The following is a 269,966-nucleotide window of genomic DNA, read 5'->3' on the forward strand; positions in this document are numbered from 1 at the left end:
AAACCAATGGGCACTTAGAAGGATATTTACTATAAACCTCAGGAGAAAAAAATTTCTTCACACACAGCAATGAAAATCATAAAATACCTAGGGATATTTTAATTTCATTTTAAAATCTATAAAATGTTATTCAAGGGTCTAATATAAAAACTGAGTAAATAAAACACGAAAAATCATGGGACAGAAAAACAAGAAAGGACAAGTGTTATCTGATCCCACTGTGCAAACTACCTAGAACAGGCAAATGGATCGAGACCAACAGATTAGATGTTATCACCGTCCTGTGGGAGGGAGAAGGGAGAGCTATTGCTGAAAGGGGGCCAAGTCTCTCAAGGGTGATTTTTTTTTTTAAGTGAGGTAAAAACCGGAAACAAATGCTGGTGGCTTTGTTGCAAAATAAGATGCTTAAGGTTAATGTCATGGAATTGTACATCTGGGTGAAAGCAAATGCCCTGCAGTATAAGGGAGCTTTGAAAGTTCATGGAACAATTCCATCATCTTTCTAATTTCTTGAAGTCCCCTCGTGTAGATTTCTATCCACTGAAAACAAATCACCAGTTAGAAAACTGGTTTGCGAAAGCCAGCAGCTCATACTGACTCATGGGAGCTGAAGGTTAAAACACTATACATTCCAGGCAGGGTGTGGCCAGCTTGGTCACCGGTAGCTTAAAATTGAAACCACCAGTTGCCCTAGAGTCGAGTCCCGGCAGAACAGAGTAGAACTGCTCCTTAGGGTACTCAATGGCTGGCTTTTCAGACATATGAGGTGCTATTGCCACCCACCAAAAGAAAAATAAAAGGAAAAGGCTCCGCTGGGCGTTTTTCCTGCTAGGGGATCATCAAGCCAGTCGCTCTGAGCTAGTGCACCCAGTGGCATCACCTGGGAAGGTTCTCTCTGGTCAGTGAATTCTTGTAAAAGCAGCTTTGCTCAAGCCATGTTTTCGGTGATAGCTGATTTAAGAGAACAGCGTGCGGCTGAGAGATTTTGTTTCCCGCTCGGGAAAAGTGGCGCAGAAATTGTTGTGAGGTGGAACACAGCTTAGAGATCAGCGCTATGGGAAAAACGCAAATGTACAAGTGGCTATCTCGTTTGAAAAAAAAAAAAAAGGCGACATGTCGACGGATGACAAATCTCTCTGGGCATCCGTCAACTTCCCAAACAAGATGAAAATGTCAACTAGTAGTGCATTTGGAGTTCAGTCCACCAGGTCAGACTGTGAATCTAGCTTTCTATTTAGAGTTTCTGAAGCTTGCCTAACAGTGTGCACAAAAAAGGCCTGATTTGTGGCAGACGGGGGACTGGTTTGCCATCACGACAATGTGCCTGCTCACGCAGCCATCTCAGCGTGCCAGTTTTTGGCCAAAAAAAAAACCCAGCATGCCTCTCTTGCCCCATGCAACTGACTTACTGGACCTCGCTCCGTGTGACTTATTTTTGTTTCTGAGAATGAAGAGGGGCATGAAAGGGCAGTAATCTGATGACGTAGATGAGGTGGAGAAAAAAACGCGGGAGAGCTGCTGTCAGCCATCAAACAGATGAGTTTTAACAATGTTTCCAAGAAGGAATCACAGATTTGACAAGTGTTATTAAGTGTCACGGTGAGAACTTGGAAGGTGATAAAGTTGTTTTGTAAAAAAAAAAAAAAATTAAATACAAAGCTTTGATAAAATAAATTCCATTTTTTGGGGGGGGGGAACCTCCTCATATGGCCCTTCCAGCCAGAATCCCTTATGCGGCATATGTCTGGATTTCATATGCCTGTGGCCACTGCCCCTTTCGGGGTGCATCATCCGTTAAGCAACAGGATGAGAGAAAGCTCCAGCCTTAGTAAAGGGGGTGATTGGGCCATGCTCTGTATTTAAAGGCTATCTCGGAGGAGTCGGACACTTGAGACTTCTTCATCTCCAGTTCCTGGGGACTAGTCTGGTGTGAAGTACTACCACACCAGTGGACACAGTATTTACACCGCAGAAATGGGCAGTAAGTGCCTCATCAGGACTGTTTTCTCCCCTCTTCGCAGAGCTGATTAACAGGCACACCACTGTGTACCCTGAAGTGCTGTGTGGCCGCAGGCACGGTGCAGACGGTGGCAGCTGGTCATCTAACTGAGAGCCAAGACCGGCGGACGGATCTGACCCTGTCTGAGGGTCCTCAGGGGCCGCTAGGTCTATGTCACAAACGCTGTATTATTGTACTGAATCTTACAAGAGCCTCAAGCAGCCCAGAAGCACGGCTCCCTCTCTCCCTCCCTCCGTCCCTGTCAAGAAGTACAGCCAGGGGCAGCCAGAAGGTTTATTGGTGGGCAAGGGGACCATGATCAGCGGGTGCTCCCAGCGGCGTCACTTATCCGGGGTTCTCTCTCCTCTCTCCGTGTGGGCAGACACATCAGTCCCCCATGGGCAGCCACAGGGTCTTGGTCCGAGATGCCCGAAGCCTGAACTCCAGGCCGGCCCCCTGGGCCTCCTGATCCCAGGCCCTCGGGGCACCCTGGTTCACCCACACTGACTTGAGGTTTCCTGCAGAGGCCCACTCCACGAACTGGGAGCCCTGGGGTGGGGAAGAGGAAGAGGATGGGTCAGCCCTTCTGCTAGGTCCTTTGCTAAGCAGCTGCTTCCTGGGTAACTAGGGCCCCGACTCTGGACGCGGGGGCAGTAAAGTCTGGCAAGGGAGCCTCTCAGATGCTGGCGGGGAAGGGGTGGACCCTCCTGGCCGGGGTTTGACCTCCACACCAGCTGCCCACATTCACGGGGCCAAAGCTCTCACTGAGCGTGGCGGGGAGACCAACTCTTTTTGCTGGGGTGTAGGAGTGCTCAGCAGCTGACTGACCAATGAGAGATGAAGCCCCGGAGGCACCGTGGTCACCTGCCGGGCTGCCAACCACAAGGTGGGCAGTTCAGACTCATCGGGAGAAAGACCAGGCTTTCTGATCCGGGGAAGAGGTACAGGATCCGGAAACCCAGAGGGGCGGTTCGATCCTGTCTCAAGGCTGGCTAAGCCAAGGGTCGGGATCAACTGGATGGCCAAGAGTTAGTTTTGAGTTGTTTGGGTCTAATGAGGGTGTGTTTGGGGGCTGGGCTCGCTCTCCGGGCAGTTGCTAGGAAGAGCTCCATTAGGAACACAGTGTCCTCAAAAGGCAGGGCTTGGGAACCTCACCTTCCCCCTTAGAAGTAGGAGCACTTAAGGGGCGGGGCTACGTGGCCCTAAAGAAAGACGAGAAAGAGGTCTAAGAGACTGCAGAGGGCAAGACAGAAGGTACCTGGGCAGATCCGAAATACCACAGGGCCTGGACATCCTGGTGCAAGGCCAGGCAGCGTGTCACATGATCGTGGCTCCCCGTCAGCACGTTCACCAGGCCGGCTGGGAACAGGTCCGCGATCTCCTGGAGGAGGGCAGGGGGCAGTCCAGGTCTGGGGGAGTATTTAGTGAGACAACCCAGGGTGGGGATGGGGGTTGGAGGAGGGGTGAATATCAGGGGCATGATCATGGGACTCCCCTGGTGGGGGGGATGTGTAGAACCAGGGCCTTGAACTTGGGAAGAGTCTGGGTCTAGAGGGCATGCTTATTGGGTTAAGGAGTGAGGGATGGACGTTACTCAAGGCTAGGTGTGGGTGTGGCGGGGGAGAACCGAACGCCCAGTTGGCCTCATGGCACCTTCCCTACCTACCTGTCTCCCCTCCCCCCAGGAAGGTCATAGGTACCTGGCACACCTCCAGGGCAGGCAGTGGATAATCCTCACTGGGCACCATGACCAGGCTGTTGCCGTAGGTAAGGGAGGTAGCCATCAAGGTCACGAAGGCAAGCAGTGGCCACTCATCCGGGCACATGATGGCCAGTACGCCCAGAGGCTCCTGCAGCTGCAGCACAGGGCCTCGCAGTCCTGTGGCCTAAGGACCAAGCTGGAGGTCAAGGGCAGATTCTGCAGAGCCTTCTCCACCGCCCTCTGCTCCTTCCATCCCTGCCAACCCTGTCGTTTCCTCTATGAAACCACCAGGGGGGAGGGTTTGTACTGCCTGGGTTCGAATCCCAGCTCTGCCACTGACGTGTGAACAAGACCGTGCGCACAAGCGTGTGCACCTGAGGTGTGGAGCCTGAGTTGGCAGAGCCAGGTCTGGATTAGACTCTTTTACCACGGACCCTTCTACTTTTCGCCTTACGTCTGGTTTTTTACCTGTAGCCTGGACTCTTGTTGGGGGAGAGGGATGGGACTGTCGGCTTCTGAAGACATACAGCCTTGGAAAGGGGGACGGTTCTACTGCCAGTCTCCTCAAGTTGCTCTGAGCCAGCCTTGACCCGATGGGGATAGGTTTGGCCAGGCTGGGCTCTTGCCAGTTACCTGCCCTTAGCAGATGGAGGTGGTCAGGGCAGTCTGGGAACCTACCGCCCACTCCTTTCTGGGCAAACACCTGACCTTTGAAAGCTTTTCTTCTCTCTGAAACAATTTTATAAAACGCTTGTCTTGCCCCACCTCCCCATAGGTCTGCAGAGCACAGAAACAAGTCAACATAGTTATGATCTTTCGGATGAAACATCGGGGGGAGAGTGTCTCAGGATAAATTTAGGATTATGCAAAGCTCTGTGTCTATCAGCCAATCAGAACACGGCCTGCCAGGGCCCACCACTTCTGTACATAAACCATTCTCTGGCTCCAGCATGGCGCCCCATTCGAAGTCTTCAGGAAGCCTGCTTTATTCTAACAGAACTCTGCCCATTTTCTTCTGTGACATTTCTGGTGTCAGAATTGTGGGTGGGGGTGGTGAAGGGACGTGGCCTGCAGCAACCCCCTGAGGGCGTGAGGACCCAGGTTCCTTCACCAGCTGAGCCAGTCTCAGGGGTTCCTCTCCAGTACAATCGCCCCTTGAATTCCATGCCCTGTTTCTTGGCCTTCCAGCTCTTTGAGATGTCTCAGAGATCTCTGCTGTTTTCCTGCAAGACTTAAAAAAATCTGTGTCCATGCATTGTTCTAAGAGCTAAAAGAACCCCCCTTAAAATGATCTTGAAAGAAAATCAATTCATCCAAAGCAAAAATAAATAAATAAAAGTCTGTGCCAGTATATTTAGTCCAAAGCCTGCAAGCTGCAGGGTCTGTGGGCCCAGGAAGACCTCTTGGGTCCTGGTGGAGACCATCGAAACCAGGAGTTCTCAATCTGTGGGTCGCGATCCCTTTGGGGAGGGGGTGTGTGTGTCAAACGACCCTTTCACAGGAGCCATCCAATTCATCATAGTAGCAAAATGACAGTGGTAAAGTAGCAATGAAAGTAATTTTAAGGTTGGGGTGGTCACAACATGAGGAACTGTATGAAAGGGTTTCGGCACGAGGAAGGTTGAGAACCACTGATCTACACGGTTCCTATACCAGGATGAACTGGTACAGAGCAAGGGTCAAACTCTGAGGCTGCCTGCGGGTCCTCAGACAACCCCCCCCCCCCTCCAGCTGGGCTGGTTAAAGCAAATCAGGACTCCAGAACCCGGCAGCGTGACCACTATCAAGAATTTAATTTTAGAGGCCCTGACAGAAGGATTAAAAACATTTAATTAGCCTTTGAGGCACCAGTCACTTGGATGGACACTCAGGTTTTATTATCCCTGGCAAGAGGGTGATGCCATGAGTCTGACTCACAGCGACCCTATCGGGGGTTTCTGATGCCCTTACCCTTCTCCCACGGAGCCACTGGTGGGTTGGCATTGCCAACCTTGGCGTGAATATGCCACTACTTACTGGACAGTACCACCAGGGCTCCTTGGGAAACACCATTTAGAAGCAATACAGGGCTCTGGCTTCAAACATGAACGAACATTTTGGGCCGCGGCTGCAGCTATTTTGACCTGTTTGGTGGCACCTGAACGAGGCCAGGCTGGGGAGTAAAGAAGGGCTCCGGGGCGAGCAAGCTCAATGGCATGGCATTTCGAGGTGTCTAGAGGACATCAAGAGGGAGGAATTCTGCTTCCTGGCAGGATACAACGTTAACGAGACAGAACAGGGAGCTGCCACGTCAAATCCACGCTCCACCTGTTTCTGTCGTTCTCGCATCTGCGGCTGTGCTGGCTGCCTCTCTTTGGGGCTCCGCTCGATGTTTTTCGGCTCCTGACCAGGCTTTCTCCGGACCTCCTATCTTCTCTAATCAACGAAAGAGCAGTCTTTCCGGAAATGCCTTTTGAGGTTAGATGCCCGGAGGAGTGAGATACGCTCCCTCAGGCTGCCTTTTCTCTCTGGTTACAAGTGGAACCTGGTGCTCTAGGACAGCAATTTCCTAACCCTTGTGAAACGCCTAGAAAAATCTGCCAAAAACTTAAACCACTGGTGAAAACCTAGGAACCTGGATGTAAACTAATCTATAAACATGTTAGTCAGAGAAGGGGGAAGTCTATCCATGGAGGAAAGTAGCAAGATAGACACACACGAGAAAGATATTTAACTCTAAAAGCGAATACTTTTCCTTCTGGTACGGAATTATTAGAGAAAGGTAAATCAACAGCTAAAGAGCCCCTAGATGCCAACCCTAAAGCTTTCCCTGAGAAGACAGAGGTAGCACGAGATGGAATGACACGCCAGAAAGAGATGAAGATGTTTCTGCACATGAGCGTCGCTTAGGGAAAGCCTCTCGTGGGCATTCTGAGCTTGATCCTACACGGGCGCCCATCTAGCAGTCGGATCAATGTTTTCAAATGGTCTGCACTGAGGACGAGCAGGATGGGTGATGGGTGTGGTAGTTACATAATGTGTTGTCAATGTGAGAGGATTAAGAGCAAAGGGGTGGAGTCTAGCCTGTCAATCAGATCGCAGCTTGATGACCTCATTTGGAGTCCCCAAGGAGAAAAACAGCTCACTGGAGGCGGAAGAAAAACTTACTCCCAGCGATACATTCTTGTTGACAAGCCACATGGAGACAGGCTGGCGGCAGTCAGAGCCTCAAAAGCTGAAAGAACCACGTGGAGACAGACTCCTGCCAGCGCTGAGATGTGAGATGCCCCCACCGCCACTGGATCCACAAGATTTCCCACCCGCTGGCCTGTCATCTTCCTCCAATCGGCATCATTGCATGTGTTGCGTGAGTCTGAAGAGGAATTTATAGATTGGTATCAGACCAAGGAACCTCAAACACTGAAGGAAGACACCTCAACAGGACCCCCTTCACCCTGACATGGAGCAAAGGTGAAGTGACAGGGCCTTCCCCACGAAGAGGAGCTCTGGTGGCAGAGTGGATGTCACACTGGAATGCTAACCAGAAGGTGAAGACTCACCGGCCACCCCAAAGGTGGAAAGATGAGAGGCTTTCTGTCCCCTAACGGTTTACAGCCTGGAAAGCCCACCGCGGCAGTTCTGCCCTGTCCTAGAGGGTTGCGGTGAGTCGGAATCGATTCTATGACACTGAGGGGTTTCTGGTTTGCTTTTGTGGTAGTTACAATAATCTGGTGTCAACTGGAGACGCTGACGAGTGAAGGGGTGGTCAGGTCGCAGCTTGATGACCTCCTCTGGAGGTGCCACGGAGAAAACTAGCTCACTAGAGGCCAGACCTACACTCTGCTTTGTCGTCCTGACGACAAGACACATGGAGCTACGATGATGGAGACAGAGCCCTGGAGCTGGAGGAGCCACGTGGAGACCCACGCCAGTGCTGAGATGCTTCCACCACCACTGGATCCACAAGACTTTGCACCCACTGGCCTGTGATCTTCCTGCATTCGGTGTCATTGCATGTGTTGTGTGAGTCTGAAGAGGAATTTACAGACTGATATCAGACCTATGGGCTAATATCGGACTGACGGACTTGATCTGGACTGGGCTGGGCTGCTTTCTTAGTATACATTCACTCTTTGATAGAAAGCTCTTTCCTAGACACATGTGAGTGTCTCTGGATTTGTTTCTCTAGGCAACCCAGACCCACACAGCTGTTTATTTTTCTCCTGAAGGCACTTAGCTTACAAGGAGAGACTGTTATACATCTAAACGGGGAACCTTGCCAATATTTCGCTGATACCTGACCCACCCTGTCAGCTTAAACCCCACATCTTTACATAAGCCCGGCGGGAGTTGGACATGAGATGGCTATGAGTCATGGATACAGAAGCCCTGGCGGCTCACTAGCGTGCACGAAAGGCCAGTGGTTTGAACCCACCAGGGACTCCGTGGGAGAAAGATGTGGGCTAGCACTCCACTCCTGTCACAACCTACCGCCTTGCGGGCATGATGGGGCACTTCTACCCTGTGCGACAGGGCTGCTTTGAGTCAGCATTGACAGTATCCAAGGACTGAGCGTGGTCTGTTCACTTACAGCAACGAAACAAGCCTCAGCATGCAGCACACCCTGCAGAACCTGTCAAATATCTTTCCCGCTTGCTTTCACTAGGTTAAGCAAACAAACAAGCAAACAAAAGTAGCATGGTTGCAATCAGGATGACCGCCCACTGAATTCCTTTGCTGGTCAAGCCAGGGGTCCTGGTGGTGCCGTGACTAAGTGTTCCGTGGCCACAGGTTGGTGGTACCAACCTGCCCAGTGGCTTCATGTGAAAAATACCGAGAGATGATAGGCCAGTAACAGTTCCCACAGACTGCGGTAGTTACATAAGTTCGCGTCAACCCGATAGAGGGTAGATCTAGCCTGTCAATCAGATCACAGCTTGGTGCTTGTGGGTGTGGCCTTCTCATAAGGAGGGTCCTGGGGACCTTCCTCCCTCCCTCGGCCGTCACCTTCCTGTTGAAGTGCCACACTGGAAGCGGCCAGAGCCCTGTGAGGCCACCACTGCCATTGGATCCACAAGACACTGCACCCACCGGCCTGTGATGCTCCCGCATTCTGCATCACCGCATGTGGCTGTGTGAGTCTGCAGAGGGGCTTACAGATTAGTATTGGACTTAGGGACTTGATCTGGACTGGGCTGCGATGTTTGCTTGATATCTAATTAGTTCTTAATAGAAAGCTTTCTCTTACACATAAAAGTGTCCCTGGATTTGTCTCTCTAGTCAATCCAGTCCAACACAAAGGCAATGCTCTACATTCCACTTGGGTCATGTGGTTGTTCCATAATCTGGTGTCAATTTGGGATTGGAGAGGATTCAGAGTGAAGGTGGGGAGTCTAGTCTGTCCATCGGGTCACAGCCAATGAGGCCGGTGTGGGCACAGCCTTCTCCTGAGAATTCTGGGAAATCCAATAATTCCTTCTTGGAGGCAGGAGACACTTCTCTCAACCGACTTACTTCCTTGGAAACTCTCTACGGACAAGGCTCACTCCCTACAAGACATTTTTGAGGAAAAGCCACATGGACCTACCCTGATGCAGCCAGAACCCTGGACCTGGAGAAGCCACATGGAGACCCCTGCCAGCGCTGAGATGCTTACAACACCACTGGATCCACCAGACTTCCCATCCACTGGCCTGTGATCTTCCTGCATTCGGCTTCATTGCATGGGTTTCCTGAGTCTGAAGAGAACTTTATAGATTGGTATCGGACATATGGGCTAATATCGAATTTATGGGCTTGGACTGGACTGGGTTGGGATGCTTTCTTAACGTACAATTACGCTTTATATAAAACTCTCTCTTATACACATATAAGCTTCTACGGATTTATTTCTCTAGTCTCCCCGGAGTCACACACAGGTGAGTAATGCCTGAGGTCTTATCTGCAGTGCAAGCCCTGGTCTGTCTCTGCTCATCCCAAGGAAAGAAGTGTGAAGAAATGTAAACGACTCATGAAATCAACCAGTCCAGTGGAATAATGGGCCAGGCAAACGTCAGACTCCACGGCCCTGAGACCAGAAGAACTAGATGGTGCCCGGTGGGCCAGACACCAACCACTCTGAGAGGGACCGGCACCTTATAAGGTCTTAGAGGAGGAAAATGTGGAACAAACTGAGGACCACAAGAGAGACCGAGTCAGACCGAGACTGGTGGGACCCCGGGGGCTACGGCCCTTAGTTTCACTGTGTAAGATCAACAGGATGGCAGCGCTCACCCAAAGACAGAATTCAGAGGGTTAGGAAAGGAGGAGGGAGCGGGAGAAATGGTGATACGTGTGGAAGGGCTTGCAGAGGCTGAGTGGAAACAAAATGTGCAGGAACTGTTAGATAGAAGACTGGTGATCTCTCCAGACCTGTGCCTCATGAACAATTAAAAGGTTTCAACAGAACACAGAAAGATGACAGCCAGGACACATGACTGGGTGGGTCTGTTCTGCCCTAAGGTGTTGCTCTGAGGTGGGGGGTGGGGGGTGGAATTAACCACGACTCTGCACAGGCTGCACACCCCTTGACAGATGAGGAAATTGAGGTGCAAAGGGGAAAACTGGTTAATGATCATGTCGCATCATCGCTGAGGGGGAGGGCAGGGGGCAGCCGTGGGCCCCAGGGCGGTCTCATTCCAGAGCCCAAGAGTCCTGTTTTTCTGCCTGCCAGCTCCAGACCCACCTCACCTGCAGGGTGCGGCCTTGGGCCTGGGGGATCCTCCACTCCCGAAGGCACTCCAGGCTCCGTTTCACCTCCTCCTGGGCGGCCTCGGGCCCCTTTCCCTGCCTCTCCAGGCAGGAGGTCAGCGCAGATTCCCGGTGTTCCAGCGCAGCTGCCAGGACCCAGAGCAGGGCCACCCGGGCCTCTGGAGACTGGCCCGCCCAGCTGTGGGAGATAGTGCTCACTGGGGGCAGGAGGCTGTTCAGCATGCTGGTCCTGGTTCTTCTCAGGTGCCCAACTCTCTCCACAACCCCAACCCTGGGGGCGAGGCTGAGCCTCTAGGTCCATTATCTCAGGGAAGGATCAGAGGGCCCAATCCTAGCTCCCTGGCACCCGGACTCCCAACTGGCCCTCCTTTTGCCCCTTGTGGTCCATACCTCATAGGCCACTGGCTCCCACCCTGGGTCCTCGGCACCACAGCCCACCCAGTCTTCAGGCTCCCACAAACCTGTACCGACACCCCAGGGCCTGGGCTTTCCTGTGTGATCCTGCTTACCCGGGGGCAGCCTGGTGAGCGGCCTCCACAGCGGCTTGGACGTCCTTGGCTGTACCCTCAGCCACATAGCCATGGATGGTGCCAGACAAATCCTGGATGGGCCTGAAATTCTGGCCTCCCAGGGCCTGGAAACGGCCCTTTACAAAGCATCCATAGCGGGGCACGGAGCTGGGAAGGGACAGGGGTGAGGGTGGGTCTTGGTGTCAGGGTCTGCTTAAGTCCCTCCCATAGGATGGACCACCCTAGCTTTCTTGAGTCCCTGTAGAACTATACCCATGTGCTCCCATGAACCTTTGGGGGACCCCTAACTACTCAGCCCATGAGCATCTTTGGGACTTTGACTTCCAGTTCTCATAAGCTTCACCCATAAGCCCCTAGGGAGCCCCAGACCCCTGCTCCCATGAGCCTCTGGAGGATCCTGGACCCTTGTTGCCATGAGCCTCTGGTCTCATATGGTCATTCAGGAGAGCTGAGATTCTTGGCAGGGCCTCAGAGGTGAGGACAATACCAGACCGGGCACAGGAACCCCACAACTCAGCTCTGAGACCACCCCAGACCCTGGGGGAACCAGAAGCAACCTCCCTTCACTCATCCACACTCCAGACCAACTGGCCCTGACCCCAGGGATTCTGGGAGTTGCAGCCCCTGGAACAGCTTACCTTGGCAACATTTCAGGCCCAACCAGCAGGCCGGAGGCAGCAGGAAGGCCGAAGGTGTCACAGTTGAGACTCTCGGGAGAGTGGAGCGGATGGGCAGGGGTGGCCGATGGCCTCAGATACTCACAGATGCCCTGTGAAGGTGACAGTGTCAAGAGGATGTGGGGAGGGGCAAAAAGGAGTGGGGGGATGGCAGGATGCACTCACATCTGGACCCCCATGCTGGGAAGAGACATTCTCCTTATAGCCGCCCATGGGCACCGCAGGGTCACTGAGACCGTGGGCATTGATCCAGACGGTGCCCACCTGGAGCCTGTGGAAGAGATGGAGTTGTGAGAGAGAAGGAGAGGGGGACGGAGACCTAGAGAGAGGGGGGGACAGAGACCCAGAGAGAGTGGGGAACAGAGACCCAGAGAGAGAGAGAGACAGAGACCCAGAGAGAGAGGTCAGAGACCTGAAGAGGGGAGGGGACAGAGACCAGTGAGTGGGGGCGCAGACAGAGACACAGAGAGGAGGACAGAAACCCAGAGAGAGAGGTCAGAGACCTGAAGAGGAGGGGAGGGGGAGGGGACAGAGACCAGCGAGTGGGGGCGCAGACAGAGACACAGAGAGGACAGAAACCCAGAGAGAGGGGTGGGCAGAGATCCAAAGAGAGGTCACGGCTCGGCCATCCTGGCGGCCACCAGTGTCTCGTGGGGCTGACTGACCCATAGCCCAGCTGCAGAGCCTGCCCCAGCTTCTCGCTCCACACGCTGGCGCAGTTTCCCTGGAGCAGCCCATGGCCCATGGCCAGGGCCTCGTTGGCTGTGCGGAATGGGAAGGCCAGCACCAGTGGCCACGGCACCTGGAAGGGGACATGGAGGTGCTCGGGCAGGGGTGGGGCCTCGAGAGCAGGGGCTTCTGGCGTTGGGCTGTGTGGGCTTGGGACTGGCATGAGATCTCCCACCCTGAAGTGCTCACCTCCACCTGGGCACAGGGGGCTGCTGGGGGCAAGGCAGAGATGAGGGTCGGGGGGAAGAAGGGGCCATCTGTGGACACATCACCAGCTTGGAACACCTGGGGGTAAGAGTGCCAGGTTTGGAAGGTTCCCTGCAACTTCCTCAGCCCTCAGATTTATTTGAAGCCCAGGCCCCGCCTCCCTCAGACTCATAAGCCTAGGCCCCGCCTCCCTTAGACTCATGAGCCCAGGCCCCGCCTCCCTCAGACTCATGAGCCCAGGCCCCTCCTCCCTCAGACTCTTAAGCCCAGGCCCCTCCTCCCTCAGACTCATGAGCCCAGGCCCCGCCTCCCTCAGACTTATCCTAAGTCCAGGCCCCGCCTCCCTCAGACTCATAAGCCCAGGCCCCTCCTCCCTCAGACTCATGAGCCCAGGCCCCTCCTCCCTCAGACTCTTAAGCCCAGGCCCCTCCTCCCTCAGACTCTTAAGCCCAGGCCCCTCCTCCCTCAGACTCATGAGCCCAGGCCCCTCCTCCCTCAGACTCTTAAGCCCAGGCCCCTCTTCCCTCAGACTCATGAGCCCAGGCCCCGCCTCCCTCAGACTTATCCTAAGTCCAGGCCCCGCCTCCCTCAGACTCATAAGCCTAGGCCCCGCCTCCCTCAGACTCTTAAGTCCAGGCCCCTCCTCCCTCAGACTCATGAGCTCAGGCCCCTCCTCCCTCAGACTCATGAGCCCAGGCCCCGCCTCCCTAGACTCATAAGCCTAGGCCCCGCCTCCCTCAGACTCTTAAGTCCAGGCCCCTCCTCCCTCAGACTCATGAGCTCAGGCCCCTCCTCCCTCAGACTCATGAGCCCAGGCCCCTCCTCCCTCAGACTCATGAGCCCAGGCCCCGCCTCCCTCAGACTTATGAGTCCAGACCACGCCCCCTCAGACTCATAAGTTCAGGCCCCGCCTCCCTCAGACTCATGAGCCCAGGCCCCGCCTCCCTCAGACTCATGAGCCCAGGCCCCGCCTCCCTCAGACTCATAAGTCCAGGCCCCGCCTCCCTCAGACTCATGAGCCCAGGCCCCGCCTCCCTCAGACTCATGAGCCCAGGCCCCGCCTCCCTTAGACTTGTGCTAAGTCCAGGCCCCGCCTCTCTCAGGCTCTTCCTAAGCCTCGGCTCCCAGCCCCTCCTCCCTCAGACCGGCTCACCTGCGCACCCTGCCTCTGGGCCTGGTGAACATAGCTCTCAGCCCGGGCAACCGCAGCAACCCCTCGGGTCCCCATGTCCACGGCCCCGTCCAGGCCTCGGCCGGCCCGCAGCCGTCTCATCCGCGCCTGGAGCCGCCTAACGGCCTCATCCCACACGCTCTCCTGGATGAGAAGCCGGAGGCCCCCCTGATGGAGGTGGGGAAAAGGGGTGTCAGGATGCTGGAGGACCCAGCTTCCCATAGAGGAGGGTAGAGGTTAGGGACCGTCCTCAAAGAAGGCAGAAGCAGAGCGCCTTAGGGAGCGACACACCAAGGGGCCAGGGTCCCCAGAGCTGGTCGGAGGCCCCGAAGCCCGGCAACTTGCAGATGGGGCGGGGTTCCAAACCGAGGAGGACAGTGAGCTCACAGAGGCAGGGGGACCAGGCTGCCCGAAACCGGGGCTCCAGGGGCTCGGAGGCTCGGGCGTTAAAGGCAGTGACTCTGCTGCTGCGGTGGGTGTCCTGGGTCACACAGCGACCACAGGTGACAGAGCAGGGGCCCTCTCTGTCTTCTGCACAGTCAGCTTTCGGGAACTGTGCCCGCCATGTGCCACCCGGAGTTTGCGAAGGGTGGGGAGCAGGGCTGGAACGCACAGCAGAGAGCGGCGGGAAGCCACGTGGCGGACGTAGAAGTCACGTCACGTCACGACGTGCGTGCGCAATCAGCTGTTCGCAGCAGACATCTAGCTAAGTCACCAGGACTTTAAAAAAAGAAAGCGGAGGGAGGTTTAAAAAGTCAAGGTGCTGAAGTTGGGTTTGGGGGTTAAGTCCACTTTGGGGAAACTGAGGCACGGGGGGGCGGGGTCTCACCGGGCTGCGGTCGGACCAGGCGGCGTCCACCACGCCCTCCACGGCTGAATCGAGGTCGGCCGTCTCGGTGAGCAGCAGCAGCGACTCTGCCCCCAGGGCTAGGGACAGCTCCGTGCCCGCGCCGGCCATGGTTCGCCGGAGGGCACGTCCTTCCTGTGCGGCCGGGGGGTGGGGGTGGACGTCAGATGGGGTGGCAGCTGCTCGTCCCCGGCAGCGTCCGCCCTGCGCCCAGCCAGACAGCTACCTCGACGGCCCCACAGAAGGCCACTTTCCGGACGGCAGGATGCGAGGCCAGGGCGGAGCGCAGGTGGACGGGCCCGCTGAGCACATTGAGGATGCCTGCGAAGGCGCCTAATTCGCCTGCCAGCTGGGCCAAGAGAAGGGGCGTCGGGCAGGCCGGGGGCACAAGGACCACCACCGTGCAGCCTGGGGGAGAGGCAGGTCAAGACACTGGAGTCCAGGCCCATAGGCCGGCCCCCCTCTGACCCAGGAGTCCCTGTCCACCCCCTCCCTTCTCTCCAGACTGCCCACTCACCCACCGCCAGGGCGGGGACAATCCTCCGCATCATCTCAAGGAAGGAGAACGTGGGAGGCAGGATGAGGCCAACGACCCCTGCGAAAGACACCGAGGTGGGCTGGGGCGGGCACTCCCGGGACATGGGGTGGGGCGAGGGGCTGGGACTCAGGGTTCTCACCGACAGGCTCCCAGCCAGCCAGCGCCTTCTCACGGGCGTACGCCTGGCCTGCGTGGTAGCAGAGCAGCTGCTGGGCCAGCGGCATGTCCCTGTCTCGGACTTCTCGAACAGCCCGCCCAGTAGCCAGGGACTCCAGGGTCCACAACAGCTTCTGGTGCTTCTGGATCGCCTTGGCCAGCCTGGGGCGAGAATAGGGGTGAATGGTCAGTTCCAAAAAGACCCCATCATCTGGCATGTACCCTGCTGGCCCAGAAATACAAATCCCATGAGGCCCTGGGGCATCAACCTCTATGTTCCAAAGGCAGAGGACCCTAGAGATTCATGGGAATTGTAGTCCAATAAGGAAACACTGGCTTTAACCAGTTAAAAGCTCTTGGCTGCTCACACAAGTCTCAAGCCCAAGCAAAGGTACCTTAGGAGGTGCGGCTGGCTATGTATGGGATTCTAAAAAATGATCCATGAAAACCTTATGAAGCCAAGTTATCTCTAACTCTAATGGAGCCAGTCAGTGTTAGCCCCATAGCGACTGGTGTGGCCTGGGAAAACGCTATATAGGTCTGAGGGTGTTGGGTAAGGGTTGAGGTCACACGAAAGCCCTGCCCCCCCAACCCAGAGATGTTGGAAAACAGACAAACTCACTGTCATCGAATCGATGCCGACCCATAGTGATATAGGGTAGACTAGCCCCTGTGGGTTTCTGAGACTGTAACTCTTTTATCTTTTTTGTTTGTTATTAACTGGGATTAATACAGATATCAAATCATTCCAAGAACACTGTAACTCTTTACAGACACAGGAAGCCTTGTCTTTCTCCTGCTTCTAAAGGCTCGTGACAAGTGACAGTCAATCAGAAAACGAGTGTAGAACGCTCGGTAGGCAGAAGCCACTCTCGTCTTTGCTGAGCCCTGACCGTCCATCAGACCGGGTGTCCACCGCCTGTGCTGGCCCTCCGGCTCTGGTTCTGTACTGGAGTTCTTTCTCCGAGGTGTGCACTGGCACGGCTTGTGATTTCGAACTGCTGACCTTGGAGTGAGCAGTCCAGCCTGTGACCACTAAGCCACCAGGAGCTTCTAGATGCTGGAAAATTGGGTCTGATTCCCAAGAGTGTTGGGAAACAGGCTCAGGGCCCCACCGCTCAACGCCAGTGAGCCCAAGAAATTAGAAACGTTGCCAGGGGAGAGTGGGAAATATCTGTTGGTCCCAAAGGCATGCTGGGTGTAGGAGCCTGGCTGCTGTGGCCAGCTGGCCTCCTATGGGTCCTGCACCCTCGTCATAACCGTCTAGGTGCTGGTGTTCGGTGCTGCAGCCAGCGTGTACTTTGAGAGCCTTCCAGTCTGGGCAAAGGAGCCCTATTGGCGCAGTGGGCTGCGCTCTGGTCTGCTAAACACAAGCTCAGCGGTTTGAATCCACCAGCTGTGCTGAAGTGGGGTGGGGGGCTTCCTGAGACTGTCTATTCCTGTAGAGCAGCGACTCTCAACCTGTGTATCCTCTGGGGGTCAAACGACCCTTTCACAGGGTTCCATTCGCCCGCTTCGGAACAGTAGCAAAATTACAAGGATGAAGTAGCAATGAAAATAATGTTATGGTTGGCGGTCACCACCACGTGAGGAACTGTGTTAAAGGGTCGCGGCGTGAGGAAGGCTGAGAAGCACTGCCAGAGATTTACAGCCCTGGACACACAAAAGGGGCATTTTTACTACAGGGTTGGTACGAGTCAGATCAACTCAATGGCAATGAGTTTTGTTGTCTTTATTTTGAGTGGGGGTGTGAGTTTCTCCCCACCAAAGGGCTCATCTTCTAGAACTGCCTGGGACATTATTCTGTGGTGATCCACGGGTTTCCCTTGGGTTCTTTTCAGATGCCGACAGCCAGGCCTTTCTTCCTAGTCTTCCCCAGACAGGAAGTCCCACCTGTTCGCATCAGAGCAACACACGCACAGCCCACCGCCGTCTGAACAAGCTGGCCGTGTCCATGAGCGCAGGGTGAGGGACAGTCTGTCCCACAGTGCTGTGTGGCTGCTAGGGGGTGAGTCCTACCGCTTCCTCTGTGGGGGCCACCCCTCGGCTATCTCACCTGGTCAGGTGCTGGGCCCGTTGGGCCCCAGCCTGGCTGCTCCAGTCCGTAAAGGCGGTCCAGGCTGCCTCCACAGCTGCCACCACATCTTCGGCTTGTGCCTCGAAGCAAACGGCCAGGCTGTCTCCTGGGGAGAAGAGTTGGGGGTGGAGGGGAAGAGGGAGGAGGCCCAGGTGGGAGGATTGAGAGGAGGGAGCCCACGTCAGAGCTGGGGTGGGGCTCTGAGATTTCCAGGCTCTGGGAGTACCCCATGGCAACAAAGCAGTCTCCCAGTCCCACGCCAGGCCTCAGTTTACCCTGTCTGCCAAATAGGATAGGAATGGGCTTATTGCCACTAACCACCTCCTCCGACCTATGGGGATTTAGGACGGTCATTAGGGTGACTGGGATCAGGAAGGACCTGTAATCTCTGTCTCTTCCCACCACCTGTGTTCTGCCCTCCGAGGCCTGGAGACAGGGTGGCAGCGGCACTGGGGTTGGCTGAAGGAGACTCACATTTTCTAATGATTGGGGGGGGGGGCCCTCTAGGGAGGGGCGGGGTCTCAGACCTGTGATGGGATCCAGACAAGGCACTGTTTTCCTATGGCCTGGTTTCAGCCACTTTCCATTCACGTAGTGACCCAGCTGCCGATTCTGGGTGTCCAGCCAGGCCTGGTTGCGGGGTGGGGTGGGGGGGCAGGGGAGAGGAGGACCGACAGAGTTTGAGACTATTGGAAGAGGTTGGACTCTGTGAGAGAGTGACCATCTCCACCCAGCCTCCTCCCCGGTCCCTCTCCCACCAGCTACTTCGTATCCTCCAAGCACGTATGTGCACACGTACATACATACGTGTGTTTAGTTTGACACCTCCGCCCCCACTGTCACCAAGGTAAGGAGGATGTGTCAGTGCAATGCTTTCGTGGTCCCAAATGAGGAAGGACTACAGGCCCATTGAGCAGTTGGCTTTCCCCACCTCTTCCCCTCAGCTCCTGGTAGCAGGGTCTAACCTGCTTCAGGTCTCTAGAGGATTTGCTGATGCATTAGGGATTGCTAACCTCAGGGTTGGCATTTCTAACCTACCATCCGTGCTGAGGAAGAAGCATGAGGCTTGCTGCTCCCGTCAAGACAGACCTCAGAAACCCACAGGGGCAGCTCCATCCTGTTCTATGAGTCACCATTGCCTTTACCACCGGTCAGCTTGTTTCTTAATTTTTACCAACCTTTGCATCAACAGTTAAGCCTCCCATGGGGTTGGTGGGTAGCTTTGAACCTCTGATCTTTCCCTTAGCATAGCAATCGAGGGCTAACTGTCCCACCTGGCGCCTTCTCATTCACGACGCACAGAAAACTCAAAAATCCCATACTCACCACCGACACTGCCAAATCAATTGTGACTTGCAGCAACCCCATAATCTAACTGCCCCTGTGGGTTTCTGAGAGCTTAAAATCTTTACAAGCGTAGAAAGGCCTGTCTTTCCTGGGAGCTGGCTGACCTTTGGGTCAGGAGCTCAGTGCATAAACCAAACCTGCCTTTAAGACCATTCTGACTCATATTGGCCTGCTATAGGGAAGGCCCTCGAAGTTGGATGGACGCAGTGGCTACATCAGAGGGACCAACTGTGAGGACGGGGCAGGGCCGCGCAGTTTCCTTCTGCTGTGTTCACGGACGCTCTGAATCAGGCTTGACACCAGAGAACAACAAATCGTCACCAAGGCGGACAGCCTCCTCTTTCTCTCAGGGCGGCTGGTGGATCTGAACTGTTGACCTTGCGCTTGACAGCCCAACGCCTGCCCCGGGGGGTCCACCAGGGCTCCTAGTGTTGTTGAGAGCGAACATGGCGCCGATGCTCAACCAGATGGGGCCCATATCTTTGAAAACGCAGCTTCAAGTATGTGGTGTGTGCGGGGGGGATAGGGCATCTAGGGTTTGTTTAAAATACTTTAGAAAGATGAAAACAAGAGGGAAGCTACAGTAGATAAAGGGACGAGTGTTTTGGAAGCTGAGTGATGGGTAGATGGGAGTTCCGGTCTACGGAAGTTTGGAAATGTACACACACACGCATACACGTACACACAATGACAGACCTTAAAGAATGCCTGCAGGTCATCCAAATCAGAGATGGGCTGAGGGAACCCGGGAGTCATGTGCTGTCTAAAGAGACAAGCTTGGTCCTTGTTGGACTCAAATGACTTCTGTCAGGGTATGTGAGCCAAAGGTTACCAAATTCTGGGATTTCATTTCCCAGGGAGACTGGAATCCCGGATGTTTACTTGGAATTAGTGGCTCGCTCATGCACATCTTCCAGAATCGAGTGCAGGCCAAGGAAAACATGTTTGTAGGTTTGCTGGGGCCTTTGGTTAGGGGGTGGGTAGGAACGCCAGGTTCTGGATTCAAGGGCTCCGGAATCCAATGGTTCCCGAACTCCGGGGCTCTGCCTTTGTGCCCACCCTGGGCAGGTCACTTCCTCTCTCCAAGCCTCCGTCTGTGGCCCTGGTTCCTTGCTGTGGAATTGATTCAGATGGATGGTGGTATCACACGGTGTGGGAAGTGGATCTGTTGGCAGGAGGTTTTCAAGATGGTGACCTCCCGGCAGCGGAGTGCCTGGCCTCCCTGCAGGTCATTCCGTTAGTAGTGCAGCGCAGCGGTTCTCAACCTTCCTAATGCCGGGACCCTTTCGGACAGTTCCTCATGCGGTGGTGACCCCCCAACCATAACATTATTTTCGTTGCTACTTCATCCCTGTCATTTTGCTACTGTGATGAATCGGGCAACCCCTGTGAAAGGGGTTCTACCCCCAAAGGGGTCACAACCCACAGGTTGAGAACCGCTGCCTAGTGTGTTAGCAATAAAAGGATCACAATGTACCCCTTACAGTTGTTTCAAGCCATGGTGGTGCAGTGGGTTGCGCGCTGGGCTGCTCACTGCGAGGTCAGCAGTTCAGAACCACCAGCGACCAAGCCGGAGAAAGAAAGCATTTTACTCCCATGAAAGAGTTCCAGCCTTGGAAACTCATAGGGGCAGATCTTTCCTTGTCCTGCAGGGTCGGTATGAGTTAGACCTGACTTAACAGCAGTGAAGTTTGGTGGGGTTTTTAAAATGTGACAGTTGGCCAGGAGATGACATGGAATCAGTGACATGAAACAACATATGTTAGAAATTCTAGAATGGTAGACTCATCTGCTCTGTAATCCTTCACCCAACTCTCAGTACAAAAAGCTTACCTTTTTTTTTTTTAAACAAGAGAAAGAAAGGTTTAGCGATCAACTTTAAAGAGATCAGTCATTGAAATCCTATGGAATGTCACTTTCTCTAACACACAGGGAGGGGGGGGTGTCACCGTCAAGGCCAAATGGGCAGTATCATACAAAAACAATACAGTCTTGCAATTTCTAGGATATTCTACCTGTAGCTGACCTCTGGGAGTCCTGGCGGTGTGGTGGCTACATGCACTGGGCTGCTAACTGTAAAGTCAGCAGTTTGAAACCACCAGCCCGTCCTCAGGAGAAGGACGGAGCTTTCTACTCCTGTCTCAGAAACTCACAGGGGCAGTTCCACCCTGTTCTACAGCCCCTGGGAATCAGCATGGACTCCATGGCAATAAGTCTGGTTTGAGTTTTAGCCAACCTCCAAGTGTACTCTGGTCCCACATCCTCTCCTGGTTCATCTATCTCTAGATAGTCTTGCCCCTCCCACTGCTCCATGACCCTTTTACCCTGGGATCCCAGGTCTCTGGGACCAGCCCAATCAGCCTGAGGCGCAGGCCCAAGTACTACTGTCTGATTCCTGCACATGTCCCTGGCTGTCCCCTGGTCCCACACAGTCTCACCAGGCTACAACTGACCACATTTCCCGGCACCTCTGGGCCTCCGGGATTCACCACCTGGGAAACCTCTACTCAGTCATAAGGCCAGACCTCAAGAACTCCAAGTCCCCGAATCTTGTCCCCAGACTCCTCTCCGCCACCATTGTTGAAACCAAACTTGCCATTTCGCTGTCTCCCACTGAGACCACAGCTCTAGCTTCCTTCCTGCTTCTAGTCCACCAGTCTGTTTCCCACATGACCTCGGGGACTTCTCTCTGACACTCAAAGCCGCTCCAATCCCTCAGCTCATGGCTTTCCCCTGGCTCTGTTCTTGAGAGAAAGAGGAGACTTTTGCTCCGGGAACAAGTTATTCTCAGAAACTCACAGGGGCAGTTTGACCCTGTCCTATACAGAGGCATTGAGTTGGTATCGACTCGATGGCAGTGAATGATTTTTGGTGGTTGTTCTCCTCCTCACTCAAGAGACACTCAAGTTTCTTAGGAGTGGGTTCTGGGGGGCCTTTGGGGGACCCTCAAGGCTTCATGAGGCTGCCAGCTCCAGTCAAGATTTACAGGCTTCAAAACACTAAGGAGTTGTCTTCTATCATATGGGGTCACTTGCTATGAGTTGGAATCCACCCGAGGGCACTGGGTTTAGGGGATGACAGAACCTTCCAGAGACCCTACTTGTTTACAGAAACCATGTGGGATGGGGAAAAGGAGGGGTACCCTGAGAGATCATAGGCACCTCAGGGACTTTCTGAGGAATCAAGGGAGGGAATCAAAGCCACATGAAGAATTTAAAGGGCCTTGGAAGAAACACGGGGCTCTCCCATGCAGAGCTAACTGTCTCGGAAACCCACAGGGACAGTTTGACCCTGTTCTATGGGGTCGCTCTGAGTTAGAATAGACTGGATGAGTTTTGGGAGGATCATGGGAGTCCCATGAGGGTATTCTGAGGGGCTGTCGGTAATTATGAAAAGTCTTCATACATTCTAGGGTTCCCCCAGGGAACATAGGAGCTCCCCCCAAGTACTGAGGGCCCTGTGGAATCATGGGAGCACCAGAAGGGTTTCCAGAATCCCCCCAACCTCCCCCCAACACACACACACACACACACACACACAAGGAATTGTAAGGTGGGCCCCCCCCGGGGGGGGGGGCTAAATTCTGGGAGGTCATGGAAAATACGAGGATTCAGGCAATGTGTGTCAGGCTGCTGGCGTCAGGTCAGTGGTTCAAACACATCAGCCTCTCCCTGGGAGAAACATGAGGCTGTCTATATCCTGAAAGACAGTCTCAAAGCCTGTCAGGCAGTTCTCTTCTGTCCTTAGCGTTGGAATCGATGGGCCGGTAGTGAGATATAAGGAGGGGTTCATGAGAGCCCCCAGAGAAATTTGGTAACGTCTCTGGGGTGTCACGGGAGGTTCTGAGGAGTTGGGGACGCCCTACGAAGAGCCTAAGGCCCCCCCCCCGGGAGGCCCTACTTAAGGATCATCAACAGCAGAGGTACGAACGATCTCACGAATAGGTTAAAGAGCTAAAACCCCAGCAACCGCGAAAACCCTCGGGACGTCCGCCAGTGGTGGCGGGAAGCGCAGCATCCAAGAAGGGCGGAGCGTCTGCGCTGCCGCGGTGGCTCACGGGAGTCAGCGCCCCCAAACGGGCTCCCGGGGAAGAAGGGGGGCTGGAAAGAGAGGGAGAGGGCAGCGCCGGCCTGAGCAGGCCCTCACCAGTGCGCATGCGTCACTCTCGGGCACCGGTCCGTACTCCATGGTGTTAAAGATCTCTCGGATCTGTGGCCCTGCGCGCGTCTCAGCCATCACTCGCCCGAGCCGCTTTCCTGAAAGGACTGAGGGGCGCTCTGCCCCGAGGAACCTCGCGGTCCAAAGGGCGGCACCACCCCCGCCACTCAGAGGGGTGCGACCAACGAGAGGGCGGAGCGACTGGGTGGGTAACACGAGTTCCGCCCTTTTCCCCGCCTTAGGGTCCGTGAGCGCCACCTAGTGGCCCTCGCGGGGACCAAAGATTGGAGCATGCGCAGCGGCGTGCTGGGATCCCAATCGCGGGGCACCTGCAATTAGGAAGAGTCTGGATTTAAAAGAATGGGGCATTCGTGTGCTTTCTTGCCACTGGTGACAGGAAATGCAGCGTCTATCCAGAAACTTCTCGTGGGGAGCCGAATCTAGCTCAGAGACAAAGTTCATTGGAGCAGCCCCGACGGCACCGAGCGTGGGCGGAATTGGCTGCTGGAAGAACCGGAAGTGTGGCAGAAAACCGGAAGAGGCCCATCAGGTCTCCTTGTTGATTGGTCGAAGCGAGACACGTGGCTTCAGACTTGAAAGGTGATTGGCCGGCAGTGGACCGATGGCGCACGAGTGAGGCCTTTTTGGGCGGTCGACAGTGTGGCATCTTCAGGCACCATGGTTACCCAAGGACCGGAAGTGTGCCTTTCTCTCACACGTTTAGGACTGAAGGCCAGAAGTTGATCTAATTTCGGTTCTGAACCGATTTAAGGGCGGTAGCCGACCTGGAATAGCCTTGTTGTCTCTGAAAGAATTCTTAGGTGAACTGTAGGTGTCCGGAGTGGGTTAAGAAGCTGGCAGTGGGGTCCGGAGTTCGGATCCCGGAGACTTTTCCTCGTCGGTGCCTCGGTCTCTTTCGAAGAACATGGCGGATTCGAAGCTGCTGGTGCCCGAGCTAAGCGAGGCCGAGCCCTTGGGCCCGGAGACCGTGCGGTTCGAGGAGCTACTGCTGCAGGTGCGGGCTGGCTGGACTTGGGCAATTTGTGCTTAGAAATCAGACTCCAGTTCCCACAATGCCCTGGGACGGCGACAGGATCTATGGGAAACGTAGTTGCGTGTCCTCTTAGAATTCTGGTGCACTGTGCTGAAGTGCTCCACTGCCCATCAAATGTCACCTCTTGAACCCACCAGCTGCTCAGTGGGAGAAAGACGAGGCTATCAGCTTCTGTAGGATGTATAACCCTAGACACCCAATGGGGCAGTTCTAGAGGGTCTCAAGAATCAGAATCAATGATGGTGAGATGGTTTTGTTGTTTTTGGAGTGAAGTTAGCGTTGGGGTTCTTCTGGAGGGAGGGGGGACAAAGGGAGGGCACCTAGCATGTCCTATTTATTCTCCATATTATCTCCACAACTGTCATAGATAACACTTGCTCAACAAACATTTGAGGGGCACCTGGGAGATCTGAAGGAGCCCTGGTGGCATGGTGATTATGTGTTGGGTTGCTAACTGCAAGGTCAGCTGTTCTAAACCACCAGCTGGGGCTTACTTACTATTTCCTGTAAGAGTTGCAGTCTCAGAAACTCCCAGAGGGCAGTTTGACCCTGCCCTATAGGGTCGCTATAAGTCGACATTGACTTGATGTCAGTGTGCTTGAGGTGTGTGTGTGTGGTGGGGGAGGTGAGGGGTCTGAGAGCACAGAGTCCCATCACAGAGGTCCTTCCTTTCACACAGGCCTCCAAGGAGCTCCAGCAAGCCCAGTCGAGCAGACCAGAATCGACACCAATCCAACCACAGCCAGGTAGGTGAGAGAGACAGAAGCCCAAGGAGAGAAGCCCAGAGACTCCAAAGGGCAGGGGGTGGAGAGAGCAGAGAACAGGAAAGAGACCCTGAACGCAGCTGGGAGATCCCAGATCAGGGGAGGGGAAGGGAAGGGAGGGCAGAAACCAGAGAACTGGGGAGTGAGAAGAGGGGACAGAGAGCTGGGTGTGGGGAGAAGAGCTGTCAGGAGAGGAGACAGGCCCCAAAGTGGTGGTGGTGGTACAGCAAGGAAGCAAAAGCAGGATCGACTCTGGCAAAGAGTTGGAGGCGGAGGCTGTTCCCAGGCAGATGGGCAGGACAAAGCAGCCACTCTCACCAGGTTTCTGCATAAAGACCAACTCTTCGGACGGGAAGGTGTTCATCAACATCTGCCACTCGCCCTCCATCCCTCCCCCGGCCGACGTGACGGAGGATGAGCTGCTGCGCATGCTCGAGGAGGACCAGTCGGGCTTCCGCATCCCCATGAGCCTGGGGGAGCCCCATGCCGAACTGGATGCAAGTCAGTGTGCTTGGGGGACCTAGGGGCCCAAGATCCTCAGACCCAGGATTCACCTCTCAGACCTATGGAGATTGCTGCGCCCCCGCCCCCCCCCCCTGCTCTGATCCTTTCCCCCCATGGCATTGCCTGGGCACCTGGCCCTGGCCCACCTTAGGGTGTAGAGAGCTGCCTCAGCATCTACCTTGGCTCTGTTTCTTGGCCAGCTCCACCCATTAGTCTCCACTCCCCCCCCCCCACCCCCCAGGTCTGCCTTGATCAGGCAGGGCCGGTCAGGGAAGGCTTCCAGGAGGAGGCAGTGCTGAATATAACTCTTAAAGGATACGATGGCGTGGTGGTTACAAGTTGAGCTGCCAACCCCAAGGTCATCAGTTTGAAACCACTAACTGTCCCTCAGGAGAAAGACAAGGCTTTCTACTCCCAATTAGTCTCAGAAACCCACAGGGGCAGTTCTGCCCTGTCCTATAGGGTCGCTATGAGTCGGCATCGACTAGGGGCAGTGAAGTGTTTCTTTGTCTTCGTTTTAGTGAAGGCCAAGACAGAAAAGAGGGCTGGGAGCAGAGGGGACCAGGGACTCAAGGACCTGAGAAAATGATTGGCTCAGATCTGTAATCAGGCTGGTGGGAAGAAATCAAGGGGGTTGAGCGAGAAGGACTGGCCCTGTGTCTCTGGTTCCCGCAGCTGCCAACCCTGAGGGCTAACCTATGGAGGGCATGGGGTGGGATGGCTCACCCTTATCTCCCCACAGAAGGCCAGGGCTGCACTGCTTATGACGTGGCCGTGAACAGCGACTTCTACTGGAGGATACAGGTGGGGATGGGGATGGGGAGTGGGCGGAGCCTCGCCTTCCACTCCCCAGCCCCAGCAGCTCCCCTGCCTTCCACCCTATTCCTTGCCTAGAACAGCGATTTCTTGCGGGAGCTGGTGATCACCATTGCCAGGGAAGGCTTGGAGGACAAATATGACTTGCAACTAAATCCGGGTGAGGGGGCGGGGCCTGGGAGTGGAGGCGGGGCCAGCAGTGGGTGAGCAGGGTGACCTTTGAGAGGGTGGGGCTAGTACCTGGAGAATTCCTGGAGGCTCCACCCTCTCAGGAAGGGCAGGCCTTCCCCAGGCATTCTGGGAGGTGGAGTCAGGGCTAGTATTTAAATAAGAGGCGGGACTTGGTAGCTGGGAAGGGGCATCATCACAAAATTATAGAAAGTTGATTGGAGATAGCCCCAGTTGGGCGGGCCTCTGGTGGGTGGGCAGTGCAGGTGTGGTCAGATCCCAGGCCGCCAGGGAAAAGACTCCCAAAGGAGCAAAGGGAACGGGGACAAGGCGACCTTTGACTTTGACTCCCCCAGAATGGCGCATATTGAAGAACCGGCCTTTCCTGGGCTCGATTACCCAGCAGAATATCCGTTCTCAGCAGCGTCCTCGAATCCAGGAGCTAGAAAGTCCACTCACGCCAGGCCATCAGGTGGCTGAAACCAGGTCAGGTTGGCGGGCAGCGAGGGCTCTCCAGGGGCTGCCCAAGGCCCTTCTGAACCCTTCCCTCCATCCACTCTTCCCACCCACATCCTGGAAACTGCGGAGCCAGGGTGGGGATGGGGCCTCCTGGACAGCCATGCAGGAAGGGTGGAGGAAGGCTGGGAACAGCATGCCAGTCAGAAGGAACAGCCCTGGCTAAGACCTGGCTCCTTTGTGGGTCTTGCTCCTTCCAGGCCGGAGAGGCCTCAGCTGAGCCTTTGGCTGGAGAGTCCTGACCTCCTCTTGGCCGAAATTGACCTCCCCAAGCTGGTAAGTGGTCACCAAAGGGGTGGTGGGGTGGTTAGGTTTCTGAGGGGGAGCAGATGGGGGCTAGCTCAGGTCCTGGGCCAAAACAACTTTCTCGTCGTGTGTCTTAGTCAGCTAACTCACTGCCACCAAGTTAACTGGGACTCAGAGTGACCCTGCAGGACAGAGTAGGACTGCCTGATGGGGTTTCTGGGCAGTTTCTTTACAGTAGCTGTCTGCCTGCTGAATCTTGTTCCCTGGGAGTAGCTGGTGGGCTCGAACCACTGACCTTTGGGCTAGCAAGCAAGCACTTAACCACCATGCCCTGGGGCTCGCCCTCTTGTCTCTGCTGCTGTTGCTCTAACAGAAGTGCCTCATTTGGGCGACATTGAGGAAGAGATGGCTGTCTTTTCTCAGTTCAGGAAGTCAGATGCCCCAATCCTTCTGCTGGCCCTAGGGGAAGGCTCTCGTTTCCGAGGGAATGCCCTGGTCTCTTGGGCCTCTTGGGATGTTTCCACATAGCACCTCTCTGTGCCTTGGCTTGTCCAATCTGTACTTTTCCTATCTTAAGGAGATTGATTTAGATACCCCCCCACCCCACGCCCCTAATCCTGCCTCATTATTCTATGGAAAAAGTCCGGTGTCATATGGGATGATAACCAGGAATCATAGCCATTGTGGGGGTGGTTTTTAGTTAGGAGAAGGTGACTGGGACTCTTCTCTAACTCATATGTGTGAAGGCATCCCGGCTGCTTCTTGATGATGGGAATAAGGAATGTGTCCGTATACACGCTCTTCCCGGCCCTCCATTTCCCACCCCTGGGGGTTGCTGAGATTGTCAACCTTTAGGGAGGCAGACAACCTTGTCTTTCTTGGGGCAACAAAGGGGGGGTAGTTCAAACTGCCCATTTCGTGGTTAGCAGTCCACCTAGTACTTAGCACCCCCCCCCGCGCCCCCCACACCAGGCTTCCTTTGACAAATAACCCTCAAAACGCAGCTCACGTCCATCGAGTCAATGCTGGCTCTCAGTGCACCTGCAGGGCAGGGTATACCGGCCTCTGTGGGCTTCCCAGGCTGGAACTCTTTACGGGAGCTGAAAGCTTCACCCTCTCTCGGAGCAGTCTGCCCCTGTGGTTAGTCACCCAGGGCCTAGCCCACTGCCCCACCATTGCCACGAGCACAGGGGTTAAAGTTCACCAAAGATATTGGTGGGGAGGACATGATCCAGTCTGTAACACTGACACTCCCTTAGAGGGCTTCAGGGAAGCCCCCAGTGACCAGCTCCCGCAGGTGAGACCAGTCAAGACCCTGTGTCCCAAGGGCCCCGGTACGCCATCCTGGCGCTGATTCCCTCTTCCCTATCCCTAGGACGGGGCCATGGGGCTGTCGCTGGAGCTCGGGGAGAACCGCCTGGTGATGGGGGGCCCCCAGCACCTGTACCACCTGGATGCCGGCATCCCCCTTCGGATCAACGTTGACAAGAGCAAGGCTGCCTTCCACCGGAAGAGGAAGGTGGGGGTGAGGGGGAGTCCAGAAGGGGAAGGCTAGGGCCATGGTTGGCACCTGGACTCCTGGGGCTGAGGGAGGGGAGGGGGTGGAAGCTCAGGCTACTTAGCCCTGAGTTTTGCCTTGTGTCCTCCTTCCGTAGCAGTTGCTGGTGGCGATGCCCCTCTGGTCAGTGGCGTCTTGACCTTCAGGTCTCCCCGTGTGGATTCGAGCAGAGCAGGAGAGGCTGCAGGCCCCTCCAAAAGAATGTGAATAAAAGATGGTTACTCTTGGGTGCCAGTCTGGCTTCTATGTTGCGATGAGGCTGGAAGCAATGCCTCAGGTACTTTGAATGCCCCCAGGGCTGTACACGGTGAGCCGGCCTCCACGGAATTGACAGACCAAGACCCAGAGGGAAGGCCTGGCACCCTACTAAAGCTGAACCAATTGAGCCCTCCAGATTAAACCAGGATACTGACTATGAAAAAGGGTGCCGTAATGAGAGCCCCCACCCCACCCCAAGTTGAGAAAGCCCAAGTCACAACCATCAAAGTTCAATCCAACTGCTAGCGACCTTGCAGGACGGCGTCGACTGCTCAGTGGGGTTTCTGAGACCGGGAGCCTATATGGGAGTAGACAGTCTCATTGTTCTCCTCTGGGAGTGGCTGGTGAGTTCGAACTGCTGACCCTGTGGTTAGCTGCTCAGTGTGCCTCCCACTCAGCCACCCAGGCACCTGCTCCAAGTCGGATGGCGCTCACATTGCATCTAACCCTGCCCCCCTCCCCTTTCCAAACTCCCTGCCATTGAGTAGTCGATTCTGACCCAGGGGCAGAATAGAAAGGCCCCTATTGGTTTCTGAGACTTACAGGAGAGGAGCAGGCAGCCTCATCTTTCTCCCAAGAAGCAGCTGATCGTTTTAAACTGCTGAGCATGACACCACTGGTGGCTCCTTCCTCAAAATACTCTTAAGAAAACTCACTGCCATTGAGTCGATTCCGACTCATAGCGACTCTAATAGGACGCTGTGAGAGGGTCTGTGTGGGTTCTGAGAGTCAACAATCCCACCTTTCTCCCTCAGAGTGCCTGGTGGTTTCCAACTGCACACCTGCATGTAGTAGTTCAGTCCATCACCACCACCACCACCCCCCAACCAGGGCTGCACAAATGGGCCTGCCCACCATAGCCATGGTGAAGATGGTTCTTTTGTGCATGGGGTGGCCAGGGGTCAGAACTGAAGCCACTCGGGTCACACTCAGCAGTCAAGCCTCCCCATCCTGTCAGGGCCTTCAATTCTGCAGAAGTCGCCGGGCCATTCGTGATCTGAGTTGCTGCTGCCCCTCGCCCTCGGAAACTCCCCTCTTCCCTGAGTTCTGCTCCACTCCACAGCCAGGCCCAACTCTATACAGCCCGGCACCTTCCCCACTCCTGACCTGTGTCTTCGGCTGGGGTCCCTCTGCCCTGGCCATCATCGCTTTTATCGAGCTTTTCCTAGAAAGCTTTGCAAAACTCCCAGCTTTCGCTCCTCTGGGAGTCTCCCAATCCCCAATGTTACCCTCATAAGGATCATTTATGTTCTGTTATAACCCCAAGGTGTCCTAATGCCTCCCTTGGAAAAACCACAAACACCTCACTACCATCAGGTTGACTCCTGATGTCTGTGGGTGTCGAGCTTGTTCCTACTCCTTGACCCTGTGCGCAACAGACTGACACGCTGCCCGGTCCTCTGCCAGCCTCACCATTGTCCTGATGGCTGAGCCCATCCTTGCAGCCACTGTGTCAATCCAGCTTGTTGAGGGCCTTCCTCCTTGTTGCTGCCCGTTCACTTCACCAAGCACGATGTCCTCCAGGGACTGGTTTCCCCTGACAACATGCCCAGAGTATGCGAGATGAAGTCTCACCATTCTCACCATCTTGGCCTCCCAGGAACATTCTGGCTGGACTTCCTCCAAGACAGATTTGTTTGTTCTTTTGACAATCCATGATAACTTCTTATGTTCTTTGCCAGCACCATAATTCAAACGCATGGGTTCTCTTTGTCGAATGTCTAAAATCACATGGATAGGAGGTGATTGAAAGTTTGGGTCAGGCACACCGGATAGCAATTTATATCTCCTTCTAAATGGCTGGTTAGTTTGAACCAACACCTTGCAGTTCGTAGTCTTAACAATTTACCCCAAAGAGCTTAAACCAGCAGTTCTCAACCTGGGGGTCGAATGACCCTTTCATAGGGGTTGCCCAATTCATAACAGTAAAATTGCAGTTATGCAGTAGCAACCAAAGCAATTAGGCCAGGGGGTGGGTGTGGGTTGGTGGTGTCACCACAACATGAGGAACTGTATTAAAGGGTCGAGGCATCAGGAAGGTTGAGAACCACTGGCCTAAACATTAAATATAAATATATATATATAGTTTATTTCAATCCATGATGACTCCCGAGTAGAACTTCTATTTTTACCTATAAGCCCGGCTCCATAGCATTTTCTCGGTTGGCATCTGTTAGGAGTAAATTGCCAGGCCTTGCTCAGAGGCAAGACAGTAGATTCGAACTGCCTACTTTGGGGGTTAGCTCTAAACCCATTGTGCGTTCTCACGCACCATATACGTTATCACTGAATGATTCACAGCCTCACTCTTCCTCCCCCCGCCCCCAGTCCTAGGAGGATAAGTACATGGGGTGACACAGAGTAGTTCCAGGATAAGTCGAATGTGCCCGCCAGAGAGCATGACCTACACCTCCCAGCGGCCTTCGGAGCAGGTGGCCCCTGCAAGGCCTCTGGGACTTCTTCAAGCGCCTCTCTCCGTGGGAAGAAGAAAACTCGCGGATCTTGACGAAGATGAGGGCTGGGTCCTTCCCGACGTCCCTGTCTCCATGGTGACGGTCCCGGCGGAGGCCCGGGATTTGGCAGTAGCGATGCCCCCTCCCCACTTCCTCCTCTTCACCATCTGCTCCGCCCTCACACCTGTCCGCGAGCCGCGGCCGCCGCCTCCGCCTCCGGGCTGCGCAGGCTGCCGCCACCAGGTGGCGCCTAAGGACGGCTCCGCGGCGGCTCCTCCCGGAGACCCAGGTGTCCGGGTCCATCGCGCGTCCGTGCGGCGGAGTGCAGGACCCCGAGCCCCTTGCTCTCGCAGACCCAGGGGACCAAGCCCCCGGCCCCCTTCCCCCCCGGATCCAGGAGTCTGGGCCCCTAACCCCCTGCAGAGCTCAGCCCCGCGCGTCCGCAGCCGCCGCCTCCCCGGGAGCCCGGGGCTCCCTCCAAGTTTGGAGACCCAGGGGCGGCAGGCCCGAGGCAGGGAGCCCCGCAGGCAGTGGCCGTCGGCGGCGCCCGGCAGCCGCGCCGTCTGCCCCTCCGCCCCTTGGCGGGCTCGTGCCACCTCATGAAAATTTAATCCCAGATGCATTTGCAGCCCGACGCGGCGAGGCTGTGGGGATCGGAGCCCTCTCCAGGGACCTGACTCCAGGCGCGGGGCAGTGGAGGGGGGAGGAGGAAGGAGAGGGGGCAATGTGTGAGTGGCAGCGTCAGTGGGCGGGGCTAGTCCCGAGAAAGGGGCGGGGCCGGCCCTGTCTGCCGGTCGCGGTCCCAGGATAACCATTGATCAAGTCCGGCGGGGCGGGGCCAACGTCTAGGGGGCGGGGCGGTCCCCACGGGGCGGGGACAGCTTTCAGAAGGCGGAGACAGATCCCAACAGGGTCCGGACACAGACAGCACAGATTCCGGAGGGATTTGGAAAGGATGGGGGTGTGAATCTGGGGAGGGAGGCGCGCGGATCTAAGGCGAAGGGACTCGGAGAGAGGAGGAACTGGGAGGGGCGTTGGCGCCCAGGGTCCGAAGAGCACTGGGAAAAATGATGGGACTCAAACGTGGGAGGACGATGGCAATTCATATGGGATGAATTTCGGGGTGAGGAAAGTGGGTAGGGGAGGAAAAACCAGGGGTCATGGGTGGGTGAACTGGGGGTTGAAAGACAGCGCTCAGAGGCTGGAAATGGAAGTGGTGGAGGGGATTAGGGTCCAGGAGGAAGATAGAACTATCTCACCCAGCGTTTAGCGGGTGGCACCAGAGCGAAGGAACCCTGGTGGCAGAGTGGGTTATGCGCTGGATTGCTAACTGCAAGGTCAGCAGTTCAAACCCACCAGTCACTCCTCAAGGAGACCGATGAGGCTTTCTGTGCTCAGAGTTACAGCCTCGGAAACCCACAAGGGCAGTTCTACTCTGTCCTAAAGGGAGGCTCGATGTGAGTTTGGGGTTCAGGACTGGGACAGAGGTAGGTGGTGCAATGGGTGGATGAAACCAGGGTGGGGGGAGACGGAAGTGGGGAGACAAACCTCAGAAGGAGGAGGAAATCCCAACGGGAGAGATCTGAGAGGGTGGGGAAAGTGAGGAACAATTGGGGAAAGACCAGAATTGAGGGGCGAGACTACGTTTAGAGGTGGGAGTTCAAAGCTCAGAGGCGTGGTCCTGGGAGGGGCCCAGGCGGGGCCAGAAGCGGGATGGGAGGGCCGCGAAAGAGGTGGGTCTGAGCATGCAAGGGGCGGGGACTCTGCGGCCCGCCCCGCCCCGGGGCGCGGAGTCCTGCGACAGCCCCCCCCTCCCCAGGCAGCCAGCACTCGCAGCCTCCTTCCCCCCGAGCGGAGCTGCCGGGCCGGCCGGGCCGGGGCGGACCCCGGGAACCCGGACGCGGCCGCCCGGGCCCGCGGGCGGGGGGATCGGTGGGGGCACCGCAGGCAGGGACCGCCACCATGGAGTTTCGCCAGGAGGAGTTTCGGAAGCTGGCGGGTCGCGCCCTGGGGAGGCTGCACCGGTGAGCGGCTTCGGGGACCCTGGGCGGGGTACGGGCGCGTGGTCAGCGGATGCTGGGTACCTCCTGGGCGTAGACGGACCGGGAGCGGGAGCTCCCTCCAGGCCTCTAGCTAGCTCTCCCCTCGGTCACCGACGGTGCTTCCCCTCTCTAGACCATCCTCCTGATCCATCAACCCCTGGTGGTTTCTCCATCTGCACCCCACTTGGGGCCAGTCTCAGATCACTCACCTGGAGCTGAGTGTCCCTGTCTCTCAGGCCCACACTCTCCATCTCTCTGACCCTCTGTCCATCCTCCTCTCTCTGTGGCTGTCTCCCCTATCTCTCTATGTGTCTGTTTCTGCCCCCCCCCCCGCCCCCATTTCTTGATGTGTTTCTGTCCCTCTCCCCCCTGGGTCTCTGTCCTCTTCACTCAGGGTCTCTTCACCCCACTCTTGGTCTCTGTCCACTTATCTCTGGATTTCTGTCCTTTCCCCCAAGTCTCTATCTGTCCCCCTCTCTCTGGATCTATGTCCGCACCCCCACCCCCACCCCATCTCTCTGGATCTCTCAGAGAGGTTAATCTGGAGCTAAAGCGGATTGGAGCTCATCAGCCTTGTATTGGCGGGGCTTCAGCTGGGAGGAGAAACCCCAGGTAGCCTGGGGCCCCCAGGGGAGGCAAGAGCTTCAGGCCCAAACTCAGGCTCTTAAACTGGGCAGACTCCCCAGAAGATGTGGCCTCGGATCCCCAGCCAGGGAGATGACCCCAGTGACCGAGATCTTCCTCAGGGCAGTCTGGATACCTACTCCCGGTCTCCTGCCCCCAACTCCAACCTGGCTACACGTCAGAGAAATTACTCAGCTGCGGAAAAGCCTAAAAATAATCTGGCCATAGTGGGGGAGGGGGCAGCCTCCCCAGCACGACAACCCTGCTCACACCCCCTGATCCTGGTGGCCCCATCCATAGTAGTCGCCCCTTGTCCATCTCGCCAAGCCTGGCAGGTGCTTCCCAAAGTCTATCTCTAGTCCTGCTTGCTGCAGATCACCTCCTAGCTCCCAAGTCTCCTCCCCCCTCCCCTTTAGGAATGGGAGAGGGAGGGGGAAGGAAGGATGTCGCAGTGAGGGGGGGGGCTGAGATAACCTCACCTCTTCTTTTCCCAATTTCCCAGCCCCTCCCCACCCTTCTTTTCTCGCCTCCTTTCACGAGTTTCTCAAAATACATCGGTGTGAAGTCAGGAGAGAGAGAGACCAGGGACGTGCTGGTGCTGACAGAAGGGGCTGGGAAGGGGGTGGCAGTGGGAGATTGGGTCTCAGGGGTTCAGCCTCCTCCCTCTGTTTCCAGGTGTGCCACCTGAGATACCCCCACCCCTCATTAGAGTGCCCCCCTGGATCCCTGGAGAGTTACCAAGGGCTCTTGAGTAGAGCACATTAGCATCTAAATCCTGGGGTTCAGTCTTGATGGTTGGGGAGAAAGTGGGGGGCTGCTCTTTATTGGACACAGCAGCTGGATCCCATTCAGTCCTCTAGACCCAATTAGGGAAACTGAGGCTCCTCTTTGGAAGGGAGAAGTCAGTTGGTCTGATAAAGGGGAGTGCTTGGCTGGGGGCTGAGATTCCCTGGAGAGGAGGGATACTGGAGTGGGGGTGGAGGAAGCTCCTCTTGGGCCAGGAAACAGATGGGAACACAGGCCAGCTTGGGACAAGGACATGGCAGTTGGGGGTGGTGATGACAAGGGCAGGGAACCCAAGGGCCTCCTTGTTGAGAGCCAGGCCAGCTGGGCAGGAGCTGCTTGGGGCAGGGAGGAAACCAGACCCTTTCAGGTTCTCAGGTGTGACCTTGGACTAGGTGCTTCCGCTTGCCAAGCCTCGGTTTCCTTAATTGTGCAATGGGTAGAACGAGAGTATCAAAGGGGGATAGGAAAACCCAGAGAGGTGGAGGCAGGGTCCAAGAGAGAGGAGGACAGAGGACCAAGAGGGAGAGGGGGACAAAGACCCAGAGAAGGGGAGAAAGGGGAAACAGAGACCTAGAGAGAGGGGAACAGAGACTTAGAGAGAAAGGGGATAGAGACCCGGGGGGGGGGGGGAGAGGGGTATAGAGGAGATGGGGGAGGGCAGAAACCCAGAGAGAGAGAGAGAGAGGTCTGTTGAGGTACCTCCAGAGTCTGGGCTTACTACTTGCCCCCCTGGTCCTCACTGCTGGTTTTCCTCATTCCCAGTCCCCCCCCCCCACCTGGACTGACGTCTTCCCAGGCTGCCCCCCTCTGTGTGTCTTCTGTGACACCTTTAGGCCAAGCTTCCTCTCTGCACCCCTGGTTCTCTGCCCCCTCCCCAGATAAGGCCCATCAGCCTCTCTGGAGTCTCACTCATCTGCCTGTGCCCCTCATGGGTGTGGGGTGCTGAGGCCCCCCACTCAGAGCCTGGGTTGGAGAGCAGGCATCTCCTGCTGTGAAGGAAGACTCTCAGGTTTCAGGAGCTGCAACCATATCTTGGCTTCCAGGGTCACATAGCTGCTATCACTCAGTGTCCAGGTCTCCCTCCCATTGGCCAGCTGGTTCTGACAGAGCGGGAGCCCCTGGGACCCTGCACTGCTCACTCCGGCGGGGGGGGGCTCAATCTCTTCTCTCTGGGGAGTGTCCATCCTTCTGTTTGTTTTTCTTCCCCCCTTCCCCCACTTTCTTCACCATCCCTCCCACCTCCTTAAGTTCAAGGATGGGGAGGGGCTGCTATGTTCTCCCCTCTCCCCCCACCTCCCGCCCAGACCGTCTGCCTGTTCTTTTCCTCCCCCGCCCCAGTCTCCCTCGCCTCCATCTGTTCTAGCCCCTTCCTGGGATCCAGCCCATCCCCTGGCTACCTACCCGCCTCAGAGAGGAGCCCCACCTCACAAATCACGTCCCAGCATGTGCCCTGTCTGGTCTCCTCCTTTCTCTTCCCTGTTCCCAGTGCCTGTCTGCCTACATACTGGGTGTCTGCCCTCCCCTGGCCCTGAGTCTCATGCCCCTTTCTCTCTGGGTCTCTGTCACCCTCCCTCTGTCTCCCCATCTCTCTGGGTCTCTCTCTCTGGGTTTCTGTCCCTCTGTCTCTGGGTCTCTGTCTCCCTTTGAGTCTCTGTCTCCTCTCCCTGATCTCTGTCCACCCCACCCCCCACCCCACCCCGCCTCTCTAGGTCTCTGTTCCCATCTCTCTCTGGGTCTCTGTCCTCCTCTCTCTGAGTCTCTATCCCTGTCTCTCTGGGTCTCTGTCCCCCTCTCCCTTTCTCTCTCTGAGTCTCTCCCCCACCCAGGTCTCTGTCCCCTCCTTCTGGGTCTTCCCCACTGCTGTCCCTGCAGCCTCTCTCTGGGGTTGAGGCAGCCCTCCAAGTACCCTGACTGTCACCACAGCCTCCGTCTTGGATCCAGAGCAGGCGGGGGCGATAGCCACACTGGGAACCAGGCCAATCCCCCACCAGGTCCATCTGTCTCCTGCTAGGACACCACCCGACATTCCCCCTGCTTGCCTCCCAGGCTGAAGGCCTGAACCCAATACCCCCAGGGATCCAGGGCTAGGCTGGGGACACCAGGGTCGGGATGTCTCCCAGACCCCTGCTTCCCAGGGAACTGGCCTCCGGTGACTGGCCTCGAATGGACTGGCTGTCAGCTTCACCCCTGGGCCTGGGAGCCAGAAGGGCAGTTGGTGGGGGTGGGGGGTGGGACCGGGAGGAGGGTCGGTATATATAGCAGATGGGCTGCGAAGCAGCTGTTCTCTCGACACCTTTGCTGAAGCATCTCCTTAGCACCTTTAGCTTCCCCAAATAGACTCCCATTGGCAGAAGGGGCTGCGGAGTCGGCTGCGGGGTGGGGGCTGGGCGGGGGACCTGGATCCCAAGGGCAGTCTGGATCTGAGGGAGGAGGGGGCTGGGAGCCCGGGCTCCTGGCCTGAGGGACAAAGGGCCTGGAGACCTGGACTTTGGGATCTGATGAGGGAGGTGGGGGCTGATGGCCGCACTGTTGGATCTGAGGGACGAGGGTTCTAGGTTGCAGACCGGTGGATAAAATTCCAGGAACCCCCCCAGTCTCTGACTCTTGCTGCCTCCACCCAGCCTTCTCGAGAAGCGTCAAGAAGGAGCCGAGACGCTGGAGTTGAGCGCGGAAGGGCGTCCGGTGACTACGCAGGCCCGGGATCCGCCTGTGCTGGACTGCACCTGCTTCGGCCTCCCCCGCCGCTACATCATCGCCATCATGAGCGGCCTGGGCTTCTGCATCAGCTTTGGAATCCGCTGCAACCTGGGCGTGGCCATCGTCTCCATGGTCAACAACAGCACTACCCACCGCGGGGGGCACCTGGTGGTGCAGGTAGCACACCGCCCCCACCTCAGGCTGCGGAGGAGCGGGGACCCGGTCCCGCCCCTTCAAAGCACAGAGTTCCGCCCTCTCAGCGGCGACCTCACCTTAGATCTCTCCCAGTTGTCTAAGCCCCGCCCTAACAGTAATGAAGTCCCACCCCCTCCGACTCCTGTCCGGTCCGGGCAGCAAAATATAAACTCCGCCCCAGCAACAGCCTTCAGGTAGTCCCCGCCGCACCTGTGCCTCGCCGCTCTACCATCTGGAGTTTACAGGCAACTCTGCTCACGTCATCCCATGCATGCCCCGCCCCCTGTTTTTGCGTTGGCATCAAGCTCCGCCCCATCTCAGGCTCCACCTTTATTGCAATAGCGACCTCTACGTGCCAGCCTCTTAGCTCGGCTCTCTCCTCTGCGGAGCACTCATTCCGGTGGGGCGGAGCCAACTTGAAGCCACGCCTCCGAATCCCTACCAGGCCCGCCCCTTTGGCCAGACAATCCCTCTCCCATAGGTCACTCGCAAACAGCATGCAGTGGGATGCATAGGAAGCAGGGCTTCTCCTTCAAAAAGAAAACTCAACCGTCAAACTTGCTGCCATCGAGGCAGTTCATAGCGACCTATGGACAAAATAAAACTGCCCCTGCAGGCTTCTGAGGGTTTAAGCATTTGCTCATTGGCATCGAGTGGATTCTGGTTCATAGCAACTCTATAGGGCAGGGTAGAACTGCCCCTGTGGGATTCCCAAATGAGCCTCGACTCTTTACCGGAGTAGAAAGCCACATCTTTCTCCCACGGAGCGGCTGGTGGGTTCGAACTTGCGGTTAGCGGCCTGACACGTAACCCACTGGGCCACCAGGGCTCTTAGGAAGCGGGATAGAAGTGGAACAAGTCTCCTATCATCCTACACGGTCCCCAGACTTTCAGGAAAGGGACGCTGAGACAGGGAAACAGGCGAAACCTATTGTCTAGGCAGGTATGGTCCCGTTGCTAAGGTAGCATTGGCCCTAGCAACGTGAGCAGTTGTATTTAGCTGGACGGAAGGACGGCTTGCCGGAGTGGGCGCTGATTGGCGTTATGGCGGCGAAGCGAGATCCTTGACTGTCGATTGGCTGTGAGGTTGGGTTCGAAGCTCTGATTGATGGAGAGGTGCAGCGCCTGGGACTGGGCGGCTGGTTTAATGTGTCTTTTTGATCTACAGAAAGCCCAGTTCAACTGGGACCCAGAGACTGTCGGCCTCATACATGGTTCCTTTTTCTGGGGTTACATTGTCACCCAGATCCCCGGAGGATTTATCTGCCAAAAATTCGCAGCCAACAGGTACAACGGAGGTGGAATCTCCGGCTGGGCGGGGATTATCAAGGCAGTGGATGGGGTTAGAGGGCGTGGTCTCCTAGTTGTGCGCGGATCTTGGGGGTCGGGGAGCAACCTAGGATTAGGGGGCGGGGTCTTCAAATAAGGGCTGTTGTTTGTGGAAGGCTGGCCCAGGGCTCCGGGAAAGGCAGAGCCTGCGAGGCTGTAGCCAGGGAGGGCGGAACCGTAGGCAGAACAGATTGCTGGAACCTTCTGGGGACCATGGTCTCCCCTCATCAGGGTCTTTGGCTTTGCCATCGTGGCGACGTCCACGCTAAACATGCTGATCCCCTCCGCGGCCCGCGTCCACTACGGCTGCGTCATCTTCGTGAGGATCCTGCAGGGCTTGGTAGAGGTAAAGCCCCGCCCCATCTGTCCCGCCCCCTTTCTGATCCTACCCACTCTCCTTGACGCTGGGTTTCTGCTCCCCAGGGGGTCACGTACCCCGCCTGCCACGGGATCTGGAGCAAGTGGGCCCCACCCTTAGAGCGGAGTCGCCTGGCCACGACAGCCTTTTGTGGTGAGGGGTTGATGCTGGGATTCCAGGTCCCCCACCCCCGTCTGTGAGGAGGAGAGACTGGAGAGTTAAGATTTCTGATATGAGGGAGGAGGGGGCTGTGAGTCAGGAATTCAGATCTGGGAGAGGAGGGGGCTAGAGGCCAGGCTTCTGGGGAGGGTGGAGTGGGCTGGGGACTCCTGGGTCTGAGGGAGGAGGGGCCTGGAGTTCAGGGTTTCATGTCTGAGGGAGGGGAAGCTAGGAGCCTGGACTGCAGTATTAGGGAGGAGGGGGCTGAGGACCAGGACTCCTTGGGTCTGAGGGAGGAGGGGACTGGGCGCCAGGACTTTTAGATGAGCGAGGTGGGGGCCTGGATTCTTGGATCTGGGGGTGAATGGGTTTCAGGGCACTCCAGGTCCTGGACAGAGGATCCTGCCCTCCAACCAATGTCCTCCGTTAGGATCCTATGCTGGGGCGGTGGTCGCGATGCCCCTCGCGGGGGTCCTGGTGCAGTACTCAGGATGGAGCTCTGTGTTCTACGTCTACGGTAAGGGGCCCGCACGCCTGGGTCCCGGTGGCGCTCGGGCGGAGCGGAGCCCACGTCATCCTGCTCCCATCTCTCTGCTGATCCCCCTTCCCAGGCAGCTTCGGGATCTTCTGGTACCTTTTCTGGCTGCTGGTCTCCTACGAGTCCCCGGCGGTGCACCCCAGCATCTCGGAGGAGGAGCGCAAGTACATCGAGGACGCCATTGGAGAGAGTGCCAAACTCATGAATCCAGTCACGGTGTGGACCCCGGGCTGCGGGGGTGGGGGGATGGAGTGGGGAGCGGAGGACGGAGGACGGACTCGGGGTACACCTTGCAGGTACTGAGGCAGGTGATCAAAGGGGTTTTGAACCCGCACCACTGTTTTTTAACGCGCGAGTTTCCGGAGAACCTCGGAGAGACTGGCTAAGACCAAATAGAGGGTGGAACTGGGGCCCAAGTGGGTGGAACTGAGTTGCCAAGTCGGCGGGATTCAAATCCTGGATGGGGCATGGTTTAAAACCATCCGGGACGGGGCGGGATTGGAGTGCCAGGGCTTCATTTAGAGTAGACCTTGAATTGAGGTGAGTCAGGCTAGATTTGAATGGGAGATTCAAATTTAAATGGAAGGAGCCTGCTAGCCTCACTTTAATGGACCCCTGAGGGTCATCGTGGGGCCGGGACAACTGGGACTGTGGCCACCGTAGGGTCTACAGAGGTTGCAGTGAGGAGCCCTGGTGGCGCAGTGGGCTAAGCATTGCGGTGCTAACCACAAGATCGAGGCGGTTCGACACCACCAGCCACTCCACAGGAGAAAGATGAGGCTTTCTACAGCCTCTGAGGAGCTGATGCCAAGGGCTCAAGTAGAAAGCCAATGTTTTGAGAATGATGATGGCAACACATGTACAAATGTGCTTGAAACACTGGATGGATGTATAGATTGTGATAAGAGTTGTATGAGCCTCCAATAAAATAATTTAAAAAGTGGGGAAATACCTGGAAAATCGGGGGGAAAAAGATTTACAGTCCTCTCCTGTAGGGTGGCCCGGAAGGGACCCACTGGGGGCTGGTCTCCATCTTAGTGGCCCCTCCTCTGGCCCCTACAGAAGTTTAACACTCCCTGGCGGCGCTTCTTCACGTCCATGCCGGTCTACGCCATCATAGTGGCCAACTTCTGCCGGAGTTGGACGTTCTACTTGCTCCTAATCTCCCAGCCCGCCTACTTCGAAGAGGTGTTCGGATTCGAGATCAGCAAGGTGGGCCCCGGGCAGGCTGGGCGGGGGAGGGGAGGAAGCGGACCCATGGGGATCTGGATTCCTTCCAAGGGGTCGGAAGGCAGGATGCGGAGGAGACCCCCCCCCCCCTGCAGCCCCTGAGCACCGACCCCCCGCCCCCCCGTAACGTTCACACACATGCGCAGGTGGGCTTGGTGTCGGCCCTGCCCCACCTGGTCATGACCATCATCGTACCCATCGGAGGCCAGATCGCCGACTTCCTGCGCAGCCGCCGGATCATGTCCACCACCAATGTGCGCAAGTTGATGAACTGCGGGGGTGAGTGAGGAGGGGCGCGATCTGGGTGTGGCTCTAGGAGGGTCGCGGAGCAGAGCCCAGATTGGTAGGGCTCGTCCAGGGGCCGAACCACAAAATGAAGCGGCCAGGGTCCGAAGGCGGGTCCAAGGGGCGCGGCCAATCTGTATCAGCGTGAGGGCAGGTCTGAATGGAACAACTCCGCCCATGCTGCAAATTCAGTGTCCACGACCCTGGCGGGGGCAGGGCAGGGCAGGTGCCACTATTCCGGGGAACAGAAGGGAGCCCAAACTAGGCAGAGCCTGCAAGGGGCTGAGTGGGACCTGTAGGGATGGATGGGGCAGAGCCTTATGTAGTGGGCGGGGTCCCCCTGGGGGAGGAGCCTTCAGGAGGTGGGTGGGGTCAGACATTGGGGATAAAGAGACTCTGAGAGTGGCATCTGGAGAGATGGATTATAATCCTGAGTCTTTGAGGCGTGGGGTCTCCAGGGGCTGGGGTGGTGCCAGGCTAGTGCAATGGGGTCTGGGGTCAAAGCCCTGACTCAGCTCGGAGGTGGTGAGCGTGGGGTGGATTTGAACCAGGCTGGGGCCGGACTCCGGCCTGGAGAGGTGGTGTGGGGTGGCCTGCGCCCTGGCAGGCGGCGATTCAATCAGGCCACTGACTCCCTGTAGGCTTCGGCATGGAAGCCACGCTGCTGCTGGTGGTTGGCTACTCGCACTCCAAAGGCGTGGCTATCTCCTTCCTTGTCCTCGCTGTGGGCTTCAGCGGCTTCGCCATCTCGGGTGAGACCCACAGAGCTGAAGCACAGGGGGGCTCTGGACTTCCTGACTTGGAGGGGGCGACCTGTCCACTGGGCAAAGAGTGGGTTAGAAAGAGCTGGCCTGAGGGGGTGGCAACTGGGGCGTTTCACCTCTTGCTGACCTTCTTACCAGGCTTCAACGTGAACCACCTGGACATCGCCCCACGCTATGCCAGCATCCTCATGGGCATCTCCAATGGCGTGGGCACCTTGTCAGGCATGGTGTGCCCGATTATCGTGGGTGCCATGACGAAGCACAAGGTCTGTGTGCCCCCCGCCCACTCAGCCCCCCCATTCCCACATCTGTAGCCCCACATCTGCACGCATGCCGCACTATTAACTAACATAAAGGTTGGCTGTGCAGACGAAAGGTTATGCTTTCTGCCCCCTAACAATGACAGCCTAGGGTCTCTAGGGGAGCGCTGGTGGCAGTGGGTTGTGTTGAGCTGCTCACCAAAGGGCCAGCAGTTCAAAACCACCAGCCACTCCTGGGGGGAAAAGAAGAGGCTGTCCGCTCCTGTCAAGAATTACAGCTTCCCAAAACCACAAGGGCAGTTCTGTCCTGCCCTATCTGGTGGCTCTTAGTTGGAGTGGACGCCAGGCAGTGAATTGGGCTTTGGGTTTATTAAAAGCCACTCTGTTCCCTCCTGGTCCCTTGCTGCTGCCATGCGGGATGCTTACACACCGCTGGGGTGTCCGCGGCTCTAGAGGGCTGCTGTGAGTTGGAAACAACTCGATATTTCTAAGGGGTAACGCGGAGCCCCCTCTTTGACTTTGTCTCCAACTCGAACTTCTGTACCCCTCCCCGCCCCGCTGGGATTCTCCTAAAAGCTGTTTATTTTTTGGTTTCCCTATTTGGATCGCGAAGGTACAAAGATTACTTGCTGGGTTTTTAACTGGGGGGAGGGCAGGGGAAGGTTGGCGGTTCCAGCCCACCCTGGGACTCTGTAGGGGCAAGACCTAGTTAACTCCCCCTAAAGATTTTCAGCCCAGAAAACCCAAATGCGGCGGTTCTACTGTCACATGGGCACCTGGGGGCACTGTGACTTGCAATCTGCAGGATTGCACTTGACCGCAACTTGACTCTGCACTGTTGTGTCCCCCTTCGCCCTCTCCTCCCCCCGCCCCCCCCCAGACGCGGGAGGAGTGGCAGTATGTGTTCCTAATCGCTTCCCTGGTGCATTACGGGGGCGTCATCTTCTACGGGATCTTCGCTTCGGGGGAGAAGCAGCCGTGGGCGGAGCCTGAGGAGATGAGCGAAGAGAAGTGCGGCTTTGTGGGCCATGACCAGCTGGCCGGCAGCGACGACAGCGAGATGGAGGATGAAGCCGAGCCCCCCGGGGCGCCCCCCGCGCCTCCCCCGTCCTACGGGGCCACACACAGCACAGTTCAGCCCCCACGGCCCCCGCCCCCTGTCCGGGCCTACTGACCACGTGCCTCTCACTGAAGGGCAGTTTCCAGGACCTGCACTCCGAGCTTTCTCTGGCCTGAGCTACAGTGTCGCGGGACCCCACCCCTCCCTGTCCAGCCTTCAGGCCTAAGAAGCACTCTCCCTAGTACCCAGTGCTGACCAATCCTCTCCTCTTCCCAAATGAACGCCTCAGGGGTAGTGAAGCTGCAAACCAGCGGTTTCAAGGATCCCCACTTTCCCCTAAAGACCTCTTGACAAGTTCCCAGGGTCTCCTTCCTCACTTGTCTGCCTCAGTGGTTCGGGGCCTCTCCCTTCAGGGTTTGTTTTTTTTTTTGAATGGCCAGTCAAACCTCTTACTTTCTCTTATTTCTATGTACTCCAGGCCCCCCCCCCCCACTGAGGTTACCCAGCTCCCCTCCCAGCTCTGGAAAAAAAAAATCAAGATCCTTTCTCTGGGAGTTTCACATGGCTCTCAACCCCATTCTGCAGTTTAGGGGTTGATTTCATCCGTACCCGCCACCCCCATTCCAGGGATTGATTCTCACCAGCGTTTCTGAGGGAAAACGAGGGTTTCAAGTCCCCCCACCCCTCCTGCACTTTCCTCCTGCCCCCTCACCCCCAGAAGATTCTAAAGTCTCCCTCTGCTGAAGCACCAAATTCCCCTAAGACTTTCTCCCTAGCTTAGCCCAATGGCAAGCAACCAAAATGGTTATGTGAATAACATTATCCCCCCTCCTCCCCCACGCCCCTCCCACCCAAGGCACTTTCTAGAACTTGGTTTTCAGGTCGAAATAGTGGATCCTCTCAGTGGTTAGAAGCCACCACCACTGAATTCTGCTCCTGCCCCCACCCGCCCCTCGTGGTGGTTTCAAGACCCCCCCCTCTCCCCCAAGTTCCTTGCACTTTATCTTTCTGGGTGGTTTCAAGCCACCCTGTTTCTCAGTGGCCATTTGTTGTGTCCCTCAGGGGCTAAGCGGCTCCAAAATCTGGAACCCCTCTCCCTCTTGGACACCCCTCTTTGAGCTTAGGATTTGGGGGTGCATTCACTGGAGAGTTCACCCCATCCCAGGGAAGGGAATGGGGATGGTGCAGAGGGGTGTTCCTCCTCCCAGGGGACAGGGTTGTGTCTTTGTGTCTCTGTCTCGGTGACTGTAAAACCTGCCCTGCCCCATTCCCAATAAAATGCTTTGGTGTACAGACTTGCTATGGCTTGCCTTGAAGTCACAGGGGTCCAGTCAGCCCCCTACCACCTCCTCTTTCAGCCTCTGAAGTTCAACCCCCATCACCCTCCTCCCTCAGACCTGACTCCAGTCTTTATCCTCCCTCAGACCTAGTTCAGTGCCCCCTCTTCCCTCAGCCCTAGGAGTCCAGGCCTCCAGCCCTTTCTCTCTTAAACCCAGAAATCCAGGCCTCCAGCCTCCTGTCCCCTCAGACCCAGGATTCCATCCCCCTCCTCCCTCAGGATCCAGCCCCTCTGCTCAGAACAAGAGTCTAGCCCCTCATCCATTAACTCTTAAGTCTCAGACCCAGCAGCCTTGGAAGGACCCCAGCCCTGCCCTCTCCCTTAGACGCGGATCCAGAGAGGTGACCGGCATGGGAACACGTGGTTTATTCCACTTCAAAGCGTGTTCTCAGATCACAGCGAAAGCCTTTTGTCGTTCAGACCCTCCATGTGAGAGGACCCGCTACATAGCAAAGCTGTTCGGAGGAGGCCAGGACCCTGGGTCTTCTCTCCGTCTGGTCACGCGCAGGTTCAGCGGGACCCAGATGGGGCTTACACAAAGTTGTTGGGGAGAGTGGCAGGGGACAGCGCCTCCAGGCGCTGGGGGGGTCCCCCGCGGGGCGGCGGGGGCAGCTTGGGTGGCAGCGGGGGCGTGGGCGGCAGTTGCTTGGTAGCGATGTGCGAAGGGACCCAGGCGTCCGGTGCATAAAAGTAGAGGTCGTAGGGGTCCTTCGGGGTGTCCAGGTGCATCACTGGGGAAGCAAGGAGGCGGGTCATCTCCGGCAGAGGGGCTGGGACCCTCTGCTGCGTCCTGGCCAATGAGGAGGCCAGGAAAGCATTCCAGGTGCTCTATTGATATGGCCACAGAATAGGGCGGGGCCTAGAGCCGAAGATTTACCGGAGGGGGCGTGGTTTTGTGAACCTTGGGCTCCCGCCTGTTGCCATTCCCAGCAAGGCCTGGTGGGGGCAGGATTTGACAATGGAGGGGGGTCATGGTTTCACTGACCTTCATAGGGGGAGATTGTACATTTTGGTGGCGTCACCCCCAATGCTTGACAAAACCCAGAGGCGGATGGTCATTCAAGGGGCGTGGCTTACAAAATGTGGGCGGGGCCTGTTCAGGAGCCTAGGGCTCCGGCGCTCACCTGGCTCGTCGTCGTCCGGGAGCCGGTGGTGCGCGAAGGGCCGGTGCCGAGCCGCCCGGCGGTAGAGACACCACAGGAGCAGGAAGATGCCGATCAGAAGTGCGGTCCCGGCCAGGAACAGGCACAGGGCCCCGCCAGCCACGCCCCGCGGGCGCCCCACCAGGGTCACGCCTTGGAAGGAGAGAGATCGAAGCTCCAGCCTCTGTGTCTCTCGGTCCAGTGGTGGGACCGGTTCACACCCGGTCGGCAGGGAGGAGGGGCTGGGGGGCTGGACGCCTGGGTCTGAGGGAGGAGGAGCTGGATTTTTTTTGGTGGAGTTCGGCGAGCCCGTTGTTCAATTGGCACTTGTAACCGGGGTTCTCCCTAAGGTGGGCGGCTGCCCTGCCGCCCAATGTGAACATCACAGATTTACATTCCTTACGCTATTTTGAAGTTCATCTGCGCAAACGCAGGATTCTGATGTCATGCTGAAATAATAAACTACCTTAAAAAAAACTTAAAACGATCATTTAGGCAGCTAACCTGTTGTTAAATTAGTTGAATCCCACCACAGATGTGGTCCTAGGAGGCTGACCCCCAACCCTCCTCCCTCAGACCAGGAGTCCTGATCCCCCAGTCCTCCTCCTCCTCCAGACCAGGAGTCCTGACCCCCAGCCCCTCCTCTTCCCTCAGACCAGGAGTCCTGACCCCCAATCCCCCCTCCTCCCTCAGACCAGGAGTTCTGACCCCCAGACCCTCCTCCCTCAGACTAGGAGTCCTGACCCCCAGCCCTCCTCCTCCCTCAGACCAGGAGTCCTGATCCCCAGCTCTCCTCCCTCAGACCAGGAGTCCTGAACCCCAGCCCCTCCTCCTCCCTCAGACCAGGAGTCCTGACCCCCAGCCCCTCCTCCCTCAGACCAGGAGTCCTGACCCCCAGCCCTCCTCCCTCAGACCAGGAGTCCTGACCCCCAGCTCTCCTCTCTCAAACCAGGAGTCCTCACCCCCAGCCCTCCTCCTCCCTCAGACCAGGAGTCCTGACCCCCAGCCCTCCTCTCTCAAACCAGGAGTCCTGACCCCCAACCCTTCTATCTCAGACCAGGAGTCCTCACCCCCAGCCCTCCTCCTCTCTCAGACCAGGAGTCCTGACTTCCAGCCCTCCTCCTCTCTCAGACCAGGAGTCCTGACCCCCAGCCCTCCTCCTCTCTCAGACCAGGAGTCCTGACCCCCAGCCCTCCTCCTCTCTCAGACCAGGAGTCCGGACTTCCAGCCCTCCTCCCTCAGACCAGGAGTCCTGACCCCCTAGTCTCCTCCCTCAGACCAGGAGTACTGACCCCCAGCCCTCCTCCTCCCTCAGACCAGGAGTCCTGACCCCCAGCCCTCCTCCCTCAGACCAGGAGTCCTGACCCCCAGCCCTCCTCCTCCCTCAGACCAGGAGTCCTGACCCCCAGCCCTCCTCCTCCCTCAGACCAGGAGTCCTGACCCCCAGTCCTCCTCCTCCCTCAGATCAGGAGTCCTGACCCCCAGCCCTCCTCCTCCCTCAGACCAGGAGTCCTGACCCCCTAGTCTCCTCCCTCAGACCAGGAGTACTGACCCCCAGCCCTCCTCTCTCAGACCAGGAGTCCTGACCCCCAGCCCTCCTTCTCCCTCAGACCAGGAGTCCTGACCCCCAGTCCCTCCTCCCTCAGACCAGGAGTCCTGACCCACCCACAGCCCTCCTCCCTCAGATCCAGGAGTTCCAAACCCCAGCCTTTTCCTTCCTCGGATCCAGTGATCGGATCTTCCAACCTCCTCTTTCTTCTCCCAGCCCAAGGAATTCGGGCTCCCAGCCCCCTCCTTCCTGGAATCCAGGAGTCTGATCCTCTAAAGGTCCCCAGACTCAGGAGTCCCTCTCCAGGACGCCGTTCCTCCCTCAGGCCCGGAGTCCCGGTTCCCTCCGTCCTCGGACCGGCAGTGAGAGCTCCCAGCTCACCTGTCTCCTCCACTCGCTCCACCACAATGATGGTGTTGACTCTCTCGCCTCGGTTGCGCCGCTGGGGAGGCCGCGGAGTGGCAGGGACCGGCTCGTTGGGAGGCCCTGGAGAAGCAGGGGGCCCTGCCATACGGGCTGAGGGAGGAGGGGCATCGTGCTCTTTAGGGCGAGGGTTTTGAGAGACCTTCGATTCTGGGGTTCCTGGAGAATCCGAGTCCGGGGATTCAGGTTGGGTGGCAACCAGCACTTTCTGGGTGGGATTGAACCGCATCTCATTTAAGGAGGGAGCTTTATCCTCCGACTGCGCCTCCTCAACCCCAGGAAGGCTCTTGGAGGGAGCTGGGTGGGAGGTCATGGAACTCTCTGGTGCCAGTGGGTGGTGGGTGGTGGGGAGTTCTGTTTGGGGAATTTCCGTGGGGCTGGGGTCCTGGGACACATGGGATTCTGGGCGGGTGGTTGCAGTGGGGACAGGATGGGCGGTCTGGGGGAATTTAGAGCTTGGGATCTGAGTGGTGTCAATGTTATGGGTCTCTGGAGTTTGGGGGTCAGCGGTCTGGGTGGGGTGAGGGTCTGGGTGCAGGATTTCCGTGATGTTCAATGTTGGGACCCCAGAGGGTTCTTGGTGAGTGTTTTCAGTAGGGCCAGGGCTTGGGGCACCAAGAAATTCTGGGGGAGATTTAGACAGATGAGGTTTGGGGGTGTCTTGGGATCCCAGCTGCACGGTTTCCGTGGGATAAGGTTTGGGGCTACCAGAAAATTCTGGATGGGTTATTTGGGAAGGGTGAGGGTTTGTGGTCCCCAGGGATTGTGATGGCTTGGGAGTCTCAGGGGCCTCTGGGTTTGGGGTCCCCAGGAGGGCAGGATTGGGGGTCTCACGGACCCCGGCGGCGGCAGTGGCAGGGGAGGTCTCTGGAGAAACTGCATGATAGGGTATCTTGAAAGGCAAAGTCCCAGGGGACTCTGGGTCAGCCTGATGGGGAGTGGAGTTTGCAGAAGCGCCAGGGGAAGTGGCCGAGGGGTGACCCAGCGTAGCGGAGTCGGGTCCCGCTGGTGGCGCGGCCGAAGGGACGGCCTGGGAGCCCTGCCAGACGAGGAGGATGAGGAGGAAGAAGATCGGACCGAAAGGTCTCATGGCTCCAGCGAACGCCTCCAGCTGTGGGGGAGCGGGAAGGAAGGGGTTAATCCAGGAGGCCCCGCCCATTTCCGTAAGCACTGCCCACAAGGCTCCAGGTTGGTGGGGGCGCTCCCACCTGCAGCTCCCTGGGGGCCGCAGGGCTGGGGCCCGCGGTAGCTAAGGGAGGTGGGGCACAGAAGCAAGGGCTTCTTGGGAGTCTTAGTTACACCTTATCGGTACCCCCAGGGCTCCATGGGTTGATTGGGAACGAATGATAGACACCTCTGGAGTCCCCACTCCCTCCCACCAATGCTCTTCAACTTAGACTTTGTGGGGCATCAGAACCCGGCACTAAGCGGCCGGGGGACCCCTTGAACCAACAGCTGTTTACCCTAGAGGAAGCTTTGAAGGAAGTGGAGAAGAAGAGCCACTCCGAACTCTGGAGTTGGAGGCAAGAGGGGCTGGGGGCTTGGATTCCTGGGCTTGTGGGAGGAAGGTTGGGTGTTGGATTTTTGGGGACTGGAGGAAGAGGGTCCTGGGGCTTGGGTCGAGACTCCCTGATCTAAGGGAGAAGGGCTTGGGATTCAGGGTTCCAGGGCCTGAAGCAGGTCTAAAGTCCCTGTTCATCAGCGAGGAGGGGCCTGCAGGCTCAGAGAGTAGGGGTTTGGGGGGACTGGATTATACAAGAGAGCAAAGATTGGGGGGCTGAACTCTTGGGTCTTGAGGGAGAAGGGGACCTGTGGCTCTGAGCCCTGTGTCTTTGAAGAACAAAGGCTTGGGGTCTGGCCCCCTCAACCTTCCCATAAGGAGATGATTGTGGGGCCCAACCTTAGCTCTTGTGTTTACTGGAAACCTGAGGTCCCAGGTGGGCAGAGCCCTGGAAGGGGTCTGGCGCCTCTTACCTGCTCAGAGGGGTCCGACGGCAGATGAGCAGAGCTGCTGGCAGAAGGGTGACTTGCAGAATGGCGCTGGGTGTGGCGGGTGTGGGGGAGGGGAGGGTCCCAGGGTGCAGGTGACGCACCTGACTTCTCCCCTGTGGGATCCTGAAAGCTTAACCACAGGCTGGGGCTCTTAAAGCAACCGAGAGCCTAGATTTCATCTGTGGGATGGGGAAGGGAGTTAGACATGGGCAAATCCTGTGGGGGGGGGAGGAACCCCCCCACCCAATCAAGTTCACCAAGGGACCAAGCTCCCTCAGATCCAGGAGTCCAGCATCCTTAGTCCCCCAACCCTACTCCTATCTCAAAACCCAGGAGTCCTGGTCCCCAACCCCCTCCTTTAGAACCAGGAGTCCTGGGTTCCAGCCCACTCCTCCCTCCTTGGACCCAAGTCTCCATGACCCCATGCCTTCCTCCCAAGGATCCTGGAAGCCAGGCCCCTTATACAGGATCCTCTGCAAACCCACTTGCCCACCGTTCTCTGAGGGATTAGGATTCCAGGATCCATCATCTTGTCTCCCCAGATAGAGACCCAGCTTGAAGCTCATCTTTGACCCACCTCCCCACCTAGCAGAGGGCCAGAGTCAGCTGATGACAGTGAGGGGGGGTCGTCGTCGGGGAGGGGGCTTGTTTCTAAAGCCTCAGGGTCCTGGAATGTCTGGTTAGGGGCGGGACTTAAGCACCCACCCCATCCCTGTAAGGCCTTTCTGATTTGCCTCTCCCATTGTCTCCCCACACCCCTCTGTACAGTCATTTGCTTGCTCCCCCACCCTTTATTTCTGCCATCATTTCACCTGTCTGGTCCTCCCCACCCCCACCCCACCTGGACTGCTCTCTGAATGAGCATTTCTGGAGTATCATCCGTCCATCCATCTCCCTCATCTTACTTCTGCCTTGCTCTTCTGGCTCTCCAGCTATATCCTCTTTGATTGTTTCTTCCTCTCCCCTTTCCCTCCCCCCCTCCATCAGTCTTTCTTCCTGTACCCCTGCCCTCAGCCACTCTCTGTCCCCATCCTTCCCCACCTCCCACCCCTCTGTGTCTCGGTGTCTCTCCACCAGCCCTTACCTACACCCCGGCACTCCACTCTGTCTCTGGCTCCCGTGGCCCCTCTGCCAGCCTCTATTTTTATCCCACGGACAGCACCCCCGCCACCATCCGCCGCCCCAGTGTCCACCTCTCCTCCTCTCTCTCCCCTCCTTCTCCTCCTTGGGTCCCAGCTTTGGTCCCAATTAATTGGTGGCCAGGCAGCCGTGAGGGCCCCCACCCCCGGCTCCTCATTACTGCTGGTGGTTCCTAATGAGCCTAGAGCGGGCAGACCCTGAGCCCCCGGCCCCCGCCTGCGTCAATGCCTGCCGCGGGGGCTGCAGAGGCAATATAAGGGGACTGCCACATTGCTGCCAAAGGAGCCCACTGTGCGGTAGGTCTCCCACCTCCCCTGAGGGCGGGCGGGCAGCGTGGGGATCCCACAGGCTGGGACAGGATGGGGATCTAGCCAAATGCTCATCTCTGTCTTTATAGGTGATGGAGACTCGCCAGGTGTCCAGGGGCCTCCGAGTGAGGCTGCTGCTGCTGCTATTGCTGCTGGTGCCCTGGGGCATCCAGCCCACCTCCGGAGTTGCCCTGCCTTCCATAGGGCTGCTCAGGTATGCATGTATGAGCCAGTCTCCCAGGGATCGGAGCTGGGAGAGGTAGGAAGAGACCCAGATAGATGATAGATAGATAGATAGATAGATAGATAGATAGATAGATAGATAGATAGCTGAAGACTCAGAGAGAGAGAGAGAGAGAGAGAGAGAGAGAGAGAGAGAGAGAGACCCCGACCCAGAGAGAGACCCAGAGAGAGGGGGCTGAAGATCCAGAGAGAGACAGAGACAGAGCAGAGGCCCAGAAAGACAGAGACCCAGAGAGAGAGGGCTGAAGACCCAGAGAGAGGGGGACAGACACCAGAGAGAAAAGGGGACAGAGATCCAGAGGGGGTGGGGGCAGAGACCCAGAGAGAGGGAGAGACCCAGAAAGAGGGTACAGAGACCCAGAGGGATGGGGGACAGAGACTCAGAGAGAGGCAGGGACTGATACCCAGAGAGAAGAGGACAGAGGCCAAGAGAGAAAGGGAGACAGAGACCCAGAAAGTAGGGGGCAGAGACCCACAGGGATGGGGGACAGAGAGAGAGAGAGAGAGAGAGAGAGAGCAGCCTCTCAGACACCCTGGGGGGCACAGATCAGAGAGAGGGGGGCTGAGACAGAGAGGGATGCACACACACTTACGGGGCGGGGGAGGGGGCAGAGACACAAGGGGGTGCAAAGAAGGGGCATCAACAGAGAATCCTCCAGAGAAAGAGATTAAAAAAAAAAGCAGCAGATTCTGTGATCCCCCAAGAAAGGCCACGGAGCCTGGACAGCGGCGGGAAGAGGTGGTTCCCTCCCGGGCGCTCCCGTGCACTGGGAGGCAGGCCAGAAGCCAGGGGATGGGGGGCGGGCACGTGGATCAGATACTTTGCAGTACGCTGGGGGCTTCCCCGGCATCCACAGACCCGCACCGAACGGGAAGGGCTTCGAGGGGAGCGGGGGCTGGGGGCCAGGGCCAGCCGCCCCCGACGCGGCTCCGAGCTAGCCCGCGGCAGACGGGGACGGCCGGCGCGGCTCCGGATGCGCGCGTCACCGCCTTTCTCCGTCTCCCCGCAGCCTTCGCATCCCCGGCGGGGCCTGGGTCGCCGCGGGCCGCCCTCGGGCGCGGCGGAGCCTGGCGCTGGCCGACGACGCGGCCTTCCGGGAGCGCGCGCGGCTGCTGGCCGCCCTGGAGCGCCGCCACTGGCTGAACTCGTACATGCACAAGCTGCTGGTGCTGGACGCGCCCCGAGCGCGCGTCCCGAGCGCGCGCCCCGCTCAATAAAGACCCGCCGTGCGCTCGCTCGACTGAGGCTCCTTCTTGTGCGGCCCGCGGGGGCGGGGGCAGGGGCGGGGCGCGGCCGGTCGGGCACCCCGGCCTCTCTCATCCTCTCCCTCCTACTTTCCCCCGCCCCACCTCTCCCGCTCTCTTTCTGCCTTCTTTGGCTGTCCTCTTCCGTCGACTCAGTACCCCCTCTCTGGGTCTCCGTCCCTCTCTCTGGGCTGACCCCTTCTCTCTGGGTCCCTGTTCCTCTATAGGCCTGTCCTCTCTAGGTCTCTGTCCCTCTCTCTCTGGGCCTCTGTCCCCCTTACTCTGGGTCTCTGTGCCTCCACTCTCTGGGACTCCAACCCCCTCTCCCTGAGTCTCTGACCCCCTCTCTCTGGGTCTCTGTCCCTCTCTCTTTAGGTCTCTGTCCTCTCTGTCTGGGTCTCTGTTCCTCTAGCTTTCCCATGGAGGTGCTGATGGGTTTCCACTGCTAACTTTCTACTTCGAAGCCACATGCTTAAACCCTGCGCCACCAGGGCTCTTGGTACCAGCCCATGTACCCCCAAACGAGCTGTGCAGTATGAGGGAAGGGCTCAGTCTCTCTGGGCCTCATTTTTCTCCCGTTATGAGAATTTCAGCAGACATATCCGGGAAGACTAACACACGTAGCAAAAGGCCCACTAAGACGGCTCCGTCTCTCTGACCGCAGCTTTCTGCGGTTTCTGCAGAGTTTTCCGGACTGTGACTTTCCCAGGAGACATCCTGGTCGCCAGGCTGCGGCAAGAGGAAGGGAGAGAGGGGACTAGCTGTCGGGTTCTGAGAAGGAAGGGCTAGAGGCTAAGGAGGCACCTGGGCGGCAGGTGAATCAAGGAGATAGCCAATCAGGATCCGCCTCTCTCCCCAGAGCCCTGGCTAGCCTGACAGTGCCTCCGCTCCATGGTGACCATGGCAATCCACTCCCAAAGGTGTCCGAAAGCCTGGAACCGCTAGATGCGGAGCACAGCGGGTACGGACCGCGCTTTGATTGGTTTAGAGGAGAAGGGGGCGGGGCCTATAGTGTCAGTGGCGAGTGGGGGTCAGATCTCACGGAATTTACATTTCTTTCCGGGATGCGGACCGCACCCTAATTGGCCCTTAGAATGTGGGGCGGGACTGTTTCCCCTTACTGTTTTCTGAAATACTCTAAGAACTGTCTTCTTCAGAAGTACCGGGAGTTGGCCCAATTTTACGTTTCAGCGCTCGTGTAAAACAGAGTGGGCAGTCGGATCCACATGTGTGCCCTTTCAAAGGTCTAGAATTTCCACTGCTCTCATGGAGAGGTGGCAGAAAGATGAGGCTGTCTGCTCCGTAAAGATGGGCAGCCTCAGAAAACTCCGGGAAGCTTCTCTCTTTCTTCCAGGGTCGGGATGAGTCAGAATCATGCTCTAATTGGTGCAAGGGGGCGGGGCCGATGGGTGGGTTCCCAGGAGAAAATAGGATTAAATTGCTAAACCACTCTTCTAAAGGCTGTACCCACTGGGAGGAGCCTCCTGTGTGCTGGAGGGTCCCGTGATTGGATCATTACCTGGATTCTTTAGCCGTTCTACCTGTTTGCTAAACAAACAAACAAACAAACCAAACAAGAACAGCAACAAAATCAGTTCGAGTGGAGTGGACTTTTGAGTCATGGCGACAACCTCTTGCGAGTCAGGGTGGAACTGTAGGGTTATCACTGGCTTGAGTTTTGGGAAGTAGCTTGCCAGATCTTTCTTCGTAGGCACCTCTGGGTGGATTTGATCCTCCAAGCTTTCCATCAGCAGCCAGGCACTAACTCTTTGTGTCATCCAGAACTCCCATTTCTCCCTAGATTCATAAAATGCTGCCTGGAATCCCTTCCGGATCTACGCCCCTCTCTCCAGGAAAACGCAGATACCCTCCAGACCTCCAGCTGTGGTGTCCTTTCTCTGCTGAGGGTTCTGGTCTCCAGCCACCTCCTGAACCCCTTGGCCCTTTGCTTAGCAGCATGCTGTCCTTTAAACCCGCCCCTTCTCAAGGGCACCCCATCTTGGAGATGGCCCGGCTTTCTGCTCTGCTCATCCCTGGGCCAGTCAATCGCCCTAGCTGCTGTCCTTGCTTCCGCCTCACACCCCCCCCCCCACCGCCCATCACACCCTGCCACCCCCTCAGTCTCCCCCCCTCCCATCTGTTATCATTGACTAGCCCACCTTGCCTTTAGCTCCCCTCTCTCTCCTGGCCTCCGTCTGTCTTCCTTCAGTTATCACCTACACATTCCAAACTTTGAGAAGGCATTTTTCAGATCAAGTGGATCCTGCCCTTCCCGGATCACACACTTCTTTTTTTTTTTTTTAATTTAATTTTTTTTTTTTTTTTTAGCACACACTTCTTATGGGTACTTGGGAGCAACATTTAAGAGCCTCCTCAAGCTGTTCGTTGCCATAATGAATTACAATGCCACCAGGATTCTTCTCATGCTTTCCCTCAGTTACATAATTCTGTCAATTTGAGCGAAGGGGTGGAATCTAGCTTGTCAATCAGGCTTCATATGGAGGCATGAGGGAGATAGATCCCTCACTGGAGGCCACCCGCTCTGTCTGCCTTTCCTTTCTTGCTGTTGAGAGACTCAGAGAGCTGGAGGAGCCACGTGGAGACCCGTGCCAGTGTTGAGATGCTTCCACTGCCACTGGATCCACAAGGCTTTCTACTCACTGACCAGTGATCTTCCTGCATTAGGCATCATTGCATACGCTGTGTGAGTCTGAAGAGGAATTTATGGACTAGTGTTGGACATATGGGCTTGATCTGGACTGAGCTGGGATGTCTTCTCAATATACATTCACTCTTTTATACAAAGCTCCTTTTTTTTTAAAACAATTTATTGGGGCTCATACAATTCTTATCACAGTTCATACATATACATACATCAATTGTATAAAGCACATCTGTACAGTGTTTGGCCTCATCATTTTTTTCTCCTTTTCTTTTTTTACATTTTATTAGGGACTCATACAACTCTTATCACCATCCATACATATACATACATCAATTGTATAAAGCACATCCATACATTCCCTGCCCCAATCATTTTCAAGGCATTTGCTCTCCACTTAAGCCCCTTGCATCAGGTCCTCTTTTTTTTTCCCCTCCCTCCCCTTTCCCCCCTCCCTCATGTGCCCTTGGTAATTTATACATCGTTATTTTGTCATATCTTGCCCTATCCGGAGTCTCCCTTCCCCCCTTCTCTGCTGTCCCTCTCCCAGGGAAGAGGTCACATGTGGATCCTTGTAATCAGTTCCCCCTTTCCAACCCACTCAACCTCCACTCTCCCAACATCATCCCTCACACCCTTGGTCCTGAAGGTATCATCCACCCTGGATTCCCTGTACCTCCAGCCCTCATATGTACCAGTGTACAGCCTCTGTCCTATCCAGCCCTGCAAGGTAGAATTCGGATCATGGTAGTTGGGTGGAGGAAGCATCCAGGATCTGGGGGAAAGCTGTGTTTTTCATCGGTACTACCTCACACCCTAATTAACCCATCTCCTCTCCTAAACCCCTCTATGAGGGGATCTCCATTGGCCGACACTTGGGCCTTGGGTCTCCACTCTGCACTTCCCCCTTCATTTAATATGGTATATATATACATATACACATGTATACACATACATACACACACTTATATCATTTTTTTTGCATGATGCCTTATACCTGGTCCCTTGGCACCTTGTGATCGCACTGGCCGGTATGCTTCTTCCATGTGGGCTTATTTGCTTCTGACAAAGCTCTTTTTTATATACATATGTGTCTATGAATTTCTCTAGCCAACCCGGACTAACACACTCAGTGGTTTGAATATACTTTTTAAATAGTTGTGCAATCCCCACCATTAATTCTGGACCATTTTCTTCATTTTTGTACTTATTATTTTTAACCTCCTATTTCTCCAACATCCCGTCTTTAACCCTAAGTAACTATCAACCTACTGTCTCTACCAGCAGTTCTCAACCTTCCTAATGCCACAACCCTTTCATATAGTTCCTCATGTTGTGGTTACCCCCAACCATCAAATTATTTTCATTGCTACTTCATAACTATAATTTTGCTACTGTTATGAATCGGGTGACCCGTGAAAGGGTCGTTCAACCCCCAAAGGGGTCGCAACCCACAGGTTGAGAATCACTGCTATAGACTTATCTATCCTTGATTTCATATAGAATCATACAATCCACCTCCCCAACAAAATAAAACACAGTACACAGCTCAATCCAAAAGAAAATGGAAAAGAATAAAAACCAGAACAATTTTAAAACGGGTCAAACAGGAAACCCAAGATGTTAAAATGTAATCTGACTACATTTTGACTTCTTCTTTGCAGCCCTCGTTGCATGGTAGCTAGGCATTGGGCTGCGATCTGCAAGGTCAACAGTTCCAGACCACCAGTCACCCTATGGGAGAAAGATGGGGCTTTCTGCTTCGGTAAAGTCTCAGGAACTCACAGAGGCTGTTTACGCTGTCCTATAGGGTTAACATCCACTTGATGGCAGTTTTCCAGTTGGATGTTGAATAAGAGGGGCACCTGGGGGCTTCCTTGTCTGGTTCCTGTTGGCAGGAATGTTTTCTGCTTTTACTGTTGAGACGCTGGCCATTGGTTTTTCTTATATGGTCTTCTTTGTGTTGAGGAACTTCTCTATCCCTATCCCCCCCCCCCCCCACCATCCCTATTCTGATGAGGATTTGTATCGGGAATGTGGGTTGTGCATTTGGTTTTGATTTTGACTTCTTAAGAGTGAATTGGGTGAAGGTTTACCAGATCACCACCTTTACATCCAACACTTACAGTTCACCTCCTCTGCTACCACACCCCCTCCATGTACCGGCACAGATCTCACTTCCTCCATGTCTCCTGTTCCGTCCATTACTCCTCTCCCAATCCGTCCCTCCCCCAGCTTTATCCTCCGCCAGATACCTCTCTCGTGCGTTTGTAAGAATTCACTCAGCTGCCATATACATGACTTGTTCACAAAAATGTAAGTTACACCCAGATGAGAACGTAACAACGCAACAAGCAAGCCCTCCACAATCTCACCATCTTCTACAGCTCCAGCTTGCAAAGCCTGGCTCTGGTCTATAGGTGAGCAGCACATGGCTGTGGAGTGAATGGGCCCACTTGTACATGAGGGGAGATCGTGACCTGAGCCTCCTACATGCCCTCTCTTCCTGTGAGGGGCATCCCTCACACTTCCTCTGGGGACCACCTATCTCCCAGGTGATGGACAAGGGACTTCAGCATTGTGGGTAAGCTGGGGAGATGGTCCAGATGATCACAAATGGAGGTTTTGAGGCGTGTGTATGTGTGTAATTCATGGTGGTTTGGGGGAGACATTGACCAAGTAAATTAGTTTCCTATTTATTGAGGACGCCGGAAGATTCTCCCATTCCGGAATCAGGGTTCCTTGACTGACCCAGAGCAGCCTCTCAGCGCTAGGGTGGAGTCAGGACAGAAGCAGCCAGGGGCAGACAAGGGCAGGAAGGAAGGAGGACCAGGGGTTCTGGAGGTGGCTGGGCAGTTGGGTGGTTTTCCATTGCAACCCTGGGCCCCAAGCCGCACCCTTAACATGCCAGGCCCAGGAGAGCCAGCTAGCCTCCCATGTAGCTGGAGGTGGTCCTGCCAAAGGGCTCCTGCCCACCCAGCTAACAAACAGCCTACTTGAATGGGCTGGCGGCTCTGCGGAGGGTAGCGCTGCTCAATCCTATAGGGCTCTGTTGCTGGAAAGGTATGTCTTGAGTGGTGTCTGCTTCATGAAAAAATTAAATAAAAAAGTAGTGGGTGGGGAGTGGAAAAAAGAGCTGATACCAAGGGCTCCAATGGAAAGTGAATGTTTAGAAAATGATGACAACTTATGTACAAAGATGCTTGATACAGTATGGAATGCTGTAAGAGCCCCCAATAGAATGATCTTTTAACACATTAAAAAAAAAGTAAACATAAGCACACACACAGACGCAGAGGGGAGGTTTATTGGTTGTTTAGGGAGCCTTGGTGGCACAGTAGTTCAGTACTTGATTGCAAACCGAAAGGTCCCTGAAGGTTTTCCGCAAAGATGAGGCCGTTTGCACCAGTGAAGTTGGATGGCCTTGGGCACTGCATGGGGCGGTTCCACTACGGGATATGTGTCGAGGGTGACCTAATACATTGTTTGTTGGGTTTGGGCCCCCTTCCCCTGCAGCTGTGAGGTAAGAAGCTCTGAGTGCCACCCCACTAAGTAAGACAAAAAGGCCCTCTGGGGTCACAGGTCACCTGGTCTTGGCTCCCTGGATCCACCCCAGACTTGGGCTCTAAGGAAAACATGAAAAACATCCTCTTCAGCTTTGCCCAGCCGCCGCTGTTCTTCAGGTGTTGCTGAGGCAGTGGGCACATGAAAGGCCAGGAGGGGCTCCTGACGTGAGGTTCAGGCCCCCAGACCACTAGCTTTGGGATCTTATCACTAGGGTAACTCCAAGGAACAGTACCCCATCATGATTAGAACAGGAACGTGCCCCATAGGGGCAGGGTTTATTGAACTGGGTGTTGCGGGGCAGCGGTGGGTACATGGGCTCACACTGGTGGGGGCTGGAGGTAGCTGAGCTGGAGGTGGGGCCAGGTGGGGGGCTGAGAGTGGCCCAGCAGCAGGGCGGAGAGTAGGAGCAACAGCAGCAGGCCCAGCACGGGGACGGGAAGCAGCGGGTGCCGGGTGACCCTGTGGGTGGTGGAGGTGTGCTGATGGTGGCGGTCTGGGGAGCCCAGGCCTCCTGGCAGTGCCCGTGGGCTCCCCACCCTCTCTGCCCGGCGCCTCAGTGCCCACCTGAACTGCCCGGCTGGCCGGAAGGGCAGGCTGAGCTGGCCCCGTTGTCTTCTTGGGACTGGCACCAGCTCTTTGGTGGCCAGCATGGGCACTAGGGCTCGCTGCAAGTTCATTTCTGTTTCATCTTCCCAGGTGTCAGGGCTGTTTCAGACAGGACAGGGAGGGTGATCCCTGAGCTTTCCCTGTGCCCCAGGCCTCCCCCACTTCCCTGTGGTCCCCAGTTCTGGCAGGCCCTGTTACCTCTCAGGGGGACTTCCTGGGATTTCTCCAGGGCCTTCCAGAGGGGTGGGGAGTTCAGCCTGGGGGACAAAGGACCACTCTGAGTCACTGGGTCCTGGACTGGCAGTCAGTGCAGCCCAGACCTGCTGTCAGGTGGACTCTGACCACAGCTAGCTCCCGTGGGATACAGTCAGCGGCTCCCAATGGGTGTGTTTGACTGAACGCTTCACAGGCGCAGCTTGCCAGGCCTCTCTTCTGTGGCACGAAGGCTGGTTCCAACCAGGGCTTGGAACCAGTACATTCCAGTTCCCCTCCCTGCTGAGAATGTACCCGCCTGGAGCCCTGATGGTGCACAGTGCATTATGCCTTGGGCTGCAAACCCAAAGGGTCAGCAGTTCAAAACCACCTGCTGCTTCAATGGAGTTAGTCTCGGTGACCCACAGGGGCAGTTCTACCGTGTCCTACAGGGTCGCTGTGAGTCGATGGCAGCGAGTTGGGGACTGGGATTCTTGTAAGCCACCCTGTTGCTTCATGGTCCTTCCCTGTGTGTGACTCCCCATAGAGAGGAGACGCTCACACACCAAGGGGTCCCAATGGCCTGCAGGCCCGGTAATGCAGAGGGCCACCTGCTGCCCCCTCCACCCTGCCTCCCCAGGTTGTTCTTCCTCTGCCTCTAGGGATGTGTGTGTGTCCACTGTCCCACCCACAGTGTACAGCACTGACAGGGGTTCCGGTGGGGGGTGAGGGGCCGGCCCCTTCCCAGCGTGGGCTCAGGTTCCTGTGCACAAATGCAATCCGGGGGTGCCGCCGTGCCTGCAAGGTCGGGCCGCCAGGCAGATGCTGCCCTGTCTGTGTGCGCGCCAGCATGGCTGGGGTCCCCAGGGAACATGATGCCGCCCACTGGCCCCCAGGCACCCCCCTCCACTCTCATTAGCTGCCGGAGGGCCTTGTTATTTCTTGGCTAAATGATTTTTCTCAGCTCGGAGGAGTGGAGGGCGGGCAGCTGCGTCAGCCTCCGGGAGCAGGGGGCTGAGAGAGGAGCGGGGAGGGGGTTCCGGAGTGACTGCCTACCGGAACTGCAGTCTCTGGGGTCTGGGCTTCTGGCTTCTCTTCCTGGTTTCTGGGCAGTCTGCGGAGACAGGGTGCTGCAAACTCCCCTCCTCTGCCAACCAGGCTCCCCTCAGTGGAGCAGAGCCTGGGGGTCACGAATGGGCTCAGGGCAGGTGTCCTTGAGGCCATGGCAGCAGCACAATTCTCCCTGCAGCTCAGCATGTGTCTCATTTAGGGGATCAGATTGATTGATTCAGCCGATTGATGCTTTCTTAGCTGTGATTCCCCCACCCCCGGTGGACACCAGCCCCTGGCCCCCAAGGACCCACTGAGAAAGCAGGACATAAAAGGAGCTCTAGGTCTCCCTCCTGGTCTATGATTACTAAGACTCATGTTACCAGGTCCTCTTTGAAGACAAGACCCAAGCTGGTGCCTGGCCCAGCCCAACAGGACAGGGCCTTCCAGGGGCTCAGGCCAGATGCCGCTTGAGGGCCCAGATTCCCACGCTGCTTCTACTGTGCTCCTTGGGGGCCAGGGCCAGCCCTCCAGTCATTGGCTTTAGCCCCAACACCCTTGGGGATATTGCTCTGTCTTTGACACCCTTCTGTCCTGAGGGGTTCAGGCTGCAGGACCCCGCCTCTGCTGTCCCCATCAAACACTGTATGATCCCCTGAAACTTCTGCTTGGGGCCCAGGCGCCCAGCCCTCTCTCCTGTCTCCCTCTCAGGGTCCAACTCCTAAGCCCAGCCACCTTCAGGGCCCCCGGGTCCCCCAAATTCCCCCTTGTTCCCCAACCTATGGAAGGCATTGCCTCCCCAACTCCCGGAAACTCGGTGGCTTGGCATTGGGGCCCACCACCATCAGCCCCTTCTCCGGGCTGGTGACGCAGGACCAGGTCACATTGCAGAGCCCCAGCCCGCCCAATTCAGCTCTGCCCAGACAAGTCCAATTAGAAGACAAGGCAGGCAGCCTCATTAGCTGTTGTTGCTGGGAACCTGAAAGGGGGGTTGGGGAGAGGGAGGGACTACCGGAAACCGTGCTCCCCACGCTACCGCCACTCGAGGCCAGGGCAGGTGTGGGGGCTGAGGGGCAAGCTGTCTGGAGCTATCGGTGTCCTCAGATGCCTGGACACAGCTTCCTGACAGTCACAGTCACTGAGCTGGTTCTTGCTGCCTTGTAACCGAAGGCTCCAGTCGGGACACCACTGGCTATCCGATTCCAGCACCTACCACCACCCCCCAGCTGCCCAGGTGCTCTGGGATGGCGTCAGGTAGTAGTAGGAGTTTGAAAATAACCTGTCTGGGTCCCCAGGGCATGGTCTCATCCACCTGCTGGTCCCCAGCTCAGCAAAGACAGAGTCAAGTGGCTAAGTGAGGCACCATAGTCTGAGGTTGAGGGGGATCCGGGAGGCCCAGCTCCTTACCTCATGCCGTGCTCTGTCCCTTCTTCTTGAGGGGACACCGGCCCTTCCTGGGAGCTTCTCTGTGGACAGAAAAGGGAAGGGTACTCTGGTCACTCCTTGTCTGTTCTCACTCAACCTCTCCCCATTGATGTGCACATTTCCCCCCATCCCAAGTCCCTGACACCTGCCCCCAGTGGCCCTCAGGGCTGCAGTCTTTCACCTTCTGGAACCAGACGCCCCACAGCCATTCTGGTCTGGACTCTCCTGGTCTCCAGGTCCCTAAAGGTGTCCCAGCAGCCTCTTAGTCCAAGCCTTCGTTTTCCTGCCTGGTCCCAATCTTGGGCCCCATTGTTCACCCAGTTTCTCTGGGCCAGACACCAGACCCAGACCTTTCTCTCTCTGTTTTTATTTTTCCTAGAGACTTCTCATCCTCACCTGTGTGGCCTTGACCACAAAGTCTACACTTTAAGTATTTCAGTCTCTGGGTAGCTGCCCTGGATGTCCCCGCGCCCAATCCCATTCCTCAGCTCACTGTGTCACAAGGGAAACTCAAGGAAAAATGATATTACAGAGCTTCCAGCCATGTTGTCTTTAAAAAAAAGAAAGAAAACAGAACTCTTTGGGGGCAAGTGGGCTCAAATCTTGCATTTCTGAGAGGGACGCTGAAGGTGGCTGGTGTCAGCCATGTCACAGGCAGAACCCTGACTCGGAGAGCGATGACTTCCAAGAGCGACGGTGCTCAGGTGTTGTCCAGCCAGCTGTGCCTCAGGGTGGCCCTGGCAGGGTTTCCAGGGCATGGCCTTTCCGAAGTAGGTGGTCCAAGAGGCCCATCTCTCTGGGCACCTCTGGGTGGGGGTGGGTCTGGCTGGGACCTTCCAGTCTGAGACTGAGCACCGCCCAGAGAGTGCTCCTCATAATGCCAATGGGTGGGAAACGAAGAAGGGCTGGACTCCTGGGCTCAAGGGCTCATCCTGCGCTCAAACTTGCTGAGCATTTCAAACGGGGAAATGCTTCCTGTTACCTTCGTGGTGTTGGGCTGAACAGTTAGAAAGCCAAGGACCTACCTCTCTGTTGCTGATGTTGGGACCCTGGTGTTGCCGCAGACACACGGCACCCCTGTGGTTCAGCAGAGGTGCCTGGGGGTTTCCCGAGGTCAGGGAAGCAGCTCTTTCCTCCCCTTCTGCTGGCTAGTTCCAGCGTCCACCCAACAGCCCAGCACATCACAGAGGGCCATCCGGGCACTTTCAGGACTTCCCTGTCCAAGTCGGCCCATGGCCAGCGAGCCAGCCTGACTCAGAGCGACCGGACTGAACGTCACGCTTCCCAGGCTGTCGATCTTTACAGGAACTGACAGCTTTATCTTTTTCCCAGGGAGCGGCTGCTGGTATCCAACCCCCCACCTTGCATGCTGCCTGCCCTGCGGTGCCTGCTGACAGTATGGCTCCTGAGGACCTGAACTCCCTAGTCTGGGGTCCCTGCTGGCTGTACCTGGAGGCAGGGGTGATGCACCGCATACGGCTGCAGGCTGGGCGGCTAACCTCAGTCGGGATCTGCTTTGCCACTGGGGGAATGAGCCCAGGTATATGTAGTGGGGAATGAGTCCGGGGGGCCCTACCACTGGACTCACCTCCCCGGCAGTCTTCAGTCCCCCAGGTGGAGCTTCAGATGGTGGGGCGGCTTCTTCGTCCGTCTCCCCACCAACGTCTTCCCACTGCCACACTCCACACAGAGGGCTCAGGAGCTCGGCCACAGCCACTTCTGTTTGTTTCTGGGGAAGGACAGGCTTCAGGGGTCAGGCTGGGACTGTGGGGAGGGGGAAGCCACCGAGTGCAGACAGGACCAGGTGGGAGGTGGCATGAGGCTGGGTGGGGTGTGAGGGGAGGGTTTGGTGCCTTAGAGACCATCCTGGTGATAATGGTAAGGGGGTCAGAGTTGGCCCTGGCATGGGCTTGGGCTCGGGGTCTGATTTGGCAAGAGAATTCTAGAAGAGCGGAGATTGGGCTGGGAGTCCATGTGGCCAGAGGATAAGGACCAGAGGGAGGGTATGGGTACGTGGGGAGTCTGAACCTTGGTGGCCTTTAAGGGTGTGCGCGCGAAGGTGCCAGGCCCACCTGTCGAATGGCTGCAATCTCAGAGCCCAGTGATGGGGGCAGCAGGGTGGCCCGGCCCACTCTTCTCGACTGGGTGTCTTCGGGCAGCCTGGCCGGTCAGGAGGGAGAGCTGCCACTGAGCCTGCTGTCAGTCTCCACTGGCAGTGGGGGGAGGGGGTGTCCCCCTACCCTGCCCACTCGGGGGATTGGAGGTATGGGGAGTTTCCCTGCCCTCGGCCCTTCCTGTTCCCCTTTACTCACTCATCTGGCCCCTCGTGGGTCTGACTCAGTTGCTCCTCCAGGTGCGAGATCTCCAGCCTCAGCTCCTGGGAGGTGGGGGACAGACACCTGTCTCTCCATCCTTCCCCAATCTCCCTGCCTCCCTCTGCTGCTCACCTTTCCCAGGGCTCACCTCCCCCCTCCCCTGCCACTGCAGGGGCGGAAAGCTGTGGCAGAGACTTGGGGAGTGAGAGCGAGACAACGAACAAGCCAGAAGATGAACACTCCCATCCCCAACCCCAGCCAGGGAGCCCACGAGGAAGTCAGGGACACAGGCAGGAAGGCAGACCAGACGCAGGACATGCCAGGTGTAGAAGGGACGCAGAGACCAGAGGCAAACAGATGGGCGGCCTGGACCCAAAGGTGAGCAGAGACAAGGCTCAAAACGAGACACCCGGAACACGGACACACACACACACACCCTCTTCAGCCTCACTTGATCTCCCCCCCGCCCCCGAAACCCAGACACCACCTCGGAAAAAGCAGGCTCTGGCAAGGTGTGGCGAAGCCTGCACCTTCCCCCCGAGGCTGGAGGAGTTGCGCCATGGGGCAGCCACAGTGGGCACCAGCTTGGGGGTCGCTCTCAGCATGACTGGAGAGCACCCGCAGCCATCAAGCTGACTCTGGCTTCTAGCCATGCAGCATAGATTTGACCCCATGGGCTTTCTAGGGACTGTCCTCTTGACGGAAGCCGATTGTCACACCTTCTTTCCCGGGGTCCAAACCGCCACCCTTTCTGTTAGCAGATGAGCACTTCATCCATGCCTCCCCAGGGCTCTTTGATCCCCGCTCCCCTCTGCCGTCTCTGCCATCTGTCCATTCTGACTCACAGCGAACCCGCAGGACAGAGGAGAACTGCTCCTTCAGGTTCCCGAGGCTGTCACGCTTCACAGACTCATCTTTCTCCGAGGGAGCAGCTGGTGGGTTCGAACTGACCACCTTGCGGCTAGCAGCCCAACACTGCACCCACTCTGGGCTCCTTAGAACTACCACTGAAAAACAACCCCCATTTGTCTGCCAGGAAATTCTAACTCCTAGCCAGCCATGCCCAGCAGAAAGAAACACTGTCCTGTCCCGGGAGATGGCCACGATCATTCCTGTTTGAGCCCATCGTGGCAGCCACTGTGTCAATCCATCTCAATGAAGGTCTTCTCCTTTTTCACTAACCATCCACCTTATCAAGCGGGCCGTCCTTCTTCGGCGACTGATCCCTGCTGATAACATGTCCAACCCTGTCTCAGCTAGACTTCCTGCAGCATCCTCCACCAAAGGCATGACCTCTTTCTGTGCTCATTGTCTAGCTTCTGCCCACGCAAGAGCAGAGTAGAAATGCCCTGCTGTGGGTCTGGCGCACCTGAGACACACACGACCACATGGCTTCGAGGTGCTGTCGAGGTGGCTCCGACTCACAGCGATCCTGTGCCCAGCAGAACAGGACACTGCCCGGGCCGGTGCTGTCCTCACCATCACTGATGTGTGAGCCTACTGCAGCCACTCTGTCCACGCATCTCCTTCCAGGTCTTCCTCTTTCTCGCCCTGAACATCCACTTGACCAACGCCATGTCTTCCTCCCCCACCCCAACCAGGGACTGGCCTCTTCTGATGACATGTCCAAAGTAGCCGAGATGAAGTCTTGCTATCCTCACTTCTAACAGAGGGCCATGTGCCCGCGCAATCCCACACGTAGGTCTAGATCCAGAGGTACTGAAAGCGGGGACCCAAACATGGGCAACAATGTTCGTGGCATTCGAAATAGCCCAAATGTGGAAACAATCCAAGGCCCATGACCGGATCTCTGGGTCAACAAGTTGGGGAAGGTCCATCCAGACAGTGGGCTGTTCTGTGGGGAGAAATGGAACTCACAGCCACACCGTGACAGGAACACACCTGGGGAACAGCGCCAAGGGAAAGAACACGATGCTGCGTGGAAGAAGCCACACACAGAGGCTGCTGAGTGCACGATCCGCGTGTAGGAAATAGCTAGGACCAGTGAGTGTGCGGAGACCAGCGTTTATTTGTGGGCTGAAAGGAGGGGAGGTGGGAGTTACTGCTCAGTGGACACAGACATTACATGACCCCGAACATGTCATTCCAAGGCAATGGCAGGACCTATCTTTATCTGTCTGCTTGTGTGTTTGTCTGCCTAAATTCAGTGTCTGGTCACAGACTCGTCGATGAATCTGCTTCCCTCTCTGTAGACAGACCTTGTCTTAGGAGGCTCTGAAGATGGTGTGGTTTGTTCGTTTTTTAACCAACTGAAGTTCTGTGGCAATCCTGCCCTCCGCAAGCCTACTGGCGTCATTCTCCCAACAGCTCGTCCCCACTTGGTGTTTGAGCGTCCTACGCTGGTCCTTCTCAGTTTCTTCCTAAGGCAGTCGCACATGTCATGGGCCACGGTCTCGGGTGAGCATCACCCTGCTGTGCACTGGGAAACCAAGCCATGCATGGGGCTTGCTGGACGGCGGCAATTTGGGGACTGAATCCTCGGGGCCTCTGAGACTCTCTGGCGCACACCAGAATCTCGATGTCAGGGAAAGCCGAGAGAGAAACAGCAAAGGGGAGAGGTCTGGGCCCCACAGCAGACACGGAAAGACCAGAGAACGAGAGGCAGTAAGCCCCAAAAGGCGGCAGGGGGGAAAGCATGAGGGCCAGGCTGGGTGAGGGCAGGGTGGGCAGGCACCTACCTGGGTGGTCACTTTGTATTCCTCTAGAGACTTAGCCAGGCTCTCCGCATGATGGGTGCGCTGAGAAAGTCCAGAGCTGACTGAGACTAGGCTCAGCCCCCAGAGACTTGGGGGTGGGAGTGGCATGGGATTGCTGTGAGGGTGGGGGTGGGGGTGGGGTGTAGCAAGGGCCTGAAGGACAGTAGTGACCAGAGGGGTGTTTACGTCCTGTAGACAAGCCTGAGTCAGGTCCTGCTGGTGACCCAGCAAACTCTCTTAGCCACCCCCCACCTATCTAGGCAACCCGATTCCTAGGGACCAGCCCAGGCAGGCCTTCCCATTACAGTGCAGGGCAGTTGGGGCACCCTGAGGCTGGCCAGCCTCCCTCCCCACCCTGCCTCCTTACCTCAGAGAGGATGGTGTCTCGCTGGCAGATGAGGCACTCACACTCGTAGATGTGCCGCTGCCAAGGAAGGGGTGTGTCTGTCTGTCCAGCTCCAGGCCTGCCCTGCCCTCTCTGGGCTACCCCACCCCCTCCGGGCATGGATCCTGACAGCTGGGAGCCCAGCTGAGCTACCAGGCTGCTTCTTGGGGATCTCTACTGCCACCAGGCTGGCTGGTAAAAGTGGCTCTGAGCAGCGGTGGCAGGGACAGAAGGGGGAGGTGGCAGGGCACCTCCGGGGGAGGGGTGGGCAGTACCTTCAGTGCTTCCTTCTCTATGGCCAACTCCTCTGTCCGCCTCTTCACTCCGTCTCTCTCGGCCAGTAACTTCCCGTTCTGGAAGGAAAGAAAGGCAGCCGGGTTCCACACAGCAAGAAGCTACTGTTCAGCAGCCAGGGCCGCGAAGCCCTCCTCGAGTAACCCAGAGGTTAACAGTTTGAACCTACTCGGCAGATCTGTGGGAGAAAGGGCTGGCAACCTCGGCAGAGATTTAAAAAACAAACAAGCAACCACACACCCCTCCCACTGCGGTCTAGTCAATTCTGACTCAGTCACACTACAGGGCAGAGTACAACTGCTCCCTAGGGCTCATGAGGCTGCATGAAGTACACGTGTCCACAGGAGCAGACAGTCTCCTCAGTGGCTGTCACATGGGGGTTGCTGTGAGTTGCACATGACTTGGTGGCAACTAACAACATGCATGATAGCCCACTGAGTCCTGCAAGTCCTTGGAGCGAGACCGGGCCCTCCTCTGTGGGTGCAGGCCTCTCATCTACACACAGGGATCAAACACACTCAGGGGGCTGCAATGAGCAACCCACCACTGCCAGTACTTAGCGACGGGGTCTCCGCCGGCAGCAATGAAAGTGCTTGGCTGCTCCTGGAGAGGTCTGCAGTTCAAATCCTCCTCCAGCCATGCTGAGGGAGATAGATGCAGCCACCTGCTTCTGTGAGGAGCACAGCCTTGTAGGACCTTAGAAGTCCACGAGTGGCCAAGATACAACTATTGGTCTCGGTCTGGAGGAGAAAAGAGTGAAGAAACTCGAAGACGCATGGAAATCCTTAGGCCAGTGGTTCTCAACCTTCCTCATGCTACGACCCTTCAATACAGTTCCTCATGTGGTGGTGACCCCCACACCCCAAGCATAACATTATTTCTGTTGCTACTTCATCACTGTCACTTTGCTACTGTGATGAATTGGGCAACCCCTGTGAAAGTTGTTTGACTCCCAAAAGGGGTCTTGACCCACAGGTTGAGAACCGCTGCCTTAGGCCAATGGACAAACGCACCACATGGATATCATCCTCCAGAACCCTGAGACCAGAAGCACTAGATGGTGCCCAGTTACCACCACCGACCACTTTGAAAGGGTCACAAAAGGTTCCTGGATAGGGTGAGAGAAAAACGTGGCACTAAACACAACATTCTACACAAGATCAGGCTTGATGTTGTCAGGTGTCGCCTTGTTAGATCCGATCACAGAGACCTGTCTATGTACAACCGAACCAAATCCTGTCTGGTCTCACAGCATCCTCTCAATCCTGTTATGTGAACCCCTTGTTGCAGCCACGGTGTCAATCTACCTTGTTGGCCAGTCTTCCTTCTTTTTAACTGGTCCTCCACTAGGCCGAGCATGATGTCCTTCTCCAGGGACTGGTCTTCCCTGATAATGTGTCCAAAGCACGTGAGACAAAGCCTCGCCCTTGATTCCAGGGAGCTTTCTGGCCATCCTTCTGCCAGGCACATGTACAGGAGGCGATTGAAAGGATCCAGGGTGTGTCAGGCGTACATTCGTCCTCTGAGTGACATCCTCGTTCTCCCACATCTCAACGAGGTCTTGGGCAGATGATGTGCCCGATGCAACACACTGTTTGCATGCTTGATGGTTGCTCCCATGGCGTGGATGGGAGAGCCACAAAACCCTTGCCAATGTCAACATTTTCTCGGTCTGTCGTGCTCATGCCTATGGTCCAGTTGCGAGGACTTGGGTTTGCTTGACATTGGGGTTGCAATCCACACTGAAGGCTGCAGCCTTGAATCAGGCTTACCAGTTGGAAAATCTGAGACCGGTGCCATCTCCAAGACGGTGGTCCTTGGCCACGTGGCGCAATAGTCAGGTAAAAACAACAGGTCTCTAAGGGGAACAACAAAACCACTAGGGAGGTAACCCACTCCGTAAAAAAGGGGGTGGCGAGAAAACAAACGACAGCCTGGGAAACCCTGTGGGCAGTTCCATTGTGTCTCTATGGGCTGCAAAGACTTGGAGCGGACTCCGTGACAATGGGTTTGGTTTTGGTTTAACATCTCATAGCGTGCTTTGCACGCAATAGCTCATTTTCCAGGTTCCACTTGAAAAGAAGGGAAAGTCGGGCCTGGACAATATGAGCAAACCACTTGATCCAGGTCACACGGGTGGCCATATAAATTCGGCCAGGCCCAAAGCACTCGCCTATCACATTGTGCCACTCAGGAGGGATCCAATGCCTGCCGGGCCATCCAGCTATTTTTATTCTGATGCTCGACTGTAGGGAGGGAGTGCTCAAGACCCTTGGCCAAGGTCAAAGGCACAGGGCGAGAGCGTTAGCAGACGCACGCCCAAATCTGATTTCATGTCTAGCCGCTTCTAACTGCCAGATGTCTCTGAACCAGATTCTGTCCTGGCAGGAAAGTGGGCAAAGAGAAACAGCTTTGTCTGCACCCCAGAGACCCTAGACTCATTCTGATGGGAGAGCAAGATGCAGAGACCGTGGCAGTTATGACACGGTGTCACCACATGTGAGGCAAGCTCTGCTGGGGCCAGCCTGGGCTTGTGGAGCAAGGAGGGCCATGGGATCAGGCTGTTCAGCAAGGAAGGACTGGGTTGAGACTTCAAGGAGGAGGAGGAGGAGGAGGAGGAGGAGGAGGAGAGATGGAATGTCCTAAGAGCAGGGTAGGCCCAATCCGTGTGGAATTTGCAGTCGAGCCCTAGAAACTGCACATGGCACTGAAGTTCCTGGACAGAAGGTTGCCTAGGGGGCATGGAGGGCGGAGGAGCATGCCCTGTCACCACACCCTCCACCTGGTGCCCCAGGGACACTGGGGCCAGCTCCTCCCCTCCAGCAGCCTGGGCTGGGCTCCAAGTCTTCCATCAGTCACTCTGCCTGCTTCAGTCTCAGTCTCAGCGGGGCCGGGTGGCCAGGTGAAGGGCGGAGGAAGGACGGGCCAGGAATGCTGTGTCAACATCTGTCCACCTGGTGGGGATTTGCAGGCAGATCCCGGGCCACTCAGCAGGCACCCTGGTTACTCAGCTGCTTGGGCCTGGAGTTTTTCCGCAGTAAGCCGAGCCTGCTCCTGCTCTTCCGCAGGTTCCCCATAGGAAGGCAGCCTCTCCAGTGCCGTCACTCCAGCATAGTCTAATGTAACTGGAGAACTCGTCTATCCAAGCGCTATAGGCAGCTGTTGGGGGTGGGGGTGGAAACCAAGAATAGCTTGGGTTTATCGAGCGCCTAGTACAGGCCAGGCACTTGGCCTCAGAGCGGGGCTTCCGAGCAGGGGCCAGGCATCCTGCTTAATCCTTCTCCTGCCAACAGAAAGTTGGCACTATCCTCAGTCCACACCCCTTCTCAGGGCAGCTGGGGCCCAGTCCCAGGGCCCAACCCTGGGGACAAATGAGACCCTCCATCTTGGCAGTCACAGGAGCCAATCCACCAGCCACTTGCACTGCCCTCCCCCCACCCCAACCTGGTGGCTGCCTCTTGCTGCTAAGGCAGACCAGGGCCAGGTTCCCAGACTTCCCAGGAGGTGAGGCATCAGTTCCAGGTGGTGAGATGCAAGTGAGTCTGTTGTGGAAGCTACTAGAAAAAGCTGCTCTTCTGGTGAAAAGGGCAAGCTGCAAGCGGGGGGCATGTTTTGGAGGCCCTGTCTTCCCCATGGCTCCCCACTTTGGTGGAGAACATGGGTCAGGAAGTTGGAGCAGCCGTCTGTGATCCTGCAGCCACTGTGGGCAAGCTGGCCCGTTGCCACAGCAACCCAGAGCCCACCTCCTTCACAGCCTCTTGCTGAACAAACAAGGGTCCTTCAGATTGAAGCCCAGCTCCTCAGGGTGCTGTTCCTTGATGGGGGCGGTGTGTTCCTGACAGATCCGTGGCTGCCTTACCCCTGGGACCCTCTGATGCCACTCTGGGCAAAGTGCTATACCCTGGAGCAGGCTCAAGTTCGGAGCCCCTTCCTTTCTTGTTCAGAGGTCTTATTCTCTTGCCCCTTCCACAAGGGAGAGCCTGTCGATTCTCAGGCCAAACCCCACTGAGCGCAGCCAGCACAGAGTAGGCCAGTGGAGGCTTGTGTGTCGCCATGACGGTGAACAGGTGCCAGAGGCGCTTCTCTACTCAGGTGGGTTCGGGAGAAAGGCCTGGCCATCGACAGCCAAACATCAGCCAGTGAAAACCCAGCCCAGAGGAGCATAGGGGTGTGATCTGGCCCAATCACTGGGGATGGCACAAGATTGGGCGCTGTTTCCTTTCGTTTGCCTGTGGGGTCGCCGTGAGCAGAGGGCTAGCTGGAGAAGTTCTGGAAGAAGCAGCAACACCCCAATCTGTGCGCCCGGCCAAGCACAGCCACCTGCAGCCAGCATCCTGATGCAAGCAGGAAAGAGTTCACGGAAGAACCATAGGCAAATGTGGTAAAATTCTTGAATTATCCCCGGGACGGCCACCATGCTGGTGTAGGACAGAAAGGCAGAGGGGCAGGAGGCTGGGGGGGGGAGGAATGCAGAGAGGGGAGCTTCATGATGCTGCCCTGACTGTAGAGCTGGTGAGGCCACAGGAGACAGGAAGCCAGGCCGGTTCAGCTGATGCTCTGAGTCACAACCCCCCTGGGAAGCCTAGTAAGGTACCACTGTCCCCAAAGTGTCCTAGGGCAGCAGGCAAGGGGAACCCGGCCTCTGGTGAGGGGCGCTCTCTGCACAGGCAGGGCGGCTGTGACTCAGGGCTCTCAGCGGAAGCCAGCCTGCAGGGTGATGAAGGTGGAGGAGCAGATGGGTTGAGGACCATCAATCTCTGATGGAACAGCAGAGAGCAGACATTGAGCGCAGGAGGATGGGCTGTCTCCTAGGTCACTCCTAAGTCCCTGGCACCTGAAATGCCACTTTGTGGGCGGTGATCTTCCATGTCAGCCTCTAAGAAGTAGGCTGGCCCCAAAGGAACCCAGATGATATGTCTGTGCGTGACGGAACGGGGCCTGAGTCAGAGCAGAGCCTGTGTGCACTAAAGGGGGGGGCCTGAGCTTCATGTCACTCCCACCCACAGCAACCTTACTGACCAGGCATGGTCGAGCCCAGAGTAAAACAGGCAGAGAGAAGGCCCTGCCTCAGGGTCGCCTGTCAGGTAAGTGCTGGTGATGGGGACGGGGGTCAGGGTGGTCTGACTTCGGAGTCTGTGCTCTTTTCACCACAAAACACAATGCAACACAAAACCACCACACAAGGCAAGACATCTAAGCACCACCAGCGGCTCAGTGAGCGAAATACGCGGTGCTGGGCTTTGTGAACGACGAAGCCTTGGAAACCCACAGGGGCCCTGTGCCCTAGACTCTGGCAGTGGATAACCTCACATCACTGCACGAGTGAGACTGTCATTGCGGCCACTTTTGGAGGTGAGGACTGAGGTGTCGAGCCAGGGCAGCACCATGAACCCCGGCAGTCCGACCCCATTCCTCACAGCTCCTCCACCATTAGCCTTTGGGTGTTGGGTGCCAGGCTGCTGTGGGCCCTTGGGAACAGCAAGGTTGAGCCTGGGGAGACCAGAGGGGCGCTGAGGGGACAGGGCTTTAGCTTACCTCCTCCTGCAGCTTCTCCATCTTGGCCACCAGGTGCTGCTGCTCCTTGTCCTGTGCAACCCAAGAGGACACAGGCTTGTGTCTCCCTCTCTGTCCCTTCTCCCATGTGAGGAGGTCAGAGAGCAGGGTTGGGGGGTGGATTGGTAGAGCCCTGATGGTGCCTGCTGTCCCCTCTGCTGTCAGAGGGGTGGAAGTAGACCCAGGATGGTCTGGGCCGAGCAGGACCTGGGGCAGGGAGGACAGTAGGGTGGCAACTCCTTGGTAGCTCAGACCCCAGGGCAGGATGGGGTTGGGGTGAGGTGGGTGTGTGTGTGGTGGGGAGGGCAGCGGCATTTCCTTGCCTGGGACCCACCATCTGCCGGGCCTGGGCCAGAAGGCCGCGGTTCTGCTCCTCCAGCTTCTTGGCCAGGCTCTTGAGGTCCTCCAGCTCCTCATCCACAGCCCTGGCAGACTGCAGCGCCTGCTGAGCGCTGAGGGGAGGCCAAGAAGCAGAGACGCACTTAGTGAGGGAAGCAGGGGCCTGGACAGAGGGACAGAGACCCAGAGAGAGATGGGGACAGAGACCCAGAGAGGAGGTTAGACCCAGAGAGAGGGGGGCAGAGACCCAGAGAGAGGGGGGACAAAGAAAAGGAGTGGGGCAGAGACCCAGAGAGAATAAGGGACAAAGACCCAGAGAAAGAAAGACAGAGACAGAGACTTAGAAGGGAACAGAGACCCCAAAAGAGGAGAACAGAGACCCAGAGAGAGAGGAGGACAGAGACCCAGAGAGGGGGGGGACAGAGACCTAGAGAGAGAGGAGGATAGATGCAGAGAAACGGGGACAGAGACCCAGAGAGGAGGATAGACCCAGAGAGAGAGGGGGGCAGATTCAGAGAGAGGGGGGACAAAGAGAAGGAGTGGGGCAGAGACCCAGAGAGAATAAGGGACAAAGACCCAGAGAAAGAGAGACAGAGACAGACTTTGAAGGGAACAGAGACCCCCAAAAAGGAGGACAGAGACCCAGAGAGAGGGGGGGACAGAGATCCAGAGAAAGAGGACAGAGACCTAGAGAGAGAGGGGTCAGAGACCCAGAGAGAATAAGGGACAAAGACCCAGAGAAAGAGAGAGACAGACTTAGAAGGGAACAGAGACCCCGAAAGAGGACAGAGACCCAGAGAGAGAGGAGAATAGAGACCCAGAGAAAGAGAGAGAGGGGGGAGACAGAGACCCAGAGAGACTGGGACAGAGACTGAGGGGCCAAGAACGAGGAGCCTCTAAGAGCAACTATAGAAGAGCCCCCAAGGTGGCTGTGAAGACAGGCGGAAAGACACAGGGGGAAGGATGGCCTGCGGGCTGGAGGATAAAGCAGGGAGGCTGAGAGCTGAGAGCCTCTAAAGAGGATAGAGAAGGGAAGGCAGGGCCAACGCAGGGGGAGGGCAGCGGTGGGGGGAGGCCAGGGCTGAGGGCTAGGCGGCTGGTAGCTCCACCTGCGGAGCTGCTTGCGCAGGGCAGATATCTCATCAGCCAGGCGTGCGGTGCCCTCCTCGGCCATCTCCACGCTGCGCTGCAGCTTGGCGTTCTCAGTGGACAACCGCCGGTTACTGAGCTCCAGGTCCTCCAGGCTGCTCAGCAGTTCGGCTGTGGCGGGTCTAGGGCAGAGGAGGAGGGAGATGGCCTCATCCTGTACTGCCAGAGACCATCCTCTCTACACCCAGTCCTCCCAAGGGCTCTGAGGATAGATACAGCTCAGGTTTAGGGTCATCCTCGCCTCCGAAGCTCTCCAGGTTGGCTGGTTCCTCAACTTCTGGGCATCCTGGAAGAAGGGGGAACAGGTGGGGTGTTGGAGATCTCCCGACCTCTCAGGCCAGGCCCCTCCTCTGACTTCTGTGTTTGGCCTCACCTGCTCCAAGGGCTCAATGGCTCATCTCATGGTGTCCCACCATCAACCCCACCACTAGGCTGCCACCACCTCAGCAGCCCCAGCCTATTTCCTTGCCCCTCCTCTCTGTGCCCCCTCCAGCCTGTCTGGACCCGAGTACCCAGAGGGCTCTGCATCCCACCTGAGCTGACCCTCCTGTGTGGCTCACAGCCCCACTACCCTCTCACCCCTGCTGACCCTGAAGAGAGATTTAAGGGAGGTCATGAAAGCCAGGGTTCCCTCCCTCTGTGGGGAAGGACAAGCACAGCACGCACCCTTCCTCACTGAGTGCCTCAGACAAATGAAGGAGCCTGGGGGCTTAGGGGCTTAAGCTTGGAACCCACCATCTGCTCTTTGGGAGGAAGACGAGGCTGTCTGCACCCGTCAAGACGGACAGCCTCAGAAATCCATAAAGGCATTTCTACCCTGTCCTCCAGGGTCACTGTGCTGAGTCAGTATCGACCTGGGGTTCAGGTTTTTCTATGAATGAGGTCCTTGGGGGATTCTAGGGGTGGTAGGCAGGTACAAAAACACAACCCTATGGGGCAATAACTTTAGGGGTCACTGGCCTATAACCTTGACCCAGGGGTGGGTGAAGGATGAGGGGACAGAAAGGTGAGACCAGGGGTGGTTAGGGAATGGATCTAGAGCCAGGTCGGAGGGTGAGACCAGGGATTGGACAGGGCATGGACCTAGAGGCTCAGTGGGGATGGGGACTGCCGTGCCGATGTTAGGGGTGAGTGAGCCTGGCAGGGTTTTCTCTTCTGAGAAACTCCCCAAACTGTCAGGTAATGGGTGTGGAGGGCAGCCATGAAGGCCCTAGAAAGTCAGACTCGGCTTCAGGAAGGTACACTGGTGGGGTTCCCCCTTATCCTGGGCTCAGCCCTAGGTGGGAAGTCCCCCCTGCCCCCACACAGTCTGACCCTGGGCCGACCTGCTTCATTCTATAGATAGCAATCTCACCAGATGGCAGCTGCTGGGGGGCCAGGGCTCCCTCCAAGGCTGGCTCCTCTTCCAGCTCTAATCCCCTGTTATCAAAGAGATGAAGCTCAGAACCCCCTATGGCTGCGGCAGGGGAGGAGGGCAGTGGTTCTCAGGCAGGGGGCGCTGTGGGGAGGAAGGTGAGGCCAGATGGCAGTCCCAGGGCCAGATGGGAAAGCAGGAGGGTGGTGAGGGGCCTCTGTTCCCCCCATGACACTCCTTTCTCCCCTTTTATTTCTGGCTCCAGGTCCCCTCAGCACCCCTCCCAGGCACCTTGGGGACTCAGATCTCGCACCAGCCCCTCTTCTTCCCATTTCTGTGGTCCTCTCTGGTCTCTTCCCTCCTGAGCAGGGCCCTGGCCTGGAGGTGCGGGAGGTGGGGGAGAGGAACCCACCCATCCAGCTGACAGGCGGAAATCCAGTCCCGCATGACTACCAGGAAGGTGTCCAGGTCCACAGTGGCTCCAGCGCCCTCCCTGTTGGGGTCCAGGCTGCGGGCCAGTGTTTGGAGGTGCATGTCCTGGGGGCCTCTCCCCGTCACAGTCTCCAAGTAGGCCACAACCTGGGTCACAGCCACGGTGCCTGCAGGACAGCTGGGTCACAGGACAGCCAAGCCCTACCCCCTCAGACAGGCCCACAAATATACTGGCTGCCCATCTGTGTCCCCCAATTCTCTTCTACCAGAAGGCCCACCACCCCCTTGTCCATTTACTTTCCCAATAACCCGATAATCAGGAGCTTTGTTCCAATCAGACCCCCTAGCCCAGGACTCTGGTGCCACCACCCTGTCCTCAGCCAGCCACTCCTGCCCCTATTATCCCTTGCCCATCCCATCCAGAGCATACCCCCTCCAACTCCCCACCTGTTCTCTGGGGGTCACAGGCTTCAAACGTGGAATTGAGGATTTGCTCCTCTAAGCTGGGCGGTGTGCCCACACTGCCCTCTTGCGGCTGATCCCAGAGGTGCACTGAGGACAAGAGGGCAGTGAGGAGGAAGGGGAAGGGTAGGAGCCTGGGCCCCCAGCAGCCTCCCAGCAGTGGGGAGAGACCCATCTGGAGCCACCCTGAGCCCTGGCGGCGGCGTAGTGGTTAGGAGTTGGGCTGCTAGCCAGAAGATCAGCAGTTCAAGATCAACAGCTCCTCCAAGGGATAAAGACCAGGCTTTCCACTCCCATTAAGGAGGCACAATCTCGGAATCCCATCAGGGCAGTTCTACCTTGTCCTACAGGGTCGCTCTCAATTCAGTGACAGTGAGTTCGGACTCTGTTTTGGAGTGGGGGGAAGCGATGTGTGGGGCCTCATCTTTCAGGGTAGTAAGTGCTCGGAGTGACCCTTGAACACAGAGTAGAGCTGATCCTCCAGGGTTCTCAAGGCTGTCTTCCTTCAGGCAAGAGCCCTGGTGGCACGGTGGTTAAAGCACCCGCCAACGAAATGGAAAGGTCCGAGGCTTGAAAGCCCCAGCTACAGCATGGGAGAAAGACGTGGCCGTCGGCTTCCAGAAAGATTTCCGCAGTGGGTACTTTGTACGATGAATCTGCTCTGTCCGAAACGGTCGGCACTGACTGGTGGCAGTGGGCTTGTCTTTGGCTTCATCTGTACGGATGCTCACAACCAGTCTTTCTCCCAGTGGCGACTGAGGGTTTCAAGCTTCTGACCTTGGTTAGCAGGCTGGCGCTGAGCCCCTGAGTCACCAGAGAGCCCTGATCCTTTGTGACCCCACAAATCCACCACTTTTGAGCCCCCAGTGAAGGCTCCAAGCTCACTCTCTCTCTCCTGGCCTCCCAGGCTCTGCTTTGGGGAAGGGCAGAGAAGAGAGGATTCTGGGAGAAGCCCTGGGTGAAGGCCTCTCCACCCACCGCAGCCAGGAACAATCCGATAACTCTGGCAGTCCGGTAGCTCCCATCGATCCAGCAGGCGCATCTCCTGCCTCCCAGGCTGCGCATGGCGGCTAGGTTGCCTTCCTCCCTGGAGCCCAGGCCAGGGATCTGAGGTGTGGGGGGATGGGCAATCCAGGCAGGGCGAGTGTGTCTGGTGAGCTGAGCCCACGTGGGCTCAGAACCTAGCCCCACTGCTGGGACCAACCACTTCCCCTTCAGAGCCTTGTCTCCCAAGCAGCAAGGAGGCCAGGGGCCCCCAGTGGTACAATAGTTCAGCACCTGGCTGCTCATTGAAAGGTTGGTGGCTTCAGTCCTTCAGCCAGTCTGCAGGAGAAAAGACTTGGGAACCTAATCTGCTCCCTTAAAGAGGACAGCTAGGAGCCCTCATAGCAGAGTGGTTACTCATTGGGCTCTAACCTCAAGGCCAGTGGTTCAAAACCACTAGCCCCTCTGAGGGAGGCAGATGCAGCTTTCTACTCCTGTAAGGAGCCACAGTCTCAAAACTCAGAGGGGAAGTCAGCACCCTCCGTGGCAGTGAGTGAGTGAGAAGGATGACAGCTGAGGGCTCCCTAGGCTGCGATTGATTGCTTCTCACCTGCCCTGGTCACTCAGGGCACAGGCTGGGGTGTCAGGTCCACCTGAACACCAGCTTCTACCTTCAAAGGAGACTGAACTGGAGGGGCAGGGTGGGTGGCTCTTTCTGTCTCAGGAGAACAAGACTGGTATGACCTCCCTCCTGGGGGACCCATTGCCTTTGAAGGAATTCTGACCCATCTTGACCCTCTAGGATAGTCAGGCTGGACATTTTTATAGGAGTAGACAGCCTCTTTCTTCTCAAGAGGAGCGGCTGGTGGGTTTGAACCACAGACCTTGCAGGGTCAGTGCCACCAGGGCTCGCCTGCCTGGGGAAGGGATGAGGCGCGATTTGGAAAGCACCTGGCAGGTGGGGACCAGCAGGCTCTGTGGGAGGCTGGCTGGTGTCAGCAGCCCACGAAGATGAGGCGGCCTGGAGAAGCAAGGCCCACTGCTAAATTCTTTTGCTCTCTGACGTTTCTAAGGATCTCCGTGGCCAGCTAAACTGGACACCCACCATGGTGTGGCCCTTGGGGAGGGGAGCAAGGACCTACAGCAACTGGAGACGCTGCAGGGCCTGTGCTAGAGGCTCTGCCAGGGGTCGCATCTCCTCCCATGCCTATCCTCCCTCCAGTCTTTCTGTCTGTCCCACCTCTTGGTGAGGGGATGACCCCCTCTCTCTCATGCCCGGACTCTGAGTCTTTCACCCCCAGCTCATTCTCCATTTCCCTTTTGTCTGTTTCTCTCTTCTTCTGCTATCTCTGCACCTCTGTTCCCCCAGGCACCTCCATTTGCCCTCCTCTCTTCTCTCTCCTGCAGCATGCCCCAGGAGGCTTCTGTGTGGCCCCTGGTGCAGCGGAGGCTGCGTACCCTCTGCTGGTACAGGCCAAGTGTAGCTGCCATCATGCCCCTGTCCTTCCTGGTTTCTGCCTCCATCATCAGACTGGACTCTACTGTTCCTCTACCGCCCAACACCCTCTCCTAAAAGGGCGGGAGCCCTACATCCTCCTTTTGACCTGGCTTTCTCAGGGGTGGGAGTCTTCCATAAGACTGCCCTCACTCTGCCAGACCTTGGGAGCCTTGCTCCCCTTCCCAGGAGTCTTCTGGAAGGTGTGTGTGTGTGTGTGTGTGTGTGTGTGTGTGTGTGTGTCTGCCCCCACATCAGATTACAAGCTGCCAGAGGATGCTAACAACACAGTCTAGATCAGCAGTTCTCAACTGGTGGGTTGTGACCCCTTTGGGGCTCAAATGACCTTTTCACAGAGGTCACCTTCATAACAGTAGCAAAATGACAGTGATGAAGTAGCAATGAAAATAATTTTATGGTTTGGGGGGGTCACGGCAACATGAGGAATTGTATTAAAGGGTCGTGGCATGAGGAAGGTTGAGAACCACTGGTCTAGATGGTTCTACCAAAGACTTCCTCCCTCTCCTCTGGCTTCGGTTTCCCTGTTTGGGCATTGGGTTGCTAACAGCAATGTCTGCAGTTCAAACCCACCAGCTGCTTTTTGGGGGAAAGATGAGGCTGTCTACTCCCGTAAAGATGCAGTTTCAGGAGCCCTAAGTCTGCTCAAGAAGGTGGGTGAGAGTTGGAATCCCCTGTGGCCATGCATTTGTTTTGGGTCACCGCAAGGTTTCTCAGCTGCCCAACCGGAGAAAACTGAGACTGTCTGTTCCCGTAAAGATCCATGGTCTTGGAAACCGACAGGGGCACTTCTATGCCTCCCCAAAGGCTCACTCTGAGTCAGAATCAACTCGAAGGCAGTTGAGGTTTTTGTTTTAGTTCACAGGCTGAAAATGGATTGTTTTGGACATACAGTGACTACATGAACTACTGCCATCCTTCCCCTGGTTACTTTCCTTTTTAAAAACAACGCGGGGTCTAAGACATTTGGACTAGATGGGCAGTGAGGTGTGTGAAGCTCCTTTTGGACAGCTTGCTGCTCCAGGTCCCCTCCCCACTCCCACCCTGCACTCTTCCCCCACCCCTCTGAGGAAGCAGGGTGAGCACTACAGACCTACCCCCTGCTCACACTCTGGGAGGAGAGAGAGGCTCCATCCAGACAAGGATGTCCCTGCTGGGAAGAAAATCAAGGCAAGGGAGGGGAGAGAGGGTCACAGGGCATGGGTCTTCTCTGAGGTCAGGAAGAACAATGGGGCCGGGGCCCCTGAGTCAAGTGCGGGTTGAACTTTAGGTAGGGGTAGGAGTGGAGAGAGAGAGAGAGAGAGAAAGTGAGAGAGAGAGAGAGAGAGAGAGAGAGAGAGAGAGAGAGAGAGAGAGAGAGAGGCAGGCACAGACAGGGGGACTCATCAAACCAAACTCTCCCAACCGGAAGGAAGGGCAGAGCAGCAGGGCCCCAAAGGGGTTTCTAGGTTGTCTCCCCTTTTCTGGAACAGGTGGCCTGGATGGCTTCTAACTGCTGACCTTCGGGTTAGAGCGGCACTGCTGGGCCACCAGGGCTCCCTCCCTCCCTCTCTGCTGCCCCTGCCCCAAGGTGAAGGCACAGCCAGCAGTCTTCCAAGTCCCAGACTGGCGCTGCTCTTTCACCCCCTGCTCACTGTTGGACTCTGGGGACCCAGTTACCTACTTGCTGCTGCAGCAGGATCACCAGGCCAGCCCTCAGGCAGGTCCATGGACCAATCCCTCCGCTCTGCTGGTGAAGCTGACAGCCTCCCTCCTCCACCCAGAGGGACTGGGTGGGGACTGGCTGTCTCCACAGCTCCTGGGAGGGCAATGGGAATGGCTTCTTCAGTCAGTCGCCCCCCCCCCACACCCTCCCAGGGGTGGGGGCCTGCCCTGCCTGCGCCTCCAGGGCGCTTCCCTGGTCTCAGAACCTGTTTGCCCCACCCCGACTAGTCTAGTGAAGTGGCAGCTCCTACCTGTTTTATAGACTGGAGGTGTAGGCTGGGAAAATGGGGGCCTGGGGATCAAAGGGAGGGACAGTGGGTGGGGGACAGAGTAGCCTCTCAACTTCCGTTGTCCCCTCTTCCCTGGGTCCTCTGTTTATGCCTCCTCCCTGGCTTTCCAGCCTCCAGTCTCTGCCTTGGACTCCATTCTCTGTACACCCCAAGTTGACCTGTCCCTCCTCTGCTCAATACCCTCCCCTGGCTCCCCAGGACTCTTAGAACAGAGTCCAGTTTCTGGCCATGGCCTTCAAGGCCCTGCCTGGCCTGGCTCACCTACCTCCCCACCCCAAGCTACTCTGACATCCACTCCCTCTGGGAGATGTTTGAATGCTGCCATCACTGCCCTTTCAGCCTGTATCTGTCCCCACCCCTGCTATCACTCCTGGCACCTGAATGTCCCCTTGGGTTGGTTTTGAGGCCGTGCACTGGGAGCTTCCTAAACCGCCTTTCTACTTTGCTCTTCACTGGCCTGTCTTCCAGGCTCTTCACCCTTATCATGGCCCCCAGGAGCCCAGCCTCTTTCCTCCAAACCTCATTGTCTCCTAGGTCCCCAAGTAGGGAGTCAGTCCTCTCAGGCCCTCCTGGACTTCTGGACCAGTTGGGGACTCCCTCCTCATTGCTCCCACTATGCTGGGTTGCCTCTATTATGAGCAGGTCGACCCCTGGACTTATCACCTCTAAGGTGGCATGATGGGGCCCACTGGGGCTGAGTGGGGTACACCCTGGCAGCTCAAGGGTGGCATAGGGTCTCAAGTTTCCCACCAGGCAGTGGGGTATATTCACTCCACCTTCTCTTGAGTACTCCCAACCTTTTTCTCTCCTCAGAGCCAATCAGGATCTACAACCGCAGGGTACGTGCTTCTGGACAGCTAGTAGGCGGTTCTAGAAAAAGAGAGTCTTTAAAGAGAGATGTTTCAGTGTTTAGGCCACTCTCAGGGAGGAAAAGGCTGTGGGACAGGGTCCCTGCTGGGGTGCAGAGAGGGTTAACTTCTGGGGGGAGGTTCTAACGGGCCCCCCTCAAACCATGGGGGCTCAGCTGGGCTTCTGATGGGAGGGGAGTTTCAGCAGGAATTCTGGGATTCCCTGTTAAGACGTTGAGGAGTATCTACCTGGATTAAAAAAATTAAATAAAAGTTTTATCGCAAAATGAGCTGATACCTCGGGCTCAAGTAGAAAGAAAATGCTTTGAAAATGATGAGGGCAAAAAATAAAATAAATAAAATGATAAGGGCAACCTATGTACAAATGTGCTTGATGTACGTATGGCTTGTGATAAGAATTGTATGAGCCCCCAATAAAGTGACTTATAATATATATACAAAAACGTTTTATGGAAGGAACAGAACAATCGAGACGGGGCAGCACTTCAGAGAAGTACTACTGGGTTTCTGGAAGAGTCTCTGACTGGACGTCTAGAGGAGTCTCTGATGAGATTTTTGAGGGGTGAGGCATAAAGGATTTCTTTACAAAATTTCGGGGGGGGGTGATTATTGAATTGAATTTTGCGAAATCTCTGATATAATTTCTGAGGGGCTCTCAGGCTGGATTTGGGGGGCGTCTCTGATAGGCTTTTCTGGGGCTCTGACAGGAATTCTCTGGCTAGATTTTGGACAGTTTCTCATAAGCCTTGGGGAAGGGAGTTAAGCTAGGCGTTTGGGTGGGGCGTGACAGCCTTTCTGGGGATCTAACAGGATTTTGGCTTCTCTGCTAGGATTTGGGGGTGTAGGGGAGATTTCCGGGGTCCCTGGCAGACATGGAGAGAAGGCAAGAGAATTTCTAGAAGGTCCTGGTCGGATTTCAGGGGCCCTATGTGAACTTTCTGGATTTCATTCAGTAATTCTGAGGGGGATCTGGCAGGCCCTAATCTTGAGCCTACGACAACAAGGTTATTATTATTTTTTCCGGGGCATTAGGGAGTTTTTCTATGGGGGGGGGGTCTTTGACAGGGTTTTGGGTGGGGTTCTGGTTCCTGGGGCTATTCTGGGGACGCTCACCGCGCGCGCGGAGGACGCACCTGGAGCCACGTCCCGGTCTGAGGACCCCACGGACGACGAAAGACCGTTGCTGAGGGGCGTGAGGGAGGGAGCCGCGCGCGCGTGCCTTTTTCCCGCCAGAAAAAGCACCGAGGTGGGCGGGGTAGGGCTGAGCGCGCCGGCAGAACGTAAACCACGCCCCTCGGGGGCGGGGCGCGGAGCGGGGCGCAGGCGCACTGCGCGAGGGAGGCGCGCGCCCGTCACGTGTTACCTAGAACGGCGGGTTTGCGCACGCGCAGGGCCGCACGTCGGGGCTGGCGGAGCGGGCGCGCGGCCGACGGCGTGTAGCGCGGTCGGCTTGAGGCGGTTGGGAAGGAGGAGGGTTCTCGTCTTGGGGAGGGGGGGGTCTTCGGCGGCGCCCTAAACGTCTGGGAAATGGGCCTGGGCGAGGGAGAGTTGGTGTCTCTCTGGGCGTCACGCCTTGTTCGGCGCGCCCTCTGTTTCGTGCCAGCTCTTTCCTCCGCGTCACAATGATGTCGGGGGTCCCTGCGGCCTCACCTCAATCCGTGTCCCTCCCGCGCTCCTTCGTGGCTCCTGTCGTGCTGCCTTGAGTTCTGCAAGGAGCCTTTCCCGAGCCGTGTTACTCATCCCTTTTAAAAGGGGAACCCCCCCCAAAAAAAACCCCAAAACAACTCCCAGCCATCAAGTCATTGCTGAGTCTTAGAAGGGAGTGGGGGTGGAGTATTTTCCAGCTCTTAAAATGTGATTCCCAAGGAGGAAGATTTGGCATTTGGGGCAAAAGAGGCCCCCTTTGCTTGCACAGCCCAAAAAATCCTCTTCCTCTCGTTCGTTCGATGCGTCCTTTGCCACGCCACACTACTGTTTCAACAAAATACATCGTAAGGCAGGAATAGAAACTGGTTGACATTTGCTTCATAGGCGGTTTGCTAATCAGGGCGGCATTTTGGACTTCTCAAAGCAAACAAAACTCACAGCCTGGAGGTCCTGTTCCCATGGTGACCCCAAAAGACAGGCTAGAACTGCTTCTGTGGGCTTCCGAGACTCTTATTTGTGTGTCCTCAATAGGTGCTATGGAGTTGATTCTGACCTGCACAGACTATGCACAATAGACCAAAACACTGCCCCCTCCTGTGCCATCCTCACAATCGTTCCTGTGCTTGAGCCCATTGTGGTCACTGGATCAATCCATCTTGTTGAGGGGCCTTCCTCTTTTTCACTGCCCCTCGACTTTACCTCATGTGACCCCCATCTCCAGGGGCTGATCTCTCCTGACAACATGTCCGAAGTATGCCAGACCAAGTCTCACGATCTTTGCCTCAGGAGCACTCTGGCCACACCAAAGCAGACTTATTGGTCCTTTTGACCATCCGTGGGACTTGTGATTGTTTTCTCCAGCACCACAATTCAAACAGAGTCTTCTTCGGTCTTCCTTATTCAGTGTCCAACTTTCACATGCATACGAGGCGCATGGCTTGGGTCAGGCACACCTCAGTCCTCTTAACACCCTGCTTTTCAATACTCTAAGAGGTCTTGTGCAGCAGACTCACTCAATGCTGTACATCTTTTGGTCTCTTGATTGCTACTTCCCTGAACATTGATGGTGGATCCAAAGCAAGACAAAATCCTTGTCAACTTCAACTTAAAATTTTTTTTATTAAATCATTTTATTGGGGCTCATACAACTCTTATCACAATCCATACATCCATCCATTGTGTCAAGCACATTTGTTGCCATCATCATTCTCAAAACATTTGCTTTCTACTTTAGCCCATGGTATCAGCTCCTCATTTGCCCCCCCCCCGCCCCCTTCTCCCTCCCTCATGAACCCTGGATAATTTATAAATTATTGTTTTGTCATATCTTACACTGTTCGATGTCTCCCTTCACTCACTTTTCTGTTGTCTATCCCCCAGAGAGGGGGGTTATATGTAGATCCTTGTGATCAGTTCCCTCTTTCTACCCCACCTTCCCTCCACCCTCCCGGTATCACCACTCTCACCACTGGTCCTGAAGGGATCATCTGTCATGGATTCCCTGTGTTTCCAGTTCCTATCTGTACCAGTGTACATCCTCTGGTCTAGCCAGATTTGTAAGGTCGAATTGGGATCATGATAGTGGGGAGTGGGGGAGGAAGGTCAACTTCAACTTTTTATTCTGTGGGAAACGAACACTGAGGGAAATAGGATCAGGACTCTATTCCCTAACTTATCACAGAGGGAATCTGGAAAGCTAGTATTCCATGGTAGGAAAGCCACCACTTGGTAAGTTAGAAATAAAGTCCAAGTACATGATCCTGCTTTAAATATCATTCCCACAGATTCTCCCTTAACAGCTATGCTGCCTTCAAGTGAGCACATGGTGGATTTGATCTCCCTACAGAAGCACGCATCCTTTTGCTCTCTCTTCCCTCCGTGTCACCTCCGTGTCTTTTCAAAGATCATCTCAAGACGGTAGGTTGGGCAGTGTCACCTCAACGTCCACAGGATAAAAAACAAACAAGCAACCTAGGTTTAATTAGGAATGTCGATTATGAGTCTGTTGTGTAATATGTAATATAAGGGTAATATACATGCTTGGAAAAAGTACAACTATTCCGGTCATCTATTTCCTTTTGGGTAAGCTGTGGTTTCCCATGAATTTATTCAATTGATCTAAAATGTCAGATAAGTAGCATAGAATAGTTCACAATCTCATTCCAGAAATCTGGATTCCACAAGAGTGAAAGACTGCGTTCCTCACTACCTAGCCTGCCCACCCCGCCCCCCGCCCCAACTTCTGTGTGCACGTTCGCTGTTTGGTGGTCTTGGATGTTTCCCCATGTGGCATAATCTACATTTGTGAGCTCAGGTCTGTCCCTCCCACTGGAATGTGAGTTTGACGCAGACCTGGACTTTGTTTTGTGACTAAAATGTGCCTGGCTCAGTGTTGCTTCTCATCAATGATTTGTTGGATGTAAGGGTGACCAGGATGAAAACAAAAACAAAGCACGAAGAGAAAATATCGGAAGACCCATCCGTCTCCAACGATGTGGGAATACGGTCCATTCAGACCTCAGAATACGTTAACAGTGGATGAGCAGGAGAATGGAGGAAACCCACGCTGCTTAACTGGTGTCGTGGTTACATCTAGGGCTGCTAACGTCAAGGTCAGCAGTTCGAAACCACCAGCCGCCCTGCAGGAGAAAGAGAAGGCTTTCTATTCCACTCCAGAGTCTCAGAAACCCACAGGGGCAGTTCAACCCTGCCCTATAGAATCACTGTGGGTCAGCATCAACTTGATGGCAGTGAGTTTGTTTGTTTGCTTTGGTAACTATCGGACTGAGGAATACAAGGATAGGGTCCCGCTGTCAGACATCTCTGAGTTTGAATTCTGGCTCCATCCCTCTCTAGCTGTGATTTTGGAGGAAAGAGCTTTCTCTGTTTTATCTTAAACTGCTAAAACTGCCGGTTATAATGGCTTCTCAGATGACCTTGAGGATTAAACGTGGCAGTCATCCCAGGTTTGTAGGAGATTCTCATTAATTGGTAGTTATGATTTTGACTATTGGGTGGTGGCTTGTTGTAAAGTCTGGGAAGGAACCTGTTGGGCAGGTGCTTTTTTAAAAAATCATTTTATTGGCAACTCTTACATCTCTGTTACAATCCATACATTGATTGCATCAGGCGTGTTTGTACACGTTGCCTTCATTCACTTGCAGACATTGACTTTCTATTGAACCCTTGGTATCAGCTCCTCATTTCCCCCCTTTCTTTCCCTCCCCCCACCCCCCAGGCAGGTGCTTTGCTTAGGGTCACTGTGAGTCAGAATCCCCTTGAGGGCGGTGTGTTTGTGTTAGTAACTGAGGGAGCAGATAAAGGGAAGAGAGTGTATATGCATGAATCCTGTGTTCTCATTTATTTATTTATTTTAAAACATTTTATTAGGGGCTCATACAACTCTTATCACAATCCATACATATACATACATCAATTGTATAAAGCACATCCGTACATTCTTTGTCCTAATCATTTTCAAAGCATTTGCTCTCCACTTAAGCCCTTTGCATCAGGTCCTCTTTTTTTCCCCCCTCCCTCCTCACCCCTCCTCCTTCCTCCCTCATGAGCCCTTGATAATTTATAGATTATTATTTTTTCATATCTTGCCCTGTCCCACGTCTCCCTTCACCCCCTTTTCTGTTGTCTGTCCCCCAGGGAGGAGGTCACATGTAGATCCTTGTAATCGGTTCCCCCTTTCCAACCCACTCACCCTCCACTCTCCCATGTATTCTCATTTATTAAGGAGCCTGGCAGGCTGGGTCTCTGGGGGTGGAGGGAGGTCTTTACCCTTGTGAGTTGGAGGTGAGTCCCAGTCACATTCTCATCATTAACATTGTTCCCCACGATAGCCTCCCATCGTAGTGCTGCCTGAAAGTGACCTCTTACAAACACATGGCTGACTGCTATGTAGTCGGCAGCTTTAACTAAGAAGCAGACATTATCTTTTTTGTTCTCTCCTCCACAGTGTCACCCAACCCCCCCATTTACCTTCCCCCAATGCAGGTATGAGGTTTCCTCACCTGTGAGCTCAGGGACCTTACTGTAGATACCACCCACCCACCTTGTGACACATGTATCTACTGAATATGCATGTCTTAAGGCGACCTATAAATATCCCAAGATAGTAAAGGCTCTCTCTCACTTCTCCCAGTTCCACGTGGTCCATCAAGAGGAGCTGAGGTGAGCATCCTACCATATAATGTGTCTGCCTCCTTTATTTTACTCTCTCTTATCTTTCTTATCTTCTGTGACTTTACGATCATCTTTATATACCTGTACAATTGTGTCTACTGGCCCAATTGCTGTTGTTGGAGGCTGGTTTCCTCTGACACGTAAAGTGGTTAAAAACATGAGAGATGAACTCAGACACACCCTCGTGCCACTTGCTGTGTGGCCTTGGCAGAGTGACCAGGGGATCACCGGCTTCCTCATCCCCCAAATGGGCTAAATAATATCCACCTGATGAACTCTGTCTTTGTTTCCTAGTGGGCGTGTGAGGGAAAGACCACGCGTGGGTGGATTTCAAGAACAGAAATGTATTTTCTCACAATTCAGGGGGTTAGAAGTCCGAAGAGAGAAGTTGGGGAAGTGGATCATGGTGGTTGATGTCCTTCCATGTCTATTACAATCCCAGACGTTGGGTGATAGCAAGTAGATTGTGACTCATAGTGGCCCCGTTGGTTTTCTGGACTGCAGCACTCTGTCCCGTGGATCCTCTGGGTGGGTTTGAACTGCCAACTTGGCATCCAATCATTGCATCTGCCAGCCACTCCATTTATTTCTCTCTCTCTCTCTTTTTTTTTTGGAATAGCATTCAGATTTTTATCCATTTTGTTAGTCTTTTTAAAGAATCAACTTTTAGACGCAGGAACCGTCTTAGCTATTTGTTCCATTTCACGGATTGCTGTTTCTTCCTTATTTCCTCCTGCTTTACTTGCATTTCATCGGCTCTTCTTTTTCTAGCTTTTGGAGCTGTGTGCTTAGGTCGATAATTATTTTTAGATTATTGATTTTCTCCCTCTCTTCTTAAATATGCACTTAAGGCCATAATTGCTTTTTTGAGAACGTCTTTAGCTGCAGCCCGCAAGTTTGATCGGTCTCTTTTCCATTATGATTTAGTTCACGATGTTTTCTAACTTCCAAGTTGACCTGAGAGTTATTTTAGTGATGTAGTTCTTAATGTCCAAATATGTAATGATTCTCCATTTATTTATTTTTATTGTCAATTTCTCGCTTCGTTCCGTTGTGGTGAGAGAATCTATTTTGTACAAGTTCCAGCCTCTGGAATTTGTTGAGACTTGCTTTTTGGTCCAGAATTTGGTCTATCTTCTTAAGTGCCTCGTGTGTATTTGAGAGTGATGTAAATTAGGTTAGGTCAGGTTTGTCAATCATACTATTCAAACCCTTAATCATCTTTACTGATTCCTTTTATCAGAGAAGCTCTGATTGTGGATTTTTCTAATTCTCCCCTTATGTCTGTTTTTTTTAAAGCATTTTATTCGGGGCTATTACAGTTCTTATTACAATCAATACATTCATTGTGTCAAGCACATTTGTACAAGGCTTGCCACCATCATTTCCAAAACATTCTCTTTCTGCTTGAGTCCTTGGTATCAGTTCCTCTTTCCCCCACCCCTCTCACCCATCTGTCAGTTTTTGTTTTATATATTTTATTTCCCCTTTTTTATTTAAAGAAATCATATTGAGGGCTGTTACAGATCTTATAACAGCCCAAACATTCGTTGTATCAAGCACATTTGTGCATACGTTGCCATCATCCTTTTGAAAACATTTTCTTTCACCTGAAGCCCTTGGTATCAGCTCCTCTTTTTTCCCCCTCTCTTCCTCTCTCCCATCATTCCACACATATAGGTCAGTTTTTGCTTTCTGCCTTTTAAAGTGATATGAGTAGGTGTTAATGGTTGTAGAGCTGTGTACCTTTCTGGTGTACTGACCCCGTTTCCATCCTGATGAAAATGCACTTGCTTCCTTTGAGCTTCCTTTTGGTTAGTGTTTAGTTGTTTATTTGCATCCTGTCCTTTCCCACATTTCTGTGTTGTAGCAGTTACATCATCTCCTGTCAACTTGAGTGAAGGGGTGGAGTCTAGCCTGCCAATCAGGTCATAGCCAATGAGGCCACTGTGTGGGCAGGACCTTCTCCGGAGGATTCTGGGAACTCCTGTCTTCCTCCCTGGAGGTGGGACACACACACACACACACACACACACACTCTCTCTCTCTCTCTCTCTCTCTCTCTCTGCTTCATCTTCCTGTTGACAAGCCACATGGAGCTACGCTGATGGATCCTTGGAGCTGGAGGAGCCACGTGGAGACCCACGCCAGTGCTGAGATGCTTCCATCACCACTGGATCCACAAGACTTTCCACCCACTGACCTGTGATCTTCCTGCATTCAGCATCATTGCATGTGTTGCTTGAGACTGAAGAGGAATTTACAGACTGGTATCGGACATAGGGGCTACTATCGGACTTATGGACTTGATCTGGACTGAGCTGGATGTTTTCTTAATATACAATTACTCTTTTATATAAAACTCTTATACATATCTGAGTCTCCCTAGATTTGTTCTCTAGTCCACCCAGACTGACACACGTGTTTTATAATTTATTTTTAAAATCTTTTATTAAAATATATTTTACATCTAGCGACCGTGTAAAAAATTATTGTGGGTTTGGTGAAGGTTTACGGAGGAGATCTTAATTATATATGCAGTACTTCTATGCACATTCTCATTGAACCCCCCCATTGCAACCCCTTCAACGAACCATCGTCTCTTATTCCACTTCCATCGTTCGTTTCCTGTTTCCATTCCTCCTCCTTCCCGGGCCTTCTGTATTTGGTCTTTGGATCAAAGTGACCCCTATGATCTTACATGGTTGATTATTCTAATACCGAGGTGAATTAATTCAGTTCCAGACCTGAAGGGCCATAGTTTGGGGGTTCTACCAGTCTCCAGGAGTGTCCTCATGAGTCCCCTCTTGGAGCCCTTCCCAGATGGCCTCTAAGTCAGTGCCAGCAGGGCAGCTTCATGCATTGGGCTGTGATCGGCAAGATCAGCCGTTCAAATCCACCAGCGGCTCGTTGGGAGAAAGATGAGGTTTTCTACTCCCATAAAAAGTGACAGTCTGGGAAACCCACAGGGGCCGTTCTACCCTGTCCTATAGAGTCTTCATGAGTCATGAAGTGAGTTATTTTTAAAATTACTTTTACTCACTGCCACCCAGTGGATTCTGATTTACAGTGACCCTATAGGACAGAGTAGAAATACACCCCCCGCCCCCACCATGGGTTTCCTGGACTGTAAACTTTTATGGGAGCAAACTGCCTCATCTTTCTTCCAAGGAGTGCCAGGTAGTTTGGAACCGGTGAGCTTGCAGTTACCAGCCCGATGCATAAGCCACTACGCCACCAGGGCTCTTATGAGCGCCTTAATACTGCCATAACAAACCTCCACACGCGTTAATTACCATGAAGCCAGTGTCTACTCACGGGGAACCCACAAAAAAAGCAAACGGCAAAAGCTATGGTTGTAAAATGAATTAATTTCTGCAGGCCAGAACGACAGAGCAGAACACACCTATAGGAGAAGCCCTATGGAGGTTTCTAGACTGTAAATCTTTTTAAAAAATCATTTTATTGGGGGCTCTACAACTCTTATCACAATCCATCCATCCATCCATTGTGTCAAGCACATTCGTTGCCATCATCATTCTCAAAACATTTGCTTTCTACTTGAGCCCTTGATATCAGCTCATTTCCCCCTCCCACCCCGCTCCCCCTCCCCCATGAACCCTTGATAATTTATAAATTATTATTATTTTGTCATATCTTACACTGTCCAACGTCTCCCTTCACCCACTTTTTTGTTGTCCGTCCCCCAGGGAGGGGGTTCAATGGAGATCCTTGTGATCAGTTCCCCCTTTCTACCCCACCTTCCTTCCACCCTCTCTGTATCGACACACTCACCACTGGTCCTAAGGGGATCATCTGTCCTGGTTTCCCTGTGTTTCCAATTCCTATCTGTATCAGTGTACATCCTCTGATCTAATCAGATTCGTAAGGTAGAATCGGGATCAGGATAGTGGAGGAGAGGAAGCATTAAAGAACCAGAGGAAAGTTGTATGTTTCATTGGTGCTATACTGCACCCTGACTGGTTCCTCTCCTCCCTGAGACCCTTCTGTAAGGGGATGTTCAGTTGCCAACAGATGGACTTTGGGTCCCCACTCCACACACACCCCCATTCACAATTATTTGATTTTTTTGTTCTTTGATGCCTGATAGCTGATCCCTTTGGCACCTCATGATCACACAGGCTGGTGTGTTTCTTCCATGTGGACTTTGCTGATTTTCAACTAGATGGCTGCTTGTTTATCTTCAAGCCTTTAAGGCTCCAGATGTTATATCTTTTGGTAGCCAGGTACCATCAACTTTCTAGGCTGTAAATCTTGATGGTCGTAAAATTTTTCTTTCTTGGGTGGGTTTGAACCACAAATCTTTCCATTCACAGCTGAGCCCTTAACCTATCAGGGCTCCTTGGGTTTGTATTGTGACCTGTCAGGTTGAGGGGGCCCTGACATTTGAACAGGTCCTCAGGAGCAACTATGCGATTGTGGGAAATATTAAAGACAGACAGAGAGCGGGACACAGGGTTGCCCCATGTCAGGACTGAGAGAGAGAATGTATTTTCCAATGGGTCTATATAGTGGGGCTTCCAGATCTATCATAAGGCATGCATGTCATACAGTTCACAGATTGCATGTTCATGGGTACGCTCATAAGCAGGTAGCATAAACCAGCAGTGAGGTGAGTCAGCATGGTGACCTTGTGCTAGTTGGCCATGAATCTCACTGTGGTGAGTTGGCTGTCGAGCCTGATTGCGCTTATCTACCAATAACCTCCAGGCACAGGGACTAGCCAGACGCACGAATGATTCATCTTCTCTGGTCGCTCTGGATCACAAGTTTCTTTATCGGGGTGGTGGTGGTGGTGTTATTGGAGGGACTGTGTCCAGTCATGAGAAGGTTTGTGAAGATTTATCTCTATTTCATAACCATAAGGGTTTCCCCCGTCAGAGTCAGCTTCACCACAGTGTCCTCTTAAAAGACGCGTAGGGGGACCATGGGATGGCTAACTGCCAAGGTGGCAGTTCAAACTCACTAGCTGCTCCAAGGGAGAAGGGTGAAGCCGTCTGCTCCTGTAAAGACATACAGGTTTGGAAATCCGGCGGGCATTCTGCTCTGTTCTCTAGGGTTTGATGATGAAGCGGAATCAACAGGATGGCAATGGGTTTGGTTTTCGTTTGGTTTGGTTTAGAGGGGACCCCTAGAAGCCCGAGTGTCCCAGTGGGTGAAGTGTCAGGGTGCTCACCCACCAGCCGCTCGGTGGGGAAAGACGAGGCTGTCTGTCCCCGTCAAGATGTACAGGCACAGAAACCCGAGGGCCTCCGTGGGTGAGAGAGTGTGATAGGTTTGTGTGTGTGCCAACTTGGCATCCATAAGAAGATAGGGGTGGACTTGAGTGTCAATCAGGTCTCAGCTCGTCAGCCTCCTTTGGAGGTGTCACTGAGATGAATGGCCATTCACCCTTCTGCTTCACCTTCCTGCTATGGAGTCACTCAGAGGGCTGCCAGAGACAGGGCCAATGCACCCGCACAACCCTGCACCCTGTGATCTCCTGCACTCCGCATCGTTTCATGTGGCTGCATGAGTCTGAAGAGGGATTTGTGGACTAGCATCAGGATTGATGGACTGGATCTGAACTGGGCTGGGATGTCTTTCTGCATTGTACTTATTTCTTGGGATCAAGCTCATTCTTACACCTGTATGAGTCTCACTGGATGTGATTTCTCTGGTCAACTCAGCCGACAGTGGTGCTGCTCAGTGGAAAACCAGAGCGTCTACATGAGAATGAGGACTGGACTGTCCAGCATCAGCCTTAGGGCCATGGTCGGGGGAGCGTAGGGTGGGGGGCAGGAAAGGAAAGCGTGGTGCTGAATGTTAGAAAACATTTTATTTCCATATGGGTGGGGGGAGGCGCTGTCTCTGGGGGGAGACGCACTCCCAGGCTCCGCCCTAGAGCTGCTGGGAGGGGCGGAGGATGTATAGGAAGTGGGCCTTGCGGGCAGGCAGCCTGGCGCGCAAGGGGCCCTGGGGACCCTCTTCAGGGGTGTCCTCGTGAGACCCCTCCCGGAGACCCTCCCGGATTGCCTGCAGCCGGTGACGCTTCTCGCTGAGCCAGCGGCCCCCCTCTTGGGTGTCCTGGCGAGACCTCCACCGAGGCAGCTTCATGATCAAGAAGGACACCCGTGGACGCGGCTCCATGTGGACATTGTGGACATCAGTCATCACCTTCTGGACAGGCGCCATGGCCTCCTTTTCCTCCATCCGGGGCACCTGGGGAGGAGGAAAGGGAACATGATGAATTGTGTGCACCTCCAATGCCCCCCAAAATGTGTGGAAGTCCTAACCCCTGACCATAGAAGCCCTGGTGGCCAAATGCGATAGCCAGCTAGCTGCTCACCCCAAGGTCAGCAGTTTGAACCCACCAGCTGCTCTAAGGGAGAAAGATGAGGCCGTCTCCTCCCGTGAAGATTTCCAATCTCCGAGACCCGTATATAGGGTAGATCTACATCAACTCAATGGCAGTAAGCCCTGACAGTTTGGAAAAAAGGACTTTTTATTTTGCTATCTAAAACCAGATCCTACTGAGTGCTGTCTTCTATAGGGACACACACACACAGACACACAGGAGGGGAGCAGGGGCCAGGGACTTTTTGAGGAGAGAGATACCAGGAACAGAGAGTAAGATGGGCTCAAAGCAATCAAGGAATTCAAGCAACACTTGGCAGAGCAGAAGCTAAGAGAGACAGATCTGCGGGGTAGAAAGAGCTCATCTGGCCAGTGCCCTGAATTTGCACTCTCACGAGCACCTGCAGAAAGTCTTCCTGCTGGGGAAGGTAGGGGTGCAGCGAAAAAACAGGAAGAGCCGGGACCAGATAGACTAACACGGTACAGCAGCAGCAGCACCACCACCACCACCATGAGTCACTGGGGATCCTGGTGGCCGATTGGGTTATGTACCGAGCTGCTTCCTGCCAAGCCAGCAGTTTGGGATTAGCAGCTGCTACATGGAAGGCAGACGAAGTTAGCAGCCCCCAAACAGAGCACCTCTCAGGGTATACAAGGCCGGGGCCTTTCAGAAACCAACCAGTACACCTCGATCCCCATAGCCATGAGTCCCGGTCCCCCCATCCACAGTGATCCCATAGGACCCAATGGAACTGGCCGCTGGGGGTTTCTGAGACTCTAACTCTTGGTGGGAAGGAACTGTGGTGGCATTGGTTACGTAGGCAGCTACTAACCACGGGGCCAGCGGTTCCATTCCACCAGCCACTTGGTGGGAGCAAGAGGAGGCTCTCCACTCCCTTAGAGAGTCACCGTCTTGGGAACCCACGGGGGCAGCCCTACCTTGCCCTCGATGGTCACCAGGAGTCGGATTTGACTTGCTGGCAGTGAGAACGGGTGAAATATTTACGGTGGCAGACAACTTCATTCATCTCCCTTGGTGTGGCGGGTGGGTTCAAGCCCCTGACCTGGTGACCTAGCTGTCCAACTCATAACCCACTGCACCTCGGGTGTGTGTGTGTGTGTGTGTGTGTGTGTGTGTGTGTGTGTTTCAATGGACCCGCCTTTCAGGTAGTCGTGAGCGCTTCTGTATGCACGACCCAGGGAGTGAAGACAGGTGTCCTGGTGGGTTAGGCACTGGGCTAACACAAGGTTAGTAGTTGAAACCCAGCGGCTCCTTTGAGGGGTAAAGATGAGGCTGCCTGCTCCGGCAAAGGTTTAACAATGTTGCTGAAACCCACAGGGGCAGCTCTGGGCTTTGAAATCAACCCCAGGGTAGTGGGTCCCCAGAAGCATTGTAACCAGCTGCCAATGTGTTCATTCTGACTTTGAGGGACCTTGTTGGTGAGAATGGAGCTGCCCCGTAGGCTTTCCACGGAAGCTGTCATTTCCCCGGAAGTAGATGGTCGTGCCCGTCTTCTTCCTGCCGACCTTTCCAGTCACTTCTGAGCACTGGGGCTCCTTGGAAGCTCTATAGCATTCCAAATAGATGCCCCCCCGCCAAGGTTGGAAGCTTCAGGTCCTACTTCCCACCCAAACTGTGGAAAACACCGGGGGCTTGGATGCCTTTTTTGGGGCAGGGGGAGCCTCTCCTAACCTTCCAGTCACTCTCCAAGCTCCCCTCCGCCGGGCTGATGGATGCCACCACTTTCTCAGAGATGAGCACCTCTCCGGTATTGTTGTCAGTCATCTGTAAGGGTGGGAGGAGAGTGTGCCAGTGAACCACCACCTCCCCACCCCCTGCCCACTTCCCCCTCTTCTGACAACTGGACATGTTGCAGCAGGAGGGAGGGTGGTGAAACTCCTGGAGGGACTTCCCAGGAGTAGGTACCTTGTCCAGCTGGCGGTGGCTGGAGAGGGTGCTATTCCCCAACCGGCGCTCCTGGTTCTCCTCCTGGTGGTAGTTCTTGGGGAGGCCCCGGAAATCCATGGGGGCCGAGAAGAAGCTGTCCATTCCCCGGAACAGGTCATCCTGGGGCATGAATGGTGACTTTAGGACTCCTGGTAACACTGCTGCTCTGGGAGGATGCCCTCAAGGTCCCTTCCACCCCTTCCCTCTCTGACCCCTAGGGCCCCACATATTAGCCTCCTGCTCTCATACCCCATCTGGTTCTGTTTCCTAACTAGCTTTGTCCCCCTCTGCCCAGTCTCTAGTCATGGTCTCTTTATCTTTATCTTGCTATTCCTGTATCTCCTTTTCTGTCTTGCTATCTGCCTCCCTGATCCTCTCTTTCCTTCCCTCATCTATATTTAGATCTAACGATTTCCCTCATAGGAGCGCTGGTAGTGTAGTGGGTTACCAGTTGGGCTGCTAACCATAAGGTCAGCAGTTTGAAACCACCAGCTGCTCCAAGGGAGGACAATGAGGCTCTTTACTCCCCTAAAGAGTTCCAGTCCCAGAAGCCCGCAGGAGCTGTTCTATCCTGTCCTGTAGCGTTGATAGGTGTCGGAATCGACTCAATGGCAGTGAGTGTGAATTTTTTTTATACCCATCATTTAAGGTTAAAATAATTTTTTTTTGCTTTATACCCATCATATAAGTCTAAGCAAGTGCCAAGTCGATGGCGATCTGTTCCCATAAAGCAGTGGTTCTCAACTTTCCTAATGCTGTGACCCTTTAAGACAGTGCCTCATGTGGTGGTGACCTCCCCAACCATGAAATTACTTTCGTTGCTGCTGCATAACTGTCATTTTGCTATTGTTATGAATCAAGTGATCCTGGTGAAGGTTGATCCCCAAAGGGGTCGCGACCCACAGGCTGAGAACCACTGTCCTGAAGGTTTCCAACTTGTGAAAACCCTACATAGGGACAGTCTGAGCCAACCCAGGGACTTGATGGCAAGGGGTTTGGCTTGGATTTCATATTTATCCTAAAGAGTCCTGGCCGTGCTGTGGGGATGTGCTGGGCTGCTAAGGGAAGAAAAGGTAGATGGGGGTGGGGGCGAGGGGGCAATCTACTTTCTTAATGATCATGATCTTGGAATCCCTAAGGGGGGAACCTTCTACTCCATCCAGCAAGAGTTTGACACAAGAGCGATGGGGGTTTGGCGTGGATTCATTTCATAATGTCTCCTTCCCTAGCTCTCTGACTCTGGTCCTGTCTCTGCGGCTCTCAGCCTCCTGTCTCTTGTCCCTGTCCTCCCCTCTCTCTATCTCCCGGTCCTCCGGCCGCCTGCTCTGCCTCCTTCCCTCTTCCAGTTTGTCCCCTTCTCCCTAGCTCCCACCCATCTGCACCCCAGAACCCCTTCTGCCCTTTCACCCCTGTCTGGCCCTCTCCCTGACTCATGGAGTCTCCCTCCTCCCCTGAGTCGTCGCTCACTTTCAGGAAAAGCCGACTGAAGCCTTGCAGGAGGCTCTGGAGGCCTAGCAGGCCCAAGGAGCTCTCCTGCCCATCGCCGTCTCGGATTGGGGCGGCAGCGGAGGGGGCAACCAGGACAGAGGCGGGGAGCAGCAGCAGGACCAGCGGGCACCACATTTCCAGGCCGAAGGGGAGGCTACTGCCAAGCAGGAGGGAGTCAAGGCCACGCCCCGAGATGACCACGCCCCACCTCTCTCCCTCACCTCCTCAGCAGACCCTCATCTTTCAAGGGCTCCCTTTTTATCCCGGGCTCCGACTCCACCCCTTATCCAGGCAACGATCCCCCCCCCATTTTTTCCACTCCCATCCCCTCCTTTCAGCCAGGCCCCGCCCCCTCCTTCTGGGCCGGGCCACCTACGCACATCGCCTACCTATCCCTTGGCCCTGGCCTCGCCCTGTCTTCCGGGGCTTAGCCCTTACTCCAGATCCCAGTCAAGCCCCTGGGGATCCGGACTCCTTAGGTTGCCCACGGACTGTTAAATCCAAACAGTTCTGGCCGCGAGCCCAGGTCCGGCACTTGGGGCGTTGGCTGCAGCTCCGCGAGCCTTCGCCACGCCCCGATTGTCGGACCACGCCCAGAAGCTGGGGCCCCGCCCACAAGGACACACCACGCCCCGTTCTTTCACAGGCCTGTCCCTTAGGTCAGGATCATGCTTTATTCTCTCTAGACCACGCCTCTGTAGGCCACGCCCCGATGGAGAGCTCCAGGCCACGCCTCTATGGTCAGACCACGCCCCTGCAGACGGTTCTGGGTGCTGAAAATGAAGTCCACCTCTGAGATCCCAGCTTTTAAACTGCAGATGGCCACACCCCCAGAAGCTCAAGTCACGCAGGAGCTGGGGCCTCTCTACAATGACCACGCCCCGTAAAGGCAGAACCACGTCCTAAGTGGCTTAGCCACGCCCCTCATCCCTAGACCTCTTTTTTTTCTCCCGGCCACAGCCTTGGACGTCCTGCATTGAACGCAGATGGCCACACCCCTTGAACTACAGCCACGCCCCCTTACCTTGAACTGCGCCTCTGTGTTGCAGACTGGGGCCCCTGATTCCCCGGTTCCATTCCTAAGCCCATGCATTTCACAAGCCGCTGAGCGGTCAGGCAATCCTTCTGGTTCCTTCGCTTACTCGTCCTTTCTGTTCCTGAGCGGCTCTCAGTTTTCTACTCCAGTATTTGAAATGATGAACGCACCCCAAAGAGGGCGGGGTAATTCCACGAACTCTCCCGCCCTCTCCAGAAGTCCTCTAGGCCCTGCCTTTGAGTCAAGGTAATGGCGCTGGGTGTTGACCATACCACGGCCTGCCAAAGAACAAACAAAACTGTCTTAGAAGAAGTACAGCCAGAATATTCCTTCGAAGGATGGCGAGACTTCGTCGCACGGACTTCGGACCTGCTATCAGGAGGGACCAGTCCCTGAAGAAGGGCATCATGCCTGACACAGTGGAGAGAAGGGTCATCAAAAAGGAAGACCCTCCACAGAGATGGATTGGCACAGCGACTGCAAGGTGGGTGCCAACACAACAATTGTGAGGATGATGCCTGGCCAGGTAGTGTTGCCTTCTGCTCGGTGTGTTGCTCTGACTCATTGGCATCTAAGGACAACTAGGGGCTCCAGACCCCGGAACCAGAGCTCCCTCCTCCCTCTGCTCCTCTCAAGCCTCAGAGACAAACGCCAGCCAGCCTCTCAGTTTCTTTTCTGTAGAATGTGTTTATTTGTTGTTGAGAGTATTCACCAAGTCAACAATTTTGGTGTGTGCAATTCAGTGACGCCGATCCCATTTTTCACCTTGGACAACCAATTTCACTCGTCTTTTCTGAGTGGTTGCTACCCCCTTGACATACGCTCACGGCCCCTACACTTTCTATTTGATCTTTTGAATTCCCGTTTTCACTTTGATTCCAAAGAGATAGTTCTTTAAACAGTACAATGCTCAAGGTAGACTCCCCCCCCTACTAGCTAAGTTAAAATTTAAGGAGTCCTGGAGGCATTGGGGGTTATGCGTTGGTTGGGCTGCTAACAGTTCAAAGCCAACAGCCGCTCTACAAGATAAAGATGAGTCATTCTACTCCCTTAAAGAGTTGCAGCCTCAGAAACCCACAGGGACAGTTCCACTCTGTCCTATTGGGTCACTATGAGTCAGAGTCAATTCCATAGCAATGTGGTAATGATTTTTATTATTTTTTTGGGGGGGAAGCTAAAGACAGATTTTAAAACTTCAGACAATATTAATGTTAATTTAAGGTTTAAAGATATTTTCAGGGCTTAATCCACTATAGCTCCAGAAAGTCTCTAGAGTCCAGGAGTTATTTGAGATTGTTTTGCAATATATCCCCCCCCCCCCCTCTGATCAGGATTCTACTCTAGAATCTGTGATCAGAATGGTCAGTAATGGTAGCCAGGGACCATCTCATGGTAAAGGAGTCAGTTGTTCTTGGAGGCAATTAACCACACATCCCATGTCCTCCTCCTCTTCTTGATTCTCCCTTTCCCTTTATTGTTCCAGGTGAATCGAGACCAATTACTGTACTGTGCCTTGGATGGCTGATTATTAGCTCTCAAGATTCCAGGCACTTCACAAGGAAGTAGGAACAAGAACAAAAGCACTCCACATGTTATTAGCCTAACTAACAGGGTGTCTCATGAAACGAGAACCGTAAACCTCCAAACCAAGGAATCAAAATCTATAACGTGTTTGGGGGTGTGCGTTAGTAAGCTCAGATGCTAATCTGTGTGTGTGTTGATGTAAATATGCATATCGATCACACTTATTAACGAACCCCGGTGACATAGTTTTAAGTTGGGCTGCCAACCCAGGGTCAGCAGTTCAACCCCACCAGCTGCCCTGTTGGGAGAAAGATGAGGTGCTCTGCGCCCGTAAAAATGTATGACCTCAGAAACCTGTTTTGTGGTATAAAGAGATCCTAACCTCCAATACAATTTAAGGAGAACATGTATTCAGTCTTGAAAAGGCGGAAAAGATAGCACAAAGGTCAAAAGGTAACACAAAGGCACAGACACACCATCCAGATGAGGAAGGTCATTCGCACCAGGTCATAATGGCGTCTGAGGATTCAGTTGGAATGGTAGTTAAATAAGGCACGGACCAGAGGAAATTCACTGGGTGTCAGGTCAATAAGTTGCAGGTGGGACAACAGAAGTGGGAGCAGGACTGTGATTGGGACACATACATTCAGTTAGATAGAACCAGGACCTCCTGACCAAGGCAGTCAGGACACGGCTGATAGGGCATGACTCATGTCTACGCCATCCCCAGAAGTGTCCCCGGTACAGGATTGTCCATCCAGATACAGCCAGGCAAGCTCCCCAGAGAGGCTACACCTCCCAGGTTGGCTGGAGAAAGGTGCAAAGGAATCCACTTTCAAAAGTACTCTGCCTGAGGACCTGTGTTAGTCTGGGTACATTAGAGAAACAAATCCACAGAAACCCATATGTACAAGAGAGAGTTTCATGCAAAGGGTAAGTGCACCTCAAAAAAACTTCCCGACCCACTGCTGCCCAAGCCCACAAGTCCAACATTAACCCATATGTCTGACACCAATCCACAAAATCCTCCTCCATCTCACAAAACACACACAATGATGCCGACTGCAGGAGGAAAGCCAAATCAGTAAACATGTAAGCATCTCAGCGCTGGCAGGGGTCTCCACACGGGTGCTCCAGCACCCAGGGCTGCATCGGGGTAGGTCCATGCTGCTTCTCCTCAGAATGTCTTGCGGGAAGTGAGCCTTGCCAGCTGAAGCAGGGAACTGGCTAAGGCAGCTGCACCCTGTTCCGACCATCACAAAGCAAGAGACCCAAGAACTAAAAAGGCGAGGCTCATTGAGCCATTTATCTCTCTGGTCTTTAATTAACTCCATATACGTTTATTGGCCAGGGTGGCACAATAAACTAACTATCTCAGGGCCAGATTATCTACATCCTCAGTGAGTCATCAGAAGGAATTCAATGGAGGCTTCATCTATGTGGGGACTCTGTGTACATGGATTTTGAGCTTTCAATGACATCCACAGCCTTCTGCAAATGGGGTGCTCAGAATTTAAACTCTAGTACAGGGAGTCCTGGGGGCATAGGTTGTTCTGAATTGGGCTGCTAGTCTCAAGGTCAGTCCTTCAAATCCAACTGTCCCAGTGGGAGAAAGGTGAGGTTGTTTGTTCCCATAAAGATTTGTGACCGCAGAAAGGCAAAGGGGTGGTTCTACTGCTGTCCCACAACACAGCAGTGAGTGGGCATCACCCAGCTTTTGCCGATCCAACACTTTATTACTGCATGCTTCATGGACACCAATCGTAGTAATGTCCACCCCTTTACTGTTTAAGGGACCCGCACACGTGTCCTCCTTCCTTCAAGCCCCAAAGGAGTCAGTACTTCTCTGGACCCTGAACACATTCCTAAGCATCTTGCCCGTGATCCCGATGAGGTCGTAGGGAGACGGTGGTATAGAAATAATTTAAGACACCCCCTCTTTGTACGCACCCCACCTCAAAAACAGACTTGGAGCTGGACGGGAAAGACTCCTCCCTGCCAGCACGATTTCCACCTCCTCAGGACACAACCAGAAATGCAGGAGCCCCTCTTCCTCCATTAGATCTGGGAGTCATCGTCCAAGCACCCAGCCTCCTCCTCCCTCAGACCGGGGAGTCCTGGACTCCTGTTAGCCTACCCACCAGACGCAAGCGTGTGAACCCACAGCCCTCTTCTCCCTCAAATCCCAAAACTCAAGCCCCAATCACCCTATTCCTCAGACCCAGGAGCCCAGGCTCCCAGTCCCAACTTCCCCAGGAGGCCAGATCCCTAACCTCCTCCTCCTCCAGACTCAGAAGTCAGGGGTCCCAAGTTTAAATCCAAGAGTTTTGGTTCCAAGACCTTCCCACTCAGACCAAGCAGCAGTCCAAACCCCCAGTCCCCTCCTCCCTCAGACCCAAGAGCCTGGCCCCCAGCCCCCTCTTCTCTCAGACCCAGGAATCTCTTCTCTCTCAGATCCAGGAATCCTGGCCCCCAACTCCATCTCAGTTCTCCTAGACCCAGGAGGCCAATTCTCCAGGCCCCAAGACCCTCCTCACCCAGACCCCTCAGCCCAGGACCAAATCCCCCTGCTCCCCCAGCCTCAGAGTTCTGACCCCAGGCTTTTGAGTCCCCAGCCCCCTTCTCCAGCCCCAGTGGACCGGGCCCCCAGTTCCCCCTCCCCTGCCCTCCAGTGGGGGCAAGCATCCGACTCTTGAGTTCCTAAGAGACCCCCAGTTAAGTCTTCACCTCGCCTCTCCTCTCCCCTCCTAAAGCAAAATCCCTCCCCAAAAAGCCATCCCAGCCGGACCCCTCTCCCGGCTGTCCGGCGCAGGGCCCGCCCCCCCTCCGGTCCCTCCCCCTTTTCCCAAACAAAGCTCGGGGCAACTTTCTCGCCCGCAGCGCCCCGCCCGCGGCTCCCCAGCCCAGGCCGGGAGGTAGGAAGGCGCGGCGGGAGCCGGGAGTCCAGCGTTGGGGTGTGTGAGTCGGGGCGGGAAAGTTTGGAGTTGTGGGTGTGCTGTTTGTCGGACTGACCGGCTGGCGCTTGCTGGCCGCTGGCTCTTTGTGCTTGGGGGTCCCGAGTGCAAAGTGTGTAGTTTAACTTTGGCTGGAGTTGGGGCGTTTGGGGGTGGGGATGCGGCTGAGTTGGGGAGGATTGGGGGATCCTGGCGGGGGAGGGAAGGCGTGGGAGTGTGGGGCGCCTGGGACCGGGCGCCCTTGGGAGTGAGAAGGGTCCTCTGAGCGCATGGGACCGAATGGGTTTGCTCGTGTGGTTTAGGGGCGCAAGAACGGTTTCCGGGGTGCCAGAGTCTTGTAAATTCAGCCTTTCTTGGGGTGGGGGGTTGAGTTCTTTGGCGGGAAACACAGGGGGCCATTTGCACCCGGCGGCTCCATCTCTTTGTCTGGCCACATGGAGAAGGGTTGGCTTGGGGTTCTGGCCCACGAGGGTCTTGGGCTTGGCCCGGGTCTTTGTCTGCCTGGGCCCATGCTCCTGGGTGTGGAGGGGGAGGTACTAGGGGGACTGCTGGACTTCTGGGTCCGAGGGAGGAGGGGGCTGGTGGTCTGGACTCCCGGGTCCCAGGGAGGAAGGCGCTGGGGATCCTGAGCCCTGGGCCTGAGGACAGACGAGGGACCCTGGGCCTGGACTCTGGGGTCCTGAAAAAGCCGGGAAGATGAGGAGCCGTCAGGGAGGAGGGATCTCTCTGACTGTATTGGAAAAAGTTTTTTTTTTTTCCTCCCCTTTCCGGGCCTCCTCCGGAAAATCACTGGGAACTGGAGTTGGAGCCCAGCCCACAGCCCAGGGGGAGGGGAGCGGGGCGGGGTCCTGGGTGGGGGAGGCCCCTGCTCCGGCCGGCCCCTCCTCTAATGGGGGTTGTGGGAAGCTGGGGGAGGGGACGCCTGGGCCCTTTGTTCTGCCTTTCCCGATGGCTGGGCGCCTCTGCCCCCCAGCCTGTGGTTCCGTGGGCCTTCACTGGTCTCGGCCCAAGTTTTCGCCCTGAGTCTCTGTCCCCCTCTTTCTGGATCTCTGCGTCCCCTTGGTACCCCCTTTCGGATCTTCATCTGCCTTCTTTCTGAGTCTTTGACCCCCTTCTCTTTTTTGTGGGGGTGTCCCTGTTCCCCTCTCTGGATCTTTGTCCCCCTCTTTCTTTCTGGCTCCCTGTCTCCTCTCTCAGGCCCTCTGCTTCCTGAATCTCTCTGTCCACTCCTCTCTGGGTCTCTTCTCAGCACCCCCTCCTCTTTATCCAGGAGCTGCTTCTCAGGCCCTGCCCCTTGTTCTGGGGGGCAGGGGGGCACCCACACTTCCCTTTCCCCTCTGCTGCACGGAGGCTGCTACTTCTGTCTTATTTACAACCTGGAGTTCGTGCCCCAATGTTCAGCCCTCACAGTTCCTATGCAGCCTTTTGGGGGTACTCAAAGTTTCCTGGTAACCCAGGTTCCCCCAGAAACTCAGAGTAGAGCACGCTCACCCAGCTTCACCAGAAACCCACCTTCTTCTCCAGGATCCAAGGTTCCAGGTGCCCCACCCCCCTCGTCTCTCCTCCCCAAGAATCTGCTCTCTTTTCTCCTCCTCCTTCAGACCCAGGAGACGGAGCCCCTAGCTCCCCAGACCCAGGGTTTCAGAACTCAGAGCCCCTTCCTCCCTCAGATCTAGGAAGTCCAAGCCCTCAGTCCCCTCCCCTCATAGAGCCAGGAGTCTGGCCCCCTAGCCCTTACTGTCTCCGACTTGGAAAGGAGTCCAGGCGTCCAGCCCTCACACCCCGGGCCCCTCTGTGTGGGTCCTTGGAGTCCTGGTGAGCTCCTGTGTTTCTGCAGGCCCAGATGGGAGAACCCCGGGCCGGGGCCCCGCTGGAAGATGGCAGTGGCTGGACGGGCAGCGAGGCTGGCAGTGAGGACGGCACGGGCGGCAGTGAGGGGGCTGGAGGAGATGGGGGTCCAGATGCAGAGGGCGTGTGGAGCCCAGACATTGAGCAGAGCTTCCAGGAGGCTCTGGCCATCTACCCGCCCTGTGGCCGACGGAAGATCATTCTGTCCGATGAAGGCAAGATGTATGGTGAGTCCACTTGCCCCCGGTCCCTGGTTCCCAACAGGGAATAGCAATCTATTGATTAGCACTGGTAGAGCTCTAAGGGAGCCTTGGTAGCATCATGGATTAGGCGCTGGGCTGCTAACCCTGAGGCTGGCAGTTCAAACCCACCCACCTCTCTGTGAGAGGAAAATGAGGCCGCCTGCTGCCATCAATGTGTACAGCCTCTGAGACCCACTGCGGGTGGTTCTACCCTGCCCAATGGGCATTGACTCCACAGCCATGGGGTTTGCAATGGCTCCTGGTGGTTAAGCAGCTAATGGAACCCACTCAGGGAGTCCATGGGAGAGAGGCCTAGCAATGTGCTCCTGGAGCGATGACCGCCATTCTTCTTGGACTGGGCGGACCCCACAGGGCCTAATATCAACAGCACTGGTCTTGGAACCCGGGGGACTCATGTGCTGCTAACTTAAAGGTTGGTGGTTTGAACCCCCTGGGCAGCTCCTTTCATAAAGTTTACTCACTGCCGTGAGGCAATTCTGACTCACAGCGACCCTATAGGTCAGAGTAGAACTGCCTTTTGTGGGTTTCCCAGACTGCAACTCTTTATGGGAGTGGAAAAGCCTCCTCTCTCTCCCGAGGAGTGGCAGGTGGTTTTGAACTGCCGAGCTTGCGGTTAGTAGCCCAACCTGTCACCACAATGCCACCCGGCCAATAAAAGTGTCCTCTGACACACAAGAAGTGTGCTGCTCTGGGTGGGCTAGAGAAACAAATTCATACAAACGCGCATGTATAAGAAAGAGCTTTATATACAAGAGCAGTTGAATCTTGAGAAAGCATCTCAGCCCAGTCCAGATCACGTCCATAAGTCGATATTAGCCCCTATGTCCGATACCAATCTATGAAGTCCTCTTCAGACTCACGGAACACATGCAATGATGCTGAATGCAGGAAAACCACAGGCCCGTGGGTGGAAAGTCTTGTGGATCCAGTGGCGGTGGAAGCATCTCACTGCCAGCAGGGATCTCCATGTGGCTTCTCCAGTTCTGCAGGCACCAGGTCTATTAGTGTGTAGTACCATGTGTCTTGTCAGTAGTGTGTTTCCGGGCGTGAGCAGAGAGTGTGTCTCCAGCCTCCAAGGAGAAAATGTCAGAGTTCCCAGAATCCTCAGGAGCAGGCCATGGCACACAGAGGCCTCATTGGCTGTGATCCGATTGACAGACTAGACTCCACCCTTTTACTCTGAATCCTCTCAAGTCCCAAACTGACACCAGATTCGGTAATTACCACAAGGAGTCATCGTGTTTGTTTCAGCACCGTTGTTCATGTAAACTGTATTCAATGACATTAAAGCTAATATTTAATCAAGAAAATGGATGGATTTCCATTGAAATGAAAAATCAGTATTAGATGCAATCGAATGGGTTCGATTTCATTAAAAAGAACATATCGATGCACTATGAGTATCTGCCCCGTTTTCACAGATCAGGAAACTGCGATCTACGGAGATTCGTGGATTTGCCTAAAGTCACCGTGAGAGCAAGACGAGGCCGTCCCAACCTGTCGAGACTTACGGTCTCAGAAGCTCCTAGGAGCGGTTCCACTTTTCCCTGACCATGGCGCTCTCCGTCAGAATCCACTCATTATTTATTTTTTTATACGGTCACAGAGCTAAGTCCGGTAGAACTGGGATTGGAAGCCAGGCGGCGTGCTCTGCGCTACACTCCTGGACCGCAGCCCTCCCTGAGGAGCTTGCTGCTGGCTGCGTGCTTGTCTTCTGATGTCCCCTTTATGGGGAAGTTCTGCTGAAGGTCTAACCCTGTTCCTTTTTTTTTTTTTTAACTCACCAGGTCGGAATGAACTGATTGCCCGTTATATCAAGCTGAGGACAGGGAAGACCCGAACTCGAAAACAGGTCTCGGGACATGACTTGGGGGTTTTTGTCTGGGAAAGGGGATGTCTTCTTAGGGGCAAGGAGGGCCCCGGGCTTACTGTGCTTGGCTGCTGACTGAAAGGGTGGAAGCTCCAGTCCATCCAGAAGCAACTCGGAAGGAAGCCCAGCCATTCGAAGTCACAGGGAGCATACTTCTATTCTGAACAGCTTTGTTGGCACCTGGGGCTGTCCTGTGGGCACATTCAAGTTCAAAGGCAATCCAGGTTCATGAGGTTGTTTTTTTTCTCTTCTTTTTTTGGCCTATCTTCTTGACTTGCTTTGTATGAGCCCCGGTGGCACAGTGGGGCAAGCTCTTGCTAATTGCAAGATCAGCGGTTCAAACCCACCAGCCACTCCTCAGAAGAAAGCTGAGGCTGTCTGCCCCTAGAAAGATCCAACGGTCTCAGAAAACCCAAGGGGGCCGTTCTACTCTGTCCTGTGGGGTCCTTGAGTCAGAAGTGACTTGCTGGCAGTGGGTAGACAAGTATCAGGGGCCCAGTGGCACCATGGTTAAGCCCTTGACCATGAACTGCAAGGTAAGTGGTTCAGATCCAGCAGCTGCTCTTTGGGAGAAAGACGAGGCGTGCTGCTACCATAAAGATGACATCTTTGCAACCTTCAGGGGGAGCCCTGCCCTAGGGGGTCTCTGAGTTAGAATCAGCCGGGCAGCCGTGCGTTTGGTTGGGCTTTGAGCATGCTCTTTGGGTGGTGCAAGCAGTGACACATTCGACTGGTTCACACTCACCCCGAGGTGGGCCGGAAGAAAGGCCTGGTCATCCACTGCTGAAAGCCTCACTCTTGGAGATGCTGTGAGCGCAGTTCTCCTCTGCACACTGGGGCCTCCACGGTTGGAATCCATCTGGGAGAACCTGGCGCCAGGGCGATGGGATCCAGCAAGTGTCTTCCGAGCACATTTGATAGGAACCGAGGGGAGAGTCAGCAAGAGCCTCTGGAGGGCGGCAGCGGGAAGGGAAGGTCCCTGGGCAAAAGTGGCTTTGGGGCACATCTGGTGAGCTGTGTGGGGTTCCCAGGGGGCGGGCAGGGAGGGAGAGGCGGGGAGCATGCAGATCCAAGGGGGCAAGGGGCTGCGGCCTGAATCCGCCCCTCCCTCTCTCCTTCTAGGTCTCTAGTCATATCCAGGTTTTGGCCCGAAGGAAATCGAGGGAAATCCAGTCCAAGCTCAAGGTAGGGGTTCAAGGCTGAAGCCCCAGTGGGGGAAGAGACAGTCTGAGGGGGATGGGGGACCCAAAGAAAGTGGGAGGAAAGAGAGAGACAGAGACCTAGAGGGAGAGAGAGGAGGGCAGAGATCCCGAGAGAGAGGGACAGAGACCCAAGGACAAAGGGGACAGAGACCCAGAGAGCGAGGAGGACAGAAACAGAGAGAGGGAGGCAGAGACCCAGAGAAAGTGATGGGGGTGCGGTGGGAGTGGCGACTGAGACCTAGAGAGAAGGGGACAGAGAGGTAAAAAAAGGAGACAGACCCAGAGAGAGAGAAAGTGAGACAGAGAGACAGAGAGAGGAAAAGTCAGAGACAGAGACAGAGAGGGAAAGGCAGAGAGAAGGGTTGACACCCTGAGAGGGAGGAGGCTTGAGAACCCAACGGGGGGAAGCCCCGTTGATTGAGGGCCATGGAGAAAGCATAGGGACACTAGGCCTCTCTCCTGGCTTCCGGCACCCTCTGCCCTCCTTCTCCTTCCATTTTGCTCTCCCAGTTCTTTCCTTTCTCCAGCGGTGAGCAGCCCCCTTCCCCTTCCCCCCCAACCTCCTTCAGACTCACCTTCCCATTTCCGGCCCCCCAGGTAGCTTCTGTGTGTCCTTTGCTACCCAGAAACCCTCTTCCCTGTTGGAGATGCCGTCTCCTTTCCCTTCTCGACCCTTTACACGTCCTGTTCCCGCTTGTCCGGAGAAGAGACTTGGTGGGGTAGTGGTGGGGCTGTGATCTGCCAGGTGGGCGGTTCAAAACCGCTGGCCACGCCTTGGGGGAGAAGGATGGGCTTTCTACGCCCGTCAGCAGTTAGTTGTGTTCTCGGAAACTCACAGAGGCGGTTAGTTCTGCCTGGTCCTGTTGGGTTGCTAGGATTGGTATCGACCCAGTGGCAGCGAGCTTGGACAGGTGTTGGGTCTTGTCCTGAGAAGGATGAGGAGGACACCTGGACAGAGGTACAGTGGGTCCAGCGTTCAGCTGCTAACCACACCGTTGGCAGTTTGAACCCACCCACCGGCTCCTTGGGAGAAAGACGAGGCTGTCTGCTCCCATAAAGAGTGACAGCCGTAGAAACCCACAGGGAAGTTCTGGCCTGTCCCGTAGGGTCGCTATGAGTCGGAATCCATTGGAGGGCAGTGGATTTTTTTGGATGGGCATCAGGAAACCTCAACGTCCTGTTCTTGATTGATCTAAAATCCCCCTTCCTGACAACCCCCCTGCCCCCCCCCCCGCTCTGGACAAGAAAATCTCTTTTTTCTCTACTTCCTCCAACATCTCCCCTTTCATTCCTTGGGCCAAGTAGGGTCAAGGTGGGGTCAATGTATGGAGCTGGTAGGGCCAGGAGGAGGTGGACGTGTCCGTGTCCAGGGGTCACTTCTTACGTCATGTTTTCTTTCCTCCATTGGTACCTGGTACCTTTGCCTTGCCCCTATGGGCAGGCCCTAAATGTGGTAAGTCCCCCTGCATATCCCCCCACCTACTCTGGCTGCTGTTAGTCCTTTACCCTAGACCACTGCCCCTCCTCAGGAGGAGACAGGGAAGGTGGCAGGGGGCTGTTGTGAGAGGGGGCTTGGTCAGAGGGATTTGGACACCCCTCACCAGCTTTGCCTCGACAGACCCCACCCCTAGCCCTGCCATTGCCCCACTCCCGGCTGTGTCTACACGTGTGTTTCCAATCTTTCTTTTAGGACCAGGTTTCCAAGGACAAAGCCTTCCAGACAATGGCCACCATGTCCTCGGCCCAGCTCATCTCGGCGCCTTCTCTGCAGGCCAAACTGGGCCCTGCCAGTCCTCAGGTGGGCCTGGGCTGGTGGCTGGGGTTGCTGGGGACTGGAAGGGTGGGGCCCCAGTTACCAGCAGGAGAACTGACTCAGCACCTTCTTGTTTTTTCTCCCAGGCCTCTGAGATTTTCCAGTTTTGGTCGGGGGGTTCTGGAACCTCCTGGAATGTTCCAGAGTGAGTATTTTCTTTTTTATGTATTGATTTTAAATAATTTAATTAAAAAAAATTAGAAGATCATTTTATTGGGGACTCGTACAGCTCTTATCACAATCCACACATCAGTTGTATCAAGCACATCCACACAGCAGTTGTATCCACACATCAGTTGTAACAAGTTGTACCTAGGTTGCCATCATTCTTTTCTAGACATTGACTCTATTGAGCCCTCGTGTATCAGCTCCTCTTTCTTCCTTCCCTCCACCTCCCACCTGACTCCTTGATAAATTATTCTTTTTTTTAAATTATTATTTTCATATCTCACACCGACCACTGTCTCCCTTCCCCCATGGTTTCTATTGTCCATCCCCCTGGTGTGTGTGTGTGTGTGTGTGTGTGTGTGGTTATGTGTCAATCATTGCGATCAGTTCCACTTTCCTCCCCTCCTCTCCCCACCGTCCCTCTCCCCTCCTGGTATCGCTACGCCCATTCCTGTTCTGGATTCCGTGTGTCATGAGCTCTTACCTGTACCTGTGCACATGCTCCGGTCTAGCCCGTAGTGAAAGACAGCACTGGGGTTCATGATAGCGGGGGGCGAGGGAGCCTCAAAGAACCAGAAGAATAATTATTTTTGTCATTGTTGTCATCGAGAATATGCTCCCAGCAAAACATGCCACGGTCGGAGCAGTGTCTCCGTGCCGAATTCAGCAGAACCCAAGGTGACGTTCTTGGAGCCAAGCAAGTACCCCCACCCTCCCTCTTCTGAGCTGCCCCTTGTCCACTGAACAGAGCTCAGTGAACCCCAAGGGACCTGTCTAATCTTTCGAGAGTTGCTCTTGTCAATTTTTCTCCCTGTGAGTCCAGGTGGACTAGAGAAACAAATCCAGGGAGACACATGGGTGTAAGAAAGAGGTTTATATAAAAGAGCAATTGTATACTGAGAAAACATCCCAGCCCAGTTCAGATCAAGTCCATCAGTCCGATATTAGCCCATATGCCCAATACCAGTCTATAAGCTCCTCTTCAGATTCACGCAACACATGCAATGATGCCGAACGCAGGAAGATCACAGGCCAGTGGGTGGGAAGTCTTGTGGATCCAGTGGCAGTGCAAGCATCTCAGAACTGGCGTGGGTCTCCACGTGGCTCCTCCAGCCTCAGGGCTGTCGCCTAACGCCATGTGTCTTGTCAGCAGAAAGTTTGTGTGTTTCTGGCCTCCACTCAGCTATTTATCCCCTTAATGCCTCCAAATGAGGTCATCAAGCTGCGACCTGATTGACAGGCTAGCCTCCACCCCTTCTCAAGTTGACAGGAGATGACGTAACTGCCACACCTGCGCATAGACAGTTCTCAACAGAACACAGCGCTCTAGGCAGACACGTCTCACTTGTTAACGCTATGCTGTTGTTTAGTTGGAAAACTGGGGTGTGTGTTCTGGTTGAAGATCTCAGGGCAGTTGTTTCTAGGGTTCAGCCAACCTGGATGACTCTAGGACCTCTGGAGTCTGCTAGAATGGGACACTTTCCGCTCTGCATCCCCTCCCCCCTTTTGATCAGGATCCCCCTTTCGAGTCTGTGATCGGAAGGTTCTGTCCTGGTGCCCAGGGCACTGCCTAGGTCTTCTGTGTCCTGGCCAAGGAGACGGTGTTTCAAGCACCCCCCTACCCCCCGTATCTTTCTCCTCTTCCTAATGCTCCTCCTCTCTCTGTGGCTCCAGGAAACAGAGGCCCGTTGTTGCGTTTCTGCCTTGTCCTGTTTAAGAGCATACAGGCTTTGTGCTTGGGAATGGCCTCAAGGTTGAGTCCAAGTTCCACCGCCTTCTAGCTGTGTGACTGTGTGTGCGTGACTTGACCTCCCGAGGCCTCAGGTGTCTTAACCTGCAAAGGAAGAAGAGTAACCGAGCCTACCTCATGGGCTTCGAGCACTTGACAGGATCTTGCATGTAATATGCCAGCCCCGGTGGCGTTGGGGTTACGAGTCGGGCTGCGAACCACAACGTCAGCGGTTCAAAACCATCAACTGGTCCCGAGGGAGAAAGACACATGGGCTTCCTGCTCCTGCCAAGAGTTACCATCTGGGAAACCCACAGGGCCAGGTGGACCCAGTCTTCTAGGGCCACTGTGAGTTGACCTCTACTTGGTGGCTGTGGGTTTGCTTTGGTTTTGCATGGAACGTGGAACCTGGTGGCACGTTGGGTTAAGTGGCAGGCATGATTGGCAGTTTCGACACCCCCAGCTGCTCCTCGCAAGAAAATTGAGGCTGTCTGCACCTCTAAAGATTGACAGTCTCGGAAAACCCTTAGGACAGCGGTTCTCAACCTGTGGGTCACAACCCCCCATTCAGAACAGTAGCAAAATGACAGTGATGAAGTAGTCACGAAAATAATTTTATGGTTGGGGGGTCACCACCACGTTAGGAACTGTACAAAACGGTCGCGGCATGAGGAAGGTGGAGAACCACTGCCTTAGGAGCTGGGCTGCTCTGTCCCACAGAGTCTCTGTGAGTCGGAAGCGGGTGGACGGAAGAGGATTTACATGTGATGGACCTTCACGGGGTGCAGTGTGCTGTGATCCCATCGGCACGCGTGGTTATCTGATGCGGTCACGTCAACTCTGGGCTTATTATTGACCCCATGGGTCAGGGTAGAACTGCCTCATGGGGTTTCCAATTAAAACAAAAAAGATGTAAGTTTTAATTGTGAATTGGGTGAAGGTTGACCACCCTGGGGGTGTCCTGGTAATATGCTAAGCTGCTTACTAGCTAGCTAGCTAACTAACTAACTATCTAACTAATGGCCCAGCCGTTTGAAACCACCAGCCACTGCAAGGGAGAACGGAAAGGTTTTTTGCTCCTATAAAGGGTCACAGTTTCGGAAACCCACAGGGGCAGTGTGACCCGGCCTTGTGGGGTCGCTGTGAGTCGGGGTCGGACTTGAGCGCGGTGAGTTGAGAGAGAAGGCGGTACCATCTCGGAAACCCACAGGGGCCATTCGACCCTGCCCTGTGTGGTCGCTATGAGTCCCCATCGAGTCGAGGACAGTGAGTTTCGGAGTGTTTTTTTTTTGACACCGTGTACATTCAGCGGTTGACGTGCGTTCTGATGCCACGCCTCCCTTGCAATCCTCTCTGGTCTGGTCCCCTCGCTTTCCCAGCTTCCTCCCTGTGTGTCCCCTTCCTGTCCCTGCTGCTTTCCCAGCCCAGTGCAGCCCTTCGGGTCCGGAATGGTTGAGGAGTCTGCCACGGGGTTGGTAGTTTGGTTCCAGGCCTGGAGGGTGACTAAGGGGCATTGTCTTGGTCGGGAGTGGTAGGGGGTGGTGGTACCCCACCTGGCTCTATCCGACCAGGAAGCCCTGCCCCTTTTCTGATCTGGATCATCGTGTCTTCTAGATGGTCCTCTTGTCTCTCCCAGTAGCTTTACGGAGATACAGTTCACATAGCTCACCACTTCCGCAGTTCCCTTGGATTTTAAGAACCGTCAGTTCACGGATAAACCCCTCAGGATCATCATAAGAGTAGTGATACCAGGAGGGGAAGGGGGGAAGGTGTGGGGGAGAAAGGGGGGAACCGATCACAATGATCTGACATACAACCCCCTCCCAGGGGAACAGACAACAGAAAAACGGGTGAAGGGAGACAGTGGTTCATGTAAGACATGAAAATTTTTTTTATAAATGATCAGGGGTTCATGAGGAAGGGAGGGTGATGGAGGGGGAAAAATAAACTGAGACCAAGGGCTCAAGTAGAGAGAAAATGTTTAGAAAATGATGATGGCAACCTATGTACAAATGGAATTTGTTTGACACATGGATAGATGGATTGGGATAAGAGCTGTCAGAGCCGCCAATAAAATGATAACAAAAAACCCCAAAAACAGTCAGTTCTAGAGCATCGTTCCTTCTCCTGAATTCATGATGGACTCATCATTTCCCTGCTATCTCTCCCTTGCTCCATATCCCCCCAATAAGCCATTATACCACTTAGGGTCTAGACTGATCTCTTCTGGGGAGCAGATGGGCAGGTCATTCTCCTGCAGGGTCCTGGCAGCTGGCAGAGCCTGTTGCTGCTGTGTCCATTCCGGGACATGTTCCCGGGGACAGGGAGCACCTGCCCTCCATACTGACCCCTTCCCCGGCTCCCTTCCTCCCTCAGTGTGAAGCCGTTCTCCCAGCTGCCTTTCTCCGTGTCTCTGTCTCCCCCGCCCACTGAACTCCCAGGTAAGAGCCCGCTTCCCTCCTGCCCTTGCCACTCCCGTTTCCCCGCCTCGACCCCCAGCCCCACAGCCACCTTTCTCCTCAGCCATCCAGGAGTCAGTGCCCCACCTTCTGCACATTCTTCCTGAGCTCCTGCTCTGGGAGGGAGGGTGGGACAGTGATTGGCTGAGAGTTTTTGTCACCGGACACACGGACACACAGTGGGGTTACCTTCTGCCCTGCTAGCCTACGGGGACCCCTGGGGCATGTGTGTTCTTTGGGATTCCTTCAGTCACACAAGACAGAAAGCCAAGCCAGGCCAGGCTAGCTTTTGAAACCTAAAGAAGAAGAAAGACAGGGCGGCAGGTAGCTTCAGGCATGGCTAGATCCAGGCGCTCAGAATTGTATGTATAGCATTAGGATCCATTGGTTTCTGCTTTCCTCCTTGGTGGCTTCAGTCCCAGGCAAGTTCTGCGCACCTGGCAGCAACAATGGCTCTCATCATCCCAAGCCTCTGTGGCCCTGAGGACCCATATATACTCCTTCAGTGAAAGCCAGAGGAGTCCCTTCTCCCACACGGCCCACAGATTCATCACTTAAGAATGCTTTTGGCCACAAGTAACAGAAACTCCCAAATTAAGAGAGGAAGTAAATGTTCTGGTCCATAAAACTAAAAGTCTAGATAGAGGAGGGCTGGGCTGCACCTGTGCTGGCTTAGCCACTCAGCCATCTCAGGATTCCCATCTCTGGCATCCTCTTTGGCCCCTTTCTCTGTCTCATTGTCACAAGACAGCTGCTGTAGCTCCAGGCATCACATCCCAAGCAGGTTGCCCAGGGCCAAAAGCTTTCTCCTCCCAAAGTTCTGTCTTTTTCATTCAGGAAGAAACTCCTTCCCAGAAGCCCCCCAGCAGATTCCCCCTAACGTCTCATTGGCCAGAACTGTGTCCCATGGCCACCTCTAGCTGCAAGGGAGGCTGGGAAAGTGAGTATTTAGCTTTTTCAGCTTCTAAGTGGAGGTAGGCAAGAGAGAACAGTGCCTGATCTATGTCACGTGTGTTGAGCGATTTCTCTTTTTATCCTTTCTTCTCTCTCTCTAGGGTACGAGCCCCCACAAGCCCTCTCACCCCCGGCCCTGCCCCCACCTGCTCCGTCACCACCAACCTGGCAGACGCGGGCCCTGGGCACCGCCCGGTTGCAGCTGGTGGAGTTCTCAGCCTTTGTAGAGCCACCGGATGCTGTGGACTCTGTGAGTCAGACCCCGGGAGGGTCCTTGGGGAGGTGAGAGGGGGGCTGGGAGGAAGGGCACAGAGCAGAATGTAGCGTGTTATTGGCATGACGAGGAGCCCTGGTGGCGCAGTGGTTATGCGTTGGGCTGCGGTCCACAAGGTCAGCAGTTTGAAACCAAGGGAGAACGATGGGGGCTTCTATTCCCGTCAACAGTTACAGTCTCAGAAACTCAGAAGGGCCATTCTATCTTGTGCTTGAGCGTCCCTATGAATTGGATTGGACTCAATGGCAGGGAGGTGTTGTTTTGAACCAGGCTGTGGTGGGTCCTGGGAACCTAGATATGCAGATCTTACTTCCGGGCTTGCGCTTCTCCTGCCTGGGGTAACAGATGCGGCGTTGGGTTCGATCAACTGTTAGGAAAAACAACTCTCCACCTCTTAGGACAGTGGTTCTTAACCTTCCTGATGCCGTGGCCCTTTCATACAGTTCCTCATGTGGTGGTGACCCCCATCCATAAAATGATTTTTGTTGCTACTTCATCACTGTCATTTTGCTACTGTGACGAATCGGGCGACCCTGGTGAAAAAGTTGTTCGACCACTAAAGGGGTCGCGACCCACAGGTTGAGAACCGATGTTTAGGAGCTTCACACCAGAGGGGTTTGTTTCTTAGGCACGGTGATATGGGGAGCCAGGCTGCTCTTCTGTGGGCCTGCTGTTCTCCAGCTCCGTACGATCAGGTGAGGTCCGAGTCGTGAGTAGAGTTGCTGCTCCATTGGGTGTGAGAGCAGATGGCCAGGCCTTCCTTTCAAAGTGTCTCCGAGTGACGGCCCAGGGGTTACGTATTGGGCTTCCAACCCCAAGCTCAGTGGTTGGAAACCACTGGCCACTCTGAGCGAGAAAGATGGGCCTTTCTACTCCCGTAAAGAGTTACAGTCTGGGAAACTCATAGGGGCCGTTCTGCCGTGTCTTAGGGGGTCCCTGTGGGTCGGCATTGAGAGATTTGAGTTCTCAGTGTGTTTGAACCGGCAACCTTGTGGTGAGGCATCATGCACCTAATCGTCTGTGCCACCCTGTTGTTGTTAGGTGCCCTAGAGCCAAATGGGCGCTTTAGTTTGAGCCGTCAGGATCCCGTACAACTGGGTAGAACTGCCCGCCTTGGGTTTCCTAGGTTACCATCCTTACAGAAGCCCCGCATCACAGTTTTCTCCCGCAGAGCTGTGGGTAGGTTCCAACCTTTAACCGCTAGCACTGGAACCCTTAAAACACTTTGCCGTACCTGGCCCCCCAAAGCCACTGGTGCATACTGCAGAGGAAGGGACAGGCTGAACTGCACGTGCTTGGGTAGCAGCCAGGCTCAGATCTGCTCACACCCCATTGGTCAGGACATAGTCAGGTGGTCTCAGCCTGCTGCAAAGGCTTCTGGGAAATGTAGTTTCCCCGTCTGATAGGGACCAACGAGGGCTGTGTGTGTGTGGACACTGAGCAGACGTCGCCTCTGCCACCCACCACGCCCAACGCTGTTCTCTGGTGGCCCGAGTCTCCTGCGGAGGACAAGTTCAAGTTGCTTAATGTTGCCCGTGGAGTGGGGCAGGGCAGGGGAGGGTGGCGGCCCACCGTCCACTGCTCACGCCTGGCTGCTCGTCCGCAGTACCAGAGGCACCTCTTTGTGCACATCAGCCAGCACTGCCCCAGCCCCGGCGCGCCGCCCCTGGAGAGCGTGGACGTCCGGCAGATCTACGACAAGTTCCCCGAGAAAAAGGGCGGCCTGCGCGAGCTGTATGATCGCGGGCCCCCCCAGGCCTTTTTCCTGGTCAAGTTCTGGGTGAGTTTGCACCAAAGCCCGAAAACACCCGGCATCCCCAGGTTGGAGGCATCTGGCTATCCAAGGGTCCAGTAAGTCCGGCTTACTCACGGAGGAGGCTTGTACCCAATAGGACTTGAGCGAAAGGGACCGGTGCAGATGCAGGGGGGTGGGGCCTGGGCCTCCCCAAACCCGCCAACCACCACTCCCCCACCCCCCAAAAAACCCCAAACCCTCTGACAGCACCTTAACTCGTGGTATTCCCCTTGGCGTTTTCAATTAGAACTGCCCGGTAGGGTTTTCGATGTCTGTGGGGACAGACGGTCAGGTCTTTCTTCTGCAGCTCTCCTGTGGGTGGGCTCAAACCAGCCACCTTCAGGGGCATAGTCGAGTGCAAACTGTTTGTGCCACCTAGGGACCAGATCTCACTGATCAAAGGGAAAAAACCAAAAGAGAACAGGGATAGTTCCCCCTGTCCTATAGGGTCACTGTACACATCAGCACCATGGCAGTGAGTTTCGTTTGGGGTTTTGTGAGGGGCGTGTCAGGGGAGGATGGAGGGAAACAGGGAGCTAACAAACATGAGCGTGAAAAGAAATGTTCTAAATGTGATTGGCGTGATGGTTGCATCCTCCTTCTTAATAGGATTGATGATTGATCACACTGTGTGATAGGTGAAATATATGCCAATAGAACAACTATTTTTACAAGAAAAGAAAAGAAAGCAATTGCTGGTAATTCGATTCCGATTCAGAGTGACCCCACGTCCCGGGTGTATATGGACGGGTGTCAGAGTGGAACTGAGCTTCATAGGGTTTTCAGTGGCTGGAAAGTTGCCAGACCTTTCTTTCAAGCCACCTCTTGAGTGGGTTGCCTTTTTAAAAAAATTAATTTTTAAAATTGAAATTTAAGTTAATTTATTCATCAAGTTTTTTGGGGGGCGGCTCTTCCAAATTCTTATTATAATCCATCATTCAATGGTATCAAGCACACTTGTACATATGCTGCCATCAACATTTCAACAGCATTTTTCTTTCTCCTTGAGCCCCTGGTATCAGCTCCTCTTTCTCCGCCCCTCCTCCACTCTCCCACACTCATGAATCCCCGATCAATTTTATATTATTATTGCTATTTCGTGTCTCACGTGGTCCAGTTTCCCTTCACCCACATTTGCTATTCGTACTCCCCTGGGGTGGGGGTAGTGATGGTGAGTGGGTAGCTTTATGGAGCTCTGAGCAATTAGTGGGGGGTCATTAGGGATCTGATGTGGGAAGGTGCCAGTCCCCGTTGCCAGGGAGATAGAGGGAGTCCCGCTTCTGAGGAGAGACCTAAACTATCCAGGAGAGAAGCCAGGTAAGCGCACTTACAACTCAAAGTTGGGGAGGGGTGGTTAAGAGGTGCGGCTCTCAGGGGGTGACCCCTCAAGCTCAGGGGCTTCTTTGGACTCACTTGGCATTTGTGACGGAGCCCTGGGTGGCACAGTCAAGAGCTCGACCACAAACTGAAGAGTTGTCCGTTTGAACCCACCCAAGGCGCCTCAGAAAGCAGGTCTTAGGGTTGACATTGGGAAGGTCATGACCTTGAACATCCTATGGAGTCTGTGCTGCACACATGGGGTCACCAGGAGTCGGGACTGACTGGATGGTCAATGCCATTTTTCTTGTGTGAGCAAACTCAAGTCAGGCTGTACTCTGCCCTCCGAGACTTGACTGCAAGGCCCTGAGGAATGTCCTAGAAGGGAGGGAGGTTTCCTCAGGCCATGCCGGGCTGTGTTGTTAGGGAGTAGCCTTAAGCAGCTAAGGTGGAGACCCAAAGCCCATCTGTAGACGATTGGACATCTCCTTACAGAAGGGTCGAAAGGAAGGGCCGAGTCAGCCTGGGTGCAGTATAGTACCCACAAAACACACACTATCCCTCTAGTTCTTTAATGCTGCCTCCCCTCCCCACCCCACTATTATGACCCCAGTTCTACCTTACAAATCCAGCTAGACCAGAGCATGTACACTCACAACTACAGATAAGAGCTCTTGACATAGGGAATCCAGGACAGATAAACCCCTCAGGATCAGTAATGGGAGTACTGATATCATGAGGATAGAGGGGAAGGTGGGGGGAAGAAGGGGGAGAAAAGGGGGAACCGATCACAATGATTGACGTTACCACCCCCACCCCCACCCCAGGGGGACAACAACAGAAACGTGGGTGAAGGGAGACAACGGATGGTGTAAGATGAAAATAATAATTTTTACATTATGAAGGGTTCACGAGGGTGGGAGGGTAGGGGCAGGGAAGGGGGAAAAGAGCTGATTCCAAGGACTCAAGTAGAAAGAAAATGTTTTGGAAGGATGATGGCAACTTATGTGCACATGTGCTTGATACAATGGATGGACGGATTGTTATAAGAGTTGTAAGAGTTCCTAATAAGACGATTACTTTAAAAAAGCAGCAGCAGCTAAGGGCTTAGAGATTGGTTCCCAAACTTATTTGGCCTACTGCCGCCTCCGGAAAAACAAAAAAACAAACTCAGTGACCCCTTGGCAGTGAGAAACTTTTATATGCTAGCCTACTACCTTCTAGAATAAAATCGAAATACCTGTGTTTGCAGCCCTCCCGGACCCTTCCAGCGCCCCTTAGGGGGCGGTATTGTCCGCTTTGGGACATGCTGTCTCTGAGGGAAACGTCTCGTAGCCAAACTGGTGCCAGGGATTAACTGCGTCCTTAATGACCAGTGAGTTGGGCATGGCAGGAGAAGTTGAATTCCAGAGCTCCTTGCCATGGGAAGAGCCTATGCGGCGTAGTCGATACCTGAAGGGCTGCGGAACACCAGGCCAGAGGTCTGAAACCACCAGCCCCTCTGTGGGCCAAAGATGAGGCTTTCCCCACCGGTAGAATTCCAGTCTTTGAAACCCATGGGGCAGTTCTACCCTGTCTTGTAGGCGTCGACTCCATGGCAGTGAGTTGGGTTTTGACTGACGTGGGGAGTTAGCTGGGGGACGTCAGGACCCTCTTGACCTGAACTTGTCTGACAGTGAGACCCAAGTGGTCTTTCTTCAGCTACCAGGGGTCACAGAGATGGGACGGGAACTCAGCAAGAGGGTGGGTGATGGCAAGGGGGGCTGTGGGAGAACCCAGGCAGGGTTCCCAACTGAGAAGCGTTCCTCCTGTTTATAAGGGATGTCTCCTTCAACGGTGTCTCCCCACCCACCAGGCGGACCTGAACTGGGGCCCGAGTGGCGAGGAGACAGGGTCAGGTGGCAGCAGCGGCGGCTTCTATGGCGTGAGCAGTCAGTACGAGAGCCTCGAACACATGACCCTCACCTGTTCCTCCAAAGTCTGCTCCTTTGGCAAGCAGGTAGTGGAGAAGGTCGAGGTGAGGCTGGGGGCCGGGAGAGGTCGTTGGGCAGGGGCGTTATCTGTCTCCCACTCCCGGGGTTGCTGAGTCTGGGAACAGGGGGACCTGAAGGGTTTGGAGGGCTGGAGTTTGGGGGTCGTCTGCATGGTGGGAGGACTCCCAGCCTCTTTGGGGAGATAGCCCCTGGATTTAGAACCTATAGAGGAGTCACAAGTAGTGGTCGTTTTGTGAACGCTTGGCGGGGACTGTGGACGGTGATTTAGGGAGGATTTAGGGTCCCTAAGAGAGTCAGGGGCAACCGGAGACATTCTCGGGATATGGGCAGAAACAGTAGCTACAACGATGGATTCTACCCTTTGGACCGTCATGGAGAGGGTGCAGAACAAGGGGGACCATTTCATTTTGTCAGGATGAGTGGAGTCAACAGGATGAACCAACCCCTAAGATTCAAAAATGAGTATCGAGGGGTTAGGAGGCAGGGGAGTTCACGGGTTGCTGAAGACTGCGGGGCCGCGTCTTGAGTTACAAGGTCATTTAGAGTTTGGAGATGTCCTGCGGGGTCTTGGAGGGTCAGAGCAGCTCCGAAGGTCTTGGGAGGTCCGGGATCAGAACATGAGGTTGCCAGGGCTTGGCAAGCATGGCTTTGAGAGGTGGGAGGTGGCCCCCGGGGTACAGTGTTGGAAACTCCATCTCTGGCTGCTGCGGGGGTGGTGAGAGGTGGGCAGGTGGGGTGTGGACGTGGCATTGGGGGAGGCACGGAGTGGGCGTGGCTCCCGAGGGTAGTGGTGCCTCTCTGCCTCAGCCGCTGCCCTCCCTTTCCCCCCCACCCCCCACCCCGTCCCTGGCGGTGTAGACGGAGCGTGCGCAGCTGGAGGATGGGCGCTTCGTGTACCGCCTGCTCCGCTCGCCCATGTGCGAGTACCTGGTGAACTTTCTGCACAAGCTGCGGCAGCTGCCCGAGCGGTACATGATGAACAGTGTCCTGGAGAACTTTACCATCCTCCAGGTGAGCCACTGGGCCTGGCCAGGTAGCACTGGGGAACAGGATGTAGAGGGCTGTGCCCACAGCAGACTGTTAGTCTAAGGGACCCCTTCAACTGGAACCGGTAGATGGTCGGGATTCCACAGCAGACCCTTAGCCTAGGGAACCCCTTCACTCAGAAAACAGATGTGATGCCCACAGTACCCATCAGCTTAAAGGATGCCTTTGCCCAGCTACTGATATGATGGGAACCTCCAAGGGAACCTTTACCTTTGGGACCCCTTCACCTGGGAACTGACATGCTTGGGACCCAACCCATGGATCCTTGACCTAGAAGACCCCTTTATTCAGAACTGGTGTAGGGGATTCTTCAGCTTCCTGGAGACTCCTTCAATAAAATAAAATAATGACATGATAGGCACCCATCAGCCTAGGGGAGCCCCAGAGAGGACCCTCAACTTAGGGGACCACCTTACTCAGAGAATTGGCCATGGTGACCCTAGGTTGGCCCCTCGGCCTGAGACACCCCTGCAAGACTCTACAGTAGATTCTCAGGGGACCTCCTTCACAGGGCCCTTATTTGATGGGTACCCTTTGGTCCAGGGAAAATGACCTAGGAGGAGCCTCTTGAACCAGGGCAACGTGGGTGTCTCTTTCACTGGGCAACATGAGCTGGGCACAGTGGGGACATTGAGTGGGGTGTGATGGGGACCACCATCACAGCCCCTAACTCCTTATTGCCCCCAGGTGGGGATCTTGTCTGTCTGGGGGGCCACCACATGATAGGGACCAACCGCTTTCCTGGGAACTTGAATCTCCCAGGATGCACTGGGAAGGCACAGGGGCCCCTTCCTGACCTCTCATCTGGCCTCTCCGGCAGGTGGTGACAAACAGAGACACTCAGGAGTTGCTGCTGTGCACTGCCTACGTCTTCGAAGTCTCCACAAGTGAGCGAGGAGCTCAGCACCATATTTACCGCCTGGTCAGGGACTGACTTGTCCCCCAAAGACCCCATCTTCCGGGAAGGACCCTCCAGCTCTTGCCCTGGTCCTCATTTGGAGAAGGGGGTGGCCTCAGAGGCCTAAGTGACTGAGACTTAGCTTGGGCCGCCCCCCACCCCAAACCTAGGAGAGTTTACTTTTTGCTCCCAGGTCTTGATGGAAATGGGCTGGGACTGAGGAAAGGATAGACTACCCCCCAACCCCCCATATGGAGACCTCACCTGGGAGGTTTCTGAAAAGACAGATCGCTCTACAGCAGGGGTTCTCAACCTGTGGGTCACGACCCCTTTGGAAGTTGAATGACCTTTTCACAGGGTTCGCCCAATTCATAACAGTAGCAAAATGACAGTGATGAAGTAGCAACGAAAATAATTTTATGGTTGGGGGGTCACCACCACATGAGGAACTGTATTAAAGGGTCGCAGCATTAGGAAGGTTGAGAACCACTGCTCTATAGCAGCCGGGGCTGGGACTGGGGGGTGAGAGACCCCTCTCAACCTCTTGACAGGAACCCTCCCCACCTTGTTTTGGAGGGTCCCAGCTATTCTTACCTGGAATCAACTCAAGGGGACCCCTCACAGCCACCCCAACAGCTACACTTTCCACCCCTGCCTGTCCCACCATCCTCCACACCCACATCCCCTCTCCTCCACTCCGTGATGTGTTTTACGGAAAATTGGTTAACCCCAGGAGCATGGCCAGGTGGGCCCTGAAAATCTTATTATTTTTGTTTTAATATAACAAAAGCTATTTATACATGGGTGTTAGGGTCTTGCTCTAGCCTGGGGTAAGGGGTGGGTGTGGGCTTTCTAATCTCATTCCCCCCTCCCCCCTTTTCCACATGAGCTGTGGGCTAGGCAGTGTGGCCTACCTGCTCCCCCCAACCCCCAAAGTGTGTTGGTTGTGTTTTGATAGAATATAAAGCTATTTTACCAAGACGCGGGGGATTTATTTGGGGTTTGGGGCAGACAATAACCTGGCAGGGAAAGTGGTAGGCTACCGGATGTCTTTGGGGACAGAAAGCTGGTATAGCCAGAAGCCCCAGGTCCCCAGGGAGAGGTGGCAGCTCAGGGCAGGCAGGACATCTGGGTCCCCAAGGGAATAAGGCGTCGGGCTCAGTGCCAGGGAGGGGCACACCGGGGAATAAACAAATATTTACAGGGCTTCTGAAAGGGGGGCAAGGCCAGGGGATGGGGGTGGGGCCTAACGGTATTGCCTGAGCTGGTTGTAGACGTGGTCCAAGTTCCTGCACAGGAATATCGAGAGCGTCATGAAGGCCAGCTACAGAGAAAGGAGACTGGGTCAGAGAACTCAAGGGGGTGCTCAGGGTGACAAATCGGGGCAAGAGGGGCGGGGCAGGATTAGGTGAGCTGAGCCAAGTTGGGGTAGGGGGCAGGTGTCTTGTCAGAAAAGATGGTCCTTTAGGGATAATTCGCATGCAGAAGATGAGCCCTGGTGGGGCAGTGGTTAGCCTGCTAAGTGCAAGGTTAGTCATTCGAATCCACTAGCTGCTCCGCTGGAGAAAGACGAGACTTTGGTCTCCCATACAGATTTACAGTCTTGGAAACCCACAAGGGTAGTTCTCTGTTCTAGAGGGTCGTTACGTGTCAGAACTGACTTGATGGCAGCCAGAGAGAATACATGGAGTACACCCGCTGTACAGGTTAATAACCCTTCTGGAAGGGTTATTAACCTTCCAGAAGTGCACTGCCCAGTGCCTGGGCTGGCTTCGAAACGCCCACCTCTCTGCTGGTGATCTTATGTAGTTAATGGTTTGTGCCATCACATAAAAAAATCACTGCTCCATGGAGTGGATTCTGATTCACAGGGAGGCTATGCGGGATCCCCAGGAATAAATCTTAACGGGAGCAGACAGCTTCACCCTCCACTGGATCAGCTTGTGGGTTTGAACCACCAACTTGGTGGTTATTAACAGCCCAACACCTAATCCACAGAGCCATCAGGCAGGCCACATTTTGTGAGTCAGAGGAGAATGGGGTAGTGGTTACGGGTGCCAAGGGCATGGGCGCAAGGACATGGTGAGCGTGGATGGGGTGGGGAGACCTGGGAGTTAAGGATCTGCACTAGGTAAGAGTGGGAAGGAGCGAGCTCAGGAGCCAGTGCAGGGTTGCAACTGGTGCTAAGGGCCCTCCTTTATTCGGGAGCCTCTTCCATCTCCACTTCCGCGCCTACGCTCCCCGGCTCGCGCTGCTGCTCCGCGTCTAGCTCCCAGAGCGCCCACGGTCCTAGGGCTATGGGGAGCTTGCCCTGCAAGGTCTTGTCTCCCCAGTTGGGACAGGCATCTGCCATGCCCCGGCCACCCCATGGATTGCCGTTACGTCCGCCGCTGTTAATCATGCCACCACGGCCAGGGCTCAGGCTGGCTCCAGGGCTCCAGCCGCTGGTTCCCGGAGCCCATGGCCTCGGCCCGCCAGGGAGCGCGCTGCGTGGTAGCAGCAGGCTCAACCCCAGCACACTCACCTGTGATGAAAGGGGGGTGGGGAGCAGATCGGCCAATAGGAGGCTGGTATACCGAGTAGGGCCAATGGGGGCCAAGTATGGAGGAGCGGGAACGCCTCCCTGCATCTGGCCAATCAGCTCACAGAAGCTGGATCGCCGTCCCTTCCCCATCGCGGGTGGCGCGGTGGGAGGGCCTTTAAGCGCAATTGGGGCGGGGCCATCTAGGGGTTTTGGGGATCCCTAGCCAATAGCGAAGGCAAATCACCTCGAGTAGACCGACGCCCAGACAAATGCCCACGATGGAGATGAGGTTGTTATGCAGCCACTTCTTGAGGTTCTGCTTGCAGCCCTGGGGAGGGTAGAGAAAGGTTAACCAACCACTGGGCTCCTTATGGGATTGGTCCTCACCCCTTCATTTCAGGCCAGGGCCTGGCCACCCTGCGTCCCTAGTTACCAGGGCTCTGTCTCCTTGAGGTCTTTGGGTCAAACGGAACATTCGTGTTCAGCCAGAAAGCTAGCTGGCAATCTCCTGAAAAATCAGTTTTTGAAAACCCCCTGGTTCCACGCATGGGAGTTAATTCCAGGACAACTGGTTTTAATCCCTTTCCTTTAGAAGCTCCGCCCTCCCTAGACATCGCGGCGCTGTAGGTTAAGGTTGGAGCTTTGAACCCAGCAGCCACTCCGTGGGAGCAGAATGCTGCTTAATTTACAGCCTCGGAAACCCCAGGCGGCAGTTCTACTCTCTCCTAAAGGGTCGCTGATGGCAGTGCGTTGGGCTGGACTTGGTTTGTGCTTGTTAAGGTGCCATTGAGTCGGAAATCGGTTTCCGACTCATAGCGACCCCGTGTACAGCAGACCTAAACATTGCTCGTTGCTACGCCATCTTCGCGGTTGCTCATGTTTGAGCCCAGAGTTGCGGCCGTTGGGTTAATTCATTCCCTCGAGGGTCTTCTTTTTCGTTGCCCCTGGACTTGACCTAACATGATGTCCTCTTCCAGGGATTGCCCTGGCTTTTCAGTCGTTTTCTTTAGAGAGAAGACCCCGCCCCGCTAAGGAGGCCCCGCCCCTCAATCGCGCGATTGGTCCCTCCCTTCACTCAAGCCACGCCCACGGACCGCCTCCTGGAGACTCCGCCTCTCCCCGCCGTCTCCGCCCCCTCCTCACCTCTGGGTAGATGTGCCTGTCTGCCGGGATTAGGCAGAGGTCCGTGATGCGCTTGGGACGGGTCAGTGGCCCCTGCCGGCTGAGTTGGGGGACGGAGACCCTATCGGCGATGGCGGAGTTGTTGGTGGAGGAAGCGTTGTAGCAGGAGCAGGGCACGCGGGACCCCGTCGACTCGTTGCCTTTCAGGCTGGGCACTTGGAGCCAGTCCTGCGGATAATTCCAGCCGCAGCAGCGGAGCTGAGGGCGAGAGGCGGTTGTCAGAAAGGGCAGACGGGGTGTGGGGTGTGTGTGTGTGAGAGGACTGGGTGACGGCTGGGAGGCATTGACGGGGATGGCGCACTGAGGTCGGCGGGGTGTGGGGTTGCTGAGCGATGGGTGATGAGAGAGACAGGACAACTCCTGGGGACGTGGGGCTGGGAGAGGCCATGGAATCACGTAGTGCAGGGGACTGGGTGTTGCGGTCCAGCTTCAGGTCCTGGACAGGTGGGTGGCCGCGCCGGGACCCTGGAGGGAAGTCCCGTGTGGGGGGCGGGGTAGGTGCTAAAGTCTCTCTGGGTCAGTGTCTTGCTGGGGTCCGGACGTTAGAGGTGGGTTCTGGGGCTGGTGGGTGGGCCCACGTAGGGTGGAGGTGGGTGGAGGGAGGCAAGTTAGGGCTGGAGCAGGCGGTGGTTTAAGGTTGGGGGCGGGGGTCGAGTCAGGTGGGGTCTCCTGAGGGACCTGGGGTTAGTGTGGTGGACACGAGGCAGACACTCCTGGGGCGAGCAGTGCGGGTGGAGGGCGAAATCTAATCGAGACAGGGGTGAGGCCAGTCATGATTTAAGAGCCGGCGGGATGAGGCTAAGTGGCTGGGGGGAGGTGGGGGGGGGGGAGACCCTGGGGTTAGAGGAGCGGAAGCGGGGGCAGGGCCAGCCTGAGGATGGGAGCCGGAGGGACGGGACCGCAGGTTGTGGCCACGTGGGTCGAGGGGATGGGGGGTTGGGGAGTTGTTAGGGGGCGGGGCCGGAAGCGGGCTGAAGGCTCCTCTCTCTGCAGGGTGGTGCGGGGCTTGGTGGAGGCGGGGCCGGTTTGGGTCTCGGAGGGGTGCTACTGCTGGGCGGCGGTGGCGCAGAGGCTCAGGCACCTGGAACTGCACGTAATCCCAGCTCTCCTCGGCGGTCGTCTCCTCCGGGTTGGCCCCGTAGTTCTGGATGGTCTCCAGCACCATTTCCTCCACCTTCCGCTCCAGCTGAGGGGCCAGGTGTGACGCGAGACCTTAACAGCCTCCTTGCCCCGCCTCCCCGCACCCCATCCCCGGACGCTGCGCGCCGGGCCTGCCTTCTCTCTCCACGGCGGGCGGTCTCAGGCCCCAAGGGAGCACCCCACCCCCCGCCCCAGCATCTCGGTGTGCGCTCAGGTTCCTCGGTGAATAGATAACGTGCTAGGTCTCAATCTGCACGATATCTCACTGCCTTCTGACCCCTGGCCTGTGCCCAGTAGAATTGCTTCACAGGGTTTGCAACGTTGTGATCGTTCACAACCAGATGTTTTCTAACGCCCAGCCACCGGATGGGTTGGAACCACCAGCCTCTTTGGGGTTTAGCAGCTGATCTCAAATCGCTTGTCCCAGCCAGGCTCCTATTACAATTGCTGAGGTCAGCGGTTCAACACCCCCAGCCGCTCCGTGGGAGAAAGATGGGGGCTTTCTATTCCCATAAAGAGTCACAGCCTTGGAAACCCACTGGGGCATTTCTAACCCAATAGAAGTAATGTTTTAAAAAAAATACTCCCCCCCCTTTGCCCGCCTCCCCAACTCATCATCAAGGACCCCTGGTGGTGTAGTGGATCATGAGTTGGGTTGCTAACCACCGGACGCCGTAAAGAGTTACAGTCTCTGAAACAACCCACAGGGGCCGCTGTGAGTCAGAATCTACTGGATGGGGCCGAGTCAGGGCTTCCTTAGAACTTTGGGCTTCTCTCCATGTTGCCCTTGTTGCCATGGTAGTCGTCCTCCCCCTGCCCCCTTCATTTTTCAGTTGATAATCCTTAGGATGTCAATCTCTCTCTTCCTAGCTCTCCCTTTCCCTGGGGCCCTGTCCTGGTATCTTTGCCACTGTGCAGCTCTGTCTGTCTCCACCCCTGTCTGTCTGGTTGTTACTCTCTTCGCCTCTGTTTCTCCCTGCTTTCCTCTCCTCTTCCAACCCCTGTCTGTGCTTGCACCGCTTTCCACCTCCCTCCCTCCCTGCGGGTACCAACCTTCACCTTCACTTCCACCCCTGCCACCCCACCACTCACCAGCCTTCTCTGCGTGGAGATGAGGATCCCCAGGATGATCTGCACGGCAAACAGGAGCAGCAGCATCCCGAAATACTGGAGGTGGCAGGGCCGAGTTGGAGAGATCAGGCCACCGGGACTGCGGGAGTCCAGATTTGGGGCCACCCCACCCCCCAGGGAGGACGTGCATAGTTCTGGGGATGGAGAGGAGGTAGCTGGGGAGGCCCAAGGGGCCAGCTACTCACCAAGCCAAGGAGGCAGCGGAGCTCCTTGAGGGCCCCCACGCAGCCCAGGAGGGCGAGGCCCATGGTGAGGATTCCAGAGATAGCCAGGGCCTTGGACCAGACCTGCAGGGAGATGAAAGACAAACCTGCGGAGGCCAGAGGCCAGGGAGTGTGAATCAGAGGTGCCCCTGCTGTCACCAACTGCTACCACCTTAAGTCAGGAGTAGCAACCCAAGAGCCCTCTTTCTGAGTTCCTGGTGCTCCCCGCTGGGTTTCTGCCCGCCCCCTCCCCCATCTCTGACTCTGCCCTCTTTTTTGGGGGGCTCTGTGCTTCCTTTTATCTGAGTCTCTGCCCACCTTTCTCTGTCCCTTCTGCCCTCTGAGGCTCTTCCCAGCTCTCCAGTTTCCGTCCCCTCTTCCCTCTTCTTACTCCTCACCCCTAAGGGGTTCAATTCCATCACTGATGACATTCAGTTGGCCACTGACCTTCCCAGAAGCCTAGAGAGTATTCCCGGGGGTTGATTGTCTTGAGGGACAAATGGGGGTAGGTGTTTCATCAGGGCATGCATGGCCCAATGAACAGACAGACAGCCCCCCTTCTGAGTGAGTTGATTCCTACTCAGGGATCTCAAAGACAGAGTAGAACTACCCTATAGAGTTTTTCACCCTATAGGGCAGTGGTTTTCAGCCTTCCTCATGCTGCCACCCTTTCATACAGTTCCTCATGTTGTCATGACTCCCAAACAACAATTATTTACGATGCTACTTAATCACTGTCATTTAGCTACTGTTATGAATCGGGCGAGCCCTGTGAAAGAGTTGTTCAACCCCCAAAGGGGTCATGACCCACAGGTTGAGAATCACTGCTATAGGGTTTCCTAGGTGGTCAGTATTTTTAAAAATCATTCTATTGGCAGGTATCCCACATATCATACAATTCAATAGCTCATTCATATCCGTAAGGGTTATACAATCATCTCCATGTCAATATGAAAGCTATAAATCTTTACAGAAGCCCACAGTCACACCTTCCCCCTGTGGAGCCACTTGCAGGTGCAAACTACTGACCTTCTGGTCAGTAGCAGAGTGTTTTAACCACCAGGGCTCCTTAACACAGGGTAAGTACTTTTTTAAAAATTATAAATTATTGGGGCTTCTTAACAGCTCTTACAACAATCCATACATCCATGTATCAAGCACATTTGTACATACGCTTCCATCATCATTTTCAAAACATTGTTGACTTGAGTCCTTGGTATCAGCTCCTCTTTTTTGCTCCCTTCCTCTCCCCTCCCAAACCCTCACTAAATTATAAATTATTAAATGATTTTCCTATCTGATACTGTCCTCTGTCTCCCTTCCCCCATGTATCTTGTTTGTCCCCGACGGAGGTCAGTACTTAACTAAGGTTGAGCTATTAGGATTCTTCTTATGAATTTATTATTATGTCTGTACTCTTAAGAATCGGGTTTCTGTACATGCCTCCCCCTCTTTGCCGGTGTCTCCCAGCCAAACGACTCCCCCTCTGAACCTCAGGAGAAGGGAAGGAAGGTGGAAGAAGCTGACGGGCATCTACACCCGAAAGGACACGGGGGAAGTCCTGGGGCAGCAACTGCTGTTGTTATCGCTCCATGTACCAGAGGGACAACACTGAGGTTCAGAGAGGAGGGAGTGGTGGCAGCCGAGCCTGAGGCCTGCCGAGGGGGCTGGGCTCCAGGGGTCCCTGCCTAGGTCTGGGGTGACTCCCTGGCAGTCGTTTGAGAGGAGAATCAGGCTGTTCCACCAAGGCCCTCCCCAGGGACCCGAGCGCCCTCCTCACCCACAAAGGACACGAAGCTGGTCTTGTCCACAAGAATCCAGATGCCGAAGCAGAAGATAAGGCTGCCTAAGAACTGGGGAGAGGAGAGGAGAAGGGTGGTGGGTGGGCAGGGCGAGGGGGGCGTGGGGGCCTGGTGGGGATTCCGGTGGGGACTAGGACCAGAGGCCTGGGGAGCCATGGCGGGGCACTCACAAAGAAGAAGAGGTTGAATACGAAGAGGAAGTACTTGGTCAGACTGAGGCAGCTGCTCTGCGCCGACATCTTCACCTAAAACGTGGGAAGACCACCAGAAGGGACGGGGCAGGGAGGTGTTGGCTGGCTGGGCCTGACGGGTCCAAAAGAGAGAGAGGAGGGCCAAGTCCGAAAGAGAGAGAGAGGCTGAGGTGGAGAGGGAGAGAGAAAAGAGCAACTCACAAAGAGGAAGTTTCAGGGGCTGGGCGCCACCCCCTCCTTCCTCCCATGGGTGACTCTGTCTCACACACACACACAGAGACTCATACCTGTGGGACCTTGGCATCGGTGGGCACCAAGGACGCACGAGGCAGCTCCTCCCAAGGCTCCATGATTGAGCTTGGGACACCTGCAGGGACTCCTGTTCTACCTGCTCCTTCCTGCCTCCTCTGGGCACCAGCACCCCCACCCCCCACCCTCTGGGGACTGGCTCTGAACAGTGGCCTACCTCACAGACACTCTGACCTCATGGCCTGTGAAGCCCAGCCACCTCTGCTTCCCACTCTGGTCCCTTACCTGGCCTGCTCCCAGGCCTCGCCCTCTCTGCGTCCCTGTCATCTCCTTTTGTGTCTCTCTGTCCTGTGTCCTCCCTCCACCTCCCTCTCTGTCTCATTCGCTCTGGGTCTCTATCTCTCCCCATCTCTTTCCTCTTCTCTCTGGGTCTCTGACACCCCCCTCCCCCACCCTCTTGTCACTCTCTCCCCATGGGTCTTTTGTCCCCCTTATTCTCTGACTCTCCCCTCCCCCACCTTCTCTTGCCTAGAGTGAATACCAAGGTGCTTCACCTCCCACGTGTTGGGGCTGAACCTGGGTATCTGGGGGAAGTGAAAGTGCTGCAGGGGCGACATGGGAAGGTCCCTGGGAGTACAGTGGGTGGCCGGGCCCAAGCTGTACACCCAGCGGAAGCTCCGGCCCCAGCAGTACTTCCTGCCTTGGCAACGAGGCCCTGAGGAGAGGAAGGCCTTCGAGGTGCCAGGATTGAACGTGAGAACTCAGCAGTTAGATCTGCCCCCGCAGCCTCTGAAGTCTCTCCTGATGCTGTCCACACCCCAGATTCCCCCATCATGTCAAACCCCAAATTCGTCACAGGTTTCCAACTTCATCAAGGGCTCTCACCAAATCCAATCCACTGACATCTTGTAGATTCCAACTCATAGTGACCATTTATAGGGTTTGTGTTAGTCCAGGTAGAGTAGAGAAACCAATTCATGGGCATTCGTATGTGTATCAGAAAGAGCTTGATATAAAGAGTAATTGTATATTAAGAAAACATCCCAACCCAGTCCAGATCAAGGCCATAAGTCTATTAGCCCATATGTCTGATAACCAATGTATAAATTCCTTTTCAGACTCACGCAACACATGCAATGATGCCAAATACAAGAAGATCACAGGCCAGTGGGTGGTGGAAAGTCTTGTGGATCCAGTGGCGCTGGAAGCATCTCAGCGCTGGCGTGGGTCTCCACGTGGTTCCTCCAGCTCCAGGGCTCTGGCTCCATCAGAGTAGCTGCATGTGGCTTGTCAACAGGAATGTCTTACAGGGAGAGTGTCTGGCCTCCAGTGAGCTATTTATCTTCATCGTGCCTCCAAATGAGGTCATCAAGCTGCGACCTGATTGACAGGTTAAACTCCACCCCTTCACTCTTAATAGTCTCAAGTTGACACCAGATTATGTAATTGCCACAGGGTTTTATGGGTGCAGATAACCTCATCTCTTTCCCTTGGAGCAGAGGCGGTGAGTTCAGACTGCTGACCTTGTGCCTAGGAAACCTCTCTCTCTCTCAGTGACCCTGCTGCGCCACTCTCTTCTGGGGGAAATCTCCTCCACTATCTAAATCTGTTTTCAAATAAACAAATAAAATTAATTAATAATAAATATAAAAATAACTAAATCAGACATAAATACTGTATATGCTCGTGTATAAGCCGAGTTTCCCAGCACATTTAAAAAATGCCGTTTCTGTGGTAAAATTAGGTGCTTTGGCTGATATTCGGGTCGGCTTATACTCTAGTGTATACAGTAAATAAAAAATAATAATTAATCAGTCTTCTCAGCTCTAGCCTGGTATAACAGACTTTTCCCAGGGCACCTTCCTTCCCAGACCTCATTTCATCTCATACAGAGCTCAGGGTCTCCCCAAGTTTCCCTCCTCTTGTTTTTGTTTTTTCAATCTGGGGTATGAGGCAGCCCGACTTTCCTTCAGCCAGATGCCCAGCTGATGTCCTCCACTCCTCCCCTTGCCATCATGTCGATTCTGCTTCATAACCACCCTACACACAGAGTAGAATTATCCCCTGAGGGTTTCCAAGGCTCTACTGTTCATGGGAAACCATTGCCTGGTCTTTTCTCCACTTGGAGTGGCTGGTGGTTTGAGCCACTGATCTTTTGGTTACCAGCCGAGTGCATTCAGTACCAGTTGCAACACCAAGGTTCCATTTTGTCACTGCCGAAACCCAGTCCTTCCTGTCACCTGTTCATTTTCCCATGGGCCAGTGGTTCTCAACCTGTGGGTCGCGACCCCTTTGGGGACCAAACCACCCTTTCACAGGGGTCACCCGATTCATTGAAGTAGCAACATGACAGTGATGAAGTAGCAACAAAAATAATGTTATGGTTGCGGGGGGCGGGGGGGGCAGTCACCACCACATGAGGAATGGTATGAAAGGGTCACAGCATGAGGAAGGTGGAGAACCACTGCCTTGGACCTTCACTTCAGCCTCCAGGCCACCAGGCTCCCCAGTCCATCTGCTGCCCCCCGCCCCCCATGGTTCAAGGAGTGTCTTTTCAAAATTCATACCTGGATCATGCAGTCCTGGGTTCAAATGCCAGTCTGGGTAGCAATCTGATCTCTGAGCTTAGAAAAAGAACCAGGCAATGGAATTTTTCATATCATCCACTCCTGTCCTAGTCCCTCAGCTTCCACTTGTATTTAAAAATGGTCGTAACAGGATCTGCCAGGCAATGGTTTTCAGGTGGTCCATTTAGCGATCGCAACAGCACGGATCATGTTGTGCAAACTTCAACCCCAATCGTGGCCCATTTCCCCATCACCCCCATCAGAAACTCGTCGCTTCCTAAAGGATGACCAGTCCACCTCCTTCCTCATTCCGCCCGGCCCTGCTAAGCACGAATAAGCTTCACTGTTACTGCGTATAACAGAGGCCACACATCTTTGTCCTTTTGTGGTTGACTCCTTTCATTCACCGTTTTCAAGGTTGTTCAAGGTCGGAGCCTGGGTCAAGACTTCATTTCTATTTCTGGCCACGTAGTCTTCCAGTCTACTCCTCATCTGTCAGTTTTTAAAATTAAAGAAAGTAAAAGATGCTGTGGTAGCTTGCATGTGGTTGGAAGCGGTGCCAATAAGCTATGTCTTTCAGATGCCAGCAGGGTCACCCAGGGTGAACAGATCTCAGCTGAAACTCCCGACTAAGAACAGACAGTAGGCTGTTCATTTCTGAAGGCATAGCCACGGGAGATCTTACGAGTGGCAGTGGGACATTGCCGCTGCAGTGCGGGGAGATGAGCCCATCAAGTCGGACAGCACTCCAAACGAGACGGGGGCAGAGCTGCCTGCTCAGAGTCGTTGACCATGAAGACGTGGATGGACGAAAGCTTTCAGGACCTTTATATGCTGAGAGGGCCCAACTCAAAATGAGAAGAAACAGCCACCGGCACCCACGAGCAGCCAGAACATGGAACCTACAAAGCATGAACCTAGGGACATTGGAAGCCTTCAAAACTGAAATGGAACAAACAAAGATCAATGTCCTAGGCATTCGTGATCTCAAATGGCCTGTTAGTGGTCACATGGAGCCAGTTTACGATGCCTGAATGACTTACAAAAAGTAGAGTGCAGGAAGCAGGTAACGGGAAGAGAGTGTGTACACATGAATCCTTTATTCTCTTTTATTAAGAAGTCTGGCAGGCTGGGTTTATGGGGTGGTGGGAGGCCATCAATCTTGTGAGTTGGAGGTGAGTCCCCATCACATTCTTATCATTAATATTGTTCCCCACTCTGGCCTCCCGTCTTAGTGCGGCTTTCAGGTTACCTCTTAGAAGCACCGGGCTGATTGCCCTCTAGTGGGCAGCTTTAACGAGAAAGACTGAGTCGTGTTATTACTCTCTAGGCTCTGAAGACAACCATTCCCCCTTATCTTCCCCGAGCAATGGTGTTAGGTTACTCCTCCTAGGCACTCAGGGACCTTTCAGGTGAGGGTCCAGCCCACTTTGTTACTTAGGTGGTTACCTGTAATTAGGAGGGCTTGCACACCCCTAGAATGTATATAGGCCTTGGTCAGAAATGCACACTCTCTCTCTGCACAGACCTGGCTCCTGGAGTCATGACTGCGAAGGTGACCACTTGTATGCTTTATCTTGTCTGGACCCATTCAATGGTAGGTGGGGGCTGGTACCCCACAGAATAGGGTTGCCTTCTTTGTCAAAAAGAACATTTCGATGTCTATCTTGAAGTACAAAGCTGTGCACTTACAAGCTCAGTCTATGCAACTATTATTCAAATTTACACACCAGCCTTTAATGCGGATGAGGGAGAACTTGAATTCTACTGGTAATCTATTCAATCGGAAATGGATTAGACAATCAGTACGCACTGATAATTAGCGGTGATTGGAATTCAAAAGTTGGAAACTAAAAGGAAGGAACAGTAGTTGGAAATGTGGCCTTGGTGATAAAAAGTAAGCTGAAAAAAATTTTTTTAAAAAGTAAGCTGAGATGACACAGGAGAGTTTTGCAAGACCAATGCCTTATTCATTGCAAATACTCCCCCCCCCCAAAAAAAGCAAAATAACGATGACTCTCTATGTGCTCTTCACCAGATGGAATACACAGGAAAGAAATTGACTATATTTATGGGAAATTGTGATGGGGAAGCTCAATATCATCTGCCCAAGCAAGGGCCAGGAGTCGACTGGAACAGGCCATAAATTGCTTATATGCAAATTCAAGTTGAAGCTGAAGGAAATATATTCAAAATACCACCTTGAATATAGCCCACCTAAATTTAGAGAACATCCCAAGAACAGAGTTGATGCATGGAACTCTAAGGATAGAAGACGTGGTTAGTTGTGAGATGACATCAAGAACATCATACATAAAGAAAAGCAAAAACATCATAAAAAAACACAGGAAAGAAACGATCAAAGTGGACGTCAGAAGACACTCTAAAACTTGTTCTTCATTGTAGAGGAGCTAAGCAAATGGAAGAAAGGATGACGTAAAATTGCTGAACAGAAAATGTCAAAGGGAAGCTCAAGAAGACAAAGTATCCCTGGGAGATGGACTGCAGAGAAGGGGGGGGGGAGGGAGACTCCGGATAGGGGAAGATATGACAAAATAACAATCTGTGGATTATCAAGGGCTCATGAGGGAGGTGGGAGCAGGGAGGGAGGGGAAAAAAAAAGAGGACCTGATGCAGAGGGCTTAAGTGAAGAGCAAATGCTTTGAGAGTGATTAGGGCAAAGAATGTACACATGTGCTTTATATAATTGATGTATGTATATGTGTGGATTGAGATAAGAGTTGTATGAGCCCCTAATAAAATGTTTTAAAAAAAAGAAGACAAAGTAGAGTATTAACATGAAATGTGCATAAAGTCAGTCAAAAAAGACTAATATACACGGCATATCTCTAGCTGAAAGAACTGAAGGGAAGATGAGCTGTAGTATCAAAGGATTCTAGGAATCACAAAATATGAAATGATGCAGGGAGCATCGAAAGAAGATATAAGAAACAGTTACTGTATCGAAAATGTTGTGGACCAACCATTTCAAGAGGTAATATATGATCAAGAACCAGTGGTACTGAAGGAAGAACTCCAAGCTACACTGAAGGCAAAAAAAAAAGAGGGCTCCAAGAATTTGTGGAATGTCAATGGAAATGTTTCAACAAACTCACGAAGCACTGGAAGCATTCACCTGCCTATGCCAAGGTATTTGGAAGACAGCTACCTGGCTAATTGACTGGAAGAGATCCATATTTGTGCCCATCCTAAAGGAGTGTAACCTAACAGAATGTGAAAATTGTCTAGTAATATCCTTAATGTCACATACAAGTCAATTTTTGCTGAAATAATCTATCCACAGTTGCAGCAGTCAATCGACAGAGTTGCCTGAAATTCAAGCTGGATTCCGAAGAGGATGCGCACAACGGATATCCCTGCTGATGTCAGATGCATCTTGGCTGAAAGCAAAGAATATCAGAAATATGTTTTTATTTGGGCTTTATGGACTATGCAAAGGCATCGACTGCGTTGAAACACAACAAATGGTGGGTAACCTTGAGAAGCATGTTGATTCCAGAGCCCTTTACTGTACTCATGTGGAACTTGTGCATGGAGCGCGAGGCAATCCTTCAAACAGAACAAGGGCACACTGCACGGTCTAAAATTGGGGAAGGTGTGTGTCGGGGTTGTATACTCTCACCACCCTTCTTCAATGAATATGCTGAGCAAATCCTGCGAGGAGTGGGGCTGTATGAAGAAGAACGTGACATCACGTTTGGAGGAACACTTATTAACACAACTTTGCTTGCTGATAGTGAGGAAGACTTCAAGTATTTGCTGACAAAAATCAAAAGACTGCAGGCTTCAGGCTGAATGGTGATTCAATGCAAAAGAAAGGCAAAAAAATTAAAAAAGAAAGAAAGAAAGAAAAAGTCAAGCCCTCACTAGATCAATGTTCAATGGAGAAAAGATGGATGTACCAAGGAGTTAATTTTACTTGGATCCGCATCAACGTTTGTGGAAGCAGAAGTCAAGACATCGTCGGGCAAATCTGCTTCACGTGACTTCTCTAGAGTGTTAAACAGCAAGGACGTCCTTTCCAGGACTAAGGTGCACCTCATGCGCACGTGGAAGTTGGACAAGGACCCAAGCCATAGCGTTTTCATTGCCTCGCAGGCGTGTGAAAATTGGACATTGAATCCGGAACACTGAAGAAGAAGCAATGCGTTTGAACGGTGGCGTTGGAGAAGAAAGTACTATGGATGCTAAAAGGACAAACAAATCTGTCTTGGAAAAAAAGTATGTGCTCCTTAGAGGCAAGGATGGCAAGACATATATTGGACATATTGTCGAGAAACTGTGGGAAACGAACAGTGAGGGAAATCGAAAGAGGACTCTATTCCCTAACTTATCACAGAGGGAATCTGGAAAGCAGGTATTCCACGGTAGGAAACCCTCCACTTTGTCAAGTTAGAGGTCAAGTCCAAGTACACGATCCTGCTTTAAATATTCCCACAAATTCTCGCTTTAACAGCTATGCTGCCTTAAAGTGAGCACAGGGTTGATTCTATCTCCCTATAAAAACAGACATCCTTTTCTCGCTTCCCAACCCCCCTCATACATCCCCTCAATACAGTTATTAAGTTTCCTTGCCTGTGAGCTCAGGGACCTTGCTGTAGTTACCACTCACCCACATGAAACTACTGACTATAGGTAGTCTTAAGGCTACCTATAAATGTTCCAAGATAGTAAAGGTTTCTTCTCTCTTCTCCCAGTTCCACGTGGTCCATCAAAAGGAGCTGAGGTAAGCATGCTACCATAAAATGTGTCTGACTCGACAAAATAATTATAATTTTAAAATTATCAAGGCTTCATGAGGGAGTGAGGAGTGGGGAAAAAATAAGCAGCTGATGCCAAGGGCTCAAGCAGAAAGCAAATGTTTTGAGAATGATGATGGCAACAAATGTACAAATGCGCTTGACACAATGGATGGATGGATGGATTGTGATAAGAGTTGTATTAAATGATTAAATCAATAAAATGATTTAAAAAAAGAATGTCCTCTAAGGTCAGAAATTAAACAAAAATAATCAGCTCAAAGAAAGAAGTTTAAAAAAAGAAAGAAGTTAAAATAATAATTTTGAAAAATTGAGCATCAAGTTAAGGGAAGATATGCCAGTGTCAAATAAAATCTTCCTGCTTTCTTTATTAGTTGATTTTTAATATTTACTGGGAGAAATTTTCAATTTGATGGACTAAGGCATTTAGAAGTAACCAAGTCTACCACTAATATATATATGTACATGCCTATGCAGGCCCCAATCATATTATGAAGTTTACCTAAATTCTTCTTTCTTAAGGGTATCAAGAAGTCACTTTTTATTTTAATTTCTAAAAACATCACTGGAATAATTAATTTATTTGCCAATGTTCATGTTATTTCAAAATAAAAGTTGTGTTATTGGTAAAAACAAACAAACACCCCCCCCCATGTCTGACTCCTTTATTTTACTCTCTCCTATCTTCTTATCCTCTATGTCATGACTTTACTATAATCTTTCTATATCATCGCCGTATAGTTGCGCCTACTGGCCCTTCGGTTGTTGGAAGCTGGTTTCCTCCGACAAGAGACCAGTCTCTGGAATGGGCTTTACCCCACCCCCAACTTTTGTATGGAAATTATACTTGGCGAAGTGGAGGGCCTACAAAACAGAGGGAGGCCCTGAACGAGAAGGACAGACATCGTGGCTGCAGCAATGGGCTCAGGCATAGGAACACTTGTGAGGGTGGTGCTATGGGTCTGAACTGACTCACTGGCACCAAACAAGAGCAACAACAACAACAACAACAAAATATATATTGCATGGAATTTGCCATTGTAGGCATACAATTCAGAGGTGTGAATTATTCGCTCCATGTTGGCTTGTCATCATCATTATCTATTCCCCAAACCTTTGGTATTTCATATTGTTGTGCATAAAAGTCTCTCTGAGTTGGGACTGACTCAATGACCCCCAACAACAGCAACAACAACAACATTGCTGAATTGTGTATATAACAGTATTTATATACCGAACTCTTGCAAGCCTCCTAGTGTCTTCTGCTCAATAAACTTTTCCTTCACCTCCTTCCTCTTTGTATATTGCAGGTTTTTCATGAGCCTTCATCCAATCTTGAAGACATATTCTTCATATTGTCCAGTTTCCCCGATGATTTGCTCAGTACACAAGTTGAATACGTTTGGTGAGAGGATACAACCCTGACACACACCTTTCCTGATTGTAAACCAGGCAGCATTCCCTTGTTCTGTTTGCACAACTGCCTCTTGATCCACGTACAGGTTCTACATGAGCACAATTGAGTCCTCTGGTATTCCCGTTCTTCCCAAGACGATCTTATTTGTTACGATCGACATGGTCGAATGCTTTGGAATAGTCAATAAAATACAAATAAACATGGATATTCTCTGCTTTCAGCCAAGATGCATCTGACATCAGCAAGGATATCCCTTATTCCAGGCCCTCTTTTGAATCCAGCCTGAACTTCTGGTGGCTCCCTATAAATATACTGCAAAGTTTGTTGGATTATCTTCAGCAAAATTTTACCTGCATGTGATATTAATGATATTGATCTCGTAGTTGAGCCTTCTATTGGGTCACCTTTCTTTGGAATGGGGATGAATATGGATCTCTTCCAGCCAGTTGGGCACGTAGCTGTCTTGCAAGTTTCCTGGCCTATATGATATGTGTTTCCAGTGCCTCATAAGCTTGTTGAAACATTTTAATTGATATTCCATCAATTCTTGGAATCTTGTTTTTGCCAATACTTTTAGTGCAGCTTGATCTTCTTTCTTCAGTACCATTGGTTCTTGATCATATGCTACCTCGTGAAATGATGGAATATCGACTAGTGTTTTTGATAAAATGACTGTGTGTATTTCTTTCATTGTTCAATATTTTTCCCCATGGAACTCAATATTGCACTTTGAGACTTGAATTTTCTCTTGAATTCTTTCAGTTTAAGATATGCTGAGCCTGTTCTTTCATTTTGGTTTTCAACTCTAGGTCTTTGTACATTTCATTATAATATTTCACCTTGTCCTCTCAAGCTGTCCTTTGAAATATTCTGTTCTGCTCTTTGACTTCATTTCTTCCAGTTGCCTTAGCTACTCTAAGATTAAGAGCAAGCTTCAGAGTCTCTTCTCACATCTACTTTGATCTCTTCTTTCTTTTCTGTTGTGGTAGTTACATAATCTGGTGTCAATTTGGGACTTGAGTGAAGGGATGGCATCTAGTCTGTCAATCAGGTTATAGCCAATGCGGTCTCTGTGTGAGCATGGCCTTCCCCTAAGAATTCTACTGACAAGACACATGGCACATGCCTCTTGATCGCATGTTTGATCAATTTCAGACTGAAGACTTTGGTAGAATCCTTCCATTTCTGCTGTCCTGTTTGGTGCCTAAGCTTGAATAAGAGTTGTCTGGATTGGATTTCCTTAAAGGCAGATATAATCCTATCACAGAAAGCATTGTACTTCAAGATAGACCTGGAACTGTCCTTCTCTGATGATGAATGCGAGGTCAACTTCCTGGCATTTGAAATACCAGTGGCATGGCTTCCAGCCTCCATGCAACACAGAAGTGACCACAGGATGACAAACTGATAGGCAAGCGGTGGCACTTCAGGATAGATCTTGAAATGGCCTTTATGATGAAGAATGAAAGGTCTTTCCTCTTGATTGTTTCATCCAGGGCTGAGTAAACCATATGATTTTCTGATTAAAAAATGGCCAATCCCACCCCATTTCAGCTCACGAACTCCTAGAATGATGATATGTATGTGTTCCATTTCATTTTTTTTTACAACTTTCAATTTTCCTAGATTCATGTCTGGTACATTTCAAGTTCTGATTATTAATTGATGCTTGCAGTGTTTTCTCCTCATTTTGAGCTGTACCTTATCAGCAGTGAAGGCTTTCCTCCATGCATGCCACTATGATCTCCTCTACTTGAGAAGGAAGCTCTTCCTCAGTCATATTGGAGTGCCTTCTGAGCCGAGGAGCTCGTTTTCTGGCACTGTCTCCAATAACGTTCTTCTTCGCATGAGGCTTTCTGAGTGTCTGGCTTCTGTCCATATGGTTTTCCAGGGCTAATTCCTCAGAAGTGGACAGCCCAATCCTTCTTTGTAGTCTTTTCTCAGTCTGGAAGCTCTTCTGAAATCTGTTGACATTGGGTGACCCTGCTGGCATTTGAAATACCAGTAACATAGCTGCCAGCTTCACAGCAACACACAGGCCTCCACAGTATGACACACTGACAGACAAGTGGTGCATCAACTCGTAGATCACCATGATTACAGGATTGTGTATATCAGTTTGCCTCTACGGACTTGAACTCTTGCAAGTCTTCCAGTGTCTTCTCCTGCTCAATCATTTTTTCCCTTAACTTTCCTCTTATTCTATATCACCTTGTCTTTTCACTCAAATTTACATTTCTCTACCCTCTAGCCCAGCGGTTCTCAACCTGTGGGTCGGGACCCCTTTGGGGGTCGAAAGACCCTTTCACAGGGGTCGCCTAAGACCATTGGAAAACACATATTTCCAATGGTCTTAGGAACTGAGACACCTCTCCTCTACCGGCCTCCAGGCGGGTCTGCCCACATTCAGATAGGCTCACATACTAGTACCCAGCATGAAGACTGTGACTCATGCTACACCAGGCTGCAAGAAAAAAATTTTCACTTATTTGTCATTAGAAAAAATATTTCACAATATATAATTGCATATTGTTTTTGTGGTTAATCACTATGCTTTCATTATGTTCAATTTGTAACAATGAAAATATGTCCTGCATATCAGATATTTACATGGTGATTCATTCCAATTACAGCGATGAAGTAGCAATTATGGTTGGCTGGGGGGTGGGTCACCACCACATGGGGAACTGTATGAAAGGGTCTCGGCATTAAGAAGGTTGAGAACCACTGATCTAACCCATGACTTTTCCTCCCCTCTCTCCCCACCCCTGGACTCCACCAAAGAGTGTTTCTCTTGAATTTTTACAATAGTGATTGCATACAATATTTGATCTTTTGTGACTGGATAGTATGCTATCCTCCAGATTCATCCATGTTCTGAGGCGAAGGCTTCCTGAGCTCATCATGATTGTTTAAGGAAGTGTGGTATTCCATTGTGTACGCATACCAACGTTCACTCACCAATTCTTCCATTCATGAGCATTTAGCTTGTTTCTTATCTTCTATCTTTTGACATTGTGAATAGTGCTGCCATGGACACGAAGGTACCTGTATCTTTCCGTGTCGTGGCTCATATTTCTCTGGGATCTATACCAAGTAGAGGCATGGTGGACCATACAGTATTTCTATTCTTAGCTCCTTGAGGAAGCACCATTCCACTGTCCACAGTGGTTGTATCAATGTATGGTCCCACCAACAGTGTAAGAGTGTTCCAATCTCCTCCAACCCTTGACAGCATTTTGTTATCTTAAAAAAATTGCTATTAATGCTTGTGTGACTTGATAACTCCTTGTTGTTTTGATTTGCATCTCTCGAATGGCTAATGATTGTGAGCGTATCTTCGAATGTTCGTTGGGCCCTTGAATGTCTTCTTTGGTGAAGCGGCTGTGCATGTCCTCTGCCTGTTTTTCAATTGGGTTGCCTCTTTCTGGTTGAGATGTTGGTTTCCTATACATTTTAGAGATTTCCCCCTTGTCCACTATGTCATTGGCAAGGCATTCCCCCCAATATAAGGGTTCTCTTTTTCACTCTTGTAGTGAAATATTTTGATGCATAAAATATATCTAATTTTCAAGTGTTACCAGTCATCCTGTTTGTCCTCTGTTGTTTGTATGCTTTTCTTTTAAAAAATAATTTTAATGGGGGCTCATACAACTCTTATCACCATCCACACATACATCAATTGTATAAAGTACATTTGTACATTCGTTCCCCTCATCATTCTCAGTTTGTGTGCTTTTCATGATGTCTAGTAGTGCATGAATGCCATAGATCAGACCCCTATGTTCACCCCTAGTTTTTCATTGCTTATCACCCTAGGATTTACATTTAGGTTTCAAACCCATCATCTTGAGTTTGCTTTTGTAGCTGGTGTGAAATATGGGTTCTGTTTCTTTCTTCGGCAAATGGCTCGTGGTGTCAGACTGCTGACCCAGCTCAACACATAACCCCTACGGCACCAGGAGAGGGAAATCAGAGGGCATGTTCCTGGCCCACTTGTCTGGTGAAGGGGTCCCTTCGAATGATCCTCCAAGGCGAGAAAGCAACAGCGCATGTGCATGAGGGGGCAGAGGGTGGGGTGGTTGAATCATTGACTTGGCCAGTAGAGGGCGCCAGAGGACTCAGCGGCGCATGCGCAGAGATTGGGGTGGCGGCACGAGAAGCATTCTGCGCATGCGCAGGCCTAAGAAGGCCTGAAGGGGGATCCTAGGAGGTTGGTGGACTTCGCCGCTGAACTATCTTCACCCCCATTTCGACCCGATTGATCAGAGTGACGAACCTTGTAAGGGCCTGCAGTCGACGTTGACAGCGACTCAGTGGGGCCCCTCACAGGGGGCCCAAAGTGTTAGCAGAGATGAGGAGCTAGAGGTTGGCCGCCATTCCGGGAGCCCCTGGGCGACAGGCCACCAGCGCGTGTGGGGCTGAGGGGTCACAAAGGCTTTAGGGGTCCCTGCTGTTTTTTTTTTTTTTGTTTTTTTTGCTTTAGGACCCAAGAAACAGATTTCAGTGCCTTTGTCTTCTGAGTTTACCCAAAGCTGTCAGCCCTGTTTCCCAAGGACCCAGCTCTCGGCCGTTGGGGAAAGCAGGGGTCCAGCTCCCAGAGGGCGGGGACGCCTGGAGACAACTGTGTCCACCTTCTGGGGCGGGGGCGGGGGAGTTGGGCTCCTGTTCCAGGGAAGGAGGTGAATGGAGATGAGCCAACTTCTCTGGGACTCCCAGGTTTGGGATCTCTGAAGTGTGGTTGTTGCGGAATGATGGGGTCAGGGTTCACAGGACAGGTGACACCAGCACTCTCAGCGTAGGACCAGGGTGGGAGGGTCTTTCTGGGTGCCAGAGGCTGCCCCTGGATGGAATCCGTCCCCTGAAACTTAGTTCTGTCAAGGCAGGATCAGATCTACCATGTGACCCGCAAAACTGCTTTAAGGAATATTACTGAGTGTGGACATGCTAGTCGACTGTTTCCCTCCTTTAGTGAACCCAGGGATCATCCCGTGTTCCCCACGGGGGATTTGAGAACCAGAGACACGCTTGTACTTGTTTTTATTTTGAAGCATGTTACTGGCGAGCTATCCAATTGCAGTGAAGATTTGCGTTCTTTAAGTACGCTGACACCTATTGGCTATGTTTCTCCATCGCCCTCAATGTTGGGAACCCAGGAATGAGTAAATTAAGATAGCTTCTTGCCGTACCTTTCCCGCCCCTACCCTAAAAGAAGAAAATCAAGACTCAGAGTCACTACGGAGACTTCACAGAGTTGATCTAGTTGACTTCGTGTTGATAACCTGGGACTCTCCATTCGATTTTCTATCTTTCGCATTTGTGACACAATTTTCTTCTGACTTTCCTATAATTCCTAATTCCCTGGCCTAATTCCTTGTCTTTCTCTCCCTCCCTCACTCCATCATCCTTTCCAGTTGAGTTGATGCCCATGAATAGCAAACCTTTGTGGCAGAGCAGAATAGTCCCCTAGGGTTTTCTAGGCTGTTATGCAAAGAGTTCTGGTGACGGCTGCCAACCTCAAAGTCATTGATTTGAAGCCACCAGCAGAGGTGCAGAAGAAAAGGTGAGGCTATCCTGCTCCTGCAAAGATTTACAGCCTCAGAAACGCTGGGTAGGGTTACTATAATTTGATAGTCAAACTCATGACCAATATCACAGCCATAAGTCAGTTCTGACTCAGAGTGATGCTCTAGGATAGGTTAGAACGGCCTCCCCAGGTTTCTGAAACTGTAACTCTTCATGGGTGTAGAAAGCCTCATCTTTCTCCTGCGGATCAGTTGGTAGTTTTGAACCGCTTACCATGCAGTTAGCAGCTCAATGCATGGCCATTAGGTTATCAGGGCTCCTCTTGAGTTGATGGCAGTGGGTTTTCAAAAATCTTTCTGTGCACAGATTATCAGGTCTTCGCACCTGCAGAGTTCCTGGGTGTTTGAACTACTTATTCCATTAACAGATGAGTGCCTAATCACTGTTCCATCAAGGCGCATATATAGGTATATATATATCACTAAAAAATCCACTGGCATCGAGTGGATTCTGGCTTATAGTAGGCCTGTGGGAAAGAGTAAAACTGGCCCTGTGCTACTTCCAAGACTCTTATTTCCAGGAGCAGAAAGCCTGCCCATTCTCCCTCAGAGCGACTGGTGGTTTCCAACTGCTGACCTTGCAGAAAGCGGCCAAATTCTAACCCATTACACTGGAAAAAGGAATAAAGAGAGTGGATTTCCCCCCACAAACTGCTTAAAGCCAGTGGGGCCAGCACCCCCCACCCCCACCCAAAACTAACCATGGGTTCAGTGAGCGCAATTGTACGGTTGAGATACATACATATTATAGTAGTGCCATCGAGAGCATGAGAGAGAAAAGAGATTGAAATAATGGAGTCAGACACATTTCATAGTAGCATGCTCACCTCAGCCCTGCTTGGCGGTCCATGTGGAGAGAGGGGGAGGGGAAGGAGGACAAGGGGAAAGAGAAGAGGAGTGAGGATTGGGGAGGAGAGGGAGCCGATGAGAGGCCAAGACAGAAGTCCTAGAGAGCTCTTTATGGCTAGCCCAGGCTTATATACCTTTGGGGGGCATGCAAGCCCCCTAATTACAGGTAAAGACATATGTCACAGAAAGGGGTTGCACTATAGGTAACACAGCAATGAGGGGGACAATCTAGGGATATACACGCAATAGGAAGAGGAGGGATTGGGGGTACACATGTGACAAGAAGAGCAGATCCTAGATTCAGGATGGCAGCCTAACTTTGGATGTCACTGAGCTGGCTTTACCTGTTCTTCGAATCTCCATAGAAACCATTATAACCTATAGGGACCAGACTAATGGTCACAAGCCTTTAGGGAGTAGTAGCCCATTGTCCTTAACATCAGGGAGCAGGCCCTACCTGTGGTGGGACCACACAGTAGTCTGGCACTGGCTGCCTTCAGGGAGGTAACTTGACAATCATTTACCATCAGCTGCAAGCAGTGTCCTAAGTCTAACATATTTGGAGAAGACGACTTGGGAGAAATCTTTCTGTTTCCCACACGTGTGTGTTGCTAGGTACCATCAAGTCAATACTAACTCATTGAGACCCTATGCACAACCCAATGAACTGTTTCTCAGCCATGCACCCTTCCCCAAAATTGTTGCTATATTTTGAGTCCATTGGCAGAACACAATCATCCTCTGACTGAGGGACACACCATTACTTTGCCAAGCACTGGGACCTCCCATGCCAAGGGGTACTCTAGGCTTGTAGAAAAAGGATAAGATTGACCCCATTTTGTTCACAGATATGGGTCTCTTGCAGTCGGTTGGCCACGTAGTGATTTTCCCAAATATCCTGGTATCAATGAATGCATGCATGCCGTGCTTCATCTGCTTGTTGAAACATGTCAGTCGGCATGCCACCAATTCCTGGAGCCTTGTTTTGACCAATGTCTTCAGTGATGCTTTCATTTCTTCCTTTCACAAGGTTGGTTCTTGGTCTTGAAGTGGAATGTTGACTAGTATTTGTGGTATAATAATTCGGTATATTCTTTCAATCATCTTTTGATGCTTCCTGCATCGCTTAATAAGTATCATTCAATGTAGGTCATTGATGTTCCCATTTTGCTTAGCTTTTTCTCCTTGTAGACTTGGAGGTTTTCCTTTTTGTTTTTCTCAAGAAGAATACATATAAGCAAAACAAAATTAAAAAAAAAGAAGAATACATATGGACTGGGATCTAGATTATTATTAGTTTGTTTCTCTTTTTATTTATCTTTGAAATGAGAGGGTACTAGTTTGCTAGTTCTTTCCCCAAAATTGCTTGGCATTGATCCCCTAACTCTTGGTGGAGAATGTCTTTTATAGAGCTTCAACTTGAATGCCCAATAACTAGATTTATATGATCTGTTCAGTGATATGAATTCCATGATGGAGAGAAGGAAGATCTGAAACCATAGTAGACATAAGTCTTCATCCGTTTGCAGTTATCCCCGTTTTCTTTTTCATTAAAGATGCTGCTCCAAAGCCTCTCTTTCTCTGCTTAACGTTTTCAGCCTTATTGCCCCTACACAGTTGTGGTTTGAATATTTGTGGTCTTCAACTTAAGGCTGTTGTGGTTGCTGTTAGGTGCCGTCAAGTTGGGTCTGACATAGAGCTACTGAGATAGCTAAGGTTTATTGTGCCAACCTGGCCAATGAACACATGTGGGATTAATTGAAGGGCGGAGAGATAAATGGCTCGCTGAGCCTCTCCTTTCTAGTTCTCGGATCTCTTGCTCTCTGATGGTTGGACCAGGATGCAGCTGCCTTAGTCGGTTCCCTGCTTCAGCTGGCAAGGCTCACTTCCTGCGAGACATCCCTGAGGAGAAGCCACATGGACCCACCCCGATGCAGCCCTGGGTGCTGGAGCAGCCGTGTGGAGACTCCTCCCAGCTCTGAGATGCTTACACGTTCACTGATTCGGCTTTCCTTCTGCAGTTAGCATCTTTGTGTGTGTTTTGTGAGATTGAGGAGGACTTTGTAGATCCATGTCAGACATATCGGCTAATGTTGGACTTGTGGGCTTGGGTTTATTACTAATGGTTTCCAAACGATGATTTTTTTCTTGTTACCATTCTTTATGCTTTTACTGGTTTGCCTTCTACTGTGAGGAAGACCCTTTCCTTCTTATTTACGGGCGCTGAATTCCTGGATTCTTAGTTTATCCTAGGTGTCTTCATCTCTTACTATTGATTTTGATGCTCTGTTGGGAGCCGATAGCCATTAAGACCCTGGCCTCAGACACTAGCAGAAACTTGGCCACTTTCTAACAGCAAGGCTTTGTTTCCTGCCCAACTTCGCCCCCACATTCCAAGCTACTGTAGCATGAGCAGTTCCGATAACTGACCTTGTTGCCATTAGTCAAAGTACTGAGCACCCATTGAACTGCAGATATACCATATTAGGAACATAGTGATAAGTTCACCCGTACATCACCACGATGTCTTTCAGTACTGTTGCGCACCCTTTGTACCTTATTGGGAACATGTGACTGATTGGTTGTTGTACACAATGTGCTTCATTGGAATATGTGCCTCCCACTTCCTTCTCTGTTGTGAATATATACCCAGAGTTTTGGCAAAATAAACGGGCTTGATCAGCACTTGTCTTGCTCCATGTCTCTCTTTCTTTTTCCCATCCAGGTTCGTTGCCCCTCCGGGTCACTGCGTGAGGGTCTCGCTGGACGAGACCCTAACAATGCTCTGTCTCAGAAATGGCTAGTGGGGGTTCCTAAATCTGATTCGGTGTCCTGTATCATCCTTTTATGTTTTTACCTACAGTTACATATGCGTGTAAGTAAAAAACTGTATTGCAGCACAGAAACTTTTTTATGAAAAGAAACCGTAACAGTGGGAAACTGAGAGGCCGGGGACAGGGGCAAGAACAGGGAGAGTGGAGCAAGACACAATGCTGGACAACTGCAACTTCTTCTGCATTTATATTGATCCGGTTGTGAGGACTTGGGTCTGCTTGACACTGAGTCGTACTCTATACGGAAGGCTGCAGTCCTTGATCTTCATCAGCAAAGTGCTTCAAGTCCTCCTCACTGTCAGCAAGCAAGCCTGTGACAGCTGCATATTGTAGGTTGTGAATGAGCTTTCCCCTGATTCTGATGCTATGCTTTCCTTCATCTCATCCAGTTTCTCTGATTATTTGTTCAGCGTCTTGTTGTTAGGTGCCGTCAAGTCAGTTGGACCCATAACAACGGCAGAACTAAACACTGTGTGGTCCTGTGTATGTTTCATCGTTGCCACACTGCACCCTGCTTGGCTCGTCTCCGCCCTGCTACCCTTCTGTAAGGGGATATCCCATTACCTACAGATGGGCTTTGGGTCCCCAATTTGGACTCCCCCTCATTTACAATGATATGATTTTTTTGTTCTTTGATGCCTGCTACCTGATCCCTTCGACACCACTTGGTCACACAGGCTGGTGTGCTTCTTCCATGTGGGCTTTGTTGTTTGATCAATTTCTGACCGAAGTCATTGGTAGGATTCTTCAATTTCTTCATCACTAGCTTTTGTGGTGGGTGCACCAATTTGAGGACTAGTTGTATTGATTAGCATTCCTTGAAGGCGGGTAGATGTAGTCCAATCACCGAAAGCATTGCATTTCAAGGTTGATTTTAAAACGTCCTTTTGACCATGAATGCAATGATTGTCTGTGATGCGCAGCAGACTAAATAATATGATGTTCTAATTCAAAGTGGCCAATACCAGTCCCTTTCAATTTACTGATGCCTAGGTTATCAATCTTCATGTGATCCATTTCATTTGTGACGACATCCAGCTTTCCTAGAGCCACACTTCCCACGTTCCAAGTTCAGATCATTAGCAGATTTTTGCAGCTGTTCTCCTAATTTTGAGTGGTGCTCCATCAGCAAACGTAGCTCACTAAGGCTCCACTCCCCGAGGCTGCACTCCATGCACGTCACCGTCGGCTCCCCTCTGAGGAAGCAGCTCCTCCCTCAGTGACATTTCCGGTGCCTTCTGACCGGAAGGGGACCATCCACCTGCACTATCTCTGACAATGTTCTGCTTCCACTCATCAGGCCTTCAGTATTTGTGCAGGTACCAGTCCCCACAATCGAACGGGTCCAAGGGGTGGTGCATCATTAAAGGGTAAAATTAGAGACATCAGACAAGGTAAGGCATGCAATTGCTCACCTCCTGGAGGGCCATGATCTCAGCAGCCAGATATGCGCAGAGAATGTGAATATATTTCCAATCACGGCTTATATACACTTCAGGGACACACAAGCCCCCCTAATTACAGGTAACCAGATACGTAACAGGAAGGGGCTGTGCAGTAGGCATATGTGTGACAGGAAGGTGATGAGCTAGGTGTGTGTCCCTAATAAGAAGGAGAGGCACTCGGGGCAGACATGTGACAAGATGGACGGACCCAAGGTTCAAGATGGCAGCCTAACTTTGGTCCTCCTTGAGTTGGCTTGACCTTGTCTCTGGACCCTCCTTCAGGGGAATAATCCACTATCCTTATCAGCAGGGAGTGGGACCCGCCTAGGGCGGGACAGACTCTAGATAGTCTGATTGCTCTAGGTGATTGATAATTCTTAGGGAGATAACCTTTAAGCAGCTGACCTCCAAGTATATAGAGATTGATTGTGTATTAGCAACCATCATCTTAGGTTTGGCATATCATATGGGGGGGGGGAAGCCTGGGGAATTATCTGTATCCCACAGGTATCTGATAATGTTTCAAAGCTCTGCATAGGGTTCTCTGTGGCTACTTCCACCAAAGTGACAGCCGATTCCGTCATTATCTCTTCTTAGTCTAGAAGCTCCACTGAAACCTGTTGACTCAGTGTCCCTGCTGGCCTTTGAGATACCAGCAACACAGCTTCTAGCATCCCAATCACACCCAATTCTTTTTTTTTTTGGTAGACAACTTTATGCACACACAGAGCAGAGAATATAGAAACTAGTCATAACTTTTTCTCTTCCCCACTCAGTACCATCGAGTTGATGCCTACCCATAGTGACATTGGGCTTCAAAATATTTGTGGGGAAATGCTATTCTTTTTTCTTGATTTGTTTTTTTGTTTTCCCATCATCTTTTCATTCAATTTTTCCACAATTTTTTTAAGCTCCTGCTCTCTGATTTCCTTTAAGCCGGTTATTTAATTGCATTTTAAGATGTAATGGACGAGCCAGTCAGGGTGCAGTGTAGCAACGATGAAACATACAACTTTCCTCTAGTTCATAAATGCTTCCTTCCCCCAACCCCCACTACCATGATCCCAATTCTACCTTACAAATCCGGCTAGACCAGAGAATGTACACTGGTACAGATAGGAACTGGAAACACAGGGAATCCAGGACAGATGAGCCCTTCAGGACCAGTGGTGAGGGTGGCAATACCAGGAAGGTGGAGGGAGGGTGGGGTGGAAAGGGGGAACCGATTACAGGGATCTACATATAACCTCCTCCCTGGGGGATGGACAACAGAAAAGTGGGTGAAGGGAGACGTTGGACAGTGTAAGATATGACTAAATAATAATTTATTATCAAGGGTTCATGAAGGGGGGGAGTGGAGAGGGAGGGGGGAGAATGAGGAGCTGATGCCAGGGACCCAAGTGGAGAGCAAATGTTTTCAGAATGAGGAGGGCAATGAATGTATAAATGTGCTTAACGCAATGGATGTATGTATGGAATGTGATCGGAGTTGTATGAGCCCCCGATAAAATGATTTAAAATTTTAATTTAATTTTTTAAAACCCATTAATCACTGAATGGAAAGCATTTCTTTTTAATTTTAATGAATTATTATTATTCTTTTAATGACAAGCAGTTTCCTGTGCTATCTGATGAACTCTTTGGAAACAGCAGATCTCACCCAGGTGACCCGGATGCACCAGTGCCACTTTGAATCCCACCCTGAAAGAAGACTCCAGGTCTAGTCCGTGCCCATCTCCCACACCAGATTCCTTTGTTCTCTTATCATCTTTTTTCCCCAGCTCATTCCTTGACAATCCTCTGGGAGAGCATTTGGACGTCCCACCAAGGAGTGGCGTGGTGGGAGCACAGAACCTTGAGGAGCGTGGCCCAGATATGAGGTAGAACATCATCCTCGGGCTGGACATAGAAGAGTGGGAGGAGCTAGTCAATGAACAGGTGAAACATCACCCAATAACAGTGTCACCGATGGGGAGCTACTGCAAAGGAAAGCAGGGTCAGGTGGAAAGAGTGATGGGGAGATAACTGGACATGTTAGCTGATAATGAAGGGAGGGAAGCTGTTGCTCACGAGGCAAGACTTGAGCAGAGACCTGCATGTCAGGGTGCTGAGCAACCATGTTTTTCTGCACTTGAATTTCACCGGGGGTAGGGACACAGATGGAAAGTTTTCTTTAAGGAGGTGTTAGGAATTGTTTTGGAACTCAGTCCTTCCTTGGTTTGAATATCTAAACTGTACAGGTTTTTGTGTTTTTTTTTTGTTTTATCTTTTAGGTCTATCAAGAAAAGCAACCCCACCCTTAAAGAATCTTCATTTTCTCAAGACTATGTGCCTGGTATCCACACAGAGTCTGAGTTGTCCGTGTCTACACTGGCAAAAATCATAGCTACTCGGGAAAGCTCTCATCTTGTCACAGGAAAAAAGAGTAGTGAATTGCATAATCCAGAGTCCTGGTCTACAGTGGGCCTTCATTCAGAGTCCCTGGTTGAAAAGGCCCAGGCTTGGGAGACCCAAGCTTGTGCAGCTCAGGCCAGGAACAGAAAAGTCAAGCAAGGGTTTCTGTCACAGATAGTACTTGTCTTAAGCCGGAAACACAAAAGATCATCTGTGAAGGAACAGGTGACGAAGAATGAGGAATTCATCCGTCCACTGTGGCAGAACAAAGTTGAGTACCTCCTGGCCCAGGTGGGCTACTCCACGGGATCAATTAACATCTGGATTCTTCCCCACCTGTGGCTTTTCTTCGGAGGTATTAACGCCTGGGACCAGGACTTGTGAGTCCACTAGAGAATATCGGGTAGAGATTCTATTCAGGCTTTAAACGCTAAGCCCTCTGAGATTTGCCAAGACTGGAAACTTGGTGGTGTTCTGGGTAAGACGACAGCCAAGTGCCCGAACATCCAGGAATGTGAGAGGGTGGAGGTGGAGGGTGTCCTAACACTTAACAGTTCTGAAGTGGTGGTTCTGGAGTCCTGATTGAGTCAGGGTTGAGTGAGTGAGTCTGTGTGTAGGTGGTGGATGTGTGTTTTAGGAATTGGGGCCCAAGTGACTGGATAACCTGGGCCTGGGAAGACAGTGAATGCCTGTGACCCTGAAAGAGATCATTGGGGGAACATGTCTTCCAGATCCTTGAGAAGTCCAGGCTCTGAAAGGACCTGTGATTCTCAGAACACCTTCTTGAATTCCCTGCCCAGGCATCTTTTTCATCTTCTACATTCCCATGCTCTTCCTGATTGGAGTCCCTCTCCTCTGCATGGAGATGGCGTTGGGTCAGAAGACTCAAAAGGGCAGCCTGGATGTATGGAAGCTCACCAGTCCCTGGATGACTGGTCTGGGTTACACAAGCTTCCTGGTAAGGAGCCCTGAGCTGCCCAGGCCCACCCTGGGCCCCAACTCCCATCTCAGCCCTTCTGGAATTGGCCCGATGCCTTCATTTCTGGGCACCAAGTATCTCCCTTCTTTTTTCTTGTGCCCACGATTCCTCCAGGTGTGCATCATCCAAAGCATCCTGAAGAGTGTCGCCAACTGCTGGTGTCTCCTCTATCTGAGCCAGTCCTTCCAGTTCCCTCTTCCGTGGGAAAAGTGCCCCTTAGTGAAGAACTCCAGTGACTTTGGTGAGGAGGAAGAGGAAGCAGGCAGAGCAGTGGGAATCTGAGCAGAGATAGGGAATTGGGAGAAGGTGGAGGGCAGGTGGAGGGCTACGGAGGAAGAGAGAGCGAGAAAGGAAATAGAAATTTAAAGGCGGAAAGAGGAGAGAGACGGTTGTGGAGGGAGTCACAAAGAGGGGGAGGGTCACGCTGTTGAGCAAGCTGTTCAAAGCCAGGTTCCCCCAGATGCTGAGTGCGCCCGGACAACACCCTTCATGTACTTCTGGTACCGCCAGACCTTGAAGATCTCAGACACCATTGAGGATGACGGGACCCTCATCTCCAGCGTGAGCCTGTCCCTCTTTGTGACCTGGTGCTTTATTGGCGCCATCATGATGCATGGGATTAAGATTCTGGGGAAGGTGAGCCTGAGTCTTGCTTTCCTTGAACCTCCTCCTGTGCTCTGCCCCCCGACTTGACTCTCTGACTTGTGGATTTCCTGAATCCTCACGGACACTGGCCTTGGCCTCCCACGAGCTTCTGACCTCTGCTCAAAGTAGTCTTCTGGTTTCTTCTTTTTAAAAAAATAATTTTACTGGGGGCTTGTACAACTCTTATCACCATCCATCCATCCATCCATCTACCCATTGTGTCCAGCACATTTATACATTTATTGCCATCATCATTCTCAAAACATTTGCTTTCTGCTTGAGCCCTTGGTATCAGCTCTTCATTTTTCCCCCTCCCTCCCATCCTCCCTCCCCAGTCTTTTCTACCAACTTCTATCTCCTCCGAAGTTTTGCTGGACATTCCCCACCCCCACCCCCATGCCCCGCCTTTCGAATCGACGGTCACGAACTTGTCCCGCTCTCCATGCAGGTGATGTATGTCTTGGTCCTGCTTCCCTACCTCATCATGGTGTGCTTCTTGATCTGGAGTCCCCTGCTGAATGGCTCCCTGTTTGGTCTTCAGCACTTGTTGAAGTTCAAGAAGGTACAACTTCTCCATGTCTCCACCACCTGCCCTCGGGAGTCAGTCACCCGCGATTCCGATTTGGAGACTTTTCTTTCTCCTTTATCTGTGACCTCTCTCTCCCCACCCCCCTGCCCCCCAGCCCCGCTCCGTCCCGGACCTCTCTGTGACCGTGTCCTGCTTCTCCTTTCTTGGTCTCGTGTTCTCCCTTTCAGGTGTCCGTTTTGGATTGCTTCATGATTATCATCAACGTCGGGAACCACCTTCTGTCTTCCCTGGGGCTCGGCCTGGGCATCATCGCCGCCTTCTCCTCGTACCTGCCTCCGTCCAACAACTGTCTCGTCGATGCCGTGGTCGTGGCCCTAGTCAACCTGGGCACCATGCTGATGACCACAGCCGTCATCATCTTTGTCGTGGGCTTCTGGGTCACGATCACTACCAATCGCTGCAAAGAGAAGTAAGGCCAGCTTCCCTCGCTGAGGAGGGCAGCTCAGACCTCTATGATCTTTAGACCCCCCTCGCCATACGGGGCTGCAATGACCCACACTGGCCCCCAGATCAGCACCTCTTGGGGCACTCGCCAGCCTCTACTCCCCTGGTATCTAAAACCAGGGCCAAGAGAATCCCTCACCATAGACAAAGGGCCTTCACAAAGCTCATGGACAAATTCCAATGACAAGATAATAGAATTTCCCCCAAACTTTTGGAAATCCCTTGAAGGTATGCTTTTCAGAGTCCCCCAGCCCCATCTCCCTTGGTTTAACCTTCGGAATCTTAAAACATCGACATGGCTAAGTAACCACTGCCGGGAATCGCCAAGATTGTGGCAAAAGTAGGAAACACTTGAAGGTTATCCTAGTCCCAGATACAAAGTGAAAGAGGACACTTGGACAGAAAGCCTTCTGACACCCCGGGCTGCCTGCTCGCACCCTTCCTCACTGTTGCACCGTAAATGTTGATTTTACTGTCAATCTACAAACAGTTCAACTCTAGTAAAACCTCTCTTTGGGGGGGGGGTTGTGTCGAACGACCCATTCACAGGGGTCGCCCGATTCATAACAGTAGCAAAATCACAGTGATGAAGTAGCAACGAAAATAATCTTATGGTTGGGGGGTCACCACCACATGAGGAACTGTCTAAAAGGGTCGCAGCATGAGGAAGGGGGAGAACCACTGCCTTAGTTAGTTCAGACCCCACTCGTTGGCACCAGGGATTCCCCTCTGGACCTAAGAGGCCACATAATCGATGGCCAAGCAGTTGCGCACGAGAGAAACAAGTGATGTAAAGTCAACACCGGCCATGTTGAAAACGAGGGCGCGCCCTTGAGACCCCCTAGCTTGTTGTTAGGTGTCCTTGTTATGAGTCGGTTCGGACGCATAGCGACCTTCTGTGCAGCAGAAGGCTGCTGTACCCCGTCCTGCACCATCCTCACAATCGTCATTCTTGTAGCCGCTGTGTTGCTCCGTCTTGGCCAGGGGCTTCCTCTTTTTCACTGGCCCACCACTTTACTGAGCACGATGCTCTTTTCCAAGCTTCCTTTTCTCATAGTCACTTAAAACGCTTTTTTAAATTGAAAGATCATTTTATTGGGGACTCTTTTTACGACTCTTTTTACAAACCATACATCGATCACCTCAGGCATGTTGGTACTTACATTGCCTTCATTCTTAGATATTTACTTTCTATTGAGCCCTTTGTATCAACTCCTCTTTCTTCCCTCCTTCCCCCCCATCCTCATGGCCCTTGATAGATGATAAATTATGATTATCTTCGTATCTTACACCAACTGCTGTCTCCCCCCATGTTTTCTGTTCTTCCCCCTGGAGAGGGATGTATGGTTATGTGTCCATCATTGCAATTGGTTCCACCTTTTTCCCTCCAACCCCTCCCTTCTCCCTACCCTTCTGGTATTGCTATTACCACTCCTGTGTGTTGTGAGCCCCTATCTCTCTTTTTAAATAAATTAGTTTATTGGGGCTCGAACAACTCATCATAATCCATCCATCCATCCATCCATCCATCCATCCATCCACCCATTGTGTCAAGCACATTTGTACACTTGTTGCCATCATCATTCTCAAAGCATTTGCTTTATACTTGAGCCCTTGGTATCAGCTCCTCATTTTCCCTCCTCCCTCCCCACTCCCCGCTCCCCCACGAACCCTTGATAATTTATAAAGTATTATTATTTTGTCATAGCTTACACTGTCCGATGTCTCCCTTCACCCACTTTTCTGTTGTCCATCCCCCAGGGGGGGTTATATGTAGATCCTTGTAATCGGTTCCCCCTTTCTACCCCACTTTCCCTCCACCCTCCCACTATTGCCACTCTCAGCACTGATCCTGAAGGGTTCATCCGTCCTGGATTCCCTGTGTTTCCAGTTCCTATCTGTACCATTGTACATCCTCTGGTCTAGCCAGGTTTGTAAGGTAGAGTTGGGATCGTGATAGTGGGAGGGGAGGAAGCATTTAAGAACTAGAGGAAAGTTATAGATTTCATTGTTGCTACACCGAACCCTGACTGGCTTCTCTCCTCCCTTTGACCCAATATCTGTCCTTTTGTGATGGACTTACTTCAATCCGATTAACGTCTTCCAGCTCCATCCATATAAAGACCTCACTCCTCCTACTGGTTGAGTAGGGTTTCATTATATGTGTGTACTACAGTGTGTGTATCCATTTGCCTATTGATAAACGTTTCATTTATTTCCACTCTTTTGCTATTCTGAATATGGGTCTTAATGTATTGCACCTTGGCATGAAAGTCTCAGTTTTTGACTCTTTGGGGAATGACTGGATCAAGTAATGGCTCTATATTTAATTTCTTGAGGTACTGCCACACAGCTTTCCATAATGGCCAGACCATCTTGCTTTCCCACCAGCAATGAGCGAGGATTCCAATTTTTCCAAATCCTCACCAACAGGCATTAGTTTTTGTGTTTTCTTATCTTATCCACTGGAAGGCTTTTCCCATTTTAACTGGTTATCTGTCTCTTGGCCCTTGAGTTGTTGGAGTACTTAAGATCTCCTAGACACTCAAAACTTATTAGACATATGATTTACAAATATTTTCCCCTTCTCTGTGTTATTTTTTCATTCTTTTGATAATGTCCTTTGATGCACAAATGATTTTTAAACAAATGCAGTGCAGCTAACCTCTTTTTTTACTTTTTCTGTGGTGGTAACCACCCGAGAATGTTTATTTTAGTGTGAAACCTCTTCTTGACATTTTATAATAGCCATCTCATTCAATATTTGTCCTTCTGTGATTGACTAAAATTTCATTCAGCATCATATTCTCCCGGTTCATCCATATTATCAGGTGTTTGGCAGATTCACCATTCTTCTTTTTAAAAAATTAATAAATTGTTATATTGGGGGAGCTTACAGCTCTTATAACAATCCATACATCAATTACATCGCACACATTTGTACTTATGTTGCCATCATTTTCAAAACCTTTTCTTTCTGCTTGAGCCCTTGATATTAGCTCCTCTTGTTTCTCCCTCCCTCTTCCATCCTACCACATGGGCCCCAGAAAAATTATAATTATTTTTATATCTTACACCATCCACTGTCTCCCTTCGCCCATGATTCTGTTGTCCTACCCCCCCCGGGGGGTTTGGGGTAGGGCGGGGCTGTATGTCGATCATTGAAATTGATTCCCCTCATCATTAGTCTTTAATGTTGTGTGTTGTGCCAATGTGTGTCTAAGCCAACGTTTGTTTATCCATTCTTCCATGGCTGCTCATTTATCCATTCTTTCCATCTTGCTGCTGTTGTGGATAGTTCTGCGAAGAACCTAGGTGTAATTTTTCCTTTGGTTGCCTGTGCTTTTGTGTCCCATTTCATAAACCATTTGCAAGTACGAGGTCAGAAGGATTTTCCACTAAGCCTTCTTCGTGGAGCTCTGTCAACGTAGGCCTTAGATCCATGTTGAGTTAACTTTGGTAAGTGGTGTAAGGCGAGCCTGCAACAAATTATCTGGCACGTCGTGTCAGCTTTCGCAGCAACGTGTATAGTAGTCCATTTCCATTCAATAGATATGTAATGTTTCTCTTTTAAAAAATCATTTTATTAGGGGCTCATACAACTCTCATCACAACCCATACATACATCAATTGTTTAAAGCACATTTGTACATTTGTTGCCCAATTTGTAAAGCTTCTTGTGATTTCTTCATTAGCTCCTGGTTTTTTAGGTGTAGTCGTATTTTCGAATACTGCGTTTTGTCGCAGTCACCCTTTTGGCTGTTAGATGCTGTCAAGTGGGTTCTGACTCATAGTGACCGTATGAAAAATGGAAGGAAACACTGCCCGGTCCTGCAGGCAGTGAGCAGTGATTTCAAAGCCAATTCCATTACGACTGACACCTTTTTTATTTTATTGACACTTGTTTTAGGAGTAGTTCATGTCTCCTTTAAAATAACGTGTATCCCGTGGGATGGCATGCCCGATAAATATCAACTAGGTCAGTGGGTTGATATTGTTGGTCGGGCCTGTATAGCAGCAGTTCTCAACCTGTGGGTCGTGACCCCCTTGGGGGTGTCGAATGACCCTTTCACAGGGGTTGCCTGGCTCATCACAGGAGCAAAATTCAGTGATGAGGTAGCAACGAAAATAATGTTATGGTTGGGGGGGGTCACCCCAACATGAGGAACTGTATTAAAGGGTCGCTGCAGTAGGAAGGCTGAGAACCACTGCTGTGTATACTTTCCTGTTTTCTGTTTAAGTTTTCTATGAATTACTGAAATGAATCTTGAAGTCTGCAAGAATAGGGGTTCAGATGTCTCTTTGCCCTTTTAATTCTCTGCGAATGGATTGGGTGCACGCATCTGTTTGTTTTTTCCCCCCATAGAAGATGTATGATGAAAAAAACCTATGCATGCCTTTACTTTATTTTTCTCTCATCTAAAGAAATTGACACTGACTTGAGACGCTATGTCTGAACAGGATCTATTTTGAGGCACTAAAAGCGTAAGATCCATTGGAAAAGAACTCTTACCAGATCAACGTGAATTCTGCAAAAACGAGCAAGAGGAAACATCGAAATGGTGATGAAGCTTGGAACGGAAGACGGGGGACTCAAAGGAAAGTTTCTGGGGATCGCGCTCCAAAGAAACGAACCATTTACAGATGGATACCTTGTTTGAAGAAGACATCAGACAACGTTGAAGTTGAAGTGCCCAGGTCATCCACAGCCATCTGAGAGGACGCGATCTTGTTCGTGTCCTCGAAGAGGACTGGTGACGAACAGCAGAAGCAACAGGCATTAACATGGGTTCACCTTGCACACTCTGACAGAAAAACTCAAGTTGAGGAACCCTTCTGCTCGATCGGTGCCCTAACTGTTCTGCCCAGATCAGCTGCTTTCAGTGGAATTCTTAAGCAAGTGGGATCAAGATCCCGAAGCATTCCATGGCAGAACTCTGCAGGAGATGAAAGAGGACTTTACCAAAACCCTAAGAAAGATGCAGCACGGTCACAACAAGGGCTCCCAAGGGACGGGAGTGGTCTGGTCAAAGCAGACCCATCCAGGGAAAGAGTCACGGCAACAGTTCTTGGGATGCGCAGGGCATTTTTCTTGCTGACTTTCTGGAAGAGTCGAAGAACGATCACATCTGCTTGTGATGGGAGTGTTTTGAGAAAGGTAGCTCAGGCACTAGCAGATAAACACCTGGGCAATCTTCGCCAGTGTCCTTCCCCATCGCTATGATACACTTGCTCATTCTTCTCTGCAAACAAAGGCGATTTTGTCAGAGTTTCCATAGGAATATAATCAGGCATCCACCTTTCAGTCCTGATTTGACCTCATCTGATTTCTCTTGGTTTCCTAATCTTAAAAAAAAAAATCTTTTAGGAGGTACCCTCTTTTCTTCCCTTAAGAATGTAAAAAAAGAGTCTGTACTGACCTGGTTCAATTCCAAGGCAAAAATTCATTTCCACAAATGTTTGAGATCCCCCTCAAAACTGTCCTGTTTCGTATGTATTTATCATTGCATTGTGGGGAAATAATTAGATCACTCTTCTTGCCAAGTTCTGCAGGGTTGTTTGGAGGGTCGTCAAAGAATATACACTACGAGACACATCAAAATTTCCTTAGGCAACGGCAGACTGTATCACACAAGTGGAGACCCTTCCAAGAAGCCTATTTTAAAGTGTCAGACTTCAAGGAGAGTGGGTCTTCTGCTTAGATTCTGACTTTGGTCAGGTTCTAGAGTTTTTTTAATCTGGCCTCCATACCTTCTTTTGACACCTGGAAGGTTCTAAAATTGGAAACTGCAGGCATGACTTGCTGCCTTCAGCACATAACTTCTAGTCATTCCTGACTCGCTTGTTTCTGCTTTGATCCCCTCCTCCGACCCCCACCCCCAGACAGTTCCTTATGATCTTGTTAGTAGCTTGGTCCTTTTGAAAGAAGAATCAGATATGGCTTCCATAATTTTAAATGATTTCCAGTTAGAAAGTTGATCCATAAATAATTTTTAAAAAGAAAGTTGATTCAAAAGACCTAACTTACCTACTGTTAGATGTACATATAATATCTTTCTTGTAACACATGATCAAACTGGACTCGGTAGCTCACATTTTGTTCTTCTTTTTTTAAAGGAAATCATTTTATTGGGGGTTCTTATATTTCTTATCACCGCCCATCCATCCACCATCCATCCACCCGTTGTGTCAAACACATTTGTACCTAGGTTACCATCATCATCGTTTTCAAAACATTTTCTTTCTACTTGAGTCGCCCACCCCCCGCCCAGTATCAGCTCATTTTCTCCCTCCCTCCCTCCCTCCTGAAGCCTTGATTACATTTTTGCTCTTCTCAGCCAATCTTCGGAGGTCTTCCACTGTGATTCTGAATAGGCAATGCATGGACTTGACTAGGATTCTTATTCGTTGGCCGAGTGAAGAATGAACCTGGTCGTGGGAGAGTTAATTGAGCAGACCCGGAAATTAAGTGAGAAGTCTTAGCACAATGTCCAGGGATCACGGAGGAAGATGAGACGGGAGAGGGCAGTAGAGCTCAGTTACACGTGTGCAAGAAGCAATTTCTCGTACTTCAACTCCATGGGAGCTCACTATATACATTGTAGTCTAAAGGAATGATGTGCTCTGGAGTCCTATGGGGTGATGCTTCTAAGGTCGATTTTCATGCACTCATTTAAGAAGGGAAAGAAGAAAATGTATATTGAATTTTTAAGAAATCCCTTTTTGTATGAGTCCCTAATAAAATGATTAAAAAATATGAAAAAAGCCCATTTCTAGAGCAGGTATCCCAGAGTGCCCAGGAAGAATATAGAAAGGGTTCTCTTGACGTTCTCCACGGTTATAAATTCTCCAGATGCACACAACTGCATGGACCTAAAGGTGGGGTGCTAGGTTTTCTATGTTTTCTTGCGAACGCTATCTTACCCAGATAAGTACTTCTTGGCTAGTGAGTCAGTGCGTGAAAAGGCCGGATTGTTTGACGTGACCCCCATCTCTTATTCCCAGGAATGTTGAAGTACTCATAAACCTGGTCTCCTTGGGGGAACTACCTCCCGAGGCCATGCCCCCTGCAAATATTGTGAGCAACGTGGCCTCCATGTTCACCTCTTGGCTTGAAAGCCTTCCTCAGTCCGTCAAGAAGATGGTCCAAAGCAAGGTGTCTCAGTGCAACACAGAGGATCAGATCATGAAGGTCAGTAGCATGGGCCGAGAGGGGAGCTCGCATGCCTCAACAAGTTCCATACAACTGGACCAGTTAGCTTTCAGTAACACAAGAAAAGACCCTGGAGGCACTCGGATGATCCCTCGCCTCGCCCTCGCAGTGCTGAGGGCTGCCGTCTGCAGAGGGACCTTCCATGGATAATGGTAGAGCGGTGGTCCTCAACCTTCCTAATGCCTCGACCCTTTCATACAGTTCCTCATGTGGCAGCGATCCCCCCCCCCACCATAAAATTATGTTCGTTGCTACTCCATCCCTGTCATGTTGCTACTGTTATAAACCGTCACGTAAACTATCTGATAGGCGGATGTATTCTCATTGTTACAAATCGAACATAAGAAAAGCAGAGTGATTCGTCACAAAACAATATGTCATTATAGATTGTGAAATATTGATGTGTTTTCCGATGGGGCGATCCCTGTGGAAGGGTCATTCGACCCCCGAAGGGGTCTCGACCCACAGGTTGAGAACCGCTGTGGTTGAGAGATGGGATTCCCATGTCGGAGCGTTAGCTTTTCTCAGAAACTGGTACTCACAGAGAGATGTCCAGGAAAGATCGAAATGTGTCTTCGGCATCCTTCAGTCATTTCTCCATCAGCAGACAACTATCGGCCCGGGATTCACTTTCCTGCTCTTCGTGGAAACCATGTCGTTCGTTCCCGGAGCTGCCTACTGGTCCATTCTCTTCTTCCTTATGTACCTGTCCTTTGGGATGACCGCCATTGTAGGAAACATGCAGGGCATCTTTACCCCTCTGCAGGACACCTTCTCTGGCTTCAAGAATCACCCCAAACTGCTCACAGGTATTCTGACTCATCGCCCTGCTCCTCCCCAACATCCACTCCTGTCTCTGCCCAGCCCTGGCCAATGACCTTTGCTTGGCCCTGGCCATCTAGCCAGACCTCTGACCTTGGTCCCCAACCAATGTTTTCTCCAGTGAGTGTCACTCTGCTCCTGTTCCTGGGCAGCCTCTTCTTCGCTCAGCCTCCAGGCTACTACTACTTCAGACTGCTGGATGACTACTGGTTCAGTTTCCCCACCGTGCTCCTCCCCACCATGGAAACGATGGGGATCGCCTGGATCTACGGGGCCAAGAGGTGATGTCTCGGGCTGAGGTTCTAATGGGTCTTGGGTCTGGAGAGAAGGTCAACCTCTTTCTCACCCTCTCTCCTCTCACCTTGCACATAGCTAGGGTGACATAGACCCGCGGCTTCAGGGTCTTCAGGGAAACCTCCGGGTTCTTTCTTTCCTTCCTACAGTGACCAGAGTCACGGAGTGCTTATTACATTGGCAGCACTGTTTGCATCACGGGTGAAGCAACATGAAATGAAACAGTCATCCCTGTCCTCATGGGGCTGTCGTTCTACTGGCGGGGGTGGGGTGGGGGGAAATCGACAAGAAACAATAGGAAAAGAAATGTATGTTTTGAAAAGCCACCTGTCAAGTGGCCATAAGTGACAGGAGAAAATAAAAAAAGGAATATATATATATATATCTAGATATATATATCTAGATATATATATATTGATCTAGAGTGGTAGCATGTCTGGATGCCCATTGAGATAGGACCGTAGGAAAGCTCCTCTGATAAAGACACTATTGAGTGAAATAAAAGAGGGAGCCACGGGGAAAGATGCTCCAAGCAGAGCAAACAGCAAACATGAAGGTCCAGAGGGAACCTCATCCTTCCTCTGCCTGGGGGCGGCAGCTCTCCAAGATCAAGGTCAGAGGGGATGACCTAGGTTGAGGAGCAGCATGCCAGGAGCTGAGGTGAGAACACGTAGGGGCTTGTCAGCTTTTTATGCAAGATGAGAACCGAGGGACTGGACGTTTTCAGTAGGGGAGAGATGTTACCCGATTCTTTTGTTCCCCAAAGATGGCTGCGCCTGAGGTACGGAGAATTTGCCACAGGGTAACCAGAGCGAAGCAGGGAGCAATTGTGAAAATTCTGAAGGAGTTTCTAGTGGCTTGGAGTGGAGCCGTAGGGAGAGAGCAGGGGTCTGAGTCTATGTACTTGGAAGGCAAAGCTGTCCAGGACGAGGAAGCAAGATGATGAGGAACTGGGGCCTTGGGGAGAGAACTGGGCCATGGGAAAATGGGAGCATTTCAAATCAAACCCAAACGATGTCTCCCAAGCCCAGCTGCCCAAGGGCTGGTGTGTGGGCATCCCAGTGGTACCATTCATAGAAGGCTCAGGGGACTGCATTTTCAGGCGACAGTGGTTCTTGGAGTTGGTTTATGAATGAGCTCACTTAGGAACACATTCCACAAACACTGCTGGAGACGTGCCATGTCTGGAATTCCCTGTGGCCCAGGTTTAGGACAGAATTCAAGTTAATTCTTTTCTCTAAGAGCTCCGAGTCAAAACAAAACAAAACAAAAACATGAAACCCTGTTAGTAGAGAAAGTCAGTGTAGAGTGCGTAAGAAGATGCTAAAGGTGTTCGAGGCAGTGTCGTTGTACATGTCCGTCCAAGGAAGCCAGACTCCAACAACCGAAGGGCCAGAAGGCGCAAACGTACAGCGATCATCTGTAAAGACTATAGTAAAGTCATAGAGGATAAGAAAGAGAAGAGACAGAGTAGAATAAAGGCATCAGACACATTTTTATAGTAGCATGCTCACTTCCGCTCCTCGGGATGGACCACGCGGAGCTGAGAGAAGTGAGAGTGAGCCTTTACTGTCTTGGGACATTTATAGGTAGCCTTAAGACATGCACCTTCAGTAGTTAGATGTGTCACAAGGTGGGTGGTATCTACAGTAAGGTCCCTGATCTCACAGGTGAGGAAACTGAATACCCGCATCGACAGAAGGTACAAGGGGGGGGGGTTGGGTGACACGGCGGGAAGAGAACAAACGGATCATGTCTGCTTCTGTAGGGAGATAACATCAACCCTGTGCTCACTTTAAGGCAGCATGGCTGTTAGGGGAGAGTCTGTGGGAATGATATTTAAAGCAGGGTCATGTACTTGGACTTTATCTCTAACTTACCAAAGTGGAAGCTTTCCTACTGTGGAATACCAGCTTTCCAGATTCCCTCTGTTATAAATCAGGGAACAGAGTCCTCGTCATGTCTCCCCCCGTGTTTGTTCCCCACACATTTCTGTACCTACACTCCTACAAAAGGAAGGAACGAGAGAAGGTGTCTGAAAGGATGTGACGCTTGCACAGATTCAAGCAGATAAGGGGAGAATCTTCGAAACCAAAAGACACTACTCACGTGTTTATTGAGGTTGAGAGAGTATGCTCAGGAGGCTACACATGTGGGCTTGAGAGGCCCTAAGATCAACCCTCTGAAGGCATACTGCCACCGGCCTTTGTCGCTGCTGCTCACTGCGGAATCCCAGCATCTAGGAGGGTTGGCGCTTTATCATAGGCTCGCTCGCAATTATGGAATGAAGGGATGAACTTGGGCTTTACTTTGAGCAGTAGAGGTTTTTGGTTTTTTTTTAAACCTTGGGTTGGGCTGGAGGACAGACTGATTAGCGACAAGAGGAGAAGAGGATGTGGCCTGAGATGGGGAAGGGGGTGGTTTGGGCGGTGAAAGAGTGGGTTTGAAAGATGCTAAGGCCAGACAGGCACCTTACCTCAGGGCTGGTTAAGGCTCGGCTGGTCGCCCAGTCTTGTGGCTTTTCTTCCCAGGTTCCTTGCCGACATACAGATCCTGGTGGGCCGCCCCATCTCTCCCATCTTTCGTTTCCTGTTGAGTTCTCTGTGTCCTTCGGTGCTGATCATCCTGTCTTTGGGCTGCATCGTTATCACAAGTGTAACAGGCACTAAATACCGATCCTGGGACTCAAGCACTGTGAGTCTCCCTCTCCAGATGCCAGAATCCCATAGGGAGTAGGGACCAGGCCATTTCAACTACTCTTGACTTAGAGACCGTGATCATTCACTCCCTAATTCCCTGATGGGTCATTCCCTGATGGCTCTACCCTGGTTCCCTGATCCCCCTCATCCTGGGCACTGTAGAAGAAGGGACTTTGCTCTTGGGAATGTTAATGCTCTAAGTTTTTTCTCTTATCTCTCCATAGTCACAGGAAGTGATTCGAGAATTCCCCTCATGGATGGTCAACTTGGTCATCATCTTAGGTATCATTGTCTTCTTACCCAACCTTATATACTTCGTATACTGCCTCATCCTTAGGATCTCCTCCCATTTTATGGCCGTGGTTCAGTCTGAAACCACAATGCGAGGGGACCAGGGTAAGGCCACTGAAGATGTCCCTACGCAGGAAATCCTGTCAAATAATAAATGAAATTGCTGATCAACCTGCTGTGTGATTTCCTGACAAGTGGCAGTGCCTGGATTTACGTGGCCTGATGTCACACGTCACCCAAAGCTTGTCCAACAGGCTGGTCTTTACATCAATCAGCGACTGTTGATATCACTAGACTCAGAATCCCTTTTATTAACAAAGGTAGGGACAGTGTGTGTGTGTGTGTGTGTGTGTGTGTGTGTGTGTGTGTGTAAAGTAATCCCCAGAGCTTGACCCTGCAAGCAGGCACTGCCTAGATCTCACTTGTGTTAGTCTGGGTAGACTAGAGAAACAAATTCATAGACACTCATATGTGTATAAGAAAGAGCTTTATAGCAAGAGCAATTGAATATTGAGAAAGCATCCCAGCCCAGTCCAGATCAAATCCATAAGTCCAATATTAGCCCATTACCAATCTATAAATTCCTCTTCAGACTCATAAAACACATGCAATGACGCTGTATGCAGGAAGATCACAGGCCCCTGGGTGGAAAGTTTTATGGCTCTAGTGGCGGTGGAAGCATCTCAGTGCTGGTGTGGATCTCCATGTGGCTCCTCCAGCTCCAGGGCTCCATGTGTCTTGTCATCAGGAATACAAAGCAGAGAGTGTGTGTCCCACCTCCAGGGAGGAAGATAGGAGTTCCCAGAATCCTCAGGAGAAGGTCATGCCCACAGAGAGGCCTTAATGGCTGTGACCTGATTGACCGGCTAGAATCCACCCCTTTGCAAGTTGACAGGATATGATGTAACTGCCACATCACCCTCTCTGGTTACTACTGTGATTATATTTCTCCCATCCTCAGCCTCAATATGCGCATACACAAAACTCATATCCAGTGTTGGTAATAGCTACAGATCCTACTTCCTCTGGTTTGTCCAGCCCCAGAGTGGGACTGGAGGAGTCATTTTGTTGGTCAATAAATCATTCCACTGAGACACACACACCCTCCCCGCCACACTAAGTGTGTGCAAACTTTTTTTTTAAATAGGCGTATCAGGTGTTTAGTCATTCTTTCAAAAGCCCCAATCCTGACCTCCAGCTCATTGTTACCCAGGTGATAATGGCTTCATGAAACATGTGCTTGCCTATGGGGCATGACAATCCTGTCCTGAATCTAAACAAGATTTTTATAAAGAGGAGGCTCCGTAATCCCAAGACTAGTTTTGGGGACTAAGTACAGCTGTGAATCCTTGCACAACTTGCTTGGGGAATGTGTTAGTCCCGGTAGAATAGGGAAACAAATCCATAGAAACTCATATGTATATAAGAGAGAGTCTTATATAAAAGGTAATTGTATAATAAGAAAGCATCCCAACCCAGTCCAGTCCAAGCCATAAGTCCAATATTAGTCCATATGTCCAATACCAATATATAAAGTTCTCTTCAGACTCATGAAACACATGCTATCACACTCAGTGCAGGACAATCACAGGCCAGTGGGCAGAAAATCTTTGGATCCAGTGGCGTGGTAAGCATCTCAGCGCTGGCAGGGGTCTCCGTGTGGCTCCTCCAGCTCCCAGGGCTTTGAGCCATGTATCTTGTTAGAGCGTCTCCAAGGGAGTGAGCTGAGAGAGAGTGTGTCTCCTGCCTCCAAGGAGGAAAATACCAGAGTTCCCAGAATTCTCAGGATAATACCATACCCACATAGAGGCCTCATTGGCTATGATCCGATTGGCAGACTATTAATCCTCTCAAGTCGCAAATTGACACCAGATTATGTAACTACCACAGGGAGCTACTGAATTGTGTTGCTGAGTGGATCTTTTTTCTGTCTGCTTCGTAAGAGCCGTCATTCCTTTCCCACAGGGCTCGATAAAACTAATTTGCCTGGGAAGGTGATAGACTCACTGAGTGTACTTCCTGGAACTTGTGGCAGGAATGACGTCATCAAGGATTTGAAGTAATTTGAAGTACTGGGGATGGGGCCAACCATTTCTCTTTTTTAACAAATCATTTTATTGGGGTTCGTACCACTCTTCTCACAATCCATCCATCCATCGTGTCAAGCACATCTGTACATATGTTGCCATCATCATTTTCAAAACATTTTCTTTCTACTTGAGCCCTTGGTCTCAGCTCTTCATTCCCCCCTCCCTCTTGAACCCTTGATAATTGATAAATTATTGTTGTTTTTTCATGTCTCCCTTCACCCACTTTTCTGTTGTTTGTCCCCCTAGGAGGGATTTATATGTAGATCATTGTGATAGGTTCTCCCTTTCTCCTCCACCCTTCCCCTTACTCTCATGGTATCGCTACTCCATTGCTGTTTCTGAGGGGTTTATCTGTCCTGAATTCCGAGTGTCAAGAGCTCTGATATGTACCGATGTACATGCTCCAGTCTAGCCAGATTTGTCAGGTAGAACTGGGGTCATGATAGTGGCAGGGATGAAGCATTAAAGAACTAGAGGAATAGTGTGTGTTCCGTCGGTGCTGTGCTGCACCCTGGCTGTCTCATTCTTTACTTGTGACTCTTCTGTGAGGGAATGTCCAATTATCTACATATGGGCTTTGTGTCTTCACTCTCACCCCCAACACTTGCATCGGCATATTTGTTGTTTGGGGTCTTTTGATGCCTGATACCTTATCCTGTAGACACCTCATGATCACACAGGTTGATGTGCTTCTTTCATGTGGGCTTTGTTGCTTTCCTGCTAGATGACTGCTTGTTTAGCTTCAAGCCTTTAAGACCCCCAACACTATAACTTTTAAAAGCCGGGCACCGTCAGCTTACTTCACCACATTTGCTTATGCACCCATTTTAAGAAATCCCCCATTATTGTTAAATTACAACTTAATGAACTTTTTAAAGCCTGTGTGTGCATGTGTGTATCTCACTACCAAGTCATTGCGAACCATGATCTCATCAAGTTGAGGGAGCTTCTTCAAATGAAATCTCTAGTCCTTTAAAACAATAATATGTCATTGTGTTTTGGGTGAAGGTTTACACAACACTTCAGCCTGCCACCCAACAATTTCTACACAAGTTTTTCAGTGACACCGTTACATTCTTCATAATGTGTGAACAACATTCTCATTATTTTGCTATTGTTCTTTGTTTCAATGAATCCAATTTCTTTGTCCCTTTACAGTTTCATTTTCTTTTAAAGTAATTATTGACTGTTTGGTCTAATATAGGTGGTGTAAAGGCTTACAGTATTTATGGATGATAGTCACTATTTATTGAGTGAACTTGCTATTTAGCTACAAGGTGACCTTGGGGGTTATTTTCCGTTCAAGATCTGAGAGTATGTGGGCAGTAGTTTGGGAGAGGCCTCCATTCTCAACTAGTCCACTAACTTGTTTTGTTTTTAGGAATTCGGTCTTTTCTAAATCACCCCCCGCCCCGCACCATTTTTCAGGATCTATCTATTGCGGTGCTTTTAAAACTGGTCGGTAATTGCAACCAGACACTAGTGAGTTCTTCTGGTCTCAAAGGAGAGGGGGCCATGGTTTGTTCAGACGATTTATCCTGCAAACTAGTTTTGGCTTCCTTCTTTCTCTTTTGCTCTGAATGAATAGAAACCAATGATCATATCTCCGATGGCTGCTCACAAACTTTTAAGACCCCAGATACCATTCACTAAATTCGTATGTAGAACTAATTTTATGAACTAGACTATGCCAATTGGCCAAGATGTGCCATGAGATTATGGTTCCAATCCTTTAAACTCAGAAATCCAATGTGAGGTGTACGGTTATATCTAAGAATTATCTGTAGCAGTGCCTCCTGTGTGCTTTATTCTATATAGGAATTTAGTTACATATGCATATACCTAAATACCTAAAAAGCAAACAAACCTTACCACCATCAAGCCAATGCTAACTCATAGTGACCCGATATATAGGACAGGGTAGACCTATCCCTGTGAGTTTCAGAGACAAGAACTCTTTATGGGAGTAGAAAGCCCTGTCTTTCTCCCTCGGAGTAACTGGAACTGCTGTCTTTAAAGTTAGCAACCCAACTCATAATCACTACACCTTACATGTTAATACATATGTGTGTGTGTGTGTGTGTGTGTGTGGTGTGTGTGGGTATACCTATCCACATATGATGGGGGCTTCAAAAACTTCATGATAAAATTACATTAGCTGTTCATTCTATTTTTTCATAACGTTTTGAAGCCCACTCATATATGTCAACAACGTAAGATATTTAAAGTTGCTCTGGTGGTGTCATGGTTATTCATTGGACTGCGATCTAATCCACATGATTAGCAGTTCAAAACCACCAGGAGCTCCTTGGGAGAAAGACTGGACTCTTAAATCAGTGGGCTGGTTGAGAATGGAGGCCCATCAACAGATATAGTCTCAAAAACACACAAGGGGGCGGTCAGGGTCATTATGAGTCAGACTTGACTCGATGGCAGTGAATTTGGCTTCTTGCTTTGGGTGAATATAAGCATTTAAAAACTTGTTGATTCACTGCTGTATCCGTGGTTGCCTACAGCAAGCATCATCTGACACAGGTGTTTGCCAGACTAAATAGGTAAATCAATTATGTGGTTAAGGAATAGATGGCCCCCAAATTATTGTGTCATCGAATGGATTCTGACTCATGGCTGATGGTGTGGTACACAGCAGATCTGCTCCATAGGGTTTTTGCCTTGGCGGTAATAACTGTAGAAGCAATCTGCCAAGTCTTTCTTTCGCCGTGACACTGGATGAGTTGGGACTTCCAAATTTATAATGAGTAGTCCAGCAGAAACTGCTGGCTCTGCCCAAGTTCCTTACAATTAGCCCCAGATACTGATATTTCAAATGGTATGTCTGAAACTAACTCTTCATGGGAGCGGAAGGCCTCATCTTTCTTCCTGGGAGAAACTGGTGATTTTGAATGGCAGACCTTGTGGTCAGCAGCTCAAGTTGTAACCCACCGTGCCACTAAAGTTCCATATAGGTTTGGATCTGTTTCTTTCTTTTTTTAAAATTAATTAATTTATTTTGGGGGGGATCTGTTTCTGAACTTTTCTATTTAAAAAAATTATTTTTGAACTCTTCTTTTTTATTGGTCATTCTCCTCCCTCCCACGTGCTGCACTCTCTTAATTAATTTTTAATAAGTCTTGAGATTTCATTCTTCTTCAAAAGCACCTGCATTATTCTTTTTGGAAATTCCATTTTTGCACAAAACAATTTTTTTAAAGGAACAGAATTGGGCAGGTAGGAGTGGACATATAATAAAATTTCCTCTTTTCGTGTAAACTTCGATACATTTTGACATATGTATATAGGATCATACAACTACTACCATAATCAAGATACAGACCAGTTCCCCACTGAAAACTCCCTTCTGTTGCCCTTTTGTAGACTTGTCCACCCTTCATTCTTAACTTCCATTTCTCTCTCACTAGAGTTCTGCCTTCTCCAGAATGCCATTTTCAGGATCACACAGTTGGTGGCCCTTTGAGTCTGGCTTTGTAGAAATAAAAATCAATATTCATCTATTGAATTTGTTGAGGGTATCGACAGTTTGCTCCTTTCTTATTGCTGAATGGTATTGGACCCCGTGGGTGTGCTGCAGCTGATCAATCTACCGATTGAAGGGAGTTTGGATTTTTCCAGTTTGGGAAATTATTGAGAAAGCCGCTGTAAGCATTCACATGTTTTTTGTAGGAACAAAACTTCTTGGACAGATACCTAAGATTGGCATGGCTGGCCATTTTCAAAGTGACGCTGCCATTGCTATGAAATGTGTGTTTACCTTTTCATGAAATTACCGAACTCTTTCAGCGTGGTTGTGTCCTTTTGCACTACATTTTGGAATGGAAAAGAGTTACAGTTTCCATGCATCTTTGACAAGACTTTTATTATTTGTGTGTTCTTCATTGAACATTCTATTAGGTAGGTTTAATGTGCATTTCTCTGAAGGATGCTAATGTAATTTATAATCCCGCTGTGGTTGTTGCTGTTAAATGCTGCCCAATCAATTCTTCTTCTCCTTCTCCTCCTCCTCCTCCTCCTTCTCCTCCTCTTCCTTCTTCTTCTTTTAAGGATCATTTTACTGGGGGCTCTTACAACTCTTATTACAATCCATACATCCATTGTATCAAGCATATTTGCACATAAGTTGCCATCATTCTTTTCTAGACATCTACTTTCTATTGAGCCCTTGGTATCAGATCCTCTTTTTACCCTCCCCCACCCTTATGACCCCTTGAAAAATGATAAATTATTATTTTCATTCTTACACTGACCACTGTCTCCCTTCTCCCATGGTTTCTGTTGTTCATCCCCCCTGGAGGGTGTGTGTATGGTTATGTGTCGGTCATTGTGATCGGTTCCCCTTTCCTCCTCTCCTCTTCACACCCTCCCCCGACCCTGGTATAGCTATTCCCATTCCCGTTCCTGGGTTCCGTGTGTTGTCGTGAGGTTTATCTCTTATCTGAACCTGTGCACATGCTGCAGGTCTAGCCCACAGGGAAAGGCAGGACTGCGATCATGGTAGTGGGGGGTGAGGAAGCTTCCAGGAACCAGAGGAAGATTGTGTTTCCTCAGTGCTATGCTGTGTCTTCGTCGGCCCAGTCAATTCTGACCCGGCATTCTGTATAACAGTAGGAAATGCTGCCTGCTCCTGTGCCACCTTCACGACTGTTCTTCTTTTTTGAGCCCATTGTTGCCACCGTGTCCATCCATCTGGTCAGGGGTCTTCCTCTTCGTCGCTGCTCCTCTGCTTGATTAAGCATGATATCCTTCTCTTGGGACTGGTCTCTCTGACAACCAAAAATGTGCAAAGTCTGTCCACGCTTGCTTCTAGGGAACATTCGGGCTGGACTTCATCTGTTCTTTTGGCAAACCCATGGTATTTTCAATATTTTTGGCCAGCACCATAACTGGTGCCCTGCTCTCAAAAGCTATAGCATCCGGGGTCATAAAGGCTTGAAGACAAACAAATGGCCATCTAGCTGAGAAGCAACAAAGCCCACATGGAAGAAGCACACCAGCCTGTGTGATCACGAGGTGTTGAAGGGATCAGGTATCAAAGATCCAGAACAAAAAAATCATATCGATGTGAATGAAGGGGAGGGTGGAGTGAAGATCCATAGCCCACCTGTAGACAATTGGTCATCCCAAAAGGGTCACAAGGAAGATACAGGTCAGTCAGTGTGGAATATAGCACCAATGAAACATACAACTTTCTTCTAAATCCTTAATGCCCCCCCTCACTATTATGACCCAAATTCTATCTTACAAATATGGCTAGATTAGAGCATGTACACGGGTACAGATAAGAGCTTGAAACACAGGGAATCCATGACAGATAAATCCCTCAGGACCAACAATGAGACTAGCAATACCAGGAGGGGAAGGGGAAAGTGGGGGAAGAAAAGGGGAAGTGATCACAATGATCGACATATTAAACCTCTCCCCTCCCCTGGGGGACAAACAACGGAAAAGTGGGTGAAGAGAGACAGTGGACGATATAAGAATTGAAAAAAACAATTTATAAATTATTAAGGGTTCATGAGGGAGGGAGGGAGGAAAAAATGAGGAGCTGATACCAAAGGCTCAAGAAGAAAGAAAAGATTTTGAAAATGATGGTAGCAACATATGTAGAAATATGCTTGATAAAATTGATGTTTATATGGATTGTGATAAGGGCTGTAAGAGCCCCCAATAAAATGATTTAAAAAACAAAAACACTGGGATTTGGGAGTTGGCTATTCCAATGTATATATTCCAAATATCTGCATTCAAAATAACTTTGAGTGAGTCACTCCTTTCAGACTGTTTATGTTTAAAAGAACTAGATTGAATTGGCATCCCCCTTCGCTCTAAGAGGCAATTCTCTAAGTAGATCATCATAGCTAATAAATGTATGATGTGCTAAAAATGCATCAATTCTTTTGCAGTCTTCCTCAGTCTGTGTCCAACTTTCACATGCATATAAAGCGATTGACAATACCATGGCTTGGGTCAGGCACACACCTTAGTCCTCAACATAGCATCCTTGCTTTTCAACCCTTTAAAGCGGTCTGGTGCATATTTACCCAATGCAATGTATTGTTAGATCTCTTGACTGTTGCTTCCATTGGTGATGGATCCAAGCAAGATGGAATCCTGGACAATTTCAATCTTTCCTCCCTAATGGTCCAGTGATGAGGAGTTTTATTTTTCCAGTACACTGAATTATAATCTATCGAGAAGGGTGCGATTCTTGATCTTTCCTTAGGTCAGAAGACACTCAAAATACGACTGAGGAAGAGATGCCTTCTCAAAGTAGCATAGACCTTAAGGATGAGGGTGGTGTCACGCTTGCAGAAGCCAAGTCTTCGGGACCATCATTTGCTGATGGGGCACATGGCTCAAAATGAGAAGAGACAGCTGCCAACATCAACTAATAATTAGAGCTTGGGTCGTGTGAAGTATAAATCTGGGAAATGTGGACATCCTTCAAAAATGAAAAGATCAATAGTCTAGGCACTAGTGAGTTGAACTGGACCGGCATTGGCCACTTGGAGTCAGAAAATCCTGGGAAATGATACAATCAAGAGGCATGGCGCAGCATTCCCGTCGAAAAGGACGTGTCAGATCTATCTTGAGGTCCAGCGCTGTCTGTGAGATGCTGGTGTGTCTGTCTGCAGAAAAGGAGATCCAAGCCCCGCCGCTATTATCTACATTTCCCTCGATAGCTGAGTGACAGTCCACGGTCTGCATGCACGGCGTATGTACCCGCCACCTCCACGTCCTCCTGTCAAGGCCACTGATGCGCGGGTGGACGGTGGTGAATCGTGCTGCAGTCAAGATTGGTGTCCGCGCGTCTATTGTGGACCGGTTCTCCATTTTTGGGCTACCTCCCCAGGTGGGTCCTCCACCAGGTGAACGGACAGGGCGGGCGCCACACCTAAGAACCGCAGTGAGGCTGGCGCAGGACCGGGTGGTGTTTGCTTGCCAGCCCAGCGCAGGGCGGGGAAGCCCTTGAATCGAGGCTGCGGATTCCCCGCCCACGCCACGCCCCCTAACGGAAAGGCGCATGCGCGCAGCCGGGGCGGGGCGGGAGGCCCGAGGAAGCGGCGGGTGCACCGGCTCGGTCAGTAGAGGGCGCTCCAGGGGCGCCGCCGCGCGTGCGCACGGAAACGGCTGGCCCGCCCGCCCGCCCGCCCGAGAGGAGCGCGCGAGCGGCGTCGCTCGCACCTGCTTGACGAGGAGATCGGTAGGCTTCGCACCTGCGGCTTCTTCACCTCCACTCCTGCCTGACTGTCCAGATTGAAGAACCCTATAAAAGCCCGGGGTGGTGGTGACTGAGTCCCCACAAGTGTTCATGGACCTGGGGGCGGGCGTGAGGGAAGGGCTGATGGGGGCGGGGGGAGGGGAGGCTGGTCGACATACCTGGTGGATGGCCTCTGGCGACAAGCCACTGGGGACCGCCTTCACTCCCTTTATCCGCGGACTCCTGCGTCCTGGAGAAGCTGTTGGCCCGGCTTCCCAGGCACCCAGCCCTTGGGGAAAGCAGGGTGGGGGCCCTCGCAGAGGCGATGTGAAAAGTTAGTCACGACCACGCCGTCAGAAAGCACATGCTGCTGATTGACTTTTTCAAATTTTGGTGGCGTCAGATCATGTCCAGGTACTATGTTGCCATTGGTAATCGATACGTATCTTGAGGGGAGAGGCCTTAACCCTATCTAATTACCCATCCACCCCATCCAAATCTCACTCACTCATGGAAAGGAACCATTTGATTTTTACCTGCACCCCTCATTCCTGACGGCTTCTAATGACTTCCTCTTTTCGCCACTCTTGGCAGATTTGCATGTGGGGGTGAGGGAGATCTCTTCCTTTCCGTCAATTCACGAAATCTTATTCTCTCCCATGGCTTCTTATCTGTTAATGTAATGACTTATTTTGACTCTACCATGATCCCAGACTTGACTGATGGGAATTTTTCAATCTGACTCTCTAGCCTGTATTACCTTTCTGCGTTTACTTTGAAACACAAATTATCTTTCTTTTTTATACATGTTTTTCTTATGATAGTAAGACATGGGATTTAAAAAAAATCATTTTGTTGGGGGCTCTGATAGTTCTTCTAACGTTCCATACATCAATTGTATAAAGCATATGTGCACATATATTGCCTTCCTCATTTTCTAAACATTTACTTTCTATTCGAGCCCTTGGTATCAGCTCCTCTTTACATGGGATGTCATTGTGTTGTTTTTTTTTAAAATCATTTTACATGGGATGTTTTTAAGACCACTTGTAAAACTAAGAAGCAGTGAGGGTATAAAGATATATAAACCTTATCATCTACCCATTTATTTATTTGCTTTCAGCCTTTTGTTTCCTGAACATTTTATATGAGGGGTAGAATTAAAGGAAACTTTAACCAGTTTTTTTCCTCACATATGGAAAGCACCCATCTACATGACATGTTAGATCCATATCATGTAACGTAGGACTAATGCAGGCGTGGGTTTCCAGGTTTGCAGAAAAACACAGGATACATGCATGGTTTGCATTAAAATAGGATACATCTTAGTTCTGCTGTGAGTTTGAGAAACCCTGTCTTTGAATGGCATTTTCCTGCCCTAATATGAACTCTTTGAGGACAGCCTGTTTTCCATTGTGTGTGGCCAGTGCTGCCTGGAAGTCCACCTGCTGACTCTACTTTGGGTTTTTGTTTTGTTTTTAAATCATTTTATTGGGCGGGGGGAGATCATACAGCTCTTATCACCATCCATCCATCCACTGTGTCAAGCATCTTTGTACATTTGTTGCCATCATTTTCAAAGCATTTTCTTTCTACTTGAGCCCTTGGTATTGGTTCCTCATTTTGTTCCCCTCCCTCCTATGCCGTCCCTCACGAATCCTTGATAATTTAAAAATTATTATTTTTTCATTTCATAAACTGACCGATGTCTCCCTTCACCCTCTTTTCTGTTGTCCGTCCCTTGGGGATGGGGTTCTATGGAGATCATTGTGATTGGTTCCTCCTTTCTCCCCCTACCTTCCCCTCACCCTCCTGATATCATTATTCTCATGATTGTTCCTGAAGGGATCATCTGCCCTGGTTTCCCTGTGTTTCTAGGTCCTATCTGTACCCGTGTACATGTCATTGTCCAACCGGATTTGTAAGGTAGAATTGGGCACATGATAGTGGTGGGGGGGGGAAGCATTAAAGAACTAGAGAGACGTTGTATGTTTCCTCAGTGCTATAGTACACCGACTGGCTCGACTGGCTCGTCTCTTCTTTGTGACCCTTCAGGAAGGGGATGTCCAATTGTCTACAGGTGGGCTTTGGGGCTCCACTGCCTCTACTTTGTGTAGCCTGGCTCTTCCCCTTTAGAAGGAAAAACAAATAAACAAAAAAACACCTTTCCTTCCCAGATTGCCTTTTCTCCTCTTTTCCAGCCGCCCCCTTCTTACACATCTTCTGGGAGAGAATCGAGGCTCCAACACAGGACTGGGGTGTAGTGGTAACACCCGAAGACGACACGAGAGAGAGGTTCCGCCATGAGGTAGAGGGCAGCGCACTTGCAGAGTAGAGCGCAGTGGGAGATGAACTAGACAAAGAGCAGATGAAAAGTCAATAGACGGTCATGCCACCGAGTGGGAGGCCCTGAAGTCAAAGCGAGTTGGCTGCAAAGAGTGACACACACGTAGCTGCCACAGAGGCAACATGGGCACGCCCGGGCTGCTGATGGCGTGGCACTTGAGCCGAGACCCCAAAATGCGGAGAGCTAAAACGGCTTCCTGCAGGTTAAGAGACAGACGCTGGGTTCAAGGAGGGCCTTAGGTTCAAAGGCACACCAGCTAGAGTCCTTGCCTCACGCGGGAGGATTCCTCAGGGTTCTCAGTTGACTAGAAGTCCGGATGTAAATGAATTGGTTTGGGCGCTCCCATTCATCCTTCTATGAAACCCTGTGTTTGAATGGAAGCTTTAAGCTCCCTCAGCAGGGAAGCTGTGAAAGCGCTAACCGAATTCAACCCTTTCCATTGAAGGAAAGTATTTCTAAACAGTACAACTTTTGCCAAGAGATTGTTGTGGGCTTGCGCACCGTGCGGTTCAGGGGCTGGTCGGAGAGGCCGGGGAAAGGTGTTCTTCAAGGGAAGGGCTGGGATTATTTTGGGGCTCCTGCCCTTGTCTCTGTCATCTAAAATAGACCATTTTGGGGTGTCCTCGAGGTCTATCCTGAAAAACACCTCCCTCCAAGACACTGGAACTTCTCAAGCCAGGCTGCCTGGGATGAACAGAGAGTCCACTTCCTCCCTGGAAAACATCCCGTTCAGGAAGAAACCACCTGCCACGAGTGGCTCGGAAATCCAAGGGTGGGAACTGAAGGATCCAGGGCCCTCGCGAGGATCATCTTTGGTGTTAAAGAACCTGGACGCAAACTTTCAGGCCTGGGAGGCTCAGGCTTTGGGGACATCGAGCGTGGGCAGCCGAGTCCAGAAAAACTCTGTGTCGGAGACTTCACAGACGGTATCCGTCGTGATGCCTGAAACCTCGCCTGGAGATGTCACCTTGACTAAGCCACAGCCTGAGGCGCTTCCCTCTTCCCTGTGGTCCAGCAAGACTGAGTACATCCTGGCCCAGGTGGGCTACTCTCTGAGGGCAACCAATCTTTGGAGCTTTCCCTGGCTGTGGATTCTCAATGGAGGTATTAATACTTGGGGGCCAGGGCTCCTGGGTCTAAGAGGGGATAGGCTAGAGACCCGTCCGGTTCCACACTCCGAAGTATGGAGCATGATGAGCTAGCTATTTCATCCTTTGGGCAAAATAGGAGCCAGGTACTTCAGCCCTCCATATCATGGGAGGAGGGAGGTGCATGCTCTTTAGGAATGTAGATATCGGAGGGGTGGAACCCAGGGGTCGTCGGTGTCTCCCAGAAATTAAGAGGCCAGGGGCCTGGGCACCAGGCACTGTGAGAGATGCACTTGAACTTGGCTGGCTATGGCCTGGAGAGGGAGGTCACTGTGAGGGAACATGGTTTCTGGGGACTTCTGAGGCCCAAAGATTCTCAGAGTCCCCCCTTGACGCTACGACACAGGCATTTATGCCATCATGTACATCTTCCTGCTGTTCTTCATCGGAGTCCCTCTCCTCCTCATGGAAATGGCATCTGGCCAGAAGCTTCGTCAGGGCAGCCTCGGTGTATGGAAGCTCGCCAGCCCCTGGATGACCGGTTTGGGTTATTCCAGCTTCCTGGTGAGGAGCTCTGAGCTGCCCAGACCGCCCAGATATACCCAACCCCCCTCCTAATCACTTCCCCTGGAATGAGTCAGACGACTTCTCCCCCCGTGGGTCCATTGTTTCTGCTCCCCAATTCTTGACCACATCCCCTCCTTGTCCTCCCCTCCCCCCCACCTCGTTCCTCCCAGACAGCCTCCTCTTGACCCCCTAGGTGTGCATCATCCAGAGCACCTTGATCAATATAGCCAACTGCTGGAGTCTCCTCTATTTGAGCCAGTCCTTCCAGTTTCCTCTCCCGTGGGAGAAATGCCCCTTAGTGAAGAACTCCAGCGGCTTTGGTGAGGAGGGAGAGAAAGAGGAGGAGGAGGAGGACACTGAGAGGTGGAAGGGAATTGGGAAGACGTGAAGGGAGGGTGGAGGGACATGGAAGAGGGGGATAGTAGGAAAAAGAAGAAAGAGGAGAGGGTGGGAGTGAAGGGACTAAAGACGGGAGGGAGGGATCCCCTTGCCTACTGGTTGTGACCATGGCCAGGTCCCCACAGATGCTGAGTGTGCACGGACAACACCCTCCATGTACTTCTGGTACCGGACGATATTGAAGGTTCCCGATACAATTAAGATGGATGATCCTGTGTTGCCCAATATGAGCCTGTCCCTCCTTCTGATCTGGTGTCTTACCGGGGCCATCATGATCAATGGAGTCAAATCCATCGGGAGGGTGAGCCTTCATTTTTGCCCTCCTTGGTAGTCTCAGACACGCTGTCTGTCACCTGACTCTCTTACCTGTTGGTTTTATAAATGTTTCACTCCCACTGGCCCTTGCTGCCCACTAGCCCCAAGCCCCTGCTGAATGCTTTTATTTCCTCTTTCTGAATCCAGACTTTTGATTTTCTGCTAATTGTTGGCCCCTTACGCCCTACGGTTCCTGATATGTCTCCTCTCAATTCAGGCGCTGTGTGTCTTGACACTGATTCCTTATCTCATCTTCTTGGGCTTGTTCATCCGGTTTCCACTGATGGAAGGGTTATCATTCTTCCTTTCACATTTTCTGGTTTTCAAGGTGAGTGAGAGATTCCTGATCCACAGCCATGGGGGGAAGGGTGTGGGGGGGGAATAACTGCTTTATTCGTAGGGCCTCGTTTCCAACTTGCCCCTCCCCCCCAACTCCACCACCATTATCAGCTATGTTTTTTCTCCTCCGTCATTTATACCCTCCCTTAAACTTTTCTCTTTTAGGTACCAGCTGCACAATACAAGAGCATTTGCTTCTTAGCGGCAAGACAGGTTTTAAATTCCTTGGGCCTAGGCCTTGGGTTCATTGCCTCCTTCTCTTCATTCATGACCCCATCCAACAACTGTCTCCTTGACGCCTTTCTCGTCCCTCTGATCAACCTTGGCACCTTGGTGATTGTCACGCCCATCATCTTTTCTGTCACCAGCTTTTGGATCATAGTCTCCAGAAGCAACTGCAGTGAGAAGTAAGGCCAGTCCCTTAATCGGGGAACCCTCCCTAAAGCAATGCCTCACCCCAGAAAACCAGACCTTGAACATTTTTGAACGATCCCCATCCACACAGCTCAAGTTCAGGTGCCCTTGTAAGCCCCTCCTCCTCTGTGTAGCTAAGAACAGTGACAACACACTCACCTGGAAATACACGGACCTCCCCAGAGTCCTCTTCTAACCCTAAAAACCATAGCCATGCTTTGCTAAGTAGCACTCTAGGAAATCACCACCAACATGAAAAACCAGTTATGGTTACCCATGCCTCAGATAAGAAATTTGTTCATATATTCAGAGGGAAAGCTTGTCCAGGCCCTCACAATCCAAATGCCTGGTGGTCTGCCCCCTCTTCCCCCCAATAGTCACAAGGATGGGGTCTATTAAGGAAGTTAACAGGAGACAATCAGGTGAGAATTGCCCAGTCTGTGGTGGTTTACATCGGACAGTTTTTTTCCCCTGCCGTGGCTGCAAGCAGACCTCTCACTCACCCTCAGCCTCTCGGCATGGCCTCTGCCCTGCTTGGCAATATTACAACACTCATTCAGGGTCGCTAATAAGTGCCCAAAGCTCATGCCAGTCTACTCTAAGCCTCCACCCCAAGGCACTCAGCTCCAGCTCCGTGGCCCAGGAAACTCAGCTCCTCCAATAATTGCCCAGAGGCACTCCACTGCCCAAGCCAGCCTCCTGCCCCAAAGCACTCAGCTTCACTTGCTCTGTGGGCTAGGAATGCCATTGTTTTGTCGAATGCTGTTGCTCTTCCGGATCTTCTGCCATTCCTCTGCCACTCCTGGGATGTCACATCTGTCTCCTGGATCAGGAGGTTCCTTGAACTGGGATCTCAAGAGCTAAAGGACACACATACTGGTAGTGAGAATTCCTCCTTTCTTTCTTTTTTTTTTTTTACAACAGTTTTACTGGGACAGAATCCACATATCATAGAATTCAATAGTTCAGTCATATCAAGAAGAGTTGTACAATCATTCCCACAATCAATATTAGGACACTTTCTTCTTTCTTGGACTCCTTGTTATTCGCTCCCTATTTCCTCCCAACCTCCTCTGCCAGAGCCACAAGGAACCATTAATTCAGTTACTGACTCTGTGGATATACCTGTCCTGGTTTTCATATACAGGAAAACATTTTTAAACACCCCCCCCAAAAAAAACTAACAACACACAATAAAACATAAAAATCTCAAAGAGAAAGAAAATATTAAAAACTAGAAGAAATTAAAACTAGAAGAAATTTAAAAATGGATCAAAAGGGAGCTCAAACGATAAGGTGTTAAGTTTTAACCTAATGACATCAACAGTATTCATTTCCCAATACATTCTGCATGATAGGAAGGCTATTCAATGTGCCTGGTCTCTGGTCAGAGGGAATTCATGGGAGTCTTAATCCACAAATATTTCCCCTTCATTTTTTTAAAACTGATGCAACTTTTCAATGGGTCCAAAGGGGGATCAAGTAAGTTTTTACATTTATATCTGACTGTCTTCTATAATCATCTGATAACAAGGCCAGTCACATCCCGCAATCCCTCAGCGGGGATTCACCGGGGGCTTAATTCTTGTGTAGGTCCTGCAAATGGATTTGGGCTTCCACGGTCATCCATAACCTTCTGCAAACCAGGTGCTCACAATTTAAGCACTGATAGCATTCCCTCTTTGGATTTGGACTATATTATTTACAATCCTTGGATCACACAGGCAGGTGTGCTTCCTCCACGTGGACTTAGTTGACACCTCCTTTAGATGGCTGTTTGCTGAAAGACAAGCCTTTAAGACCCCAGACACTTCTTTCTGACAGGCGGGCACCCTCTAGTTTCTTCTTCACGCTTTGCTCTAGCACCCACATCTTTATTGATCTCATGAAGGCGGGTATCAAGCAAGGCCGTGCCATAAGAACTAATTTCAGCTCAAAATCGATTCCCATGTCTAGGGTTTTTATATGTCTCTGGTTCGCCCTACAGACATTCTGCTCATTTTATGTTAATGTTATTAATCACCTCCCTGGGGCATAAGATGAATCTATTGATCGTGTCATTAATTTTGCCAATGGTATAGGATTTAAAGCACAGTTGAGAAAAGAGAAGTATACAAGTATATGCTGGCTATGAACCATGATACATGAATCATTGACTTGTACAGATTAAACTCTTAAATGACTGGATACTATGTACACCAACAATGGGGATTGGCAATAAAGCAAAACATTCCATGAGAGTCATTGACAGTGGCAGAAGTAGGCCTACCAGATGAATACAGATCTTAAATCAAGGAACACATTAAAATCATAAGTATCTGGTAGTCCTGGGCCACCATTCATTGGGCACCATCAAGACAAAAGAATCGAGCCTAAGTCTTATGATTGCCAGTTCTATACCCTTGATGTAGCAGTTGTCTGCTTCTCACACTGAGATCTTGGCCTTAAGTCCAAGGGATACAGGTGAGTTTAAGGTAGAGCCTAGTTCATTTAGTGGGGTTTGCATATCGAATCCTTTGGGTGTGGGCAAGAAGGCTTTTGTGTGCTTTGTTAAAACAGAGTCTAAAGTCGCAATGGTCTATAGCACATGATCTGGGACACCAGGGACTGGATAGAAACGAGGTCAGACGTGTCTTAATTGGGGACATAATACCAGGCATATCCTCCCCTTAGATTCTGTATAAGTATTGCTAAGCGTTTTTGTCTGTCTGTTTTTCCAGATGGGAGGTTGGGCTTCCCCATTCTGCTACCCATAGAAATGTATTTTCCTTCTCTAAGACATCCATGCTCCTCCCCCGCCCATCTTGACTTGAATTTTCAGTAACGTTCAGTGATCACTCTCATGGGAGTGTCTGTTAATTTGGGATGACCTTAGGACAATTTGGTATAGCAGTGACTAAACAGCCATCACCCGCGTCCCCTGCTCTTGAGAAGTTGGCCCCAGCCGAAGTGCGGTCTCTGGCAAATGGTTTTAAGACATACGTATAGAGGGAGTGATGCCCTCTCCTGGGGACTAGGCAGGCTCTCTACCGAGTTGTGTGGCAGACCACTGAATGCTCTCTTCTTAACTATTGACTCCCAAGTGTAAATATTTCTGTCACCCTCGCATACCGAACCCCAGCAAGACCCTATTGCTAGAGCCTGGACATAGGCTTATTCCTATTTATACTAGTTAGGCATTCATTCCAAAAGAATTCATCATAGACTTTCTGTATGGCAGAGAATTGGACCTGGTGAATAAGACCATAGTCCTTGCCTTCACTGAATCTTCAGCTTTGCAAGAGAGAAGAAGAAAGGAATTAGACAATGAATCAGGCAGTGAAAGTTTATTTTGCCTGGGTCTGTCTACTCTTAGAAAGATTCCCGTCTTGGAAACCCACAAGGACAGTTCCACCCTGTCCTCCAGGGTGGTTGTGAGTTAGCATTAACTCATTGGCAGTGGAAGTGATGCCCCAGGGGAATCATTGATAATGGTCTCTAACATAACATGACTGTGAAATCTCCAAAGTGAACCAGAGACTTATATAAACCGTAGGCATAAGAATATATTTGGGGCTTGTCCTTAATTCTAGCCCTCCCCCCATCTAAGAACAATTAGGTTTTATGCCATGGCCTGGCTTGATGCTCACCTTCATGAAGAGATCACTGAAGATATTGGTGCTATCTTGGTGCAAAGTGTGGTGAAGAAACTAGATGGTGCTGGCTATTAGAAGGAATCCTGTCTGGGGTCTTAAAGGTGTGTCTTCCAACAAGAAACCATTCAGATGAGGTGTCAACTAAGTCCACATGGAAGAAGCACACCAGCCTATATGATCCAAGGATTGTAAATAATACAATCCAAATCTGAAGGAGGGAATGTATCAGCTTACATTTGAACACTTGGTATTTGCAGGAGATTATGGATGACAGTGGAAGCCCAAAATCCACTTGCAGAGTCCACACACGGATTAAGCCTCTGGTGAATCCCCTCTGATGTGAATAGCTTTGTTATCAGACAGCATCTTCAAGTCTATTAGGAGGCATAATTTAAAGTGTTATATTTAATTTTCCTTTTGAAATCCGTTTTTTGGATTTTTTTTGGGGGGGGGGAGTTTAAGTGAAGGATAAATACTCGTGGATTAAGACTCCAATGAATTCCCTCTGACCATAGATCAGGGACGTGAATAGACTTGCCATCATGCATTGGAAAGTGGATTATTACAGATACAGTAAGGTTGAAGCTTAATATCTTATCATTTGATCTCCTTTTTGATCCATTTTATTTGTTTTTAATATTTTTTATTGAGATCATTTTATCTGTTTTACTGTGTTATTTTTATTAGGGTTTTTTTTTAAGTGTTTTTTTTCTGTATGTGAAAACCAGGACAGGTAAAGCTATAAAGAAATGGGGAACTAATAATGATGAGTACAAGAACTTCATACATGATGAAAGATAAAGGTCATCGAAGACAGGAACGAAAGAAAAGATCAAAGTGGGTGTCAGAAGAGCCTCTAAAACCTGCTCTTTAAAAATGTTTTTTAAAAATATAAAACCTGCTCTTAATTGTAGAGGAGCTAAGGCAAATGGGAGAAGTGATGAAGTCAAAGAAAATTTCACATGACACCTTGAGAAGACTGAAGTAATCTAGTGAGATGTGCAAAGACCTGGAGTTAAAACATCAAAAAGAAAAAATGCTCAGAATATCTTAAAGTAAGAGAACTGGAGATATAAGTCAAGCCTTGATTTATAATACCGAATTTTTTTCTGGGAAAAAAGATGGAAAAAATTCAAGAAGCATCAAAAGAAGGAAAGAATACACAGATTCACTTTATCAAAAAGCACTAGTTGACATCCAGACATTTCAAGAGGTCGCACAAGACCAAGAAACAGTGGTATTGAAGGATGAAGTCCAAGCTACACTGAAAGCATTAGCCAAAAATGTCTCCAGGAATCGACGGAATACCAATTGAAATGTTTCAGTGCTGTAGAAGTACTGGAAGCACTGATTCAGCTAAGCTAGATCCACGTTTGTACCCATTCCAAAGAAAGGTGGCCCAACAGAACCCACAAATTATAAAACAATCTCATTGATAGCACATGCAAGTAAAATTTTGCTGAAGATCAACAATAGCAGTGCATTGACAGGGAGGAAGCGCCCTGAGGTATGGGCCAGATTCTGAAGAAGACACAACAAAGGATATTATTACTGATGTCAGCTGGATCTTGGCTGAAAGAGAACACAGGAAAGATGTGTACTTGTTCGGGGAATCATAAACTATGGATAGCTTTGAGAAGATTGAGAATTGCAGAACTTAATTGTGTTCATGTGGAACCTGCTCATGGGAACAAGGGGGTAGGGCATGGTTTAAAATCAGGAAAGGTAGCTGATACCAAAGGCTCAAGTAGAAAGTAAACATTTAGAGAGTGATGATGGCAACGTAGGTACAAATGTGCTTGATAGAATTGGTGTATGGAATGTTACGGGCCCCCAATAAAATGATTTTTTTTAAAAACCCTATGACGCTTGACCAGAAATGCAAATAGTATTGCTGTCAGACAGAGTACAGTGGAAAGTGGATCATTGCAGTTGTAGTCAGGTTAAAATTTAACACCTTGTAATTTGTTTTCCTTTTGACCCATGTTAAATTTGTTGTGGTATTTTCCCTCTTTTCTGCTTTCTTTCCAAGTGCGGGTTTTCTCTGTTTTGTTATTGTGGTTGAGGTTTTGTTGGGGGTTGGTATGTCTTTCTTTATAGGAAATTCAGGATAAGTAAATCTATTGAAGCAATAACTGGATTTCTCGGGGTGATGGCAGGGGAGGTTGTGGGGAAATAGGACAGTACAAGGGTCCAACTCATTATTTTGCATTTGAATATCAATGTTCTCAGCACCACATAGTGTTTTCTTTCCATTCAAAATAGCATCCCATTTTCCTTGTGATTGCTTCTTTGAACCTTGGCTATTTGAAATACTTCTAGAATTTCAAATATTGTTGTTTCTGCCAGCTAATTGGTTGTAAGGGCCTAAAATTAAATTACCCGTGGTTAAAGAACAATATACCTTATGATTGTAATTTTTCTTTGAGACTTGTTCTCTGGCTCTCCATATGGTCTATTAAAGAGAACTCGACGTATTTTTAGAAATATTGTATTCTGCTGTTGTTGGAAGGTGTGGCCTATATATGTCAATTAGGTCATGCTGGGTGCTATTGTGGTTCAAGTAGGAATATTTATTTCTTGTTGTGTTTGGCTGGGTTATCTAGAGAAACAAATCCAGTGACACTCATTGTTGTAGTTACATCATCTGGTGTCCATTTGGGACTTGAGAGGATTAAGAGTGAAGGAGTGGAGTCTAGTCTGTCAGTCTGTCAATCTGATCATAACCAATGAGACCTCTGTGTTGGCATGGCTTTCTCCCGAGAATTCTGGGAAATATGGATTTTCTTTTTACCTCCTTGGAGGTGTGACACACCGCTCTCTCTCGGCTTATTCCCTTGGAGACTCTCTACTGACAAGACACATAGCACTACACTGATAGACCACATGTCCTGGGAATGGGAGAAGCCATGTGGAGACTCCTGCCAGCGGTAAGATGCTTACAACACCACTGGATCCAAATACTTTTGGCCTGTGATTGTCCTGCATTCGGCATCATTCATGTTTTTCATGAGTCTGAAGAGGGTTGGTATCGGACATATGGGCTAATAACGGATTTATGGGCGTGGACTGGACTGGGTTGGAATGCTTTCTTAATATACAATTACCCTTTATATAAAACTTTCTCTTATACACATGAGTTTCTATGGATTTGTTTCTCTAGTCTACTCAGACTAACAAACCATAGGTGCCAAAAGGGGAAGCAGGGAGATCACAGGCCAGTGGGTACAGTCACATGGATTCCAAGGTCAGCGGAAATAGGGCAGAATGTCAACAGCTTTCAGGGTTGGGGGCGGGGCCCACATGGCACCACTCTTTAAGGCAGGCAACGTTTTAGCAGCCAGGAAAGTGGAGGGGCAGAGAGAGTGAGAGCACTTCCCATAGTCCCTCACTCTTTTTTTTTTAATCTTTTTATTGGGGCTCATAAGGATCTTATCACAATCTGTACATACATCAATAGAGCAAAGCACCTGTATTGGACAGGGTTCTCTAGCGAGAGACAAACCAGATTGCTAGTAATTATATATAAATATATTTATAAAGATAGATATATAATTCAAGAAATAAACCATTAAATAATATACAGATAGATAATACAAGAAATTAACAGTTAAATTATAAAGCAGTGAGACACTAGCAGTCCTTCAAGTTTTGAGAGCTGCCAGGTGCCAGTCACCTTCTGTAGAGAGAGCTGGGCTATATATACCCAGGCAGCAAACAGCAAGGCAGGTCCCCAACTGTCAGTCCCCAGCTCCAGAGATGAACATTCCAATCGTGTGGGCTTATTCACCTTACAGCGACACAGTCCACAGGCTAGGCATCCCACAGGTAGTGTACCCCTTTAAACTGAGGCACAGAACAACCAAGGTGAGGCTCACCAAGCCATTTATCCCTCTGCCCTTCAGTTAATCCTACTTGTGTTTATTGGCCAGGCTGGCACAATAAACTATAGCAGCACCCTTATACATTCATTGCACTCATCATTCTCATAATTCACCTTCCACTTGGGTTCCTGGAATCAGCTCGGTTTCCCTTTTTTCCCCCCGTCCCCCTCCCTCCCTGATCCCACCCCTGGTCCCTTGATAGTTTATAAATAATTATTATATCTTATCTTACACTCCCCGGTGTCTCCCCTCACCCGCCTCCCCATTGCCCATCTCCCAGAGAGGAGGTTACACATAGATCTCGGAGATCGGTTCTCCCTTTCTACACCCCCTTCCCTCCTGGTGTCGCCACTCCCACCGCTGGTGTTGAGGGGTTCGTCTGTCCTAGATTCCCTGTGTTTCCAGATCCCTACTGCACTGCTGTACATCTCTTACACAAAAGGCCACGTCCTCAAGGACAGGTCATCAAGCTACCACTTGATTGGCAGCTTTAACTTCAACACTAGCCCCGAGGGTCAGATTGATATAAAAATCATCCAACGACCGCATTTGCTTACTTATCGATTCATGTAAGAAGAGTATTCCAGTCTCCAAGTGGAAGTGTCTCACTGTCTAGTTTCCTTTTCAGTTTTGTGTGGCTAGATGGGCTGTAAGTTTCTGGTTTATTTTTGTAGTAGAGGCATAGTTCTTGGAAATGACAGACAGTGTGTGTGTGTGTGTGTGTGTGTGTGTGTGTAAACACACCCCCTCCCCCCCTTTGTATCCCTTGGCCAAGTTCTGATGTTTTCCGTCTGGATCTCAAGCCCTCCTTGTACATCTGAAAATGTCCTGGAATCAGAAATTGTGGGTACCTTTTGCTCTGTTCCGTAGGTACTGTTAAGGCATTGAGACTTTGGAAGGCTCTTTTTCGCAGTTCTTGTCTGTGCCTTCCTTTTTCATGATAACACCTTGTTTTGTCAGGTTTTTTTTCTTTCAAAAGGATTCAAATGTATTTTCTAGACTTGTAATTATTTTTTTAAATCATTTTATTGGGGGCTCGTACAACTCTTACCATAATTCATACATCCATCCATGTGTCAAGCACAAGCTTGTAATTATTTTAAGACAAGGGTTAGCTCTACCTCACTAGTTGCCAGAAAAGCATATAATATATAGTCTACGGTGTGATCACACTGCATTTCTTCTCCTGCCATTTACATTTTGCTTTTATCAAGAAATCTTGGCAAGTGCTCCAGTTCAATCATTACAGCATGAGGTGCTAAATTTTCAGGACTTAGTGAAGAATGGTGGACATGGATGGGGAAAAGTATTGACTCTTTAAGTACTTATGGCTACCCACCACTTGTCTGCACAAGACCTCTTTAAAGTGTTGAGAAGCAAGGATGTTACTTTGAGAGCTAAGGTGCTAGTCACCTAGCTGTGGTATTTTCAATCATCTCACATGCGTGTGAAAGTTGGACATTGAATAAGGAAGACCGAAGAAGAACTGATGCATTTAGATGATGGTGCTGGTGAAGTGTAATGGAAGTATCATGGACTGCCAAAAGAACAAACACATCTGTCTTGGAAGAAGGACAGCCAGAATGCTCCTTAGAAGCAAGGATATGGAGACTTCATCTCACATACTTTGGACATATTATCTGTTGAGACCAATCCTTGGGAGAGGACATCATGCTTAGTAAAGTCTCAAAAAAGAGGAAGACACTCAATAAGATGGGTTGACACAGTGGCTGTAGTCATGGGCTCACACAGAAGAACAATTATGAGGATGGTGTTGGTCCGGCTGGTATTTCCTCCTATTATATTTAGGGTTGCTAGGAGTTGGAATCAACTTGACACCACCTAACATCATAGGCCAGAGCATGGAATATCAAGATTTCATGGGGGTGAAGATGAGGCTGGAGTGGTCAGCAGGACTCAGATCACAAAGCCCAAGTAGCAGTTTCTCTCACATAGCATAATTCCAGGGGAGCACTGTAGACATGATAGTTTTATGTTCCTGATGCTCTCTGTCATTCTGTACTGTGATGCTTAGAAAGTTGACTTGAATTCAGGAGTTTAAGAAGGGCAGGGGTGGGGGGAAGGTATATGGTGACTAAAGGACCCTATTAACAGAACAAAGTGACCAAGAAGACCATAGAGAAGACTTCTCTCAAAGCCCTCTATGGTCATAAATGAATGACCCTAGACTCTATCTTACCTATATAGGTAATGAGACACCAGTGACAATCCTTTTTCATCTGGCAGACAAGGGCAAAAGGAGTCAGTCTCAGAAGAGGCCAGTTGGTTTGATGTGATTCAACTTCTTTTCACCAGGAATATTGAAAAACTCATGCATCTGGTATCCTCTGGGGAATTGCCTCCTGCGGCCAACCCCCCGGAAAACATTGTTGATCATGCAGCCACCATGTATACCAATTGGCTCAACAGCCTCCCCTCTTCTGTCAAGGAGCTGATTCTGAACAAGGTGTCTGACTGCGACACAAAGAAACAGCTATTGAAGGTCAGTGGGTAGCTGGTGTTGGGCTAGGGTTACTTGGGGGCTTGTATACAACAGAAGCGTCAGCAGATATCAACACTAGGAAAGTTCTGTGGTCACATTGTACAAGGAGCTAACTTGCAAATTCCCGTCCATGGAAATGCTAGGGACTTTGGTCTTCCACCTGAGAGTGTCGGCTTGGAAATCTGATCGTCTCAGTGACCTGGGATTTCAGGAAGTTTTCTAGGAACGACAGACTGTGATTTCTTCTGCATTTTCTCCCTTGACAGGTGAAGGTGGGCTCAAGCTTTTCATACCTCGCCATCATTGAAGCCATGTCATTCATTCCTGGGTCAGCCTTCTGGTCCGTCCTCTTATTCCTGATGATCCTGACTCTAGGACTCACATCCGTGGTGGCAGTCATGCAGGTCGTAATTACCCCATTTCAGGACACCTCTTTCTTCAAGAAACATCCAAAGATACTCATAGGTATCCTGCCCTGCCATCCTGTTCCCCGAAACATCCCTGATTCCACTCAAATCCTTACCCAGCCCTGATCAATGTCATCGGTTTAACCCAGTCAAACCTCTGACCTTGATCCCAAACCAATGTTTCCTCCAGTGAGTGTCTCTACGTTCATGTTCCTGTGCAACCTCTTCTTCGCTAAGCCTTCAGGCTACTACTTCTTCAGACTGCTGAGTGACTACTGGATCATTCTTCCCATCGTCATCCTCCCCACTGTAGAAACCTTGGCAATAGCCTGGGGCTATGGAGCCAAGAGGTGATGTCGTGGCCTGTGTTTTCATTAAACTTAGCTCTATGGGAAAGGGTGACCCCTTTTCTCGTCTCTACTGTCACCCAACTAAAATGACACCCTCGAAGATCCTTGATTTCAGGGTCGTTGGGGAGACTTGTGAGTTCATTCATTCATTGCTTAACATGTAGCAACATTGAATAAAGCAAGCATTCCTGCCTTCGTGGAGCTGACCTTCTTTGCGGTAGGGATAGACAGTAACCAAATGAACCAGCAAAACAAAATTTTTAACATCAGGTGGTCTTAAGTGGCAAGAAGAAATCACAAGGTAAGATTAAGATGATCAAGAGCCAGGGGCATGTGTGAGGGTCAATTTAGGTAGGACTGTAGGGAATGTCTCTCTTTTATAAGCTGTTACTTGAGAGCACTTATGAATGACATGAGCAGGTATGTGTGTGGGGGGGGGAGGGGGCGGCGTTCTGAGAAGATTCTGAGCAAGAATACTCCTGGCAGAGCAAACAGTAAGTTAAGGTCCAAAGGGAATGTTTTCGTGTTTGCAATTTTTCCACAACAAGGTAGTCAGGAGCCTTGCTGCTGTGGTGGTTACACGTTGGGCTGCTCACCGCAAGATCAGTGGTTAGAAACCAGCCAGGCCACTGAAGAAAGAGGAAGGCTTCTGTTCCAGTCTCAGAAACCCACAGGGGCAATTCTACCCTATCCTATAGTGTCCCTATGAGAGCATAAGCAGGGAATTTGGTTTTGGGAATTGGTAGGGAATGCTTGTCAGGTTCCGCAGCATTTGAGAGCACTCTTGAATGGACCGAGGTGGGGACCTAGGAGATGTTGAACCACAGTGCCCGGAGTGGAGGCAACAGCAAGGATTCCATCCCAAAGAAACACTGTGTTTGGAGTTTCCCGGGAACAAGGAGGTCAGAAAGGTTGAGAGCAAGAGGGGAACAACGTCAAGAGATGAGGGTCGAACATGCAGGGCCTTGCTCGCTTTTTATACAGATGGAGAGCAGACTCCGCCGTGAGTTCCCGAAGGTAGAGCTGAGGGTACACGAGGAAGCTTGCACAGGAGGACTCAAGCCAAACCAAATGAAGATAAGCTTGACGAAGGCAGAATGCTGCTTGTTTTGGTCCCTGTTGCTCCCTGCTGGCTATCCAGCATCCCAAAGCATCCCTGGCCCTTCAGACACCATCTCACGTTTCCATCATGAATGAAGGAACTTGGCTGAGAACATAATGGGTATAAGAATAATTGGGGATCTGTAGAAGGTTCTTGAGCCGGAAAGGATGTGTGAAAAGCCTGCTTGGGTAGACTGGAGCCCAAACTGACTCGGGCTAAGGGGAGAAAGGTTGAGGCCTGAGGTGGGGCAGGTGCTTGGAGGTGAAATTGCATGTTTGAAAGAGGCTACAGCCAGACTCCTATCTAAGGCTGGGTAATGCTTAACCGGCTTCTCCCTGTCTTGTGGCTTTTCATTTCAGGTTCCAGACAGAGATGAAGATCCTGCTTGGCCATCCAATCGCTCCCCTCTATTGGGGCCTTTTGGGCTTTTTATACCCGTTGGTGCTGATAATGATGTTTGTGGCCACAGTGATTTTCTTCAGTTACCAGGATTTCGTTTACCTGGCCTGGAACGCAACCACTGTAAGCCTCCCTTCCCAGGGCCTAGAATCTCCTAGGGAGAGGGTACTGGTCCATTCTATTAACAGGTAGCCTAAGGACCCAGTCATCTCATTCTCCGATCAAGGCTCATTCATCCTCTAGTCTGATTACTCTGCCCCCCTCTCCTTCCTGTTCTGGGCACTTCAGTTAAAGGACCTTCTTTTCCTGGAAATCCTGCATTCTAAACCTCTTTATTCTCTCTCCACAGTCAAAAGAAGTCTCTCAAGAATACCCCACATGGCTATACACCTTCCTAATCATCTTAAGTATAGTTGTGTTCCTACCCATCCCTACCTACTGTCTATACCGCTTCATCCATTATATTTTTTCCCATCCCCGTACCTTCTATGTGCCTATTAGAATATCCAAAACTGTAGTCATAAGGAGTCGGAAAAGGTTCAGTAACAGTTCCCAGATGCAAGAAATCCTGAAGAAAAGAAAGTCCTGATTTGAGCTGCAGGCGATAGCCTGACCAGCAGCAGTGACTTCATTCAATGATTTCACCTGACCTCACATGTACTTCCAAACTTTTCTGACCGCCAACTCTTTATTTAAACTTTGTTAATATTCCTAATTATTCCCAGAGTTGGAGGCATTTTTTTTGGAGTGGGGGGAATGGGGAGGAATCTCATGAAACCAGACTTTGCTGCAACCCTCCTAAGATCCAATCTCACTGTGATCACATTGATCATTGTGATCATCCCCATATCCTTTCTCAATATGTACACATACAAAACTCGTATACACTGGTGATGTTGACTACCTAGCCTGCTGCCTCTGTTCTTTTCCATTGTTGGTGAACAAATCCGCCCCCTGGGACCTCCTCAATCACTGGGTGTGTGCCTTTAAAAAAAAAAGTGTCTCAGGTGTTTATTCTTTCACAAGGTTTTTATTGTTTCAGAGACAAACAACCAGCCCAGATTTCCTGCCCATTCCATGGCTTGGCAAATTAGCATTCTAGATCACAAGCTTTGCTTTCTCCAGGGACTGGTCTTTAGCCAAGCTGGAGAAGAATTGCTCAAAAACTGGTGGCTACATGAAAAGAATATAAATGTGCTCCCCAGAGGGACATGTCGATACTGTCATGACTCTAAACATGAGATTGATGTAGAGGCTGCCTCAGTGGTCTCCTAATGGTTTTGTGGTTCAAGTGTACCGGTGAATCCATGACCAAATCATGTGGGCAAAGATCAAGTTGTAATGCTGAGCTCAACAAATGTCTCCATCCGCTTGGTGAGAGCCATCACTAGTTTCACTGCAGGGCAAGATTAAATGAATTTGCCCAGTGAGTCATAAAAGAGTAAGCCTCGTGAAACAAATGGGAGGGGCAGATCCATAATGGTGCTGAAGTTCTGCCCCATAGGGAATGTGGCCAACCAGTTATTTGCTGGGGCTGGACACTGGTTGGAGGTTGTTGGGATTACTGGCAATTCAGGAGATAGGTTTCATAAATGCTCAGAGACGGCAGGGTTTGGGGTTGTTTGGGCAAATTCCTGTGAGAGAAGAAGATCCCCTCCAACTTCTTGATGGATGGGAATAAAGAGGTGATTCAGGCAAATGAATAGAAAGGCGGTCCTAGGTGCCTCTAAACTTCTGGAGTCTTGCACCACAAGTTTCACAATAAGAGAGGTTGGAGAGGACATGAACTTCAGAGTCCATTGGCTCCTTTAGATTGTGGCCCTGCCCCCTTGCATGCTCTAACATACGGACTAAAAGGCAGCTGGTGAGTGGCTAGGGTCTCACCATCATACAATCATTACCAAACTAAACAAATACAACAATCTCACCACATCTCAGAGAAAACTATTTCAATCAACACAAATAAGACAGACTGAATTGAGCAAGTGAGGCACAGTGCCAGAAGACCTTTCTCAGGTCAAACAATGGCATTGAAACTCCTTGTTAAAAAATTCAAATAAAAAAATTCAAATTAATTATATTTAGACTCCTTCAAAGGATTGAGAAGACTGCAGAAGAAAATCAGAGAAAAAAAACAACAGACCAATTCTGGTAGACACTACAAAAGTATATTGTGTTAGACCAGGTTGATTAGAGAAACAAATCCAGTGACTCTTATATATGTGTGTATTGGACAAGGTTCTCTAGAGAGACAAACCAGATTGCTAGTAATTATATATAAATATATTTATGAAGATAGATATATAATTCAATAAATAAACCGTTAAATAATATACAGATAGATAATACAAGAAATTAACAGTTAAATTATAAAGCAGTGAGTCACTAGCAGTCCTTCAAGTTTTGAGAGCTGCCAATTGCCAGTCCCCTTCTGTAGAGAGAGCTGGGCTATATATACCCAGGCAGCAAACAGCAAGGCAGGCCCCCAACTGTCATCAACTGCCAGTCCCCAGCTCCAGAGATGAGCATTCCAATCGTGTGGGCTTAAAGGGACCTCAACTTACAGCGACACAGTCCACAGGCTAGGCATCCCACAGGTAGTGTACCCCTTTAAACTGAGGCACAGAACAACCAAGGTGAGGCTCACTGAGCCATTTATCCCTCTGCCCTTCAGTTAATCCTACTTGTGTTTATCGGCCAGGCTGGCACAATAAACTATAGCAATGTGTGAGACAGAGCTTTATATCAAGAAGTGATGATGCATCAATAAAACATTCTATCCCAGTCCGACTCAAGTCCATCCATCCAATAGTAGTCCATAAGTCCCTCTTGAGACTCATGAAGCCATATGCAATGATGCAGAATGCAGGAACATCACTGGACCGTGCATGAAAAGTGTGGATCCAAAGGCGGTGGCTCTGGCAGTTCTCTGAGTGACTCAATAGCAGGAAGGTGAAGATAGAGCAGGTCGGGGAGGGGGAGTGTTCCCAGGACCCTCCTTAGAGGAAGGTCATGCCCATAAGGAGGCACGATCAGGCTGTGACGATTGAGATGCTAAACTCCACCCCTACACTTCAAGTTGACATGAAATTATGTAACTACCACATACGTGTATATTGACAAAGTAAATGAAAAATTAGGAAACACAGAAAAGAGCAAATACAAAAATCAGGAAACATACAAAAATAGCAAATATGAAAAATGAAGATTAATACTCAGAATTCAGAAATAGACAATACATTGAAAGATCAAAGTAACAATTATATGAATGGAGGGTCAAATTGTAAGCATAAAGACAAATCTCTCAGTACTAATGTACTAGAGGAATAATAAAAAAACACATATAAAATTTAACAATAACATGTGTGATCAGAATTCTAGAACAGGAAGAGACACCACAAAGCAAAAAGAAAATGTTCAGAATTCTATAGTAAAACTTCCCTCATTTCCTAAAAGATGAGAAGCTAAATGAACTTCCAAATAGACTGCAAAGGAATGTCATCAAGATGTCATAATAAAACTTCTTGAGAGCAGCTTGGGAAAATAAAAAAGCAACCTACAAAGAGGAACTGGTAACACTGGGCTTAGCAGAAACCATGCAGGCAAGAAGACAATAGGGTGGTATATATAACACTCTGAAAGGAAAAAAAAAAGTCAAGTAATATCACAGAAACACATTCCCAGCAATATTATGTCCAGATAAACAGAAATGTAAAGAATTTTTAAACAATCTGAAAGGCGTTTGGACCATGAAGGAGGGGGGATGCTCTAAAATTGAGGTGGGGATGGTTGTACAATTCTCCATGATATGATTGAACTTTTAAATTATATGATATGTAAATGACTTGCAAGTAAAACTGGAAATAAAAACTTTAAAAGTTTTGTGAAAATCAGTCCAACTTTATGAGAAATACAAGAGTTATTTGGACAGAGAACCATAACAGTAAACAACTAGAAATAAATATACATGACACAACACCACCCAGAACTCAACTCTAGATAAAGAAATAATCAAAAGTAAAACAAGTCTATAAGACTGAAAATCTAGAACCAGAAGTATCAATTTCTAGTAAAGACAATCACAATGTAAATAGAAGGAATAGTGTAGTTATAAAACTTGCAAATGAAGAGGAAGTAAAAAAGATTTCAAAATAGAGCATTCTGGTTTAAACTTGTAAGAAATTACAGGGTAAATGCAAGGAAAATAGATAAGCCTCGTCAAAACAAAAATAAAATTTTAAATGTTTAATAAATACTGAAATGACAACAATGAACAAACTAATAGGAAACACCACAAACAATATGACATCATTAAAAAATTATATAGAGAAGACAAAATGGGTGCATAAGCAAATGTGAAGAAAGCTGATGGCGCCTGGCTAGCAAAAGATATAGCATCTGGGGTCTTAAAGGTTTGAAGATAAACAAGCAGCCATCTAGCTGAGAAGCAACAAAGCCTACATGGAAGAAGCACACCAGTCTGTGTGATCATGAGGCATCAATAGGATCAGGTATTAGGCATCAAAGACCCAGAACAAAAAATCTTATCATTTTGAATGAGAGAAGTGGAGACCCAAACCTCATCTGTAGACAACTAGACATCCCCCTTACAGAAGGGTCGTGGGGAGGAGACAAGCTAGTCATGGTGCAGTACAGTACAGCACCAATGAAATATACAACTTTCCTTTAATTCTTTAATGCTCCCCTCCCTTCTCTACCCCCCGACCATCATGATCCCAATTCTACCTTACAAATCTGGCTAGACCAGAGCATTTACATGGGTACAGGTAAGAGCTGGAAACAGGGAATCCAGGACAGATACACCCCTCAGGACCAATAATGGGAGTGGTGATTCCAGGAGGGTAGGGGGATGGTGGGCAGAAAAAGGGGGAACCGAATACAATATAACTCCTTCCCTCGGGGATGGACAATAGAACAGTGGGTGAAGGGAGACATTGGACAGTATAAGACATGAAAAATAATAACAATTTATTAATTATCAAGGGTGAAGGAAGAAAGGGAGGGGGGAGGGAAAATGAGCTGATACTAAGGGCTCAAGTAGAAAGAAAATGTTTTGAAAATGATGTCAACAAATGTACAAATGTGACTGACACAATGTATGTATGTATGGATTGTGATAGCTATATGAGTCCCCAATAAAATGATTTTTTAAAGGACATTTCAAGATCTAAGAATACAATGCTGTCTGTGATAAGATTATATCTATCCATAGGGGAAACCGATTATAAGGATCTACATATGACCTCATCCCTGGGGGACAGACAACAGAAAAGTGGGTGAAGGGAGATATCGGACAGTGCAAGATATGACAAAATAATAATTTATAAATTATCAAGAGTTCATGAGGGAGAGAAAGTAGGTGAGGAAGGGGCAGGGGAGGAAATGAGGAGCCGATACCAAGGGCTCAAGTAGAAAGAAATGTTTTTAAAATGATGGCAACAAGTATACAAATGTGCTTGACACAGGGGATGGATGTATGGATTGTGATAAGAACTGTATGATCTCCCAATAAAATAATTTTTTAATAAAAAATCTACCTAAATCCATTCCTTCAGAATCCTATCAATGAAACTTTTTCAAAATTCCCTGAGTGAAAAAAATCTAACTACTACTGTGGGAAACTGAGAACCGGGAAGATGGTGTATGAGGACAAATTCTCTACGCTTATAGTGAAGGAGGCTGGAGGCAGACTGTGGTGGAGGAAGGCCTTTGTGCTCCTCAGGTAGAGATTAATCTCAGTCACATTCTTGTACCAAAAATGATTCTCCACAATGTCCCCCATAATCAAGCCATTTTAAGATACTTCTTACAAGCTCACAATTGCTTACTATAAGCCTGAAAGGTTATCTGCCTGAAGGTTGTCTGCCATGGAGAGTAATCGGTCCTTACTGTTGGTCCCACCCTAAGTACAGCCCACTCCCTTCTTATTTCCCTGGAGAAGAGCTCAGATCAAGCCAGCTTAGGAACGACCAAGGCTGAACTGCCATATTAACTCTAGGACCTGTCCTTCTTGTTATCTATGCACTATCCTGTCACATGCATCCCTTTCCGATTTTGTGTAAGGCTCTGGTGCATGCTCTTCCTGTTACACAGGAATATGACTTGGTTTGCATGCCCCCAAGATCATATAAGCCTTTTAGAGAATACACTCACCTCTCTCTGGTAATGTTAGGTAGTTTTAGCGTAGGGATGGGAAATGTCCATTAACTCATGACCCGATAGCCAAGCACAGGAACAAGGAGTGGCGCACTGCACATGCTCAGAGGTTAAGGTTTCCCCGCCCGTAGGCATGGGTGGCCTACCTAGGCCAGGATTGGCCCACCTAGGCCACCTGGATTGGCCCACCTAGGCCAGGTGGATTCAATTCAGCCAATGGGGTCAATCCGGGGTCATGGAATCCTTGAAAAGGCAGGAACCTAGAGTCAAGACTGTCTGCGAGATGCTGAGCAGCTTCTGCCAGGCTGCATGGTTGGGAGGAGTCCTGTGGGTGCTGTGTAAACCTGAAACTTCTAACTCTCATAAAACTCACTTGGATCACGAGCCAGGCTTCGGCGTGAATTCTTTCTTATGTGGGGCCAAGGACTGAGGTATAACTAGCTCCAGAGAGAGCTAACAGTTCCAGACTCCATCTAAGAGGCAAACCCTTGCATGTCTTGTCTGTTGTCTCTCTAATTTTCCCTTTCGATTACACAACTTCTCCTTAGGACCCTATTGATTGTGGAGTTGCGGAGGCTGGTCCACCACACACTACTCAAAACCTCCCCACCCAAATAAGAAATCTAGACTAATATTGGTATGTTTTAATAAGCCAAGCAAAGTTTAGTTAAGTGGCCATTTATTTCTTTTAGAGAACTTTTTTTCAGATTCTATTTGTTATTTTTCTTTTTCTTGGTTTGTTTTAAAAAAATCATTTTACTGTGGCCTCTTACAGCTATCATAACATTCCATACATCAGTTGTATCAAGCATATTTTTACATATGTTGCTATCATCACTTTCTAAACATTTACTTTCTATTGGTATCAGCTCCTCATTTTTCCCTCCCTCCCCCATCGTCCCACCTTTGTGACTCCTTGAGAAATGATAAATTATTACTGTTTTCGTATCTTACACTGACCGCTTTCTCCCTCCACCCACATTTCTGTTGTTCATCCTCCTGGGGGTGGTGGTGGTTGTGGGTTCATCATGGCTATAGATTCCCCCTTCCTTCCCTCCTCCTCCCACCTTCTCCCTACCCTCCTGGCATCACTACTTTCATTTCTGTTCCTAAGGAGTTTATCTGATCTGGATTCTGCGTGCCACGAGCTCTTATCTATACCTGTGTACATGCTCCAGTCTAGCCAGAACTGAAAGACAGGGCTGGGGTCATGATACTGGGAGGTGAGGAAGCCTCAAAGAACTAAAGGAATATTGTGTTTCATTGGCTATACTGTGGCCTAGTTAGCTCATCCCTTCCTTGTGACCCTTCTGTGAGGGGATGTCCTATTGTCTACAGATGGGTTTTGGGTTTCTGATCCAACCCCACTTGTTCTCAACAATATGGTTTGGTTTGGTTTTGGGTCTTGTGGTGCCTGATACCTAATCTGACCAACACCTCATGATTACACAGGCTGGTGTGCTTCTCCCATGTGGGCTTGTTGCTTCTCTGCTAGAAAAGAATCATATTTTTACAGAAAGCTTAAATCTCTGTGTTACATTGACTAAAAGGACATGATTCATGGAATGTCTTAAGACTTTGCTGATGAAACTCTATCAGCATAAATCAGCAAACAAACTTGTAAGCTCAGCTTGGTGTGTTTTTTCACCCCAATCCATTCTTTCCATTGTAGGTTCAATCTTAATAAGTATTTGGGTTACTCTAGTTCTACGAAAGGAAAATTAACTTTGTAGTAATCAGAATGTTAATCCAGTGGTGTATTGTTCACATTTTAAATACAGATGAACAGTGGTCAATAACTAGCTTTGTATTTTTTCAAAAAGATAGGCTCAGTGTGTTCTTGCGTATGGGATTTTAAAGCCAGGGATGTGCACATTTCTTTATGATAATTTACTTTGTCTTCTTGAGCTGCCCTTTAAAATCTCCCGTTCAGCTCTTTGACGTCATCATTTCTTCCACGTACCTTAGCTATTCTATGATTAAGAGCATGTTTCAGGGTCTCTGCTGACATCTACTTTGATCTTTTCTTTTCTTTCTGAAGATCGTTTGCTTTCTTCTTGAATGATAATTTTGATGTCCTTTCACAGCTCATCAGGTCTTCTGTCATTGGTGTTCTGTATTTTGGCTCTTGTGGACTTGTTTTAATTTCTTCAGCTTCAAACCAAACTTACATATGAGCAGTTGATGGTCTATTTCACAGTCGGCCCCTGATCTGGTTGTAGCTCCTGATAAACTGTGCCATTGTGTCTTTCCACAGATGTATTCAATTTAATTTGTGTATTCCATCTGAAGAAGTTCACATGCATAGTCACGATTTTTGGTGTTGAAAAAAAATATTTGCTATGAACAAATCGTTGGTCTTGCAAAGTTCTGTCAGGCAAACTCCAGCTTCATTTCTATCACAAGACTATATTTTCCAACTGCTGCTCTTTCCTCGTTTCCAACTTTTACGTTCCAATCACCAATAATTATCAATGACTCTTGACTGCATGTTTTGTCCATTTCCGACTGAAGACATTGATAGAATTCTTCAATTTCTGCATCACTAGTTTTGGTGGCTGGTGCATCAGTTTGAATAATAGTTGCAGAGTGGATTTCCTTGAAGGCAGATAGATAATGATCCTATCACAGATAGCATTGTGCTTCAAGCTAGACCTTGAACTGTCCCTGTAGACAATCAGTGCAACCCTAGTCCTCTAAGTTGTGTCACTCCTGGCATAGTAAACCATATGACTTTCTTATTCAAAATGGCCAAGATTGGTCCATTTGAGCTCACTAACACCTAGGATTATCAACCTTTATGTGTTCATTTCATTTTTAAATCCTAATTTTCCTAGTCATATTTCATCTATTTCAAATTCTGATTATTAATTGGTGCTTGCGGCTGTTTCTTCTCATTTTGAGTTGTGCCTCATCGGCGAATGGAGATCCCAGGGGCTTTCCTCCATCCACATCAGCATGGTTGACTCTACTTTGAGAAGACACCTAGCTCCTCCTCAGTCACATTTCGAATGCCTTCCGACCTGAGGGGCCCATCCTCTGGCTCTGGCTCTGACAACGTTCTTCTCCCATTCAGTAGGTCTTGAGTATTTGACATTGTTTCTATTCTATATATGATGTTTTCAGAGGCCGTTTCCTCTGAAGTGGGCAGCCGGTTGCTTCTTCGTAGTCTGTTCGTCTGGAAGCTCTGCTGAGCCTGCTCACTCTGGGTGACCTTGTCACCAATGACATAGCTTCCAGCATCACTGCAACACACTAGCCAGGACAGTAAGACAAAACGACTGACAAATGGTGGGTCAGTCTGATAGAAGCCCTACTCCCTCCCTCTTCCCGCGCCCTTCTATTCTCCCACCTCAGTCGAGGCTTTGACTGACTTCTCCTCAGCCGCCATCTCTGTTCTCTATGGACTCAGGGAACCATCTCTTTTAAGACTTGAACTTGAGCTTTGGGGCAGCCTCCTCGTAAGCGGCATTGCATCCGTGGAGGCTTTGCGGTGGCTCCTCTTAACCACCTCGCGGACTGCCACGTCGTCGACGGCGTCCAGTTGCGTTGCGCGCATGCGCAGTGGCGCGCCGCCGAGGGGCGGGGCGGCCGGCGGGCTGTTGGTGGATTCGCTGGCTGGGTCAGTAGAGGGCGCGCGAGGGGCGTGGCTGCGCGTGCGCAGAGAAACGGCGGGAAAGGCGGCGTCAGAGGGAGGCAGCCTTCCTCACGCAGGCCTGGTAAGTCTTGAGGGGCGAGAGGAGGCTTTGTGGCTGAGGCTGCTGGACCCCCATTTCCGACGGACTGGGAAGGGCCTCGAGTCCAGCGTGTTGGTGGCTCCCCTTGCAACGGTCCCAAAGGGTTAACGGATTTGGGGAGCCCCACCCCACCTGGTCCCTAGTCCACCCAGGGCTGAGGAACCGCTAGGCCTACAGATTATTTATTTATTTTTGCCGGAGGACCCAGGCAACGGGCTGCCTCGCCTTCATAGTCCCAGTCTAAGTTGACACCAAGCTGTCCACCCAGCTTCCCAGGGACCCCGCCCTGGGCTTCTGTCGTTGGGGGAAAGCAGGGGACCCATCTCGGGGAGGGGCTGCGGGGGGCGGGGCAAGGACGCCTCTTCAGCCGCTTAGGGGAAAGCAGGGGGCCCATCTTGGGGAGGGGTTGGGGGGACAGGGGCGACCACATCCTGGGGAACCTGGGCACTCATTCCAGGGGAGGAGGTGAGGGGAGAAGGGCAGACCTTTCTGGGATCGCTGAAGGGCAGCTAATGCGGAATGAGGGGGCGGGGTCAAGGAGGGTCCCCTCAGTGCTCCCAGCATAGGACAAGGACCCCCAGGACCTTTCTATGTGCCAGAGACCGCCCGTTGACAGACTCTATTCTCCCCCAACCCCCCCCCCCCCCCAAAAAAAACACAACTTCTTTTGAACCCAATAGCCAATTGTCCACGTTATCAGCCGAGTTGCTTTAGGGAATATTCTGATTGTGTTTACAAATGAGTTCGCACAAAGCTTTCAGGCCAGGACGTCACCAAAGACCCAGGTCCCAGAAGCAGTCCCCCTCCTCCCCTCCCACCCCCCCCCCCCCGCCAAGCTTTGAGTTTCTCTGCCTCTGGATGTCCAATTTGGACAGAAATATACCATAGAAGTGATGTTAAGTCAGTCTCTGGTCACAGTTTCAGGAAGGACATGATATTATTGCCTGTCTGTTTTTTAATTTGATATAGAGAGATTCACATAATGTCAAGGTACTTACTGTAAGGTTTCTCCAGTTGGCACTACCTCGGTTCTTGTCTTTGCATGGGAAACAATTCACACTGAAGCCCGTTTTGTAATCCAAGTGGCTGTTTCTGAAGGATGGGAGTCTGTTCAAGTTTTGAGGTCTACACTCGATTTCAGGGAAACGTGTGGAGCTGCACAGAAGCAGCTCTGGGGCTCACAACTGGTCACGAGCAACCTTGTGGAACAGCGCACCCCCACATGTGGAACTGGGGGAGGGATCCCAGGGACTGACGGTGGAGGGAGAAAGGGCAAGAGGACTAGGGCCAGAGAAAGCGCTGGGGAAAGAGAGAGTAAGAGGAAGTCCCAGAGCGTGCTTCCTGCCTTTATCCTGGCCCATCCCCTGGCTGGGGGAGGCCAGGTTGAAGGTATTGGCTAACCCCATTGGCTGTTTTAAGCCTACTTGGATGTTGTCATGGTCCCAGGCCTAGTTTGAACTCCACCAGGTGTACCTCCCACCTGGCCCGAGGGCTTGAATTGGAGCATGCTCAGTTAGGGTCTTCATAGGTGTCCATTGGTCACCTGCGTTCTTCCCAACCTCCTTTATGGGGGCCTTTGCAGGCCTGGGAGAGACAGCCCCTTTGTCGCTGATCTAGCTCCCTAGCTACTGCTTTTCCACTTGTTATCATTACGCGTCTTGTGGGGAAATATATTCACACTGTAATGACCCACATTCCACCCCAAACTCACCTTCTCATGAAAGCAACTATTGTTTGTTTGTTGCTTGAATCGCTTATTCCTGCTGGTTTCTTAGGACATTCTCTTTCCCTCTGGCTTTGCATGCTTGTTTTCATTTTGGGGTAAGGGTCATCTTTCCCTTTGCTTGTTTAGAACACCATGAATTAATGAATTCTTTGAATTAATGAATTCTTATTCTCGTCTGTGGGTTCTCATCTGTGACTATTATCATTTACCTTGACGCTATCATGAGCCCCGATTCAGCCTGTGGGAATTCTTTCATTCTGACTCTCTAGCCTGTATTACTTTTTTACTTTACTTTTAGAAACATACTTTTCTTATGACTGTAAGACACATGGTGTGTTTTTTTATGTGTGTGTATTCTAAATCATTTTATTGGGGGCTCTCACAGATCGTATAACGAGCCAGACCCTCACCCAGACCACTCACTGAAACAGATATAGAAACAGTAAAGCTTTATTCAGACAGATTCAAATCTGGGCCCACACCCGCAACTGAGACAGGCTCAGTCGGTAAGGGGAGGGCCCTGAACAGCTTTAAAGCAGAAGGTTTTATACTTCCTTGTGGGGCGTTTTGCCAAACAAGGGGAGGGGAAAGGCAAGTTCTTGTGTGTAACTGGTAAAACATTCTCAGAAAAGTGAAACAAAACCGTTTTTAAGTCTAACAAAGCAAGTTCTGCATTTGTCAGTTTGTCCCCAGTGGTCTGCCAACCGATACTGTAGTTAGGCTAGGCTGCTTCTTGGAGCGTAAACATCCTGGGCTGGGCTACACCTGTTCCAGGCTGCAATTTAAAATTTTTTCCATTTCTGACCAGGGGTGGGGAGTTGGGGGGGAGGGGGTGGGGGGGTGACCTGCCTGTTACTGTTACAGGGCACCCATTCCTGACTGGGCGGTGGCCTGCCTGTTACTGTTACAGGGCACAGTGTCACAATAACAATCCATCATTCAATTGTCTCAAGCACACTTGTACATCTGTTGCCATCATCATTTCCAAAATATTTTCTTTCTACTTGAGCCCTTGATATCAGCTCCTCTTATTTCCCCCTCCCTCCCTCCCCCTCCCATCCTCGTGAACCCTTGATCAGTTAGATTATTATTGTTATTTTGTGTCTTACACCATCCGATGCCTCCCTTCATCCACATTTCTACTATTTGTCCCCGTGGGGGTGGGGGTGGGGGTGTTATATATCCAACTTTGTGATCAGTTTACTCTTTCTCTCCTTTCCCCCCCACCACCCCCGCCACTCCCATGGGATCACTACTCCCACTACTTTTCCTGAGGAGTTTTCTGTCCTGGATTCCATGTGTCCAGAGCTCTTATCTGTACCAATGTACATACTCCAGTCTACCAGATTTGTAAGGTAGAACTGGGTCATGATAGTGTGTGTGGGGGAAGCATTCAGGAACCAGAAGACTGTTGTGTCTCGTTCCATTGGTGCTATATACTGCACTCCGGTTGAATTGTCCCTTCCTTGTGGCCCTTCTGTGAGGGGATGTCCACTTGTCTACAGACGGGCTTTGGGTCTCCACTCTGACCCCACCTGGTTTGAATCAATATAATTGTTTTGGATCTTTGGATACCTGATCCTGTCGATAACTCATGATCACACAGGCTGGTGTGCTTCTTCCATGTGGGTTTCGCTGCTTCCCTGCTAGCTGGCCGTGTGGTGTTTTTAAGACAGTTTGCTGAACCAATTTAAAAAGCGGAGCAGATATAAAAATACATATAGTCCAATCATCTACACATTTATTTATTTTCAGCCTTTCGTTTCATTAAAATTTTACATGTTGTAGTAGAAAGATAGCTTCATGGCGTTTTGCACATGGTTAAAGCACATATTAATGACATGCACATCACTATCATGTGCATACCACATACAAGACTACTATGAGAAGGAGGTTCCGGGTTTGCAGAAAACACACCGCACATGCATTGTTTGCATTAAAATACAATACATGTTCGTTTTGTCTGGGGTTTTAAGACATCTATCTTTGCATGGCCTTTTCTTGCTATATTAATAACAGCCTGCTTTCCCCTGTAACTTGAGGATCCAACTAAGGGTTGACATGGTGGGAACACAGAAAGCAGAGAGGAGAGTGTCCTAGATATGACATAGAGGCCCTTCTTGCTGAGTGTAGACCAGTGGGAGGAAAGAGGCCACGAAAAACCGATAGATCATAAAGTCACAGGGTGAGACACGCTGTGAAGCAGAAGAAATGTGGGTGTGATGGGAAGAATGTTATGTCAGACCCGCGGGTCAAGCAGGTGTTTCAGGTAAGGCAACCCTCGAGCAGAGGCCTGGTTGCTATGCAGATGAAAAGCCAATGAGAAGAGAGGTAGAACAACGTCATCAGAGTTTCCAGGCCCACTCGGGATTCAATCAGCTCCTTTAATTCAAAGACCCGCTCTAAACGATCGCTCCTTCTTTAGGGACTGTTCCTCATTGCTCTCAGGAAGCAGAATTCCTGATTCATGTTAATAAGCTTTGTCTGTTTCTAATCCTGCCCTTTGAATTAAAGTCTTTCTGAAACTGAGCACTCTTGCCAAGAGATTTTTCTGCATATGAATTTCAGTGGTGATAGGAGAGGACATGGAAATGTTTTCTTTAAGGAAGTTGGGGTGATTTTGTGGAGCTCAGTCTAGCTTTGCCTCTAAATACTTTTTTTTTATCCTTAAGGTCTATTCTGAAAGACAGCTCCTCCTTTTAAAAAGCTGGAGTTGCCTCAGATGACAGAGTCGTTCACTTCAGCATCCTCCTTCAGTGAGATACAACCTTCTAGGAATGTCTCCGAAATCCATACTTGGGGACTTCGGGGTCCAGGGGCATGGTCTGAAACAACCGTGACTTCAGAGAATTTGGATGAAAAGGTGCAGGTCTGGGAGGCCCAAGCTTTGGGACTTCAGAACAGGAGCAGCCTATTCAAGAAACCAGCCTCTGAGTCCGATTTAGAGTCGGTAGCAATACCAAAGCAGGAAAGCCCAGTTCAAACTGCGCAGGTGATGAAGCAGCAGCCCAAGGAACTTACCTTGCCACTCTGGTCCAACAAGATTGAATACTTCTTGGCCCAGTTGAGCTGTTCTCTGAATCCATTCCACTTCTGGAACTTTCCCTGGATGTGGCTCATCAATGGAGGTATGAATGCCTGGGGCCAATACTCGTGGAACCCAGAGGGGAGAGGAGGCTAGAGATCTTTCTAGGTTTCCAACTCAGAAGATCTGATGAGGCTGGAGACTTGGTGCTCTGGGCAAAACAGGAGCCAGGTGCAGGAGTACTTCAGCTGGTGAGAGTGGAGAGGTGCATGCTATTTGGGAATTGAGGTTTCTGAGACTGGGGAAATTAGGTATTAGATACCAGGGGACTGGGTACCATGGCCTTGTGAGGGATGTGTAGATATCATTTGAGCTCTGATGTTTGATGTCTGAGAGGGAGGTCATTGTTAGGGAACATGTTAGTCCTGGGCTCCTGAGAGTTCAGGCTCAGAAAAGCCCAAAGATTCTCAGAGCCCCTCCTTGACGCTCTGATACAGGTATTTATGTCATCGTGTACATCACCCTGCTGTTCTCCATCGGAGTCCCTCTCCTCCTCATGGAAATGGCATCTGGCCAGAAGCAGCGTCAGGGCAGCCTTGGTGTATGGAAGCTCGCCAGCCCCTGGATGACCGGTTTGGGTTATTCCAGCTTCCTGGTGAGGAGCTCTGAGCTGCCCAGACTGCCCAGTTATACCCAACCCCCCTCCTAATCACTTCCCCTGGGATGAGTCAGACAAATTCTCTCTCGCATGGGTCCATTATTTCTGCTCCCCAATTCTTGGTCACATCCCATCCTTTTCTCACACCCCATTATTCCTCCCTAGCAACCTCCTCTTGACCCCCAGGTGTGCATCATCCAGAGCACCTTAATCAATATATTCAACAGCTGGAGTCTCCTCTATTTGAGCCAGTCTTTCCAGTTTCCTCTCCCGTGGGATAAATGTCCCTTAGTGAAAAACTCCAGCGACTTTGGTGAGGAGGGGAATAGGAGGAGGAGGAGGACACTGAGAGGTGGAAGGGAATTGGGAGGAAGGGGAGGGAGGGTGGAGGGACACGGAAGAGGGAGCTAACAGGAGGAAGAAGAAATGGGAGGTGGAAAGAGGAGAGAGGGAGGGAGTGAAGGGACTAAAGAAGACAGGAGGGGAGGGATCCCCTTGCCTAGCGGTTGTGACCAAAGCCAGGTCCCTACAGATGCTGAGTGTGCACGGACAACACCCTCCAAATATTTCTGGTACCGGACCATTCTGAAGATTCCTGATGAAATTGACAATGATGAGCTAGTAATCCCCAATATAAACCTGTCTCTTCTTGTGACCTGGTGTATTATTGGTGTGATTATGATCAATGGGCTCAAGTACATCGGGAAGGTGAGCCTTCGCTTGGACCCCTCTTGATAGTCTCAGATACTTTGTCCATCAACCTGACTCTCTTACTTGTTGATTTCCTTCTGTCTCCCTTTCCCTGGCCCTTCACTCTACTAATCTTTGAACTCTCCTGAAAATGATCTTTTAACTTCTATTTTTGTCTAAAAAACGTTTGATGACTGCTGACTCTTGACCCCTATTGTTGTATGGCTACTGATACATACCACTCTCGATTCAGGCACTGAGTATCTCCATGCTGATTATTTGTCTCATCTTCTTGTGTTTATTGATCCGGTTTCCACTCATGGAAGGTTTTTCGTTTCTCCTTCCCCACTTGATGGTTTTCAAGGTGAGTGATATCTTCTTACTCTATCAACCTTTGGGGCATGGGATGGGGTTGGGGGTGGGGGAGATGACCCAATTTTCACATTTTTTCTCTTTGCCTCTCCCATTCCACCACTGTCTCATTATCGTATATACTCAAGTATAAGCCGACCTGAATATCAACCAAGGCACCTAATTTTACCACAAAAACTGCATTAAAAATGTGCTGAAGTGGGGGCGGGGAATGAGGAGCTGATACCAAGGGCTCAAGTAGAAAGCAAATGTTTTGAGAATGATGATGGCAGCAAATGTGCAAATGTTCTTGACACAATGGATGGATTGTGATAAGAGACATACACGCCCCCGATAAAATGATCTTTTTAATGTGCTGAAAACCTCGGCGTATACATAAGTATATACAGTATGTTTTCTCCATCATGTATAGCTTCCCTTAAACTTCTCTTCTCTCTTTTAGGTACCAAATGCACAATACATGATTATCTGCTTCCTAGCACTGAAACAAGTCTTATATACCATGGGCTTAGGCCTTGGCATCGTTGCCTCCTTCTCATCATACATAGCACCATCCAACAACTGTGTCCGTGATGCCTTCATTGTCCCTCTGCTGCACCTTGGCACTGTGATGGTTGCCACTCCAATAGTCTTCTCTGTCACCAGCTTCTGGGCCGTAGTCTCCAGAAATAGCTGCAGTGAGAAGTAAGGCCGGTTCCTTAACTTGAAGCATCCCACCTAATAAGGCAATTATAAATCCCCAGACAACCAGCCCATCAAAATGATCAAAAAACCCACGTGCACACATCTTAACCTCAGGTGCACGTGCAAGTGTTTTTACCTCTGTGTAGCTGAAAACAGGGATAATGGACTCACCCATCATATATTGGCCTGCTTAGTGCCCTCTTCTAACCCTAGCCATCTGGTTGAGGGATGCCTAAGTATCCACTTCAGAAAATCACCACAAAGATGGAAAACAGTCATGGTTACACATGCTTGCCTCAGATTCAAAACTGGTCTGCAAGACCACATCCATAGGGAAACCTTGAAAGACCCTCTGCTATCTGCATGCCCTGTTCTTAACTGTTGACCCCACACTTTAAATGTTCTGTCATTCTAGTATGTTTAAACCCCAAGAAGACCCTCATTACTAGAGCCGGGCCATGTGCTTATTCTTACTTTCTATTCTTTAGGCATTCACTTCACAAGCACGCATCACCGATTAGAAAGTAGCCTTTATGTACCACAGAGCATTAGACCAGAGTCTTTGCCTTCGTTGAATTTTCAGCTTTGGGAACGAGGAGAGAAAAGGAATTAGAAACTGAGTCAGACAGTGATCAATTTATGATAATTGTGGTAGGAGTGGCGGGGTGTGCCAGAGGAGAGAGTCATTCATTCAGCCTAAGATAGTCAGAAGAGACTTCCCAGAGAAGCAAACCCCACCTGATTTCATTCCCTATGATGCTCTATCCTTTCCCCAACTCCCACCCGCCACCGTTGGCTTCGCATTCTTCTAGATAAAGCCTGGGTGTCTGCATATCTTATAGTGAATATGTGCCAGAGATCTCTAGCATATGTATTCTAGCATATTCAACATATAGCTCTCTAGCATACATACATATATGTAATTGCTGGGTCAAGTCTACCCTTGCCTTAAGTGTTTAATTTTGCATGATAACGGTTGATTTTCAAAGTGCTGCATTCAATGACTTTTCCTATTCGATCAATTATGAGTGAAAATTCCATTTGGTCCACTTTCTGTACAACCCTTGATATGATGCAAATTTTAAATTATTGCCAGTCCTGTGAGTGTAATGTGTGTTTTAACATTGCATATATGTAGGGGGAAAGGCATTAAACAAAATATGCAGTGTTGAACACCCAATTCTGAGTACAGGAATTATTACAACCTTGGTTTCTTTGAAGTAGAGTTCAAATATTAGGGTAAGTAAAAAAGTATTGCTAGTAAGGTTTCCAGTTCATACATATATGCCCCCCCCCCCGAAAAACTTGTTTAAATATGTCTCTGTTCTGTGATGACTTCAGACAAGTTCTCTCAGGAGTATATTTGTCTTAGTCTCATTGGGGTGCCTTTATTAAAAAATATAATCAAAATTTGTCTCTCAATGGGATTTCGCTAAATTCAAGGCAAAGGAGTCAGCTCAGAAAGTTATGGCAGCTGTTTGTTCAGACTCTAAATGCGTATTTTAATAGCTTTTCTTAAAGGTCAACAGAATTGGAGCTTATGATGAAGAAATATTTTTTGGTTTTGGTTTGATTTGAATCATTTTATTGGGAGCTCTTACAAAGGTAACAATTCATAATTCAATTAGATCAAGCATAATTGTACCATTGATGCCACCATCAGTTTCAAAACATTTTCTTCTTTAGCTTCTTGATATCCATTTCCCTTTATCCCCTCTCTTCCCCACCCTACCCCTCAGGAGTCCTTGTTGTGCTACATATGATTATTATTGTCTTATACCATCCAATATATCCATTCACCTACAATTCTGTTGTTTGTTCCCCCTAGTGGGATTATACAATCAACATTGCTATCTGCTTTCCCTTCCCCCACACCCCCACCTCTCTTTTCCCATACCCTCAGGGAATCATTACTCCCATTACTGTTTCTGAAGGGTTATCTATCTTGGCTTTTATGCATCAAGCGATCTTATATACAAATGAACACAGTCATGTCTAACAAGATTAATGAGGTAAAACAAGAACCATAATAGTAAGGGGAGGAAATATTGAAGAACTGGAAGATAGTTGTGTGTTTCATCAGTGCTACACAGCACCCGGATTTAACATTCCTTCCATATGGCCCTGCTGTTTACTTATGAAGACGTTTTTTAGGAGATGGAAAACTACTATTGCTGACAAAAAGACGGAGAACGTTTTGCTAAGGAAGTATTTTCCATCATGCATCTATGCATTGTCTCAAAGGGCTATCCTGTGAGAATTCATTGGGAAACTTTAATCATCCCCTTTAACAGCCCTGATCTTGACCCTTCAGACTTCCTTTTGTTCCCCAAACCTCCAAAGAACATAAAAAAGGAATGTGATAGTCAACAAACCCAGGACCAAGGGAACAACGAGAGATAAAATCGATGGCATGGAGGGTGTAGAACGCCTGTTGGGGTTTGATCAGTTGGAATGTAACCGAGGAATTATTGAGAGCCAAATGAAGGTTGAACATGATAGTGGGACAGGAGGAGAGCAAAAAGAAATAGAGGAAAGAACTAGGAGGCAAAAGACATTTATAGAGGTATAAATATAGACATTTATATATATAAGTATATTAATATATAACTATAGGGATATAAGTTTGTGTACATATATTCATCAGTATAGCATTGACAAAACAACATTGCTCTAGTTCCTTAATACTTCCCCCCACGACTATCATGAACACTGTTCTACCTTACAAACCCGGCTACACAGGAAGGAGCATGTACACTGGTACAAATAAGCACTCTCGACACAGAACCCAGGACAGATAAACCTCTCAGGAACAATAATGGGAGTAGCAATACCATGAGGGTAGGGGGAGAAAGGGGGATCCGATTGCAATGACGAACATATTACCCCTCTCCCCCTCGGGGGAACAAACAGCAGAAACGTGAGCGAAGGGAGACAGCAGACAGTGTAAGATATGACAATAATTTATCATTTATCAAGGGGTCACTGGAAGGGAGGGGGAGGAAGGAAGGGAGGGAAAAGGGTTCAAGTAAAAAGTGTTTTGAAAATGATGCAACAGATGTACAAATGTGCTTGACACAATGGATGTATGTATGAATGTGATAGGAGCTGTCAGAGCCCACAATAAAATGATTTTTTTTTAAACTGCAACTTGAGTCCCTCAAGGATCCCCCAAATGCTTGGGTTTTTGCTGATATAAAATCAAAGAGTACAGAATTCTACAGGGAAGGAAGGGTTAGAGAGCAAGAAAGCATCACTTTCAGAAGTGAGCAAGACCTAGATGGAGAATATGTCAAGAAACAATAACTTTACATTTTTATATTTATTTATACTTAATAAAGGTTCCTATGATTTTTTAAACAAGCAATACTTTTTAACTTACACTTGTATATCCCAACTTCTTATTTCTGATGCCAGTCAACCCACCCACGTACATATAAAATACCCTCTTACATTACTAGATGTTATCATCTGTGGTGATCTGCTTTTTGAAAAATTAGCCCTTGAAAGCCTTATGAAGCCCAGTTCTAATCTAACACATGATTTGCATATGTTACCATGACTTGCAATGAACTCCACAGCAAGGTTTGGTTTTAGAGTTTACGAAGTCCACGTATATAGCTCAATTTGGTCATTTGTACATAAACTCTCTGTATTCTCTTGCGTTTTACTTCATTTAACATATGTTTGTAAGATACATCCACTTCACTGTGTATAGCTTTAGTTTGTGCTTTTTACAGGCTATTGTTCCAGAATATGAATAGATCATGATTGATTGATCCAGTTACTATTGATGGGCATTTGGAGTCTTTCTGTTTGGTGTCTATTATAAGCACTGCTCCTCTAAACTTTATACACTGTCCACATAAGGACCTTCTCACTCACCCACCCTGCTCCAAGAGGATTCAGTACATCCTGGCCCAGATGAGCTGTTTCTGTGAAGCCTGTCAACATCGACCACTTCCTGTCTGTTATCACAACATGTGTGCACATTTTTGAAGGCTCTGTACCTATCTTGGTATAAAGATTGGCATTATTAAGCTAAAATGGACTGGTATTGGCCATTTTGAACCAGACAGTCATGATTTACTATGCTGGGAATGATAAGAGTCAAGAGGACTAGCATCACATTCATCATCCAAAAAGTACATTTCAAGATCTATCTTGAACCACAATGCTATCTGTGCCAGGATAATATCTATTCACGCACAAGAAATCTAGTCAATCCGACCATTATTCAAATTTATGCACCCACCACTAACGCTGTTTTTAGGAGACGTCAAGTCAGCTCTGACTCATAGCAACCCTATGTACAACGGAATGAAACAGTCTGGTCCTCTGCCAGCCTCACAACTGTTCTTATGTTTGAGCCCATCATTGCAGCAACTGTGCCAATCTATCCTTTCTTTTTGTTGTTTTTATTTTGTTTTATTTTTAATCATTTTATTAGGGGCTCATACAATTCTTACCACAATCCATACATACATCAATTGTGTCAAGTACATTTGTACATTCATTGCCCTCATCATTCTCAAAACATTTGCTCTCCACTTAAGCCCCTGGCATCAGTTCCTCATTTTCCCCCTCCCTCCCCGCTCTCCCCTCCCCCTCCTTCCTGAGACCTGGAAAATTTATAAATTATTATTTTGTCATATCTTGCACTATCCAACGTCTCCCTTCACCCACTTTTCTGTTGTCCATCTCCCAGGGAGGAAGTTATATGTAGATCCTTGTAATTGGTTACCCCTTTCCACCCTACCCTCCTGGTATCGCTACTCACCACTGGTCCTGAAGGGATTATCTGCCCTGGATTCCCTATGTTTCCAGTTCCTATCTGTACTAGTGTACAACTTCTGGTCTAGCCAGATTTGTAAGGTAGAGTTGGGATCATGATAGTGGGCAAGGAGGGCGGGTAAAGAACTAGAGGAAAGTTGTTTCATCGTTGTTACACTGCACCCTGACTGGCTCATCTCCCTGCGACCCTTCCATAAGGGGATGTCCAATTGCCTACAGATGGGCTTTGGGTCTCCACTCCGCGCTCCCCCTAATTCACAATTATATGATTTTTTGTTCTGATGATGCCTGATACCTGATCCCTTCAACATCTCGTGATCACACAGGCTGGTGTGCTTCTTCCACGTGGGCTTTGTTGCTTCTATTCTGAGCTAGATGGCCGCTTGTTTACCTTCAAGCCTTTAACACCCCAGATGCTATATCTTTTGATAACCAGGCACCATCAGCTTTCTTCACCACATTTGCTTATGCACCCGCTTTGTCTTCAGTGATTGTGTCAGGAAGGTGAGCATCATGGTATGCCACTTTAATAAAACAGAGTATTCTTGCATTGAGGGAGTACTTGAGTGAAGGCCCAATGTCCATCTGCTACCTTAATATTAAATCTATATGTATGTGTACATAGATCTATTTCCACATCCGCATATATAATTATATTTACATATGTACATGCCTGTATTTAGAGTTCTATAAATGCCCTTTATCTCCTAACTCTTTCCTCTATTTCCTTTTACTTTCCTCTTTTCTCACTATCATGTCCAGCCTTCATTTGGGTTTCAGTAATTCCTCTCGGTTACATTACCCTTGGTCATGCCCTACCAGGCTTCTACACCCTCCTCACCACCGATTTGGATCACTTGTTGTTTCCTTGTGCCTGTGTTTGTTAACACTACTACCTTTTCCCCCTCCTCCCCTACTCCCATGTCCCCCTAGAACTGTCGGTCTCATTGTTTTCTCCAGATTGTTCAACCAATCTGTCTTTTCAAGGTTCTTTCTTTTTTCACTGCCCCTCTACTAGACTCTCCTAATAACATGTCCAAAGTATGTGAGATCAAGCTTGACCATCCTTTCCTCTAAGGAGCATTCTGGCTTTACTTCCCCTAAGACATATTTGTTTGTTCTTTTGGCAGTCCAAGGTAATTTCAGTATTCTTGGCCAACACCATAGTTCAAATGTATGAAAGCTAGTGAGGAAGAAATTGAAGAATTCTCCTAATGTCTCAGTCTGATATTGATCAAACATATGATCAAGATGCATTGATAATTATTGGCAATGGGAATACAAAAGCTGGAAACAAAGACAAGGAAATAGCCTTGACTAACAACTTTTTCATCACAAATACTTTTTTTTTTCAACAACACTGACTATTCAGGTAGATTTGTTCAGCTGGAATACACAGAAATGAAATTGACTATATCTGTGGGAAGAGACTATGGAGAAGCTCAATAACAGCTTAAACCAGGTCAGGGGGAAGACTCTGAACCAAACTATCAATTGTAAGTTCATGTTGAAGTTGAAGAAAATGAAAAAAGCCCACAAGAAGTCAAAATGCAATGAGTCTATCCCACCTGAGTTTTGAGAACATTTCAAGAATAGATTTGACACATTGAACACTAATGACAGAATATCTGATGAGCTGTAGGGTGACATCAAGAACATCATATGTGAAGAAATCAAAAAGTCATTGAAAAGAAAGTAAAGACACTTCCCAGTGAGATCAGAGTGAGGCAGCTGGGCCCCAGCTGGCCCCATCTGGCAACAGCCATTCTTCTCATTGTGATGAGTGTGTTCTAGGGTTCCTTGGGGTTCCTGGTACCCTGGGAAGAGTGCTCAGAAGTCATCATTTCCATGTTGGTGACCTAGTTGGGTTTGTTGCTACCTCTTTGGGCTGACTGCAATTCTGGCCCAACTCAGCCTTGCCTTTGGACCATAGCTAAAAAATAAGACCATCTGGTATCTCAGCTACCACTGGTTCTCAAAATGACAACACGATCCACAGTGCCTGTCCCTGAGAGCCAAGGAGAATCCCTCTTGATGCAAAATCACCTCCAAACCCAGACCACCTTCCTTGATTTGCTTATTTGAACACCAGCTCCCTGGGGAACAAACAAAAAAAACATTCACCCCACTTATAAAGGTCTTTTATTCTTTTACGCAGTACTTTTTTTCCTGCCCTATTTTTTACACTTTGATGGATTTTGCAGTAGTGCCCACTTCCCCTAAACTATGCTGATTTTGAAAAATATTTGTCATTCTTCTGAAATAGAAGATGATATTTTTTGGGAAATACCTTTCCTTCTCCTAGGAACCTGTGGATTTGAAGGTGGCCCTCCTGTTCATAACATGAGAGTCAGCAAAGTGTTTAAAACCAGTCCAGAAATGGCTTCAAGACAGAGAAGCTCCATTGGGAAATAGAAGACTATGTTCAGAGAGAACATTTTTTCCCCATTGTAGAACTACAACATACTCTATTTTTTGAATAAAAATTTAATTTCTGCCATCTTTTGGAATAAATTGTTTTTATGTCCTCTATGGGGCAAAAGCAAAAAGGCCAGATAAGAAAGAAAAGGTCAAAGTGGGTGTTAGAAGAAACCCTGGAACTGGTTCTTCATTGCAGAACAGCTAAGGCAAATTGAACAAATGAGGCAAAGAGTTGAACATAAAATTTCAAAAGATAGCTTAGAAGATAAAGTGAAAAGACCTAGAGGTGGAAAACCAGAAAGGAAAAGCACTCTCAGCATTTCTTAAACTAAAAGAACTCAAGAAAAATTTCAAGCTCGAGTTTCAATATTGAAAGATTTTACAAACAAAATATTGAATGATTTGGGAAACATCAAAAAAAATGAAAAGAATGCATAATCACTGTACCAGAAAGACATAGACAACCATTTCAAGAGGTAGCCTATGATAAAAAAAATTAATCGTACTGAAGGAAGAAGTTTAAGCTGTACTGAAAGCATTAACCAAAATTAAGATTCCAAGAAATGATGGGATACCAATTGAAATGTTTCAACAAGCTAATGAAGCACTGGAAGCACTTATCTATGCCAAGAAGTTTGGAATATAGGTACTTGGTCACCTGAATGGAAGAAATTAATATTTCTACCCATTTCAAAGAAAGGTGACCCAACAGAATACTCAAATTATGGAACAATATCATTGAGAACACATGTAAATCATCTTTTGCTAAAGATCATCCAACAACATTTACAGCAGTACATTGACAGGGGAGCTGCCAGAAATTCAGGTCAGATTCAGAAGAGAACATGAAACAAGTGATATCATGGGTTGATGTCAGATGGATGCTGGCTGAAAGCAGAGAACACCAGAAAGATGTTTACTTGTGTTTTGTTGACTATGCTATGGCATTCAATTGTGTGGCCCATAAGAATTATGGATAGCTTTCAAAAGAATAGGAATCCCAGAACACTACATTGTGCTCATGCAATACGTATGTATACATGGAACAAGAGGTAGTTGTTTTTTTGGGTTTTTTTTTGCTTCAGCTGTGGTTTATTGACATACAGGTAGGCTCTATAGCAACAGGCCTGGAGGTGGCTGCCGCAGGGGTTGGGGGACAATGGAAGGCAGTGGAGTGTTTTTGTCTGCACAAGTGTTTGACAGCTGAGGAGAGCGCAGGAACTCGTGTCCAATGCACAACTAACACGTGGGAAGGGGGAGCAAGTTCAGGGCTGGAGTCTGCTTGCACTGGAGCCACTGCTACCCTGCCACTCTCAGTCATCTGGCTTTTGCTGTCTGCTGACCCCAGGCAGGCATTCTCTGGGCACCCATGTTCTGCAGGGACTGAATGGAGGACACAGAGGCCAGCTTGTTGACCTCTTGCATTCAATAATCATGGGGCCTCCAGTCCCGCAGCCCTCAATCTTCCCTGGCTTGGGTAGTGCCACAGAATGGGCAGCCAGGCTCTGAGCAACCCCACACAGCAGGGCCATGTGGCACCAGGGACTGAGGTAGTTGTATAAACAGAACAAGTGAATATTACATGGTTTAGAATTTAAAAAGGTGGGTATAAAGGTTGCATCTTCTCACCAAATGTATTCAATCTGTATGTGAGCAAATAATCAGAAACGGCTATGTGAACAAGAATGGGGCATCAAGATTGATGGGAGGGCTACTAACTTTCCGTGTGCAGATGACACAACCTTGTTTGTTGAAAGTAAAGAGGACTTGAAGCTCTTGATGATGAAAATCAAGGATTGCAGTCTTCAGTGTAGCACAATTCAAGGTAAAGAAAATAAAAATCTTCACAACTGGACCAGTAGGTAACATCTTGGTAAACATTGATGTCAAGGATTTCGTCTTGTTTAGATGTACAATGAATGCTCATGGAAGCAGACGTCAAGAGATCAAATGATGCCTCATGTGACCCCTTTAAAAGAGTTGAAAAGACTTATGACTAAGGTCATACATCAATAAGGTCAAAGCCACCTGACTCAAGCCATAGTCTTTTCTTTTTTTAGACCATTTTGTTGGGGATTTGTACATCTCTTATCACAATGCATACATACAACCATTGTGTCAAGCACATTTGTACATTTGTTGCCATCATCATTGTCAAAACATTTGCTTTCTGCTTGAGCCCTTGGTATCAGCTCCTCATTTTTTCCCTCCCTCCCCCACCCTTCCTCCCTCATGAACCCTTGATAATTTATAAATTATATTATTTTTTCATGTCTTACACTGATTGATGTCTCCCTTCACCCACTTTTCTGGTGTCTATCCCCCTGGGAGGGGGTTATGAGTAGATCATTGTGATCAGTTCCCTGTATCTCCCCCCACCTGCCCCTTTCCTCCTGGTATGGCTACTTCCAATATTGGTCTTGAGGGGTTTATCTGTCCTGGATCTCCTGTGTTTCCAGTTCTTATCTGTACCCGTGTACATGCTCTGGTCTATCCAGATTTGTGAGTTAGAATTGGGGTCATGATAGTTGGTGGAAGGAAGCATTAAAGAACTAGAGGAAAGCTGTATGTTTCCATGGTGCTATACTGCACCCTGACTGGCTCATCTCTTCCTTGTGACCCTTCTGTAAATGGATGTCCAGTTGCCTACAGATGTGCTTTGAGTCTCCACTTCACACTCCTTGTCATTCATAACGATATGATTTTTTTTTGGTTCTGGGTCTTTGATGCCTGATACCTGATCCTATCAACACATCGGCTGGTGTGCTTCTACCATGTAGACTTTGTTGGTTCTCAGCTAGATGGCCACTTGTTTATCTTCAAGCCTTTACGACCTCAGATGCTATATCTTTTGATAGCCGGGCACCTTCTGCTTTCTTCACCACATTTCTTATACACCGCTTTGTCTTTAGTAATCATGTTAGGATGCTGAGCATCATGGAATGCCAGGTTAATAAAACAAAGTGTTCTTGCATTCAGGGAATACTTAAGTAGAGGCCCAATGTCCATCTGCTACCTTACTACTAAACCTATAAACATATGCATCTGTATCTATTTCCCCATCATCATATAAAATATATTTATATGTGCATATGCCTGTATTTAGACCTGTATAAATGCCCTTTGCCTCCTATTTCATTTTACTTTCCTCTTGTCCCACTATTATTTTCAGCCTTCATTTGGGTTTCCATAATTCCTCTCTGTTACTATGCCTTTGATCAAGCCCTACCAGGCCTCCTACACCCTCCTCACCATCAATTTTGGATCACTTGTTCCCTTGTCCCTGAGATTGAGTCATAATATTTTCAGTCACCTCATCTGCATATTAAAGTTGGACATCAAATTAAAAAGACCAAAGAAAAATCAATGCATTTGAATTATAGTGCCAGTGAAGAATTTCAGAAGTACCATTGACCACCAAAAGGACAAAGAAATTTTTTTTAAAAGAGCAAAGTCTGTCTTGGAAGAAGTACAGTCAGAATGTTCCTTAGAGGTAAGGTTGGTGAGACTTCATCTCATGTACTCTGTTATCAGGAGAAAAAAAGAATCCCATAAGCAGGACATCATGCTTGATAAAGTAGAAGGGCAGCAAAAAAGAGGAAGACCTTCTACAAGATGAATTGACAGTGAGTGCACTGATGGGCCCAACTGTAAGAACAATTGTGAGGCTGGCACAGCACGAGGCAGTGTTTGGTCTGTTGCACATAAAGATGCTATGAGTCAAAACCCACCCAGTGGCTCCTGACAACCACAACAAAGCACATTCTGTTTTCACTAATCAATGACTGCTTTTCCCTTCCGTATATCCCTAGTCATCTCTAATCTTGATGTTGTGTTTGTGAATTTACCCATTCTAGACATTTCACATAAGCAAAATCATATTAGATTTGTCCTTTTATGTCTGGCTTATTTTGCTTAGTATTTGGGGGGCAGGGGTTGTTCATGTTGCAGCCTGTGTCAGAACATCATTCCTATTACAGAAGAATGATATTCCATTGCTTTGACATATATGTATGTGTATGTTTGTCTGTATATGTGTATATACCACATTTTATTTATCCTTCCATCTACTGATGGACACTTGGTGTGTCTATCTTTGGGCTATTGTGAATAATGCTGTTATGAACATTTCCAGGCATGTAACTATTTGACTTCCTATACTTAGCCTTTTGGGTGTATGTCCAGGAATGGAATTGCTGAATCACTTGGTAAATTTGTACTTAACTTTTTTTTATTAAATATTTTTATTGGGGCTCATACAACTCTTATCACAATCCATACATACATCAATTGAGTAAAGCACCATACTTAACTTTTTGAGAAAGTGCTAAGCTGTTTTTGACATTGACCGATCATGTCACATTGTTACCAACACTGGGAAGGGTTGAAATCTCACTACACATTCACCAACACTTGTTATTTAGTTTGGTGTTGTCTTTTAAAACTATAAATCTGTCTCAGGGGCCAGTCCCAATCCCAACTACATGGACAGCCTCCCCTCCCCCCAGAAGAATTCACTTCAGAGGACAGCACTAAAGCTATATCTCAGGGAGAGTGACATGTCTGATCAGAGCACACAGGAGCAAATGAAGGGGGAGGGAGAGAGTGGAGTACATCCTGGCCCACCAAGCCCTGAGGACAATACTCCTGCTCAGAGAGGCCAATGCACAGAGAGGACCATAGGGCTGGACCCACTATGCGATACGATGTCCCTGACTGACCCATAGCACTACAGGGGACAACACTGGAGACACAGTATGGAAATTGTGCCTGATCGGACCCCACCACACTGAGGCAAAACACTAAGGGCATGCAACAGAACAGCAAGGGGAGCAGAGCAATGAAGTCTTGAGGGAATACCAAAAATGGCCTGAAGGTAGTTTGTTAGTTGTTATTCAGTGGGTGTGAAATGGTCTCTCTTTGAGGCATTAGTTTACATTTCTTTGGGGTTTTGAGTTAAAGCCTCTGAAATCCATAGGGTCAGTTCTAATCTGTCCTAGAAGATAACTAACTACCTGTGGTTCTGAATTGCCCAATGGCTGATGGGTTTGCTTTGTTTCAGTAACTAGTGTTCAGCCTCTTTTTCTTTTTGGAATTATCTAATTGAATCCATTAAAAAATCATTTTATTGGGGGCTCTTACAGCTTTTATCACAATCCATCCATTCATTGTGTCAAGCACATGTGTACATATGTTGCATCATAATTTCCAAAACATTTATGTTCTACTTGAGCCCTTGGCATCAGCTCCTCATTTCTCCCCTCCCTCCCCTCATGAACCCTTCATAATTTATAAGTTATTATTTTTTAATGTCTTACACGGACCACTTTTCTGTTGTCCATCCCCCCTGGGGGTGTTATATGTCAATCATTGTGATTGGCTCCCCTTCCTCCCCCCATCTTTCCCTTACCATCCTGGTATCATTACTCTCATCATTGGTCCTGAGGGGTTTATCTGTCCTAGATTACCTGTGTTTCTAGCTCTTATCTGTACCAATGTACATGCTCTGGTTTAGTTGGATTTTTAAGGTAGAATTGGGATCATGATACTGGTGGGGAGGAAACATTAAAGAAAGTTGTATGTTTCTTCTGTGCTATACTGCACCTTGACTGGCTTATATATCTTCATTGTGACCCTTCTGTGAGGGGATGTCCAATTGTCTACCGATGGGCTCTGGGTCTCCACTCTGCCCTCAGCCTCTTTTTCATGTGTTTGTTTGTCCCTTGTTTATCTTCTCAGATAAATTCTATGCAAATTCTCGGTCCATTTTTCTCATTAGGCATTTGTCTTCTGTCATTCAGTTGTTGGAAGATGTTATCTGTCATGATTTTAAATCCTTATCAGATATATGACTGCTAAGCACATGCTTCCATCACATGAATTATAGTTTCACTCTCTTTGTAATGTCCTTTGATGCTTAGTTACACAAAAGTTGTTTGTTTGTTTGTTTTTGAGATCACTGACATGCGGTACATTGATACATTACTGCTTGCTGAACACTAGTAAAAATATGCTCATCACAATTAGGAAAACATAAGAAAGAGTAGGATAAGTCGGTCTTAAGAGCCTAATAGGGAAAGAGATTATTTCCAAAGACTCCACAAATCTTCACCCCCTCCCCCAGCAGTTTTACTGGAAAGTAATTTACATATCGTGGAACTTAATAGTTCAATCATTCAATCAGAGCAAGAAGAATTGTACAATCACCCCCACATCAATGTTTTTAGAACCTTCCCCGTTAAATCACCTCCCAGATGAGTTCTGCAATCACAATCCACTCTAGTGCTTCTTCCCCCATCTCTACATACTTTTAAATTTTAAATTGTTTAAAGTTCAAACACCCACCAGCCTTAATAATACATTAATTATGGGCATCATTATGAAACAAACTATGAAGCTAAACAAAATCACAACAGGGAATTCAAAAAGAGAGGACAAGAGAAAGAAGTGGCTCTGGCTCAAAGCACAGGAAGCCTCAAAGATAAGATAGAATCGTGTCTTCAGCTGACTGGTGCATACATGGTGTTTTGATGTGTCACGAATATTTCAAACATGTTTTATCTGTACGCTGAGATGACACCAATGTAATCAGGAAATCTGAAACATAAGTGAGTGGTGTGGTGTCTAGGGTCTCCAAAGGTTGCAACCTCCCATCCGACATATAATTTTCCTCTATTAGCCTGTGGAAACAGAGGAAGAAAGAGAGTAAAAAGCAGAAAAGGAAATGGAACATGTAGCTAATTGCCTCCATGAACAACTTCCCCCTTGTCACAAAGCCAGAAGAACAGATGCACAAATAGTTTTAATTTTAATAAAGTCCAGTTCATCAATTTTTTTGCCTGTGCTTTGTTATTCTGGTTAAGAAACCATTACCAAGGTCAAAATGATGTTAGCATAGGCTTTCTTCTGAGAGTTTTATAAGTGGAGGTCATTGGTTTATCCTGAGCTGAAACTTCTTTAATAGTGCAAAGCAAGCGTCCAATTAATCATTTTGCATTTGGATATCTGTTTTCTCGGTACCCTATATAGTGTTTAATTTCTTCCCATTCAAAAGGATATGTTCAAGTATTTTGACATTTTCAAATATGTCTGTTTCATCTGCCTGTTGTTTGCTTCTGTTTGAATTCAATGCTCTTGTGGTCGAAGAATGTGCTCCGTGTACCCACTGGCCTGTGATCATCCTGCATTTGCCATCAATGTGTTTTGTGAGTCTGAAGAGGATTTTATAGATTGGTGTCAGACTTATGGGCTTGAACTGGACTGAGTTGAGATGCTTTCTTAATGTATTTAAAAAATTAAATACATTTATTGGGGGCTCTTACATCTTCCATAACAATCCATACATTCATCCATTGTGACAAGCACATTTGTACATATGCTGCCATCATCATTCTCAAAGCTTATTCTCTCTACTTGTGCCCTTGATATCAGCTCCTCATTTTTCCGCTGTATAATTACCTTTTATATAAAACTCTCTCATACACATATGCGCTTCTGTGGATCTGTTTCATTAGTCCACCCAAACTAACACATAGGTACACTTTGCTCAGTTCATGAGGCACTTTTCAGGCTATGAGACTTGGAAGTCCCCTTGTCCCAGTTTTGTGTTTTCATCTTATTGTCAGCAATTTTATTTTCTTAAGTTTAAAATTTATTTTCCAGACGTGCAATTATTTTAAGTGAGATATTTACCTACCTTGCCTATTGACAGGCCAGCCTTTATTTTTTTCCTGCTTTTTTAAAGAGTTTCTTATTAGTCGATATTGGCAAGTTTTCCACTGCAATGGTGACAGCACTGTGTGCTCTATGGTCATAAATTCTTTAGACTCACAGATGTAAATGCATGATCCTGGGGACGGGTGGGTGCCCTCTGAGTGTCCTCTCAGGTTTGTGATGATAAGTTAGTAACGATACTTTTTCATCTGGAAGATGGGGGGGGGGGGAAGGAGTGCATCTCATATGAGGCCGGATAGTTTGAGGTGACTCAACCTCTTTTCCCCAGGAATGTTGAAAAACTCATGAAGCTGATAGCCTCTGGGCAACTGCCTCCTGAGGCCAACCCCCCGAAAAGCATTCTTGCCAATGCAGCCACCATGTACACCATTTGGCTCAACAACCTTCCCCCTTCTGTCAAGGTGATGGTCCTCAAGAATTTGTCTGACTGCGACACAAAGAGTCAGATATTGAAGGTCAGTGAGTAGCTGAAGCGTTTGGGCTAGGGTTTTGGGGGGGCTTGTATACAACAAAAACTTCAGCAGGTATCAACACTAGAAGACAGGAGCACCAGAATGCTCTGTGACATTGAGTCAGCTTTGGAAGGTCAGTAAGTCCTGAGGAGGTGGCACTTAGAGACATCCATCCAATGGAAACTGCAACATTCCTGAAGCACCAGGTAGCTCGCAGAATATCCGTCCAAGGGTAATATTAGGTATTTGGAGTTTTCATATAGGTGGGCCAGCTTGGAATTCTGATTTTCTTAATGACCTGGGGATTTCAATAAGTTTTCTAGGAGAGAGAGAGAGAGAGAGACACTGTGTCTGTGTGTGTTTTGTGTGTGTGTGTGTGTGTGTGTGTGTGTGTGTGTGTGTTTTGTGCACTTTCTCCCTTTCCAGGTTAAGGTGGGATCAAACTTCGCATTCCTGGCCATCATTGAAGCGATGTCATTCATTCCTGGATCCTCCTTCTGGTCCACCCTCTTATTCCTGGTGATCCTGACTCTAGGACTCATGCCTGTGCTGGCCACCATGCAGGGCATCATTACTCCACTGCAGTACACCTTCTCTTTCTTCATGAAGCATCCAAAGATACTCATAGGTATTCTGCCCTGTCGCCCCACTCCCCAGAGCATCTCTGATTGCACTCGGATCCTTACCCAGCCCTGATCAATGCCATCGGTTTAACGCAGCCAGATCTCTGACCTTGATCCCAAACCAATGTTTCCTCCAGTGAGTGTCTCTACGTTCATGTTCCTGTGCAACCTCTTCTTCGCTCGGCCTTCCGGCTACTACTTCTTCAGACTCATCAAAGACCACTGGCTAATCCTCCCCACCACCATTATCATCACTACAGAAACCTTGGCTATCGCCTGGGTCTATGGGGCCAACAGGTGATACCCTAGTTTGTGTTTACATTAAGCTTGGATCCATAGGGAACGTTGACCCCTTTCTTGTCTCTACTCTCATCCACCTAGAGTGACATACAGATCCTTGATTTTAGGGTCATCTAGAAAGTCTTTGGGTCCGTGCATTCGTTTAACATATTTCTTGTGCATTTAATGCTTCCCAAGCACCGTTCTAGTCACATTTAGCAACAGTGAATGAGACAAACCTCCCTGCCTTCATGGCGCTTACTTTCCAGCAGGGGAGGTAGGCATAGCCAAATGAACAAATAAAAACTATTTATAACGAATCAAACAAGATCAAGGGACCTTAAGTGACCGGAGGAACCCCAAGGTAAGAGTGAGACTATGTGTGAGTACCAGTCTAGATAGGACTCACCTGTTGGGTTGCTAATGGCAAGGTCAACAGTTTGAAACCACTAGCACCCCCACAGTGGAAAGACTGGGAGCCATTCTACTCCAGTAAGTAGTGACATCCTTTGGACATCTTGTCTGGAGCGACCAGTCCCTGGAGAAGGACAACATGCGAGGTTAAGTAGAAGGTCACTGAAAAAGAGGAAGGCCCTTTGGGGGATGGATTGACACAGTGACTGCCCCAATAGACTCAAGCACAGGAACAATCGTGAGGATGGCGCAGGACAAGACACTGTTTCCTTCTATTATGCATTGGGTCGCTATGAGTCAGAACCGACTCGATAATTCCTGACCACCACAACAACGAGTTACAGTCTCTGAAACTCACAGGGGCGGTTCTTCGCTCTCCTAGGAGGGCCACCATGAGCGTCGGCATCAACTTGATGGGAGCAAGTTTGGTTTGGTAGGGAGAAAGAACCTCTGTGATAAGGTGTCATATAAGAACATCCTCAAATGAAACAGGAGCGGGGGCAGGGAATCACGCCACGAAAGATGTTGACCAAGAGTGCCCCTAGCAGCGGGAACCACCAACACGAGGCCCAAAGGGAACTCCATGTCGGGAGTTTCCCAAGAACAAGGAGATCTGAGAGCCTGAAAGAGTGAGAAAGGACCATACTGTGCGGAGATGAGCTTCGATCACGCAGGGCCTTGTACGTGTTTTGTGTAGGATGAGGGCCGAGCCATTGGTGGCTTTTGAGTAGGGAACAAGCATTGCCATACGTATATATTTGAAAGTCTTATGTCTGCTGTGTTGAGAGCTGATTATAAGGTTTTACGAGTGAAACCAGGTCAGATTGTGATATTACAGAGGAGCACTAACAATGGCTTGGGCTGGGCGTGGGGGGTGGGCGGGAAGAGGTGTAAGTAAAGAGAAGGGGCCAACTCTGTATCCGATTTGAAGGCAGAGCTGCCTGAGAAGAAGGAACAAGGGAGTCAGGGACTGGGCCTCCATGTAAGAACTGCAACGGAAAAACGGGGGAACCTAAATCAAATCTAAGGGACTCTGCCCAACCAAGCAAAGCTTTGGCCCAGGCGAGTGTGTGGCTATCCAGTTGGTAAGACTCAAGGGTGGCATCCTTTGTACGGAATAATGGCTCTGGGAGCCATTTCATTCATTGTAATCTTTGAACGCATTTTTAACATCTCATCGATGACCAGAGGAAGAGCGACGGATGCTGAGAATAGACATAGCGGGTGGTAAATCTATAGCGGGTGCCTAGGGCTTTGTGTGGCTGGTGGCTGTATGAGCTAAGCATTGGATTGCTCACGACAAGGTTGGCAGTTCAAAGACACCTGCCACCCTTTGGGAGGAAAAGGTTTCTGTCTGCTGTGGTAAGGTTTGTTTATTCTCGGAAACTGAGGGACAGAGAGCGCTGCTCTCTGTGTATAGGGTCACTATGAGTCAGAATCCATTCTGTGGCTGCCGGGTTTAGGAGTTGGCTACGGAGGGGGCACAGATGTTGATGTAAGGTGGAATGGAAAGCCGGGCAAGGCGCCTTAGCGTGCGGGTGACTGAGCAAACTCAAGCGGAGAAGGGAAGTGTAACAGAACAAAGGACCCTCCAAACCAAACTCACTGCCCTGCAGTCAGTTCTGACTCAGCAACCCTATGAAGAGCTCTCAAACCAAGAAGACCACACTCAACGGCCATCAAGCTGCTTCCCCCTTGCAGCGACCCCATGGTTGCATGTTTATGGAGGCTGAGTCAAGTGTTCTAAAAGGAGCTTGCACTGGTAGGCTCAAGGGAAACAAAACATGAAAGGAGGTTCACCGAAGGCAGAAGGTCATTGGTCGGGTCACTGTTGTTCACTGCGGGACACCCAGCATCTAGAAGAGCTCCGTGCCCCTCATGGTCCTTCTTACATGTACAGAATGAAGGTAGGAACCTGGGCTTTAGCATCATGGGTATAAGCCTAATTGGGTCACCATGGAAGGTCTTGAACAGCAAAATGGGTTTGAAAAACTGAAATGGGGGGGGGGAGGTAAAACCTAAATGGGTTGGGCTGGAGGATCACCTGACCAGGGACAAATGAGAGAGGAGGAGGCTCGAGGTGGGAGCTGCGGGGGGCAGGGTGTGAAATAACATGCTTAAAAGATGCTTAACATGTTTAAAAGATGCTAAGGCCAGGCTGGTCCTTACCCCAAGACTGGGTACGGCCTGACTGGCTTCCCACAGTCTTGTGGCTCTCCCTACCAGACTCCTTGAAGACATGAAGATGATGATGGGCCGTCCCATTTCTCCAATCTATCGGTTCCTGCTTCGTTTTCTCTGCCCTGTGGTGATGATAACCATGTTTGTGGCCACACTCATTGTCTACAATAATCAGAAATTCAGCTACGTGGCCTGGGACTCAAGCACTGTAAGCCTCCCGCCCCCAGGGCTTCTGGAATCCCCTAAGCAGTGGGCACCAGATCTCTCCATTCACTCTGGGCTCAAGTCCCATGTTATCTCATGTTCTTACTCTCTAGAAGTTCATTAACACATAAACCCCCGGGTCCCTTGTGCTCCTCCTGTGGGTACTTCCTTAGAAGGGGCCTTCCTAGTCTCTTGGCCAGTTCAATGTTCTGAACCACTTTTTTCTGTCTCTACAGTCAAGTGAAACTATTCGACAATACCCATCCTGGGTGTTCACCTTCTTAATCATCTTATGTGGCATCGTGTTCCTACCCATCCCTGCCTACTGTCTGTACAGCCTTATCAATAAGATTCCCTTCAGCGCGGTCACCCTCCAGATGCCTGTCAGAGCCACCGAAGTGCTAGTTAGAAATAACTGTCTAGAGCCCAGCAAAGACACTCATCCAGAAGAAATCCTGGAAGATGATACAAGAAATTAGCAATGAAAGAAATTGGTAGTTGCCAGTGACTTCCTTCGCTTCACCTTACACGTTGCCCCCAGGCTTATCCAACGGGCAATCCTTTATCCAGGTTGGAATCAACTTGGAACCTAGAGGCACCTTTGTGGGGGGAGGGGAGAGGGACACAGAGAGGCCCCTGGAACCTGACTTTGCCACCCTCCACCAAAGCTCCACCCTCCCTGATTACCGTTGCTTTCCTCAAAATATGCACATAGGAAAACTCATGTGCACTGTTGGTGTTGACGACTTAACCTGGTTCTTCTGTGTTAATAAATCAGTCCACTGAGACCCATAACATTGGGTGTGTATTGATCTCTTCTTTTTTTAAAAAAAAAATAAATGCCCAAGTATTTAGTCTTGTCTCTTCTTCTTTTTTTTTTTTTTTTTTAGAAAAAAAGGCCACCAATATTAAGGGTTCAAGTAGAAGGCAAATGTTTTGAGAATGATGATGGAAACAAATGTACAAATGTACTTGACACAATGGATGTAGGTCCCAAATTATTAGGGCCGCCAATGAGGGAACTGGGACCAATTTGAGAACTTTGGCACAGGGAATACATAGGCTATCAGAAATAGGGAAGGACATAAACACAGAGGAGGCACAAATTGACAAATAGGATATACTGAAGATAAAATGCCTGTGTACATCAAAAGAATTCACTAAGAGAGTAATAAGAGAGTCCACAGACCCGGAAAACATCTTTAGCAAAGACACATCAGACAAAGGCCTTATTACTAAAATCTGCACTACTCTGCTAGCTTTCAAAAAGAAAAAAGCTAATTGCCCACTTGAGAGGTGGACAAAGGACTTGAACAGAAGGTTCAGAGGGGCAGAAATCCGAATGGCCAACAAACGATATATGTATGTATGGATTATGATAAGAATTTTACAAGCCCCCAATAAAATGATTTTTTAAAAATAAATAAAGGGCATGTGCTGCAACAGGGAAAAAAGGCCATATTTGATTGTGTTTTCATTGAAAGTTTGCACACCAGTTTAGGTTTCTTTTATTATTATTATTGAATCATTTTATTGGGGGATAATACAACTCTTATCACAATCCATACTTCCATCCATTGTGTCAAGCACATTTGTACATTTGTTTCCATCATCATTGTCAAAACATTTGCTTTCTACTTGAGCCCTTGGTATCAGCTCCTCATTTTTTTCTCCCTCCCCCCGCCTCCCTCTCTCATGAACCCTTGATAATTTGTGAATTAGTATTATTTTGTCATATCTTACACTGCCCAACGTCTCCCTTAACCCACTTTTCTGTTGTCCATCCCCCAGGGAGGAAGTGATATGTAGATCCTTGTAATTGGTTCCCCCTTTCCACTCCACATTCCCGGTATCACAACTCTCAGCACTGGTCCTGAAGGGATCTTCTGTCCTGGATTCCCTGTGTTTCCAGTTCCTGTCTGTACCAGCATACATCCTCTGGTCTAGCCAGACTTGTAAGGCAGAATTGGGAGCATGATAGTGGGGATTGGGCAGGATGGAGGAAGCATTTAGGAACTAGAGGAAAGTTGTGTTTTGTTTAGTCTTTTCATAAGGAGTCTATTTCCTCTCTCTTTTTTTCCCCAAATTTTTTTATGGAGAGAGAATACAGATATCCTATCATTCCATCCTTCAATCACATAGGGCTATGGGATTTGTTTTTTGTTTTGTTTTCCCCAAAGGCAAACAACCAGCCAAGATTCCTTGCCCATTCCGTGGCTTGGCAGGTCTCCATGTTAGACCACAAGAATTGCCTTCTCCAGAGACTGGCTTTCAGCCAAGAATGAGAACACTAACTCAGAAAATGTGGCCACGTGGAAGACGGAGAGACTACCAATGTCCTCTGCAATGGGTCCTGGAAATCCTGCCATGACGGTCAAAGGATGTGGATGCAGAGGCTGTATCAGTTCAGTGCTTCCACGACCATTCTGTCAATCAAGTGTGCATTTGAGTCCATGCACAACAATGTGGGAAACTGAGGACCGGGAAGAAAGCGTATGCAAACAACCTTTTTTTATTCTCATGATTGAAGGAGTCTGGGAGGCCAGGGTTCTGGGTGGAGGGAGGCCTTCACATGTGTGAGTTGGAGAAGAGTCCCAATCACATCCTCCTAATTAAAAATCATCCCCACTCTATCCTCTCATCAGTGTTATCTGAATGGTACCTCTTACAAGGACATGGCTGATTGCTGTCTGGCCGACAGCCTTATCTGTAAGAGGAGAGCATGTTGCTATTGCTCTCCATGCTCAGGGGACAGTCTAGGAATTTGTTTCTCTAGTCTACCCGGACTAACACACACACACAGTCAAGAGCACAGGGCCTCCACCTGAGGAGGCCCAGCATACAGATGAGATGGCTCAACCCAAAGTGACCCTCCCTGAGGAACTACAGTGGCTGTTCAGCCTGTTACAAATGGTCTGTTGATTGACAGTGGGAGGGGTGAAGCAGCCAACGGTGAAACAAGGGCTGACTTAGCCCAGCTCTGCACAATAAAGGAGGCCCCTACCGAATGGGCAACGCATGGGTTCCATCAAAAGATGGGGCATAATGGACAACAGCCCCTGGGGGCTATTGCCAAAGAAGTGGGACCATCTCTCTCTTTGAAGCAAGGCAGAGAGGTCTTCATGGATCACACTTGTTGCTTGTTGGGAAAACAGAGGCCCATCCCCCAAAACAAGTGGGCAAAATCCCATAGGCAAACAGCCACAGCAACTGGGGAACCCATTTCACTGAGCATGAGCAATGGACCAAGCAACTGCTAAAGGCCCTGTGAAGTCAAGGACTTCAGATGATCATGAGAATTCATGGGTTCGGCAAAGCTGTGAGATGCCTCCTTCCTCTGCCTGGGAACTCTAGCAATCTCCTATTGTTCTTGCCCCCAGATCAGCCCCTCGCTCTCCCATAGATGTGGCAAACCAGTCCTTGGGGGTTATTTGGACCCCTTGGGGAAAAGGGTGTGTAGCTCCCTAATCATCTTAAGTACCATTGTGTTCTTACCCATTCCTACCTACTGTCGGCACTGCCTGGCCTGTAGATTCCCTTCATTTCCATCCCCTTCCATATGCCTGTTACAATCTCCAAGTCTCTCATCATAAGGAGTGTTCCGAGGTGCAGTAAAAGAAAGGAATCAGCACTGCAGGATGATAAAAGAAATGGTCGTTACATAATCTAGTGTCAATTTGAGAGGATTAAGAGTGCAGGGTTGGAGTTTAGCCTGTCAATCAGGTGGCGGCTTGATGACCTCATTTGGAGGTGCTAAGGAGATAAGAGCTCCGTTGGGTGGGATACATGGTGACTTCCTAGGAGACATTGCCGCTGATAAGACACATAGAACTATTTTAGTGCCCTGAGCTGGAGCAGCCACGTGGAGACCTGTGCCAGCACTGAGATGCTTACAGCACCACTGGATTCACAAGACTTCCCACCCACTGATCTGTGATCTTCCCGCATTCAGTATCATTGCATATGTTCCATGAGTCTGAAGTGGACTTTATAGATTGATATCCGACATCGGGGCTAATATCAGACTTATGGACTTGATCTGGACTGGGCTGGGATGTTTTCTCAATATTCAATTGTTCTTGTATATAAAGCTCTTCCGTTTTTCCCTTTTGTTTATTTATTGGGGGCTCATACCACATTATTCATTTTATTAGGGGTTCATACAGTGTTTCTCACAATCCACACATACATATATTGTGTCCAGCACATTTGTTGCCATCATCGTTCTCAAAGCATTTGCTTTCTACTTGAGCCCTTGGTGTCAGCTCCTCATTTTTTTCCCTCCCTCCCCACGCTCCCCTCTCTCGTGAACCCTTGATTATTTATAAATTGTTATTATTTTGTCATATCTTACACTGTCTGATACCCCCCTTCACCCAATTTTCTGTTGTCCATCCCCCAGATAGGAGGTTATATGTAGATCCTTGTACTTGGTTCCCCTTTTATACCCCACCTTCACTCTACTCTCCCAGTATTGCCATTCTCACCACTGGTCCGGAGGGGTTTATCTGTCCTGGATTCCCTGTGTTTCTAGTTCTTATCTTTACCTGTGTACATCCTCTGGTCTAGCCAGATTTATAAGGTACAATTGGGATCATGGTAGTGTGTGTGTGTGAGGGGGGGGACACATTTAAGAACTAGAGGAAAGTTGTCTGTTTCATTTTTGCTACACTGCACCCTGACTGGCTCATCTCCTCCCCGTGACCCTTTAAAGCTCTTTCTTATATGCATATGAGTGTCTATAAGTTTTGTTTCTCTAGTCCACCAAGACAAACACAAAAGACAATGCTGATCATGCCGCTGTGTGATTTCCCAACAAGTGACCAGGACTTCATTCATTTCACCTGGCCTCACACAGTGCTCCAAGCTCACCTCATAGGCAGTTCCTGACTTCCACTTAGAACAGTTGATATCCCTGGACCCAGAACCCCACTTATTTCAAGAGTCGAAAGCACTTTTAGGGGTTGGGAAACCTCATGGAACTTGACTTTACTGCCCTTCCTATGACCCATTCTCCCCGATTACCACTGTGATCACATTTGCCCCATCCTTTTCCTCAATATATTCACATAAGAAATTTATACAAATTGTTGGTGATACTAACCTAACCTGCTTCTTCCGTTGTGCCCATCGCCTGGAAGAGACTGGAGAAGTCTGTCTGATGGTCACTAAATCAGGCCATTGGATCCTCAATAACTGGGCATGTGCTGATCTTTTTTTTTTTTTTAATACATGTATCTGGTGTCTAGTTTTTCCCAGGTGTTCTTTTCTTTCAAGGGCCAATATAGCCAATCCAGATTTCCTGCCCACTCTTTGATTTGGTACATTTTCATTCTGCATCACTACATTTGCCTTCTCCGGTGACTGCCTTTCAGCCAAGAATGAGAAGACGAGCTAAGAAAATGATAGCTTCATGAGAGATGGAAGATGGAAAGAAGAGAAATGTGCTCACTAATGGGACGTGCCAAATCTTGCCATGACTGTAAACATGCTTTTGATGAGAAAGCTGCATCAGTGGTTAAAAGATTGTTTTGTGCGGGGAGGAGACGAGTCACTCAGGGTGCAGGGTAGCATCGATGAAACAAACAACTTTCCTCTAGATCTTAAAATGTTTCCTTCCTTCCTCCCTCCCCAACCCCACCCCACTATCATGATCCCAATTCTACCATACAAACCTGGCTAGACCAGAAGATGCACACTGGTACAGATGGGAACTGGAAACACAGGGAATCCAGGACACATGAAACCCTCAGGACCAGTGGTGAGAGTGGTGATACCGGGATGATGGAGGGAAGATGGGGTGGAAAGGGGGAACCGATGACAAGGATCTACATATAACCTCTTCCCTGGGGGATGGACAACAGTAAAGTGGGTGAAGGGAGATGTCGGGCTGTGTGAGATATGATAAAATAATTTATAAATTATCAAGGGTTCATGAGGGAGGAGGGCACGGGGAGGGAGGGGGAAAATGAAAAATGAGCTGATTCCAAGCTGATTTGCCCAAGTGGAAAGCAAATGTTTTGAGAATGATGAGGGCAGTCAATGTACAAATGTGCTTGATGCAATGGCTGTATATATGGATTGTGATAAGAGTTGTATGAGCCCCCACTAAAATGATTTTTTTAAGAGATTGTTTTGTGGCTTAAGTGCCTCTGTGAATCTGAGCACAGGTAATTTGGGGCATGTGGCAGTTATATAATCTACTGTCAACTTGAGCAAAGGGGTGTCTATCCAGGAGTCTAGCCTGTCAATCAGATCATAGCCAAGGAGGCCTCTGTGTGGACATGGTCTTCTCCTGAGGATTCTGGGAACTCCTGTCTTCCTCCCAGGAGGTGGGACATACTCCCTTCGAGACATTCCTGTTGACAAGTCACATGGAGCTACCTTGATGGAGTCAGAGCCCTAGAGAAGCTGGAGGAGCCACATGGAGACCCACACCAGTGCTGAGATACTTCCACTGTGCCACTGGATCCACAAGACTTCCCCCCCTCCCCGCCACTGGCCTGTGATCTTCCTGCATTCAGCGACATTGCATGTGTTGCATGAGTCTGAAGAAGAATTTATAGACTGGTTTCAGACATAGGGGTTAATATCAGACTTATGGAATTGATCTGGGCTGGGATGTTTTCTTAATATTCAATGACTTTATATACAACTCTTTCTTATACACATATATGAAAGTTCCTGAATTTGTTTCTCTAGTCCACCCAGACTAACACAGGGCACTGCCAAGTTGTAGTGCTGAGCCCTACACGTGTGTCCATTTGCTCTGTAAGAGCCGTCACTGGTTTTTCCACACAGTGAGATCAAGTGGATTTCCCTAGTGGGTGGTGATAACAGAGGAGGCCTCTTGAAGCTTGTGGAAGGGGCTGTTGGTTCCATGATGGTACTAAAGTACCACCCAAAGGGGGGTGGAGCCAAGCAGTTGTCCACTAGGCCTGGCACTGTGAGGAGAGATTGTTGAAGATTCAAGGGCATGGATTTTCATGACATGCCCAGAGATGCCCCGGTTTGGGGTTTTTCTGGGCCTATGGGATTTAAGGAGTGGCGCAGTCGATTAAAAAGAGAAGCGTGGATTTAACGATGCAAGTTATGATAAAAGTATATGAAGAAGATCATTTATGAAGCATTCACGAAGGTGGGGGAGGGAGGAGGGGATGAGAGCGGATATCAAAGGGCTCGAGTCAAAAGCAAATGTTTTGAAAATGATGACGGCAGCTGCAGCACATGTCGGCTTGATATCATTGATCTGTGGCTTCTTAAACTATAAGAACTCCCCCAAATGACTAATATTTTGTAAAAGAAAGAAAAGAGAGGCGGTCCTAGATGTCGCTCTGCATAAGCTCAACCAGAGGAGCCAAAGGACATTGGTACCTGTAGCCTTTGGCCCCGCCCCCTCACACTCCCCTCCCCCACCCCAGCCAACGATCTGTCTGCTGGAAGTTTCCTGCTGTTGAGTCCGGTAAGGCGGGAACTGGAGGGAAAACTGAGGTCTTTTTTTCCTTATCCGGAGTGTTCAACCCCCTTGAATGGGTTGTCCTCTTTTATCTCCCGCTTCCAGCTCTGGAGATGGGATGAATGGGATGTTGGTGTGCCCGATAAACCGCTGGAGTTGGAATCAGGTCTGTCATATGTCATCTCCCACTCAGATCTTACTCCCCCACCTTTTTTTTTCCCCCTTTCTCTCCTCTCGTCACTTGCCAAATGTCGTTGAGAGCCCGTTTGAAGTGGAGGCCAGCTCTGACCAGAGATCCCACAGCTGTGACTGAGAGACGGGAAGACTGGTTTCTAGCACCCTTGGGTGTGATGAGATTTCTCTTTTGGGTGGTTATTGGAAATCCCTAATCTTGATAGAGAAAGGGGAGGCAGAGACCTTGCGAGGGTATCGTGCGTCTTCGCTGTTCCACCCCAGAGGAATGATGTGCGATGCGTATATTGGCATCCCTGATATTCACCAGGAAACCCTAAGGGAATCGTCCCTTCAGAAGCCAGCCCACTGCTTAAGCCACTGTGGTGTCAGGGCCTGTTTACCTTTCAAGAATCTTTTCATCTACAGACCCCCTCAAGTTGTTTTGGGGTGGTTTTAAAAATTATTTTATTGGCAGCTCTTACAGCTATTATCACAATCCCTACATCCATTCATGGTGTCAAGCACATTTATACATTTGTTGCCATCATCATTCTCAAAACATTTTCTTTCTACTTCAATCCTTGGTAGCAGCTCCCCTCAAGTTGTTTTGTTTTGCCCCCCCCCCTCTCCTTGCACCTTCTTTGTTGATAAAAAATGACTTATTTGTCCCCTAGTGCCCCACCCACTTAGATTTAGCATATTTCTCTCCATGTTTTTATAAAGCATTATGGAGTTGCTGATTAGTTTCCAGGTTGATTTCTGGCAAGAAAAACATGTCCATGCATGGTTTTATGTGCTTCATTCAGGATTACAAAGTCCCTGGTGGTCTTTCTTGTCATGTGAGCAGTCACTGGAGATTACTCTCTATCTGGATCTTATTATTAGAGAAAACAAAATGGTAATGTTTTACATTTTTCCTCTCTTCTTTTTTCTTTTATTTATTTGGGAGGAAGATGAGGCTTTTACTCCCATAAAGATGTGCTGCCTCCATCCAAAGAGGGATTTATGGACTAGTATCAGACTTGTGGGCTAATATCGAACTTGATCTGGACTAGGATGGGATGTTTTCTTAATGTACAAGTATGCTTTGATATAAAGCTCTTTTGTAGACACACATGAGTGTCTCTAGATTTGTTTCTCTAGTCAACGCAGCCTAGCACAAAGGCTCTTCCTCTCTTTTCTCTGACCTCTACTTACACAACATAACATCCTTCTCCAAGGACTGGGCTTTCCTGATAAGATGACCAGACTGCGTGAGACAAAGCCTCATTGTCGCCGATGCTAAGGACCATTCCTGCTGTCCTTCCTCCAAAACCAATGGGTTCCTTCTGGAAACCTATGGTGTATTTCAGTCTTTCCCAGCACCGATCAAAGGCATGGATTCTTCTCAGATCTTCCTTATCCCCTGTCCAGCCTTTGCCCAGCGTAGGAGATACTTGAAAAGCCCATGGCTCGGGTCAGTCACACCTTAGTCTTCAAAGTGGCATGCTTGCTTTGAGCACTTCCAAGAGAGCTGCTGCGGCCGATTCTCGACGCAAGGACACGGATTCCTCCCAGCTGCTGCTTCCGTGGGTGTTGGTTGCATCCAAATAAAATGAGATCCTCGACAACTTCAGTCTTTTCTCCGTTGATCATGAAATTACGTATTGATTCCGTTGTGAGGGTCTTCTATAAAGGGTAAGTGCACATCAAGAAAACATCCCAACCCCAGTGCTGCCCAAGCCTGCAAGTCCAACATGAACCCATATGTCCCACACCAATCCACAAAGTCCTCCTCCATCTTACAAAACACATGCAATGATGCCGACTGCAGGGGGAAGCCGAGTCAGTGAGTGTGTAAGCATCTCAGTGCTGGCAGCGGTCTCCACACGGCTGCTCCAGCACCCAGGGCTCCCTGTAGTTCTGCCTTTTCCACAGAGAACCGTAGAGTAGGCAATGTTTGGGAGTCAGGCTCTTTCCCGCCGCATCATACATTCGGGAATCATCGGTGCTGTTGAGGGCATCTGTAGTTTGGTCCTTTCTACTGCTGGGTCGAATAGTACTCCAGCGTGTGCCAGTTTATCCAACAGTTGAAGGACATTTGGATTTTTTCCAGTTTCAGAAACGATGACTAAAACTGCTGTAAACATTCACTTTCTGGGGTGTGTGTGTGTGTGTGTGTGTGTGTGTACACAAAATCTCATGGATAAAATAAAAGTTGTATTGCAGGGTCGTGTGGCGTGTGTGTTCTTGTTAGGTGCCACCGAGTCAGTTCCGACCCACAGCGCCCCGATGTGCAACAGAACAAAACACCACCCGGTCCTGCTCTGTCTTCACAATTGCCCCTCTGCGAGGGCCCCTCGCTGCAGCCACTGTGTCCACCCTTCTCGCTGAGGGCCTCTCTCTCCTCTGCTGCCCGCGATGATGTCCTCTGGGGATTGGCCTTCCTGACAACACATCCAAAGGGCCAGTAGATGGAGTCTCACCATCCTTGCCTCTAAGTAGCACTCTGGCCGTACTTCTTCCAAGGAAGGTTGGTTTGTCCCTTTAGCAGTCGCTGTGTTTTCAATATTCTTTGCCAGCACCCCAGTTCAAGCACATCCATTCTTCTTCAGTCCTCCTTATTCAAATAGAACGTGTAGGTTTAACTTTTTAAGGACCTACCAGACTTTGTTTCTCCCCAAGCGGCTGTGCCATTGTACGTTCCATTCTCTAATGTAGAACGAGTTACAGCGGCTGCTCCTCTTTGCCCGGATTTGAACTTCATGTCCAGCCATCCTAATAGTTGTGTAGTGGTCTTACTTTGTATTTCCCTAACGACTAGAGATGGTGGTCTGAATCACGATTGATCGATCGTATTGATCTTCTAAAAAGCTGTTGGTTTTACTGATGTCCTCTATTCCTGTTTTCAATTCCTTGTCGTTCTCTGCTTCCTCGCCTCTGCTTATTCTGGGTTTCTTTCGCTCTTCTTCCTGCGAGATTGTATGGTACTAATTTTTGTTTGGGAGTTGAGACTTTTCTGCCTTCCTAGTACAAGACGTTAGTGCTATAAACGTCCCTTTTAATACTACTTTAGTTGCATGCACAAATCTTAATCTCTTGTTGTTTTCATTTCTGTTCAAGGCAAGTATTTTCTAGTTTCCCTTGATAATTCCTCTTGGACAGATGCATCACTTAGATGCACACTTAGAAGCGTGCTGTTTCATTTCCAAACACTTGAGAATGTTTCCATTCTCATTTAATAAATGAGAATGACTTCTCGTTTAATTCTGGTATAGTCAGAGACCATGCTGTATATGATTTCAATTTTTCTTTTTTTTAAATCACTAAAGTGTGTTTTATGGGCCAGGCTAGGGCCTATCTTGTTGAATACTGTCTGAACTTCAGAAGAAGGCATGTTCTTCATTTGCAGGGTAGGGTCTTCTATAGATGTAAATCAGAGTCGGTTGGCTGACAGTATGATTCAGCGTGTTCTTAATGATTTTCTGTCTACGTGCTCTCCTGTCTATTACTCAGAGAACAGCGTGGAAGTTTGATTTTAACCAACTCATTGTGGTTTTAATTTATCACTCCCTTAATGGCGAATGACTTGGAGAGTTTTTAATGTTCTGTTCGGTCATTTGCATAGCTTCTTTTGTGAAAGCATCTACTCAACTCCTTTGCCCATTTTTGATTGGCTTGTCTGCCTTTGTTATTCTGGTAAGTTGTAGGAGTTTTCAATAATATATTCTGGATATTAAACTTTTATCTGATATATAGTTTCCCCAAAATTTCCCTTAGTATGTAAGCTGTCTCTTCATTTTGCTTATAAGATCCTGTGATGTACAAAACTCAAAGCTTGTATAAGGTCTCATGTATTTGCCTTCTCTCTTCTTGCTTATCCCATTTCTAATCATCTATTGTTCAAGACTGGGTTCTGAGTGTTGTTTCTATTCTGTTGTTTTTATTCTTTTTCCTCCTTCCTGGATCCTTGTAGCTTGTCTAAATATCATTTATTATTCCATTTCTATTTATCTACTGACTTTTTGGCTATATATCTTTGTAACCAGTTTTTAAGTGGTTGCTAAGTATTATATCGAACAGACCTAACTTTCCACAGACAACTTGGCTAAGATTTTTACCATGTTAAGTGAAAGCTAGAAGGCTCAAAGCATTATAGGATCCTTTACTTTCTCCCTTTATGTTAGAGTTGTCATATGCATTACCTTTACATGCCATAAAAGTCTCCCACACTTTGTAACAAAAATGTTATAACCCTTGTTGCTTTCAACTGTCGTACACTTAAAAGGAAAATTTAAGAGGAGAAAATGATCCACTATATTTACCGCCATTGTATTATTTCTCTTGTTCTTCCCTCATTTCTGAAGTTCCCAGTTTCCCTCTGATATCATTTTCCTACATTTCCTGGGGATGTCTACTGGTAACAGATTCTCTTAGTTTTCCTTCATCTGAGAATGGTTTCATCTCACCTTGATCGCTGATCCAAAGGATACTTTTGCTGGGTATAAAATTATGGATTGTTATTTCTTTAATGTTAGCCCTTTAAAGATACTATTCCATTGCCTTCTAGCTCTCATAGTTTCTAATGAGAAACCCATTGTACTCTTGCCTACAATCTGTTGTGTTTTTTTGCTTCACAGATTCTTGCTCTCAGTCGTGTGGTTATGATGTGTCTGAGCAGGGTTTTCTTTGACTTTATCCTGTTTGGGATTTTCTGAGCTTCTAGAATCTGTAAACATTTATCTCTCAATTTAATTCCAATACTGTTGTGCATTTCTGTGTAAATGATCACTTTTAGGGTGAGTCAATGATAGGGAAAAGGGAGCAAAAAGTAAAGGAGATTTTTAAACACACTTTGAACAATAAGGACCCCCTTTTCCCGCTTCTGTAGCCATAGAATCAAGTCTTCTCTTGGGGCTTTGGATGTCCACTCTGCCACCATAGCAATGTGATTCCTTATTTGGGAAAAACCAATCGAGATAAAAAAGGAAATTTTTTTCCTTCTCTTATATTCTCCAGGGCACAGAAGCTTCTTTCAGACCCTCTGGCTAGGAATAAGGAGCTTCGCCTGGATTTTATTCTTTGAGTTTTTTTGCCCAGTTTCTATACTTGAGCTTATTCTCAGGTCAAAACCAATAGCTAAAGGAAGAAAAATATATGTGAGACTTAGTGCCCTCCTCCATTAGAGCTCCTTATTCAAGTTTCTACTTCGGTTTTCAAATACCACTTCGTTTTCTGAGTCCTCAATACTTAACTCTTAAAATGTTATCTATTGACTTTAATGTTGTTTGTGTGTATTTCCTGATACCACTTGGGCTTTTTGGTACAGTTGTTGCTATTAAAAACTACATATACCGGTATTTTCTTCTTCAAGTCCGTTTTATAACTATTTGTTATCAGTGTGTAGAAATCCATTGTTTGGGGGCAATGTTTAATCTGTAGATTAACTTTTATTCACATTAGAGAAAAGTTCACAAATCATAATTAGAACCATCTTAACAATGTGAGCACTCTATTCTGCCTTCTGATAAGATCATTTATTTTACCTCTTCTGGAATTATGTAGTATGTCCTCTTTCGTGCAAAACAATGCTTTTCCATTTCATCTAAGCCAGTGGTTCTCAACCTGTGGGTCACAACCCCTTTGGGGTTTGAATGACTCTTTCACAGGGGATGCCTAAGACCATCGGAAAACACATATTTCTGATGGTCTTAGGAACCAAGAGACGGCTCCTCTAACCATTTCTGGGTGGGTTCACCCACATGCAGATACACCCACATATGAGTACCCAGCATGATGACAGCATCGTGCCAACTCCATCACATACACCCCATACAAGTACAGGTGTATGTGACAGGGTTGGTGCCATAATGTACTTATGCGAACCAGTCACACATGTGTAGAGAGCAGGTACTGTGTAAATATCAGATATTTACATTACAATTCATAACAGTAGCAAAATTGCAGTTATAAAGTAGCAACAAAAATAATTTTATGATATGGGGACACCACAACCTGAGGAGCTGTATTGGAAAGTTGTGGCCGTAGGAAGGTTGAGACCCACTGATCTAAGGTGTTGCGCATATGATGAGTTCACTCTTTTTGATTGTTGTATGTGCGTTGTATGACTATACTGGCATTTATTCATTCTATTGTTTTAGAGTATTTGGTTTCTTTTTATTAATAAATAATTTTATTAGGGGCTCTGACAGCTCTTATAACAATCCATACATCAATTGTATCAAACACATTTGTACATATGTTGCCATCAACATTTTTCAAAAACACTTTCTTTCTGATGGATATTTGGTTTCTATACAGTGTTTTTTCTGTTATAAAACAAATACAGTTGCTATTGATATTCTTGGTAACTTCTTTTTGCATTCATGTACACTTATCATTGGAGGGCCACATAGAAGTGGGTTATAAAGGAAAAAAATGTTTAAAATTTGTGGGCGTATTTGACTGGTTTTCTGGATTTGTTGTACTCGTTCATAATCCTACCATACATGTATGAGCATTCACGCACTTGTCATTATCTGGTTTGATTTATCTTTTTAATGTTTGCTATTCTAGTGGGTACCTAGCAGTTTCTTTCTCTTTAAAAAAATCATTTTATTGGGGGCTCATACAACTCTTATCACAATCCATACATACACCCATTGTGTCAAGCACATTTGTACGTTTGTTGCCATCATCATTCTCAACACATTTGCTTTCTGCTTGCATCCTTGGTATCAGCTCCTCATTTTCCCCTCCCTCCTTGCTCCCCACTCCCTCATGAACCTTTGATAATTTATAAATTATTATTATTTTGTCATATCTTACACTGTCTGATGTCTTCCTTCACCCACTTTTCTGTTGTTCATCCCCCAGGGAATAGGTTATATGTAGATCCTTGTAATTAGTTCCCCCTTTCACACCCCCACCCTCCCTTTCCCCTCCCAGTATCGCCACTCTCACCACTGATCCTGAAGGGATCATCTGTCCTGGATTCCCTGTGTTTCCAGTTCCTATCTGTACCCGTGTACATGCTCTGGTCTAGCCAGATTTTTAAGATAGAATTGGGATCATTATAGTGGGGGTGGGGATGGGAAGAAGCATTTAGGAACTAATGCACCCTGACTGGTTCGTCTCCTCCCCAGAACCCTTTTGTAAGGGGATGTCCAGTTGCCTCCAGATGGGTCTTGGTCTAGCAGTTTCTTATTGGAGTTTCCTTCTAAGATTTTGCTATGAAACACTTCAAACATACAGAAAAGTTGAGAGATTTGCATGGTGACCATCCTTACGCCCATCCACCCAGATTCTACTATTTACATTTTACTACGTGTGATTTATCACGTATCCATTTGTCTATTTTCATTGGGTGGTTCATGTCCATTTTCTTACTAATTAATGACATTCAATGCCTTTTCATATGTTTTTTGGGGTTTTCTTTGTTTTGTTTTTGTTTTTTGACCATTTGTATGTCTTCTTTAATAAAGGCTGTTCAAGCCTCGCTTCCCTCTGTTTCTAGATGATCCATTCTTTTGTAGGCGTTTAAGTGCAAATGCGTGTACAAGACTTTGTTATATATTATTTTTTTTAATTGTTTTTGTAACAAACCATCATAAATTTAGTGATTTAAAGCACCATAAATGTGTTATCTTACAGTTCTGGAAGTCAGAAGTCCAAACTAGTTTCACTTGGATCAAACCCAGCTGATAGCAGTCCTGGGTTTTTTTTGGGAGGCTCCCAGGAGGAATCCATTTCCTGTCCTTTTCCCGTGGCTAGAGGCCACTTGCATTCCTTGGCGCATGTCCTTTCCTCCCTACTTAAAGCACCTCACTGCCAACCTGTGCTTCCACCATTTCATCTTCATCTCTGACTTGGATTCTCCGGTCTCCCTTTTCCTTTATAAAAACCCTCTGCTAATCCAGCATAAACACCCCATGTGAGGGTTCTTAACTTAATCTCATTTTCAGAATCCCATTAGCCACGGAAGGTAACACATTCACAGGTTCTAGGGAATGGGATGTGGACATACGGGGGTGTGGTGTGGCCCTTGTTTGCCTACCATACCACGGTAAGTTGAAAAGTATTGCCACTAAATTGTAGGAAGCCACTGTTTTGATTGGACTTCTTTTTTAAGGCACTAGAAGGGGCCTAAGACAAAATGTACGATGGGAAGAACTCATCGGCAATCATCTACTGATCACAGAGACATGTTTCAACCTGTTTTGTAAGGGGGGATTGGAGAGAAGGTAAAAAGAGCTGATGCCAAGGGCTCAAATAGAATGTAAATGTTTAGAAAATAATGATGGCAATGTTAGGTAGCAAGAATCAGGGGCGGGGTTGTCCCTCCCATGCCTGCAAAGGCCCCCATAAAGGAAGGAAATCAGGCTATCATTAAACAGCTATGAGAAGACCTTAACCCGGCTTGCTCCAATTCAATCTCAGAGCCAGCTGGGAGGTGCACCTGGGTGGTCCAAACTAGGCCCAGGCTCATGACATCACCCAGGTGAGCTGAATTCAGCCAATGAGGTCAACCAGTCCCTTACCCTGGCGACAGGAAGGGCAGGTCTCTTTTTACCCTACTCCTGCTGCCGCCCATGCGTGCGGCGCTCTCTCAGGTCCCCCGGTTCTGCACCTGGGGATATGCTGTTCCACAAGGTTGCTTGTGACCAGTGGTGGGCCCTAATGCGGCTTCCCTGAAAGAGCATGTACTCTTTTGAGACTGTAAAACCTGACACTGCTCCCGTCCTTCATAAAAACCCACTTGGATGACAATCCTGGCTTCGGCAGGAATTCTTTCTCATGAGAAGCCAAGAACCAAGGTCTGACCCACCGAGAAACCTCACAGCAACATATGTACAAATATGCTTGATACAATGGATATATGGATTGTTATAAGAGCCCCCAATAAAATGATCTTTTAAAAATTAGGAAATAAGTTTAAAAAAATAAACATGTTTCATCTGGGATAAAATCACGCAAGTAGAAGCCATGGCAGCGATCCTGTTTGACTTATCCTAATACATATTGCATACTCCGTACACTGTGACGTGTCTGTTCCCTCAATTAACATTGAAGTTCGATTTCAATGATACATCTACTTTAGGAGATCCAACTTTCTCTGTAAAATTGGTGCTTCTGTGCCCTGCTTGAGAATGCTGGTCTCTCTCAAGTCATGACTTTTTCCATCTGGAAATTTTACTATGTATCCTGTCTTCTGCATGTAGAATTACAGTTAGCTCTGACTCAGTCTTTGATATGTAAAGTTGAAGTAGTCAAGAATCTTTCCCTAACAATGACAAGTCCTCCCTTCCTTTCCGACTCTGCACGCTGCCTTTGTGTGCATCAAGTCCCCTTCTGTGGATCCGTACCCTTCTAAACTCCCTCGGTGGTAGCCAGTAGAACGCTCGGTGATGACATAAGCGTTCGCTATCTGCGCTGTCCAGCACAGTTACCTGTGACGACTGAGCATGTCACGTGTGGCTACTGGGCCTCAAGCGCTAATTATTTTATGTCGTTTCGCTCGCGTGCATTTGAATTTAAAATAGCCACGTTGTGGCTACTTATTACACAATGCATCAAATTGCTTCATCGATCTACTTGTGCCATAGCACCCTGTGGCAGTACTGCTACCTCTTGATGATTGTAGCCTTAGAATTAGTCTAGAAGGCCTGCTGGTGTAGTGGATGTGGGCTTGGACTGCTGACTCCAAGATCAGTCGTTTGAATCCACCAGCAGCTCCATGGGAGAACGCTGAAACACCCTGCTGCCGTAAGGATCCGCAGCCTCAGAGACCCCCGGGGTTAACTCTACTCTGTCCTATAGGCTCTCTGGGAGTCAGAATTGACTCGACGGCAGTGAGTTTGGTGTTGGCTTTGTTGTTTTGGTAGCGTTAGCTTTTGCGTTCTGTTCTCCCCCACCAAGACCCAGTAACCGTTCTAGGCTTCTTTATTTCCATGTAAGTTTCAGAATCAGACTATCAATCTCCACAGATGTCCTGTTCAGTAGGATTGGACCGAATCTGTCGATCAGTGAAGGATGAATTGCCATTGGTAGACTCGTAAGAAGACTTCCCATTTAGGAACATGCAATGTTCCTCGTTTTCTAGAGCATCTTTGTTTTCTCAGTCATGTTGGGTCAGGTCTTGCTCATCTTTGATTAAAAATAATTCCTAGATGCCTTACATATTCTTAATAGTACTGGTTTAAAATTTTGTATTTGCTATGGCAGGCATACTCTTGGTCCCTTGGTATAGTTGGCATCTTTTCCGGGTTGAGACACCATGTGATTATGCACATCTCCTTTTGCTGGAGAGGCCTCAAAGTTTTTTTTTGTTTTTTGTAGGATTCGTCTTCTTTCCTGACTCGTACATCTAACATCTAAAGTTGGATGTTCTTAAGGTCAACGAGGAAGCAGGAACTGGAACCTACCCATGATGAAGGCTCTTCGTGAGGACATGGCGCCTTCGGCCACGGAAACCTTGCATTCAAAACCGCAGGTGGACGGTGCTTCTTGGGATTCAAAACAACCGGTGGACAGGGCTGTGGATTCTAGCTCCATGTCTTCCTTGTCGTGGAGTTCCCAGTCCTGGAAATTCCAATTGCCTCAGGAGAGCCCGAGCGTGGAGCGACAGGAGTTGGGAACTCTCCCGTCATACATTTGGTGTGAAGAAGACACAGCGGAGATCGCGAACGAGCAACAAGGCAGACCAGAGGATTTCTCTGAACGGCCAACCTGGGACAATAAAGTCGAGTATCTCCTGGCCCAGATGGGCTTCTCTGTAGGCCTGAGCTCCGTCTGGCGCTTCCCTTTTCTGTGTTACCACAACGGTTCCGGTAAGCCTGGGGACCAGAACGGGCGGGTCCACAAGGGGATTGGGAGCCAGAGACCTGCCCTGGCCACTCTGGGTCTCTGAGATCTGTATGGATTACGCCTGTGGGATTCTCACCAGAGTAGGAGTCAGATAGCGAGGAGCGGGGGCGGGGGGTGGTACAGAACCTAGGGCCTTTGGTTGGGTGGGGGCCTCGTATCTGAACACTTTGATGTCTGAAGTGCTGTGATAGGGTGGCTCTGGACACTGGGATGGGGAAGCCGGTGATAAACGGAGCTCTGAAGCCTGTGAGCCTGAGAGCAGACGTGGGCGGGAGACCTGTTTGCTTGAAACCCTGGCGAAGTTCAGGGGCGGCGAGGTCAAGTGATTCTCAGATGACCCCCTCCCCCCCAACTGCCCGTGTACAGGTGCCTTTGTTGTCGTCTACACCCTCATGCTGCTGGTGCTTGGGTGCCCCCTCCTCTTACTGGAGATGGCCGCTGGTCAGAGGTTCCGTCAGGGCAGCATCGGTGTATGGAAATGCATCAGCCCTTCTCTTGGGGGCTTGGGTTTTGCCAGCCTCATGGTGAGGAGCCTTGGGCTGCTTGGGTCCTCCCTTAATGCCCCTCAACCCCCACCCCCAACATAGCCCTTCTCTTGGAGTTTGTCCCCTGATTTCAGTTCCGTCCATGAAGTCCCCTCCGCTCACCAGTCCTCGGGTCAAATCAACTCCCGTCTGTGGCAACATCTTTCTTTTCCCCTCCCCGGTGCTCAGGTGTGTCTCATCGTGGGCATGTACTACAGCACCATCCTGTCCTGGATTGTCTTCTATCTCATACAGTCCTTCCAATACCCACTGCCTTGGATGGTGTGCCCTTCACTGGAGATGGCCAATGTTTCAGGTCAGAAGGAAGGCGGGGAAAGCACCAGTTGGGGGGAGGGGGGCCCCGAGAAAAGGAGTCACTCCCGCTCACTGCCATCGAGTTGATTCTGAGTCACAGCGACCCTGTAGGACCGAGTAGAACTGACCACCCCCCATCCCCCACCCCGTGGGCTTCCAAGATGATCCCTCTTTATGGGAGCAGAAAGCCTCCTCTTGCTCCGGCAGAGGGACTGCTGGTTTCGAACCCCCGACCCTGAGGTTAGCAGCCTGGCCACCAGCGCTCCCAAGAAAAGAACAAGGGAGTTTACAAAAAAAAAGAAAGGAAACATCCCTGAGAGAAGAGGGATGGGTGGAAGGAAGGTGATGAAATAGGATTGGAAGGATGGGGGGGGTGCGGTTAGGGAGGGTGACGGGGGGCAGGGGTGGGGCGTGGACAGAGCCACCTGGTCTTGCGGTTCTCTCAATGGCCAGTTCACCCCAGACCCTGAATGCGAAAGGACAACACCTACTATGTACTTCTGGTACCACAAAGTCCTGAAGGCCCCGGAAGAAATCGAGAAAGGTGGGCTGCCTGTCCTGCACCTCAGTGTATGCCTCTTTTTGACCTGGTTGATGATATCCGCCTCCATTCTCTACGGGCTCAAGTTCACTGGGAAGGTGAGCCAACCCCTGTCGCTTATCCAGCTGCTGTGACGGGTTCTCCTTTCCTTCTGGCTCCGGCCTCCTCCTTCATGCTCACGCAGCCGCCGGGGCTCCTGTTTCTCAGTCGCTCTTAGGATGTGCTCTGATTTCTGTGAGCCTTTGAACCCATACCATCCTCAACCTCGAGTTTTGCCTTGTTGTTTGTTTGTTTGTTTCTGAATCCAACTTCGTCCTCAGATGCTGTATATCTCCGTCCTCCTGCCCTACGTCCTCCTGATGGCGCTCCTTTCCCGGTGCCTCCAGATGGAAGGTGCATTTTCTGGTCTCAAGCATCTGTTGCGTGCCGAGGTGAAGTGTCACCTCTCCTCCTACCCACCCACCCCCGCCTCCCACCAGTCCTCAAAGCCCGACTGGGAGGTTCGTGGGCAGGATGGCCGCGGGTCTGCCCAGAGCTTTCGTTTCTCCCTTTTACTTCTTTACCTCTTCTTCCACCTCTCCCGTGAGTTGCCGCTTCGCCCTCTCAACCTGCTGGCCTGGCCCTTCCTCCCTTCAGGTGTCATCCCTGTTGTCTGTGGAAATGTGGCGCCGGTCGGGGAGCCAGATCTTTTATGCTCTGGGCCTGGGCTTTGGCAGCACCACCGCCATCAGCTCCTACAGCCCTCGTTCCAACAACTGTGTCTTCGATGCCTATGCCGTGTCCTTCCTCAACTTGGCGACCTCGATGGTGGTCACACTGGTGGTGTTTTCCATCCTAGGCCACTCGACCACAATGGACGTCAAGCTCTGTAACGAAAAGTGAGCTCCATCTCTCATGCGAAGAGAGGTCTTCGAGATAACCCATAAAACCCCAGTCTAAACACACACACACACACACACACACACTCACTCAAACCTCAGGGAGCTTGTCTCAGTAACTACAGGGCCTTCAAACGGAAGCCCCCTCGATCTGAGAAATGCCTGAACCCCCTCCCATTCTACTTTTTTACAGAGCTGCTTTTTTCAACTAGGACAGTCCCCAAACTCAGAAGTTTTCAAAGGCGTTTTCACCCATTCCTCACTGGAAACGGCCATGGGATAATTTGGGGATACTTACAGCTTGACCGTGAGACCAAAAAAAAAAGGAGGTTCCCCAACACCAGAGGCCTTACTGACTGTGTAATCTGGGTAGACTAGAGAAACAAATCCATAGATACACGTATGTGGATAAGAAAGAGCTTTATAGACAAGAGCAATTGAGTGTTGAGAAGACCACCCAGCCAAGTCCAGATCAAGTCCATAAGTCCAATATTAGCCCATATGCCTAGTACCAATCTATAAAGTCCTCTTCAGACTCACAAAGCACACATAATGATGCTGAATGTAGGAAGTTCACAGGGTGTGGAGTCTTGTGGATCCAGTGGTGGCGGAAGAATCTCAGCGCTGGCAGGGGTCGCTGCGTGGCTTCTCAGGCTCCCAGGGCACAGGCTATATCAGTGTGGTGCCATGTGTCGTGTCAGTAGACAGTCTTTCAGGGAGGAGTGTCTTGCGCCTCTGAGGAGGAATATAGGAGTTCCCAGAATCGTCAGGGGAAGTCCACACCCACACAGAGGCCTTATGGGCTATATCGTGATTGACAGGCTAGACTCCACCCCTACACTCTAAATCCTCAAATTGACACCAGATTATGTACTACCACACTGACTGTACATTTGATTCTGCTGTGACATTAAAAAAAACAACATCAGACATTTTTTAAAAACATCTCATTAATAATCATTTATCAAGTGTCAAGGGGGTCATGAGGGGGAAAGGGAGGGGGAAAAAGAAGATGTGATCCCAAGGCCTCAAATAAAAAGTCAATGTGTAGAAAAAACAGATGGCAACATGTGTACAAATACACTTGATACAATGGATGGTATAAGAGCTGTCAGAGCCCCCAATAAAATGGTCTTAAAAACACAACAAATCAAAACGCAAACATCTCCTATCTACCCATCCTGGGTTGAGTTCTAGGAACAGAGTCAATGGTGAGTCAGACCTGAGGAGGAGGAGTGAAAAAAAATATCATGCTTTGAGGAAGTAGATAATAAACAGATCATCACACAGAGAGAGTTGTAGTGTCGGGAGGAGAGGAAGGAGCCACTAACTGCCTGGGGCCATGAGACAAGGCTTCCTCTGTCTTTTGCAATCACAGTGCTCACTCTTGCCGGTACTTCCCACTCCTAGGCCTGTAGACAGGACCATTTTTCCTTAAAAATGCCATCATACCATACTATTTTCTGAAGCTTATTTACCTGCATTAAGAAATAGCCTTCTTTAAAAAAAAAAAGTAGAACTTTATTAGCTCTCTGGGGCGGTAAATAAGATTCAATGAACGGAGCCAGGAATTTTAGGAATCCGCCTTATGGAGCGTGGGGGTTGGGCAGAAAGTTCCAGAGCTTAGACTATCGTGTCCCATAGACTATCACTGGGACGGGAGGAAGCATGATAAGTTAAAGAAGCTTTACGAAAGGAGTAGGAATAAAGTACGGAGGATGAAGCGTGATGTGTGGCTAATAAACCTTGGAGCCGAAAGAGGTTAGCCAGGAACCCAGATCCGGAAGGCAGAGGTTCCATTTCATCCTGAGGTTGTCCGGTGGGAGGCAACTGTCCTCACGCCCTGATTGACATTGTAGGTAAGACCTTTCCTGGGGTCTGTCGAGTTGGAAACTCACCCAACTTGCGCAAACACCTTTGTGATTGTGCCAGCAGGTGGCACGAGGTAGGCACGTAGATCCTAGAAAGACCTATCGGGCTAACAATCGAAACAGACGCATGAAAACCTCGAGATGACTGACTTATCCTCTCGTCCAAGATACAAATGAGGAAGCAGTCTCTCCAAGGGCCAATTGTTTGTTTGTTTGCTTTTGAATGATGCCACCTCCGTGCCCAGGAATGCCGAGAAACTGGCATATCTAGTGGCTAACGGGAAGCTGCCGGTTGACGCCATGCCTCCGGCCAACGTACATGAAGACCCAACCTCCATCCTCACCAGGTGGCTCGAGAGCCTCCCTGAAAACGTCCACAGCATGGTCACCAAAAACGTGCCCATATGCAACTTAACGGAGGCTTTCGAGGAGGTAAGCGAGGGCTAGGGGGAGGGGCGCCCAGGGCACCAGGAACTGCCAATGTCCGCCATGGTTGTGGCATCTGGAACAACCAGAACCACGGGCGGCAGTCCCTTTGCCTGACGAGGCAAGTCCAGCCCACGTAGCACCAGGAGCTGCAAGCTCTTCATGTCTAAAGGTCCTTTAACCGTGCCACGGGGCTCCGAGAGACATTAGAAGCAAGCCTGTGTGCCAAGCAGAGGGCCCTTGCTATCCCTCTCCCCGCTCACAGGTGACAGAGGGTCCCGGCATGCCGTTCGTGGCCTTCAGCAGCCTGGTCTCTGAGTATACGGGGACCATCTTCTGGGTTATCTTCATCTTCCTGTTGCTCTTCTTCATGGGGCTCAGCACCATGGTGGGAATCATGCAAGGCATTACTACACCCCTGCAGGACACCTTCGCCCTCGGGAAACACACAAAGCTACTCACAGGTACTGGCCGGTGACCCTCCTGCCACCCCTAGGTGAACCCCACAGAGGCTGAGACCGCTCACTTTGAGTTCTGACTCTGATCCAAGCCCAATGTTTTCCCCTCAGTGGGAATCTGTGTGCTTATGATCCTGAGCAGCCTCCTGTTCACGGGACCTTCGGGCAGCTACTACATCAGCCTGCTGGACGACTACTGGGCCTTCATCTCCCTCGTCTGCCTGGTCTTCATGGAGAATGTCACCTTGGCCTGGATCTACGGGGCCCGCAGGTGATGTCACGCACCACGGTCTCCTTCCATGAACCCACCCTGCAACCATCCCCGGGGAGAGTTGGCCTCTTCCTTGTAACCTCTGGCCTCTCCTCCAGCCCTCGGGTGTCAGAACGTAGGAACTCCTCTCAGGAGGGTGGGAAGGGAGAAGGCGGGGCTGGTTCCTGAGGGAAATCACCCGGGAGACCGGGAAGCGGTGAGCACGGTGCCCATCGAGCCCACGGGACTCCGGAGTCCGACCCCAAACAACGGGAGTCCGGGCAACCGTGATGTGTCATCCCCGGCTTCTCGGAGTGGAAGCTTTGAGGCCACACCATGGGCGTGTTGTCTGGAAGGGCCTTCGAAACACAGGCACTCAACCTTTACCCCCAACCTCCAAGACGGTTGCCCTTCATGACGACAGTTCCCCCAGGTGATCCCGATGCACATGAAAAGCTGCAAAACGCCACACCATCTGAGACGTCCCCAGGCCCCAGACAGCAATTCCAGGGCGGAGTCACTGCAGCCTTTCCCGAGTGATCTTCCTCTGGGGAACTGATTCACCCGTTCACGTACAATCATGTAGGAAGTCTAGTTATGGACGGTGGTAAAAAGGAAACGGAGGTTTGTGCGAGCTCTTAAGGGCTGTCTCCCATCTCGGTGTGAGCTGAAACTTCCCCGAAGGCCGGCCGGGGCGAAGGCCTGACTGGATCCCCCACTGCCTTGTGGCTCTTCCCCCCAGATTCCTCACGGATCTCATGATCATCTTGGGCTACCCCATCTCCTCCAGCTACCGCTGGCTCTGGGGCTACATTTCTCCAGTTCTGCTGATGGCCCTGTTTGTCACCTCCGCGTTTCATATGTATCTGAAAACACCAGATTACATGGCCTGGAATGCCAGCCTTGTGAGCCATCTTTCTTCAACCCACACCCCCCCCCGCCCCGACCCACCCCGAACCATGCAGAGTGCGACCTGGCCTTCCATTCCACTCTTGCCTCTAGGCCTTAGCCACCTTAACCACCAAGCCTCTGGATGCGGTTGTGTTGTGCCCTGCCCTGATCCCTCTCCCAAACCCACCTCCCCCACCTCCCCACCCCCACCCCCGCCCACTTCTGAGACAACGATGTGCCACACCTCCCCTCCCTTTTCTCAACAGTCCATGGAGGTTTTAAAAGTCTATCCATCGTGGGCGATGGCCTTGCTCAAAGCCTTCATCATCATGACGCTCCTGCCTATTCCTATCTACTACTTATACATCACCATGCACACAGGTGGCCCTACCAGACCCTTCCTCCAGAATACCACCAGAAGCCTCTTCCACCTTGAAGTTAAGAAGCACCTGAACTACAAATGACTTCGGGAAATTCAAAGCCCAAAGAAGCAGAAAATGAATAAATAAGCATGTGTGTGTGTGTGTGTGTGTGTGTGTGTTTGTGTGGGTGAAACATGCTGCCTTTTGAGTGAAATATTTCTCAGAAATAAAGATGCGGTTCATGAAAAACATCTTCTTTTTTTGAGTTCGACTCCTTGGCTGACAATTTTCCATTCGAAAAATAAACATCGCGATTGCTTTTGGCCTCCTGGATCCCAAAAGGGTTCCCCTCCATGGCTCCTAGAATCGTCATCCTAATGGTGGTGGCCTTTGACTTTCAGTCTTTGGTTGAAGGACACGACTGATCTTACCTTTTGCTAGGCTACCTTCCTCTTGAGATTGGGATGGGCCAGGTTGGGTTCCTATAAAACCAGGGCCAAGGTGGTGTGGGTAATTGTGTTCTTGTAACCTTGCTTTTGTCATTAGAAATGGCCTAAGCCACAGTCTTGCTCACCACTGCCTGTCACACCACACTGAAATGCTAAAACTCCGGGTCCTCTCTGCCTGACGCTTCCTGTTCGTAGACTAGACCTGGTGAAGGGCAATGTGCCCAGGAGACAGACGTACTGGTTATGACCAAAAATAGGTCACTAACTGCTAGCCAGTGAGTCTATTTAATCACTTAAATATTGTAAATAACTGGTTACTACACTAAGTCTAGCAAGAGGCTGAAGACCTGACACCTTTTCACAGAGATGGTCTGCAGGTAGGATCTTGTGATACTTAAGGGATGTGTGTCAACTTGGCCAAGCAGGATTTTCAGTGGTTTGGCAGTTAAGACCCAGTCATTCCCCCAGGACGAGGTCTCCTCTGGGGTGTGCATTTCTCATTAGAAGTGCAGGCTGTAAGAAAGCTTGCTTGCTTTTTTGCCAAGTCTGGATTCTGTATCTGGCACGTCGTCTGGCCTCCCTTAGACTTGAGCCAGCAGCCTGCCGTATTGCCTGCTGATCCTGGGAGTCATTAGCAGCCTAACGCCGTACCTGCCAACATCGGATGAATTGGCCTTTGCACTCAGACCTGCCTTGTTGATCTACTGGTCTTGAGTTCATCAGCCCTTTTCAGCTACATGAGTCAGAAGAAACCTCCAGTCGGACATCTGACCCAGAACCTAGGAACTTGCCCATCAGTATCACTGCGTGAGCCATTTGCTTGACGGAAACGTCTCTGTGTATGTGCCTATATGACCTTCATTTTTGCACCTCTAAGGAAAAACAAACATCTAAAAGATGATACGTAAAAGGGAACTACAGTGCATGCACACACACACAATCTACAAAGCAACCAGGGAAGGTGTTACCCATAAATGGAAGACAATCTGACAACTGGCTTGTTATCAACAGAAGAAGAAACTAGAAGATGGTGATAAAGTATCTTCCGAGGGACGAGAGACAGTAACTGTAAACCCAACAAAGCTACCCTTTGAGAACAAGGAAGAAGAGGGGGCGGGGGAGATACCTTCAAACGAAACCATTTCCCACCCACGAATTCTCAATAAGGGAAAATGAGTCTAGAGGGACTATCTGAGACAAGACAGGAACAATACCGAGAAACAAACAAACAATGTGTATAAAAAGCAAACAAACCGTTGGCAGAGGGAGACAGTAGACGGTGTAGGATGTGAAAATAATAATAATGTATCATTTATCAGGGCTCCATGAAGGTGGGAAGGTGGGAGGGAAGGAAAATGAGGAGCTGATACCAAGGGCTCAAGTAGAAAGAAAATGTTTTGAGAATGATGATGGCAACATATGTACAAATGTCCTTGACACGATGGATGGATGGATGGATGGATGGATGGATGGATGGATGGATGGATGGATGGATGGATGGATGGTGATAAGAGCTGTCAGAGCCCCCTATAAAATGATTTTTTTTAAGAAAGCACTGTTTACAATAAGGACAACTGCTAATGGGTAGGATTTTTTAAGTGATCAAACTGAACTGCTAAAATATTATGTAAACTAGGGATAAACATATTCATCTCAACGGGATAAATATATATTGATCTTTAGACTTTGAAAAGGATAAATATTAGCATCGCAAGGGTACCCACTTTAAAAAACAAGCAAGCACCAGGGATGTACATGGTAGACAATGGTGGAGGAGGTGGGGAAAGGAAAACAAAAGGATGAATACAAGGAAGAAAAGGGTAGTGGGGTCATGGGGCATTAATCCACCCAAGGGGAGGGTATTGTTTATATCTCCACAGGGAAAGTGGGACCAGACTTCAACCCAGTGTCGCAAGGTGTGAATGCAATATCCCGGCGTGGAGGAGGGAACCAGTGGAGAGGTCTGGGAGGCTGGCCCCAGCACCATAAATTAAGTGGATTCCTGCCCCTCCCCCAAAAAGAATTTGTTCCAAAGGACGACATTGACTCTGCAGCTCCGGGAGATGGACATATCTGATCAGAGCACACGGGAGAAGATGAAGGGGCAGGAGAAGAGAGTGGAGCACAGCCTGGCCCACCAGGCCGTGATGATGATGTTCCTGAGTAGAGCAGCCAATCCACAGAGAGAACAACATGGCTGGCCCCACTATGAGACATGATGCCCCTCAGTGACTAAGGGCAATACAGGGGACAGCACCGGAGACACAGTGTGGGAATTGCACCTGACCTGATCCCAGCACACCGAGGCAGAGCACTGGGGGAGTGCAGCGGAACAGCAAGGGAATGGAGTGGCAAGGTCCCCAGGGAATGCTGAAAGTGGACTTTGGGGCCAGGGCGTGGTGCCCCAACAGACTGGACTGGAAAACACTCCTAAGGGCCAGCAAACGATCCCTGAACTAACTACAAGCTTTTCTCTTGTGAACTGTTTTGTTCTGTTCTTTGTCAGTGGTTTGTTTTTGTTGTTTTGTTATCAGGTTGTATACTGTTGCTTTGTTTTCCTCTGTCTTGTTTTCGTGCATGTTAGTGTCTCCACAGGTCTGTCTGAATAGGACAGGCTGGATGAACTATCTGGAGGAAAAACAACGGGACCGACAGTTCCAGGGGGACTTGGGGTGGGGGGGTAGGGGGGGTAAGGAAGTGGTGTTAACAAACCCAGGGACAAGGGAAAAACATGGGACCCGAAATGGTAGAGAAGGGGGAGTGGCAGGCCTGGTGGGAAATGATCAAGGGTAAGGTTGCTTAGAGAAGAGGTATACTCTAGCCCAGGTGGCGACGAAGCATGGTAGTAGGGCAGGAGGAAAGTCAAGGGAGATGGAGGAAAGAGCTAGGAGTCAAAGGGCATTCATGGAGGTCTAGACAAAGACATGTACACGCAAATATATATATAGGAGGATGGGGAAATAGATCTATGTGTCTATATTTATAGGTCAACTATTAAGGTGGCGGAAAGACCTTGGGCCTCTACTCAAACACACCCTCAATGCACGAATATCTTCTTTTATTAAGTTGGAACTCTATGATGCTCACTCTCCCGACACAACGGCTGGAGCCAAAGTGGGTGAACAAGTAAATGTGGTGAAGAAAGCTGATGGTGCCCGGCTATCAAAAGAGATAGTGACTGGGGTCTTAAAGGCTTGAAGATAAACAAGCGGCCATCTAGCTCAGAAGCAACAAAGTCCACATGGAAGAACACACCAGCCTGTGTGATCGAGTGGTCCCAAAGGGATCAGTTACCAGGCATCAAAGAACAAAAAATCATATCATTGACTGCACACCTCCATGATAGGATCGCTGAAGACAAATGGGTGCATAAGCAAATGTGGTGAAGAAAGCTGATGGTGCCCGGCTATCAAAAGAGATAGTGTCTGGGGTCTTAAAGGCTTGAAGACAAACAAGCAACCATCTAGCTCAGAAGCAAAAAAGTCCACATGGAAGAAGCACACCGGCCAGTGCGATCACGAGGTCCCAAGGGACCAGGTATAAGGCATCATGCAAAAAAAAACAACGATATAAGTGTGTGTATATATGTGTATATGTATATGTATATATATACCATATTAAATGAAGGGGGAAGTGCAGAGTGGAGACCCAAGGCCCAAGTGTCGGCCAATGGAGAGCCCCTCATAGAGGCGTTTAGGAGAGGAGATGGGTTAATTAGGGTGCGAGGTAGTACCGATGGGGAACACAGCTTTCCCCCAGATCCTGGATGCTTCCTCCCCCCAACTACCATGATCCGAATTCTATCTTGCAGGCCTGGATAGGACAGAGACTGTACACTGGTGCATATGAGGGCTGGAGGTACAGGGAATCCAGGGTGGATGATACCTTCAGGACCAAGGGTGTGAGGGACGATGCTGGGAGAGTGGAGGGTGAGTGGGTTGGAAGGGGGGAACTGATTGCAAGGATCCACATGTGACCTCTTCCCTGGGAGAGGGACAGCAGAGAAGGGGGGAAGGGAGACTCCGGATAGGGCAAGATATGACAAAATAACGAGGTATAAATTACCAAGGGCACATGAGGGAGGGGGGAAAGGGGAGGGAGGGGGGAAAAAAGAGGACCTGATGCAAGGGGCTTAAGTGGAGAGCAAATGCTTTGAGAATGATTGGGGCAGGGAATGTATGGATGTGCTTTATACAATTGATGTATGTATATGTATGGATGGTGATAAGAGTTGTATGGGTCCCTAATAAAATGTAAAAAAAGAAAAGAGGAGAAAAAATTATTAGGGCAGGGACTGTACAGATGTGCTTTATACAATTGATGTATGTATATGTATGAACTGTGATAAGAATTGTATGAGCCCCTAATAAATTGTTAAAAAAAAACAAACCAAAAAAAACAAGCAAGCAAAGAGCGGGCTGTCTGTAATTTCTGTGTTAAGGTAAGAAATGCTAGCTTCTCTAATAGAACAAGGTAAAATCTCTGTGTTAATCCAGGCAGACTAGAGAAACAAATTCATAGACACTCGTGTGTATAAGAAAGAGCTTCATATAAAGAGTAAATTATACATTAAAAAAACATCCCAGCCCAGTCCAGATCAAGTTCATAAGTCCAATATTAGCCCATATGTCCAATACCAATCTATAAATTCCTCTGCATACTCACTCGCGTGTCTGTGTCAGGTGAAGAGGAGTCTGGGGTCCTGATCCCTAACCATGATCTCTCTGGAAGCCAGGTGCCTGTGCTCCCACCCCACCCCTCCCCTCCTCTCCCCAGAACCCACACCTCCTCAGGCACTTTCCAGAAAGTTGGGGGCTGAGCAAGGTACCCCGACTCTCTAGAAGAGAGGGCAGACCCAGGATGGGGAAGGCCTTGTGTGTTGGACAGGGTTATCTAGAGAGACAAACCAGATTGCTAGTAATTATATATATAAATATATTTATAAAGATAGATATATAATTCAAGAAATAAACCGTTAAATAATATACAGATAGATAATACAAGAAATTAACAGTTAAATTATAAAGCAGTGAGACACTAGCAGTCCTTCAAGTTTTGAGAGCTGCCAGATGCCAGTACCCTTCTGTAGAGAGAGCTGGGCTATATGTACCCAGGCAGCAAACAGCAAGGCAGGTCCCCAACTGTCATCTACTGTCAGTCCCCAGCTCCAGAGATGAACATTCCAATCGTGTGGGCTTAAAGGGACCTCACCTTACAGCGACACAGTCCACAGGCTAGGTATCCCACAGGTAGTGTACCCCTTTAAACTGAGGCACAGAACAACCAAGGTGAGGCTCACCGAACCATTTATCCCTCTGCCCTTCAGTTAATCCTACTTGTGTTTATCGGCCAGGCTGGCACAATAAACTATCGCACCTTGTAAAACAAAAGTCACCCCCTACCTGCTCCCCCCATTGGGATCAATGGGGGTGGGATGTTGTAAGCGCCCAAAGGTAGACTCCAGGATTGTCCCCTCTGGATTGGAAGCTTTCTGCCAGTCTTCCCACCACCTGTCACACCTGTTGATTCTGGGGAGAGCCTGATGGAGCCCAGACTTAGCGAGGGACGTGGAGGACTAAGCGCACAGAGCCAATCAGGGAAGACAGTGGTACCCGGATGTCACACCTGGTCTGAGCTCGCCACGGAGGACCAGGCTAGGATCATCCCACTGGTGGTTTTCGGGTGTTGACCGACAAAAGAGGGTCTCTGTAACTAGGTGAGAGATGGAGGCAGGAGCTATGAGGGCCCTGGAGATCAAAACAAGTTCAGTCATTATCTTGAAGGTCATGAGGCCTTTCCAGAGGATTGTAACAAATAATTGACTGAGAAACACCAGATAGGTTTATATCACTGCTAGCTAATGTTTTTAAAGATATAGAAAAATACTAGTGATTTAATGGACATATGTGTGTGCGTGTGTTTATATACATGGGATATGTATTTGTATATATGTATGTGTATGTGTAATGGATATATATATTATGTGTAGATGTATGGTGTGTTAGTTTGGGTTGACTAGAGACACAAATCCAGAGACACTCATATGTGTAAGACAGAGCTTTCTATCATAGAGCAATTATATTAAGAAAAAGCCCCAACCCAGTCCAGATCAAGTCCGTAAGTCTGATATTAGCCCATATGTCCAATAGTAGTCCATAATTCCTCTTTAACTCATGCAACACATGCAATGATGCCGAATGCAGGAAGATCACAGGCCAGTGGGTGGAAAATCTTGTGGATCTAGTGGTGTGGAACCATCTGAGAGCTGGCGTGGGTCTCCACGTGGCTCCTCCAGCTCCAGGGCTGTCTCCCATCAGCGTAGCTCCATGTGGCTTGTCAACAGGAATGTCGAAGCAGAGAATGTGGGTGGCCCACCTCCAGGGAGGAAGACAGGAGCGCCCAGAATATTGAGGAGAAGGCCATGCCCACACAGAGGCCTCATGAGCTAGGACCTGATTGACAGGCTAGACCCCACCCCTTCGCTCAAGTTGACAGGAGATGATGTCACTGCCACATATGGGATATACATTTGTATGTGAACATATACACGTGTGTATGTGTAATGTATATATTGCGGGGCATATGTATGTATATATGAATGCACACACATGTATGTGTGTGTGAGCGATCAATATATATAGTATATGTATATACTCAAGTATAAGCTGACCCGAATATCAGACAAGGTACCTAATTTTACCACAAAAATGGCATTAAAAATGTGCTGAAAAACCTGGCTTATACATAAGTACACACGGTAAACGGAAATGGGATATAAGTGTATGTCCCAGATTCCATTCCCCGATTCTGGTCCTCTGATGACTAGCTCCCAGAAGGGCCTCTTTGCTGAGGAGCCAGCAGAGAGCAGGGCAAACCCCACCCCTCCTCAAGGATCTAGGATGGAGTTCCCAGTGGGGGCAAAGACCTCCCACCCCCACACTCAGGGCTTGGAAATCCCCACGATTCTAGGCTTCCACACCTGGTCGGAGTCTCTGTCTTGTGAGAGGGGACTAGAGGGAAATGAATGCCTAACCCCTCTTCAGCACTTGCCTGGAATTTCCCCTCTGAGGGAGACGGGACATAGTGGTGGCCTGTCCCTCCTGAGAAGATACCCTCCATAGCCTTGACGAGGGGGCTTAGTTGGAGCCCTGTGTTCTTGGCTGCGCCCACCTCCTGCATAGCTGGCATCTGTCAAACGGCTCCCTTCCATTAGCCCATCGGCATTGAGTTGACTCGCACTCCTGGCAGCCCGGTGGGCCACAGAGCAAGACCAGGCTCTGGTGCGCGGTCAACAGCTCTCGCTGTCCTTGCTGACTTTTAGTCTTTTTTCAAAAGAAGTTCTTGAATAAATACAGAAACTCATGTGTGAGAGAGAGTGTTCTATAAAGGGTAAATGCGCATCAAGAAAACATCCCAACCCAGTGCTGCCCAAGCCCATAAATCCAACATTAACCTGGATGTCCAACACCAATCCAGAAAATCCTCCTCCATCTCACAAAATAGATGCAATGATGCTGACTGCAGGAGGGAAGCCGAGTCAGTGAGTGTGTAAGCATCTCAGAGCTGGCAGGGGTCTCCACACGGCTGCTCCAGCACCCAGGGCTGCATCAGGGTAGGTCCAAGTGGCTTCTCCTTGGGGATGTCTCGCAGGAAGTGAGCCTTGCAAATTGAAGCAGGAAACTGCTAAGGCAGCTGCACCCTGGTCCGACCATCACAAAGCAAGAGACCTGAGAACTAGAAAGGTGAGGCTCACTGAGCATTTATCCTTCTGCCCTTCAATTAATCCCACATGTGTTTATAGGCCAGGTTGGCACAATAAACTAACTAACTCATGCCCTGACCCTGTAAGACAGTTCCTCATGTGGTGGTGACGCCCCCAACCATAAAATTATTTTCTTTCTTTTTTTTATGTCCCCACTCCCATCACCCCCCATAAAATTATTTTCGTTGCTACTTCATAGCTCTCATTTTGCTACTGTGATGAATTTGGGGTCGCAACCCACCGGTTGAGAACCACTGGCTTAAAGTAATCAGTGGAAGGGGTTGGGGGATATGGGCAGGGTATGTCTCATACAATGATAAAATGATGACTCAATTTTCATCAGAAGAAAATGAACTGAAATCTTTTCGAATGCTGCAGGGAAATACCTGCCAACGTTGAGTTCCATGTTTTGCCCAAAATCCTTGAACAAAATGAACTCAGCATTTTTCCAAACCAAATAGAGAACCCGCCACCAGTAAGTCCGTGCGGCAGGAACCCTGGAGGGAATGACTAAGGCCAAAAGGGAATGCTTGCTTTATCTCTGGATCCCACTTGTTTTCCATCAGCCTTTTCTTCTTCTTCCTCTTCTCCTTCAGGAGCATCTCAAACCTATTGGATCTAATCGCCCAGGAGGCCCTGCCTCAGGAAGCCACACCCCCAGAAAAAAATGCTGCTGCTGCCAAACCGGAACTCCCTGGACTGGATCAGCAAACCCCCCTCACACCTCCGGTACCAGATCATCCGCGTGGCCCCTTCCTGCAAGAAACAGAAGGAAAAGGTGTGTTTGTGCGGAGGGTAGCAACAAAAGCCGGAGGACAATTGGGGAATATGTTTTCCAGAAGCCTTGTGGATCCCAGAACCCTTGGGAATAGTCATAACCATTTTTCCCATAATTCCTAAGGGTCAGGGCTGTTGCTTCACCGGTGTTGCTCTACATCAATTCTCACACCTGCCCTAAGGCCCCTGTTGGTTAGAAGAGAAAACTGAGGTCTCCAAAGGTAAAACTCACTTGCTGAGCAAAACCAAGGAGAGCATACTGCCACTTTCTCTGCTCCTGTGCCCGAGGCAGACATTGCTCATCACTCGTAGCACTGTTCACCCAGACATTGCTCATCAATCGCAGCACCGTTCATCCAGCTCCCACCCTCTCCAGAGCCATCCCTGCCTCAGAGTCCTCTCCTCCACAGTTCATGGAGGGCCCGGGTCTGGTCTTCATGGCTTTCTTGTAAGTTGTCTTCTTCCTGGCCCTGCTCATCACAGGACTAACCACTTTGATGAGAATCTTGGAAAGCATCTCCATTCCCCTCCAGAATGTGAAGGACCATGGACTCTGAGCCCCAGGGGAAAAGACGAAAGAAAAAAAGAGCTGCCCTGCCTTACTTATTCCCACTCTCCCTCAGTAACCCCCTGGGCTTACTCTGAGCCCCTGGCTCAACCCTGCAGATGGACTGCACTGTGACCCATCCTCCCTCTGCCGTAGTGACCATCTGCCTGGGACAGCCTCATCCTCACCAGCTGCCCCAGGTGTTTGATGAGCACCTGGTCCCACTGGGCCTCATCATCATTGTGATCTTCCAGAATCGGGCCCTGGCTTGGATCCACGGAGCCAGGTGATTTTTCTCAGCTCCCAGGGTCTACCCAGCTAGAAACTCCATCCCAGGGGGCACTGGCGGTGCCGAAATCTGCAGTGGTCGGCAGTGTGAAACCACCAGCAGCTCCTCCCCGGGAGAAAGAAAGCCCATTCCCAGATGGATGGGGATGGGTGGGGGTTGACTCACTCCTCGACTGGGAGCTGGTCTGACCAAGGACTGGGATGGTATCCTGGCAGGGGGTGGGGTGGGCATCCCCTGGATGAAGGACTCCCTTGGAGGGGGGACTAACTGAGGGCCTGGTAGACATCCTGCCAATCCGGACGAGCTGGGAGAGCAAGAAAACCAGGGATTGGAACCAAGGGTTGGCAGACTCCACCTCCCAAGGATCCCAGGCCCCTGTGGTCACCCCTCCCCCCAGGTTCCATAAAGAAATAAATGTTCCTGGAGTTGGGCCGCCTGATATGGCCATCTTGGTCTTCCTGTGGCAGTATGTGACCATGCCAGCGCTGCTGACCCTCCTCACCCTCTGCTTTATCTAGCTCTACCACGAGTGTCCCCCCCACCCCCCACCCCCACGACATCACCTGGAATGCCAGCAGGGTGAGGGTCTCCAGCTTGGACAGCCCACCTGCTGATCAGAACCCCCCTCCCCGTCACGTCCCAGGGGAACCCAATACCCAGCCTCAGGTGTGTTCAATCCCACCTGCCCGCAGAGCCAGATCAGATAGCCCTACCTGCCAGAGTCCCACCACTGTCTTACCTTCCTGCCTCGTCCCCATCCCCGCTGTCCTGTTCCACCACTAGTGTCACCTCCAGGACCCCATGCCCTCCGAAAAGACACTGCCTTGTGAAAAGATCACCCCCAAACACTGGCCGTGGTTGCAACCCCGGAAGGCAGGCAACCGACGCACCCCAGGAAGTAGTCAGGACTCATCTGGGAGGTGGTCTGGGAGGGTCAGCCAAAGAGGACTAAGGCCTCGCCCTGGCCCAACAGGTCCCTGATGACCATCAGAAACTCCAGCCCATTCTACTGGAGGTAGGTCACCCCAAACCACATGGCTGTGCCCAGCAGGGACCTGCACAGGAAGGCCAGGGAAGGGTATCCACCTAGTAAATTGGCTCAGTTACTGGTGACGCTACCTCTTTGGTTTCTGTCTTGCCCGAGGCCGTGTGATCGATCTGCCTGACAGCTGGGTGACATTCCTGCCCATTCTGCTACCGAAATCATTGATTGGACGAACAAGGAACGGGTAGGTCCTCACAGGAAAGACACCTAGCAACTGCTGATGTCACTACTCCAGCCTAGGAAGGACACTTTCAACTGGGGAGCTTTTGTCTCCCCTAAGAATGGTACCAGTTCTACTCCCTGGGACTGGAGCATTCTGGCAGAATGAACTCAACACCCCTCGCGGGGCTGGAGTGGGGGGGTTCCCTTTTCCCCAATGAAGTGGGGGGCACCCTTTTGGCCTGGGGGTGATGAGTCTTCTGGCTATTTGCAGGACCTAACACCCCCCTCTTACCATGGAGATAGATGTGTTACCCCAACTACCCTCATCACCATACTGGGTGAGTGTGGCCTCTATTTTCTCCAGGGTGGCCCCCCTCAGAATGGGACTGGGGGGCAGACACACAGAGTTATGGGTCAATAAACAGCTCCACAAAGTCCTTTCTGTGAAGGTCCCAGACCTAAGTCTACACACATAGCCTCCAATCCCCACCCACGGTGTCCAGCCTGAAGACCCCCGAGCCCCCTCTCTGCCTTCCTTGTTGTCGGTTACTGCCCACTCCCTCCAGCATGCGGCAGCCTTGTGGCTAAGGGGCCGGAACAGGGCCAGAAGACACTTGGGGGGTGGCCACACTGTTGGAGGCGCCAAGCACGCCATCTCAGAGTTTCCATGCTTCTTGGGGACCATCCACCAGCACCCCAGCCTCTGCTGAATGAGCAGGACAAATGTCCAGTGTCGGAGATCACTCTTCACGCTGGGATTGAGCCAAACTAGAAAAGAATGGGGAAGAGGCCCGGCAGCAGCATAATGAACACTCGGGGCTGCGATCTGAAAGGTCATCAGTTCAAAACCAACAACTGGTCTGTGGGAGAAATATAGGGCTTTCTACTGCCGTGAAGAGTTACAGTCTCAGAAACCCACAGGGGGAGTGGGGGGTAGTTCTACCCTTTCCTGTAGGGTTGCTATGAGTCAGCATCCACTCGATGGCAGTGAGATAAATGGGGTGGGGGAGCGAGTGCTGTGAGGTCTAGACACACCCCCAGATGGGTTCTAAGGGGGCGGTTGCAAAATTGAGGGGTAAATCAAAGAGACATTAGACGAGATATGCAAGGGCTCCCTTCTTCCGATGGAGAAGGAACCAGAGAGAGAGCGAGCAAACGTATTCTCTCCAGACTTATATAATCTCGGGCATGCAAATCATGCTGAGCACATATGTAGCAGGAAGGGGGTTGTATCAGAGGGATCCAGGTGACATGAGGGGGATGAGCTAGGGGTGTTCACCCAATAGGAAGGGGAGATGCGAGGCATACATGTGACAGGAAGGTATGTCTCTAACAAGATGGGCAAGTTCCACAGTCAAGGTGGCAGCCTAACCTCGGTCGTTCCTGAGCTGGCTTGACCTTAGATGTTGTTAGCTCTCTCTGGAGCTAGAGTTACACCTCAGTCCTTGATTCCACGTGAGAAAGAATTCACACCGAAGCCTGGTTCGTGATCCAAGTGAGTTTTATGAGAGTTAGAAGAAGTTTCAGGTTTACACGGCACCCATAGGACTCCTCCCGACCATGCAGTTCAGTCTCTCTCTCTCTCTCTCTCTCTCTCTCTCTCTCTCCCCCCCCCCCCCACTGCCTAAGGATTCCACGGGGAGGCATAGTGGACAACCCCTGATCGACCCCATTGGCTGAATTGAATTCACCAATCCAGGTGGCCTAGGTGGGTCAATCCAGGTTCAGCGCCCACCCATGCCTACCGGCGGGGAAACCTGAACCTCTGAGCATGTGCAGTGTGTCACTTCTTTGTTACCGGTGGCCTGGCTCTCTGGGCATGCATTAATGGACATTTTTTAACCCTGCGCTAGCCTGCCTAACATTGTCTTCGAAGTCTTTCCAGAGAAACACTCTGTGATCCTCATGAGAAGGAAGTGGGCCCTACTGAGGGTGCGACAGACATTAGGGTCTGATTGCTGCCTTCAAGCAGTTAACCTTCAAGCAATTAGAGTAGCGCTCGTGTACTCGCAGCACCTTAAAACCTGACATTATTGTGGAGGGGACATCGTGGGGAATAACTTTGACCTAAGCAAATGTGACTGGAACACATCTCCAAGCCCCGGGAGCCCCGCCTACCAGACTCCTTAACATATGAACGCAGAGAATTGGTCCGCATGTGTGGGAAACAGAAAGCTTTCTCCCCCAAATATATTTCAAACCTAGCTGCTTGCTACATGTGGCAAATGACTACACTTGGAGGTCAAGGAAAGCAGGTCAGAGGTTAGTCTCCCTAAAGGTTATCAGCCATCTAGAGCAATCAGACTATATAGTCTGCCCCACCCTAAGTAGGGCCCACTTCCTTCTGATAAGGATAGTAGTAGATTGTTTCCCTGAAGGAGAGCCCAGGGAGGTCAAGCCTGCTCAAGGGTGACCAAGGTTAAGTCACCATCATGAATCTAGAGTCCACCCATCTTGTCACATGTATGCCCCTAGTCCCTCCCCGTCCTATCATGTGTACACCCTAGCTCATCCCCTTCCTATTATATCCCCTCCTATTGTATAGCCCTCTCCGATTGCTCGTAGTGCCTGTTGTACAACCCCTTCCTGTGACGTATGTCTTTACCTATAATTAGGAGGCATAAAAACCCCCAAAGATATATAAGCCTTGGTTAGCAATAAATCGCTCTCTCCTGCCCTCTCATCTCCCATCTCCACGTGGACCACCAAGTGGGGCTGAGGTGAGCATGCTACTATGAAATGTGTCTGACTCCTTTATTTCAATCTCTCTTCTGTCTCTTATTCTCTATGACTTTACTATAATCCTTACTTATTATCGTATATAATTGTGCCTACTGGCCCCGGGATGAGTTGTTAGGGGCTGGCTCTCCTGACACACATACATTCTCTTCCTAG

The 269,966-nt window shown here is 50.2% G+C and overlaps 10 protein-coding genes across 15 annotated transcripts; 5 read left to right on the top strand and 5 right to left on the bottom strand.

The window, feature by feature from the left end:
- Positions 1–2,022: 2,022 nt before the first annotated feature.
- ALDH16A1 (aldehyde dehydrogenase 16 family member A1) lies at positions 2,023–23,074 on the bottom strand. Its single transcript, XM_075536778.1, has 17 exons — positions 22,856–23,074; positions 17,890–17,992; positions 17,342–17,468; positions 15,269–15,447; positions 15,109–15,186; positions 14,818–14,999; positions 14,574–14,726; positions 13,727–13,912; positions 12,556–12,651; positions 12,303–12,439; positions 11,803–11,908; positions 11,599–11,729; positions 10,940–11,107; positions 10,410–10,608; positions 3,700–3,885; positions 3,258–3,380; positions 2,023–2,548 (listed from the first exon to the last, which is right to left on the bottom strand). The coding sequence occupies exons 1-17, from the start codon at positions 22,943–22,945 to the stop codon at positions 2,387–2,389; spliced, it is 2,406 nt and encodes an 801-aa protein (XP_075392893.1). The 5' UTR covers positions 22,946–23,074; the 3' UTR covers positions 2,023–2,386.
- On the top strand, positions 22,807–28,722 carry PIH1D1 (PIH1 domain containing 1). 2 transcript variants are annotated; one of them, XM_075536779.1, is made up of 9 exons: positions 22,807–23,072; positions 24,601–24,667; positions 25,007–25,186; positions 25,932–25,993; positions 26,084–26,165; positions 26,530–26,659; positions 26,890–26,965; positions 28,311–28,454; positions 28,591–28,722. In XM_075536779.1, the coding sequence occupies exons 1-9, from the start codon at positions 22,896–22,898 to the stop codon at positions 28,630–28,632; spliced, it is 960 nt and encodes a 319-aa protein (XP_075392894.1). In that variant the 5' UTR covers positions 22,807–22,895; the 3' UTR covers positions 28,633–28,722. The 2 variants fall into 2 exon arrangements, with proteins under 2 accessions (XP_075392894.1, XP_075392895.1); XM_075536780.1 differs by lacking the exon at positions 22,807–23,072 and adding an exon at positions 23,082–23,882.
- A 4,444-nt stretch (positions 28,723–33,166) lies between these two features.
- On the top strand, positions 33,167–43,645 carry SLC17A7 (solute carrier family 17 member 7). The gene is made up of 12 exons (XM_075537266.1): positions 33,167–33,228; positions 37,278–37,530; positions 38,717–38,835; positions 39,109–39,223; positions 39,301–39,388; positions 39,825–39,911; positions 40,006–40,148; positions 40,995–41,144; positions 41,309–41,441; positions 42,089–42,199; positions 42,350–42,477; positions 43,352–43,645. The coding sequence occupies exons 1-12, from the start codon at positions 33,167–33,169 to the stop codon at positions 43,643–43,645; spliced, it is 1,683 nt and encodes a 560-aa protein (XP_075393381.1).
- A 1,756-nt stretch (positions 43,646–45,401) lies between these two features.
- On the bottom strand, positions 45,402–49,143 carry GFY (golgi associated olfactory signaling regulator). Its single transcript, XM_075537898.1, has 4 exons — positions 48,966–49,143; positions 47,943–48,608; positions 45,995–46,165; positions 45,402–45,601 (listed from the first exon to the last, which is right to left on the bottom strand). Exons 1-4 carry the CDS (start codon positions 49,141–49,143, stop codon positions 45,402–45,404), a joined length of 1,215 nt encoding a protein of 404 aa, XP_075394013.1.
- A 2,373-nt stretch (positions 49,144–51,516) lies between these two features.
- On the top strand, positions 51,517–52,885 carry PTH2 (parathyroid hormone 2). The gene is made up of 2 exons (XM_075537899.1): positions 51,517–51,638; positions 52,678–52,885. The coding sequence occupies exons 1-2, from the start codon at positions 51,517–51,519 to the stop codon at positions 52,883–52,885; spliced, it is 330 nt and encodes a 109-aa protein (XP_075394014.1).
- A 6,573-nt stretch (positions 52,886–59,458) lies between these two features.
- Positions 59,459–79,889, bottom strand: KASH5 (KASH domain containing 5). Its single transcript, XM_075537900.1, has 19 exons — positions 79,772–79,889; positions 77,400–77,504; positions 76,933–77,119; positions 76,521–76,585; positions 75,383–75,452; positions 75,127–75,288; positions 74,013–74,130; positions 73,661–73,711; positions 68,107–68,184; positions 67,814–67,870; positions 67,429–67,488; positions 64,727–64,791; positions 64,487–64,574; positions 64,003–64,143; positions 62,397–62,455; positions 60,996–61,053; positions 59,946–60,004; positions 59,706–59,846; positions 59,459–59,600 (listed from the first exon to the last, which is right to left on the bottom strand). Exons 1-19 carry the CDS (start codon positions 79,887–79,889, stop codon positions 59,459–59,461), a joined length of 1,824 nt encoding a protein of 607 aa, XP_075394015.1.
- A 14,627-nt stretch (positions 79,890–94,516) lies between these two features.
- DKKL1 (dickkopf like acrosomal protein 1) lies at positions 94,517–98,556 on the bottom strand. Of its 2 annotated transcripts, XM_075537611.1 has the most exons (4): positions 98,388–98,556; positions 96,900–97,040; positions 96,666–96,758; positions 94,517–94,837 (listed from the first exon to the last, which is right to left on the bottom strand). In XM_075537611.1, the coding sequence occupies exons 1-4, from the start codon at positions 98,541–98,543 to the stop codon at positions 94,517–94,519; spliced, it is 711 nt and encodes a 236-aa protein (XP_075393726.1). In that variant the 5' UTR covers positions 98,544–98,556. The 2 variants fall into 2 exon arrangements, with proteins under 2 accessions (XP_075393726.1, XP_075393727.1); XM_075537612.1 differs by lacking the exon at positions 96,666–96,758.
- Positions 98,557–103,809: 5,253 nt separating this feature from the next.
- Positions 103,810–124,532, top strand: TEAD2 (TEA domain transcription factor 2). 4 transcript variants are annotated; one of them, XM_075536851.1, is made up of 12 exons: positions 103,810–103,883; positions 105,760–105,997; positions 107,821–107,885; positions 109,026–109,088; positions 110,796–110,903; positions 111,005–111,063; positions 115,192–115,256; positions 116,330–116,478; positions 118,109–118,282; positions 121,470–121,631; positions 122,467–122,619; positions 123,476–124,532. In XM_075536851.1, the coding sequence occupies exons 2-12, from the start codon at positions 105,766–105,768 to the stop codon at positions 123,587–123,589; spliced, it is 1,344 nt and encodes a 447-aa protein (XP_075392966.1). In that variant the 5' UTR covers positions 103,810–103,883; positions 105,760–105,765; the 3' UTR covers positions 123,590–124,532. The 4 variants fall into 4 exon arrangements, with proteins under 4 accessions (XP_075392966.1, XP_075392967.1, XP_075392963.1 ...); XM_075536852.1 differs by having other exon boundaries at positions 103,834–103,922; positions 121,470–121,613; XM_075536848.1 differs by having other exon boundaries at positions 103,835–103,922.
- A 63-nt stretch (positions 124,533–124,595) lies between these two features.
- Positions 124,596–131,774, bottom strand: CD37 (CD37 molecule). Its single transcript, XM_075536853.1, has 8 exons — positions 131,706–131,774; positions 131,514–131,586; positions 129,716–129,840; positions 129,492–129,566; positions 128,341–128,445; positions 127,221–127,457; positions 126,322–126,405; positions 124,596–124,877 (listed from the first exon to the last, which is right to left on the bottom strand). The coding sequence occupies exons 1-8, from the start codon at positions 131,772–131,774 to the stop codon at positions 124,800–124,802; spliced, it is 846 nt and encodes a 281-aa protein (XP_075392968.1). The 3' UTR covers positions 124,596–124,799.
- Positions 131,775–132,590: 816 nt separating this feature from the next.
- Positions 132,591–164,824, top strand: SLC6A16 (solute carrier family 6 member 16). Its single transcript, XM_075537901.1, has 8 exons — positions 132,591–132,728; positions 154,941–155,067; positions 155,287–155,462; positions 155,920–156,033; positions 156,228–156,469; positions 163,510–163,696; positions 164,325–164,526; positions 164,661–164,824. Exons 1-8 carry the CDS (start codon positions 132,591–132,593, stop codon positions 164,822–164,824), a joined length of 1,350 nt encoding a protein of 449 aa, XP_075394016.1.
- The last annotated feature ends 105,142 nt before the right edge of the window (positions 164,825–269,966 follow it).

The sequence above is a fragment of the Tenrec ecaudatus genome, chromosome 18, assembly GCF_050624435.1.
Source record: "Tenrec ecaudatus isolate mTenEca1 chromosome 18, mTenEca1.hap1, whole genome shotgun sequence".
In the NCBI taxonomy this organism is placed as follows: domain Eukaryota; kingdom Metazoa; phylum Chordata; class Mammalia; order Afrosoricida; family Tenrecidae; genus Tenrec; species Tenrec ecaudatus.

What these genes read in the sequence shown, in the direction of transcription:
- CD37 (XM_075536853.1), bottom strand. Translation starts at nt 131,774, where the DNA reads ATGTCGGCGCAGAGCAGCTGCCTCAGTCTGACCAAGTACTTCCTCTTC. An exon ending in CAGCTTCGTGTCCTTTGTGG is followed by an intron (nt 129,841 to 131,513) that starts GTGAGGAGGGCG and finishes TGGCCTCCGCAG; the next exon opens with GTTTGTCTTTCATCTCCCTG. An exon ending in GGGATTACGTGCAGTTCCAG is followed by an intron (nt 127,458 to 128,340) that starts GTGCCTGAGCCT and finishes TCTCGCCCTCAG; the next exon opens with CTCCGCTGCTGCGGCTGGAA.
- SLC17A7 (XM_075537266.1), top strand. Translation starts at nt 33,167, where the DNA reads ATGGAGTTTCGCCAGGAGGAGTTTCGGAAGCTGGCGGGTCGCGCCCTG. An exon ending in GGGGGCACCTGGTGGTGCAG is followed by an intron (nt 37,531 to 38,716) that starts GTAGCACACCGC and finishes TTTGATCTACAG; the next exon opens with AAAGCCCAGTTCAACTGGGA. An exon ending in CTCTGTGTTCTACGTCTACG is followed by an intron (nt 39,912 to 40,005) that starts GTAAGGGGCCCG and finishes CCCCCTTCCCAG; the next exon opens with GCAGCTTCGGGATCTTCTGG.
- GFY (XM_075537898.1), bottom strand. Translation starts at nt 49,143, where the DNA reads ATGGGCGGGGCCTCCTGGATTAACCCCTTCCTTCCCGCTCCCCCACAG. An exon ending in ACCCGACTCCGCTACGCTGG is followed by an intron (nt 48,609 to 48,965) that starts GTCACCCCTCGG and finishes AATCTCCCCCAG; the next exon opens with AATTTCTTGGTGCCCCAAGC. An exon ending in CCCGGACGACGACGAGCCAG is followed by an intron (nt 45,602 to 45,994) that starts GTGAGCGCCGGA and finishes TTGCTTCCCCAG; the next exon opens with TGATGCACCTGGACACCCCG.
- PIH1D1 (XM_075536779.1), top strand. Translation starts at nt 22,896, where the DNA reads ATGGTGTTAAAGATCTCTCGGATCTGTGGCCCTGCGCGCGTCTCAGCC. An exon ending in ACTTCTACTGGAGGATACAG is followed by an intron (nt 25,994 to 26,083) that starts GTGGGGATGGGG and finishes TTCCTTGCCTAG; the next exon opens with AACAGCGATTTCTTGCGGGA. An exon ending in AAATTGACCTCCCCAAGCTG is followed by an intron (nt 26,966 to 28,310) that starts GTAAGTGGTCAC and finishes CCCTATCCCTAG; the next exon opens with GACGGGGCCATGGGGCTGTC.
- TEAD2 (XM_075536851.1), top strand. Translation starts at nt 105,766, where the DNA reads ATGGGAGAACCCCGGGCCGGGGCCCCGCTGGAAGATGGCAGTGGCTGG. An exon ending in AAATCCAGTCCAAGCTCAAG is followed by an intron (nt 109,089 to 110,795) that starts GTAGGGGTTCAA and finishes TCTTTCTTTTAG; the next exon opens with GACCAGGTTTCCAAGGACAA. An exon ending in AGAACTTTACCATCCTCCAG is followed by an intron (nt 122,620 to 123,475) that starts GTGAGCCACTGG and finishes CCTCTCCGGCAG; the next exon opens with GTGGTGACAAACAGAGACAC.
- KASH5 (XM_075537900.1), bottom strand. Translation starts at nt 79,889, where the DNA reads ATGGCAGCTACACTTGGCCTGTACCAGCAGAGGGTACGCAGCCTCCGC. An exon ending in AGATTGCAGCCATTCGACAG is followed by an intron (nt 64,144 to 64,486) that starts GTGGGCCTGGCA and finishes GTCCTTCCCCAG; the next exon opens with AAACAAACAGAAGTGGCTGT. An exon ending in CCAGGAAGTCCCCCTGAGAG is followed by an intron (nt 59,847 to 59,945) that starts GTAACAGGGCCT and finishes TGTCTGAAACAG; the next exon opens with CCCTGACACCTGGGAAGATG.
- SLC6A16 (XM_075537901.1), top strand. Translation starts at nt 132,591, where the DNA reads ATGGGAAGGTCCCTGGGAGTACAGTGGGTGGCCGGGCCCAAGCTGTAC. An exon ending in TCGAGGTGCCAGGATTGAAC is followed by an intron (nt 132,729 to 154,940) that starts GTGAGAACTCAG and finishes CGATTCCTCCAG; the next exon opens with GTGTGCATCATCCAAAGCAT. An exon ending in TCACCCCAAACTGCTCACAG is followed by an intron (nt 164,527 to 164,660) that starts GTATTCTGACTC and finishes TGTTTTCTCCAG; the next exon opens with TGAGTGTCACTCTGCTCCTG.
- PTH2 (XM_075537899.1), top strand. Translation starts at nt 51,517, where the DNA reads ATGGAGACTCGCCAGGTGTCCAGGGGCCTCCGAGTGAGGCTGCTGCTG. An exon ending in CCTTCCATAGGGCTGCTCAG is followed by an intron (nt 51,639 to 52,677) that starts GTATGCATGTAT and finishes GTCTCCCCGCAG; the next exon opens with CCTTCGCATCCCCGGCGGGG.
- DKKL1 (XM_075537611.1), bottom strand. Translation starts at nt 98,543, where the DNA reads ATGTGGTGCCCGCTGGTCCTGCTGCTGCTCCCCGCCTCTGTCCTGGTT. An exon ending in TCAGTCGGCTTTTCCTGAAA is followed by an intron (nt 97,041 to 98,387) that starts GTGAGCGACGAC and finishes TTCATGCCCCAG; the next exon opens with GATGACCTGTTCCGGGGAAT. An exon ending in GCCACCGCCAGCTGGACAAG is followed by an intron (nt 96,759 to 96,899) that starts GTACCTACTCCT and finishes CCACCCTTACAG; the next exon opens with ATGACTGACAACAATACCGG.
- ALDH16A1 (XM_075536778.1), bottom strand. Translation starts at nt 22,945, where the DNA reads ATGGCTGAGACGCGCGCAGGGCCACAGATCCGAGAGATCTTTAACACC. An exon ending in AGAGTGACGCATGCGCACTG is followed by an intron (nt 17,993 to 22,855) that starts GTGAGGGCCTGC and finishes CCCCGCAACCAG; the next exon opens with GCCTGGCTGGACACCCAGAA. An exon ending in TTGTCTGGATCCCATCACAG is followed by an intron (nt 17,469 to 17,889) that starts GTCTGAGACCCC and finishes TCTTCTCCCCAG; the next exon opens with GAGACAGCCTGGCCGTTTGC.